General features: G+C 49.9%; 5 protein-coding genes across 28 annotated transcripts; 3 read left to right on the forward strand and 2 right to left on the reverse strand.

Annotated features, from left to right (window-relative positions):
* Window positions 1–17032: 17032 nt before the first annotated feature.
* Window positions 17033–24987, reverse strand: FCF1 (FCF1 rRNA-processing protein). Of its 3 annotated transcripts, none has more exons than XM_039535085.1 (8): window positions 24860–24987; window positions 24507–24574; window positions 24007–24078; window positions 22881–23029; window positions 22244–22316; window positions 19757–19844; window positions 18915–19009; window positions 17033–17445 (listed from the first exon to the last, which is right to left on the reverse strand). In XM_039535085.1, exons 1-8 carry the CDS (start codon window positions 24860–24862, stop codon window positions 17397–17399), a joined length of 597 nt encoding a protein of 198 aa, XP_039391019.1. In that variant the 5' UTR covers window positions 24863–24987; the 3' UTR covers window positions 17033–17396. The 3 variants fall into 3 exon arrangements, with proteins under 3 accessions (XP_039391019.1, XP_039391021.1, XP_039391022.1); XM_039535087.1 differs by having other exon boundaries at window positions 24745–24861; XM_039535088.1 differs by lacking the exon at window positions 24860–24987 and adding an exon at window positions 24741–24784.
* On the forward strand, window positions 24920–51409 carry AREL1 (apoptosis resistant E3 ubiquitin protein ligase 1). Of its 12 annotated transcripts, none has more exons than XM_039535079.1 (21): window positions 24972–25048; window positions 26974–27061; window positions 32867–33133; window positions 34241–34300; window positions 34943–35169; window positions 35864–36101; window positions 37087–37256; window positions 37345–37525; window positions 38355–38602; window positions 40984–41061; window positions 41587–41728; window positions 42172–42266; window positions 44274–44349; window positions 45167–45276; window positions 45938–46117; window positions 46283–46408; window positions 46634–46763; window positions 46844–46902; window positions 47884–47973; window positions 49091–49266; window positions 49578–51409. In XM_039535079.1, the coding sequence occupies exons 4-21, from the start codon at window positions 34285–34287 to the stop codon at window positions 49678–49680; spliced, it is 2445 nt and encodes an 814-aa protein (XP_039391013.1). In that variant the 5' UTR covers window positions 24972–25048; window positions 26974–27061; window positions 32867–33133; window positions 34241–34284; the 3' UTR covers window positions 49681–51409. The 12 variants fall into 12 exon arrangements, with proteins under 12 accessions (XP_039391007.1, XP_039391013.1, XP_039391015.1 ...); XM_039535072.1 differs by having other exon boundaries at window positions 24973–25048; window positions 42172–42293; XM_039535080.1 differs by having other exon boundaries at window positions 24973–25048; window positions 34943–35139; window positions 42172–42293.
* Window positions 51410–58890: 7481 nt separating this feature from the next.
* LTBP2 (latent transforming growth factor beta binding protein 2) lies at window positions 58891–202444 on the forward strand. Of its 7 annotated transcripts, none has more exons than XM_039533759.1 (37): window positions 58891–58965; window positions 74936–74988; window positions 98475–98545; window positions 109138–109381; window positions 137394–137572; window positions 139099–139269; window positions 141278–141478; window positions 142675–142940; window positions 144672–144774; window positions 159411–159485; window positions 167918–168040; window positions 168982–169146; window positions 170275–170469; window positions 171181–171200; window positions 172645–172684; window positions 173374–173463; window positions 175068–175193; window positions 175941–176069; window positions 176920–177039; window positions 177735–177854; window positions 178136–178258; window positions 178559–178684; window positions 179330–179455; window positions 185051–185173; window positions 185480–185605; window positions 185850–185972; window positions 186364–186495; window positions 188137–188262; window positions 188999–189142; window positions 189659–189850; window positions 189986–190069; window positions 194555–194683; window positions 196074–196214; window positions 197309–197476; window positions 198271–198558; window positions 198809–198958; window positions 200502–202444. In XM_039533759.1, the coding sequence occupies exons 2-37, from the start codon at window positions 74981–74983 to the stop codon at window positions 200672–200674; spliced, it is 4920 nt and encodes a 1639-aa protein (XP_039389693.1). In that variant the 5' UTR covers window positions 58891–58965; window positions 74936–74980; the 3' UTR covers window positions 200675–202444. The 7 variants fall into 7 exon arrangements, with proteins under 7 accessions (XP_039389693.1, XP_039389694.1, XP_039389688.1 ...); XM_039533760.1 differs by lacking the exon at window positions 58891–58965 and adding an exon at window positions 74750–74832; XM_039533754.1 differs by lacking the exons at window positions 58891–58965; window positions 74936–74988 and adding an exon at window positions 85241–86130.
* On the reverse strand, window positions 202070–218329 carry NPC2 (NPC intracellular cholesterol transporter 2). Of its 3 annotated transcripts, XM_039533765.1 has the most exons (5): window positions 216253–216410; window positions 215432–215563; window positions 204077–204184; window positions 203592–203764; window positions 202070–202856 (listed from the first exon to the last, which is right to left on the reverse strand). In XM_039533765.1, the coding sequence occupies exons 2-5, from the start codon at window positions 215514–215516 to the stop codon at window positions 202770–202772; spliced, it is 453 nt and encodes a 150-aa protein (XP_039389699.1). In that variant the 5' UTR covers window positions 215517–215563; window positions 216253–216410; the 3' UTR covers window positions 202070–202769. The 3 variants fall into 3 exon arrangements, with proteins under 3 accessions (XP_039389699.1, XP_039389702.1, XP_039389700.1); XM_039533768.1 differs by lacking the exons at window positions 215432–215563; window positions 216253–216410 and adding an exon at window positions 218296–218329; XM_039533766.1 differs by lacking the exons at window positions 215432–215563; window positions 216253–216410 and adding an exon at window positions 210963–211128.
* Window positions 218330–221437: 3108 nt separating this feature from the next.
* On the forward strand, window positions 221438–224056 carry ISCA2 (iron-sulfur cluster assembly 2). Of its 3 annotated transcripts, none has more exons than XM_039533762.1 (4): window positions 221438–221592; window positions 222450–222621; window positions 223151–223266; window positions 223495–224056. In XM_039533762.1, exons 1-4 carry the CDS (start codon window positions 221531–221533, stop codon window positions 223667–223669), a joined length of 525 nt encoding a protein of 174 aa, XP_039389696.1. In that variant the 5' UTR covers window positions 221438–221530; the 3' UTR covers window positions 223670–224056. The 3 variants fall into 3 exon arrangements, with proteins under 3 accessions (XP_039389696.1, XP_039389697.1, XP_039389698.1); XM_039533763.1 differs by having other exon boundaries at window positions 221462–221592; window positions 222453–222621; XM_039533764.1 differs by lacking the exon at window positions 221438–221592 and adding an exon at window positions 221636–221970.
* Window positions 224057–252045: the final 27989 nt, after the last annotated feature.

Here is a 252045-nt window from a genome sequence, read left to right on the forward strand (position 1 = left end):
AAAGACTAACAGATTTATTTGGGTATAAGCTTTCATGGGTTAAAAACCTCACTTCTTCAGATGTATGGAGTGAAAATTAGTTACAGGCAAAAATATATATGCTGGCACATGAAGAGAAGGGAGTTACCTTACAAGTGGAGAACCAGTGTTGACAAGGCCAATTTCAGTCAGAGTGAATGTGGTCCACTCCCAATAATTGATGAAGAGGTGTCAATACCAAGAGAGGGAAAATTGCTTTTGTAGTGAGCCAGTCACTCCCAGTCCGTATTCAAGCCCAAATTAATGTTGTTACGTTTGCAAATTAGTTGTAGCTCTGTAGTTTCTCTTTGAAGTCTGTTTTTGAAGTTTTTTTGTTGAAGGATAGCTACTTTTAAATCTGTTATTGAATGTTCAGAGAGATTAAAGTGTTCTCCTACTGGCTTTTGTATGTTACCATTCCTGATGTCTGATTTGTGTCCATTTATTCTTTTACGTCTGGTTTGGCCAGTGTACATGGCAGAGAGGCATTGCTGGCACATATCACATTAGTAGATGTGCAGGTGAATGAGCCCCTGATGGTGTGGCTGATGTGGTTGAGTCCTGTAATAGTGTCACTAGAGTAGATATGGGGACAGAGACGCAACGGGGTTTGTTACAGGGATTGGTTCCTGGGTTAGTGTTTCTGTGGTATAGTTGCTGGAGAGTATTTGCTTCAGGTTGTGGGGCTGTCTGTAAGCGAGGACTGGCCTGCTTCACAAGGTCTGTGACGGTGAGGGATCGTTTTCCAGGATAGGTTGTAGATTGATGATGATGTGCAGGAGAGATTTTAGCTGGGGGCTGTACATGATAGCCAATGGTGTTCTGTTATTTTCCTTGTTGAGCCTGTTCTGTAGTAGGTGACTTCTGGGTACCCATCTCACTCTGTCAATCTGTTTCCTCACTTCCCCAGGTGGGTATTGTAGTTTTAAGAATGCTTGATAAAGATCTTATAGGTGTTTGTCTCTGTCTGAGGGATTGGAGCAAATACGGTTGTATCTTAGGGCTTGGCTGTAGACAGTGGATCGTATGATGTGTCCTGGATGGAAGCTGGAGGCATGTAGGTAAGTATAGTGCCCAGTAGGTTTCCGGTATAGGGTGGTGTTTATGTGAGCATCACTTATTTGCGCTGTAGTGTCCAGGAAGTGGATCCCTTGTGTGGACTGGTCCAGGCTAAGGTTGATGGTGGGGTGGAAACTGTTGAAATCCAGATGGAATTTTTCAGGGGGCTCCTTTCTGTGGGTCCCTATGATGAAGATGTCATCAATGTAGCGCAAGTAGAGGAGGGATGCTAAGGGACAAGAGCTGAGGAAGCATTGTTGTAAGTCAGCCATAAAAATGTTGGCATACTGTGAGGCCATGAGGGTACCCATAGCCAGTGATGAGCTGCCAAATCGTAACAACCGGTTCCCTATAAAAAGTTCTGATTTAAGGGATGTGCCACAGTATGTATTTTTTGTACCTTTCTCCATAAGAAGTGGCAGTGCATTGAGTCATTGGGAGCCATACTTAACAATAAAAAATATGTCCATATTTTCCTAGGGGGAATTTTTAAAATTTAAAAATTTAAAAGTTCCTCCTGGACGGCGATTTATGAACCAAAAAACCTGACATGTCTGGGAAAATACGGATGTATGTTAACCCTACCTAAAGTTCTTTTTTAAAAAGATGGGCCTGAACTAGAAATGAGCTCCATTTCACATGTGTGGGTCCCCGTCACTCCCTGGGGGTGTGCTAGGGTGACCAGATGTCCCGATTTTATAGGGATAGTCCCGATTTCTGGGTCTTTTTCTTATATAGGCTCCTGTTACTCCCCACCCCCATCTCAATTTTTCACACTTGCTGTCTGGTCACCCTAGGGTGTGCACATGTGTGGGTCCCAGCTGCTCCCTGCCCCCCTCATTGAAGCAGGTGTGCAGGGTTACTGCCCTGGGAACGGCAGGGCACCAGTGGACGTGGGGCTAGCTGCAGACAGGGGCATGGGGCAGAGCTAGCTGGAGGCAGGAGGTGCGGGATTGGCTGGAGACAGGGTGTGTGGGGCTGGCTGGAGGTAGGGGCTGGCTGCAGGCAGGGCGGGGGAAGTAGGGCTGGCTGGAGACAGAGGAGTACGGGGCTGGCTGGCTTCAGGCAGGGAGGTGTGGTAGGGGTTGGCTGGAAACAGGGCAGGGGGTGTGGCAGGCAGAGCTGGCTCTGACTTTTTTGCTGCCCCAAGCAAAACAAAAAACAAAAAAAAAACAGGGCGCAGGGCAGCCGGACCCAGAGGCAAAGCAAAAAGCACCCCAAAACCCTGGGTGCAGGGTGGCCGGACCCATAGGCAAAGCAAAAAACACCCCAAAACCCTGGGTGCAGGGTGGCCGGACCCATAGGCAAAGCAAAAAACCCCAAAACCCTGGGTGCAGAGCAGCTGGACCCGGAGGCAAAGCAAAAAACACCCCAAAACCCTGGGTGCAGGGTGGCCAGACCCAGAGGCAAAGCAAAAAAACCCCAAAAACCCTGGGTGCAGGGTGGCTGGACCCAGAGGCAAAGCAAAAAAAACCCAAAAACCCTGGGTGCAGGGTGGCCAGACCCAGAGGCAAAGAAGCCCCCCCCCCCCCCAAACCCTGGGTGCAGGGCGGCTGAACCTGGAGGCAAAGCAAAAAAAATAAAATAAACCGCAGGGCAGCTGGACCCGGAGGCAAAGCAAAAAAATAAATAAAAAAATACGGCAGCCGTGCCACCCTAGTATTGGACAGAAGCTGCCCCTTAGAATCTGCCGCCCCAGGCACGAGCTTGCTTGGCTGGTGCCTGGACCTGGCCCTGGCGGCAGCGGCTGGCTGCAGGCAGGGGGTGCGGGGCTGGCTGGAGGCAGGGCATGGGGTGGGGGGTTGGCTGGAGATAGGGGCTGGCTGCAGGCAGGGTGGCGGGTACTCACGGGGAGAGCAGCTCGGAGCAGCCTGAGCAGCAGGACGCAGCCCAGGCCAGCAGAGCAGCTGGGGACCCACCAGGAGGCAGCGGGAGCCTCAGGGCAAGAGGTCTGGGGAGCAGCAGCAGCAACAGGGCCTGTGCCCAGGTCCAGGCAGCGGCACACATGGCTCCTGCAGTACAGCGCCCCCGGCGGCTGGAGGAGGAATTATATCACTTCCCGGCTGGAGCCCATCAAAGCCGCAGCACCCCCTTACAGGGAAGCGGGTTAACAACCGGTTCGCATGAACCGGTGCGAACCGGCTCCAGCTCACCCCTGCCCATAGCAGTGCCGCTGACTTGAAGGTATAAATTGTCCCCAAATCTGAAATGGTTGTGGGTGAGGACAAAGTCACAAAGCTCAGCCACCAGGTGTGCCAGGGCCTCATCAGGGATACTGTTCCTGAAAGCTTGCAATCCATCCTTCTGTGGAATATTGGTGTAAAGAGCTTCTACATCCATAGTGGCCAGGATAGTGTTTTCAGGAAGATCACCAATGCATTGTAGTTTCCTCAGGAAGTCGGTGGTGTCTCAAAGATAGCTAGGAGTTTTTTACCCACAAAAGTTTATGCCCAAATAAATCTGTTAGTCTCTAAGGTGTCACCGGACTCCTTGTTGTTTTTGTGGATACAGACTAACACGGCTACCCCTCTGATACCTAGGATTTCATTATTATCTGAGTCCTGCTAGGTTTACAATTATGCAATAAAATATAGCCTGGGCCCAATCCTCAGGAGAGTCTGAGCTGAGTTTGGCAGACCTGAGGATTGGGAGGAACAGAGGTGGTATTACATCACCTCCCACTCCCCACAATCCTAAAACCAATCAAGAGGTAGTGGCTGGTATGTATATTAAAGCAAAACAGCTTTCTATAAGTAGGGGTGAAAGTAAGTCGGTATGGGCCGGTATGGCATACCGGTAAAAAGTGGCCACTGGTACTGGCCCGTAGCAGCTGATGTGAAAGCGCTGCCACGGCAAAGGACCCCGCAGCAGCGGTGGCCAGAGCCCCGGGCCCTTTAAATCGCTGCTGGAGCCTGGGCGGTGCAAGCCAGGCAGCGCCAGAGGTGAAAGTAAGCCAGTACCCCCCGGTACAGCATACCAGCAAGAGCCGGTGCACCATACCGGGGCGGCTCAGCTTCCCCAGGTGCCAATTTAAAGGGCCTGGGGCTCCCAGCAGCGGCTGGAGCCCCAGGCCCTTTAAATTGCTGCTAGAGCCCTGCTGCTGGAGCCCTGGAGTAGTGGCGGGGCGCTGGGGCCGGGGCTCCCGCTGCCTCTACTGCCCTGGGCCCTTTAAATAGCTGCCGGAGCCCTGCCGCTGCTACCCCAGGGCTCCGGGGGCTATTTAAAGGGCCGGGGCGGTAGAAGCAGGGGAGTCCTGGGCCCTTTAAATAGCCTCCAGAGCCCTGGAGTAGCAGTGGGGCTCCGGGGAGGTAGCGGTGGCCGAGCCCTGGGCCCTTTAAACTGCTGCCGAAGCCCCCAGCTGCTGCTGCTACCCCGGAGGGGGAGGGCCGGGGCTGGCTCTGACCCCCCCATCCCTGCCCCTTCTGCCCAAGGCCCCACCCCTTCCAGGGGCCAGAGCTGACCCCAACACAGCCCCGTACCAGTAAGTCCCTATTTCTACTTTCACCCCTGGGGAGCACGAATGGGCTGGCTGGGGTATGCTGACCCCCCCCAGCCCTGCCCCTTCTGCCAAGGCCCCGCCCTTTCCGGGGGCCAGAGCTGGCCCCTGTACCGGTAAGTGTTGAGTGTTACTTTCATCCCTGCCTATAAGACATTCTGCCAGGTGAGGATTGTCTGGAGAGTTGTGTCCGCTAACCCCAGCATGTGCTCTCCCGTGTTGCCTGATTTAAGAGGTTAATATTAATTTGGATAGTATGGGGTTTAGGCTCGCCAACCTGTTTGATTAGAAGATAATAAGGTTCTTGTTCTGAATTAGGCTCCACAGAATTTACAAAAGACCCTTGGGGGTATGACAGGAAGCTCACACTGAGACAGATAGAGCCTTAAAGACTTTTTATTAAGATAAATGAAGTAGTAATTAAATGGTAAAATAATTAGAATTACAAAGTTACAATTGCATTACTGCTATTCAAAAGATACATATGGTATTATGGTATTATTTGCTATAAAGCTTTGATTACTATACTTACACCCTTCCTTGATAACCTGGTGGTGAGAGACACAGGACCAGCCTCACCTCTGGCAGTTTAGATTTTTGAGTGAGAGGTGCAAAGTTTAGAAGAAGCTAGAGCTAAGAGCTATTGAAGCTAACTTAACTAACTTAAACTTAAACTTAAAACCTAACAAAACTAATTAAAAAAGCTTAGGGAACCCAAGCTTAGCCTAGTCCCCTTGGAACTTAGAAAGTTTAAGAAAAACAAGTACAGGCTTCCCCAAGCAAGGTGGGTCACTTCTTTTATAGGGCACAGGTGCCTGAACATTCTTTCTATGCCCAAACTTCATTTCTCACCCACAAAAACGTTAGGGTACACTTACTCCATGGGCTAGTATGTTTGTATATATTGATTACTTGTACATACATATTAATGACATTAGATCATACACACATTTTGTTTTCCCGGTTATTTCGGTACTTTCCTTGTGTTGTATCTGTTAAGTTTGAGGGTACAGACTTGACAACCCCCCATGCCATTTTACCATTAGCTATCTATCTGAGTGAAAGGTCCCAAACATAGATATGCTAACTTTGCCTTAGCTCAACATACAGGATATGGCCTATAGGCCCCTTGCATTACAGCCAAACTTACTTTAATATAAATCTATAAACCTATTGAAATAAACCAAATATTTATATTATAAGAAAAGATATATATATATGCAAGCAAGCAGGTTAATCCTATAGGGTACACCTGATATCACCTTAAATTGAGGGGTGGATGACATAAAGCTAGCTATGCCAGTTGATCTATGGATTCCATTCCATTAGAGAATCCTGAGCTGCTCTTTTAGTGCTGCTTTAGGTGAGCTTACAGAAAACTGATGATTGAACCCAAGCCATGTATATTCACGCTGCTACAGTAAAGATTAAGATTAGCTTTCTGTTTAAAGCTTGAGTCTTCTAAGTGTTTGAAAATCCGCAGTTACTCAGATTGCCTTGGAATTTGGAGTTCCTCAAATCCAAATCTCTGGGGCAGGGTTAGTGCCCAAATTTGGGGGCATTTGAACAAGGGGGTCATGCAGTATAGCCCCCTGAAAAAAACAGTGTTTTGTAAGGTTGCCGTTCTACCAACATGTTTTTGCCGAGACCTAGGGAAAAAGGGATCAGTCCATGGCTCTGAGCCTGGCCAAATGGTCTCAATCACTGAACATTTACCCAGATAGGGCATGCTACCCACTAACCCTCTGGGAGAGCAAAATTGAAAATGTTAATGGTGAGAGAGATAAGCTCTCAAATTAGGTACATGCCTAATGCTCATGAAGGAAATTGATTACAGAGCACGTATGGAATAAATAGCCAAGAGCATTACTAGTCTATCTGTCTTCAGGTCTGATGGGTAGCTCAAGGAAACATGCACTCCCTACTGATTTTGACTTATGCTTGGCTAGTTCAGTTTGAGCCTGACCCAAGGCAGAAATGTAAGAAAGGCTTGTTGCTAAAATCTACCTTTGTCAGAGCTGTTTGGTTTTGGTGTGTGTGGGGAATGTAATCAACCTAGGTTTGACAATAAAAATTAGACATGTGAATGCTGGGAGGAAGATTGGGGCAGAGAAGTAGGTGTGGGGGGGACTGGGGTGAGGATTTTGGGGCTGCATTGAGGGGAGGGGGATTATAGGGAGAGGGATAAATGGGGATAAGTAGTTGGGGACTCAGATGAAGGTCGGGGTTGGGGACACTGGGAAGGGGAAAATGGGGGTGAGTGGCAGAGGGAGTGGGAGAGAATAGGGGCAGGGGCTCCTGTCAGCACCACATTCTTGCCTCTCATATGTGTACCAGGTTTTGGAGGCAGTCCCTCTGAGGGAGGATCTGAGCACCTCTTCCTACCCCATGTGTGTGTGTCAGGAACTGGACAGCTCCTGATACCTTAAGGAAGTCTAAGTGCCCCTGCCCCCTTAATGTGAGCCAGTATGGGGGCCTTGCCCCTCCAGAGGTATCTGAGCCCCTATGTGTGTGCCAGGATCTGAGGGGCTGCCCATCTATGGTGGTCAGACCCCCTTTACCTCCCTCATGTGAGGCAAGATCTGAGGGGCCCTTGTCCCTGCTTCCTATGTGGCAATCAGGATCTGCGGGGGGAATGCCTTTGTGGCAGGGGTGTTTGAGCCCCTCTTTGTGCCTGCCATGTGTGCTGGAAACTGCCTCTGCCACTCTAGGGGGTGTTTAGCCCCTCTCCCTGCCACACCACATGTGAGCTGAGATCTGGGGAAGCCCTATTTCTCCAAGGCCAAGTCTACACTACAGAGTTAAGTCGACGTAAGTTACGTTGACGATCATAAACCGCTGGACGCAATACTTGGAGGTGACCCTACCTCCACCCGAAGACCACCATGGACACTTCAGAGCCCAGTTAAATAAGGCAGGATGAGGAGGAAAGTGGGAGCGAGGGTGTTGAGAAGGAGGAGGATAGCCCGGCATCCCTAGATGCATGCAGCCAGGAGCTGTTTTCAAGCCAGGAGGAAGGTAGCCAGTCACAGCGGATGGTGCTTGGGGAAGAACAAACAGCAGAGGAGGTACCTGGTAAGCGGCTTTTATTTGGGGAAGGCAGTTGTTTGGTGTGGGCTCTTCGGGCGAGGAGGGTTAGGGCTGCATGCATGCCTAGATGTGGACTAGGGCGTTGATGTGCTCTCTCACATTGCAGTAATTGGCCTCAGTGATTTCTTCAAAGGTCTCATGCAGAAGCTGGGTAATCCACTTGTGCAGGTTCCTTGGCAGAGCTACTATGCACCTTGTCCCAGTAAGGCTAACTTGTCAGCACCAATGTGCTGTGACAGACAGGGGGACCATTGCTGCACATACGCAAGCTGCATATGGGCCAGGATGAAAGCTGCATTGTAGTAGAAGACCCTCCCTTGCTTCCCAGGTCACCCTCAGCAGCGAGATATCTCCCAGGACGAACTCATCCTGTGGAAAAAATGAAGCTTCTTAAAGGTTTTAAAAACCTTATTTACATACAACAATAGTTTAGTTATATATTATAGACCTACAGAAAGAGACCTTCTAAAAAGGTTAAAATGTATTACTGGCACATGAAACCTTAAATTAGAGTGAATAAATGAAGACTTGGCACACCACTTCTGAAAGGTTGCCGACCCCTGCTCTATCTAGTGTGAACAATGCTGCCTCTGTTAAGTGTTGCATTTTGGCTTTACAAATGCAACCTTGAGATCCCAGCTGTCCTTGTTATCAACTGCCAAAAGACTCCAAAGAATCAGGAAGCATCCGCGAAGAGGCAAAGAGGACATGCTGCATGAAATCATGCAGCAGTCCCTTAATGAAAATCAAAAAGTGCAGGAGTGGCAGGAGAGTGAAAGGAGGGTCCGTCAGCAGAATGTGGATCGCCAGCACCAAAGTACAGAGCGGCTGCTAAGCATCGCCAAGCAGACTCAATATAGAAGCTTGTAGCAATGCAGGCGGACCACTTCCATGCTCGCCCACCCTGCAACTCTTGTCCCAAAACTCTTTCCCTTGTGCCCCTATGTCACCGCCAATGCACTTTCCCCAGCATCCAGGTTCTTATTGCCACCAGCTGCCTCCAACACCTGTAGCTTCACCACCTAGCCCTGCAAACTACGACCCTTACCCACTGCAGTCAGCCCCCATCACCATGCATTTTAGCCAGCCTGAAGTGCAGCACTCATTGCATGGCACTCCAGACAGGAAGGCTGAGCATGATAACAGGACGTACGCAAATCTGCGATTGTCCCATTTCCCACCCCACCCCCTTCCCTTGTCCCATAGAGCGAGACACATCTGTGCTGTTTCTGTTTCCCAAGCAGTTGTGTTTCTTTTCAATAAATGAATTTTTTGGCTTTGAAAACATTCTTTATTATTGCATTAAGTAAAAGATACCATAGCCCAGGAAAGCAACAGGCACTGCAAGTCAGCGCATCATGTGTAGCAAACACAGATTCCTACTAACATTGGAACCACTGCACTTCACTCCCGTGCAGGGCACCAAACATTACTAGTGGCTTTCAGCCTCAAATTGCTCCCTCAAGGCATCCCTAATCCTTGCAGCCCCGTGTTGGACCCCTCTAATAGCCCTGCTCTCTAGCTGTTCAAATTCAGCCTCCAGGTGTTGAACCTCCGAGGTCCATGCCTGCGTGAATCTTTCACCCTTCCCTTCACAAATGTTATGGAGCAGGGGTCTCAAAGTCCTGGCCCGCAGGCCATCTGCAGCCCGAGAACCTCCCCACTGCTGCCTGCAGAGGAAAGATGCATGCAGACAAGCTGCCAGCAATGTCTGCTTCCTGCACTGCCCCCGCAGCTCCCATTGGCTGGGGAAGAGGGACAGAGATACCCTGGAGGCAGCATCATTAGTTGCTGGGCAGAGTCAGCCATGGAGGCAGCATCACTTTTTTCCACAATGAATATAAACAAGTCAAAATACCGAACACAACTATCCGATGCACACCTTGCTGCAATCCTGAAGGTTTCAACTGCTCAGTCACTGAGGCCAAACATCAACAAACTGACAGAACTGAAGCATTGCCAGGTGTCTGGCAAACACTAAAAACTCTCTAGCAGGGGAAGCATTGTATAAAGTTGTATGACAGTTTTATTATTTCTAAGAAATTCAAAATAAAAAATACAATATAAACGTTTTATTTTCTGAACACCATCTTCAGTGACATTATTGGCCCACTGGGAGGATTTGAGGACTGGCAGTGGCCCTAAGGTAAATTGAGTTTGAGACTCCTGTTATAGAGGGTACAGGACGCGGATATAACCATGGGGATTGTAGTGAGGCAGCCTGGCTCCCAGCCACCCCAGAGAGGGACGAGCCCCTCTGGATACCAAAGTGGGCGGAGCCACTGGAGCCTGCGCCCACCCCCCAGAGGTCAAAGCACAGGACAGGAAGTATAAAAGCCCAACTCCAGGGCTCAGAAGCTGGCTGGCCACCAGAGAAGCCAGATGCTGGTGGCCTGGCTTCCGCTGGGGAGACTCCTACAGCGTGTGACTGACCTGAGGACTGGCCATACCAGTCGAGGCCTGATGCCGACCAGGCCCCGGAGAAGCTGGTAAGCCTACCTGTGAGAGGCAACCCAGAGGAGCTGCCAAGCCTACTGCTCGCTGAGTACCCTGAGGAGCCCATGGTGCTGGATCCTGTGGAGGGCACCAACCAGACGCAGGTACTGCTAGAGAGGGAGGTCGGAAGTAGCCCGGGGGCAGCCGATCCTAGTCTGGCTGCAGCACACCCAGAGCCGATGTCAGTGTGTTGTGGCCAGGATCTCCACTGACACAGCAGCAGGCTGCCTGCCGCTGTTAGGGCCCCGGGCTGGGACGCAGTGGAGAGGGTGGACCTGTGTCCCCCCTGCCACCCCACTCATGGGTGGCAGTCTCCCCCTCGCCCCAGACGCTCAGGACCAGGAGCCTGGGTTTTGCTATTGAACTATTTGCTCAGCCCCTGCTGGAGGGCCTGAGCGCTAGTCTGTTTGTTTGCTGCCCTGCCCTGACCCAGGGCCTGGGCTTGCTCTTGAACTATTTGCTCAGCCCCTGCCTGGGGCCTGAGCCCTTGACTGTTTCCTGCCCACCAGGCCAACCCCCCAACTCACCGGACCCAAGGAGTGAAGTGGCCAGGCTCCCAGTTGCCCCAGAGAGGGGTGACCCCCAACCGAAACCGTCTACAGGGATGTTGTTGTCATTGGCCAGGTCCAGCTTCCCATACAGACAGCACCAGCGGCTCTTTAAACAGCCAAAAGCACACTCCACAGTCATTCTGTACCAATGTGATGGGTTGGATCACAGAAACCCTCTTGGGAGCTGCCAGCTTATGTGTCAAGACCACTTCTGCCCCTGCTTTCCCTGCCAACTCGGGACCCCAGCACCCTGTCTTGCTGAGCCAGACACGCCCATCTGCTCCAACACAGACCCAGAGTCTGAATTACTTGCCCCAAAGCTGCAGACTTCACTGAAAGCAGCTTACAGAAGTGTCTTTGTCTTTAACACTCAGATGCCCAACTCCCAATGGGGTCTAAAACCCAAATAAATCTGTTAAACTCATAATAATAAACTCATACATTGTTCGCCCTCTATAACACTGATAGAGAGATATGCATGGCTGTTTGCTCCCCCAGGTATTAATACATACTCTGAGTTAACTAATAAGTAAAAAGTGATTTTATTAAATACAGAAAGTAGGATTTAAGTGGTTCCAAGTAGTAACAGACAGAACAAAGTGAATTACCAAGTAATGTAAAATAAAATAACACGCCAGTCTATGTCTAATTCAATTGAATACAGATAAAATCCTCACCAGTTCCAGAGTGCTTCCATTTACAGACTAATCTCCTTTTAGTCTGGGTCCAGCAATCACTCATATCCATTGCAGTCATTGTCCTTTGTTCCAGTTTCTTTCAGGTATCTTTGGGGGTGGAGAGGCTCTCTTTAGCCAGCTGAAAGACAAAATGGAGGGGTCTCCCACGGGCTAAAATAGACTTTCTCTTGTGGGTGGAGACCCCCTCCTCTCTCCTATGCAAAGTCCAGCTCCAAGATGGAGTCACCTGGGCAAGTCACATGTCCATGCATGACTCTCAGTTTTTACAGGGAGAAGCCATTGCCCACATGGTATCTTGAATGTCTCCAGGAAGACTTCTTATGTGGATTGGAGCATTCCAAGATGCATTGTTCCTTAAGTGCTTCCTGATTGGACACTTAACTTTGAGAATTCCTTTCTCCAAGAACTGACCAAATGCTCTACTAAGGTTATTTAGAAATCAAGCCAGTACATGGCCAATATTCATAACTTTGAGTACAAAAATGATACATGATTACAAATAGGATTAATAGATTCAGTAGATCATAACTTTTACATAGATATGTTACAGGGCATATGTAGCACAGAACATATTCCAGTTATGTCATATATATAATATATATTCATAAGCATATCTCCATAAAGCCTTATGGGGGGCGCTGTCACAGTTGTCATCGGCCAGGTCCAGCTTCCCATACAGACAGTGCCATTGGCCTTTTAAACAGCCAAAAGCACACTCCAGTCATTCTTCACTGACAGCCTGTTGCTGAACTGCTCCTTGCTGCTGTCAAGGCTCCCTGTGTAGGGTTTAATGAGCCCCGGCATTAAAGGGTAAGCCAGGGACTCTCTGTGTGTTCCCCCATTTCTCTTCATCCTGATCCCCCTCCATGGAAGGTGCTCTGTGTGCCCTGTTATTTCCTGCTCTGCCACATGCCATGGGCTTTGTGTCCCCCTCCTCCATATCTCCCTACCCCCATACCATTGTCCCCCCATTCTACTGTCCAAGAGCTCTGTATGCCCTCTTCCCCTTATGCACTCCTTCCCCCCCATGCCAGGGGCTCTCTGTGTCGCCCCCCCCGGGTCCTCCTTCCCCACATTCCCCCCCATGCCAGGTCCCCCATTGTCTCGCTCACATGCCAGCTGCTCTTTACCCATTTTCCCCTATATCAGGAGCTCTGTGTGTACCTTATTCCCCCTCCCCCCATGCCATGGGCTACTGCTATGCTGGAAGATGCTAATAGCGGCCATCAGCTGGTTCATTGATCTGTAGACAAGGACAGAGCTGGTGGAAGCTGCTGGGTCTGCTGACCAGATTCCTGGGGGTCTGCATGTCCTTCATTCCTGCCTTCTGTTTTTTTTTTTCTTCAAAATCCCTTGAGTTCTGACGATAGCTGCCTAGAATATTCCCTGAAATTTTGTAATTGATCTGTGCTCGAAAGGTATCGCATTACCCACAAATGTCATCGAGTCGAGAGCCTCTCTTTGCTTGGCCAACTAGACTGAACAAAAGAAAAGAACATATGGTATGGGGAACAATCATGTAATGACAGGGAGACATAGTGTATGACATACCAGGTCTTTCTCAGCTTAAACTGGTATGATTTTACAGGTGGGAGCAGTAAGGAAGAATGTTTCATGCCAGTTGGAGCATCCCAGAGAAAATGGGAAAACTAGTGTCAGTTCCATTTGGAATTTTCCTGCAGTGGGGTTTATATATCTGAAAAGTGGGAGATTCATAAATGGCAAGGTAGCATGAGACTATTCAAGCTAAATATCTGCTTCAGATGCCACTGATAATAGAACTACAATAGTTCTTACTCTACAGAAATACAGATCCTAGTGAATCAAATACCAGATTTTTTTTATATTAAGTTTTCCTGTGAAAGGGAGCGGAATGTCACAGATTAGAGAATTTGACAAGGTTTATCTTGCTATTATGAATCTGGATGACCTGGCCTATCTATTTAATAGGAGGTTAAGATTGGTGGAGTGCCTCACTGCAGGCTAAGGGGAAGCAGAGATGGTCATTGAAGTGCACTACTAATATTACGTCTCTGAGCAGGTTGCTATATGGGATTCTGCAATTTCAGAAATTACAAGGAAGCTTGTCTGAGGGGTTCACACTTGAAACAATCAGCAGAGTTGGGAATACTAGGAGAGCCCCATAAGATATGCTTTGCCTTCACCAGCATATCTTGCTGCTGTAGAAGGGGATGAAGGCATGACTGGAATTAAACACAGAACTTAGTGACTAAATTGTGACCCAAGGACCTCTTGATGCCAACTGGAAGAGGGCACAGGAGTACATAAGGATTACAGGGATCCCCTGGGTCAGGTATTTACATATTAGTCCACCAAAGAATGCCATATAAGATCTCTAATGAAAGCCTGTGTCACACTGTTCATCATAATCATTGTGAGATGTATGTATGGAAAATACGTGAAGTTATGTATATACACTACAATTGTGTTCTCTAGGTCTGTGAGTTAGGGCAAGTCACTGAAATCTGAGCTACATAGCTGTCAGGCAGAGGGGAAGAGACATTTCTCTCTGTGTCTCTCAGACTAGTTGTGTGCATATTGAGTACTGTATGGTTCACAATGGATGCCCTTTTAGAGTCTGAGCAAAATGCTAATCAACAGATTGTGGGGGATATAGGAAAAAACAGAAGGGGTTGTCCTGTTTAGGGGTAAGACAATGAACATTTGGAACCATATCTGGGATGGAGATGAACCTCCACTTATTCCTTCAATCTATGAGGACAAGCAGACAGCAGACTTGATCATATAAGGCATCTCAGCCAACCTGAGACTTGGAAAGAGGCTTGGGGCAAGCTATCTGGTAGAAGATAGGGGAATGCTTTGAGAGTTCAGTTTAGGGTTTAGAAATTGTGTTATTTGACTTTATATGTAACCATTTGTTTCCAATATTCTTAATATCACTTGAGTCCATGTTCTTTGATACATATACAGTCAAAACATAAATTTATCTAAGTGCTGTGTGTTAAGTAAAGCGGTGATCCTGAGTTGAATCTTACAAGATGGTGTGTACTATTCCTTTGGGAGTAGAGAATGTGAGTTCTATGAGCGTTCAGTGGAACATGGGCTGAGCAGTCCAGGATGCTCAGAGGCTGGCATGTGCCTATTACTAACCTGTCCAGAGAGGCCTAGAAGGAAGCACTTACCTTGCCAGAGGCTGGTAGTTTTAGGGAGCTGATCCACAGTAGGCACAGACAAAAATTCTCACATTAAGGGAAGCTGGTAACAAGGAGCCTTACAACCCCTTGGAAGTGTCACATTACTTCTGTTGTCAGGATCCTCTACATTCCACTATTGTGTCCATGGAATTTATTGTGAAATTCACCCCATGGGACTGAATTGTGCTCCAGAATTTTAGCTTTAAGAATGTTTCTAGCCCTCATGGTTGTGAATTGTGAACCCAGTTTAATGAAGGCAGTGATGTCTTCCTGAATCTGCAGAGAGCCTAAACCAATAGCTCTGAGAGGCAGGAGTTACTCCATTCATTTCAATCGGTGTTTTACTCTATAATTTAAAGGTGATAATTTCAATCCCACCATTATTAACTATTTCACCACTCATAATTGTAGTAGAAACATCCAGCTAGTGTTTATCCCACAATTCCAAACTCTCTTCACACCTCCCTAGCTACCAAAAATCCCAACTGTCCTAAACCCAGCTACTGCCATCTCCAATTTTTCCCAACAGCTGCTACAATGTGGTTATGTAATATCAGTTAAAAAAAATCTGACATCAAAATTGGGAGAACAAACTAAACTGAATACAAATGTAACAGGGCGTACTGACTTTTTTTTTTTAAATAAAAACCCTTTTTAACATTTATCTGAAGCTGCTAGAATTCTTTATCATGCCACCTACTATAGGGACCTTGCAACAGAATGTAGGTCCAGATTACTACAGATAACATGGGGTCTCTTGTCTACTGTGCTTTACATTATCAATTAGCTTAATGAACACAAAACAAAGCATAATAGTTAATGGGATAAATTTACATGTACGTCAGGGGAAAGAGGTGGTGATGGATCAAAGCCTTATAGGTCTAGCCTCTGCTTCATGGACTCAGACGTGAGGCAAGAGATTATACGTACATTCATGAGGGGAAAAAGTTTCATAACAATTACACATACCATTCTAATAGAGATTATAGAGTTGAGGGTCTGGTGGTCTTGGCTGCTTTGAGCAGATAGTGACTCTTCTGCAATCCTTCTGAAAGATCCTAGCAGAACTATGAATGGGATTTTTAAAGACAGTTCCAGAGCCAGCACTTGATTGAAACATTTGAAATTTACATGAGCCATTCAAGCACTAACCTCATGGCTTTCAATGCCATTTTAACCAAAATAGTGCAGATTTTTTATTATTTTAAAGCTACTGCATTTAAGACCAACTTTGTGAAAGCTACTGCAACTGCTAATGAAGTCTATGGGAGTAAGCCCAATGCATATGAGGGATGAATAGGGACCCTTGTCTTTGCTGTGTAGACAGAGCCCTGTTGAAGAACAACCAGTCCCTGCTGCCAGCCTAAGCAGGGCCCTGGAGCTCAGTAAGGGGCTTAATAGCAAGCGTTGCATCAGTTTGGCACCTTTTCTCCTCTGCCCCAACCCCTCCCAGCGAGAGGATTGCAGAATGCCTAGAAGAGGTGCCCTGTGCCCAGCTATGAATATCTTGTAAAATAGTGCCTGCATCATGCAGGAAGTGGGCAGACACACATGAAGACATGCAGAGTTTCAGGAATGCACGTAAGACACTATCAGGTTTAATTCATTATGCTGACAATATAATAATTGAAGAAAAGCTGACTAATTCCAAATAGGGACTGAACACCTTTATTATTGCCCGTTTAGTAGAGATGCTGAAGTTTGCCTCCAGTACTCTCCCCAACCATCATGCTTGCCAGTTTTTCCTTCAGCAAGGACCCCCAGGAAGTTGATGGCAAGTGAATTTTTTAAGTTAAGTATCAGAGGGGTAGCCGTGTTAGTCTGGATCTGTAAAAGCAACAAAGAATCCTGTGGCACCTTATAGACTAACAGACGTTCTGCAGCATGAGCTTTCGTGGGTGAATACCCACTTGCATCTGAAGAAGTGGGTATTCACCCACGAAAGCTCATGCTGCAGAACGTCTGTTAGTCTATAAGGTGCCACAGGATTCTTTGTTGCTTTTTTAAGTTAGTTTATCCTCATGCTTGACTGTCACAGCTAAACAAAGAATCTTCTTCATTTGAAACTTGATGGGAGATTTGACCTCAGTAACACTGGCCCCCATGTTCTTATGTGGAGGAGAGAGGAGAACTTTGTCAGTTTTGTTCAGACCCAGAACACACAGAATCTACTTAGTCAGGGATTTGGAAGGCAGGACTGTGGTGTTCTATATAGGTCCCCACAACCCACCTTCTTGTGTTGATTTTTTTCAGAGCCTTTATGTCCACATGAGGTATATCCACTGCCATGGCCTCATAATTTTGCTGATTCCCCACCATTCAGATAATGAAATTTAAAGTGTGGGGCAGACTTCAGCTGTGCCAGAAAAATGCATGTCCTGCTGCAGGCAACAGTTTTTTCAGACTGATCTGCAACTCCAGTTTCTAGGAACTTGTGTTTCCATTCTGTTCCATTGCTGGATCCTTCCTTGGCACTTTCTCTAAATACCCCACCTGCAGAATGAGGAGGAAGCTAGGCAGATGCACTCCCTGGGTCCTAGTACTCCCTCCCACACATGCTGATTTAACCAATGGGTTTAGGCAGAACAAGGGTGAATAAAGGTAGAAAGATCCAAAATGGCTTTTCATTAGAAGACCAAAGCTGCAAAGCCAAGGCCTAAGAAATCAGTCCAGTGTCATCGGCAGCCCTGAGAGCAATCCCAGCAGAGGGAGGGAAGAGGGGGGCGGGGTTAGAAACAGAGAAGCACTGTAACTTGGTTTAGAATCCTGGCGCTTGGTAGTGATATGTGATGGGAACATCTGTAGCCGGGAGTTAGAATCGAGGGGCTCCATAATCATCTGGCATCCTCTCAATGTTATACCTGAAGGCAACAAAGACAAAATTGTGAGTATAGAACATCCTGCTTGGAAAGCAGTCTCCTCCATTAACTGCCCTGCCATCTTCCCCTTCAGCAGGCAGCAAAATGTGGAGAGGAGCCTAATGCATTCAGGCCCACAACAAGCAGCTTCATGGCATTTTGACCTGCAGCTTGAATACCCAGGGAGGGCAAAGACTGGCAGTAGTGGAATTGCAAAGAGACTTGGAGATGTCCCCACCAGTGTTCCAGCATTACAAAGCTCCTCAAGACCTATCTATTGAGGCACAAGGAACCCAGAAAACTTATCACTGCCATGGGAGGAAAACAGCTTCAGACCAAGTTCTTACATAAGTAACTTTAATCCTTTCAGCCCTGTGACAGAGCAGCATGGAGAGCAGAGCACTTCAAAGAGCTGCTATATTAGTCACCCAAGCTGCATTCAAGGGCCCAAAAGTATGACAGCAGGAGACACTTTGTGAGAGAAATATACAAAGCTACATTCCAGTTATAGATCAATTAAGACTCTCTGTGGACTGCCTCAGCCAACCTTGACATACTACTCCCCTCTCACACATCACCAGACTCCTCCTCTCTTCACATAATCTCACCACTATTCGGACAAAAGCTTTCTCTCTGCTTCCCTTAGCATCAGGAATAGCCTCTCCCTCCCTCACCCCCATTTCAAGTCCCACCTGAAAACATCTTCTTCTCTGCCCATACCTTGTTTTCTCTCCCCCCTCTAGTTAACAGCTGGTATGAAAGATACAACTGTTGTATTTCATGCAGGAGATATTAAAATATTGAAGGTGCCCTACAAAGGTAAATAAAGGCCTCTTTCTTTAGGTTCTTATAAACACTTTAGGAAGGCTGGGATTGTTGCAAATCCTTGCAAATTTAGATTATGTTAAAGCAGATTACAGCTCCTGCAATGTTTAAAGTAACTTTAGATTAAGCAAGCAGTCCCAAACAACACATGCTTGGAAAAATTCACTACTTCAAAGTCACTAAATGGATTTCTTTCAAAGTTGTCTTCTTTTACATAAGAAACTAGGTTAGCCATTTGTGTACACTAAATTTGTGACTGGGACGTGAAAAAACCCTACTCCTCAAGAAACTTCTGAGTGCATTTTGCTGATACTTCAGAATTAAAAATAAACAAACCACTTCTCGGCTGAGATCAGACAATGAAAACTGACCAAGAAAATTATTTTTCCAAATTATGAGCAACTGAATGAAATTGTTTATAATGGAAATGGCATTCCAAACAGGTACTCCTGTTACAACAGTGCATGGTCTTTTCTTCACATAAGCGGCCATACCACTTCCGTTTATAAAGACTCAGACACTACAGTTACAGGCACTATAGAACACCCCAAGATAGACAGAAAGACCAAACATGTTTGGGAATAAACTGCTAACAGACAGCAATTCTGTCAAAGTCAGTGTTGTGTCCTGCTAGAGAGGTCTCCCACCTGTGGTTGGAAATATACATGATAGGGACTCCAGGAATCTTCCGGATTCTCCGCTTAAGGTCTCTGTCCACCGTGGCCACTATGTAACACTTATGCTGCAAGAAATGGAGGCATGTCAGACTCTAACAATGACCCAGCCCAGTGGAGAGAAGGCCAAACAAATGCTTTTGTTCACTTAGTCATAACACTGTGGGGCACCAATTCTAAAAGAATTGGACATTACTAGGATAAGATGCTACTCTTATTCCTACAGAGCCCTACTACAGATTAGCTGTGCTCTTCTGTTCATCATAGTGTCCAGGTGACTTACAGGAGGGAGGCAGTGTTGCCTAGTGGATAGAGTGCTGGACTGGAACTCAAATACCTGGATTCTATTCCTGGTTCTGCCTAGGCTGCTGGGTGACCTTGGGCAAGTCCCTTTGCCTCTCTGTCCTTTAGTTTCCCCATCTGTAAAATGGGGACAGTGATACTGACTTCCTTTGTAAAATGCTTTGAGACCTACTGAAAAAACCCACTATCCAGGAGATTGGTATTGTCATCTTTATTGCTACTAAAGCGACTGGCCTGCCACCTGGAGTATTCAGGAAGGAATTTCCCATCCCATACGTATTCCTTCAGATAGAATTGCACAATGAGGTGCATAATGGGGATGTTATATCTTCCTTTGAAGCAAGTAATTAATATTGGATACATTGGAGCTTGGATACTGGACTAGAGGAACTTTGACTGGCTCCCACAGTTTCTCAGCAGATCTCAGATTTTATAGGTCATTAGTGCCTATGGGAGTTCAGCAAGTTTTCATGCCAACAGTGCAGAAAAGGAACCCTTGGAATGGGAGGTACCTGAGTGACCCTCTGCACCAAGCAGTCATCTGCATAGGTCCCTTTGTGTGTGCAAGGCAGGCGTTCAAATCGCGGGTCTTTGGCTATCCTGTGAGGTCATAAAAGATGTCATTAGGAAGAGTACTGAGGACCTATACAGAGGCATCTTCAGACAATTCCAGGGTGAGGAAGTAGGAACAGCCCCTCCTCTATTCTGGGCAATTTCCAAATCTCAAGACCACAGACCAGGGGGTTAAAAACTCTTCAGGCCAAATTCAAATGAGGAGCAAGGAAGGTCAAAAAAGCACAAGTTGGATTAACAAATATTGTGGCTAATTATCGTTTATGTATTACTTAGTATTTATTGCAGTAGCACCCAGAGACCACAATCAAGACCAGGGTTCTATGCAAAACAGAAAACAGTAATTAGAAATGTCATTTCCTTGGACAATTCCCCTACAGAACCTCAATATCATGTCCAGGTGGCAAGAACAAGCCTCAAACATAGCCAATGCCTTCTTGTGACAGAAACAACAGTCCAGCCTCCTGGTTTTGACCTTCCAAGCCATCTTTGGGTAAAGCTCAAATCAATTTAGATGTGCTGCTAGTGACTATAACTGGGGTCTTTGTGACTCCCCCTTTTACCACTGTGGTCAGTTAGAAGATGTAGGCCGCATATTTTCAGGTTGCATCCATGGCAAGTGCTGCCTGGTTCTATCATGGACTTGCATAATGCCCTTCCTTCAGCTACTGAATGATTAAGACATTTAGACTAACGTGCTTGACTTGATTGTCTATGTAGATATCAGGGCAAGGATCATATTTCCCTTTAACACCTTATCTCAAAGTGCTTTACAAGCTATATGCAGAAATAACTTCCAACTCCACTAAAACAGAGCCCTCTTGGGGGGTGGAACACTGCAGCTCTTTACTCGCTGCACTGCAATACTATACAATAGATCAAGAATGGAAGTGAATAACTATGGCTGATTGACAAAGCAGAGGAAAATTAGTTATTGGACTTGGACTAATGTTCTATAGACAATGGAACTATGAATCTAATTGCAGGCCAGTACTCTGACTCCAGGATTACCAGTTCATATTATAATGCTGCTGTAGGACTGAGATGGAACGCAGATAATAAATCCTTGAAAACATGAACTAATCTTGAAAACAAAAACAAAAAAACCCAAAAAACAAAAAAGCCACCCCTCCTCCTTTGGACAGAGGTTTCTCTCCTACTTATTCTCAGCTGCAGAGAAATGTTCTTTTGGAAGTCTGCTGCAATTTAAAGTATAAAAAAATGCGTGTCACAAGATAAGAGATTTGGAGATTGAGTGAATTCTGTAAAGATTTCTTTTTCAAAACTTGTTCCAGACCCAGACCTTAATGCTGACAGGTGCTTTTGATATGGTGGAAGAAATATTAGTTAGTTATAAGAACTGGAATGTTTTCAAAATCTTGTGCAGTATGGATGTTGTAATGGAAAGTCACAAACATTTCTTCTTTGCTGTGCTGATGTACAAAGCTCTGGAAACATATCACTCTGTAGAAGTTTCTCAATGATCATGCTAGCAAATACCACAAATTTACGTAAGTATGAAAAGTGAGCATGATCATTTAAAATTGACATAAGTCGGGGAATTCAGAGTTACAGTTGGAACATCAAGGATCCAGCTGGTGCAGGCTGAGGCCAAAGTCCTCTTTTCTCCTGTCAGGATGAAGACCAGTTTCTTTGTATCACCTCCTGATATTAAAAGGGATCAAGTTGAAGAACACAGTGCAGCCTGCAAGACTGCTATGGGTGATCTCACATGACTTTATAAACAACTTTTGTCCTCAGTGTAAGGACTCCTAAATACTCTCTTCTCCACAGGTTACCCACGGCAGAAAGAACAAGCACAATGGAAGAATAGAACGCCAGTGGCAGAGATCTCATTATAAACATGGCTGATTTGGATAAAGATTTTTTAAAAAATATGGCTTGCAATTGTGGTAAAGGAGGTTTTATCATCCTCCTCCAGAATATCCATGTGATCTTGAGCAGCAGAACTGTCCAGGATGATGGACAAATTGATGCATACAAGGTCAAATGTTTTTCTCATGGTGGATTCCTCCAATTTCATTCAGACTGGATTGCTGCCTCCATTGTGGCAGGCCTTTTGTGAATGATCTATGTTAATGTCTTTGCTGGGTGTTTTGGCCAGTCTTGCTCACAATGACTGTAGATAAACTGGAGCTATGACTTGCACCATAATGACTAGACAGTTTTTAAATAAAAGCTTACATTGTGCAGGAATTGATAGGCCAAGAAGATAAGCTCTTGCAAGACTTTCCATCCTAGCCCAAGCTTTCAGAACAGAACAGAACTTTCTACTTCCCAGTGCCATTTAAAATTCAACCATAATGGTTGTGATTGTGTATACCACTTAATCTAATCAGTGAAGTGTCTGAAGCAGCCAAGTAGACAGATGGACTAAGGAACAGAGCTGAGTGTCCTGCACCTACCTTAGTGCCACACGGTACTTCTGCCCTAGCTTCTCAATTTCAGCCATCACGCAATCTGTGATACAGGGGATACCTGCATGAACAAAATATTTATTACCTCTATAGTGCCAAAAGTGTATTAGTTCTTACCTTACAGTACCTTAGCTATGACAATGTGCTCTACAGAAAATACAAAGATAAACTATCAACATCTCTACCCTGAATTGCTTACAGTTTAATTAAACACACAAAAAAATCATGGAGGGGGAGGGGAAGGATGAAATGCAAAGCAACCGAGCAGCTAGCTGGCCATCTCTTGTTAAGTTTGTTGATCTTTTGGATGAATCTGGGGTTTAAAATTGTTGTTTTTAATTTTTTTTATTTTGTCAAGATTAGTATTTAAGACTCATCTGATTTTTAATTGCAAAGAGTTCTATGGTTAATGCAGATCAAGAATCCCAGGCCCACTGTTCAATATTAAGCTCACTTGGCCACTGTACTCAGCCAGCAGTATAAATCCTTTTAACTAGTCTTTTGTTATCTTAAGTTAGTGCTATGTGGCCTGCAAAGTGTTTGTGGCAGAGTGAAGGATTGTTGCAGGCAAGAGCAGACCTCACCACACCAGGGCACCTAAACTCTAACAGGAACAGACACTCACACTTGGCATAGAGACAGTCCATCATTGACTGCACCAGGTCCAGCTTGGCTTTAATGGAGAAGTTGATGAAGTTTGTATCAACCAGAATATAATAGGGTGGGCCCAACTGTGTGTTATACTGGAAGAACAAACAGGAAGGGTGCTGAGGGCTGTCAGGAAAGAAACAATTCAAATCAGTTACTTTAAACTGACACCACCTATGCATCAAATCCTCTGACCTGGACAGATCTACTAGGAAACATGCCCAATCAGGAGCAGGTCTGAGATAATGCCTGGAGAGAAAGACGGTGGCAATTATCAAGCAGCCCACCTCCACCTCTCTTCCTTCTGAGAGTCCAATCCCCACTTCCCTCAGTATACACATCAAGAAATTCGGGCCCAGGGGGAGCAAGTTCCTACAATCTTTAGAACATAAGAACGGCCGTACTGGCTCAGACCAAAGGTCCATCGAGCCCAGTATCCTGTCTGACAGTGGCCAATGCCAGGTGCCCCAGAGGGAGTGAACCTAACAGGTAATGATCAAGTGATCTCTCTCCTGCCATCCATCTCCACACTCTGACAAACAGACAGAGTCTAGGGACACCATTCCTTACCCATCGTGGCTAATAGCCTTTAATGGACTTAACCTCCATGAATTTATACAGTTCTCTTTTAAATGCTGTTATAGTCCTAGTCTTCACAACCTCCTCAGGTAAGGAGTTTCACAAGTCGACTGGGCGCTGCGTAAAGAAGAACTTCCTTTTATTTATTTTAAACCTGCTGCCTATTAATTTCATTTGGTGACCCCCTAGTTCTTGTATTAAAAGAACTAGGTTCTCCCGGTCATCACAAACCCAGCTATTACTAACACCTGCCTTTTCCTAGTAACTGGAGTTCCCTCCCCCGGAGAGGTAACCTCAGTGCGAGAGGATACCCCAACCCCATCTGGAAGGAGGGTCCCAACTATGGGAAGGTTTCCCTCTGCTCCCATAGACTGCTCTGCTTCCCGATAAGTGAAAGAGACAGGGAAAATATTCCTGCAGCTGCCCAGAGCTGCATCTCCTCTACGCCCCCAAGTGCAAGGCAAGGCAGAGGGCATCTCCACTCTCCCAGATGTAAGGCAGAGTGCAGTTCCTTTGGTACTTACACCTCTCTTTCCTTGATTGCACTGGGATCATCCTTCTTTTTCACATTGGATTTTGCACGCTCCGTCTGTTTGCTAAAGCAACAAAAAATAAATTATGTTAACACACTCACAAGTATGTCAGTATGGGGGGGCAACAATGGATATAATACTAGAAAAATGTCTTAATGGTGTAAAAACCAAGGGGAAAAAGGAACAGCTAAGAATGATACAACAGAGTAAAACTAGGAAGTTTGGGCTGAAATTATGAAAATTTAGGTTAGCTCCCAGGAAGACCCCTTGACAGTGAAATGGATAAAAGTGGGAAAACATCTTCTAAAGCAGGAAGTGAAAGCAAGCGCTGGGGATCCTAAAAAATGGGACAAGACACTGGAGAACAGTCAACCTAGACTCCTGCATTGGCCTTCAGAGACTGACTGGGGGAACCTAAGTTTCTCTGTAGCTAGGACTCCAGTACTATGAATTGGTCCCTGACCCCTACACCCCATCGCTGGGAGGCTCACATGCGCTGGTCTCGGAGGCTGATCATGCGTTTCACGGTGGCGTATTTCCTCGCTTTCTTTTGTTTCCCCTGGAAGGAAACATTGTTAGAGACGAGGAGGAAAAACAGACACCCCCCAAACCTGCCTCCGCGGCATTCGCTCCCCAAACCCTCTCCCCTACCCCCAGCGGCCCCCCGGCAGTGCGGCCTCCCCACATACCACCCCCTGCTGCAGCGCCCCCCACCCGCCGCTCACGTACAGAAACCCTGAGACTCGGGAAACCAGGGCGGGCCACCGCCACGCGGAGGCAGCCAAAGCCCACAACTCCCACCCGCGTGCTCGGGAGCAGAGCGCCGCCGCCGGCCGCTCCTCACCATCCTGCTCCTCGTCCGGCTCCCCCTCGGCCCCACGCCCCAACCACCACTTCCGGCGCGCGCCTCGCTCGTCACCGCTGACCTGCCCGTGACGAGCTATCACTTCCGGCCACCGGCTCGGAGGCGGGGGCAGCGGGAGCCCGCGCTGGCCGCGCGCACGACCAGGTCCTAGACCCGGAACCGCTGCTGGTAACTGTCTCTCTTCAGGCCTGTGAGCCAGGGGCTGAGCCCGCGTCCCGGGGACCCCCTGCGGGGGAGGGGCCTTGTCCTTGGGAACCTCCCCCGACCGACCCGCCTGTGCGGGGGGAGACCAGCTCCGGGCCTCGAGTCAGGGCGGCTTAGGCGGGCCTGGGGCCTGCGAGACGCAGCGACCCGCGGAGGGGGTGGGGTTCTGCGCGCGCCTGGAGAGGCAGCGCCCGGTTACAGAGCCGTGGCAGCGGGCAGGGAAGAGAGTCACAGCCCGAGGGCCTCGCTCCCGGGGAGCCCCGGTACGGGGGGCAGGGGAGTCCGGCCAGAGCGGCATGGTGGGCTTGACAGCGGGTGCCGAAGTGCGAGGACATGGAGCCCTGCACCCGCTGAGGGATGGGGATACAGCAAGTATCTACCCAGTATAGTTGCAGTCTGATTCCCCAGTACGTTAAGCCTCTGCCCAGGATGGGGTTTCCCAGCGTGGCGGGGGCTTGGTCCCCTGTCTATTTCCGTTTAGTGTTTGTTCCTGACTCCCTAGCGGGTTTGCGGGCTCCTAGAGGGTGGGGTGTCTAGCATTATGCACAGAGACTCCCCTCCGTCCTTGGATTAGAAGTCATTTCTGATCATTCGAGGAAGTGCGTCTACAGTGGAGCAGGAAATAACTTGGATCTATTCTGTATTACATGGGAAACTTGGTTGTTCCTTTGTGTTTCTTTGGTTCCTAATTACTAAGGCTACGTTTATGTCATTGAAGTCAAGGAATCATCTAGCGACCTCAGTGACATTCTCTGTTTCAGCCCCAGAGGCTGTGGGACTGGAGCTGGCAGCCTGTGGGGCCCTCACAGGGTTCCAGCAACAAGTGACAGCCTCGCGCAGGGGAGGGGGACACCTTGGCTGAGCGGCTGGGGGTGTCCTGTTTTCTCTTTGGGAAATATGGGCACCCTGCAGCTTCCAGCTGCCGTGGGCAGAGGGGAAACCCTGCAGCTCCCAGCCACCATGGTGGCAGGGGAAGGCATGGACCTGCAGCAGAAAAAGTCATAGACAGGTCAAGGCTTCCATGAATTTTTGTCTATTGCCCGTGACCTGTCTGTGACTTTTACTAAAAATAAACATGACAAAAGCTTAGCCTTACTTATTACTTCTCGCTTCTGGTTTCCCTTCTGTGGTCTCTGATTTTACATTTGAAGAAGTCTATGCATTTTGCTCACCTCATAGTGGTGAAGTATTTGTCAGTGAGAAGGTTCTGTTTGGTTATCTTCACTTGTCTAGTTGGTTGTTGTAGTTTGTATCTGTCCTTAGTGATTGCTATACTGTAACGTTTTTTTAAAAAGTGATTTACATTATTATTTCGGCTTAGGTAAAATTGATTATTTAATTGTTCTGGAGGTTAGATCTTTTGTTGAAGTTTGGCTGTGCTGCTGTACCTGCAGTCATTGTCAGGTTTCTGTTTTTTCTTCTCTAGTGCTTTGTGGTGGGCAAAAATTTTGTGGCCTTGGTGGAGGTGTTACCCAGAACTTGTCCTTATTGTGTGTTGATTAGCAAAAGGTATCTCTAGTTCTGTCCTGCAGCTGTCTGTTCCTATGGATGCATAATATTTATTTGCAGAACTTGTAAGGTTTCTGTTGTGGTTTTGTCCTCTTCAGTGAAAGTTGCAGATACAGATGGGCCCGGTATTTCACTTCTCTAGAGTAAAATGGTTTGGATTATGTTATCAAATACTTTTAACAAGACTCTAAGAGTGTGTGTGTGTGTGTAGGGGTATTCCATAGCTTGCAATCTCTATCAAAATTTGCTAGTGGTTTTGAAAGGGAAGCACACTCCCATTTCCGTTCTCCCTTTCTCTTTCCTCCCACTTCATTACAAAATGGAGAGTAGTTATATATCCCTTCTCATATGGACCTGTTTTGCTTGGCTGTCTCTTGCAGGTGAAGCTCCAGGGTCTGAAGAACTCGTTTAGTGTTGGTTCTGCAGGACCCTGACTCTGGCTGGTCCAGTCCCTCATATAAGAGAAAGGTATTATCAACCATACTTCCTGATAGTGGCCATTGCCTGAGGTCATAACAACTGCATGGAACTTCACTGGGCCTGCCTGCAGAGAGTGATGGCTAGTGGGTTGGCACATTCCCTTTTCTGGCCATAGGTCTTTTCTGAAACCTCTTACTGCTATGAGCCAGTTTGTGGCCTATGTCCCTGATACCTTGTGAAAGGAACAAGGAGTTAAGCCTTGCTGTGGTGTCTCTTCTTCATGCACATCCTGGGATTGCTGTGAGCTTGGAGGCGGAGCTAATGGTGCCTTTCAGATGCAACCTGGTTCTACCTGATTTGATCATGAAGCATGATGAAGATAAGCATCAGCACAGGCTGAATTACAGCTGAGCCACTTCCTCCCAAAGTACTTTCTGAAATTGAGGGCTAGTGGTGTGGAAGAAAATCGAAGACTGGAAGGATATTGGGCTTGGTAAGGAAACGGGGGGAGAGGTAGTTGAGAGAGGTCAACATATGAGCAATTTTAACAAAACTAATTGTTGGATGAAGAGATGCATTCTCTAGTGCTTTGCTTGTGCTGCTTAGATGGTCTGAGTGACCCTGCTTTGAGAAGAGCTGGAGGGGTGAGCAGCGGTGATGAGTGGCTGTTCCCTATGAGCAGTGGCTGAGGCTTATTTTTACTTGGAAAGTGAATTTTGTGTTATGCAGTGAATGAAGAAAGCTGACCTGCTGTATCTGTGGAGGAGGTGAGGAGCACATGTGTACTGACATTGATTTAAAATCTACTTGGAATAGAAAAAATGGGGAATCTTAGATTTTTGGTATTGAACTGGGATCTCTCGTGTGTGTTTTTCTTTTTTGCAAGCCAGCATTTCACCTGGACTTTGTTTAAAATTGGACCGATGGCATGGTCCAATCCTGGAGAGAGAGTGACAGATCTGTTTGTGTTGATCTTGGCCATCAATGTGGTTTTCTGTCCTTGCTGCTTGATATTGGAACCTGCCCATTGCACTTGAGCTGACTCTTCTGACTTTCAGCATATTTTAAAATTAAGTGCATATGTGCAGTTGCACTGATACCCTTGCACACATTTGATTTAAGTGAGAAAAACTGGATAGTCTCACTCTAAGGAGAATCATTTTCTTGTGCATGATCTGAGAAGTACTGATCATTGTCATTGAGTATTTTTCTACATGGCTAGATATGCCACATAAGACGTTTGGTTTACAAAGTTGCCAAGGTGTTCTCTCAGCTTGGTTTTTATAATTTGTGGCAATACTCTCCTGCAGAAATTATTCGTAATCCATTTTTCCTGAAAGCTGCTGGAATTTGGGGGGGAAGAGGAAACCAATATAAATATCTATCAGTGTAGCAACAAAATATCAAAAGGAGGAAAAGCTGATGTGTTCTAGGGCCTCACCAAGTCTGTTTTATAATAGGGTGACCAGATGCCCCTATTTTATAGAGACAGTCCTGATATTTGGGGCTTTTTCTTATATAGGCACCTTTTACGCCCCCACCCCTGTCCTGATTTTTCATACTTTTGTGGATTGCCACGGACTCGCAGGGGCGAAAGAAAATGCAGGCCTGTTATTTACCAGGCTGCACGTGGCAACAGACTATATTGGTAAGGGATGCAAGGAGAGTGTGGGTCACGATGCAAACTGCAGACACACACACACACACACACACAACTTAATCAATTTAAAAGTTTTATTGGGGATAATTACAAGGGGTAAGGGAGCAGTGTATGATTAGCTAATAGAGTTAATGAAACTTAAAACACACAATGACTAAAATATCTACTAACAATATTTATAAACAAAGATGCAGCATTTAGTAATAATTGATACTTACAAATACAAACCAACGCATAATGACCAGCAAACGTAGAAGCTCTGTTTGAAACACGTGAGCTGAGAGAGAGGCTTCGAGGTGATCAGGCTCGGTTACGGGTATACACAGGATACACGGGTATACACAGGATACACGGGTATACACAGGATTCATTTTTCTTTCTCCTCTCCCTGCCTGCACATGGCAGGCAGGCCATAAAGTACCCACTATGACATCATAGAAGTGTCATAGGGGACGGGGCCCAAAACCTGTTTGTGTTCGTTTCTGATTGGCACAAGCAAAGTTTACACCATGTAGGGGAGCAGGTGCCTTAAAGTCTGGCTTTGCCCCCAAAAGGGGCATATTGGTTTAGAATGCGTACAACACTGAATGACAAAAGAAGAGGCCAGGGCAATACTGGTATGGCAAGTTCTACAGGATGCAGACAGGAACTCATCTCAACAACTTTCTATATGGTCACTCTAGTTTTATATAACGTGTGCCCTCTAATGGCTCTGCAACTTCAGTTACATTAATGTACCAGTGCTGGCTAGTATTTCCCTTATTGCTGCAATTACACTTGTGCACACTCAGCTTTCAGAGCTTTGCTGCACACTCTGCTGTCTCCACCGCAGTTCTCTCTGTGGTGCCATGCACTCCATCCTGGCTCTGCAGGTAGTTCGGGAGGCAAATCTGGATTAAGTCTTCCAAATTCAAATTCTTCCTGCGGTTGGTAGGAGGCCATCACGTGCTGTCTCCTTGGATCAAGCACGTAAGGCCTGTAGGACAGCTGGGTATTTTCTCTGCCCAGTAATGAGGTTGACTCTGTACTGGTATCTTTCACAAAAAGGTTAGTTCCGCACCTTGTTAGCTGGTAGCTTTTGGCACTGCTTGATGCTTTTTTAAAATAACTTGTTCCCCTTGTGAATAAATTACATATCTGGGTACTAGTTAACCATGGCAAGAAGCTTACCCCACAGTACCCTGGCTGAGTAAGTATCTTTGGGGTCGGTTCTAATGTACATGCTAGAGGGAAGCTGGCTGTGAATGTGGCAGCTCCTTTTGTCTCTGCTGGCCACCTGACCTGGTGCCTTGCCTACCATTTCATGCAGTGGTAATGAAATAAGAACTTGCTGGGCTGATTAAGGGAGACAGCTTGTCAGACACAGGGAATTAATTCTGAAATTCTGTAAGCAAGACCAAATGGCCCATTTTCATATTGGCATCAAGCTCCTTGATCATTCTGGAGGTTTCAGGTACCAGACTTAGAACAGAGAGTAACTTTCAGCATGACTTGGGGAAGGGAAGGAGTTATGGGCTGAAACTGGGGTAGCTTGTGCATATGGGCCCAGAATGCCAATTTTGTACTGGTTTCAGAATGGTAGCCGTGTTAGTCTGTATCAGCAAAAACAACAAGGAGTCCTTGTGTCACCTTAGAGACTAACCAATTATTTGGGCATAAGCTTTTGTGGGCTAGAAACCACTTCATCAGATTCATGAAGTGGAAAATACAGGAGCAGGTATAAATACATGAAAGGATGAGAGTTGCCTTACCAAGTGTGAGGTCAGTCTAACAAGACAATTCACTTAACAGCAGGATACCAAGGGAGGAAAGATAACTTTTGAAGTGGAGCAAGGGAGCTGGTTCTGTAGATGTTGGTGAAATATTTCCTTCGAGATTCAAAAACAATTCAGAATTGCACAGTGATAAGAGTCCCTGTGGAAATTACGAGGAGTACTTGTGGCACCTTAGAGACTAACAAATTTATTTGGGCATAAGCTTTTGTGGGCTAAAGCCCACTTCATCAGATGCATGCAGTGGAAAATACAGTAGGAAAATAGATATATACAGAGAACTTGAAAAAATGGGTGTTGCCATACCAACCCTAACGAGACTAATCAGTTAAGGTGGGCTATTATCAGCAGGAGAAAAAAACATTTGTAGTGATAATCAGGATGGCCCATTTCAAACAGTTGACAAAAAGGTGTGAGTAACAGTAGGGGGAAAATTAGCATGAGGAAATAGTTTTTACTTTGTGTAATGACCCATCCACTCCCAGTCCTTATTCAAGCCTAATTTAATGGTGTCCAGTTTGCAAATTAATTCCAGTTCTGCAGTTTCTCATTGGAGTCTGTTTTTGAAGGTTTTTTTTGTTGAAGAATTGCAACTTTTAGGTCTGTAATTGAGTGACCAGGATTGCAGTGCAATCCTTATTTGGAGGGCGAGCCAGATACAAAGGGAGCACTTATGGAATGCTAGGAAGAAATGTGAAGAGAGGTGGAGGCAGGAGTGTCTTACTGTGTTTAAAAACATTTTGGGTACCAGTGTTAGAAATAGTTCTAGAAACTAGGCCCAGCACTGTGTTCCTTCCTAGACTATAATTGTGGTTTCAAAACCATTTATGATGGTGGGTGGGCAAAACCTTGTAACAAACTAGCACAGTTGGAGCAGAATTTGAAGCCAGGCATCGAGGCCAAATGAATGAGCATCAAGGAGTACAAGTTTGGGGTGATGTAAAGAACTCTGTACAGATTTGCTCATCTGTTTGCATATGTAGGTGGAGAGCTTTGTGTCCTGAAGGCAGCAGGCTCTGTACTGTGGAGTTGTGAGTAAGAGGTCGTGGGGAGGCAGCAGGCACCCTGAAATAGATGGTTTGGAAGGGATGGGTTAAAGGTGGCAGGCACCCTGAAGTGGAGGATGGGTAAGTGGGGAGTGAGGAGGAGCAGGTATCTTAGCATGGAAGGTAAGGAGAACACCACTATCAGACAGCTAGCTGGTGTGATCTGTTTTGGGAGAACTGCTGTAGTGTGCTGTCATTCTTAATTTATTCTGGTCTCCTTCTTGCACTCTGCATTCTGAAAGAACAGGTCTGAGCTAGGGAGGTGCATGGCCCCCTGGGATATTTCCCATTCTCTGTGTCAGAAGTCCCCAAACTGTGGGGCACATCACCCAGAGGGTGTCAAGGGGGCGGGGAGGGAGCACCACTCAGCCCCACTCCGCTCACAGCTCTGCTCGCCCCCGCCCTCAGCTGCAGCCCTGGCTCCCAGCCCCACACCTGGCGTTGCCCCCAGCTTCAGCCCCTCCCCCCCAAGCTGTGTCCCTGTCCCTGGCCGAGGCCCCGGGCCCCAGACCCACCCCCAGCCTCAGTCCCCTTATTACCCCTGTCTGCATCCCCTCCCCCCACCAGGAGCCACAGCCCCACTGTCAGCCCCAGCTCTTGGGGGGAGGTGTAGATGGGGTAAGGAGGAGAGTGAAGCTGAAAAGTTTGGGGACCACTGCTCTATGGGTTACACAGATACTATCTGTTATGGGGTTTGTCTCCAGATTGAGATATTTGCTGCTTTGCAACTCAGAGTTTTAGCAGGGTGGACAGTGCTTAAAATGAATTGTCATGTGTGGCCACCCGCTGTTCAGATCTGGGATACCTGTATTGTGGCAGCAGCAGAGACATTTTCCCCATCTGTTTTGGGGCTCAGATTCCTTGTAAGACATAGGCCATTGTCTATAAATGTCCCTGCAGCTGAATAACCTTCACCTGGGATTGGTGCAGTCATATTTTGCTGGACATCATGCTTTTATTAGCTTTATCCCCACCCCACTTTCTCTGAGGGGCTCAAGTGGTGCTCAGTCCATAAAATTTACTCTCGGGTGGGAGCCAGGTACCTGGCTGCCCTGCTGAACCCCTCAGCCTGTTGAAATCTATCTGGGCTGGCAAAGTTTTGTTCCATATTTGACCTGCAGGGTTTCAGGGGCGTTGGTGTTGACTGAATGACCCTGCATATCTAGGCTGCAAAGTGATATGAGACCAGGTTACATTCAGAGTACTGGGACATGGAGAAGCCTAGCACTTCACTCACGTTGTGGTGGTGGTGGTTTACAGCAGGTATGCTTGTAGCAATGACATGGAGTCACGTTTTTTTTTAATCCCCTTCTAGGGCGCCCTTTTCATCTATGGATAGGTGTAACGGATTTTTCTTCTTCTTGTCCCTTCCCAGGCAGGGAGGCTAGCAAGCAACTGGTGGCTGCAGAGTGCGAGAGTGCAGATATCCTCTTCCCAGAGTTGGGGGATAAGGTGCTGTACTCGAGTCCCTTTCCTCCAGCTGTGAATCTAAGATGTGAGTTCCAGGATCCTCTTTTTCCACAATGCTCCACTGCTTGGTCCCTTCCTGCTGACCCTTGCCCCACCTCTGGCGCCAAGAGGAAGGATGTGGAGGAATGAGTGCCCCCCTGTTGGCTTTTAGAACATGGGCACTTTTGTAAAGGTATGTGACTGCCATTGGCTGGAGTGTTGGGAGGATTCACAGGGCTAGAAGGTGGTAGCCATCAGATAGGGAAATGTCAGCCGCGTTTGCTTTCTGCATGTTGGTGACTTTTGCTGGTGCTGTTGTGAAACCAATAAGTAACTTCACCTCATGCATAGACTAGCTGTATGCACATTGTAATTCCTTGCCTAATGGCTGGCAAGCTACATTGTATGCACTAGTGTGTGTGAAACTGTTATTTTCACCCCCGGCTGTTGGGCTAAGTACTAGCTTCTGGAGCACAGTGGTTCCTGCTCTGCTGCATGATGTCACAGCCTCAGGGTCCCCGAGCCACCGGCAAACTCCTTGCAATAATTGAGAGTGCATGGTGTTTCCACTTTGCTGAAGTGAGAAGGAAGATATAGGTACACGTCCCTATCCCATTGTCCCCCTGTGTTCAGCCTCAGAAGGGCCAAATGTATTTCAGCCCTATGCTAGAGGGCTTGTTTGGGGGTGAGGGAGTAGCAGAGGGAAAGAGATTTATGCTCCATGATCCATTTATGCTGTAGTTTTTCTGCTGAGGCTGCCAACCTGAGGGCTAGTTGCTAGCAGCTATGGTGGTGGTTTTGTGATGTGCCCACATGACCTCTGGGAATGGAACTCAGATCCATGCAAACAAACTTTGCAGAGCCATCAGACAGATAGGAACTACTGTCAGTCATTAGTGTTGGAATTGGTGACCCCAAGGTGAGTGGCCCTATTGCCTAGTCCCCGAAGCCCACTTGCCACTCCCAACACAGTCTCTGAAGCTCATACTGCATTGTCTTTATTGCAGATATCACAGGTTCAGAACAGGAATCTGTGGTGTAATTGTTCTTTACAGTAAACTGGGCTGATTGGGTGTTCCATAGCCTTTTTGGTATCATGCATTAGTGATCTCTTTAAGAAGAAGACTGATTTTTCTCAGCTCCCACTGAAGCATATAATGTGTGTGGGGGGAGGAAGAGATGGGGAGTCCTGCTGGCCCCTCAGAGTTATGGGGCACTGAATATTTGTTGATAGGAGCTGTAAGCTGTGTGGATTTGAGAAGGAGTCACTGAACTACACATGGTGTGCTTTGTGTTCTAGATGCAGCTGTGATCCTCAGCTGTGTGTCTCACCGAAGGGACCCAATGTTTTACATTATTGGTAAGTGGAGAGGCAGCCCTAATGTCTGTGTATCTCGCTGTAGGAACCTGAGGGTTTCCCTAAGTCTTCTACTGTCTTGAATGCTTTCACATTGGTTTAGGGTCTATCTAACAAACAGGAAGTTTTCTTGCCACATTGCCCTCCTTTTCAACCCCAAGCAGACTCATCCCATTGACCTTACTCCTGGCTCATCCCTCCCCTTTACCTTTATGGACTAGTGTGGGTTTGTTTCCTCCATGATGCATGCTTGTCCAGTTTTAAATACTACAAGTGATAGTTGTCCCATTGTTTCCTTTGGTGGAATCTCAGTTGTTTTATGTAGGCATTTATAGAAAACCACTTGCAAATGTATCTAGCTTCTCCTGTGCCATACTTCCGACTCTGGGCAGCTACAACCATCTCCACTCAATTCATAGTCATACATAGAATCTAAAACCTAGGGACCTTTATGGTAATCTAGTGTGACCTTCTGAATAACGCAGGCCACAGAAGTTCCCACAGTAATTTCTGCATCCAGCCCATAACTTCTGGTTGAGTTAGAGCATATTCTGTAGAAATACATACAATCGCAGTGTAGGTGGGTTCTCAGTGCCTTGCTGGGCCATGCTGCCATAACCATCCTATATTCTTTCCCTGCTGCAGGTGGGATCACAGTATCTGTTATAGCCTTCTTCTTCACCATTAAGTTCCTCTTTGAGCTTGCCGCACGTGTAGTCAGCTTCCTCCAGCATGAGGACCGGGAGCGTCGAGGGGAGCGAACTATTTATGACTACGTGCGAGGCAACTATTTGGACCCCCGCTCCTGCAAAGTCTCCTGGGATTGGAAGGACCCCTATGAGGTGGGCCACAGCATGGCCTTCCGAGTGCATGTAAGGGAATGTTTCTGTCTCCACACAGATTGGGGGTTAGGAGCAGAGTTTTATCTCTAGGAGAAGAAGGGGAAATTTCTTCACTGTTTGGAGGGTGTGGGGCAGGGTGAGGTCCTCTCCTTTTTGTCTGTTAGGTCATTTTCATGGTTGAGCTGAATATAGTGTGTGTCTAACAAACTCCTTTCATGCGGTTGCGTGTCATCGGCACAGACTAGGTCAACTGCTGGGGTGAGTGTCTCCTACGCACCTTCCTTTATGGTGAATTGCTGGGGGGCACGACATAGTTCTCTCTGGGGACACGTGGACAAGACCTAGTGGTCTTCCTTTAAGGATGTGGCTTTCCCTACTCTACTTGTGGGCTTGAATTCTGTTGATCCTGCTCTAGATGCACACTAACGATTCAGGGATAAATTGCCCAGAAACTTGTTCTTCTCAAGTCACCTTTTTGAACCCCAGCACAATAAGGAACAAGGGAGGGGGGATCCAGAGGTCAGAGGTATTCACTGTCCCCTCTCTCTCTAGGAGAACGGTGCCCATACCATGGGGCTGTGGGGCCTTGTTCTGCATTTGCTGTCTCCTCATTCCCTTGCTGAGGCATGGCTCCATCCTGCCCCTCTGTTGCAAGGTGGCTGGTTTCTCTCTGTCCCTGCACCCCATATCTCTGCTGACCTGGGCTTCTCCATTCCCCATGCAGTTATTCTATAAGAATGGGCAGCCCTTCCCTGCTCATCGGCCTGTGGGGCTGCGAGTTCAAATCTGCCATGTGGAGCTAGCAATGGATATTCCTGTGACCCAGGAAGTCCTTCAAGAGCCCAATTCCAATGTGGTGAAAGTGGCCTTCACTGTGCGCAGGGCTGGGCGATATGAGATTACCATAAAGCTCGGCGGCTTGAATGTGGCATACAGCCCCTACTACAAAGTGTTTCAGCCAGGTAAGGTCTAGGTGAATCGGTAGTGAGCCTGAGTGGATATAGAGGTGTCAGACACCAAGGTATACATGTTGGTTGCTGAGATAGATATGTGGGGAGGGTTTACTCCCTCTGCAGTCTGTTCTTCACACATGCCACCCCAAATAGTAGAGACTCTTGGTTTAAGCAAGCTTATGAGCAGCAAACATAGGAAAACAGAAGCTGGAGTAGGCTGCTAGTGCCTCTCAGCCTACATAGCCGTTGGCACCACACCATGCCTTGTGGGTAACTTCATCCTGGCCTAGCTAAGTGGTCAGAGAATGCCTTTATGCACAAAGATTGAGAATTATAATTTATATCTTAGGTAATGTCACTGCAAGTGCTATTTTGATTTGACTCTAATCCTCTTGGATCTTCTTAACTTTGCTTCATTGATTTCCTGCAGCAATGAATTCCACAGATTAATTATACATTACTTGGAAAAGCTTCCTTTTTTCCTTATTATCCGTTAAATAATTTTACAAATAGACACAATACCAGTTAAGTTGCCCCCTTTATTGCCTCCAAAAAAAAGAGGATGCCCAAAACTTACTCAATACCCTTCTGGCTAAAGCTTGCATTACTAACTGAGTCTGACAGATCAACTGATTTGTACTTTATTGGACCGGCTGTGGGAATGAGTTCCAGAGTTGAGGGCTAAAGTGCTAGCATGATTGGAGTGGAGGACACTCTTTTAAATAAAAACAACAAGAAGTCCGGTGGCACCTTAAAGACTAACAGATTTGAGAGTTAACCCTGTTCAGCGTATTGGGCCTCTATCCTCTGGCTAGCTCTTTCTTCCCCATTCCATGCATTTCAGTGCTTAGTGGCTTGGTTCTCTAGCTGCAGAGATGGGGAATATATTAAGAATTCATCCATTCTTTACAGGGCATTGTGCTCCTATCTTGTTAGCTCTCTGCTACTGTACCCAGGGCTGTCTCTAATTCTAAATTCTCTCTCTTTGTTTCAGGGATGGTGGTTCCCTCCAAGACCAAAATTGTCTGCCACTTTTCCACTCTGGTGCTGACCTGCAGGCAGCAGCACACCTTGCAGATTGTCCCCAGAGATGAGTATGATAATCCCACCAGCAATTCTGTGTCCCTGGTAGATGAGCACAACTACAGCCTTTCCATCCATGAGGTGAGTTGACTCCATCCCCCTCTCCCAGTCTTGTACTGAGCTAGAGAGTGTTATCCTCTCCACTGATGTGTTCTCTCTCTTTGTCTAGCTGGGTCCCCAAGAGGAAGAGAGCTCTGGCGTTTTGTTTGAGAAGTCAGTGGTGTCCAATCGGCAGACTTGCCAAGTGTTCCTGCGACTCACCCTGCACCGTAGAGGCTGTTTCCATGCTTGCATCTCCTACCAAACCCAGCCTATCAGCAATGGCGATTTTGACATTATTGTCCTAAGTGGTGAGTTGAAAGATGCTAGGTGATCCCAGACCAATTGCACCTCCTACTGGATGCCATATGTTCTAGTCAAGTAGAGCTGTTTTTTTTATTTAAATGTGGCTTCCCTCCATGCTAGCCACACTCAGTTGCCCTGGTAATGTCCATTCATGTAAAATATTATTTAAATGAGGTGAATTTGGTTCTGGCAAAGAAAGCTAGATGGAGAAAACACTGGAGACAGACATTCCCTGTCCCCACAACAGGTATAAACCAGGAGCTGCCTCCTTCCCTGCCTCAGAGGGGAATTTTTTAGAGATTAGCAGTTGACCGTGGCCTACTCATTCCTTTGCATCTCGCAGGTTAACAGTAGGGGGCCAATTTTGGGCATGCTTTGAGATCTACAGATGAAGAGTACAATATAAAAGATAGGTGGTATTCCTGATTGTTTTGTGATGTGGTTCTCTGTCCCACAAGGAGTGACGCTACCAATGTATTTCACACAAGCTACTGAATGACTGTCATATGCTTATGGCCACTACAGGCAGGAGTCGGATTAGAACTGGTGCCCTAGAAGTGAAAGGTTCTGTATTCTCTCTCTCTCTCCCCTCCTCCAAGCCAGCTTGTCTCCCAGGCCTATGAACAGGCCTGACATACTGATGCCCTGGAGGTGAAAGGCTTCATATTCCATTCTTGAGCCTCTTTCATTATTGACTCACTTTACCAAGTTCCCACTTAGCGGGTTAGACTTTTTGCTTAGTGCCTTTCTGTGGACTCTGAGCGTAATGTGAGATGCTGAACTTCGTTTCTTGGCTGTATCAAGCTTTACATGTGTTCCATCTGTGTCCTTTAGAAAATGAAATGAACATTGTAGAGCGCAATGTGTCCACATCAGGGGTCAGTATCTACTTTGAGGCCTATCTTTACAACTCTGCTAGCTATGCCAACATGCAGTGGCACCTCCCGCCCACGCATCTGGGCTCCTCCCAGCGCCGTCCTTCTACTGCAACTGAGGATGAGGATGAAGACTCTCCATCTGACAGCCAGACTCCTGAGAAAGTGAAGAAACCTAAAAAAGTGTATTGCTACGTGTCACCCAAGGTAAAGCCCACATAGTTGCTGCTCTTTAGTTTTGATTCAAATGTTCTGGCTTTTCAGAGATTGCCTTGCCAGTCACTTTGGGCTCTGCTTTTAGACATGTCAGACGTGGCTGGTAAAGTTTGTCTAAACTAAGTGTTTGTTTAAACTTGTTATTTCAGATTCCTTTCCTCTGTTTTTTTTTTCTCCCCTAAAGGATCCCAAGATGTTAAATTTAAAGCCAGGGAACAAATGTAGTGGGAGCCTGATAGAGTGAAGATGTCTACCACAGAACAGATGGGGACTTGTTAGGTGTGCTCGTCAAGGCAGGCAGTCTTTTCATTAAAGATGGGAAACAGGAGTATAAGCTACATGTTAATGACATTCATAGCTGGTACCAAATTGGGAGGAGCTGCAAACACTAGTCTAGTGAGGGCAGAGAGATACAAAGGAACCTAGAAAGTTTAGGAACATGGGGGATGGGGGCGGCTGCAACATCTGGGGAAAATGATCCCCAACCTAGCTAATCAATGGGAGTGAGAAACCTGGAAAGCAGGAACAGCTGAGGATGACTAAGAGAGGGAGTGGGCAGAAAATTTACACTTTGCAATTCAGTGTCAGTTAAAAAGACTGCTGCAGTTTTAGCATTGCATATGTAGAAGCATCATATCGCAGAGCAGGGGCATGTAACAGTCTCTCTCTGTCTGATCCAAAACCCATTGAAGTCAATGGGAGTCTTTTCATTGACTTCAGTGGGCTTTGAATTAGCTCCCGTATGGGTCTGGTGAGATTGGGCATCAAGTGTCCTCAGTGTGGAGTACTTATAGATCATGATCAGGAGGAGGAAAATCAGATTAAAAACAGTAAAACTGATCAGGGGGCTAGGAAGACTGATTTAGGAAAAAAGATTAGAAAAGCACAATTTGTTTAATAATGAAAGTGAAGGGATTAACATATAAAAACCCAGAACAGAGAATGGTTATTTAGTGTGATACCTTGGGGTATAACTAGAAGAAATGGAAGGAAATTAAGAAAGGGACAATGTAGATTTTGCCTTTATAACAAGATCAATATTTACAGCAATCATTGACCCTCCATGCTCCACCAAAACCCCTTTCCTAAGGCGAGTGTCTAGGGAAGCCAGAAGAGCAGAAAATTCCATTAGAGACCTCACTTTGCCAATCCATTCACTTGAGAGGGGTTCAAGTAATACAGTAATAGGTACCCATGTAAAACCGTAACCTAGAAAAAATCTTCCTGACAGCTAGAGAGAGATGAGGCTGTGAAACAGTCACCAAACGGTAGAGGGAAAGCCACGTTGCTTGGTATATTTAAACCTAGATTGGATGCAGTATTAGAAAATGTAGAACTGGGAATGATGTCCGAGGGGGAATGATCCAGTAGTCTTCTCACTCTGATTCAGGGAGATAATTTTGGACTTTCATCAAGATTCACTATTAAATTTCCTGATATTGGCGATCATTCTGAATGCCTTCTGTAGTAGCTACTGCTTGGGTTGGAAGAGAGACCCCTTGGGCACCTGTCTAATCTGTGCATTTCTTATGTACCCATAACTGTAGTGTTTGGGCACCATATATATAAATGTAGAGCATCATTCCTGTCCAACAGACCCATGCTGTCCAGCCCAGCAGTTCCTTACATAGGGCCGTTCTCATTTGCTCAACTCCAGGAAAATTGCTGCTGACCATTCCCCAGCCATCTTTGCTGAAGGAGGCCTGTGCAGAAGGGAGTCTTGTATTGTTTCCTAAAGGGGCTAAAATTGGGGCTTAGCCTGCTCTCCAGTGAGAGGGAGTTCCACAGCTGAGGGCCTTCTGCCAGAAATGCCCTGCATGGTGAAGAGATCAAACTGGCCTGGTCAGCCCCAGATTCAACAATTGCAAGATTATTTTTTTTGTTTGAACTTGATGTTCATGAAATTCAAGGAGTAACCACAATAATTTGGCCAGTCCAGGATAACTTTCCTCAGGACTTCCCAGCTCTGTCAATGCATTGTAGTCCTGTCCTGTAGCATCCCATACTATTTGAATTCTGGCTTCCACCCTAAATTCCTATACACCAACTATCTTTTTAAAAGCTAAGGTGTGTGCCATTGGCCTGTTAATGCATGGCCTGGTTTACTGCTATGTTTATGTCACATCAGTGTGTCCTGGGCGCTTCAGACAAGTGTAACAAGTCCTTTTGCCAAGTTGCTTACAATCATTCTTCTCTTCCATGTCACTGCGTAGTGGAGGTTTGAAGGGCATGTGTATTGTCACAGGAGAGGTTTTGGAAGGAGGCTTTCCCTATGGGTTTGTTCATCCTGTGTCTTGAGTCTAGAGTACTTTAGAAAGGAGCTTTAGTAGAAATGTGGCTGCTAATGATTTCTCTCCCCTATGGCTCCCTAGCAATTCTCAGTGAAGGAATTCTACTTGAAGATCATTCCTTGGCGCCTCTTCACCTTCAGAGTGTGTCCTGGCACCAAGGTGGGTTTGTCTTCATCCTGTTGTTGTTGCCATTCCCACCCTATCACCCCTTGTTGGAGAATAACGATCTGCCTGTTAGATCTGCTGTTGGGGTAGTGGGCTTATTTCCACTGAACAGCAGCTAGATACATGAAATCCAGGAACTCTCAAAACATCTTTCCTACCAGAGTACTGGAAGTGTGTGCGAGCAGGGCCAGCCATGTCTATTCTTCTCACCCTAACATCAGGATCCTAGATATCATTCTCAATCCTCTACCACACTTCTCCTAATTGCTTTACTGGAGGAGGAAGAAGGCATCTAGTTTTGGTCCCCCTGAAGCCCATACTGTTTGAAGTGGGCTTTATAAAGGCAGCATTCCAGCTGGAATCCAGACGCTAGAGGCAGTGTGCCTGTTAATTGGTTCTGTGTGGGTGTGCAGATGGGAAGGTGTGTGTGCAGAAAATGCTCTTAGTATATGTACCACACATGCTGTGCTCTCCGCTGCACAGTGGTTTGACCCCTGTCCTGTGTCTCTTTGCTGCTAGTTTTCTTACCATGGGCCTGATCCTGTGCACAAGCTGCTGACACTGGTGGTAGATGATGGGATCCAGCCCCCTGTGGAGCTCAGCTGCAAGGAGAGGAACATCTTGGCAGCCACTTTCATTCGTTCTCTGCATAAAAACATAGGTAAAAGAGGCTGGTGGGATAGATACTATGATTGGGGGATTCAGGTTGCTGCATCCCCAGGTTGCATGCATCACGGGGTGGCAGGCAGGGAGTTAGCACTTGAGGTCATTTATTCCACTCTACTTAGAGTTCTGTAACCCTTCCAGGAATTGTAGAGTAGTCTTCTGTCTCCCCCTTCTGCTTCTGATAACACTGCCAGTGAATGGATTTCATTGTCTCTGGCTTCTCATGCTCAGCAGGCTTTTCTGTCGTTCCTCTGAAGGCATTTCTATGAGTCTAAAAGACTAAACCACAGACTGTCCCCATTGGGAGTTCTGCTGTCCCTGCCTTCCATGGCAGATCACTCTGACTTTAGAGCAGTCCTATGCAAATAGGGATGGGGACCCCATCTTGACACATGAGGTGTTGGCAGCTCAGATGCAATCATAAGATCACTGTTTCAGGAGGCTCAGAGACCTTTCAGGACAAAGTGAACTTCTTCCAACGGGAGTTGCGTCAAGTGCATATGAAGAGACCTCACTCCAAGGTTACACTGAAGGTCAGCCGCCACGGCCTGCTGGAATCTGTGAGTGAGCTCGTGACAGTTGGCACCTGGAGGGACAATAGGCTGTTCCCACTTGTGCCCAGGACCCATCCCTGCGCCAGTTACTTTCTAGTGAAATCCAAGTTGACACCAACTGGGGGAACAATGGCGACGTTTGAGCTTCTAGCTCCAGGGCATAAACTGATCACCAGCTTTGGGAAGGGAAGCAAACAAAAAATTCTCATTTGATAGTATTACATAATTCGATATATGCTGAAAGTCTTACACCTCTGACATCAGTCACTGATAGTTGCTAGGACTTAGGGGCAGTTGATCTCTCCTGGTATGGCAGTAGCAATGTCTAGGCTAAACGGATAGTTGATTTGTGTGTGGTAGAAAGAGCCCTGAGTACTGTCAAGGCAAGCTGTATTGTGACAAGCACTGCCTTCGTCCAGTGTGCTTTGTTCGGGTTTGGTAACTGTTCCTGCTTGTGGGAAGCTGTGTACCTCCCCCTTAAACTGTACGAGCCAGTGATGCTCTGAGCAGGGAGGAGGCCCTGGCCTGGCACTGTTATTTCCTTGCACAGTTCTTTAGAAAAAATATAAGAAAATCCTGATAGTTGTCCTATATCAGATGCTTACTATTCCTTGAAAAATGGGAACCCACCCTAGATACTCTGAGAATTACTGTCATGTCAGTTAGGGTAGACCAAGCCGAAGAATGTGGAACTGTGGCAATAACAGCCCCAGAGCACTGACTCACTCTGTTTGCAAAGTGTTCTGCAGAGCATTAGCAGTGAGACTTGACTCAGATTGACCTGTTATAGTCCTTAAATGGCTTTCTAAATTAGTTGCAATAGAACTATCAGTTGCCATGACTTGTTATGCCATGTGTGTTTTGGGACAGGATTGGGACAGAAATGGAAAAGACCAGGTGTGGGGGAGGGAGGACTGGTTGAGAGTCTCTTTGATATGGTTGAAAGCGACAGAGTCCTATGGCACCTTATAGACTAACAGACGTATTGGAGCATAAGCTTTCGTGGATAAATAGCCACTTCATCAGATGAATTTATATGGTTGGTAAATTTAGATTTGGGAATATTTTCTGCAGATAGGACAGGCTATATATTATATGCACTGAGGCTTTGGGTATTGGTTCATTATCCAAACCATTTTTAAATTCTAAAAGCATTTTCAGAGACTCCCTCTGTATACTGTTATCTTGGAAATTGCTGCAGAGCCATTAGCTGTAGCATTGCAGGCAGATAAAATCAAAGAAATTAAATGTGGGGGTGAGAAATGTAAACATTTGATGTATGAGGACAGCACACATGGCAAATGCAACCAGAGAGATAAGCACTAATCAGGGGCTAGCAAGATGCTCCAATTTATTTAATGATCAACTAAGTCTGTGCTGACACTGTTGCATTCAGGGCTCTCTAGGGTACACGTTTTGCTTTAATTGGGATCAGGAATGTGGGCCTACATATTTCCAGTCACTAGAAAGATTTTGTTAAAGTAAATTATGCTGTAACAGGTAAATGTAAACCAGCGACTTTTCCTTGGGCTTCTTTCTTCTATGTGCTCTCTGAGGGGCTATTTTCTAAACTGGACAGATGGGCCAGAGAGAACCGAGACATCTTAACAAAAGTTGCTCCTAGCTACAGACGCAGTAACTCTATTGAGTTGCTGCCTCCTGGTAGGGGAGGGGGCGGTTTTGAGGGAAGTGCTGTGAATGGGCAGTACATAGGCTGTTGCTATTGAGCAAACTTTGTCTTGATGTTGAGACCAGGAGCTGTCAGATGTGGGGAACTCTTCTCTTAAATTCTGTAATGGAGAACACACCTATGGTTGAGGCTGAAAGGAAAGTGACCTGCCCAAGATTAGTTCCTGGCTCCCCATCCTGTATTCAGATTACTAGACTAGGCCCCTCCCATTCTGCTTTATTTAAGTCCTCCATGCATGGATGCTGAGCCCTGGGCAGTGGCTGCCGCTGCTAATGCTTTTCCTTTCACTCTCTCAGTCTCTGAAAGCAACACGGAATTTTTCCATTTCCGACTGGAGCAAAAACTTTGAAGTGATTTTCCAGGATGAGGAAGGTAAGTGAACTTGCTCCAGCAGAAACTTTTATGGGCTTGAGGAGGAGCATACCGGGAGTCACTTATTGGTGTGGAATTCTGGCTGCCTTGCAACATATCCATCTGTGTCTAGATCCTTTCATAGCCTCTGTGGTCTAGATCCTTCTATGGCCTCCATCCCTGTAGTTTTGAACAAACATTAATGAATTTAGCCTCCCAACCCCCTGTGAGGTAGGGAAGTATTATTATCCACATTTTACAGATGGAGATATGAGGCACAGAGACTAAGTGACTTACCCGAGGCCACACATTTGAGTGTGTGGCAGAGTTGGTAACAGAACACATTATTCTTGAGTCCCTGTTCAGTGCCTTCATTACAAGATCATCTCTTAGAGTTTGCAGCTGGGCTTCCCATTGTGTCACTTGTAAATAGTGGCTGGTTTGATATTGGCCACCTGTGTGGAGAAAGGGATGTGAACATGGTGGATCAAGAGGTCAAATCGCTTGTGTATTTAAATGTGTGAAAATTAATCTCCTGCAATTCTTGCTCACTTCATGGATGTGAAACCATAGGTCTGAGTGAATGGAAAATCATTCAGCAACAGGAGTCTGATATGAGCAGTTATAGGAAAATTAAGTGAGCAGCCATCTCTGTACTTATTTTCCTGTGATCCCATTCCCAGAGGCAAGGCTCTGCCCATCACAGTGACTTAGAGATAATTATGCTCTAGTCAGAGAGATTATTTTGTTTTCCTGGCAGCTCTGGGTGGGAAGAAGAAATGGAAGAGAGCTGGATGTGGCCCAGAGCTGACTGGTTTTGGATTGTTTTATCTTGTAGCTCTGGACTGGGGAGGCCCCCGCAGAGAATGGTTTGAGCTGATCTGTAAGGCTTTATTTGACACCACCAATCAACTCTTTACCCGCTTCAGTGACAACAACCAGGCACTGGTGAGTCCCTTAGCTTCCTACTTCGGTGGACAGAACTTGACATGTAGGCATACTGTCAGCTAAACAGCAAACACATCAAAACAGCCTCCTTGCCTGCCTGCTTTCCCCAGCTGCTGGCATGCCTGCCCCCAAATCCTCCTAAATTCTCTCCAAATTCTTGCTTGGATGTCCCACCATATTGCAGAGTTAAGAGCATTGGCTCATAAGCCAGCAGGGTACACCACTAACAGGGAACTGTAGGCTTCCAGGAACTGGGATTGGCATTACCTAAGAAGGCCTTATTGGGCACAGGATGCAGTCTGACTGCCTATTAGAATCCCTTCCTCTTGTCATGGATGTGGCATACATGTGGCTCATGTTGTGTCCCTGCTGTCTGTATTCTGGCTTTTAATCTCTGCTGCTGCGCTCTCCGAGTGTCACTCCTGAGACCCACAACTGCTTTACCTTAAGCACTGGGCCAAATGAAGGAAGTCAGTCTAGAAATATGATTGTAATGGTCCCTTCTGGCCTTAAAAGCTATGAATCTATGTTCAGATTTAGAGTGCAGTTTAAGACATCTTCCTGGATGCGGTGTGCAATGTGAATGCCAGGTGGGGTCATTGTTGTCACTTGTGTTAACCATGGCTGGTACTGTAGTAATTCTGATCCCTCTCCTCTGCAGGTGCATCCCAACCCTGACCGGCCCCCACATCTACGGCTGAAGGTGTATGAGTTTGCAGGCCGCCTGGTAGGGAAGTGTCTCTATGAGTCATCTCTGGGAGGAGCTTACAAGCAGCTGGTGCGAGCTCGTTTCACCAGATCCTTTCTGGCTCAAATCATAGGACTGAGAATGCATTACAAGGTAAGGCCACACTGCCCTCTGTGCTGAGCCCAGGCTGAAGTGAAACTGAACGTGATCTTGCTCCCAGCAGACCCAGAATTCCTGCTCAACCATGTATGTTAAATCCCTCTCCCCCTCTCTCTCTCCGTCTCCACCCCCTGTACCTCACCTACCTTTCTTCCTCAGTATTTTGAAACAGATGACCCAGAATTCTATAAATCCAAGGTTTGTTTCATATTGAACAATGATGTGAGTGAGATGGAGCTCGTCTTCGCTGAGGAGAAGTACAACAAATTGGGGCAGCTGGAGAAGGTGAGAGGTGATGGGTGAGGGTGGGACAGTCTCCACTCCTTTCATCTGTAGTAGGAGAGGTTGGGAATTGTGTGGGATGTCCCTGCAGATATGGCCGCAGAAGAAGAGTATCAGTAAAGTAGGAGTAGGGAGAGTTTCTTTAGATGGGGGTTCATGCTACAGGGATGATACTGCTCATCGTCACACATTCTTACAGTGACATGCTTGTGTGGCTTCTTGTTTCAGGTGGTTGAGCTGGTAACTGGAGGGGCTCAGGTCCTAGTAACCAATGAAAATAAAATCTTCTACCTGAATTTGCTTGCCCAATACAGACTGGCCAATCAGGTTAGAGAAGAAGTGGATCACTTCCTGAAAGGTGAGGTACTGTGTGTTCCCTGCTTGGCTCTAATTCCCTGTTCTGGAGGCACTGCCACTTACTCTCTTCTTGTCTTTCAGGTCTCAATGAGCTGGTTCCTGAAAACCTCCTAGCTATTTTTGATGAGAATGAGCTTGAGGTAGGTGCTGCTGATCCTGAGCCTGCCTGCTCACTCACCCTCCTTTTCAGATGAAAGTAGAGCTGGCTGGGGATGGAAAGACTCAACACTTGCAAAGTGTGTCTTCTCCAAACCTTCCCCCTTCTCCTTCCCTCCCCTCCACTGTGAGCATGTGTATCTGAGGGAGAAGGCACTGTGTGTTGTTTGGGGGAATCCTCCTTCTCTCACATATGTGCTGGCTTCAGGGATGATAATGTATCATTAATGTTTATAGTCCTAATCAATGGGTATTTGAGTCATGGGTTCAGATGCTCTTAATGTCCCCTGGGGTAGTAGGAAGGCTAGCCAGACTGAATGCCGCTTAGGGCAGGTGAGATGATCTTTAGAGGACAGGGCCAGTTCCTTTAGGTCACCCTTCTACCATAATATTGAGCCCAGGGCAAGGCAGAGAGGCACTGATCAATTTCTCTGCTCTCCATTTAACATCTAAGCCTAGATTCCTTGGTGCACGCATCCCAGTTCCAGCTCTGAGACTCACCGCTTTGCATAATCTGTCTAATACTTTGCTTTGTACAGTGGTCATTTGGGAATCCAAACATGAGGTCTTGTTTTGTGGGTAGCTGTTACCCTAGTCAATTTAGGGTACTTCAAGGGGGCGCTCTCAGTAGGTGACAAGATTTTAAAATAGCAGTGGGGTGCATAGGACTCTTAGCCCCCTCCTCTCAGTGTTTCCCCTATTTCCTGGTTTTGCAGCTGTTTTTTCCCCTTCCCTTAGCCTATCTTACATCCAACAGGAGAAGTTGGTACTGCATGAGATACCATCCTATCTCTTGGTTGAGATCATGAGGTCTTACTAGATTTGCGTATGTCCTGAGCCCAGGACTCTGAGCATCCTGCATGCCTCTTAAGGGCACAAAGCTGACTATTGTAACTGGAATAATGGCTGGCTTCATGGGTACTTTGTGCTACTGCTTGTGTAACTGCAGGTCTTTTTCCTTTCAGCTGCTGATGTGTGGTACTGGAGACATCAGTGTCTGTGATTTTAAGGCTCATGCTGTGCTGGTGGGAGGATCCTGGCACTTCCGAGAGAAGGTAGGTGGGAATCTTTCTTCCTCCTCCACTGAAATGGGTTGACTGTCTTCTGTGTCACTTGGGCTTCATATGGAGACTTCCTGCTGAAAGCAGGAGAAGCTTCCAGAAAGAAAAACTGGAAAGAACTTGGAGAAGAGCAGAGTAGAAAAGCAAGACCTGGGCCTGGTGATATAGACACAGGAGAGCAGACTTTGCATTTGGAAAGGGAGCGTACAAAGAGGACAGAAACCACTGAGGGCAGAACAGGGGTGACTGGACTGCAGCTGCAGCAGGGGAAAGTTCAGTATTTGTATTGAGCAAAGAAAAGGCAACTGTAAGAGCATTTCAGCACTGGGCCAAGGCAAGTGTTGGGAATCTCATCAGTGACGATGTTCAGGGTGATATGCCTATCTATCAGGGATGATTTGAGGATTTTTCAGTCCATGTCATTGTGAGCTAGAAGGTTGGCGGCCAGTAGAGCTTCCTGAGCAAGTGACCCTGGACTTATTCCAGGAGCATATCCCACCCTGATGAGGGGGGCACATGAGACTGTGTAGAGAAGTGATGGGAACTGCCAAAGTGTCCAAGAGGGAAACAGATTACATGAGTGACAGACACTAGAACTGTTCTCCCTTCCAACCTGCCAAGGCACCAGAGGATGTGGGAGAGCAAAAGATTAGCCTAGTGCAGGAAGCAGATATGGATTTCTATCTTAAACCTTAATTAGCTTTCACATTCAGCATTTCCAATCAGGGCTTTGGAGCTGTGCTCTGGCTCCGCTCCAGTTCCAGGCAAAAATCTGCAGCTCCACTGCTCCGGAGCTGGTCTGCACTCCAGCTCCGGGCTCTGCTCCAAAGCCCTGTTTCCAGTAGAGAGGAGCACCTATGGTGTGGGAGATGGATGAGACATTCCTAGTTAATAGAGGTGGGTGGTGGCAACAAGGGGTAAAGGTGGCTGGTGAGAATCGACTATGCAATTGTTCCTTATCTGGTTTGCCCTTATAATAGGGGTGGCTGTGGCAGTTGGTAGAGCTACTTTCTTGCAAGACATTTTGCCTGCTCTTCTTCTGGTAACCTGCCATTGTACTTGTGTGACCCTGCTTCCCTGATCTGGCTCTGCCATTACTGGTCCCTATCAGGTCATGAGGTGGTTTTGGACCGTGGTCTCCAGTTTCACACAGGAGGAACTGGCCCGGCTGTTGCAGTTCACAACTGGTTCCTCTCAGCTGCCTCCGGGAGGGTTTGCTGCGCTCTGTCCATCTTTCCAGATCATCGCAGCTCCAACCCATAGTACTTTGCCGACAGCCCACACCTGGTGAGTGCCTTGGCCATTGAACTCCCTGCAGCATGCGTGTGAGATTACACTATGTGCTTCTGAGTGGCGAGTACTTCATCTAGTGGCACGCCTTGTGGTGAGCTGCCAACACTGCGTGCCAGGTGTGTGGGCCCCTCTGATCTGTGAGCTGCTGGTAGTAAGCATGTGGTGGGCAACCTGTATATAATGGGTGACAGCGTGTGGTGGACACCATGTCATCCCACCCAAGGGCAGTGAGCAGCTGGAGGTGCCTTTGGTGGACATTCCCCCACTGCACGAGTGGTGCGTATTAATTATTTTTCTTTTTTCAGTTTTAACCAGCTGTGCCTCCCTACTTATGACTCCTATGAAGAGGTGCACAAGATGCTGCAGCTGGCCATCAGCGAGGGATGTGAGGGCTTTGGCATGCTGTGATTCCCTTCCTCATCCCAGCTTCCTGGCTCTTTAGGGCAAGGCGTAGCTCCACTGCTCATTTTTCCCTTCACAGAGCAATGGAGACAGAGCACAGACTCTGTGCAAAGAGGAATGTCATGTGGTCTTTCTGTGTCAAGAGTACATCACCAAGAGCATGCCTCATGCCCTCCCCTCACTCTCATCTCAGTCAGAGTGGTACGGGAAAAGAACTGTGGTACTTTTGTCAGAGAATGGTACTGGGATTTCCCAGGACTCTGTGCCTCTGTCCCGCTGGGAGGAGAGAGAGCCTGTGAGCAGGAGTTGCAGTGTGGCACAGGAGGTGGTCTATGTAGCAGTCAGTAGTGTAGCTGTTTCGGGCGAGGACCAGCCTTAAGCTCTGTTGGAGATCTGGCACGTGGGAAGCCTTAACACCTCTCCATGCTTTGGCCCAAGTCCTTCTGCTGATGCTCCCCTATAGCTTATGTAACTCCCCCTGTATTGCATGTTTCTGAAGGACACAGGCTTCTTTTCCCATTCAGTATCTGACCCATTAGGGCTTCAGTTCTCTTCCTTTCACTTGCACTGGAAGCTGCCATTTCTTGCCCTTGCTGGAGAGGAGGGAGAGCAGCATCTGCTAGAGAGAGCAACCCAAAGGAACACACACTCATTAGAGCACAAGCACTGGCCCTGGCAGTGACCCTGTACTACCTCCGCCAAGGGCTGGCAGCAGGAGCGTCCTTCTGTACTGACAGTGGCTGGTACAGGCCTCTGCTACTAAGCTGGAAGAGGAGATTCTCCTCCAGTAAATGTTTCCGAAGGTGGTCCTAAAGTTGCACAGGAAGCTGTCCCACACCCCTTGCCTTCCTTTCCCTTCCTCAGGAGAGGGGATGGGTATGAGTGTGTGAGCCCTCAATGCTGAGCACAAATGCCTCTCCAACGTTCACCTTCATGGCACGTATGTAGTAAGTGATAGGCCAGCTGGCCAGCAGGCAGCTACTACAGTGTGCGTTGGGCTTCTGTTTGTACAGAATTACAGTTGGGGTGATGGTATTGGACAGAACCCAGTACCTCAGCCCCTGACATTCCGCAGGATCTTGGCTTCTACCTCTATCACATGGCAGCAGGAGGCAGTGCCTGAAGTATGCTGGAAGAAGAGGAGAGTGTTTCCCAAAAGGGTATTGGTGTCTGGAGAGCAGCTGGCCTTCTCTCCTCCCAATCCTCTGCTGTTCTCTTCCTGAGCACTGTTCCTTGCTGTTCCTTCTAGTGTTGCAGGCTTTCCAGTACACAGGGTACTAAACTGGAGCATCTCCCAAACAGACACTGAGTAGCCCACGAGGTGGCATGTTGCACTAACCATTGTCCAGATTACAGTTTGGGAGACAGTATGAGCAGCAAATTTATAACTACCAGGTTCTGTTACCTCTGACTGTCTGCTCAGCTCCTCCCATTCCAGCGAAGTAAAGGGGTGAGGAGTCAAGGATCCTAGTTGGCAAACTTTCCAGTTTCAACAGTGAGGCCAAAATCTGAACAGATAATTGAACTCCCAATTTGCCCCTAAAGTGCATCTCTTCAGGTCAAGAGTGGAAGCACATTGGTGAGTGGTTGGTGTGTGAGAAGAACCTGCACTGCCTGTGTTGAATGCAGTCACTGGAATGAGGAGGATTCAGGATCCTGGGTTGGGATTTCAATCTAGCATCTCTCCTAAGAGCTAATTTTAGAAAAATAGATAAAATAAAAAATTGTGCCATCACCCTCAGTCCCTTCATTCTGCTGGAGCTGGAGCTGTAGCTGTAGCTGCCCTGAACTGGGCAGGACTTGTGAGGTATGGCTTTTAAGATGGCTCTTCACTTTTCCAATACAACTTATTAAATAAATTAGGAATCTTGGGAAACATTACAGAAAAATGTCTTTTTTATTAAAGCAGTGTCTTAACTGTTCTTAGGGAGAGTTTGCTTCACATCTCTACAGAAATATAAGCCATTGTGGTGCCCAAACCAGCTAGAACGCCAAGCATTGTCGTGGCTCATCGGGATTTCCCAGGCTTGTGGGTTAATTCCCTCTCGGGCACTGAAGTGCTGGGAGACAGCCTGCTAAACAGCTGGTGCAATTCCTTCCTGACTGATCACTTTAGCAGTGACTACTTTGTCCCTTTTTTAAAACAGGCTCCCTTTTTGTAAGGTTCTGACCCCCTCTGGGGCTCCAACTTATTTGCACTCTGGATGGCTTCTATGGTCAGTGCAGCTGGGGCTCTTGTATACTGTTCCACCCATTCACTGCTCTCCCTAGGGACCAAAAGAAGGTGGCGGTGTTGCTCCGCTCAACTCTTGTTGGTTGGGGAGGCGCAGCGTGGTGCTGTTCCCTCATTGCAGTCTTATGTCTGTTCTTTGGCCTGGCAAGGGCCTTTCGAACCTTGCGGTTATAGGCTGATTCTGCTGATGACATCTTCCTCAGGAATCCTCTCCCTCCTTCTCTAGTGCTGGGCTGTTTCCACATTGAGGACTGAGTGGCTGAACACCGAGTAGCTTCATCTGCTTGAAACAGCTCCCTAGTCCTCACTGCGGTACAGCCAGCACCCCTTGCCTCTCTGCAGTTATACAGATGCCAAGGATTTTCTTTCAACACAAGTGCAGTCAGAACTGTGGTGGATGCTGTTAGTTCTTATTTGATAACCTTTCTTTATTGTTTCCATAAGCTGTTAGCTGGTCCCATTTCCCCCAGGGCTCCACCACTTCAATGGTAGAGCATCTTTGTCCTTAAATCTCTTCCTTCCTCTTCCCAACACACCCACCTTATATGCTGCCCTTACAATGACACCAGTCTGGGGGCAAGGTACGGAATGCACTGTGGTCACCTGTACTGTATGTTTTCTGCTGCAGAGGCTCCTTATTTTAGTTGGTCCCTTAAATATTCCCACCTAATTGAGGCGCTTCAGTAGAAAGTTTTTGGTGCATGGTACTATCTCAGACAGATTCCTCACTCTGGAGCTGCCGTGGACCTCACAGGGCCTGGCCTCTGCCTGTATCTGAGAGTCATGTTGCATGTTTTAGAAACCAGGGACTAAGAGAGAGAGGCCAGGCCCCAGTTCTAGCTGGCAAGTTCCAAGTGGAGTTCAGCAGGTTCTGGAAGCCCATGGATTTTGTAAATAGTTTGTATAATAAATAAAATATTTTAAAAATGCTGTCGTCTTCGTTTGGAGTTGTTCCTGAGAGCACAGACGTGACCTAAACTGGTTAGCTTTAGTGTGAAGAGTCCTCTTCAGATCTTCTAGTTTCTCACCAGGTCTGTCCCCAGGATTGGGCAGGGCATCTCACCCATCCCACTGACTTCTGGTAGGACTGACTAAATCAAGGACCTGGAAATTGAACTGAATTCTGCAGCAAGACTAGGTGGCTTCTGTGGTGCTTCAGGGCAGCAGGCTGGAAATTCTGCAGCAACTTCTAGTGAATCCAGAAATGAGATTTTTAGTAAACTTACTATACAAATGAATAATACAGTCAGTTTCTGAGTTAATATTTATATAAATGCATTTCATTATACTCTGTGCTGCTGGTATTTACACTGAATTTGCTTAGCTGCATTGTAGAAGTTGTCAGGGGAGAAGCTGAAGGTTTTGATTGGAAGGGTGGACAGTTGGAGTTTATGGCACCTGGTAAGTTGTGGCAGTTTTGGAATGTGGGATATAAACTTTTAGCATCTGGAGGTTTCTTCTAAATGATCAACTAAATAGTTAACAGTAGACAAAATGTTTACTATTAGGCCTCAGGGTCAACATTCCTTTACCATGAATCTAAGAGTTGTTTTCAGGCTGTCTGCAGGCTAAGATTAACAGCACTATATTTGTCATTATGTTCATGTTTGGAAGATTTTTCTTGTCAACTATAAGATCTAGAAACATAACTTTAAAAATGAAAAGATTATGGAGGGAGTGGATTCTGTGGCAACTGCCTTGTGAGCTGCTGACATCAGTATTGCTGGATGTAATGCCGTCAAAGTGTATTTTGGAATTAACCCAAAGGCTTTGGTTGAGTTCTTCCCCCTTCTTTTGTAGGTATAGTTCTTATGGTTTGTATATGTCCCACTATGTGCTGGCAGGTATCCTAATGTGTAATGAAATCAGCATTCCCTTCTCTGACTTTGGCCAATATTTGCCTTTTAAGCTGTGAGTGAGTGCTGGCTGCTGGATAGAGTGAGCAGAAGGTGTGGATCCCAGAGTCCCAGCTGTAGTATTGCACTACAGAGTTCCATCTGGCAGCCTTCAACAGGAGCAAGCTCTCATTTTGTCTGGTGCAGAGAAGTCTGAGCTCAGTTACTACAGGGATGGGTGCCATGAAGAACCTAGAGAGACTGAGAGTCACAGTATCCCCTTAAAGTGGATGAATCTGGGGCTCATGGTTTTCAATGAGGGCTCTCAAACGTGGGTAAATAGCTCAGATACCCCCTGTGGAATGACCAAAATGATTTCCAGCTGTGACTGTATTCCTGTTCCAAACAAGCACATCAGCGAGCCACATGCACCATAACTAGTGTGACCAAGGGAAAGGATCAAGGTGGAGGCAAGAGCTTTTTGAAAAACTAACCGTTTGACTGGACATGAAGGAAAGGGAGCAGCAGTCTGAATTAGTTTAGCATGAAGTAGGTTCTAAAGTTTCTGCCCCTCTTTGCAGCAGGTGGGGTGATGTCATCTGGCCATCTCCATTGTCTTGTTCACCAATTCCTTCTGATGTCATGGAGACGGAATGGTGTCAGTGACCTCTAGCCAGGTCTGGAACCTCAGTTCATCCCAGCATCTGTGAGTTTGCCTTGACCTGGGACTGGGCCAGAAGAAGTTCTAGCTATGCATGCATCTCACAAGTTCTGCACGCACTAGCCTGTGTTCTTTGTGCCTACAGGCAGCTGCACAAAGGAAAATACTGCAGACTCCCTGACTGTCCACACACACAGCCCCTTGGCCTGGAATGCTAAAGGGTGAATGTGCTGCTTGGGAACTGCATTGTCTGCAGCATTCTCTCCCCCTCCTAAGTTTTGTCTGCAGCACTACAAACACAAAGCACTCATGAGGCATCAGGAGTTTTTTTTCAGCAGTACTAAGGGAGAGACTGGTTCAGGGAGGTGCTGTTTTGGGGGATTCTCACTACATAAAAGGTTGTTACAAGGAAGAGGGAGAAAAAATATTCTCTTTAATTTCAGAGGATAGGACAAGAAGCAGTGGGCTTAAATTGCAGCAAGGGTGGTTTAAGTTGGACATTAGGAAAAATTTCCTGACTGTTAGGGTGGTTAAGCACTGGAATAAATTACCCAGGGAGGTTGTGGAATCTCCATTGGAGATTTTTAAAAGCATGTTAGACAAACACCTGTGAGCAGACATGCCAAACCTGCAGAAAAAATGCAGAAATTGGGCTTGTTTTTGGCTTAATTGGCTTGAGAGTTGCTTGTTGGCTAGTTTTTGACTGTAGCTTGTTGCTTCTTTTTTTTGATCGGCTCCCGGGGGGTCAAGCAGAGGCAAGGGGGGGAAAGAGGGGTGCACAGCAGGCCCACCACAGTCCCAGACTGCACGCTGGGGCGATCTAGTCACATAGAGTGTTGGGGTTCTTAGGGATTGGCTTGTTTTGGCCTTGTTTTGAAATGGGATTAGCTTGCTTTTTAGCTTATTGTGAAAGTCGGGGTGCTTATTTACCGCGTGAAAGTTGGCAACTGTGCCTGTCAGGGATGGTCTAGATCAGGGATCGGCAACCTTTGGCATGCGGCTCACCAGGGTAAGCACCCTGGCAGGCCAGGCCAGTTTGTTTACCTGCCATGTCCGCAGGTTCGGCCGATCGCGGCTCCTACTGGCTGCAGTCTGCCATCCCAGGCCAATGGGGGCTGCGGGAAGCGGTGCAAGCCAAGGGATGCGCTGGCCGCCACTTCCCGCTGCCCCCATTGGCCTGGGAGGGTGGGAGCCGTGATCTGCCGAACTTGCGGACGCGGCAGGTAAACAAACCGGCCCAGCCCGCCAGGACGCTTACCCTGGTGAGCTACGTGCCAAAGGTTGCCGATCTCTGGTCTAGATAATACTTAGTCCCGCCATGAGTGCAGGGGACTGGACTATATGACCTCTCGAGGTCCCTTCCACTTCTACAATTCTATGATTTTCTGATTTTTATAATATATTAAGACAAGTTCCAATCAGTCTGGCAGGCAGCAATCCCACCTCCAAATGATGCTGTTTGTATCTTCTCTGCTGTGCTTCCATCTCACTTCACTGTGACATTGTGCCAGAAAGAAAGTAAAGGGGAGAGCCTCTGCTCTTACATTTCCAGAGCATGTGATTATGGGGCCTGTAGAAGGAAACCCCGTAGACTAGAAAGCAGAATCTGGTAGATTCTGCTCAATTTGCCATGGAATCCACCCTTTGCTGCAGAATTCTGTGCCAGAATCTGAGTTTTTTATTAGAAACTTTTTTATTTATTTATTTTTTAATTTATCCCCTTCCCCTCCTCCATATGTTCTGGGCCCTAATGTGCTGTGCAGTTACACGGGAAGCCATTATCTCTGCTCTGAAGAGTTTACAATCTTATTGTAAGCTGGGAGGGGTCACCACACTGATTGTGTTACTCATTTCAGACCTAACTCATTACAAATTTTCATTTAAAAAAAATGTAGCTGAAACTGGTCTTGGAATTTTCCAGGTGCTGGACCTTCTAGGAATTTTGCGATAGAGTATGCCATTGCCTGAGTCTTGGGGTACTGCACACCCGATCCAAACTCAAGGGAGAAAGCTTTGGCAGCCTTTTGCTCCTTTTGTAAGGCATCAAACAATCTGAACAAAGAAATCTGAGTCCCTGAACTCAGTGAGAGATTGAGAAGCTAGAATTGGCCTATTGTTGTGAATGGAGGCCAGGGCGAGATGGAGGCAGTTCTTTGAAGGAGAATCTCTGGCTGTATTTTTGGTGGCCACCACCTGACTTCACTTTCCCTCCCCACTCTGGAGACAACTCTCCAAATAATGCTGCAGCTGTTCACTGAATTTCAGGTTCTGTCATACTAACATTTTTTATTTTACGGAGACCTCAAAACTGATACACCTCTACCTCGATATAACGCTGTCCTCAGGAGCCAAAAAATCTTACCGTGTTATAGGTGAAACCGCGTTATATCAAGCTTGATTTGATCCGCCGGAGCACGCAGCCCCACCCCCCCCCGGAGCGCTGCTTTACTGCGTTATATCCGAATTCGTATTATATCGGGTGGCGTTATATCGGGGTAGAGGTGTGTGTATATATATATTTTTAGACTGGTCTTAAAGACCTTGTGGACCAAATAGCTGCCAGTGGGGTCAACCTGTGCGCCACTGACTGAATTGTGATGCTGCGTCAGTGGGTCATGCCATTTGTAACAATGATGGAAAAATACACAGGAGAGCTATAGAAACTCCTACAGTCACTTTGAGAAAATGCTACTCCTGGTGGAATTTTGCTCCACTGCGTGTGCGCAGAATTAATTGATTCTCTGCAGAAAAATGACTTTCTGACAGGGAAGCAAAGGGAAGCTGCAAGAGCAGTCATGCACCACTCCCTAGCTGCACAGGTACATCGTTTCAGGCTCCAGGAGCAGCCAGTAGAGAGAAATCACCAGCCAGTGGCACCTACCCTGAGCCGAGATCAGCTGCTAGTCCTGGCTGTGCTGGAGGCAGGAGAGGACGGGACTTCCTCTTCCCCTGCAAGGAGTGGCTGGGGCTGTCTCAGCCCCACCCCCAGAAACCTCCCACAGCTGCAGGAAGCTCATTATCCTCCCATGCTTCCTTCCCCCATCCCCCCCACAGCTGCGGGGGGAGGGGTCACTGTATGGGGAGCTGCTCCCCTATCAGCCCAAACCCCATGCATCTGGATCTCCCATACTCAAACCCCACTCCACTGAACCTCAACCCCTGCATCTGGAGCCCCCCTATATCCAGTCCTGAATCTGAGATCTTTTTGCAGCTGATGTTATCAAGCTATCCTGCCGCAAGAAGGAATGCAGCAGTAGGCAGAAGAATGGCCAAAAAGGATGGAAGAAAGGAGTGGGATGGGCAAACTGCAGGCCGCATCTGGCCCACCAGATGTTTTAATCTGGCCCTCAAGCTCCCGCTGGGAAGTGGGATGGGGTTTGCCCTGCTCTGGCACTCCAGCCAGGGAGCAGGGTCGGGGGCTGCTCCGCGCAGCTCCTGGAAGCAGCGGCATGTCCCCCTTTGGCTCTTACACGTAGGGGTAGCTAGAGGGCTCCACACCACATGCTGCCCCCGCTGCAAGTGCTGCCCCCTCAGCTCCTGTTGGCCAGGAACCGCAGCCAATGGGAGTTGCAGGGGTGGTACCTGCGGACAGGGCAGCACGCAGCGAAGCCGCCTGGCTGCGCCTCCACATAGGAGCTGGAGGGGGGACATGCCACTGCTTCCGGGAGCCACTTGAGATTAGCGCCGTCTGGAGCCTGCCCCAACCCCCTCCCCCAGCCCTGATCCCCCCTTCCCACTGAACCCCTCGATCCCAGCCCGGAGCATCATCCTACACCCTAAACCTCTCATCCCCAGCCCCACCCCAGAGCTCACACTCCCAGATGGAGCCCAGCCCCCCTGCCCCAGCCCGGAGCCGCCTCTCACACCCTGAACTCCTCATTTCTGGTCCCACCCCAGAGCCCGCACCCCCTCCTGTGCCCCAACCCCAATTTCTGTGAGCATTCATGGCCCGCCATACAATTTCCATACCCAGATGTAGCCCTCAGGCCAAAAAGTTTGCCCACCCCTGGCCTAAAGGATCATAGCATGTCATTTCACATCTCAAGGAGAGACGCCCATTGCAGCAGCTTGACCACCAGAGGGCCACCTGTGCTTAACTTCAGCTGGTGTAGTTCATTCATTTGGAAGGAAAAGGATTGGTTATTGGCTGTTTCCCTTTTAATAGAGTTCTTGATTTGGTAGACAGTCGTGCTCGGTTTCTTACCCCCAACCTATAGAAGAGTGACTCTAGCAGATGTACACCCTGTTCCAGCACAGTCCCCTTTTACATAAACCCCTCTGTTTCTAGCTGAACAAATTTAAAATGTATCAAAAGGAAATTATCTTTGCACAATATACAGTTAACCTGTGGAACATTTTGCCCCATTTTGCTGAGGGAAAATAGCTTTAGTAATGATTTAAAAAAAGTAGAATGTCATGTAAATAAATAGTATCCGCAGTCATTCTAACCAGATTAAAACAATCCCTCAGGCTTCAAGGCACAGGCTGGTCACTAGTTTGGGGAGGAAGAAGGAATTTCATCCAATCAGCCAGGAAAGCTCAACTGTTCAGATGCATAGGAGGTAAAATATTCCACCAACAGGAAACAATGTCAGCCTTTTAGAAGACAATAAGGACTGAAGGCATGTGGTTTTGGAGCCACAGAAGAGGCCATTTGAGCATTGCAGGTCAAGGAATTGGAGGGAGCCAAGCATAGGGAACTGGGAACCAGAGAATGCCTCCTCACCATAGTCAAAGTTGGACCTGATCCCATTCTGCCCTGCTGCCAACCACAGATCTGTTGTTCTGAAGCAGCTAGTATATCAACTCTATCAGTGTCTAACCCTTCCTGCCCTCATATGCTACGGCTCCTCGAATACAAAAGGTGTGACCTGACTGATCCAGCACATTTACTGGAAGTAACTTCAGTGTCCACAAGCTTTGGAAGAAGATAGTGCCCTGTTCCCAATAGTGTCAGTTGGCCCCAATATTCCTGAGCCCTTTCTATTTGTCCTCTTCCTGGGCTGAGACAGAACAGTTGTGATTTAAGTGAGAAGTGACAGATTTTCAGTGGAGCTGCATACCAGGAATATTAGTGAGGTGTAAATCACTTGGTGCTGCCATGCTGTCCACAGGCCCAGGACTCTGACCTTGACAGATCTGGTCTTAGACAATCTAAAGAACAGAGGGAGAGACACCAGCTCAGACAGCTAACACCAGCAAGTGGGAGATGACAGGTTAGAGTGGGAACAGTAATTTTGGACCCAGGAGCTCCTCACAGAACCAGGGGGCAACAGTGTGCAGGCAGGAAGGAGTTTGATTGTTCGATTTTCAGTTGTGTGTTTCTCTTTATTGCCCTTGCTGAGACTCAGCGGTGCATTCTCATCTCTAGTCATCTTGTAAGGATTATAGCAAACATGGGGGTGGGTGGGGGCTTCTAAAATGGGTAACAAGAATAGGTGGAGGCCTGGAAAGATTTTCATCTGAGATGAGGTTGTCTCTTCTCTAAATAGCAACAGAGACAGGGTTAGGCTAGAAGTATGCAAAATAGCGAACAGCACAAAGAAGCAACAATGAGTCCTGTGGCGCCTTAAAGACTAACAGACGTATTGGAGCATAAGCTTTCGTGGGTGAATACCCACTTCGTCAGACGCATGTACAAAGAAGGTAAATCTGTCTGTGATACAAGAGCAAGGGCACAATAAATGAGACAGGCAGCAAATTTAAACTTGATCCAAGGAAAATACCCTTTTCCACAATGAGCCTGTAGCAATGAGTTCCACAGTCTAACAGCACTGTGGCCAAGAGCTTAGCAGGATTAAAAAGTTGTGACATTTACATGGATAATGATAGTTACATTAAATAGGTTTCAATGCAAATCCCAACCAAAAAAAAAAAACAAGCCCTCCTGCTTCACAGCATAGGCCAGCCTTTCTGATGGGTGGATGAAACTTCCTCTGGCATTTTCTTTCACCTTCTACTGAAATACCTTAGACTAAAGTCATAGGGCTCAACAGAGGTGTGCCCGGGTGAAATGTAATGAATGGCCTATGCTATACAGGAGGTTAGATCTGATAATCTAATGGTCCCTTCTGGCCTTAAACTCTGTGAAGCATCTGATACTGGCTACTGTCAGATACAGGATATTAGGCTAGAGGAGTATTGGGCTGGTCTGGCATAGTGCTCTTAGGTAGAAAGAAGAAAGCCAAATCTGGCCATCTTGTGCTTTGGTCCCATCAGATCTCTCATACTAATCAGGGTTGGGCCAGTTTAACACGGTGTTAAGAAACAGCTAGGTGCTTCAGGAAGTGGTGCTGGTGACTCAGTAAGGGGCACTCTCCTCTCTGAGAAAGTACTGACACCCTAGCACAGGGGAGCTGTGCTGAAAGTTGTGTGGGCAACGCAATAGCAGGCACTCTCCCTTCTGTCCTAGTGTCCCAGGATGGTGCCCAGTGTGCTGCTGGAGGTGCTGGCTTTTGAATGAGTGACTAAATGTAGATCCTGACTGTGGTCATTCAGGAATCCTTGGCACATTTCCAAAGTGTCTAGGTATCAAGCTCAGAGTCTTGGCCAAATTTGGGCAGTTTCATTCTGTCCCCCCTGCAGTTTCTACTGGACATAGTGTTTGCCTTCACAACCTGCCTTTTGTGCAGTGTGGGTTGCTATGTGCTGCGAAACAGCTGCCACACCGCACCCCAGAGGAAGCTGTATTTCAGTGGTGAGTGAATAATCCCTGTGTGTATGGTTTGTAAAGTGCTTTGCAATCCTTCGGGATGAAAGGCACATGGAAGGGTAAGAGTTTATCATTCTAAAAGTGCTTTGCCATCTGTGTCCCCCTCTGGGGAGGGGTTGCTGCAGTTAGGGTCAGCAGACATCCTCCCCCATTGAGCTGCAGGATGTGCAGTATAGAAATGTCTCATAGGCTTGGAAAGGTAAGGAGACTCCCTCTCTAAATTTCCTCCTTGGTATACCCCGTGGGGAGCCCCTCATCACTTTCTTCTGTCTCTTTACCATTTTCACTTTCTTTGTTGTCTGTGTCCCATACTCCACAGTGATTTTCCAAGGGGGCCCCTGGAGCACTGGCTCACAGCTCACTGGTTACTGCTGCCCAAAACACCTGCTCCCTCTCCTTTCTGCTCCCACACTATTCATCTGCATCCCGCTCCCCTCAACTAGTGTTCCTCACTTTTCCTTCACCCTTCTCTCTCTCCTGCCAGCATGGCTGCACAAAGGGCAGAGTTCTTTACCTTAGGCTGTGGTGGGGATGGAGCTGGGGCTGGCATGGCAGAGTGCAAAGTGCTAACCATGGCTGCTCTGAGGTTGTCTATTGCTTGGCTTTCTCTATTCTCCAGGGTGCTGGACAGAGTGTGCTCCTTCTCCAGCTCTTCCTGGCTGCCTTTCCCCTTTCCAATCAGTCATGGTAATTCACCCTGGCACTGTTTGGCAGGGACTCTGTCTTGGCATCACGAACAGCCAGGGTCAGCTGTCAGCCTCAGAGCCATGAGTCTAATTCAATACAACAGATGTAGGTATTTTTTCCAAATTCCCTCTGGGCCACAGGATTAAAGTCTCTGTTCTCAGCCGGGGTCCCTAGTGCAGTCACTTCCCTCGGTCTTACACAACACTGCATTAGGAGGAACAGCACAAACAGATCCTTAGGAGCCCCTCCCCCAACCTGGGAAAGCCAGGGGGGCAGGTTTCCAAAGGCTGAGGAACAGATTGTGTTAGTCCCAGGGGCTCTGGAATGGTTCTGCCTCATCCTTCCCCTCTGTGAAAGGTCTCTGCAGCACCCTATTGCCTCCATTCTAGCCAGGGAGGAGGCAGGATGTAGATGATGAGGTGTGTGAAAATACTGGAGCCTTATTTCCCATGACCTGTCTGGCTGTGCATAAGCCTGAACCTCACACGGTGTGTGAGTGGCCAAGGTCCAGTGTGCCCACCTGACCACATCTCTGGGCCAGGGCACCCACCTGCCTGCATGCTCATTGATTAGGAGGCTTCTGTATGTTTGTGTACAGTGAGTGATACTTGTGATATCTCAGTAGGAGCCCCAGTCAGGGAAGGAGTGGGGTGTAGCAAGCCGCACTGAAAGGTGGATTGATTTCCAGAAGCCTCCAGTTCAAACAGGAGGGAGATCGGGTAGTGAAATAATCCATCACACAACCAAAATAACATGCTTGATAGAGACCAAAGGGGACGTGCCCTAACAAGCTGTTCCCCAGAGCTGGGCTGCAGGACTGAGGAGACTTTTTGGTCTCTTTCTGCTGGCTGGCAGGATGAAGCTGGAGCTTGCTGAAAGCCATGGAGGCTGCATACTTGGACATGTCTTTGTCCAGCTGCAGGCTGAGTGCAAAGTGAATTTCTGCTGCTTCATCTGATTCTGAAACTGTTGGGAGCAGGAATAAGAGCACAGCCTGTCTGAACATGAGGCACTGGCCTCACAGTGCATTTCCATGTGCATGCCGGGAATAAAGATTTAGGAGGTTAGATGTCCGCTCAGTCCTGTCCCATGCCTGAGGTGCTGTTGTGTTCAGCTCAATGAGAGCCCTCTCCACCAGCTGAACCTCCTTGCACCAATTATAGTACTTGCTTTAGTGACAGAAGACCATAAATGAAGAGGCATATAAGTAAGTACCCAGCATGCCAATTTGGAGGTCTACAGGGCTGAAAAGGCTACAGCTAGTCCATGTGAGCTGAGAAATAAGCAGATTTTTGGCTATGGGACAGGCAAAGGAGCTGATGGTCCTTCGTGTTGGGAAGTTCCTTGACGAACTGTCCTCAGACCAGAAGGACTAGGCCCCATGAGGGGAGAGATTCACCACTGGCTGCCTCTGTTTATTCAGAACCTGGATGGAGGGCTTAAACAGCATGTTAATTCACTATCTTGTCCAGCTGCAGAGTGTTAGTAACTCAGAGTGAACCTCCAGCCAGTGCAGATAGTCAGGGGCCAGCCCCAGCTACCTCTGTGCTCTCTGGGTGTCCTGCACAGTTCAGAAAGGAGTTGCACGGTCTGGAGACCCTCTTGATTTAGGCAGAGCCTAACAGGACAGACACAGTTTCCTTTCCCATCTCCATTAAAGTGGTTTATGGCAGGTTCTCTCCATCCGCCTTGGCCTGAGGGAGACCTGCAGCCCCCTCACTGTGGCAATCACCCCAGCTGTGGGTGGGGAAGGCTGATGGGAAGGCTGTTTGAGAAATAAGTGCTTGAACTTGTAATAAAGAGAAATCCTGACTCAGTGGTGCCTCTGGCTCTGACACCTACAGAAGGGGGGTCCTTGTGGTACTATCTATCCACTATATCTTGGCCTGTGGGGCTCTCATCCCCACACATCCCTTCCTCCCCCTCTCCAAGGACTATTTATTCCTCTCTCCTGAGCTTGGGCTGAGACTGTGGAAGGGAGCTGTGGAAGGGATCCAGCTGGTGGAGAGCCTGCCCCAGCTATGCAGCCTAAGTAAGAAAAGGGCACCAGAACTACAAGGAGGCCCCCCAATGAAGAGTGGAGCTCAGCACTTGTGTTCCCAGTGACAGCAAAAGGGCCAACAGGGCCCTGTCGCCTAAGAACCTGGGGCAGATGCTCTCCACCACCATAGGAAAGGTCCTAACAAGCTCATTGAAAGACAGCTGCTGGGTTTGGCCCCCATCAGGTGCCATGCTCAGAATGGCTGTCTCTGGGAAGGGGCGTCATCTCCTTACTTATGATATTTATGATCTGAAGCAGTTTTGGGGTCTGGGGGGGAGACAGGCGTTTGGCCCACTGGTGAAGAAGTTTCAGCTCAGTGAGGATGTTTGGGGTGAGGGGGCAGGTCGGACAGCTGGGCTGTATATCACCCGCCAGGCCTCACCAGCTGCTTTGGAATCAGAACTCAAACCACAAGGAGACTGGGTTAGAATTCCAGACTTTTCCTTCACCTAATTTGTTAGCGGTTTCAGATATGGATGCTGTGGCCGGGACACACAGGCCTGGCTAGCATGCAAGGCGCTGATCCAGTTGACCTTGTTCAAACCTCCTCCTCTGCAGGCCTGTCTGGATGTGAGCAGCGAGAAGGCCTCTAAGAGGGAACTCTGGATATTCAGGATATGCCAGTCATAATGGACTCAGTTCATCACCATGTAAGGGCAGTGGTATACTTTAGATGTGTGAGATGGATATGTCCCTGCATGCTGGTGCAACACAATGATGTAACACAGCAGCAGTTTGGCCCCAACTCAGATCAGGGCCTCCTTGAGCTAGGTGCTATACAAATGTGTAGCAAGAGACACTCCCTGCCCCAAAGAGCTTACGGAATAAATATACTTTCTTACCTTCCCTGTTTGTTTCATCCCCATTTTACAGATGGGCAGGTGAGGCACAGTGAGATTAAGTGATTTATCCAAGGTCACACAGCCAGTCTGTAGCAGAGCCAGGACCTGTACCCAGAGCTCTAGGGTGCTAGAACTTCCTGACATAAGTAATTTGGGTCTTAGTCCTTTAGTTGGATGGTAGTGTGTAGATAAGGAAAGACTCATACAAGCATGTCCAGTGGCCACTTCAGAGCATAGCCCCTAGATGTTGAATGCTGCCCGCAGTTCAGACCTCTAGTATCATGTAGCGAGTTGGCCCAGCCTTTGAAGGACTTTTTCTCATTTGCCTGGCCTGGAGGTAGGGTGATCAGATGTCCCGATTTTATAGGGACAGTCCTGATTTTTTGGGTCTTTTTCTTATACAGGCTCCTATTACCCCCCACCCCTGTCCTGATTTTTCACATTTGCTGTCTGGTCACCCTACTTGGAGGTAGGGGAAGCAGTTGTTGTGATGTTCTGAGTATTAATGTAATTGTTGTGTCTTAATCCCCCCAGGAAGGTGTTTGTATTCAGGTGCGAGTGTGTGTGTTTGTGTTTCATGCCCCAAGGTATCCTGGATTTACCAGCAGTGACAGTGATAAGCATGAGGTGCTATTCAAACCCCACACCCAGCACATTTTTTAGCCAGTTTCTAGAGAGAGCAGGACAGGAGCAGGGTAACCCAGGAGCATTTTTGTCTTGCAGCAACATGGCTGAGTAAACCCCATCTTTGCTAATACATGCCACTAAGCTTGAGTTAGGATGCTGGGTTTGTGAAGCCCTTTTTGCTCATTGGGTGGAATGGGCTAGTGACCATTAGGGTTCTTGTTAGTGTTTCCTGTTGATCACTCATAGGGTTTGTTCTTGTTCAGCATCTGGCCCTGGACCCGTCCTTTATTGCTATTTGCATTATCATAGTGCCTAAAAGCCTTAGTCAAGATCCAGAACCCTATTGTGCTAGGCACTGTGGCAGGTTCAGGTGAGCTGGGAAAGTTCTGCTTTGGAAAGGAGCTGCAGTGATTAATGATCAGGAAATAATGCCACCAGCAATGGAGATGCCCTGCAAATGTTCCCACATCTGGGAGGAGGGGCAGTGGCCCTGGCTGTTGTGAGTGTTCTGCTTGCTTGGGATCCTCGAGGGAATGGGGCATCCCAGGTTTTCAGCCTGACAGAGTGTTAACAGGTGAGAGACAAATGCAGGCGCTTAGCACATCCATGGTTGCATCTCATAAATCAGATTTAAAATGCCAGAACCTGATCTGGGAAGGAATCAGCAGGGAGATGATATGTCTGTGTCATCGGCCCTTCAGAGATAATTAGAACCAGAGAAACATCAGGAAGTGAAATGGCACAGAGAAACTGTGGGACTGTCTGGGAGAGTGCAATGTCTCTGAGCTGCCACTGGGGACAGTGGAGGTCCAAAGTGTTCATGGGAGACTGGGGTATTTGGTTTTTGAGGGGTCTGGGAGGATTGCGTCTGTTGATCTCCAAGGCAACTGAGCCTAAAGGAATAATGTCCTTATGCCCAGTGAAGGCCCCGCCCTCCCACATGGACCTTTGGCTCCTTCTAGCAGGAAACAATAAAAACACTAAGGGCCCAGTTGCTCCGTTCCTATGCTCAGCCAAGCAGGTGTGTGCAGGGGTGGCTCTAGACATTTTGCCGCCCCAAGCATGGAGGGTCCGCTGGTCCCGGGACCAGTGGACCCTCGGCAGGCAAGCCGCCGAAGGCAGCCTGCCTGCCGCCCTCCCGGCGCTGGCAGAGCGCCCCCCCGCGGCTTGCCGCCCCAGGCACGCGCTTGGAGCGCTGGTGCCTGGAGCTGTCCCTGAGTGTGGGAAACTCTCCCTATTCTAGACCTGGCCCCTGGCCTCAGTTCATCTGCACAAGTAAAGCACTAGACCTGGGCATTAGTGATAGCATTCACTGGAGACGCGACTGGGGTGTTTTAGTCGAGCACAGGGACAGGGGTAGGGGTGCTCAGGCGTGTGGGTAAGACTAAGGTGAGTTAGCAGGTCTCTGTGCTGTGGGGGACCCAGGACTGAGAGCAGTGGGCTCTAAAGGGTGGAACTGAGGATATTCAGCAGAGGTGGTGCGCACAGGCCTAGAATAGGCCAGGGCATGGCAGGTCAGGATTGAGGGGCACTGGACTGGTAGGGCTGTGTGGAGTATCGTGCACAGCTCCTGTCAGCAATCCAGCAGTGCAGTTAGTCCCTGAGCCTCAAGACCAGCAAACTCCTTTTCTCCCTCCATCTCTTCATCTGTCTCTGTGTGTTTAGTGTCCCTAGGTTTCCATGCTCTACAGGGGAGTCCCAGTAAGAGCCCTGATGTGGCTGGAGTGAGCTTGGAATGCGAAGAGTTAAATTCCTAAATGTGGCTCCAGTTCCTTGCAGACCAGAATGTCTGCCTGAGGGTTCCTGACCCAGTGGCTTGAGATGTTGGTTTCCCAGGTTGCTGCTGCTTGTTGTTAGGGTCAAGTTATGGTGTGTGCGCACGTGAAAGGGAGCTTTGGTGCGTGCACATTGTGCTGTACTCTATTGTACTGAACATGGCCTCCCCTCTCTCAGCTGCAGCATGAGACAGGGCCTCGCTGGGAGAGGAGCTGCTCCCAGGGCCACCCAGAGAATTGCGTGTAGAAAAGAAACTTCACAAAAGCTCCCAGCCTGGGAGCCCTGCATTCCTCTGCCAGCCTCTCAGGGGTGGATTGTTTCCAGCAATCTCCCTGGCAGACAGGCAGCTTCCCAATACAATGAGTTTCCAAGAGGTTAAAGCTGCTCTGTCCTCAGAGAAGGGACCTGTCCCCCTGCTCCTTCCATTGTCTTGTCAGTGCTTCCCCTCCACTTCTGTATTCCTCTCCATGCCTCAAGGACAGAATGTCCTGAGGCCCCTCCTCCCAGGGAACAGGACTGCAAAAATGTGAAAATGGGCAATTTTAGCTCAAACAGGGACAGCTTGGTGGAAGAACCAATGCTGCATGTAAATCAAAGGCAATGAAAAACCTAGGGGACAGGGCAAAATGGTGCCCTGCAATACATATACTAGTGCTTTTAAATGGCTCAAGGGAGGAGATGATTCCAAAATCAAATAGCTCTCACCAGCAGAGTTTTCCGGTATTTGCCTTTTCTTCATTTGCTGTTGGATCCAATCACACCCCTTCCCCCTGGGTGTTCACACCTTCCATGGGTCAGCAGGCTGATCCCTGAGGCATTGCTTAACCAGGACATACTGAGAGCATTCTTCAGCCATTCTCCTAAATAAATGTAGCCCGTCTGCTAATTGTTTTGCTGACCTTTCTGGGTGCCCAGAATTGTGCATTAGGTCATATCTCACCACTGGGTCATGGAGTTGCCCTCTGCATAGCTGGGGGACCACCTTGACAGTCTGTTTATCTGTATGTTTCCCAGCAGATGCCTGAATAGTTAAAGTCCTTCTTGTCTGTAATATCCTTGAACTCCTCTATAGATGGTGCAGAAATTGCTCTTGCTCTCCCCCTGTAGTGCTGGGGCTTTGCTCACTGCCTTTATTATTTGTTCTTTATCTTGTTCAATGCTACTCTCCTCAGTAGTAGCATATGAGATTCATATAGTATGTTCCTTTGGACTGTGTGTTCCTTGGACCAAATGTAGGCCTGGTGAAAATGCAACTTCACCAACTGAAGCTAGAGTGGGCACTGAGGGGAGCCACGATGAGGCACTGTCATCCCAAAATTCCACAAGCACAAGGGTCAAGAGTCATGCTGGCCACCTCCTGGGGAAGGCAGTGGCTGGAGCCAATGGGAAGCACTTTCTTTATTTACAAAATCTAAATGGTGGCATCTCTTCCCTCAGTGGTTCACCCAATCCTGTAGTGACACTCATTGGACACCAGCCCCATCTTGCTGTTGTCCCCTGGTCTTATGAAGTGTGATGTCACCATGCTGTCATTCCAGTCAGGTCACTAATGGCACCAGAGGCACTCTCAGCACTTAGCTCAGACCTCCTAGGTCAAATTGAACCAGATCCAGTCCCAACATAAGGGCCACAACCCCCAGTGAAGCCCAGTAGAGATGCATCCATTTACATCAGGGCTGAGCTTGGCCCAGTAAGGATTCTCTGGCCTATATTTTTTCTCCTTGGAAAGGAGTTAATTCTGGAGTCACAATAGGGACTGAGTCTCTAGTGTCTTCCTTCGGAGGCTCTCAAAACGCTTTCAACCATTACTGCATTCAGCTCCCTGCCTGCTCTCAGATCCATTGGGGTGCAGGAGCCTGTTACAGTGGGGGCTTGCCCCCTTTCTTCCTGAAGTCTGTGAGTGGGGGTAGCCTGCTCCATGAACATTAAGCAATTTGTAAGGTATCAGAAATCTCTGGCAGAGGGTAGTCGCGTGGGAATGAAACCTGTCTGACTTAGAAGGACACTGACAGCTGTATCCCAGCCTTCCTGGCTGCAGGCTCACCAGGCTTTATTCGAGCGGCTTGTCCTCTGACACCGGCCCCAGGAGAGGACAATAGGAGATGGAATGACCTCCTCTTCAGCTTCAGCTGCAGGGACTGCCCTGCCCTTTGGCCTTGACTCTAGAAGGAGAGAGGCATGAAAGGAACTGGAGTGTCTGGCACCAACTCCCTGGAGCTGACTGTCCAGTCGCTGCCCTCCCTGCTCCCCATCCTGCAGCTGGGACAATTCCAGGCTGCTGCAGATGGCCTCAGACACAGGGGGAGCTAATGAAAGTCAAAGGATCAATTGGAGGGAGGCTGGCAGCTGGAACAGGGGTCTCCGGGGGTGAGTCCCAGCTCTACACAAAAGGGTTTGGTGAGTGTGGACAGCTCCATGAATGGAATGTGATGGGGGAGGGGGAGAGAATATCCCTGCACAGTCCCCACTGCCTGGCATGGTCTGATGCCTGCAGTCCGGACAGAGCATAGGATCAAGGCAAAGCCTGGGTGCAAGGGAGACTGCTAGGGGAGCAGACCGATGTGATAGCTTTGCTCTGGTTGTGCCCTCTCCAGCACTGTGGAGAAAGACCAGGGGAACTGTGCAGTAAGGGATGCACCAGCATGACAGGATGAGCCCTGGGCTCCAGAGCTCAGAGGGTATATGCATGCCTGCAAAGGGTTCTGGCCTTCTCCCAGGATGCTGCATGGGTTTCCAGGCAGGCAGGACCCTCTGTGCTGTCGGCATTGGTGGGGGTAAAATTTGCCCCTACAAAGAGCAGCCACATTCCAGCCTTGGCCTAGGGATGTGTCTAGTAAAGTTAGCTGCATGATGTCTCAGGAAAAGATTGTTATTGACAGTGGGTAACTTGTTGCTAATTTTGCATCTGATCTGTGTTCCCAGGGATTGTCTGGGTGGTTAGCTCTTTGGGACCAGGACTGGGTCTTTGCTTGGATTCTGGGAACTTCTACATTGCCTGATTATTACTAATTGCAGTATATAAATATTGAAATAGTGGCCAATGTGCTGGAGGGCTGTACAGACACTTAGGAAAAATGCTCCTCACCTGAAGAAAAATTACAGTCTTAGGCCTCAGTCCTGCAAACCAGCACATGTCTAATTTGGAGCCTCTGAGTTCCATTGAAATCAATGATTTGAGGACCCTTTGAAGACACCCCTTGGGAGCCCTCTTCCCTATCCTGGTAAGAACACTATTCTCGGAGACCCTGAGCATTTTGCTCCCGAAGTTGGTGCCCCAGTGGCCATGATGACGGGTGGCTTCATGAGATATGTGGGGGCATTTATGTCATGGTGGCATCCACTTTGTGGTCTAACTAATGCATCTCACCTGGCTTGGGTTGGAAGGATAAAAGGGGGTGTCATTAAACAAATCTGATAGGAAGGCTGGCAGGGACTTCCTAATCTCATGCTCCCCATGTAAGCTCTCTCTCATCTCAATGGCCAGAGCTGATGCTGGTGGAGCTCTGCTGAGTGTGAGCACCCTTGGGAGCATTGGAATGGCATTCTAAGCCAGCTGGAGCACTGCGTTAATCAGACCTGCTCAAAGGAAGTCTTAAAGCTACAGTGCTGCAAATAGCCTTAACGGAGTTAGCCCTTGGGTAACATGGTGGTGGAGCTGAATTGGTTGGTTTTGGACAATATCCCTAGTGTAGGTGTTTTTGTTTTTGCGTTTTGGGTTTTTTATTATTATTATTATTTTATTTATTGTGGCTGTCTCCACAGCTGGAACCTTACAACCTGGTGGCGGGGGGAGAGATTCCACTGTCTAATCATTCTCACCTTTGGAAGGGTTTTCCTTCTCTCTTGCCTTGCCCCATGCTTCAGGGTAAGGCTAACACAGTCTGTCTCTTCTTGGCTCCCTCCCCCCCCCCCCCCCTTCCTGTAGCCCCTGGTGGCAGCTCTCCTATCTCTCTAAGGGAAGTGCCTTTCCTGCATTCCCAGCCCCAGGAGAGGCTCAGAAATCTCTGCCCTGTTAAGTGGTACAGTGCATGAGTCCTCAGCTTTGGGAAGGACACACTTGACCTTTGTCCCCTCTGAGATATGCTTTCCCTGGGGAGGAAGTTTTGATTCAACCCTTGAACAAAGCTCTGCCTGTAGGGAGCAGGGGGCCTGACCCTGCCTCAGAGAATGATGGATGGGGGCAGGGGGGTCAGCTTCACCCTCAGTGAGAGTGAAGAGACAAAAGGCCCAGTGACCAGTAAGCACAGAGGATCCAGCTCAGTTTATCAAGTAGCACAAAGCCACCTCCCCTCCCACATTGGCAAGAATAAGCTGCCCAGGATCAGATTGTGCCTCTGCCCAAGAGAGAAGCAAACTTGCTGGATAGGAGCAGATCAGAACGATGCCCTGAAGTTCCCTTCTTTCTTTGTATCTGAAACCCACTTCCCTTTTTTAGGGTTGACTCCTGTTCCACCCACTCCGTCTGAACCAATATAAACTTCTCCTCAGATTCTCCAGGCCCCATGGAAGCTCCTGTGCTATGTCTAGTTTAGTTCACTGCACCTGTAGCAAACTTGGCCCAGCCATATCCATTAAGCAAACACCTGCAGCTCAACATCTTAATTTCTCCTAAGCAACTAGCAGCAAGGCAAGTGGGACCCATGTGCACAGTAGCCTTTACTAAAGGCTGTGTTATGGTAATGCCTAGAAGTGCCAGTGAAGATCCCAAGGCCCCATTGTGCAGACACCGGGGAGGAGAAAAGAAGTGCTGTTATTGCCAACCTGTAAATGGGCACCGGAGGCACAGAGAGGAGGTATTTGAACCCAGGTATCCAGTACCTTACTATGAGGCCACCCTCCATCACTGTGGGATCTAGGTGCCAGAGGTGCTATTTAGAAAGTAGCAGCTCAGCTTGGCCCAGGCTCTTTGCTGCACCTCTGATTTTGGCATTCCCTTACGTGGAGCTGCTCTTGCTCATTGATTTCTGCAGGGAAGCTCTGCCACAGGCCATTTTGTGCTTACTTGTGTAGTGCTGACAGTGCTTAGTGCTACACAGTGTACATAATGCAGAAGCTGGTTCCTGCCTTGAAGTTGTCTGACCCTAAAGGAGAGACCTAGAAGACAGGACCTGCTGGGAGACCTACAGCGTGGAGTGACTCCGGCTTATTTTTCATTATTTCTTTCATTAAAGTGTAAAGCTCTTTTCTTGTAGGAATGATGGCAGAAGTGGGTTTGCATGAGAGAGAAGGTGTCCTGGAACCCTGCTTGTCTGTATTGTGGGGAGACCTGTTCAAAGAGGTGAATGTTCCACCATTGCCGGTGCATGAGCTCTCATCACTAGTCCCTCAGATGAGGAACAATTTCCTCACCCCTGCTCGTGTGAGTTTCCCCTGGGTTCTGTCAGCTTCTCTCAGTGATCACAGCACTCAAGATAAGTCTCACACAGTGAGGCAACTCTGAGAGAGCTGGGCTCAACCCATGGGGAGCTTTGAAGATTGGCACCAGGACCCTAAAGCAGATCCAGTAAGGAATGAGGAACTGGTGTTAGGCACAGGGCACCGGAGTGATTGTGCATGTACCTTTTTCTGTTGCTTCAGGTTGCTCAGTGCTGGGCTTGTTGAAGCTTTTATATGGCCCATGACCTTCAGGTCTCAGCTTCTCCAACACCTTCCTTCAGAGGATCTCAAAGCACTTTACGAACAAGTTAATCCTCCCACCTCTCTAGTGAGGTAGTTTGGAATTATTGGTAAGATGAACCCCAGAGTTGGCAGTGATGTACTTAGTATTGCACAGTGCCGATGGCAGAGCTGGAGCTAGAGCCCAGATCTCCACAAGATGCATATTTAACCTTGTTTTTAAGTGCATCTCTGGAGCATCTCAAAGTAAATATGGTGGGACCCATTTATAGTCAGCTGGGTTATAGAGAAATGGAGAGGCAATTCCAGCTTATTTCCAAGGCTAATCCCCTGGTATGGCAGCCTGGTGTGTACAGTGGACAGTGCTGCAGTCTACAGGCATTATCTTCACTTCCTGACTGAGCAGAGAAGGGAGAGGATGAGAGGAGAAAATGCCTCTATCCAATCAGGATGAAGTGAGGTGAGGTGGGGTGGGATATGGATAAGGAGTGACTTCTGATGTGTGCAGTAACTGTTGCTGGCAGGGAGTAGACAGGAGCCAGGCTGGCATTGCTGTAGCTGGGAATGAAGAGCTGGACTTCCAGAGTCTCCATCCTCACTGCACTTGCCATGTTCTGAGACCTGGTATGAAGGGCATGTGCGCCCTGTTACAGTGCCACTCTGCTTATAGTAACCCTGTGTATGGGGAGGGTGAACGAGTATGTTACTGGTGCACACGTTGGGACTAGCCAAAGGCCCTAGGGGAAGGGCACAAATCAGTAGCCTGTAGATACGCAGCATGTTGTGGGTCCTGGCTATATTTTACTCCAGCAACTAGTGGGTCTTTGCATTTATCATGTGTATGGTAATTAAAACATCAGTTAGCAGCTGTGTTTCTATAGCTAGAAATGCCTGGGAAGAGAGGAAATTCAATAGTGTTACAACTAGTGTTCTAGCTTGCACCTGTGTCTGATTAGTGTGGGTGTGACTGCACACTTGTGACTTCTGAGATGCTACTGAAAGGGGAGGGGCTGTGCTGCTGGAGAGAGCTCCAGGATGCCATATTGTGTCTTGCTCTCAAATCTCATTGGACGTTTCAACACTGAATTAAAGTTTGGTGTTTGAGAAGGAAATGGACAGGTGCCTTGCAATCCTGCAATAACGAGGATTAGTAGATGCAATTCCTAGCAGAGCCAATAGCCCTTAGCTCCAGCTTGACGCTGTCTCTGGTAATAGGTCACTGGGAGCCAGAGCCCAGACCATGGCTCTTTGGAGGTTGAATGCTGCATGTAAATAATGAGGCAGACCGGGCCCATCTCCCCAGACACATCCCACACAGCAGATTGTTTACAATCCTCACTCATTTAGTTTCCCACTGTTGTTTTGCTACAAGTGCTGCTGCTGAATGAGCTCTTCTGGAAGTGGCTTCTCCTATCAGTGAGTGCTGCTGGAGCTGGGGGGCTGGGAGACCCCACTTTGCTGAAAGAGCCTCACTGATGGGGTGCAGCAGGATTGGTGTCAGGAAGTGACTTGGACAGGCCATCTTGTCTCTGGGGGTTCCCTGTGTGTGAAGCCCAGCCCAGCCTGCTGTAGGGTGTAAGAAGGGCACTGACCATCCTTCCAGCCCTGCTGCTTCCTCCACTACAGAACTGAGACTAATTCGCTGCCACGTCCAGATTGTTGAAAACATTGTGATAAACTTCCAAACATCTGTTTTAAACCAGATGTGAGAGCCCTGTCTGTAAATTCTCTTCTGAAGAACAGGTGTGCAGTAATAACTCTAGCAGAAGCCCCAAAGCCAGCAGGGTCATCAAACTGCATATGAGCTCAGGGGCTGGTGCCTTCCCAATCATGCAGCATAGGAGAGCTTTGCTGGGAGTGTTAAGCATGTTAGGTGTTTGCATGCCAATAACAGTTTAAGATCAACACAGATTTGGTTTGTAGGAAGATTGAGGACCGGAATGAGCAGGACAGAAAAATCCACAGCCCCAAAGCACTCTGCTCTAATTTGGGGTCAGAGCGCCCCCTGAAGGCTCTTTACCCTGGTTGCTAGGGCAACATAGTGATGTCCATGGGTACATTTGGTTGGGAGGGCCCTATCATTCTCATGGATGGAGCATGGAGCTAGATTTGGACAGCATCCTCGGTGGTAAGTGGTATTCTATGTGGGCGTGATTCTGACACCTCCAGTGGCTGTGAGATTTGGGAAGAGATCCTATGTCTCAGATCTGCTCCCTGTTGTTTCTTGCCAGCTCTGAATCGCCATCAACTCCAACTCTGCTGCTGCAAGAAGATGTATGCTAAAGTGAGTCAATTTATTCCCATGTCCCCAACCCCTGGCAGGCCATGTCCTGGAAATCTGGGAACTGGAGTGTGGAGGAGGGAAATGCCTGAGCTTATGTCCTCTGTGGGGAACTGTACCTTTAAGAGGCTTGGGCAAGGGCTAGTTGGAACCTGTTTTATTGTTATGCACAGTCTCATGTTACACAATGCTGATCAGTTGGAACTCAGACACTGAATGAAGTGGACCGCCATCAGATTCCTTGCCTTGGTATGCTCTCCTGCTGGGGCTGGATCCCCAAGGTCTGCACTGTTCTGGGGTGGAGCAGAGTCCAGTCCCAGGGAGAGAGTGAAATGTAGAATATGGATTGGCAGATGAGCTCCTGGGAAGGCAATGCAACACAATGGTGTGTGTATAAGTACTAGTGCCCACTGTTGGAAGGATTGACAGCCATGCTCCAGTGTCATCAAGTGACAGGTGGGAAGTGCTTGTGTTGCTAACCAGCTCCTGTTTGACATACACGAGCTAGGATGCAAGGAACAAAACAAGGGAGACCTAACTGTAGACAAAAGCTGCAGCCCCAGAGGACCGGAGAGGAGAAAGCATGCTTCCCAGACCTCCCACAATGCCCCAAGATCCTGCACTCTTGGGTGGTTTTTAACTCCCGATACCCATTGGGTGACAAATGTAGCCAACCAGGCACTGGCAGTGATGCTCCTGCATTCCACCTCCGTAACCAGAAAGGAGAGAGCTGAGCTAGTGGTGGGAGGTGAGGACTGACTGAGAATAATAGGGCGGTTTGCAACCATGCCCCTGGAGCCCTTAGATGCTGCATGGTAAGTCTTGAGGAGTGCACTACACCATTAGCATTTAGGAAAGCAGATGTGGAGGAATTAAGAAATGTAGGGTCATGTCAATGCCTCTAGTCCTCCCCATGAAGGAGATGAAAGGGACATTAAATTGGGGCTGGGGAGGGACTGAGCCAAAGTGACAACACTGTACCCCCACCCACTGGAACCCCCTAGATGTGACCTCCGCACAGTTGGGGCTTTGAGATGCTGTTCTCGTTCCTTCTGATTAACCCAAGACAAGCTGCCTTTTGGTGCCATTCCATGGAGTCATTGCTTTGATCTCCTTAGGCTGTGTCCCTGGCTTCTGCGAGTGCCCTTCCCCCAGGCTGATACAAGACAGAAGCTGTCCCACTCATTCAAGTGTAGCAATAGCTATCTGGGGATTAACCTAGTTCAGGCTGCATTGGAGTCCAGTGCTCTGGCTTTGTACTGATGTGCATTAGCAGGGATATCCCCAGTTGTGTTGTGATAGCAGCGCACAGAGAGGTGGGGGGAAGCTATCTCGGGGGTTTGCCCCACTACACAATCCATGGCCTTAGTGTAGGGTATGTTGCGGGGAGGGGTGTTACAAGGAAGGTGGGGAGGGAATGTCCCCTATCCTCGCAGCACGTGCTGCCCTCTTGACTGCTAGCCCTAGTTCTGGCACCACTCCCTACTGTGCTGGGCTCGCCAGTCTCTCGGGAATTCACACAGTCACCTGGGCTATTAGCATTGCATGTGTGCACTTGGCTGTGGAAAGCTGCCTAGTCAGCTGGACAGAAAAAGAGTGGGAAGAGGGAGGAAGAAAGGAAAGAAAACTGTGAAAGGGATGTGTTGCATCGCAAGAGCAGGAACGAAGTCCAAGCAGAGAGAGAGAGTGTGTGTGTGTATGGATCCATCTTTATTCATTCCCAGCATGCTCTTATATACAACATGATAAGCAATCACAATTGCTAATTAGTTAATTAAACCCACACAGCCGCAGCTGTAACTCATAGGGTAATTATCATTCTACACACCTGTCTACCTATTCACAATTAGCTGGCCAATGAGAACAAGCCCAAGGCCAGCCCTTCACACACAATTCCAATCCAGAAGCCTTCAGCATCTCACATTCAATCCCACAGGGATGGACTGAGAGTGTCCGAGCCCAGGACAGGGCTGGGGTAATGACCAGAAAGCATTCTAGGCCACTAAGTGCAATTCAGAGCTGTGGTATGAATATCCCTGATTCCACCTCATATCCCTATTGTCAGGTTATTCAGTCATCTGAGCCAGGGTGAGGGGTGGGGAGGCGGCTCCCATCTACATGGGAAATGGGTGCTGCCTCTCTGCAGCTTCTAGCCCTTTGCAGCATCTGGTGACCAGACCCTGTTCAGAAGTGCAAAGCAGCTTTGCACCTCACATGGCAGCTGCCCATGTTTGCCATGTAACCTGCCATTTCTAGGTCCTTCATGCTAAGTCCAGAGTTAACTGTGCATGAAGATTAATCCATGGATAAACCATAACAGTCACTGGATCTTGTTTCAGGCCCTGCAGGAGTGTGACATGCACACAGGTATACAAAAGGGCAACAGCAGAACCCCTTGGCTGCTAGCAAGAGAGTCCTTTTGCATTACTGTGATATCGCTGGGGAGCTGGATCCCCAGCCTATGAAGTCACAGCTGGGAAACTGGAAACCCAGTCTGGTGCCTCCACCTTTTATCCTATGGGATTGTAATATGTAAAGGAACTACAAACTCCCTAATCGCATGACGACTGACTTCCCTACCTCTGATGTCACAAATCCACCAGCCAATAGCAATGTTGTTGTTTGCTCATTAATTTATTAATGAGCTCTTAGTAGTGACTCAAAATCACTCTGCCATTAATTGTCAGCTGAGATACTGGTCTGACCTTTCATGCTGCTGGTTCAGCTCCCAAATCGGCAGGAGATCAGCTAGGATTCTGCAGTGGGGGTGACTGATACTCTCAGGCTGGCAGAGTGTACAAACAAACTAAAAAACCTGGTTAGAATCAACCTGCTGAAAATCCACATTGTCAACAACCAGCTTCTCTTTTAACTTGAACTGCCAGGGTGGTGACTTACGAGATTCCCAGTCTAAACCAAAACTGCTGGGCAGCCAAGCTAAGTGTTTTACTTTAAGGGAAATGGAAACCCGTCACTCCTTGTTCGGTAGAAGAGAAAAGGAATGAAACAGCTTTAATCTGAAGCTTGGGTCCAAAAAGTGGTGAATGGTGGTTTTGTTCTTGTTTTTAATAAAACTTAAGACGGTACTGAAGAAATTCAGTGGGTTTTTTAGGAAAGTTTAATATAGTGGAACAGAAGATGACTTTCTACCTGAGCCCTGACTTTCCTCCTGTTTCTTCTCTGTCACTGATATTTGTCCCTCTTGAAGTCCTTGGGTCTATTCTCTTCTGGGTGTTCTTGTTGCCTTGGAGAGATGTGCCTCAAAAAACAGATGGGGAAGATCAAAGGGGCCAGGCTTCCACTAATACAGGCTGTCTGGGTTGCAGTGTATCCTAAAGTTGGTTTCCTGTTCTCAGGCCTCTTGAGAGTTAAGGCTCATTTTCTCCTCACTTCCCTCCACCTGTGCAATGAATATTGATGCTTCAACTGTCCTCTTGAGGCAGCCATCAGAATTAACACCCTACTGAGATGCAAGAAAAACAAACTCTTTCTGTCCTTTTCATGGTCCTCCTACAGGTAGTGCAGAGACAGAGATGTGCTGCTGTTTGTTCTTCGTCCTTTCTATATACATACCCTGCTAGCAAACGGGGAGCACACCCCTTTCTTGGAGCTATTGTTTCAGGTGTCTTCTCTCTATACTGCATTGGTTACATTTCAGTCACATTCCAGCTGCTGGTGGGAATAGTCAGTGATGGAGCAAAGAGGCTTGAAATAACCACCATTAAACAGGGAGCCTGCTGGATTTCAAACGGCAGCCTCACCAGTGCCTTTCACTAGCCATATCACATGGCAAACTCCTATTTGACTTGCTTTCCACTCTTGTCCCTAGAGGTCTCTCATCTGTTCCTGCTGCCCAGCTTTCTCCCTCCTTTGGATAGACATGTTTATGTATATTTTCTTGTGTTCTAACCTCCTTCACTGTGTGTGGCCTGAGCCAGTGTTAATGTGAACACACATGTTTAGACAACAGTATCCCCAAAGTGCCTGGCCATGGGACACCCAAATGGTTGGCCTATGCCTCCTTCCTTCCTTCCTCCCTCTTGGAGCTGGTCCTGTTTAAGTGAAAGCAGAAGGAACGCTAAAGCCAACAAACCCAGCTCATGATTAGGAGGTGCTGGACCGCTTCTCTCCTCTGTTTCCTGACAGCAGCCCATCACTGACACATATGGCTATTCTGCCTGATGAGCCCTTCCCCAGGCTGGAGTGTGCTCTGGTGCTCTCAGAGAGCTGGCGGAGGTGGCTGTGCTTTCTCTGTGTGGAGCTATTCCCCTATTGCTCAGTAGTTGCCCACTTGCCCACTGGGGATGTCGTGTTTCTAGTGGAACAGTGTCCTGTAATCCAGAATATGCTGAGCTCTGTGTTTTATGGCAAAGTCATGAAGCTGGAGTTCTATTCTTGGAGACTTTTCTGGATGCTTTGAGTCCTGAAGCTGTCTCTGCTGCTTGGTGATGTCCTCTCTGCAGGGTCCTGTCCAAATGACTCTTGGGCTTTCTTCATTTTATACTTTTGTCTGATTGCCGTGGCCCTGGCTGACTCCCCTGAGGTTGCATCTCCTGTCTCTGTGTGAGACATCTCTTCTCTGAATGGGCCCATATAACATTTTGAATGTCTCTAATGGTGTATGTTACCTATCGCATGCTAAAGAAATGAGGGTAAAGGTCTGAGCATCTCCATTTTCAGAGGGATAAAACCTCATGAGATGTGTCATAAGGCTGATTCCACTCCCCACCAACAGTGCCAGCATGGGTGGGCAGGGGTTCCACCAGAGGGAGTGCAGGTTGTGACTCAGGGCCCCTGTAGGCTTTCTCCGGCCCTGTACATAGTAAAACATTCACTTTTTCCTCTCAGCAGCCAGCTCCCGAATCTATGGAATGCATCCCATCTGCAGTGTGTTACGGATGTGCTCATCAATAGAGGAATAAGCACATGTGGGTTCTGAACCTTTCTGCAGAGAATGAAAAGGAGCTAATTAATCTAAGGAACATGGTGTCAGGAGCCACATCTGGGGGCCAACTGTCCCTGGGAGTGTGAATCCCAGGTGCTGTATAGCTCTAGAGTCAAATTACAGGGGTGATGCAGTCACAAAGGACAAGAATGCAGTGACACTGAAGTATATAAACCCTGTATGTCTGAGTCCAGGGCCAAAGGAACCCTGGCCTCCATCATCTCTGCCTTGAAGGGCCTCTCTCCCATTGGCTGAGGGCTAAAAGGGAATTGATTCTTCATGCTAATCCCTCCAGGGAAAATTGAAGTTCAGGATTGGACCTTGCCCTCCTCAGCTGGGAGGTGAATCCAGCCTCCATGTTCTTCCTATCTTGAGTTCCCTAACACTTCATGCACCCACATCGCTCTGTTCTAGCAATGGGCTTAACTCTGCCCCTTGAGCAACCCCCTCTCCTAGGGGAAAAGGAGAATTGCAGCACCAGCACAGCTACACTCTGTTCCATCTGTCCCCTATGCTGGTCTGAAGAACGCACTCATCCAGTGGTGTCTCCATGGTCAGTCTCGTCCTCTGCTTCTTGGCAGCACATTAGCTGGGACTTGGAAAGCATGTGATTTGGTGGGGTGACCACCTAGGTCAGCCTCTGAGCTTGTTCTTTCTTTAGACACTGCCTCTCTGGGTCTAGGAGCTGTTGATCTCTGCAGCTAAGCTGATGCCAAGCACTACTACCTAAGTGTTTGTCTACATGGAAAATTAAGTCAAATAACTAAAGGTGTGAATTTAAAGTGCAAAAGTGAATGAAGCCTTACATCTGTATGAGAGCATCCACACGGGTTTAATGTGTTTTTATCCAACACACAAAATTCACATCTTTAGTTAATTCGGCTTAACTTCCTAGAAAAGCCCTCTATTCCCAGCAGCAAATGGCCAGATGGCCCAGTCGCCAGAGATCAACTGTCAAATTCAGGGTTGTTGGCTTGCTTTCTCATCATCGCTCCATTGCTGATCTCGGCAAGGATTGTAGGTGCATCGCCCTGAACTGTCCAAGCTCTGCTGTCTGGGGAGTTCCTGAGAACTGAGCTATTTCATGTGTGTCTGCTGAGCAACGCATTGAAATCCAACTCCTGTTGCAATTCCCCACCGACTCTGCGCTTCCCCATTTCTAACAGACAGGATGAGTATGAAATGAGTCACTGCAGCCAGAGAAGTGCCAATGCCTAGAGGACAGAACACGGAGCCCTGCGCTGAATGTTAGCCTGCAGCATGGGCTGAAACAACACTGCCTCTCGACCCACACCTACCAACCGGCGCGGCTCTAATCAAGGCTTCCAGTGTTTGCATAGCACCTGTACTGGAGATGTGTAGAGAGGAAGAGCTCTGCAGTAACAAAGCAGAAACACATAGCTTTGTGTCCCACACTCATGAGCAACTCTAAATCAGAAATGGGGGTGCATGGCTCCAGAGCATCCCTACAATAACAAGCTACTGTTTGCACGTTTAATGATGGAAAGAGTTTAATGTCCAACTGCTATGGGGTTATTGTAAACAGGGAACAGCAAAAATGATTTTAAAAGTTATGCAAGCTCCCTGGGCCTGGCTCCACAGGAGCCTGAGGCGGAGGTAGAGGTGGAGCAGCCTGCATGAGGTGTTGGAGGGATGAGACCATTAATTGCTTTGGTTGTTTTATACTTCACCTTGTCAGAAAGGAAACCGATCCCCTCACCCTCCTTAACTCTCCCATACCCATTGGTGGCTCTGGGCTGGTGCTGGCCCCCAGAGAGGTTTAATCAGTTGGGTAAAGAGCAAATTTATTCTTTGATCCAAATGGGAGCAGCAGCGGCAGCACCTCCTGTGCTCAAGCCCTAACATGGCAGGAGCTAGAAGAATGTTTGCAGTTGTTTCAGCAGAATCTAGTTTTCAGCAAAGCCTTGGGCTCCGGATCCTTGTTTTCCAAGCCTTGTTTATGGCACTGATAATTCTTTAGTGTCAGGTTTAGACACTAAGCATTTTTTCCATTGCTGCATAAGAAAGTAATTAGGTGAAGATGGAAAGGACGTTCTCCCTTAGAACAAAGAAACCAGCAATGGCTTTTATCAGGCTGTGCTCTCTGGATCCAATAGCTATGTACATGCTATCACAAACTGCTTCCTGGACAGAGACTCAGCCTCAGCTACAGAGAGGGAAGGGTTGATTGCACATTGGAAAATCCCAAAGCACCCCTTGGATTTCCTCAACAAACGGCTTCATTGATAAACCAGCAACCGCCACCAGGGTCAAATGCCAGTCCAGCCAGCTCCCGTCACTCCTCGCAGACTTGGGTAGACACAGGTAAGTGCTGTAACTTCAGCTGCAATAGTATATCACTTAGTCTCTCTCCTTGATAGTTTGGGCCAAAAAGAAAAGAGAAGCTCCTATGGACTCCAGCTTAGCCCATGTGTTTCCACTGCCAGCTCATTAACCCTATAGTGGCTGGATGACAATATAACATCCTGCACAGAGCACTCTGGTTTTCTCTGGCCTAGCTTTAAGATGAGATTTGAAGAGAGGATGTGACTCAAGGGCCAGTAGGGAGGGGGTAGGTGGGTAGAGAGAGAGCTGGTTTTCCTCCCTTCTTTGCCTGGTCCATCCTCCCTTGCCCACACCATAGAGAACAGCGGGGAAGGGGTAGGAAGGAGACTAAGCGCAGGAAAGCGGTGGGAGCTGGCTGCAGAACAGGTGGCTAGGAAGGCAGTGGGGGAATCTGAGAGCCAAAAGGTAAAGTGGAGTCAGGAGAGTTCTGAAAATGAGGCGCAGGCATTAGAATTGGCTGTAGAGCTGGGTGGGCAGCGAGGGTGGTGATGGAGGGTCTGCAGGGGCTGTGTGTGTGGGTAACCTGGCCCCACTTCCTGGCCGGAGGGAGCTAGTAATTAGCTTTGCCAGCATAGGAGGAGATGGATGTTCAAGGACTAGGATGACTTTGAAGCTTTTGGCCATAGGCACAAAGTTCTGGCCCTGACCAGGAGCTCAGAGGGGGGGAGGGCAGTGCTTAAAGTGTGGTGTGTGTATGTGTGGGGGGTGCCCATTATTCTCTATAGTAATGAATGACATCCCATCTGCCTATCCCATCTGTCTTCTCCAGCACCGCCATCCATTTTGCCCCCGCATGCCCCCAGCCCTACCTCTGCTCCTGGTGCAGCTCCAGGGGTTCTTCATACCCCTTTCCACTGCCCATGAGGGCTGCAGCAGAGTTGGGTTCTGCAGGAGGGAGAAGGGAGGAGCAGAGGATCTGTCCCTGTTGCTCACTCTAAGGGAGTGGGGAGCACGGCTGCCCTGAGCTATGGGCACTTGGGCAGCGCTGAAATGTGGCCCTGCAGAGACCCGGCTCAGCTGTAGAAATGTCACTTGTTGGGTTTGCTACCCCTTCAGACTCGGCTCACCTAAGCCTGCAGGTGGCCTTTAGTGCCGGGGTTGAGACAACCACTGGCAGGGAGAACAGAGCGTTTACATTGGAAGCAGGGAAGGAGACAGCTGGGACCTCTGCTTCCATCAGGAGGTGCCCAGGAGAGTAACTGGTGGTACTGAGAGCTTCCCCAGTGTCCTGGAAGGTGTGGGCAGCACGAGGAGCGGGTGGGAGGAGAGGTTCCCTCCTCACCTGTACAGAGCAGAGCCCCTGCTGCCAGTCTGTCCGGAACAGTTGGAGCTGGGTGAGGTGAGAGGCAGCCCCCTGCTGCTGAGACACTGAGGGAAGGAGGGTGCAGAGAGGACAGGAGTGGGCGAATGAGAGGGGCCAGTTGAGGTGAGCTGTTGTAGGGGGAGAGGGCCTTGTAAGGCTGGTGATGGAAAGGGGAAGGGTCTGGATGCAGCTCCCCTGGATCTGCCAGTTGTGCAGAGGTCGCAGACCTGCCCGGGCTATCAGACAAAGGTGGATGTTCAGGGCGGGGCGAGTCAGACTCTGGCATGAGCTAGTCCTGGGGTCCAGTGGGGTAGTTTTTTCCACTGGTGAGTCACGTAGGAACAGTGGATATACAGGTGCTCAGGTGACCTGCTGGGATTTGTTCAGATACTGACCACCCTGGAGCTGCAGTGAGGTCTGCCCTAGATATTCTAACTGGCAAACACCCCCAGCAGGGCCTGCCCAGCGGCACGTACCAAACAACACCCCTCTCCTCGTGGGCACATGCCACTCTCCTCCCTGCCTTCCTTGTGCCCTGAGATACGACAAGATCTCAGTATGCATTTAACAAGCTTGTGCCTGCAAGTGAGGAGAGCAGTCAGACTACCACTAATAGTGTGTGCCGCCGGAGCCTCTTCCACCAGTGGATTGCCAGGAGAGGGAGTTCAGCTTCAGACCCTCCTGGGAGGAAAGTCTGTCCTTGTCTCAGTTGAGAGATGACCACGGTGGGCAGAGGAGCGGGGAGGTGACCTGGCGAGGACGCAGTCAGTTGGTAGCGCTGAGATCAGGACCCTTGGCTGTTTTTCCGCTAGATCACTCCCATCTCTTGGGACTAGAGGTGGTCTTTTCAATCATTGCCTAATTGAAAACACCAGCTGCTCACGTTGGAGGCTGACAAGGAGGAGGCTAGTGCTGCTCTTCTCCATCCTGCCTGGTACTTTCCCTGGCCTTATTTCCTGGTAGAAAGGCTGGTCTTGTAGCTGAAGGATCTAGAGCTTTGGCTAGGCCTTTTCTGGCCTGGCGCCATGGATGTGAAGAGATGAATACAATGAAGCATAGAGCTGGGACTTGGGGGATCTAGCTCAGAGGCTGGTCCACTGTCTGACCTTGAGCAAGGCAAACTTCCCTTCTCTGGGCTTCAGGTTCGCCCTCTGGGAAACGGGACTAACAGTCCTCCTGCCTTCCCCGGGTATGCAGGCTAAATGTGTTGGGGTTCGTTCAGAAGATGCTAGCCCCTGTGGCATAGGGGTGAAGGGCCCTGGCCAGAGGTATATTCTATCTCTGGGGCTCCCCCATGTACCCCTACCTGCCCAGCTTCACTGAACGCTTACAGCTGTGGTGAAATTCTAACACTTGCTGCGAGCTGGGGAAGCTGAGCCACAGGCTTGTTCAGCAGCAGGGAGGGCTGAACACAAGCTCTCTGAGCAGGCGGTGGAAGGGCCTCCCTCCCCGGTCGCTCATGGGTTAATGTTTCTCTGTTGTAGTTTGTTTCCCTTTGCCAAAGTGGGTGTTGCTGGAATGTCTCCTCTGGTAAGGAGGGGGCTGAGCTGTGTCCTTTGCAGAGGGGCGATGTCAGCATCAAAAAGACACAAAAGGGGGAGGTTTCCAAAAATAAAACTCCATCCCCTCCAGACTCTGCCAGTGCCAGAGGCAGGCGAGAAGGTGCTTGGAGCTGTCTGCAGAGAGCGCAGTCTCTGACAGCCAGGGGAGAGGAGGGATTGGGAGTTCTCCTTTCAGGGGTAGGAGGGACGGCTGCAGCTGCTCTGTGCAGCCCACGCTGTTGGGTTTGCTGTGTTACCTTCGCCTCAGGCTCTCCAGCTCCTGCAGGCAGCAGGTACTGATTAAGCGCCCCCCCCCCCCACCTCCTCCAGCACATGGCAAAGTGAAGGAGTTAGAAGGCTATTTCAGGGGACTTGCTCAAGGAACTTTGCCTAGTCTCTTTCCCACAAACTCCCGTTGGATACTTGGCTTCATGGGGCTGTCAGCCACACGCTGAGTGCTCTCTGCTCCCTTCAGCACTTTTCTCTCGGGCAGGCACCATGAGGGGCTCCTGGGGCAGTTTTCTCCCTCTCACTTTAGCTCTTTTCCTGGGACTTGGGGATTCTCAGAGAGACTTTGCTGGAAGATTTGACCCGAGTTCTTCATTCCGAACTGAAGCTGGGAGCAGGGACACAACTCGGCTAAGGCTGCGGAACCAGGGTAGTAACTTGGGACCCACGGGCAAGGTATACAGCCTGTTCCGGGTGCACAGCCCTCCTTCTGCCTCGGAGCACCTCCCAGCAGCCTCTCCTGTGGATCACCCAGCCTGGGTGAGGAGCTTGACAGGAGAGGACAACAGGGAGCAGCCGTCTATTCCTCCAGATCACAAACTACCTGCTCCCCAGAGCGCCCGAGGCCAAGTCAGCAACTTGAAGGCAGCTGCAGACTCTCCAGATGGGACCCCTGCACAGAGGCAGAGGATGGACTCCTCACGCCAGCGGCAAAGAAACGGGCTCAAAGCTCGGACAGTGCCCAGGGCAAAGATGCAGAATGCCAGAGGCCGACTCATGGGGTAAGTGCAGCCAAAGGGGTCTTGCTGCAGGACCAGGTGCCTAACATGACGACTCCTATTGCACCGACTAAGAGGTCTGAGCTGGGAGCAAAAGGGCCAGAAAGGTCCCATCTTCAGGGGACCTCAGTAAGTGGGGACTCCAGCCCCAAAGCTCCAGCTACAGGAGGGACCTCTGGTGTTGGTCCCATATCCACCTGCTCTTTGCTCACTAACCAACCATCTGTGCCCACTGGCACTGCACCTATGCCATCCCTAGGAGGCAGAGCTCCGATTGTCTTTCTCTCCGAGGTCACTTACCCACTTTCTGTCCCATGTGCAGTAATAAGGGCCAGTCTGTGCTCAGCTTCAGCTGTGCTGACCCTCGTCTGCCCCTGGCACACAGCCCAGCGCCCAAAGCAGCTTAGGAGTCAGCTCAGTTACTTGCTGTAATAATATGTGTATGTCCCCACGTGCGGGAGGAGTTTGTGCTCCGTCTCAGCACAGAGAGCGTGTGTGAGAGCACACGCATGACGTGTTGTCTGCAGCATTTCTCCTGGGTGTGTAGCCTTGGAACGGGCTGGTTGTGCTGCTCTTCTTGCATGGGTTTGCGGCACAGCAGGGTTGCTGTGGGTCACACAACTGAGTTGCATTGCAGGCTGTAGCTTTTGCTGCCCTGCTCGTACAGGGGTTTTGTGTGTAGCTGTGCAGGAGGTGGGGAGTTGCTGTGCAGTGTGTGTCTGTGGGGCAGTGCAGTGGGGTGGGCTGTTGTGGCCCCTGCTTGGCTTTGGGGAATGTAGCTGGGTTGCCATGGGCTCTGACTGCAGGTACTGGCCTCTTGGCACATTGCACCTGGAATGGGCCCTTTGTAAGTTCTGCGTGCAGTAGATTCCAGCTTTGCACAGCTCCTGCTGGCTCAGCTGAAGGAGGCTTCCTATGACTTGCCCGGCACAGCTGCCTCCAGTTCCAGTCCCTGCCATGGTAATGTGGAGGTGGCGGGAGGGGGCATGTGGTGGGCCTAGAGACTCTGCAGAAGAGCCCTTGGCCCTGTGCTTCCTCCCTCTCCTGCCATTTCCCTCCCTGCTCCCCTGCCCTGGGTGCACCTCTCAGCTCACTCTGCTGGTGTAGTGGTGCTCATGAAGTCACCCTCCCTAATCAGTTAGGAACACCCAAATTGCCACTCATGGCCACCCTCTCAGCATAGTCACAGGATAATGGCAGAGAGGGCTGGCTGGGGGCTGATTGCTCAAGTGCCTTCTGACATGTGAGCTTAGTGGAGACTCACAGAAACGCTTTCTTTCAACACTGAACAAGGAACTTTACTAGAGTAAGGAAAGCAGCGCTATTCCTAAAGTTCCCCCCCCCCCGCCTCACTGCAGAGCTTCTGCCTAGAGCTTTCCTCTGCCCCATCCCACCGGCTTCCTACAGCAGATTTAAAGTAGCAGCACGCACAGCCTTACATCTCTTCCCCTCCTGCCACCCCCACCCCATTGCTCTATAAACATATTTAATAATAATTAATAGTTAAGAACAAACTATAGCTCTGGATGAGCCTCTGGCTTCCTCACTCATCCAGCACTGCTTACCCTGTGGCCCTGAGGTGGGGCTTGTCCAGTGGATTCACTTGGATTATCAAATCCCATTCAGTCTGTTCAGGACACTTAGCAGAATGATCACCCTCCACTAAGGTTGTGGTGTAAGCATCATTGCTCTTGGGATCACATGGCAATTCAGCTGGGCTTGGGGAATCAGCTGGAGATGCTGCCTGCTACCTCTGTAATGAATACCCAGATCAGTCTCAACCATGTTCTTGGGCAGCAGCTACTTACGGACAAAAGCGGATGTCCAGTTTTATCAAGGGTGGGTGGTCTGGTTTAAGGTTGGGTGGGGGGTCAGGCTGCAGTCAGATGGCTAAAGAAGAAAACCTGAGACTTCTTAGAAGTAGCAGCTCTCATTCTTTAAACAGGATCACTTAGGATGAAGATTTACCTGTGAGGATGGCTGTGTTGACCCACAGGCAGCTGAGTTTAGTTTACTCTCATGACTGTTGTGGGGAAGCCATATAACTCAGAAGAGCTAATAGGTAAACTTTAGTTGTAGCATTCTCTTAACAATCTGAACTGCTCCCTCCACCGGTCTATTCACTTGTGGGTGATGAGGGCTGGAAGTAAAATCCTTGAAATCACACTGCATCCCAAAAGCTTGGAACATGGAGCTGGCATATCGTGGGTCATTGTCAGGGACTATTTATTTCGCCTGGATGCCAGGACAAGAAAAGTTGCCTTGTTAACTTTTCTCTGACCTGCTGGCTTTGGGGGGCAGGTGTCTAGTGAGGTGGAGAATTTTTGCCTAACTGCAATAGTCAGGGCTACCAACATGTTTGTTTTCCTAACACAAGCCTAGTGCTATTCTTTCCCAGAGCCTACTGGATATAATGTTCTGGATAGGAAAGTGTCTTTGAGTTGTGCCTTTCTGGTCATTCTACAAGACTCATGATTCCATCTCATCTATCTGATTTTTGCCTTTGCTATACCTGCTGTGTTTCTGCCCAGGGAACTCTGTCATTTGAAGAGGCTTTATCTTATGGTGTTTTTTTTTTCCTGCATGGGAGTGTTTCCTACCTGCATCACACTTGCACCCCTTTCCTGCAGAGTGCCTTTCATTTTCACTCACTCAGATGACCAGGCAAGATGCACCAGCCATTCCACAGTAGCTCAGACACTAAGTATAATTATTCTGAAAGTTCCTTGTTTAAAACCTCAGTTACTAGATAATGTCTTATTTGTTTTTTCTTACCGATTCCTAAGTTGCAGTGCTCTGATTCTCCATACAGGGCCCTGATACAGGCCCACCACACTTTGGCTCCAGTGGAGACATACCCTGAGGTTTAATTTCCAGCTCGGGCAGACATAGCTGTGCTAGCTCTATTGGAGCTAACTATAGAAGTGTAGTTGCAGCAGTGTGAATGTCGGGAGGTTTCAGATGAGTGGAACCTGGGGTGGCTTGCCCATCCCGCTGCTTGCGCTGCCAGAGCTACACTGCTATATTTTGTTTGATAGCTTGATCAGAGATAGCATGGATACGTCTGCCCAACCTGGGAATGACATCTCCAGCTCCAGTGTAGACGTGCCCTTGTGCTGTACTCTGCACCCTTTGTCAGAAACACCCCATTCCTTTCTGCAATAAAATGCTCACCCTCGTACTTCCTAGGAAGGATGGCATAGCTGTCTCCTCTCTTTCCTCTGGGACAGCGATGATCCAGGCGTGTGTTTAGCTTCACTCCCTGTGGTAAAAGTGAACGCAGTGCCATATCCTGGGGCCTAGGCCATGCTCTGTGTTCACTGTGGCTACAGTGTGAAAGCTGGGGAAGCGCTCCTTCCATGCAGGCCATTGAATGAAGCCAAGTGAAAGTCTTAGGGAGAGCTGAACTTTGGTATTGTGTTTTGCTGGCTTGGAATGAGTCAACTTCTGACACCATGTCCAGCGTCAGTAGCAAAGAATCACAGAAGCTGCTTTTTTCTAACCCTGATCAAGGAGCTTTATTAGAATAAGGAAAATGGAATTATCCTGAAAGCTACAGTCGCTCTGTGGAGCTTTGCTTAGAACCGACCCCTCCTGACTGGTATCCATACACACGCCCTCCTACCATGGATCACAGTATTCCTGCCCACTGCCAAGGATCAGCCCATGTTCAGGTTGGGTGTGTTCAGTTTTGATTTTAAAATGTTTGTACATCTTTTGATGTAGTCCTTGGGCTTTTGGGCCTTGGTGTCTCAGAGTTGTGAGCCTCTGAGCCATTGAAATGTCTCAGAGGCACCCAAGGTGTAAATATACCACAGAGCTGGGTGTATCGCTAGCAAGAGCTGGCCAGCTCCCAACTCAAGGCAGATGTGTTACAGTGTAGCTGGGTGCTTTCCCGTTGCACAAGCTGCTGAGTGTCGTCTCTACAACTGTGGAGCCTGTGCTCCCTCCTCCCAACAGCCGGCTGGCTCCTGAGATCAGACCTAATCACACAGCTCCTATTATTAGTGCCCACGGGGTGCTCAGTGCTTTCCAAATGGAGAAAAACATCTTCATGAGCCTCCCCCGAGGCTGTTGTGCTGTGAGTCCCTCCTTCCTCCTGCTCCTGGCAGCGGGAGTGGTAGGTCAGTGGAGATTGGTTAGGACATGAACAGTGGAAGTTAGCAATCCTGGCATATATGCATGCACAGGCATGAGACTGGCACACTGCATGCATCCCTCATCAGTGCTTGGGAGACACACCCAGCTCCTGCCCTGACACATGTTGCCCCCGCCTCCCTTGTCAACACCACAGGACTCACACTGCACCATGCTTTGGTTGATGCAGTTTATGCCCAACCCTCCCCTGCCAACCCCATCACCTCTAGCAAACATGTCATAGAAAAGATAGGAGCAGAGACATGAAGGTTTGCAGGGCAAAGCTTTCAGGAGTTGGGAAACACCCAAGTTAGACTTACATGGGCAGCCTTAACTCTGCCCCTAACACGACTGCCTCATTCCAATACGATCTTTAGTCACATAGTCATGTGCCTTTTCTGGAATAATCCGATACCATGTCATACAGTGCCCCTACAATCTTAGGGCACATCCAATATACAAGAAACTGCTGTTTAATCTTTTTTGTTCACACTGATGTCTTTGTTTTTCAGTCTACAGAATCTGTTTATTCAGACAGCATATATGGTGTGTTCTCTCTCCAGCATGTGTTCCTTAATAATGTAGTTAACATCCAAAGGTTGCTCAGGGGCTGAGGCAATTAATGATGCTAACTCAGATACATATTTTCAGAGGTTTGTCTATGCCAGCAGCTTTTCACTCTCACTCTGTGTTATGTAAGAAGGGTTTACGGTGAACTTCTCATATAAAGTTGGATGAAATTCTCTGGCCTGTGCTATACAGGAGGTCAAACCCTGATAATTTAATGGTCCCTTCTGGCTTTAAATCCATGAATGACTTTAATGGAGTCTGTGTATTAGTAATACATTGTGCAGTGCCCAGTACTACAGGATGATGCCTAGAAGGTTGTAAAAGAATGTATACTATTGTAATATTTGGGAAAGCATGTGATCACATAATGGAGCTGTGCACACCATTAATGTGTGCAGCTCCGTGATCTTATCGCTGCTTCTCTTGTCCTCCTTCCCCCTAGTGTTTGTTACACTTGCTTGAATCTGGTTTCCAATAAGATTACAGAGTCTTCAAGGCTTGTGTCATCTTATGTGTGTGTGGAGCACATGGTACAGTGGGGCCCTGATCCTGACTGAAGCCGCTGGGTGCTCCTGCAGTACCAATAATTAATAAGGAAGATGGTATTGTAATAAGCCAAGGGGGCAGAGTTAAGGTTGCACATTCAGCCGTGGCTATGGCATTTCCTGACATGGGGGGCAGAGGGGGCTTTGCCATGCAGACCGTGCATTCTTGAAGGTTTGTTTTCACTGTGGACACGTAGGAAGTTACCTGCTAACTTTAGAGATGAAGCTGTGAGTCGTTCCCTCTAATTTTTGACAGGCCGTGTGTGCAAAAAATTTCTTCTGTGCAAATTTTTGTGTGTGCGGTGTTTAGGATCTGTGTGCGTGCGCACACGCGCACAGCTTAGAGGGAACAGTGGCTGTGACAGGAACCTCAGAGAAACAAGACAAGGCTTCTGTCTTTCTCTCTCCCAGCACTTGTGGACCAGGGAAATGGCATCTGGAGGAAAGACAATGACTAAGGCCCCGAGCCTGGAAAGAGAACCACATGGGTGGACCTCTCCCGCTGCACAGAGCTCTAGAGATCTCTTGGCAAGATCAGGGCAGGAATGACTCTGTCACAAAAAAGGGAACCCTCGTCCCCCTTGTTGTCCCAGATGTTGCTTGTTTCTTAGAGCACCTGCCAACCCTACTGAGTGAGGGAGGGGCAGCTTCTCTTGTGCTCAGTTTGAGTGCAATTTGGGGCTGCTATCTCCAGATTGAGGTGTTTGGAGATTACAGAGCACATCTAGCACCACAGGGGAGAGCTGCTAAATATGATCATTATCAGCACTTGGCGTAGTCAGGGCACTGTACCCTAATAGACTCATCCCCACAAGTATCTCAGCATTGGTGGGAAACGGAGACTGAAGTGACGTGACTTAGCCAAGACCCCCTTGGCACTCAGTGGCAGAGCCAGGATTAGTGCTTGGGCCCTCCTGAGGCCCAACCCCATGCACATTTCTCCTGAATGTGTACAAGCACCTGCTGTGGCTGACCTGAGAGGGCTGGGGCAGGGAGACCTGCTTGTGGAAATTTCTTCTTTTTACTCTGGGCCTTTTGGGCTGTGTTGAGCTTGGTACCACCTGGTGGTGATACTGGGAACTGCTGAGCATTCCTGCCACAGAATGGCCAGGCTGTGTACCTGCCGTATGAGTTATAATATCCGTGCACCTCTCACCTCCGCTAGCCCTGCATGCAACAGAATGGGCACTAGTCACTACCTCTCTCCTAGGCTTGATTCCCTCCCTGCTGCTCAGTACAGAGGGTGGGACTCCTGGTCTCTGCTTAATATGCTGCACTCAGCTGGAAATGCCATTCTAGTTTGCTTCCCTTCAGCAGGGCACAGGGAGTATGGATTACACGTGGCCAACCCACCGTGCCCGTGCTGCCGTAGTGGGCCATACATGTGTGGTGACTGGCAGCATAGGGGACAGTGGCATGGGGCAGCCTTCCAACAGGTCTCTTGGGTTCAAAGGCTGGTGGTGCAGGGCAGCCCCCAGCAAGGCACTGTGCCTAGGCTATCGGGTTTGGAGGGCTAGTGACACAGAGCTAGTCCCCATCCAGGCTCTGGGGATTGGCCGATGCGTGGTGGCCCCCGGGCTGGGCACTCTTGACTGTGCTCTCAGGTTTCTGGGTGGGAAGCACTGGGCAGCTCCGGCAGGACACCATATTTGAGATCGCAGGGTGGGTGGGTACCTGTCATGCAGGCTGTGTGTTTAGCTCTGGCTGGTGTTATTCACAGAGCACTGGGGGCTCAGTGCTGCACAGAGCCCAGCAGGGTTCCATGCAGGGGCGGTCCTAGGAATTGCGCTGCCCCAAGCAGGGCGGCACGCCGCGGGGTGCGCTCTGGTGGTCGCCGGTCCCGCGGCTCCGGTGGACCTCCTGCAGACGTGCCTGCAGAGGGTCCGCTGGTCCCGCGGCTCCGGTGGACCTCCCGCAGGCACGCCTGCGGATGCTCCACTGAAGCCGCGGGACCAGCGGGTCTGGAGCCGGCCCTGGTCCCATGTCACTCCACACAGCCACTTCTGACCTGCTGCCTTTGCCTCAGTTCAGGGGCCCCATTACCTGCGCAGTGGTTGACTTTTCACACATACGGAACTCCTCGTTGTGGGGCAGCCCTGCAGCTACCTAGCCTAGAGCGTTGCCCTCCCCCCCCCCCAGCACCGAGCTGCGAGCTCCCAACTCGGGGCTGCGATGCTGGGGGTGAGGGAACCCCAGCTCCTGCTCCATGTCAGTGCCCTTGGCTGGAAAATGCCAGAGGAGAAGGCAGCAACCAGAGGGCTCCTCTCTGAGTTGCGTGGTTGCTGGGAGGCATTGGCCATGGAGTGCGCAGTGAGCTGCACGCAGCTGGGGGCTGCTATTCTGCCAAGCTTCAGGAAGTCAGCCACTCCCTGGAGCACCATCCCTCTGAGCTGTAAACACGCCGTGCTCCTTAAACCTGCAGGGGTTTATTTTGAATTCTTCATAAGACAACAAAAACCACATGGCATTCAAGCCATGAAAATGTCAAGTAAATGCTTTAAATGTAACCAGATGCTCCCAGGGCTGGTTCCTGCTCAGTGAAAAACCAAGACCACTTTGCCCAGCTCTATAGCCCCCAGCCATCTTCTCCACCAGTCTCCCAAGGCTCCAGCACACCTGGTTGTCCATTAACACCGTCTCATCAGGAGGTGAGAGAAAAGTTTGCTCCATTCCCCGTGTGGCTGCAGCAGTGCAGCCCATGCAGTCTGGAATAAGAATAACCCTTAGCACCTCACTAGCATTTTACTGCTTCCAAGAGCTTCACAAATATTTAGCTAATCAACCCTCCCCACCCTAGAGTGGCACTGGGGCCTGGTGAGTTTGGCATCACTTTGGGACTTTCCTAGCTCTGTCACTGACTCGCTATGTGATCTTTGGCAAGTCCCTTTCTCTGTCCCAGCCTCGGTTTCCCCATCTGCAATGTAGTGCTTATGATACTGACCTGCCTCCTGGGGTGTGGAGGATATGAGTTAGTGTTTAGAAAGTGCTAAGGATTAGGATTGTCCATGAGCCTGGAGGACACAGCAAGGCTGTGACAGTGAGTCTGTCACTACAGGCAGCAGCAGGCAGTCCTGCCAGAAGCGGTATAGAGGGGCCTCAGGGCAGGCACTGAAAAGATCAGCAGCAACAGGATGAGCCCAGAGGGAGCTGAGCCCGGGGGAGTGACACAAAGCACCTAGTGATCATATCCTTTTGCATGCACTGCTTCACATGTGCTCCTCAGACATGGTTCTGCTGCCAAGATAACCATGACTTCTAGCGAGTCAGCCTTGGCCTCTCACTCCTTTCCGTGCTTGTTCTTTGTGCTCCTGCTTCACCCGCACAGCCTCTGGCTGCTCCTGTAGGCCTGGTGGCAGCAGCCTTTCAAGGGAGAGTCAGACCAGCCCCCAGGGTGCTGGGGTGCAGCTGTCCCCCTGATAGCTCACAAGAACCAGGCATGTTGATGCGGTGCCCTCAGAGAGTGGGAGGGCCTGCTAGGTACTTACTGGGCCACCTGCTCTATTCCAGTCTTGCACTCTGCACCCCAGAACGTGTTGCCCACCCTACAGCGTGGGAAGAGATCAACTCTCACCAGCAGACACAGAGGCGTTCCCTCTGTGTGTGCGTGCATGTGTGAGCGAGCGAGCGAGATCTAGACAAAGATTCCGGACTTCATTCCACAAGGAATTGTTGGTTTGATCTGAGGCCAAAGCAGCTTCTCTGGGGGCGGCGCCTGCTCCTGCCTGCAGAAACCACCTTCTGATTGTGCCAGTAATTTGAGGCAAGAACAGGAAATGTTTATGTTCCTTCACAAACCTGCTGAATGTGATTTGCAAAGTGCATCTAGGCCACCTCAGGGAGGAGGGGGGAGCTGTGGTGATGTCCCACCTCACAAAGCTAGCAGGGTTGGGCCTGGTCAATAATCAGATGCAACAATATAACGATTGGATGTTTTTAGACATCTAAAGATATGGTGTAGCTAGGGTTGCCAGGTGTCCGGTTTTCGACCAGAACACCCGGTGGAAAAGGGACAATGATGGCTCCGGTCAGCACAGATGACCAGGCTGTTAAAAGTCTGGTTGGTGGGGCTGGCAGCTCCCTACCTGGCTCTGTGTGGCTCCCCAGAAGCGGCGAAGGTATGGCCAGGGGTGTTCTGCACGCTGCCCCTGCCCTGAGCGCTGGCTCTGTACGGCCAATGGGAGCTGCGGGGGCGGCGCCTGCAGGCAGAGGCAGAGTGGAACCTCCTGCTCATGCCTCCACCTAGGAGCTGAGAGACATGTCCCACTTCTGGGGAGCCCCCCAAGATAAGTGCCACCTGGAGCTTGCACCCCTTACCCCCTCCTGCACCCCAGCCCCAGCCCTGAGCTCCCTCCAACACCCAAACTCCCTTCCTGGAGCCTGCACCCCGCACCTCTTCCTGATCCCCCTCCTGTACCCCAAATCCCTCATCCCTGGCCCACCCCAGAGCTCACACCCCTGCCTCCGCCCAGAGCCCACTCCTGCACCCTGAACCGCTCATTTCTGGCCCCACCCTGGAGCCCGCACCCCCTCCCACAGCCCAACTCCCTGCCCCAGCCCAGTGAAAATGAGCGAGTGGGTGAGAATGGGGGAGAGCGAGCGACAGAGGGAGGGGGTATGGAGTGAGTGGGGGTGGGGCCTTGGAGAAGGGGCAGGGCCTAGGGGAAGGGGAGGGGCAAGGGTGTTTGGTTTTGTGCAATCAGAAAGTTTGCAACCCTAGGAGAAGCCTAAGCAGACTAGATATGGGCTTGATGCAGGAATTCCTTCTATGGCCTGTGTTATGCAGGAAATTAGCTAAAATGACATAATCAATCCTGCTTGCCTTAAAATCTATGAATATTAATAAGAGCTTGATCCTGAAGAATCAGTAAGTGCTTTACAACAAGTTACTCGGCTACAGAAATCATGCTATCTGCCTCTACTCGCACAAAGTGAAATGCAGCCCGTTCTGGGGTGAGCCATGTAGCTGTTTAATAGTGCAAAGCAACACTCCACAACAGTTTGAAGCAGGAAATGAAGAAAAATACTGTGTCCATTTGAAGCAGCAAGGGAGATTTATGGGAGCAAAATATAATTACCAATGCTGGATTAGACGCAATCCTGGAAAACCATTATGTGAGATCTTTAATGGCCCCCGATTGTCAGGACCTCAAATTACTCATAACATAAGAACGGCCTTACTGGGTCAGACCAAAGGTCCATCTAGCCCAGTATCCTGTCTACCGACAGTGGCCAATGCCAGAGGGAATGAACAGAAAAGGTAATCATCACGTGATCCATCCACTGTCTCCCATTCCCAGCTTCTGGCAAACAGAGGCTAGGGACACCATCCCTGCCCATCCTGGCTAATAGCCATTGATGGGCCTATACTCCATGAATTTATCTAGTTCTTTTTAAAACCATGTTATAATCTTGGCCTTCACAACATCCTCTAGCAAGGAGTTCCACAGGTTGACTGTGCGTTGTGTAAAAAACCACCCCCTTTTGTTTGTTTTAAACCTGCTGCCTATTAATTTCGTTGAGTGACCCCTAGTTCATGTGTTATGAGAAGGAGTAAATAACACTTCCTTATTTACTTTCTCTACACCAGCCATGATTTTATAGACCTCTATCATATCCCCCCTTAGCTGTCTCTTTTCCAAGCTGAAAAGTCTAGTTAATCTCTCCTCATATGGCAGCCGTTCCATACCCCTAATCATTTTTGTTGCCCTTTTCTGAACCTTTTCCAATTCCAATATATCTTTTTTGAGATGGAGCGACCACATCTGCATACAGTATTCAAGATGTGGGCGATCATGGATTTATATAGAGACAATATGATGTTTTCTGTCTTATTCTCTATCTCTTTTTTAAGGATTCCCAAACTTCTGTTCACTTTTTTGACTGTCACTGCACATTGAGTGGATGTTTTCAGAGAACTATCCACAATGACTCCACATTCTCTTTCTTGAGTGGTCACAGCTAATTTAGACCCCATCATTTTACATGTATAGCTGGGATTATGTTTTCCAATGTGCATTACTTTGCATTTACCAACATACTCATGAGCAAAATGGCACCTCTGGCAGTGCAGCACCCCCTAGCAACCATGCTAGGACATTGAGGTTAGTACTGATTCAGCAGGGAGAGCGCCCCCTACTGAGTCACCCTCACCACTCCCCGTAGCACAGGGGTGGGCATACTACAGCCCGCGGGCCAGATCCAGACCCTCAGGGATTGCCCCCTGTGATGCTGTGGGCCCTGCGCCACTCTCAGAAGCGGCTGGCACCACATCCCTGCGGCCCCCGGGCCCTTGCCTCCAGGCACCGCCCCCTGCAGCTCCCATTGCCCAGGAATGGGGAACCACGGCCAATGGGAGCTTCGGGGGAGGTACCTGGAGGTGCGGCAAGGGCAGCGCAAACAGAGCCCTCCGCCCCCACTCCTCCAGGGGCTGCAGCGCTTTCTGGAGTGGCGTGGGGCTGGAGACAGGGCAGGCATGCAGGGAGCCTGCCCTGGCCCCAGTGCATGCTGCTGCCACCTCGGAGCCCGAACCCCTCCTGCCCCCCAACTCCCTGCCCTAAGCCCTCTGCCTGCACTGTGCACCTCTCCTGCACCCCAACTCCCTGCCTTGAGCACCCTCCCACAGTCTGCACCCCTCCTGCACCCCTGCCCTGAGCCCCCTCCTGCACTCTGCACCCTTCCTGCACCCCAATCCCCTTCCCTGATCCCCCTCATGCACCCCGCACCCCTCCTCTGCTCCAGTCCCTTGCTCTGAGCCCCTTCCTGCACACCACACCTCCTCCTACACCCTGCACTCCCTCCCGCACCCCAGCCCCCTGCCCCAGCCCTGTATACAATTTCCCCACCAAGATGTGGCCCTTGGCCCAAAAAGTTGGCCCACCCTGCCGTAGCACCTGGATGTTCCTTCCTAGGGGGTTTCCCTTCCAAGCATTTAAAAAGCCCAGCCTGGGTTGGCTTGAGAGCTCAGGCTGCAGTGGTCTGGGTGCAAGGAAAGCTCAGATGTTGTAGGAGTGGTTCTGTTGGTGTCTCTGGAGGTGCTGGCTATGAGGAGGCCTCACGGTCTCTCGTTTCCTAATCCTGCCATTTGTGACTGCTTAGGCCGAACGTCTGCGGGGGACAATGCTGCTCAGGGTGGACAACTGCTCCTGGCACAAACAGATGCATCAAACGTGAGTACGAAAGAACCATTGATTACAGACGTCAGTCATGACACTTAATGCATCGCTAGCAGGCACTCAGCTATCCCGGTGATGGGTGTGGCAGGTGGGCCAGAGGATGCCCCTTCCCAGTCCTTTGGCCCTGAAGCCTCCTTAGTCGTTACACTGATGTCTTTGAATTTCTCCGCTATTTGGTTGAGACATAAACAAGGAGAGAATTCCCTTCTCTGTCTGACTCACCCCAGTCCCTGTTATGGGCATGGTGTGCTTCCCACGGCAGAGAGACTGGAGCACCCACTATGGGTGCTGTTACATATATAGTTCCCAGAGCACTTCTGGCCAGGTCAGTGGTCCATGCTAATATCGGCTGCATCAGAGACCAGCCCCCTTCCCCTTGTTAATTTGTTATTAATCAGGATTGGGGCCCCACTAGGCTGGGTACTGCACATATACATTCAGAAACATGGGCCTGCTTCTAAGAGCTGATAAATTTGAAACAAGACCCAAGTGATTGTGATAAATTGCAGGAGGGAGAGTGGTAGGGGAGGGTAGTGGAGGTACGATCACATGGCAGCTGGTGCCCCCCAGGCTGATGGTTCCAAATAATCTGAAAGTTTTTTACAAAAGCAACTAACTAGGTTGGCTAAGGGGCTGCCCTGGGAAGGGCGGGGTGTGGGAGCCTTCTTTAAAGGGGATGTACACACTAGGGAGACAACGGAAAACGGCTTGAACACTCGCTCAATCGCTGACCACCTCATTACTGGGGAGCTGCTCTTCCAAGGAGGCTGTGTCCCTTCATGCCTTCCCAAGGTAGGAATTACTGGGAGCAGTGTGAGTACAAGCACCTGCACCCCCATCCCTCAGTTCTGTTTGGGGAACCCTCTTCCTCTCCCTGGCTGTTACTTCAGAACTCCTCTCTTGCCTGTAAATGCAGGGCCCTCTGGGCTGGGGCCTCCTGCAGGGCAGCTCCGCTCAACACATTCATAGGACTAAAACAGAGTGGAGTGATTTACAGGGAAATAATCCCATGGAGGGGGCTCTGGTGACATCATTAACCACATGAGCTGGAACCCCAGCGATGCAATTAATTACACTGTAAATCAGGGCAGCTCACTGGTTGCTGGTTAGTTTTCTTAACCTGTGGATCCAGCACAGCTTGTAAGTTTCCAAACACATAAATCCTCTAAAACCGCAGAATGAATGAAGAGAGGGGTTTATCCTGCAAATGCCTCAGCTCCACCATTTGCTGCTGCCATGCTTAGGGGACCACCCGCAGAAATTTGCCTGTTCCCCTCTGACCTGCTGCCCAAATAATCCCAGAGAGACTCTGCGCAGAGAACATGTGTAAATCCAAGCAGCAGTCTCTCTCCTTTCCATGCCTGTCTTCAGTGGGCCTGACTTCTGGAGTTGGCCACCTGGGAATTCCGCTTCACCCGTCTGTGATGTTGTAATGGAGCAGGGTCTGCATCTGGGGTTTATAAAGTGGAGTAGATTGCAGCTGCTTTTCTTGTGAGCCCTGTAAATCAAACCTCTGTTACAAGCAAATAAGGAGAGCAATTGTAAGAGTGAGGAAAGTCTGGAGGAGACTGGACTCTTGAGCAATAAGCAGCATTACAGAGAAAGAAGAGGAGTGGCTAGTTGTCCTTGTCTCCCCTACCCAGGCACTCAGGGTCAGCATTGTGTCCGCAAACTTGTCTGGTTTCCTCACAGCCCTTTTTAAACACAACAGGACATCCTGGTGCACAAAAGCCATGAGTGATCATTGTAGGCCCACACTGTTCAAGATCTGCAGGGAGAGAGATTAGTGCAATGTGTTATACTGGAGTGTCATGAGGGGTAACGGCAAAGGATTGAGCAAAAGGAAGTGTAGGCAAAATATCAGGAAGACACTGCCTGATGGTGAGATGGGTCAGGCTGTGGAACCTTCTCCCAAGGGAAGGGGTGGGAGCCCCGTTTAACAGTAGACTGAGTGAGAGGACAGCAGGGGAACAGACAGCTAGATAGAGAACTTAGATCTCGTCTTTCTCTGGATTCTGTGACTTAATATGGAGAGGCAGCCCATGGAGACTGCAGGTCCCAAGCCCGGGGAACGTGGCCTGCCTTGAAGAGCTCTTTCTTCTGTTGTGCTCATCTCTTGGACTGGAGGCTGATGACTGCCCCCAGAAGGGAACGGGGAGTACTAGCCCTTATGAGAGGTCTCAAAGTGCTTTACAAATGAGGTCAATATCTGACCTGAGAATAGAACCTAGGTCTCCTGAGTTCTGTTCTGTCCACAAGGAAACACTGTCAGCAGTGGTCTGGTGACTGGTTTCTGGCCGGGCTAGGAGGATGCCACGGCTTGAGTCACACTACAGACCAACTCTCCCCAGTCTTCAGAGCAAGGCTTCCTCTGAGCCAGTGACAGCTCAGCCAGGGCCTCTATTGTTGCTTTGGTCATCCTCTTAATGCCTGCAGGCGCCTACGTCCTAACCCCGGGGCCTTTACAATAAGGAGCCTCAAGCTTTCTTTTCCCATCTCCTGCCCCAGCAAATCTTGCTTAACCCAATTCTTGCTTGAAAGGAGGCTGGACAAACAGCCCCAATTAGGGCCACTTCCCTGTTCCCCCTCCAGGCTCGTTACCCCCTTCAGGATCTTGCAAACCCACTTGAATTCAGCATGTTTCTTTCAGCCCATTCAGGGTCTTAGCCTCTCCGTAGCTCAAAGAAGGAATAAGTGCCCTGTCCTTGAGGGAACTCCCTGGAAGTCAGGGATGGGCCAGAATCCTCCTCTTACCCACACTCCATCTCTAGCTCTCTGTCTCTGCCTGTGTTTCTTTTCTTCTGTTTGTTTGTGCCTCTCCTTCCTACCCACCGAGGTCAGCCCTCAGATCCATCTGGGGCTCCTCAACTGCAGAGTGTCACACATGTGAGTGCTTTGCCCCCTTCTGGCTCATTTGCATGTTGGGTTGATGTTCTGTGCTAATTACACTTAGCTCTTGGCATCATATTGCTGCTGTTTCACTGCTAATGAAACAAGCAGATTGGAAACAGGTTTCTTGACTGCAACTGACGAATCCTTAAATCAAAGAAAATTGAGACCATGGCTGTCGAAAGGGGAGGGGCCTGCAGATGCCCCCCACTTCAGGAAGAAGAGGTGCCCACTGGCACTGCAGTACCGTGCCCTCTATTATTCTCACTGCCACACTGTGCCTCCCACATGCTCAGCACCCTCTGATGTCCTTGATTCCTGGCTGAGAGTCTCCCCTGCTCTGCCCAGCAGGCAAAGGGGGTCAGGGACTGGTGCACTGTGGCTGGGACTGGCGCACTGTGGGTAACTGCCATTAATTTTCCCACCTGTTCCTGCTGCAGTCACTGCTTGCAAAAACTGTTTGTTTGTGCCAAATCTGGACATGGTTCCCCCCCCCCTCCCCGCCCCCCGACCCAGTGTGTCCTTTTAGCTGAGCCTGCCAGGACGTCACACGTCCATACAGGGACATCACAGCCACTCCCTGGGCAACCATTTCTGATGGGAGATGAAGAAGGTGGGGGGTGGAGGGAGCCCCCTCACTAGAGACATTTTCAATAGTGCCAAAGGGAACTTGCTTAAATGTGCAGTGAGATGGTTCCTCCATCCACCTTGGGGCCTAGTGTCCATCTCAGGCAACAGCCCCCTTTCAGTGAGAGTGAATCTTGGGCTCCACATGTCAGCCTGGCTGAAGTGAAGAGGGGAGACGGACCCAGCCTTCCACAAGCTCTGCTCTTGTCTGAGCAGACCGTGGGATCTCTTCCCAAGGGACATTTGCCCCCTGAACATTGCTGTATCAAGTGCTCTCCCTCTTTTGATCTCTTGCTGGGCTGGAGCTGAGCTATTTCCATGGCAAAGCACGTTCTAGGCCTCTGGGTGGTGATGCTGGAGGGGATCTGGTGCTTGCCATGCACATGGGAGCCACTTGTCATGGACTTCAAGAAACATTCTTGTTCTGCTGTTAGACATTAGTCCCCACGGCAAGAATGGGGCGCCTTTGTGCCGCTGGAAAGGAACAGGGTTTGATTTGGTCTTACTCTGGGTGGGCTCCCCACTAGTGCCCCAGATCCTTGGGGGAGGGCGCTGTGTGGGCAGCGGTCTGATCTGTAACAAAGTGGGGATCGGGCAGAAGTGGGAGCTAGTTTGAGGCCTGTGGAAGGTGCAGGTGGGGGATGGGGTGGAGGAGATCAGAAACTCCTCAGTGCAGCCAATGGTATTACTAACGTGCCCATCCCTGAATATCCAGGCCCCCTGTTTCCAGCTCCTTTGTTCCTGCCTGGACTCCGGTTCTAGTGACCCCCTCCGCATAGTTCAGTGTGAAAGTATCTGCTGCTGCCAGAGGGGGGTGTGCAGGGCACAAAATGATGTGTGGGTTGCAATGGACCCTGAGTCCAGGAGCTGTCTGTGCCCTTGCTGCGTGAGGCTGTTGTAGTAGGTGGGCCTGAAGCCAGTGTGCACCAGAGTTCCCGGAAAACCTCCCCTTTGGGTTGGCACCATTTGACTCCACGTTCCAAAGCCACCTCCAGCTAAGTGGAGTTCTCTTTCCATTGTAAACACATGTACGTTCCTTTCTTTAGCATAAAAATGCAGGAGTCTTGAGTTCTTTCCTGTTCGGGGTTGAGTTTCCCTGGGCCAGCCTGGCCTCTGAAATCTCTCCTCCTTCCTCTCATGGCGAAGTGCGATTCTTCCTCTCCTCGTCTTTTTATAGCCCTCTTGCTGTGCTGTCACTTCCTAGCTTGGAGTTCCCATCGTGCTGGCTGATTAAAGCCTTCCGCTCGTGAAGTGTTCCTGCTGTTGCGCCGAATGTGCCAGGACTTGTGATGGAGACAGGGACTGCATCTGCTCTGCAAAAGCCATTTGCAGGAGTCAGAGCAATGGCCGAGGAGAGTGGGTGCCACAACTGTGCCTGAATCTTCCTGATTGGAAGGAATTGGAGATGGGGGCTGTACTAGGCAGCTCTGGGACATGCCAGGGGGAATTGGGAAGGAAGCTGTGCTGCTTGGTCATGTTTGCGTAGCTGTTTAGATTTATGGATGAGCAGGTTAATGTATCTGTTTTAGAACATTTCAGGCTCCCAGAAGCATTCGACTAGAAGTTAGAATTCATGAATGTGCCAAACAGCAAACAGACCAGAGGAACTGAAACATCATCTCTGGCCCCAAGAGGTTTCAGACAAGACCAGGGCCGCCCAGAGGATTCAGGGGGCCTGGGGCAAAGCAATTTTGGGGGCCCCTTCCATAAAAAAAAGTTGCAATACTATAGAATACTATATTCTCGTGGGGGCCTGGGGCAAATTGCCCCACTTGCCCCTCGTCCCCTCTGGGCAGCCCTGGACAAGACAGCCCAGTAACCAGCATTCTGTGCTGCCTGTGGGGCTTTCCCCATCTATCCCAGGCACCCCCTCCCCACCTGTTCTGTCCATCTGGCTGTAAGAGTGTACCTGCCCCAATGTTTTTATCCTGGTCTCAAGTGGGGTGTGTTCTACTGCAGCTCAGTGTCCGGGGCGGTCAGAACAAACTCGGACATCAGGGGAAACCTTTGTAAATAAAAGTTCAGCCTATGGAATCTGCCCAGAGTATCCGAGAACCCCAGTGACTTCACCTGCGTAACAGGATCTGCCCAGGTGGTCAGTGAGAGAATGAGGCCCTGCTTTATTCACTGCAGGATCTTGCGATTGTTAATGTAATTATTCCAGAGAAGCCAAATAATTTCTGTTCTGGAGCAAGGGGCCAAAGACTGACTCACCTCCCTTCCCCACCCCACCAGCAGCCAAATAGTAGAGAGCACGTTGGTCTGCCAGACGGTGTCTGTAAACAAAGTGCGGGGCCGGCATCTTTCTCTCATTAGGGACTTTTCGGTGAGCAGCACAAATGCTATTTGGGAGCTGGGCTCCTGCCCATGTGGGCTGCCCATGACTGCTCTAGTGCCAGGCCATTGTCGGCAAAGATTAATTAAAAAGACACTGTCAACATGGGGAGGCCTGACAATGTCCCTCGCTGACGGGATGGTAAATCTCAGACAGGCCTTAGAGCAAAACCTTTCTCTCCTTGAAGCTAAACTAATGGTTCGGCTGTGTAAACATTGCTTGGTCCCCAGCAGCCTCCCTCCCCATGCTGTTCTGCTGGAGTTTGGGTTGCTGGGGACACTCAGGCTGATATTTTAAAAGCTGCCTAGGGGACCTTGGCATCCTGTTCCCATTAATTTCCCAGCCATCATGTGTTTTTGTTTAATTTTTGATCTCCTGATCTTGTACATGGAGCAAATCGGGGGATTGATCCAGATGGAAATGCAACCAGAGACAGTGTGTCTGTGTGAGAAAGGAGGGGAGGAGCTTCTATTTAGGTCTAAAGGCCACAGGTTGGGTCTCAGCATTGAGACAGGAGAGAGTGTATGGCCAGAATGTTGCCCCTGTTCTTTGAGGATCTAATGCCTGTAACATTCCAAGCACAGTGATTTTCTCCCTTCTCCAGCTCACAGTTTTCCAGGGATTTCCATTTGTCATTATCTGTGTGTATGACTGAATCCAGATCTTGGGCAAAATTCTCTGGCCATGTGGCTTTTTCCAGTTTTGGGGGTTGAAATACAATGAGGAAAAAAGGGAATTTCCTGAGACTCAAAGGCTGGGAAGATGCAGAAACATGCAAAATTCTGGGACACCTGGACACTTCCTGCTAAACTGAGAATTGGGGAGAGTGGGTGAGGTAGTTTTAATTTACTGGACAAAGTTTGCAACCACTTGGAATGTTCCTTTGTTCCTACCCAGACAGATCAGCAAACCAAGCTGTCTGCCCCTATGCATAGGAGCCAGAGTGGGGCAAGCCCCCAACCCTGCTCCCCAGCTGGAGCGGGGCAAGCCCCAGACCCCACTCTCTGGAGGGCGAGTTTAAAATGCCTGGAGGGCCGGATGCGGCCCCTGGGTTGTAGTTTGCCCACCCCTGTGCTAGACCTACTATTATTTTGATTAATACTATTGCAGTGTTGTCAACTCTCATGATTTTATCGTGAGTCGTGCAATATTTTGTTGTTTTTCCTTAAAGCCCCAACTCCTGGAGACAAGTGATTACTGGAGAATCTCAGTTTTCATTTAAAAAAAGTATGTTTCTACCCCTAATGGTGCAGAGAACAGCTTGAAACGTGACCTGCGTGTAATCTAAGAGCTAGAAGGCAAATAAAAAAAATCCAATATTTATAATTTTTTTGAGAAGCTTGTGATTTTTTCAGGGCCTGACTCATGATTTTTAAATGCTGGGGGTTGGCAATGCCGCTGCTGTCAGATGATCAGCCCTCTTTCCTCTGTTGTGCATCTTGAGTGGGTGAAAAACAGTTTTCAGAGGGCTTTTAAGTTCTTTTCTAAGCCTGCTGGGACAGCTTGGTAGGGGATAGATCCAAGGGCTGGAATATTTCAGCTACGGCAGTTCTGCTACTGCCTGAAGAGAGAATCGGTCTGACCCCATTCTCCTTCACTTGCTTTATCTCAGCAGCTCATGGATTCCTAGAAGGCTGGTCTCTGATGGCTGGGTTCCCGATAAAGTACCAGGGTTTAAAGCTGACATGAATATACTGTATGTGGTGTAATTGTAGCTGTGTCCGTCCCAGGATATTAGAGGACAAGATGGGTGAGGTAACATCTTTTATTGGCCCAACTTCTGTTGATGAGAGAGACAAATTTTCAAGCCACAAAGAGCTCCTCTTCAGGCCTGGGAAAGGTAACCTGAGCGTCACCACTAAATACAAGGTGGAACAGATTGTTTAGCATAAGGAGTTAGCACACATTCTAAGGGACCATTCAAGGCAGAGTGGCCAGTTAACACCTGTGCAGACATAGGACAAAAAGAGAGGGTTATTGGGTTGCAGATTGTTGTAATAAACCATAAATCCAGTGTGATGTTCAGTCCATGCACTAACAACCCCTTTTTGTACTATGACTGCAGAGATATTAACGGGCCACTCTATCTTGAATGGTCCTTTAGAATGTGTGCTACTTATGCTAAACAATCTGTTCCACCTTGTATTTAGCTATGATGCTCAGAGTACTTTTCCCAGACCTAAGAAGAGCTCTGTTTGGCTCGAAAGCTTGTGGCCAGGTCTGCCCTACAAAATTATGTTGGCCTTTAATTATGTCCGCATACCGCTGTAACAGTTGTTCCATCGCTACACAGCTTGTGATGGCAGTGCCATCCTCACCAGAAGTGCTTGTATCGATGCAGAGTGCAGTGCACTGTGGGTAGATATCCCACTGTGCAACTCACCACCATCCAGCACAGGGTGTTTTGAGACGTTTTTGCAATGCCTATTGGGGCCAAAACGAGTCATGCAGGGGTGACTGGGAGCATGGGGTCAACTTCCCATAATGCAGTGTTCTGCATCCCATAATATTTCACGCCTTCTTTTCAAAATCCCCGCAAACTTGCACGTCCTTCCTCTATCCACCCTCTCTGACAGAAGTATGGAGCCTGCACAGCTCTGTACTCTCTTGTCATGAACATTGCAAGCACAGGGTGCCTGATCCTCTGATTCTAAATGACATCAAACCCCGTAGTGTCAGACTTCACTGACATGGTGGAATTTTTGCCTGACTGGGACCCTGGTTGTGCTCTGGGATCTGCACTGATGGCCGATTCACTTCACGGAGGGATGTAATTCCAGTTGTTGACTTTAGCCTATGCAGCCCTAAGTGGTTTGGGTTCTGCCCATCCTTGAGACCTGCCTCTCTCCCGGTACAGTTACACAGCAGTTAGCTTAAGTAACCAAGCCAACATGCCTGTGATCTCACTGAGAAGGGGCTAGTAGCAGGCCATTTTCAGACAGGACCCATCCCCACTGGTCTTATAGGGCTGCAAGACCTTTCTGTTCTGGATTCTGAGGGAGGAGGTATTTGGGAGTGAGTCAAGCTTGGTGAGGAGGTGGCATGTGTGGTCAGGTTTGTAAACGAACCCGAACACAAGGGAGGTGCCTTAAAAGTCTATGTTGCTATTTGAGAACATGGCTGGTATGTCAGGCTGCCTTAGACACCCCTCCCTTCTGCTTGGCTCATGGGGGAGCCACACAATCTGAAATAACCGTGATAGAAATGTTCACTGCACATTTCAGCCCTCACAGAAAGGGTCCGTTTGGGCTCAGGTTGAGCCGCAAGTGAAGGTTGAATTGTTCTTGCATTATCCAAACAGGTTCCCATAGACCTAAAATCCAAACCCTCCGAAGGGGCTTTTGTTGGTTGGGGCTTCCCTTCCGTTAAGGGAGATGCTGTCCATTTGGTCTCCTTTAGCCACGAGCCATGTAGCTGTTGCCCAGTGGAGAATGACTAACTTGGTCCCACTGAAGTGAACTGTGATTTCCTGACTATTACTGACTGGATTATAAGCCCAATTTGGCTCCTGTTAACTTGGGAAGCATTAGGGCCCAGCATGTAATTAATGGCACTTTCCTCCCAGAGTCAGAGCTGAAGCTGATGTGCTGTAATTAGGAACACACACAGGCTGTGAGAATGATTTGGGCATGAAGTTAATGAACTGTAAGTCCCTGTAACTGCTGAGGAATTTGAGCATGGTGACTTCAGAATTAGCTGGCAGGGGAAGGGGAGAAATATTCCAGAGAGGACAAGAGAACTCAGAGGGATCAAGGAGGGGATCCATAAAATATAACCATGAAATAGAATAATAAATCAATATAATAAAATGAAACCTAATAAAACAACTCCCAAGGGATCCCAGAGCCATATTGTCCTCTGCCTCATGCTTCCCTTCTCCAATCCCTCTAATGCTATTGCAGCTCCTGTTGTTCTCAGCTTAATTGAGACCTTCTTCCTGCAATGAGCTCCATGTGGGGATCAGGGCACTGGATTGTAAGCTCTTCTGAGCCCATTTCTGCTTTCACTTGTATTGAAGTAATTCAGGAGTAGCCCCTTTGAGTTCAGTGGAGGGATGAGTAGCAGCTCTCAGATCTCTTTCTCTCGTAGATCATATTAGTGATCAGTGGTAATCTAGTACCAAGACTTTCACCTCCAGGGTGCTGGTTCCAGTCTAGCCCAGAACAGGGGCAGCTCCAGGCACCAGCGCAGCAAGTGCGTGCCTGGGGCGGCAAGGCGCAGGGGGCGGCCTGCTGGTTGCTCTGAGGGCAGCAGTCAGGCAGCCTTCGGTAGCGTTTCTGCGGGAGGTCCGCTGGTCCCGCAGTTTCGGCGGCAATTCGACGGCGAGTACGCCGAAGGTGCGGGACTGGCAGATCACCCGCAGAAACGCCGCCGAAGGCTGCCTGACTGCCGTGCTTGGGGCGGCAAAAAACATAGAGCCACCCCTGGCCCAGAGCAGTAGCAACCCAAAAGATGTGACTTGTGTGAAATGTGTCAGTCTGATCTTCCTCTTCACCCGAGTCTGAGCAGTTCACCTGCCCTTAGGAGTTGACTGAGGGAAGGAAAGGGTCTCTCCTGAAGCTGGGATTTAGCCAAGGAATGGTGGGGAAGGGAAGCCTCCTTTAACTGTCTGTGTCAGGGGTGGGACAGGATGCGTTATCCCACTCCTTAAACTGCAACTGTATGGAGAGGGCAACACTGGCCTGTTACACTGGGAGCCATGTATCTCTGTTCACTCCTTTCCATGTCCCTCTAGCTGTCTGTGACCCTCCATGCCAGAACAAGGGATCCTGCAGCCGACCCCAGCTCTGCATCTGCCGCTCAGGTTTCCAGGGCGCCCAATGTGAAGAGGTCGTTCCAGAACGAGTGTACCATCCTCCTGGCTCTGTGGCAGCCCTCCAGCCCCCAGCAGGCTCCCTTCCGAAGAGGGCTGGCAGTGCAGAGAGAGAAGGCTCACCCAGAGGGGCCCAGACACCTATCCTGCAGCAAGCACTAGCTGGGTAAGTCGCTCCGGTTACCAACAGGAACCAGATTCCCTTGACAAATGAAAATTAACCCCAGGGTTTGTGCTGTGCTGGGCCAGGCCCCAAGCTCTCATCCCCAGGCCCAGCCAGTGCCCTAAGGAATAGTGCTGTGCTTTGCCATGCAGAAGATCTAGCTTCCATCCAAGTCACAGGCTCTTCCTTGGAGCTATTAGAGCTGCAGAGTACTGGTGCAGGGGCAGTTACCCTGAATCCACTCTAAAACAGAACTAGGTTTGTCCCCATCACTATCTCCTGGTCCCTGGGAACAAGTGCAACTGTGGGGAAGAGCCTGTGGTGGAGTGTTCACCCCACACTGGCCTAGGAAGGGTTAATGAAACTGAGAAGGAACCAGATAAGCAGATAGGCCACACCTGAGAGGAACTAGGTGGCCTAAGCAGCAAAGAGTCCTGTGGCACCTTATAGACTAACAGACGTATTGGAGCATGAGCTTTCGTGGGTGAATACCCACTTTGTCGGTGGCCTAAGTAGCCACAGACTGAGGAAGGAGCCCAGTGAGAAGGCACAGGTGGGGCTAGTATAAAGCCAGGAAATTGGCAGCAGAAAACGGGCTGCAATGAGGGAGCCTACAGTCACTCTGGTTTTTAATGAGGGAGGGAAGGAAAGCCAGGGGGGAGAGCAGAAACCTCAGGAGACTGAGGCCCTGAAGAAGGGTTATCCAGAAGGGTGGTGGAGTGAAAGCCTGAGAGAGAGGTGGAGTAGGAAAAGGCTCAGGGAAGTGGTAGCAAGGTGGGACACTGCAGACCTTGACTGCTGATTAGAGGGTCCCTGAGCTGGAAGCTGGGCCCAAGTTCCCCTACCAGCCACTGGGGAAGTGGCATAGTCAGGGCAGTGGATTTGCAGCCTGCCTGGGACTGTTCATCCTGTGGGACTTTGATACTCCCATAAGGGGAAAGCACAAGTGACATGGCCAGATGGCCAAGCCATGAAGAGAGAGCACCCTGAGTCACAGAGAGAGAACGAGGTGGAAGGGTGCATGAGCGAGTGACAGAAGGGGGCATCAGACCTGGAAGGAACTAATCTTCAGGGCAGCCAGAAGGAGGCGCTTTAGTGGTGAATGTATCCCAGGACAGAGCCTCCTCAAGTTTTAATAGTGTTGTCCTTTGTCCAGTTCAGTAGCATCTTTAATGGTCTCAGCCAGGAGGACTGGCTGATGGGTTTTTGTGTGTCCAAGCAACACCCCTACGTAAGAATATTGGTTTGAGTTATTAGTAATTAGAATATTATTATATGCAGAGAAGACCACAGGTACTTGGGATAGTATACAAATGTACACAGGTGTTTCCAAGGTTCATTCATTCATTCATGGTGCCTGTCTGGTGATGTTGGTTGGCTGCCCCATCTTCTCCTTCTAATTTCTTCCTCTGCTGAGGTGGATGTTACTGATGGTGTCTGGCCAGCGGATCTGGAGAATCCTTCTGAGGCAGCTATTAATGAAGGTCTGGATCTTCCTGGTGGTTGTTTTGGTTGTCCTTCAGCTTTCAGCTCCATACAGTAGGACTGATTTCACGTTGGAGTTGAACAGTCGAATCTTTATTGCCAAAGACAGCTCTCTGGAGCTCCAGATGTTCTTGAGCTGTAAGAAGGCTGCTCTTGCCTTACCAATCCTTATTTTGATGGTTTCCAAGGTGCCTATCATCATAGATCCTAGGAGCAAAGGGTTCATGTAACTGTTACACACTTATATTACACTACTATATATAGTTCTTGTATATGGTAGTGTAATATAGTAGGTGCGTGGGTATCTGGTGCAGGATTGTTATGCTTAGGTAACTCTGCAGCTTTTGTTTATTTGGTACTGTGTCTAAGAGAGACTAACCCCTTCTAGATTGAGTACTGTGTGGTAGGAGCTCGAGGTGGTTGTTGTTTCTTTGTTTTTGTGTGTTAAAAGTAGCTCATTGGCTACAGCCCAGCTCCCTCTAAGCCAAGCTATAATCTGTCCCATATCTCGTATTTTGTAAGTCCCACTGTAAGTGTAGGCTTTTTCTCTTGTAAGCCTTAGGGTGATGATACACTTCCCAGCTACTACTGGGAATATTCCAAAAAAAGTATCACTTTGTTGTTTTGTACATTTGCAGAGTGGGGGTACCTCCTAGAGTAATGTAATGGGCGGGGGTTTTGCAGGATCCATATCAGTGTTCTTCTGTAAGTGTTTATTGGATGTCTGAGCAAAGTGCTTGGCTTTGTGTCCAGCTCCAGAAAGCATGCCTGCATCCTACCTGTGTCCTATCCAGTGGGTGAGCTGGCGAAATTCATTTTGTTGGAGACTACTGGAACTGTGTGGTGTAGAAGCTATATATGTGATGTCCATGGGGTTTCTCTCTGTGATGGAGAGGAAGAGGTGATGACCCTTTTGGGGAGGCCTGCCCAGAAGCCATCTTCTCTGGCACCCTGACATTCTGTTCCCTTTTCTCTTTGATGTGCTGTGGTTTTCTGGTTCAGTGCTACTCTTAGCTATGTAGGGAATGGCAATTTGTCCTTTAGATCTGCCTACTTTCCTGAGTCTGTGCAGTTTATCAGCAAAACTGGCAATAAACTGCTGTGTGCCTGCCCATTCTGGAGCAAAGGGAAAGGCCAAGCTGGAGACATTTCTAAACATCTAATCTTGGAAGGCTGTACTTTGGGGTGAGTTCAAATTATTTAAAGCTTGAAATGTTAAGGGAATTGTTCATGAGTCAGTTGAAGACTGCGTTTTCCATCTATCCTACTGCCTGTGTAAAATAAGCACATGGCTGAAGTGTGTCTGGTGAAAGTCGAATTCAGGCAAGACAGAGATGATGCTGTAAGGAAGAGGGAGGAACACTAGTTAGGCCCCTATCCTCACCCATCACAACAGAGGGTGTCCCAGTGCACAGAGGTCAGGACATGGCACAGCTGTAGTATCCTCTTGGATTCCTCCTCACTGATCCTGGATACCCAGAATGCTTTCTTTCAACTGCAGCAAGGCAGAAGACTGACAGATATGGAACCCGCCACAGTGTTCCTTCCAGGTTGGATTACTCTGGCAGTGAATACACAAGTTCTGACAAAACTACAGTGGGAGTAGAGTGCAGGAGCCAGCTTACTGAGCCACAAGTACATCACCCCTGTGCTCCACTTGACATTATTATCCATTGAACACTGAATAAATCTTTGAACAGAGCTACCTGAGACACCACATCTCCCTCGACGAGTAGGACCTTCCAAGACAAGAACAGTAGAGCTCTTCACATTGAATAAGACTTGTGAAAGCCACAGACAAAGGTGGTTGTCAAACTGCCTTCCTGGAAGGATTGGGATGATCAGGGCCCTGGCGTCTTTCAGATCTGAATGCCAGACACATCTCCATGCATGGGTTTTCTCTCCGCAGTGAACCCCTTTTCTCCCCCCCCCCCCATCATTCATCACTCTACTGGGACAGAAGGGGAGAGGGAGAACCACATGGCAATGAACCACCTGTTTATTTTTTTTTGTAGGGCGCCCAGCTTTCCTAGCAATGAACATGATCTCAAACCCTGGATAGGGAGTTAGATAGGATGCAGGACTCTGCAGGCATTTACAGAATATTACTGTATCCAGACAGCCAGACATAGTGTCTATCAGAGTCTGTTTAGGTTTCTGAATGCCCAGCTGCCCTTCGCTGCTGCCAGTCCTCTGGCTGGGTCCCAAGGAAATACAGCTCCCTTAGGATCCGAATCATTGCTGTCCTGATTTGGGCATGTGGAGGGCAGTTTGTTTCTGTGGAGGCTGCAGGATGACCCTTTCCCCAGCACTTTGAAGAGAGTATTTCATTCTTGTCACTATTATCACTTTCATGTATGTGCATCTTGTACAATTGATAGCTCAGTGGTGTGAGCATTGGCCTGCTAAACCCAGCATTGTGAGTTCAATCCTTGAGGGTGCTATTTAGGAATCTGGGGCAAAAACTGGTCCTGCTAGTGAAGGCAGGGGGCTGGACTCGATAACCTTTTGAGGTCCCTTACAGTTCTAGGAGACAGGTATATCTCATATTATTATAATTGCAATAGCTGGAGATTCACCTACGGCCAATACTGACTGGTACCTACAGCTGGTTCTTCCTCCAGGGTGAGGCTCCCACCATTTCGCTGGGAGATTATTCCACCACCTGATGCATCTCCTTGCTGGCAATATTAAATGGTACTGGTTGCAGTGTTCTGCCTACTGCAGGCTAGCTACAGCCAGGCATGTGGTCCTTGCATGTGCCATAGTCTGTACTGATGTTCAGTCCTTGAACCTGGGGTCTTTCACAGAAGTCTAGTAAATGACTGATTTCAGGTGACTGTAAATGTTGTTATTGTGATGCAGCTTCCCAAGGCTGTAAAACTGACTCTAATACTGTGTGGAGCTTCCCAGGGTGGGCCTGTAACCCCAGAGAAGCTGAAGCAAATAAATCAACTGTTTGTTTAGCAAAGACAATTTCTGCTTATAGGGTGTTGATCATGTCCGGTGAGTTGAGCCACATCCCTCAGCAACTGGCTTGCTAGCACCCTTGGTTCAGAGAGAAGATATGGAAGAATATCTTAGGAGGGTCAGGAGCGAGGGACCACTGCTGGTTCCATTTCATAGATATTGTGAGGTGGCTCTAAGATTCAAAACACACTGTCAGTCCCAAAACTTCCAGCACAAGCTTATTGCTAATAAGGGGAGCTCAAGCAAGAGCAGGAGTTTGTAAACTTTGAAGTCCCATCCTCACTACAGGAAATGCCAGAACATGAAACCAAACTTCAGACTGATTCTCACTGCAGGGTTTCCACTACTCTAAGGTGAATTATTTGTATTTAGTAGTTGTATTACCGTAGTGCCTTGGAACCCCAGTCATGGACCAGGACCCCAGTGTGTTAGGTGCTGTACAAACACAGAACAGAAAGCTGATCCCTTCACCAAAGAGCTTGTGATCTAAATAGGGATGTGGCAGGCTTTGATTGCAAGGGTTTTTGAAGTGGTTCTTGACACGTATGTTGTTCAAAAACTATCTGCACCAAATATGCCCATTGTCACAAGAGGATGGGCTGGTTTTAGACCGTTTTCTGACCTCTCCCGCCACTAGCTGGCTGGGTTGCTGCTGCACTAACATGCTGGCTGTCAATGTAAGTCTGTAAGGAAAGAGTTTTCAGTTTCAATCTGGTGCTGCCTTGTTAGCAGTGTCCACGGTGTTCAGTGTGTTGTCTCCTCCTTCTGTGTGGCGAATCCTGCCCCTCTGCTGTGGCATACAGGAAGGGCTTTGCGAGGTACCCCAAGGAGAGGTCTCTGCTTACAGGGCAGATTCCCTTACAGGCCCCAGGAGGTGATTATAAATTCTGATTGGCTGTGTTACAGAGTTGAGAAGCAAGTGCCCCGCTATGTCTTTGGGCTGTACTGTGGGGGATTCCAGCTGTCATCCTAAAACAACTGGCTGGTGTTGAAATGAGGAGAGAAACCTCACTCACCACCAAGCCCATGGAGCTGGCGCTCGCAGCTTTTCCCACAGTCTCACTGCTGGTGCTGCCTGTTTCCTTTGCTGGTTACTTCAGCTTGACCTTGGATGTGCTTTAATTGTCTGCTCTGTACTGTTATCCTGGCCTCAGCTACTCTGCCATGGGAATGGCTCCGTCAAGGTTCCCTTCAGGACAAGCGCCAAACAGGTACAACGCTTGATAAGGAGAGATGGCAAATTCCTTTTCACCAGGGCCTTTGGTAAAAGTTAGAGCCCAGTTGCTCCCAAGGGTGGTTATAGACCTGTCTGAGATGAATGTTGCTGACTGTGATCTAACTATGGGGATTAGCCTCACTTGCACATTCGGTCTCAGGTTAATGAGCCTGGGGGAGTTGTTGGAGGAGCCCATGTAGCCATGGCCCTGACACCCCCAGTTTGTGTGGGCTCCTGTTTCTGTGGTTTACTGCAGTGACTGATGCCAACAGCTGTCCTGGCAAAGAGCAAGGATGGAGTGGTGGAAACACTGTTTTCTGGGGATGGAAACCTGCCCTTCAGCTGCCTGTCCTCATGGACAAGCTTCGTAGTGAACGTGCCCAGGTTGCTCATCACCTCACACCTCAAGGTCCTAGCATGGGAAATAGGTGCAGTGATTTATGGGGACCAGGCCTTAGCATGCGTCCCTATTGAGTGCTCCCTGAGAGAGGCTGGAAAACATGACCCCAACAGTTTTATTATTTATGTGTATTACCATAGACCCTAGGTGACCTAGTTCTGGACCAGGATCCCACTGTGCTAGGTGCTGTACAAACACAGAACAAAAAGACAGCCTGCCCCAGGCATTTCACAAGCTAAATATAAGACGAGAAATGGATACAGACTGAGGAGGTAGAACACTGTCTCATTGTTTCCTTGTTGGTCAGCATAAGGCTGTGTACTGTCGCAGTTATACCCCCAGCCTCAATAAGAGGTAACTGTCCTGAACTGAGGGGATTAGAAACCCTTTGATATACAGAGAAAGGGTTTGGTAGGTCAGGTGTGTTCTGAGATGGGGTTTCCATCTGCTACTGGCAACCGTTGGAGATGGGGAGATGGACTAAATGGACCAATGGGTTGGCCTAATATGGCAATCCTTGGTACTTCTCTGAGTGAGGTGAGGGTCCCAGGGAGACTGGGGTCCCAGTGATTGAGGGAAGTGGTATGTCAATGGTAATCCAAGGAGTGACTCCTGGTGATAGCCATCTGCAACCTAGATTGGAGCCTGATTGACGAGGTAGAGCTGACATGAGCTGGGCAAAGGCTCCAATGACGTCATGAAGGCTGAGTCCTTGTTCCCAAAAGCCCCCTGTTGTGAACTGGAGACAGCAATGCTATCTAGGATAAAGGCTTTTCCCCTCTTCACTCTCACTGGCATCAAGTGTGTTTGGAGTTAAATTGTAAAATCATCTCCTAACTCCCATCCCCGGGACAAAATTGTGTCCACATCAGTGGTAATCATATTTACCCACATCTACTGCAGAGGGAAAGTTGCATATTGGCCTTAACCTTGAGTGTCCTCCTGTACTCCCTAGTGGAACCCACTCCTGCCCTGTCAGGACAATCTTCCACGGCTTTCACTGAATCCTTGGCTTCCCCACACTGCTTATTACTGTACTCCCTTCCCCTGGAGGCTAGGGGAGAGTCCATGCTCCATGTTTCTGCATGTCTGGTGTTCCCATACTTGAAGACACATGCTTCTGGGAGAAAGAGGTGGGTTTTGAATTCCTGGGCTGTCTTCAGGATTGGTGGGACCAGAGCCTCCATTCCCAAAATACAGACTGGGAAAGAGTTGGCACTTTCCATGCCCCTTTATTACATGCCACGTTTGGCAGAGATTCAAAGCTGGTAGTGGGCTGGAGGCAGCCACAGGAAGCTCGTCCTGTGCAGTGTGAGAGCTGGGAGGTATGGGGATGGCACCCTTTGGCGTGGCGAGTGCTAGAGACGCCCCAAGCAGGGCGGCACGCCGTGGGGGGCGCTCTGGCGGTCGCCGTCCCGCGGCTCCGGTGGACCTCCTGCAGACGTGCCTGCGGAGGGTCCGATGGTCCCGCGGCTCTCCACCGGAGCCGCGGGACCAGCGGACCCTCCGCAGGCATGCCTGCAGGAGGTCCACCGGAGCCGCCTGCCTCCCTCCCGCGGGACGCTGCCCTAAGCGCGTGCTTGGCGCGCTGGGGTCTGGAGCCGGCCCTGGCTAGAGAGGCATGTTCTGGGCTTGTCAGTGGTTGGGAAGTGTTGCCCTTCTGGCCTGGCCTAGCCACAGATTCTCTGCTGGCGCCACGCTAGCCTGAATCCCTGCCCAGAGAGAAGGGAGACCCTGACAGTCCATCGGGCCGGCAGAGCTGCACCTTGGCCCAGAAGTCAAACTAAATGGAAACAGTTCAGTTTTTCTACGTTTGAAGTAAACAAACAGGAATTCTTTGAATAAGAATGAGCTGCAGGGAATGTAACCCCGGCCCTTCCCCCAGGAATGGCCTCTGCCCTGCAACCACCTGCATGTTAATTCCAGGACAGTGTGTGAAGAGGAGGCCCCCGTTGCTGGGACCGCAGGAAGTTGCTTCTGTGGGAATGCAGTGCATAAATCTGCATCCAGAATCTATCTGGTGGACTCCTGCTGCCCAGATGACACATGTGCTGGACTGTGGCTGTACAGCAAGCAAGGAAGGCTACTGGGACCTGCACAGCAGTTTCCCAGCAGCCCAGGCCTGGGAAGAGGAAAGAGCTTTGTTTTAAGGTGCTTACACACTGCATGGACATCTTGCTGGGGCTGAACTGTGGAGACTAGAGAGCTGCCTGTGGAAGGACTTTGTTTCGACAAAGTGGTTGGTAGGAGAATGCTTGGTATTTCAGACTTCAAGGTGTGGAGAAGGACTTACTCACAACACTCTCACTTCAGTGGCACCTCTTCTTGGCACTGCCTTCTCCTCAGCATTCACATGACACCTGAGGGGAAAGAATAAAGGTTCTGCCACTACCTGTGCTCTCTGTGTTGGGGTTAGGAATACCAGCTGCAGGGAGCAAAATTTATGGTAGGATCTCGAATGAGGGGAGAAAGGTGAGGGCAGCTGGGATTGGTGGTTGGGGAATGTGTATTTTTCTCCCTCTAACAATTAATCAAAATAATCTGTGATTGTTAGGAAATTTTACCATAAGAACACAATAAACCTAGAGATGGGTTCCAATTCCGAAGGCAAACAAAGGGCTAGAACACTTATTTGAAAAGAAAACTTAGATTAGGTGGAGGGGAGCTTGCAACAATCTTCAGATTTCTCATGAAAATTACAGACCGTGGCTCAAGGGCGGCCTGTAATAACCAGAAATTTAGAATCCCATCTTGGTAAAAAGCATCAGCTGGGCCAGTTCTCATTGAGGACTAGCAGATAAGATGGCTGTCAAGTTTTGAGACCCAGCTGGCTTTAGAAGATGCCATTCCAAAAGAGAATTAGACCTTCGGGAAAGGTAAAATCCTAATTTTTTCAAAGTAATGTTTCTGAAAGCTTTTGTCCAGTTAACCCTGAATTTACACATTCAGGATTAGAATGGACGCTTTCTTACAACCTTAACTATGGTGTTGCCACTGCTAAGTGTCCATAACTATTTGTTAAATAATACAGCACGCACAGTGCCAGCTGGAATTTCTTATTTAGCCTTACAAATGGTGTACATATTGTACATGCCTCATGCTGTTCTGTTCACTTAAGGCTGTCACTCAGTTTAAGTTAATAAGAAATACTGTTTAGTAACACCAAACTAGCTTCTAAAAATGGGACCTTAACTTGGCCAAAAAGTCACTATATGCAAATGCTTTTCACATGCATGTTCTGCTGAAGGTTTCACACTCTGCTGGGTTCAAAACCAAAGCAGCATATTCACAACACCACACATACCCTGGAATTTGACCCTCAATTTACTGGGATAACTCATATGGGTCCAAGCCCCACTTTGCACCTGTGTGGTATGCTTCTGCACAGTGCTTACACAACACCAATGTAGCTACAGTGGACATTTCCTTAATGCAGACAGGCCCTTCCTTATTCACAACTTTCTAGGGCACTTTCCTTTAGCAATAATTTCCCCGAGGCAGCTAAACATGTAAGTTTCTTGATCCAGAGCCATCTGCAAGTGGATATTTGAAACCTTGTTAAAACCATGAAACTAAAAAGCCAATGCCAGTCTAAATGGAATTATGTTAAAAAAGCAGTTCTACTTGGAGCAAAGAGAACTCTTGAGTCTCAGATCTCAGCCTCTCTCCGGTTTTGACACAGTTGAAAGCCTTTGGCAAGCAGGCTGGGAAGCCTATAGGAAAAACTAGAGCTGTCCAAGAGAAGTTTTAAAAATACTGTTTTAAAATCACATGGCATGTAGCCCCCATCTCGGCACTATAGACAATCACTTGGCTTTCTAACATTTTAAAGCTGTCAGCACTCGTGAATTAAACTAAACTGAATTAAGGCCACTTTAATTCTGTTTAACAGCAACCACACAGGGACTGAATGGGATTTAACTAACCCACTTCACATTCATGCCCTTTAATTAATTTGGTTTAATTTTCCTGGATGTCCCTGTGTAAAAAAGCCCTAATCCACTTTTTCATTCTAATTTTTCTAGCTGAAAGAAAAACTGTCATATTGTCATTTTAGACTCTGTATTGCAGAGCAGGGTGACGCTGGAAATACAGCATGGGTATGCTATGTGAGGCTGTATTAACAAATCCGGTTCACAGCATATTTTATATATAGAATATTTGACACATTATAACAACACAGTTTTTATAGTAATTACAGACAAAAAAAACCCATATTAAAAAAACATTAAGGCCATAAGGTCAAGCAGTGAAAAGTTAGGAAATGCGGAAATGAAGGTTGTCTGTGCTATCTTAATTTGGCCTTTTTGTGTGTATGGCTCATAAACCCCTTTGAGAAAGCTTTGATAAGGAATAGTCAAAGCAGAGGGGAAGAGAAGGGACTGGGAAGTGGTAAGCAGAGGTAGAGTAGAGAGGGGAAGTAGAAGGAGGGAAGAAAAACTGGATTCATTCACAGTTCATTCTGAGAGACAATATTTCACATACAATTTCTTTTCAGATATTCCCCCCAAATTTTCCCTACTTTTTGGTTAAAAACTTGTTTAATAAAAAAAAGCTGCTTAAGCCAGATCAAAATGGGAGACTTTTGTTATTCCAAAAGGAGAGTTTCCACACACAGACTTGCACTGAAATAACAAACAGTGTGAATTAAAACCAATTTAGTTATTTCGGTGCAAGCTTGTGTGTAGAGCATGCATGAGGGACCCAGAGGGATTAGAAACGTAGGCAGGACATAAAAGGATGTGATTCAACCTGGAAAAATGTTATCTGTTATGTCTGGAGGAAAAAAAAATCCCATAGCCTGAGTCTCAGTGGGAGAGAGAAACCTGGGAAAGAGGAAGGCCTGAGAGAGATGGAAGGATAGGAGCAGGCAGCAAGTTGGGCAGGCAATGACAGTGTCATGTGACTGTAGGAAAGGCCAAGCAGCTTTGGGCTTTGTAGGCGGAGGCATAGTGTCCTAGAGCCCCTCTGTCTGTGCACATGGAATATTGTGTTGAGTTTGGGGCACCTCCTTACCAGAAAGATACTGACAAATTGGGAGGAATTCAAAGAGCATTAAAATGAGCAAGGGGCTGGAGGGAGTTATGGGGAAAGATCAATAGCGCAAAATCTGTGTAGCTGAGTTAAGGGATGGCCGTAGGGCATCGGGCGACATGCTAAGCATTTGTAAATAGCTGAGGGGAGTAACCACTGAGCACTAGATTGCCCCTAGCCCTGGCAGTGGTGCATACTTATTGTCCAATTGCTAAGGGGCATTTACAACTCTTCCTGGTGGCTCTGAGCAGGGTTTGAAGGCATGGTGATGAAAACACCTGAGCCCTATCTACCCTGGAGCTAGCACACTGGAGCTGCACTGCAGGGAAATTACATGCCCAATTTTTGCAAGCATAGATGCAATCCTAGTGCTTGGTTCAGCTCCCTTCACCCTGGGTGATGCTGTTTCCAGCCCTGCGCTCCCTGCTGGTCCCTGAGATAAATATTGAGGGTCCCCTGGCAGGGAAAGGAGCAAGTGCAACTTTGTGATGCGGGAATCCTCTCCTTGGAGAAACTGCCCATTCCTTCAGCCAAGGGGTATCAGGTAGAATGCAAACAGACACAGATGTGTTCTTGGCCCAAACTCTGGCTCTAATCCCTCTGCTAATGAGTGACTGGAAGGATGGAGCTGGTGTTGATAACAGAGCAGAATCCCCAGGAAGCTTGTTCCCAGAATCCCAGCAATGCTGAGACTTGGAGACCTGAAAAGAACATAGTGCGATTCCCCAGCACGGCTGTAATGGCCCATAAACCAAGGTTGGGGCAACAGCACATCAGGGAGAATAAGAGGAAACCTAATTAAAGCAGAGCTCATGGATCCAAAGGCCAGGTTCCCTCTGAGCTTCAAGCTGCAAATGAAACTCTATTGGGGAATGTCATTTTAAATTAAAACACCCAAAGTCCTCTTCAATCTGCAGCATTTTAAAGAAGATCAGGAGATTTCCCAGCATTTCTACTTTCTTAGATTCAGGGCAGAAGGGATGCCACTCCCCCCGCAACATGTTTGTGGAGCAGCAGCCTCTCTCTGCCCCTCCTGCAGTTTGCAAATGGAGAGACTCAGCTCTCGGTCTCAGCTGTACCCAATGTAAATGGGGGAGGATGTTACTTATTTCTCTGCCTCCCAAGGGGGTGTGTGGGTGTGAAGATGAATCGGCTGATCTGTTTGTTCAGTGCTTTGAAGCTGGGGAGCCCAATGGAGGGGATGGGTGTTGCTAGCAAACAAGATGCAAATGTGACTAAATGTGCTTGTTTTGTCTCTGTGTGACATGGAGATGAGTGACCCTCTCCCGTGAACCCAACAGGAGCATTTCCTCTGGTTAAGGCCTCGCCTATGCAGTATGTTTTCAGCAGGGCAGGATTGGGTCCCCAGCCCACTGTCATCGGATCGTACTCTGGCAGCTGGGGTCTCTGGAATGGGATGGTCAGCCTGCTGTGTTTGTCTGTAGAAGGCCTGTGCGCGTTGGGTTCATGCGGTCTTTGCTTCCGTCATGTCTTTGTACTCAATCTGTTTCCTTTCTCCAGTGCCTGCCAGGTTGGGCCCCTTCTGCATGCTGCGCTGTGAAGTTTCTCATTAGGGCATGTGCTTGCTCAGAACTGTAGTCAGGAGCCATGCCTAGGCTTGGGGAGTTGAAAGTGCTGGCTTCACTAGGAGCCCACATTTGGCTTAGGCCTAGTGTTCTTTAGGGAATATCAGGGGAGCCCAAGCTTTGCCCATCCAAGAGCTGTGCTGGCATTGTAGCATAAACCAAGGGCCACTCTTAGACCTGGTTTACACAGTTTTTATACCAGAATAACTATTTCAGATGGGGTGATTTATTTTTATCAAAGTAGTTATATGGGCACAACCCCTTGTGTGGACGCTGTTATATTGGTATAAAGATGCCTTATGCCAGTATAAATTATTCCCATTCCCCTATGGGTATAGCTATACTGGTATAAAACCTTTGTATCGGTATGACTGTGTCCACACTAGGGGGCTGTACTGCTTTAACTATGCCAGTGTAGCTAAAGCAGTACAGCTTGTGTGTGCAGACAAGCTCATAATATGCATGAAATGAAGCCAAACGGAGGAACTCATTATTAATGAATTCTGCAGCCTATGGGGACAACAGGTTCCAGCATGCAATGCCCCATCTGTAACTGAACAGCCTGACCTGATGTCTCTACCAGCTCTGTACTGGAGCTGAGGATGGCTGAGGACTGTGTTGTGAACCCCATTGGCAGCACTTGGACTAAACTTTGCCTGTTGGGTCAAGCAGATTTCAGATGTCCTTGTGTTTTTTCTTCAGGGGGGTCAGCGTTCTGCCCATCCTGTGGATCAGCCCCAATATCCAGTAGAACCAGTTTGAAACAAAGGCAAATCCTTCCTCCTGGCAGCAACAGCTCAGTGCCATGTTCTTGAATCCCCTTCCTGTGCCACCTTCATGCCATGCAAGTGTTGCTCCCCTACTGAGGAAGCTGGGTTTCTGCTATGGGATCAGCTCTTTTGCTCACTAGTGGAGCAGCCAGCCAGCCAGAGAACAAAGGAAACTTAGTCACAGGTTCTCTTTCTTCCTTTTCAGCCTGTGGGAGAAATATGTAGATTAGCAGGTTTTTGTTTGCTTGTTTATGTTTAGGCTTCACAGAATTTGATTTTTTTAAATAATTTCAACAGATAATATCAATGTTTATTTCTAACCTTTTTTCTATTTTATCTATTTAAATTTTCACAGTTGCAGAAAATTATGGGGTGGAGGTCAGACAACAGAGCAGGTCACTCAATTATTTAATGACGGTAGATATTGATTTAAAAAAGTAAAAGCTTTGTAACCATTAAAAACAAAATATCAACATCACATGTCAAAATATACAAAGTAAATAGCCTTCCATCAAACCCAATACGTTCTCACACAGGATTTCTCTCACTTTGTCGTGGGTCTGCAGCTGTGGGAGGGAGGCCATTTTATTTAGGGAGACATTTGTTGTTGCCTTCTTTGGTGCTTTTAGAGTGAGTGAGTGAGCTAGTGCCATTGTCAGCCATGGACAGGTCCCAGCAGTCATGGAACATAACGGTACAGCTATGCTGAGGTGTTTAATGGCTATTTTGCTTCAGTCTTCACTAAAAAGGTTAATGGTGACCAGATACTAAATGCAATTAATATTAACAACAAGGGGAAAGGAATGCAAACCAAAATCAGGAAGGAACACATTAAAGACAATTTAGATAAGTTAGACGTATTCAAATCAGCAAGGCCTGATTAAATTCATAGGAAGCTGTTTAAAGAACTGAAGCAATCTCGAAACCATTAGCAACTATCTCTGAGAACTCCTGGAGGATAGGTGAGGTCCCAGAAGACTGGAGAAGGGGAAACATAGTGTCTATCTTTAAAAAGAGGAACAAAGAGGACCTGGGGAATTATAGACCAGTCAGCCTAACTTTGATACCTGGAAAGATACTGGAACAAATTATTAAACAATCAAGTTGTAAGCACCTGGAGGATAACAAGGTGATAAGCAATAGCCAACATAGATTTGTCACAAACAAATCATGCCAAATCAACCTAATTTACTTCTTTGTCAGGGTTCCTAACCTAGTGAATGGGAGGGAAGCAGTGGTTGTAATATATCTTGATTTCAGTAAGACTTTTGACACAGTCCCACATGACATTCTCATAAGCAAACTAGGAAAATGTGGTGCAGATGAAATTACTATAAGGTGTGCGCACAACTGGTTGAAAGACTGTACTCAGAGAGTAGTTATCAATGGTTTGCTGTCAGACTTGGGAGGTGTATCTGGGGGGGTCCTGCAGAGGTCAGTACTGGGTCTATTCAATATATTAATGATTTGGATGATAGAGTGGAGAGTGTGCTTATGAAATTTGGAAATGACACTAAGCTGAAAGAGGTTGCAAGCACTTTAGAGGACAGGATTAGAATTCAAAATGATCTTGACAAATTGGAGAATTGGTCTGAATTCAACAAGATTAAATTCAATAAAGACATTTGCAAAGTACTTCACTTAGGAAGGAAAAATAAAATGCACAGCTGCAAAATGGGAAATAACTAGCTAGGTGGTCATATTGTCATACTGCTTAAAGGGATCTGGGGGTTAGAGTGGATCACAAATTGAATATGAGTCAATAATATGATACAGTTGTGAAAGAGACTAATATCATTCTAGGGTGCATTAACAGGAGTGTTGTATGTGGGAAGTAATTGTCCTGCTCTCCTTGGCACTGGTGAGGCCTCAGCTGGAGTACGGTGTCCAGTTCTGGGTGCCACAAATAAGAGAGAGTCCAGAGGAGAGCAATACAAATAAGAGATTTAGAAACTTGACCTATGAAGGAAGTTTAAAAAAATCTGGGCATGTTTAGTTTTGAGAAAAGAAGATTGATGGAGGAACCTGATAAGTCTTCAAATATGTTAAGGGCTGTTATAAAGAGGATGGTGATCCATTGTTCTCCATGTCTACTGGTGGTAGGACAAGAAGTAACAGACTTAATCTGTAACAAGGAACATTTAGGTTAGATTAGGAAAAAACATTCTATTTATAAGTGTAGTTAAACTCTGGAATAGACTTCCAAGGGAGGTTGTGGAATCCAGTGATGGGGATTCAGAGGTTTTTGAAAACAGACTGAACAAACCCCTACCAGGGACAGTCTAGGATTAGTTGGTCCTGCCACAGTGCAGGGGGCTAGTTTTGATGACTTCTTGAGGTCCCTTTCAGCCCTACGTTTCTATGAGTCTATCTACAGGAGCAGTGTGCCTGCACTTAAGTCTCAAAATTGGACCAGAAGAGAAGGGAGGCTTAAGTGGTATTGAAGGAATGTGCAGATGAACACTTGTGTCCTGTAAAGTCAGTAAAAGTCTTACTAGAAATCTGGGGCCAGCAGCTGGATCGACTGTTCAGACATAGTAATGGCAGCTTCTTAACAAGGTACCAGTTTGCCCCAGTACTGAGAAAAACCATACACTACGGTTTCCAGAGGTAAAAGACGTGGGATTTTGGTAATGAGCCTTGAGCCCAGGGGAAAGGGTGAGATCTTGTAGGCCGAGGTCCCTACCCACCTTTCTGCACCCTCAGAGTAAGCTGAGTCCTGGGGGGAGGCTGAGGAGAGCCTACCCCGAGTGTCTGGCCTTATTTTGCTGCTGCATCCGGTTCGATTCAGAGTCTGAGAAAGGGGAAGTTTCTGGTCTGTGAGCAGCTTGAGGCTTTCCAAGCCTAGCAGCTCCCTTTGATCCCTGTAGACGTGGACGTTGGTGTGATGAGAGCTGTCCGTACTGCTCTGGTGCTTTAGTGGAAAATCAGAGGCTGCGAAGCATTACAGAGAGGGAAGCAATTCCCTGGCTCACCCCCTGCAGCGTGGAGCTGGGAGTGTGTCTGGCCAAAGGGATGGGCAGATGGACAGGGCTGATACTGAGGAGGATATTGGTGTTATAAGACAGAGGTGAATCTGCCTGTTCTGGCAGATTGTCAGGAGCTGAGTGTGACTCAGCCACTGTCCTGGCTCAGGACTGCTCTCTTGGAACTGTTTGCACAGACTCTGGCCTGAAGAAGCCAGGATGAAATTACCAGCACATTAGTGGGGTGTCTCTTTAGAAGGTCCTTACTCTGTGGCCCCATGTGGGGAAGGCCACATGGCCCATCAACAGGCAGTGGTCTTGTGTGGGGGTCTGTGGCCCTTGGCCTTGACAGATCTATCTGAACTGAGGGAGCCAGTTGAGTGCTCACTGTCATACTGACTGCAGAGTGCTGGTCCCATGTGTAGTTAATACTTTCTCCCCCTGCTGTCCAGTAACCACTCTCCCCATTCAGTACCTCCTGCTGGTTCTGCCTGCTGCTCTTGGTTAGGTGTTGATTAGGCAGATGGTGAGGCAACATGGACTAAAACGCCTGCAATACCCATGTGGTACTTGGCTCTACAAACCTTCACACGCGCTCTCCAAAGGCCTGGCCTGGATCATCAAGTGAATGAAGAGCTGGATGGAAGCTGAATCCAGGAATGACAGGGGTGATTTTACCCACAGTGCCTGGGGTGAGTCGCTGCCACTTGCTTACAGTGTGAGAGAGCCTTGTCTGTGCCCCCAGGGAAAGCCCTCCCCACTTACTGGCTGCTGGCAACACAAGTGCTCTACTCTGGGCTCCATCAGCCTGCTCTTTTCCAAAGCAGGCTAGCAAATTACACACCCTACTTTTTTACACTCAAGTGCCCAATCACTTATCTTCTGGATACCTGCAATGGTCACCGATCCGCTGCCTCCAGGGAAGCAGTGAGCCCCAGTTCCCTGTTTTCACCTCAGTTCAACAGTCTCCTTACCCCAAGGCACTTAGTGGTGTCTATAGTAAGACTAAATGGACGTTTACTTAACCGGGCTTGAGACAGGGATTCAAACAAAAACAAGAATAAGGATTTAGAAACATAAGGTTACAAGTAAAAGAAAAACAAAATGCAATCTGTAGCCCAGGGGTTGGCAACCTACGGCATGTGTGCCAAAGGTGGCATGCGAGCCAATTTTTGATAGAACGTGGGGTGGGCTGAGCCACTCAGCCTGCCACCGCTCTTGGGTTTCCACTGCCGGCGCCTGCCAGCCGGGGTCCCACTGCTGGTCCCACTCAACACACCCGCTGCTGGCCTGGTGGAAGGAACCCCAGGCTGGCAGTGGGCTGGCACGAGCCAGCGTCCGAAACCCCAGAGTGGGACGGGCTGAGCGGCTCAGCCTGCTGCCGCACTGGGGTTCCCACTGCTGGCCCCTTGCCAGCTGGGGTCCCGTCGCTGGTCCCACTCAGCACCTGCTGCTGGCCTGGGGTTCCTTCCCCCAGGCCGGCAGTGGGCTGAGACCCCGGCTGGCAGGAGCCAGTGGCCGACACCCCAGAGCAGGGTGGGCTGAGCGCCACTCTGGGATTCCCACTGTTGGGCCCTTGCCAGCTGGGGTCCTGCTGCCGGTCCCACTTAGCGCGCGCTGCTGGCCTGGGTGAAGGAACCCCTGGCTGGCAGGAGCCGGTGGCTGAAACCCCAGAGCGGGGGCAGGCGGAGATGCTCAGCCCACCGCCGAAACCCCAGAGCTGGGTGGGCTGACCCGCTTAGCCCGCCGCTGCTCTGGGGTTCCGGCTGCTGGCCCCTTGCCAGCCGGGGTCCCCACCGCAGCCCCACTCACCTTGCTTCCGGTTGGAGTTCCAGCGCAGGCCCCCTGCCATACAGGGTCCAGGTCTCCGGCCCTGTTCAGCCCTACCAGCGCCAGCTCCACTCACCTCAGCTGCCGATCTGGGATTCCAGCCGGTTAACAACTGATCACTCAGAAGCCCGTGTGCAGCTTAAAGTATGCCACCAGACATTGGAAAACGCAGCAAGGAAAAGCAAGGGCAAGGATCACACTAAACTAATAAGATCTGCATTTTAATTTAATTTTAAATAAACTTCTGAAACATTTTGAAAACCTTGTTTACTTTACATATAACAGTAATTTGGTTATATATCATAGACTTATAGAGAGACCTTCTAAAAAACGTTAATGTATTACTGGCATGTGAAGCCTTAAATTAGAGTGTATACATGAAGACTCGGCACACCACTGCTGAAAGGTTGCCGACCCCTGCTGTAGCCTATGCTTGTTAACAAGTTACTTCCCTGTCTGATAAGGTATTTCTCTCCAAGTGTTTAGTTCTTACAGCGCGTGTCCAGTTTGGAAAGCTGGGGTCCACCTTTTATGAGGCTCCCCCCGGCAGAGTCTCTCTTCTGTAGTGGCTAATAACTTGTGCTCTTTCTTCATCTCTTACATAGTTACAGACTATTGTCTCTTACCCCAGGGGGTGCCCTATTTCAGAGACTTTTCTTGGGGTTCTTTTGTCTCTGTAAATCCTCAAGCCTCCACCAGGCTCAGACTATAAACAAAGTGCTGTCTCCACAGATGTTCACCGCTCTCAACGTTGATTGAATTAGCCCTGAGACCTGCCTCACTCAGGAGACTAGTTTTGCTTCAACAGTTTTGAACCCCAATATCCCATGTGTTATGTAATTCTACAGTTATTTCCTGTGCAAACATCTCGCAATACCCATGACAATCAGCTAGTTCTTAGCTTTCAGCAGAGGCCCCTGCCGGTGAAATATTGAAGAAGCTGGTTGGACACTTGTGTACGCCTGTGTCACACTGATGTGGTGGGGAGAGGGGAAGCACTTGCAGGAATTTTCCACCTCTACAACATTGCCCCACTGAGGGCATCTACCCTCAGACCATTAAGATAGGCCACAGTCTGGTGTCTGCCTGGATTCCTCACAGCTTCTAGATACCCAAATAGCTGTGGTCATGAAAAATGCTCTCATCTATCTCCCAGCTGTTGAGAAGACTAGGCCACCTTCTGTCAGATAGACTTAGTTTTGGTGGTCCAGGCTTGGTCTTGTAATTCCCTATATCTTGTGATAAAAATGCTGACCTTTTAAAAAAAAAAAGTAATTAGTTCAGAAAGCAGCAGCCTGACTGCTCAGCAACACCAGCCTCCAGGAGCCTATCAACCCAGTATTCCACTCTCTGTGCTGGCTTGCCGCAGAATTCAGGGTTAAATTCAGGGCTTCAGTCTTCAGCCTTAAAACTTTTCATGAGGTGGATCCAAGTTGCCTTTTCTATGCAAAAGACAGAGCTTTCTTAAGGGCTGGTCCAAGACTGGAACAAACTCCCCAGGAACCAAGGAGTGTCACAAACCTCACCTCTTTCCTCTCCAAGTGTAAGGCATGCTTCTTTGACCTGCCTTCTCTAATATAAACACAGAGCAGCATGTACCTAAGGGGAGGAAAATGACCGCCAACACAACCCTACCAAAACAAAACACTACTTCATACACAATTCTCCTCTCGGGAGAGGGTGAGAGAGCGAACCAATATAGATGTTAGCCACCTCACTTAATGCAGTATATCCAGGAAGGTGCCCAGAGGCTACAGTGACAAGATGGAATAAGAACCGCTATAGAATACCTGAGAGACCAGCTTTCCCTGTGTTTTTATTTCCTGCAGTGACAGCCACGTTCCACTGGTTCAGTGAAGCCATCACCCTTAGGAGTGAAACTCCTGTGTGCTGGAGACTTGGCTTTGTCAGCAACTGGCCATTGGATCTGGATCCCAGGAGAGATCAGGATGAGCACAAACATCAGCACCTTCAGAGCAGAATGCCATTGCCACTTTGCCCCAGCCTTCCCATAATAGCACTGCAAACATTAGCCAGGTGCTCGGATATCAATATCACTGTGGTGGGTTCCCTAAAACAACTCAGAAGGGGGGAGGCTGTCCCGGGAGGCTGCGTGCTGTTTCTGTCACACATGCTGGGCCTGAATGGAGAGTGCTGTCAGCAGCCCTGACAGATGAAGAACAGGGAAACCAGCTGCTTGGCAGCCAGTCCCATTTTGTAAAGGAAGAGACCATTGCCGCTAGGCAGAGGCTCCAAGCTGCAGAGAGCTGTGCTGGCCATGTGCCTGGCTGGAAGTGTGGAAATGAATAACACAGTGCTGAGGGATTCTGAAGGATTGCATGAGGCTAAAGCCCTGGGGCTTTCACTGTCTCACTGCATAATCCCTGGGGTTGTCCCATCCTCCTAAACTTTCAGGCCTGTCCCTTGAACAGGTGTGGGCATGGACAGTGGTTGACAAGCTCCGCAATTGCCTCTCAACCTCTACTCTGGCCCAAAGCAGCCCCAGCTAGCAGCGAGAGAGAGTGTCACTATTTTCAGCCCTTAGTCTCACTGCTGGGATATTCAGCAAGGGGTCGGGGGAGGGGGCAATGTGGTTTTTGCGATTTGGACCACTGGGAACTGGACTGAGACTCAACTCCTGTCACATATCCAGGGCCACCAAGTGGCTGCGAGAGGGTGATGATTTCTAGCCACTACAGACTCAGGCTGCATTTAAACAGAAAAGGTTCTATTCCTCAACCTCTCTGAGCCAGTCAGCCCCCTGACCTGGGGCTAGATTGTAGCTGGAGCTCTAAAGGTGAAAAGCTCTTTCCTGTTCCCCGACCTTGAACCTGAACCAGCCAGGGAGCCTGACGGGGGGCTGGATTGGAGCTGGCAAACAGAGCTGGAAAGAGACTCCTTGCTGGTTGCTTTCTGTGACTCCTGCAGCAGATGGCCGTGTTACCTAGCTTAATGTACAAATCCTGAAACGCATCTGCCTATAATGGAACCAAATAAACAAGTTAATTAAAAGCAAATCAACATCCCCCCCTGCCGTGCACTGACGCAGATCCTTCTCTGTAAACAGGCTGCCTTTTCCCCATCACTTTTCATGCAGGCCGTCTTGTTCCATTTCTATATGCCTTTTGCAGGATAGGTGCTTCCCCCATGTGATGAGCAGATCTCACCAACTTTTATTCCTAACAGCAAAGTTCATCTCTTTTTTGTGAAAAGTCCATTCATATGGGTGTTTTTAACTACATAAATAGGGGTTTCTGAAAATCCCCGGAGTTGTCCCTCAAACAAGAGGTCAGATGCTGGACAGAGGAAAAAGCATGGCCACCCCCTACTTGTGGCACATGTGCTTCCTCCCTCAAGGATGATAGATGCTCCGTATGTTTTGAAGTACAGGAGCTGTAGTTTCTATTAGCTCATGTCACTGGCCTGCTCCTCTGTGCTGCTACCCAGAGAGCCCCTGCTGCCCAGGGCTGAAATTGTTCTACAACGAACCTATTACCAAGGCAGTGGGTGTCTTCATGCTTGCTTCATGAGACCTCAGAGCGTCCCTTCTTTTGGAGGCTTCCATATATACAGCAGAAGCTTTTAGAGTTCTTGCCATTGTGTGTGAGGCTCCCAGGAAGTTATATCCGTTACATGACCTCCAGCTGGCCTTACTGGAAATACATGGCCTCATCTCAATGACGCCTTTGAGAGCTGTGGGAACATTGGGTGGGCTTTTCCCAAAAGGGCTGTGATAGCAAATTGGGGGTGTTCATAGCTGTGTGCAGAACGTCTGAGATCTGCAGGCTAGCCATGCCATGGCTTCTGTGGGAGGTCAGGTCTGGGTATAATTGTATGAATTTCTCATGGGAGATGCTGGGAGAGACTGATGGGGAGCACTAGAAGAATGGCGAAAATGCATATTTGTGCAGATGTGTCAAAAAAAATCAGCTGAGGGTAAGATTGCAAGAACAAACACTGGTTGGAAGGGCCAGCGTGTTGGTGTCTTGATATAGACTCAGTCCTGGCTGGTCTTCTACTGTCTGTATGCCACTGGCTGCTCCTCGCCATGGCAGAGTATAGTTGGCCACAGCTTTCTTGAGCGTTGTACTCACATAGGGCTCCCAATTTCACTATTGCTCTCTGTATGAAATGAGATGGAGGCAAGAAGCCGAGCCTAGATTGGATGTTAAGGGAAGTGCTAACTGTGCCATTGGATGTGGGGACTGGATGTTGCGGGACCCCAATTTGGCTTCATATTTCATCACCCAGTGCTCATGGAAAGAACAAATTGTATTTGTTTATGTAAATTTATGAAAACCAGATCCTAGCAGTGCTCAGCCCAAGTGCTGGGAGCCCCTCATGGATCTGGAAACTCACAATCCTTAAAAAATCACATTAAACTACTTAAAGGGAAATAAAAACTGGATGTGGGCCTTTGTGCTGCTTCAAGAATAAGGCCTAAAATTTGTGGGTTTTTTTTTTTGTATTTTTACCTTAGAAATTCATTAGAGGTTTTGTCTGTCTTGAAAGATGCAATGGCCTTGTCTCTTTCTAGTCTTTTTCCCTAAAATTTCCCATTATTGATGCTTCTGGTGAGTTCCACCAGTGGTAGCAATGTTGGCAGCTGTAGCGTAGACAAGACTCTCAGGGCTGTTGGCATTTTACCACTGAGTCAACTATGTTGTTCTTTTAAAACACGGAGGCTCCCAAAATTACTAACACCAGGGGAGGGGAACATAGTGTAGACAAGGCTTTGGTCATCTGTTTCCCCCAGGGGATTGGGCTGAAATGGAGATGCCCAGCTAGGATGAGATGCCTCATACTGTGAATGCTATCACCCATGTCTCCTTCTGAATCCTCCTAGTGGCCTCTTGCACACAAACAAGAGAGCATTTGCTTCTAATCATGCTCTGGGTCCTTCTGAAATGAAACCACTTCAAAGCAAGTCCATCTATTCTTGCTAAGGATCACAGCCTTGGTAACACCTCATTGTCAACCACAGCCACAGGCCTCATAGCATCAGCACAGATGTGCTGCCTTCATCCATAGCCAGGAGGAGATCACTGACCACCACTACTAGTTCAGTTTCTGTCCCTTACCCAGGTCTAAGACCAGATAGACCATCTCAGGGCAATCTGAAGATTGCAGATACTGCCACAAGAATCCTCAAGAATCTTTCTTCAGAGATTAGATACCTATCAAAAGCAGGCAAAATTATTAGCATCAAGAGTTGGTTTCTTGTGTTAAGGTCTCACCAGAGCCTCCTGGAGATCACCTGGCACCGACATTCTCTGTGAACAAAGGGCCCACTGTCTCCCTGCTGGCCTTTACCAGCCCAGAGGGATCTGGTTCCATTACACAGGTAGTGACCTGAAGCACCCCAGTGCCTTTTTGACCACAGCTACACTTTGAGGAGAGGTTTTCATTGTCTTGGCTATAGTGATGCCCTGGTCTCCTTTCTGAGTGGTTACAGTTAACTCAGAACCCAGCAATGTGTGTGAGTAATTAAAATGACTACTTCTGATCTACATTAATTTGCATTACTCAACACTGAACCCCATCTGCCCTGGTGCTGCCCTTACTTCTACCTTTGTGAGGTCTCTGAGGAGTTTCTCACCATCCTCTGTAGTCTTGCATAACCTAAGTAATTTTGAGTTATCTACAAATCCTGCTGCCTCTTTGTTCATTTCCTTTCCCAGATCATTGATAAATATATTTAAACAACAGTCCCAGCATAGAAACTCAGGGCACCCCACTGTTAAGCCTTTGCCATGCTGAAAATTGACCAATTATTCTGACTCTGTTCTCTGTCACTTAGCCAGTTTCTGGTCTGTGACAGAATTTTAACCTCTCACTTTGTGACTACTCAGTTTAATGGCCTCTTGTGAGGAACTTTGTCAAAGTCTTTATGAAAGTCCAGATAAACTGTATTAACCAGCTCTCTGTTAGCCACTCTTGCTGACATGCTCACGAAATTCTAGCAGCTTAGAGAGGCATGCCTTTTCTTTACAGAGGCCCTGCTGGTTTTCCCTATCATGTCCACCTCTGCAATTTACAAATCTATTTTTAATTACCGACTCAGCCAGTTTACAAGGTACTGACGTAAAGCTCACTGGTTTGTAATTCCTTGGATCACTCCAGTGGTTTTTTTTTTTTAAAAGATCAGTACAGCATTTGCTACACTTCAGCCTCCCAGTATAGAAGTTGATTTTAACGAAAGAATGCGTATTTTCATTAGCAACTCAGTCACTTCATTCTCCAGTTCCTGCAAAAAAAACCAAAAAAACCTCTTGGGTGAACGCCATCTGGGCCTGCAGACTTCTGGCTTTATAATAAATCTGTTTCTTCATAGATTCATAGTGTTTAAGTCCAGCATGGACCATTAGATCATCTAGTCTGACCTCTTGTACATCACAGGCCATCAAATTTCAACCAAGTTACTCCTATATTGAGCCAAATAAATTGTGTTTGACTAAAAGATATCTTCCAGAAAGGCATTCAGTCTTGATTTGAAGACACAGAATATGGAGAGTGTGCCACTTCCTTGGTAGTTTCTTTACAACAGTTTGGTCACTGTTTTAAATTTTGTGCCTTATTATTCCTAACTTTGTCTGGCTTCAGCTTCTAGCCATTGGTTCTTGTTATGCCTTTCTCCAATAAATGTAAGTACCCTTTGGTACCTGGCATCTTCTCCCCGTGAAGGTACTTATATACTGTAATCAAGTCGTATGCTGACAAAGGCAGCGCTCCTGGTCGGTTGGTTCTGTTGGTCACCAGAGGGGAGCCAGGAGCCAGCATGACAGCGAAGGGTTGTGACAGGAGCAGTTGGAGATGTTTACCCAAGAGCTGCTGAATGCAAGAAGCTCTGTGCTGGGGACCAGAATGCCTCTATGATGGGTAATAAGGAGCATGGCCTTGGAAGTTGGGAGCAGCTTTGTACTCTCCTTGCTTGGCTTCTGCAAAATGCCAAAACCCACGAACAAAGTTACCCCCAAAGCTGTAAATGCATTAGTGGGAGTTTGTTCCCTGTAAAGTTTCCCCCATTCATGACTTTTATGGGCTCTGTGTTTTGTTTATTTCCTTGGCCCAGCTTCTCTCCTGTGTCTCTGGTCTCGTCAGTGCCCAGGACTCAGATAGGGTTGAGGACTCGTTCCCCAAAGAAGCTCCCATAGTGAGAGGAACTTGTGTCTGGAGTGAGAAGGGTAATAAGAGGAGCTATAGGACTTTTTTCCATCAGCATGGTCCCATCTGATATAGACACTCCCCACTGTAGTGATGGAGCTGGTTCCCAGAGGCTCAGGGATTTCCTTGTGCTAGGAGAGAATTGCTTTATTTCATGAATGGTTTATCAGAGGGTGAGAGACTCGTACTGGCATAACCCAGCCAGGCTGCACAAATGGTACGTATGACTGCAAACCCCCTCCTGGGATCAGGCTGCAGATGCCCCAGGATGCCACCTCACCTGACTCCGTACCATTCATCTAACGCAGTGGTTCCCAAACTTTAATAACCTGTGAACCCCAACGTCAAGTCTTGCAAACCCCCTCCTAAAAATGAATATTTCCAGAGATTTTCTCCTTTGCCTGAGTATAAACTATAAAAGCAGTGATCTTGGAAATATGAAATTTGTTTTTATGACATGCTTATTACACACTATTTATTATTATTATTATTTATCATTATAATATTTTTATTATATTATGAAAACAGTAACACTCTTCCAGATCTCACTTTCATAGCTTGTATCACTTTGAATAAGACTGTTATAAGACAAGGCTCCCATGTTTCATCAAGGAGTATCAGATATGAAACAGCATGAAGGTATTTAAGAAGCCAACTCAAAGAGTTCCTCCTACACAAGCATTCAGGTCTTGAGCAGTCCAGGCAAACAACACACGTTACAACAAAGCTTAAATTTGTTCTTCATCATAATTTTAAAAACAATACTAGCTGCCTATATAATTTTAAAAACAGCAAAATATATCCGCCCCTCTTTCCATTTCTTATGAGGAGTCTTGAAGTTTAAATCTCCTCAGTGTGATAGATAGGCTTGCTTTGATCTGCTTAGCTCTTGGAAGTCCAGGGTCTCTGGGCTGCTGGCCCAGTGCTGCCTGGGGTCCCTAGGGACAGCTCTGTCTGCCATTAGGGAATTTTTCCCCAAGAACCCCCTGTAACATTTCACAAACCCCCAGGGGTTCACGAACTCCAGTTTGGGAACTGCCGATCTAACGGATGCAGGCCTTTGTATATTAGCCCCAGCTTGGATTCCTTTTGGAATGGTTCCCTTTTATACAAGACAGAAGAGAGATCAGGCTGGCCTAAGCAGCAGACTGACCAGCTCCAGAGGCAGCTCCCTTCTTCCTAGCAGATGTTAGGCTGCTCTTCTGCATAGCTCTCTCCAGAGCAATTAATTTAAAACAGGCGCAAGCTAGAACATCAGTTGTAACAATGTACCATTTTTGTCTGTTTGCAGGAGCTGGCATGTGCAAGTGTGACTGACTCAAAGATAACTAATCCCTGGGCTGCTGGATTAAACTCTAGTACAGCCCATATTATCCCACAGCACTGAATCTGTTCCCTGCAACAGTCCTACTGAGGCAGGGTTGCTTCTTATTTGCTCTGCTACTGTGAGTGAGCAGTATAGTGCTGCTCTGTGTGTGCCTCTGCACAGATGCTCCAGCACACAGGTCTTGGGTCCAGAGAACTGTTTATCTGGAGCACATGAGATGAGAGGAACTGGGTCTCATGTCTGGTGCCCATCTGTTTGCTGTGGTATGGTCTTCCATTCCTCTGCTGGGCATTGGACAGACAGGCAGGCAGACAGACAGAAGGACCTGCATAGGGATGGCACTGCAGGCAGAGAGGAAAGTGAATAAGAGGCTGGGAGCAGCTGTTTCCTCTCCTTGCACGTTTCCCAGACTGGCTTTCTTAATTACTCTGAGCAGGTTCATCACCTGGCTGTACGGTATTGGGGCATGCCTGGTGAATGGTTCCAGCATTATCTCTACTTCAGGTGTCCCCTGAGTTCATGGCTTTCAAGCTGAGTGCACCAGGACAGGAAGGGGGTTACCTCTGAGCATGGCCATGTGGGCAACAGGCTTTGTGTGACTGCCCGGGTGCTTGTGTGCCCAGGCAGGGGATTTCTTTGACTGTTGCAGCCCATCAGGCTCAGTTCAGTCTGCAACCTCAGCTCTACTACAGTCCATGCTGCAGCTTTCCTCATGCCGCTGCAGTTTGCTCATCCCTGAGGCCATGCTTCCACTGCCCAGGGCCTGCAGGGACTCTGCAGCCCCCTGGTACTCACAGGAGCTGCATGCTTTTTTCAGAGTGTAAGACTATTTTCCAGTGCATGCTGTGGGCTGCATGTGAGGTGGGGAAAGAAGCCATTGTGCCCCCTGGGTTCGGTGCCTTTATACTGAGATGTTTTCCAGGAAAGGTGAGTGCAGCCTGCCCAATTAGCATCCAAACATTTGTTTAGTGACAGAACCGGACTCTGTATTATCCTGGAGGGTGATGGGCTGATATGACATACAGAGCTCTGAGCCAGGAAGCCCTGTGGGAGATGCATCAGGAGAGGCACCGGGAGGTCACTAGCATTGCGGTGAAATGGCAGGGTGGGCAGTGGTCTGGAGGGGGTGAAGAGTGGGTGCTGCTTACCTTGACTGGCAGACAGGAGGCTGGGGTTTCGAGCATACCAGTGCGGGTTCATATAGAACACTCAGGGCGCAGCTGCAGGAGCGTGGCATGGTCATTGTAGTAAATATTCTTTTCCATAGGACTCAAGGAAGAATCGTCTCCCCTGTCTCCCAGCACACTGGGTCTTCACGCACTGTCCGTCGCTACCCAGCTGGTAATACTCAGCTAACGTCCAATGCTCTACCCAATGGGAATGGGCATGAACAGAGCAGCTCTGGACCACATGCAGCCTATCAAGAGCATACGCTGTCTCTCTGGGGTAAGACCTACTGGGCTGCCAGTATTTCTCAAGGGCCTCCTTGGGAGGGGCTGCATTTGCTGATGACACCAAAATGATAATCAGAGGGGTAGCAAATACACAGGAGGCCCAGACCATCTGCCTAGCACCTCACAGAGTGGAGGGGCTGCAGGCAATACACTGGGATTCAGCTCTAGTGAGTGAGTGGAAAGTCCAACCCCAAGGAGAGGGAAGTAAGCAGCATGGAGAGAAACCTAGGGATGGAGGGGGAGTCTGCGGTGAACAGCAAGTGCTGGAGATGGCTTGGGTGACAGGATATCAGCAAATGGAACCTATACTCCTAGGGGCACAAAAACCAGTAACGGGTGCATGCATGTGTGTGAACTGAGAGAGGGCATAATGCTGCTCTCACACTGCTCTGGAGCCAGCAGTTCCCTGGGATGGTGTTCAGCTCTAAAGAGATAGAGAAAGCAAGTACGAATGCTGTAGAGATTGGCGAAGTCCCGTTGCAAAAGGATGGACTGAGGGAGCAAAGTGCAGATGGTAAGGAAGAGAGAAGGCTTGGGGGAATATGATAAATGCTCCCAGAGATAGTAACTTGGGATGGGAATTTCACACTCTGGACATTGTCTGAGTCAATTCTCTCTCAGTATAATCAGAGAGCAGGGATGCAGCAATTCTCTGCTCCCTGATTTGGCTGTGGATGTCTGATTTGTATAACCTACTTGTGGTTGGTTCTCTTGGCTGGCCCCCATAGGCCTTGTAAGGTGCAGAGAGGCAAGGCTGCTAGAGACAGCTTGTATGAGATTGCTAGGAGAGAACCCGACCCAGACACACCTAGGAAGGGTTCAAAGTGCCCTCTGCAGCTCCTGAATGGGGGCTCTCTCCTGTGGGCCTCCTGAGATGTGGGGTACAGAATGTGCAGGTGGCATCTAGCCAAATAGCTCCAGACTGTGGGCTGGCTGGGGCCTTTCGTCCATTCGTTGCCAGCCAGCAGAGCACGGCAGGCCTGGAGAGAGAGCCTGCTCCTTTTTCTGGTTTGAATAGTTTAGCTATTTTTTTCTCTCCTTAAAAACAAACACCTAGGAAATTCTTCACAGAAAACACTGTTAAGGAACGAGAAGAGTGCACGGTGAAACGTCTGGAAGTCAGGAAATGCCACAGTTAGGGCTTGACTACATACCGGTATAATTATACCTGTACATCTGTACTGGTATGACCCCCTGTGGGGACACGCTTATTCCATTATGAGTGGCCTTTTCCCAGTTTAGCTTATACTACTTCTAAAGTGACATTCGCTAAATCCGAAAAAGGCCAAGAAGCAATGGCCAGAATCACAGAACAATTTAGACCCCTGGGCAGAGAATGACTCCCTCTCCACACAGTTACAGCAGAACAATGATCCAGTCAGAGACAGTGTGCAGCAGTGCACAGCCACAGCTGCCCTGGTGCCTGGCATGCCATGTGCAAGTCCTGCAGTTAGGGTGCAGATGCTCCTGGGACTTGGCTCTGTTGCTTCCATTCTGCACTGGCCTTTTCCTTCACAGGGGCCAACCTGACAGAGAAAATCCGAAAGATAAAGATTGTCTTTACCCCCACGATCTGCAAACAGACATGCCGGAGTGGCCACTGCTACAACAGCTGTGAGAAAGGGGACACCACCACCCTGTACAGCCAGGGGGGCCAGAACCATGACCCCAAGTCTGGCTTCCGCATCTGTGAGTATCCCAGGGCTCCAGCCTCCTCCCTGCCTGGGCTCCTCCTCCTGTCTCAACAGGTCCTACAGACTTGAGCTATGGCTTCTCCCTGTGCTCAGAAGAATGTCTCACTCTCCTAATCAGGAACTATTTCATCTTCTCTGGGGGCCGATCTCTCTCTCTCACACGCGCACACGCACACACACACACACACCCTCCTGGGAGGGGGGAACCTCATCTTCACCCTACTCCTCCCATTTTGGGTGGGGGGAGAACGGATTTCAGTCAGAGCCGCAGACAGGCCTCACAGTCTTGCTCCCAGGCAGGGCCAGCTTGCTGCTTTCATTGGCATCCAGTCTTGGGGCTGCCTTTCATCACCTAATTTCATCCTACTCTCCCCTTTCACTCATGTGGCAGCCAGGAGAGCTGGCTTCAGGTTGTGAGTTGTTTCAGTGAACAGGGCTGCTGAAATCTTTCCTCTTGTTTTCTGGATGGTGGGATTGCCTGGGAATTTTCTGTGCCATCTAGTGAGTTGGTCAGGCTGTCTGCCCCTCTCACCAGGGATCCACTCAGGCACTGGCTCCCTGGGTGGTGGGATAGGGCTTTTCATTTGCTAGCCTCGGCAATCCCATGGGGGTGAGATGAACTGTTTCAGAAGCACTAGAGTCCCTCCAAAACCAGGGGAGTTTGAGAGAAGCCCTGGCAAAGGTGGGGACTGAGCCAAGCAGGTGGTTTGTGTGAATTGCCCCAACACAGCTGGGTGTCTCCTCCCAAAGACTGATTGAGTGATCCCAAAATCTCCTGACTAGTGAGTGATCTCTAAGTGGGGTTCTTGGAGAATGGTGGGTGCCCATCTGCAGGGCTGGCTCCAGCTTTTTTGCCGCCCCAAGCGGTGAAGAGAAAAAGAAAGAAAGAAAAAAAAAAAAGCCTCGATAGGCAGCACTCTGGCGGCTGCTCTACTGCGCCGCTTCATTCTTCGGCGGCAATTTGGCAGCTGGACTGAGGGACCCGCTGCCGAATTGCCGCCGAAGACCCCGATGTGCCATCCCTTTTCATTGGCCGCCCCAAGCACCTGCTTCCTGCGCTGGTGCCTGGAGCCGGCCCTGCCCATCTGCCAGGCACACAGCTTCACCCCAAGTCTAACAGGTCACCAGGGGACCTGAGGCAGGAATGTCTCATTGATCCAGGAGAGAGGTTGATTTGTTAGTTAACCCCAGGCACCTAACTCTTATTAGAATAGGCCCTGGGTCATCTGCTTCAATCCTGCCCTGTGATGAGAACTGAAAGGAGTCACTTGCGGTGTCATTTGCGGATGCTTTCCTGAAGCTGTGCAGGCAAACGACTCCTGCTTCCCTTCTGATTCCTCCATCCCATCCCAGTACTGTATCAGCTTCTGCAGACACGGGACAGGCCCAGAGAGAGGCTTCAAACTCAGTCCTCTGCCTGTTCCATGTCCATTGAGCTCCCCTGCCACTTAGCTTGTGAATAGTAACCCCCGCCCAACCAGGTTTCTTGGAAACTCTGATGCTGAGGGCAGGGATGCTGGGGGCATGCTAACTCCTCTCTGACTCCACTGTGTGCTGTTACATTAGCCCCCAACCACCTCTAAGAGATCCTGCTGGTGCCAGCAGTATCACCCTGGATCTGTGGGGCTTTGCAGCGGAGTGTGTGCGTGTGTGTGTCAGTCTGTCTGTCTCTCTCTCTCTCACCAGCCACAGCGACAAAGCCCAAGGGAGAGCAGATCTTCCTCAGTGTCTGACTGAAAGAAACTCATTCCATTCTGAGCTAAGCTAGGGTCTGTGGTTTCTCCTCTTGCTCTCTGCTGGTTAGAGTGACCCTCAGTGGCGAATCCAGGCTGCTTTCAAGAAATGAGGTGCCTGCTGCTGTGCTGGGCCTGCTGCTTGGTTACTGCAAGGCTGCTGCCGGGCCAGGCCACTCGTCTGGGATCCCAGGGCTGGTGCTGGGCCGGTCCTCAGCCACAGAGAGTAGCTAGGCTCCTCTGTTAAGCTGGTCTCTCTTTGCCTTACAGATTTCTGCCAGATCCCCTGCCTGAACGGAGGGCGCTGCATTGGCAGGGATGAGTGCTGGTGCCCGTCTAACTCCACAGGGAAGTTTTGCCACCTGCCAGTTCCAAAGCTGGAAAAAAAACAAGTGGGAAGAGTCCCGAAGACCCTGGCCAGCGGCTCCATGAAGCAGTCCATGTACACGCTGCCTCTGTCCAACCAGCTCGGTGAGTGCGGGCCTGGGCCCTGGAGACTAGAACATTTCTGGACAGGGATGTGTGGAATTCATGGGGCAGGGGAGGGAGGGCTCTGGTCTGGGAGATAATAGGGGGAGGAAGCAGTGGGGCTAGCTCTGGGGTCAGTGGAAGAAGGAGGTAAGGGGTTGGTCCCAGTGACAGTGGATCCCTTAACCCTGACACACTCTCTGCACCTTGGACAGCCCCATCCCTCGCACTCACCCCACATTCCATACATGAAGTAGGGGATGGAGTGATTGTTATTAGATTAAAATATTGTACCTGCCCTTCCCCCAAGCCTGGTGCCAGTTTCCTCCCAGGAAGCCCATGACCTCCCCACCTTGCTGAAAAACCCTCCCGGTTTCTCTCATGCCCACGAGTGAGAACACACCTCTGAGCAGGTCCAGGTATCTCAGTATTCCAGCGCCCTCACCCTCTCCTCTCCGGACCAGTCAGTTATTAGATCATGGGCTCTCTGGGAGGGCCTGGGAAGGGGTGCAAGTGCCTGAATTTGCGTGTGGGAGCTTGTTGCGAGCACATGGTGACATGGCCGTGTGAGAGTGCATGCAGATGAGCAAGTCCCGAGTGTGCAAGGCCTCGGCCACCCAGAGGCAGCAGGACCTGAGTGCTGTGCCTTTTTCATGCTGTGAGAAGCACCCACAGGAATTAAACCCTACTGCTCTGTTGAGGCAGTGCTCAGGGTAGGAATTTCAATGCATGGCTGTCAGGGAATATCAGAGTTCGGGTGCCCACAGTGCCATGAGCGCAGCCACAAAGCTGAAGCCAGTGGGAGCTCGGCATGTGCCTCTAAGTGTAGTCTGTGCGAAGGCTGCCATGGGAACACTGGACTCTCCTGGCTTGTGCATATAACCCCTACCCTCACCGTAGCATGACATTAACCAAGAGTGTTGCACTTAAGCACTGTACTGTGGGTTCTTGACGAGCTTGTCTCAGGTTGCGCAGGAAGGCTCTTCGGGGTTTGCCCAGCTGGGAGACTAGGCAGACATTTTCCTTCATGACACAGGTTTTCTCTGGATTTCCCAGTGTGGTCGTCCCAGAGTGGCCTCAGCAGTCAGTGTCCCCTCCACAGTGACTCACTGGCAAACGAGGAGCTGCTCCCAGTGCCAAGTAGGTCACCTGGGCAAGCGTAGCTGAATTGTCAGTGTTGGTCTAAACTCATCTTCCAGCTTCCTTAAACCCTTCCCTGGTGAACGTCCACATCAAGCACCCTCCAGAGGCCACTGTGCAGATTCACCAGGTGGCCAGGGTGAGGGGCGACTTGGGCCAATCGGCGGAGAACAGTGTGGAGGCTGTACTCCTGTCTCAGCTACCCACTGGGCCACAGCACAGCTACAGCAATGGGAACAGCAACAGCATCACCACAGAGAGAGGCCAGCAGCAGCGGCCCCCAGAGCTTATGGGAAGATGTTTCCGGGAGACACTGCATGGACAGGTAAGGGCTGCACCTGTCCTGCTTTGGTGGAGGTGGTGCATGGAGCAGTGAGTGTGTATGAACATGACTGCAGTTCATGTGGCGCAGTGCGTATGCGGCATGCTGGTATGCAGGCTGGGCGTGCAGAGTGCAGTGCACTTGAGTGGTGCACGTGCTGCATCTGTGTGCTGTGTGTGCAGTTGCAGTGATGTAGTGCCTGCATGTGACCCAAAGTCGGAAAAAGAGGGCATGCCAGTGGGACCTGGGGTCGCTGCCTGGGCCCCGTTGTACCCTGTGTCTGTGTTGCTCAGCCCTGACACCTCTCACATACAGTCTCCTTTGAATAGGTGCCCTACTTATAGAAACATTTACAACAAGACTGTCTGATTACTGGGTAGGAAACATAGGAAAGTTCCCCTCAATCTCACACAGTAAGTGAAAGTCTGATTTTCATGGCCTGTTGCCTTCCTGTGCATCTTGGTCAGAGCTAGGGAAGCAAATGCCCCTGGGGAGTTGTCTAGCCCTTCCCCTGCACTGACTGGATTTTATTATTTTGCTTTTCCTCATTGGAGATTTCTGGCCCCCAGTCTAACACCTGCGAATTCCCAGGGGCGAGTTCTGAGTGAGACCTATAGTCTGATGGACCAGGACTCTTCCTTCTCCCCCAGCACCACGAATACAGCCCTTGCTCTCAATCTATTCCTGGTACCTTTCCCGTCATTTGCTCTTTTCCATCCAAAACATTTTTAGCTGGATTTAATTTTCAGCAATTTCCTAAAGCAAAAATAAATGAGATCAGGTCCCAAACATTTGACATGTGAATGCGGGGCTGGAAAAGCCCCATTCAGCTGTGTGAAGATGGAGAGCTCTCTAAACCCGACCTCAGTCCCAGGGGACTCTCCCTCCGAGCGGCCAAGTTAAAGGAGGCCCCGTTAGAGATATGATGGTGCTCTCGTGGGACCCATAAATCTGCAGAGGGGAGCTCTGCAGTGGGAAGAGGGGCCGCGCTTGCTGGGAACATGCCTTGTTTAACTGGAGCTGTGGCCGAGCAGCCTGGGTGACGGCGAGGAGCCCAGGCAGGAAGTATTTGTCTCTTCTGTCTGTGTCTGAAGCAGAGGTGATTGGAATGTGAGCACTGGGCATGTGGCCATGTGTCAGATGGATGGGGGCCAGATTTGGCCTGTGGGCTGCGACATCTCAACTCTAGCGGGGAAGCTTGTAATCCAGAGAGGGAAAGAGACTCATTAAGCAAACAAAAACATCTTACCACAAGCTCCCCATGTGGGCTGGAGCTGTGCACCCATCTCACTGGGTAATCCCCGGGTGGCTCAGAGCAGGCACTGGCCTTATCCCGGGCTTTGCTGGGTGATCATCTCTGGGTCATGCTCTGCTCTGTCTAGCACCCCCAGCCCCTCCAAGGGGGCAGTCATAGGGAGGCTCGTGTTTTTCTGTCTACTAGACTGTTTACTGTCTTAAACTGTGTCCCTGGCCCTGCTCTGGCCCTGCAGGGAGCTTTGCTGTGACGGCTGTGTTACTGTCTAGCCAAGAGGCAGTCATCCCTTGTGCTGGCTCTGCTCCCCTCCTCTGCAGTGAGCCATGGCTTTATTCCTCCTCCTTGCCCCTCTCATCCTACACCACCTCCCATGCTGCCCTCCCTTGGATATTCTTGTCCTGGAAGGGTGGAGGGGCTGGGAATGGTGCCTGGCATAGACCCACTCTGAGAATCCTGATGCCTCCTCTTCTCCATTTCAGTGTGCTAACCCACTGGAGGGCCTGGCCAAGTTCGAGGATTGCTGTGGCAGTGTGGGACTCTTCTGGGGGGTGAACCGGTGCATCCCCTGCCCCCCGAGACCAGGTAAGTGCTGCTCCAAGGGAAACTTTAATGGGGACAGTCCATGGCTTCTCAGTACCAGAGCTTTAACCACACACACTACAGAAGGCAGGGGGATCCAGAGAGAACAGAGGGCTGCTCCAATCAGCTGAGGAAGCACAAGGCCCCTCTCATTTCAGGCCTTTTGGAATGTAGATGTCCTTTGCTGAAGGCCTCTGGGAAGGAGGGCATGTCTAACGTGGTGTCTTGGGTGATGCTTGCCCTCTCCAGCCTCAGCCCACGCGCTGGGAGGAGCGGTTTGGTTTGGGCGCTGGCTTGAAGCCCAGCACTTTCCCCACAAACCGCCTCTGTAAAAGTTCAATGCAGCCAGTGGCTCGCTCCGTGCCAGATACATTAGGATGGAGAAACAGGAAAACAACGGCCGAGGTTTTAGGAGGTGCAGCCCTAGATTAGCCGAGGAGGCTGCAGACTCAGCTGATAGAGTTACGGGCCTGCTCTAGGCCCAGCGCGGGCTTGGCAGGGGCTCTGGAAATAACACGACATCAAACAGTTGGCAGGAGTGTGCTTGGAGTCCGTTCCAGGGACACAAGAATCCAGCCCAGGTTTTTTTGGTCCCAAGAGCAGACTGATTCAGCACAGTTTTAGAGGAATCCTCAGCCACTAGGCTAGGACCTTGGGCCCTCACTGCGGGGCTCATTCCTTGGGGTGCTATGGTTTCTGGAAGGACCCCCCAGGCGGGGGAGGGAGAGGGAGTTTCCCATGGACTGGGTGACTCCTGCACTGTTCAGGACTGCTGCCCTCTCTCTGCGGGAACATGGAGTTACCAGCAGGTAGCGTTGGAAGCTTGGCAAGATGGGCTTAGTGTTGTGCCCCCATGCTGCTTGTGGGATGGTGGATGGGGCCTGGTGCTTGCCCCCTGCCCCCATCCTCAGTGGGACAGGGCCTGGGGCTTGCCTCTCCCCTTTTGTCATGATGGGGCCCAGTGCTCCAGGACAGGGGCCGGTGTCATCCCCCCCGCTTGGCAGATGCAGGGCCAGTAAGATGGTCCTGGCACTCCCTGAGTGGAGGTCAGGTTTCAGTCCCATAGTGGGGTGAGTGCGTGAAGCCGGCGTGCAGTCTGGGGTGGGGATTATTGCATTGGAAAGGAGAGTCTCATGTGACCAAATAGCTGCTGCCAGTAACCACTCAAACCTGTGCGCAGCCAGCCAGGTCTGCCCCTGCCTCCCAGGCTCCTTCCATCCCAGCCGTGGTTAAGCAGCTAGAGAGCTTGCCAGGGGAGATCATCCGGGGCTGCTGGGGTCTCTACAGCCCTCTCCACCTATTCCCTGCCAGAGCCTTGCTAGATGGCAGGGACACCCTCTCTCCAGGCTCAGTGCAGTGCGATGCCAGCATTGGAGTCACAGGTGCTAAGTCCCTGCTCTTAGCATGTCGTGCGTCAGGCTGCAGCTCTCCCCACAGACCCAGTGTGGCTTTATGAGAGCAGGGAGCCGGTGCCCTAGGATTCCTTATTAGGATTAGATCAGCCTCTGTTCAGAGCCCCCATAAGAGACACCTGCTGCTTCTGGGCAGGACAGGCTTCATTCCCCCTATCATGGTGATCTCGCAGCAGGCAGCGTGCTGGCCCCAGAGGCACCGTCAGCCCTATAGACAGAGAAAGGAGTGGAAGCCTGGTGATGGAGCTGGCCAGGCCAGCGTGGTGTGAGCGGTCCTGAGTGCCGTGGAACTGAGGTCAGAGAGGGTGTGCCGAGAGGGGGTGGGCTTATTGGCAGGGCTGAAGCCAGACTAGAATGGCCCTGGGGTACCTAGTGTGAGGAGCTGGAAGAAGAGGATGTTCTCTGGTATTTGGTGAGAAAGGGGAGCTGGCTGTGGGTTAGTCCTTTGAGTGCAGGGAGTTCTGTCCTGTGCCAGCTGCACTGTGGAGTGCAGTAGGCACAGCGCTGCTGAGCTCACACCTGCTCGCCTCAGCCAGACATGGGGCTCGCGCCTGCCTCCCCTCTCTTCACCTCGTCTGTCCATGCTCGGCACTATAGTATCAGAGCACAACCTCCTCTCTACTCCTTCCCCACCCCCACCATGGGGACTAACAGAAATAGACCCCTGAGAGCTAGACAACGGGAGTAAAGGAGAACAACTACATGGAACGGGATTGTTGGCACCTTCAGGCAGTGCCTTGAGTCAGGCCCACCTCCTGCTTGTGTGCATTTACTTAGTAATTTAGATCTTTGTCTTCCCTGTGCCGCCTGTTGCTGGGATGACATTTGTGTGAGATGCTTGACTGGTTTCTCCCCAGTCACGGGCCATGCTAGCTGGAGCCGTGTTCCCTAAAATGTGGACTAGGGCCTCAGCATCTTGGCACCAATGTTAAACTGAGGTGCTCTGAGTTGCTGTGACCCCCTTGCCCTGTGGGACTCTGCTGTGGCCCTGCTTCTTGCTGCCTGTTTCTCTCTGCAGGCCCCAGTCTGCTCCAAGGGATGAGCATGAGCATGTGCGCTATGCGAAGGATCACATGGTTGATGGGTTCAGTACAAACAAGGAAATGTACCATAAAGGCATTTTACGCACACATTTCCCCCCTGCCCCCCATATTTGGTTTCTAGCGATCCTCTGACCTTTAGCTCCATAACTGCTGTCATCACACCCTTCCCATCCCCATGTTCTCTGTGCACATCCTCCATTTCCCCTTTCTCTCTTCTCCCTTTATTGAGAGCAGGGCTGCACATGGCATCTTCATTGGGCTACTGATGGCTGTAAGAACTTCCCACCTCCCTGCTCCTCACCAGGCGCTGGGTATCCCATACCAGTGAATTCTACAAGCGTGCGGCCCCGCAGCTGTCGTCCCCTCCCCTGTGTTAGACCCCTGGATCTCAGAGAACTGTATGGACTAGGGGGGACACAAATCCCATAGATTTTCACGGGAACCTCATGGCTGGATAGGGTGCTGCCCTTCGACTGTGCATGGCAGGTGGATGTCAGTGAGAGAATCCCAGGTTACTAATGTGTGTTGAGTTTATCACTCAGGAGTGCCCCTGATCTCTGCGTGGGAAGTCTTGGCCATCAGTGGCAGCAGGGACCAGACAGACATCCCATAGGAAGCAGACTTCACCCCTGCAAACACAAAATCTCCACCTGTGCTCTTAGCAGATAGCTGGGGAGGGCGCTACCCTGTTATAAATAACCATGAACTCCCAGTGGCTCCCAATTCCATGGCTTGCCACAGTGTGTCCCTGCAGCAGCTGGGGCTCAGGGGAGTGTGACACTGGTTCAGATGGCTGTCTCTTGATTGAGCTCATACAGATGGATGCCTTTCTGGCTTTCATCAGATTAATTCCATGTGGACATGAAAGTCAACAGCAAAGAATGCATCCCCCATCTTCTTCCTTCCCATGCCACCAGGAGATCCCAGCCTCAGTCCCTGGCTTTGGGCTACAGTCTCCCTTGGGAGGCCATGAGGCCCTTGTGTACATTGGCAGAAATTCAGGTTAGCTGGAGAGGCCCAGAGCTTCCATTTTTCTCTCTCATTCTGTGCAAGTCTCTATCTCTGTTGAATCCATCTGTGCTATGCTGCTCCTTAACTGGCCCTACATGGTGGAGACCACATGGCATGAGAACAGCCAGACAGCTGCCACGTGCTGGGGCTGGTGCAGGGGGAAAGCTGCAGTGCTCTGAATGAGGACAGTACCACTGAATTGCTGATGTGCTTTTCCCTGGAATGTGCTCTCAGCATCTGATGCCAGAGCTCAGGCAGAAATGAGTCAGGGGCACAGGCTCCTCTTCCACATTCTCATCTCTCTCCTGGAGGCACCAAGTGCCAGAACCTCTCTTCATCCCCAGCTTTGCTCCATACCTCCTCTCCTCAGGGCTCTCAGCATCTATGGATGCTCCTTTTTCCACCCAAGGTGCTGGTATAAAGAGGCCTTCAACCTGATGCTTGGGGTGTATCGCTCTGCATTGTGCCCACCAGCAGAGACTCCACATCCCATGTTCAGAGCCCAGCTGTTTCTTTCAGACTCAGACCTGGGCCCTGCACATTGTTCATATTGTTGGGCTGTAGCTCATTGACCTGGTCAGCCACACGCACAGCAATGGTGCATCATGCTCACATATTGCTTTCCTCTGGCTCTGGAGATTTCCAAGAAAGCTCCCCTCTGTGCCCTCCTGTCCTGGGGAGCTGTGCACCAGAACCCAGTCTCGACAGCTCTTGGAATTTCAAGCATTTCAGCAACCAGAGACGGAAATGGCAGAAATTAGCTCAGCGTAAACACTTACAAATGTATGGCAGGGCAGCCAGGCAAGAGCTAGACAAATGAAGAACTTGTTTGGATTGACTTGCTGCCTGAGACACTGGATTATTAGTTGAGTCTGGAGACAGATGGACGTCTCTGCTGACTTGCCGCTTTTACATTAGGTACACATTAGTGTGTGGGAAACATCAGAGAATCGGATGGAACCAAGGCTGACAGCTCTCTGAACAATTCTGCCACGCCTGTCCTGCCGTGACCAGCCCCTGCTGCTGTTCTTCATTCACCTAGCACCAGCAGTGGTATGGGCACTTCATACGCCACATCTATGTCCAGTGGAGGCTGGGGCTGGGATGTGCCCAGGTGGGGTGCATTTTACTCCAAGCAGGGTATCAGCCTCACAGCTTTCATTTGCATGTGTGATTTTCAGTTGCCTGGTTTGTCCACACTCTGTTGTGGGGTGGGGGACACGGATTTCCAGGCCTCCTGAAAGAGGTGTGTTTGAGAAGGGACCTGGAAGAGGAAGGCTGAGGTGTGGCAGAGTGCACAGGGAGTGGCTTTAGCCCACGTTAAGTTGGTGGTAAGACATCCAGGAAGAGAAGTCAGAGACAGGCTGAGACATGGGATTGGGTCGGGGGATATGTCAGGAGGGGTGAGGTAGATCTGTGGGTCACTGGTGTACTGAGGGTAATTAAAGCTGTGTGAGTGGATGAGATGATCCAGAGCGAAGGTTTGAAGGGATCAGACGATGGGGCCAAACGTGGAGCCCAGTGGGAGCCACTTGCAGAGTAGGAGGCAGGAAGGAGGATCCCCTGGAACAGATGCTGAAGGAATGACCAGAGAGGCTGGAGAGAACTGAGGCACGAAAGCCAAGGGAGGGCAAGACTGCAGGAAAGAGGATGTGTGATTGGCAGTGTCAGAAGTAGCTGAGAGGCTGAGGGGGAGGATGTTAGAGCGGAGGCCCTGGGACTTGGCTGGGAAGAGGTCAATGCCTGTGGGGAAAGCAGTATCAGAGGAGTGCGGAGGGTGAAAGCCAGACTGATGTTTGTGTTGTGTTGGAGAGAAGCTGAGTTACAGGGATGTAGTCAGTGTCCTGGCATGAGGTCAAGAGGCCTGCGACAGGACATGGAGTGTTAGGACCATTCACAGCAATGCAGTGTTATTTCTGCTGACTCACCAGCCTAGCTGAGTCCTGGTTAGCTTCCAGCTTGGGGTTGGAGTGCCTCTGTGAGGCACGAGGGCCAGGGAGTGCAAAGGGGAGAAAGCGAGGCAAAGGAGATGGCTTTAGCTGAGGTTTATGTCTTACTCTTAAGTTATCAACAGAGGCAAACTCCAGGCAGGGCATGAGTTTGGTCACTAACCCACTGTGGCCTCAGTGCAGTGTCCCTTGCCCACCACTGAAGCCGTGGGATAAAGGAGGACAGAAATTGAGAGGTTTTCCCTGCAGCTAAGGTGTTTGTTACACCATACGACACAGCAAAAACTAACACAGAGGCCAGTTCCCCAAAATGCTCGGTGACAGAAACCCCAAGAGAACAGAAAATAAAGTCCCGTAAGCTTCTCCAAGCAGATGGACCCCCCCCCACCTCTTTTCCCAGCGCACTGTATTTCCTATGGGTTTTGCCTCCCAGGGCCATTCTCAGTCCGGCAGAAACCCTGCCCTAATGCCCTTAGTGCTGCCTTTTTCAGGTATTGTCCCCACCAGCAGGGGCTTGGAGCACTGCTTCACTTTCTCTAGGATGGGGCCACAGAGTGGGAAGCTTAGCAAGATAGGAACAGCACCCATCCCTTTTCCGCAGAGCCTGGTTAGCTCTGTGGGAGTGGGCATCCCTGCGAGGATGGGGTGCTGCTGGATTTGTCCAGGTGTTGTGTACCGTCTTTTGCACTGACTAAACAGCTGGGTAAAGGTAATAATTGGAGATATACCAATCTCCTAGAACTGGAAGGGACCTCGAAAGGTCATCGAGTCCAGCCCCCTGCCTTCACTAGCAGGACCAATTTTTGCCCCAGATCCCTAAGTGGCCCCCTCAAGGATTGAACTCACAACCCTGGGTTTAGCAGGCCAATGCTCAAACCACTGAGCTATCCCTTCCCTCTGGGAGAAACCACTTCTCTTCTGCCCCTCCCAAACAAGCTTTCAAGAGTTTCTGGCTGGAGCAGTAAACTAGTAAAGCAGCCCCTTCCAGACTCTGCCCCTTCCCTTCTCCCACAGGATAGCCAGGGGTCAGCCTAGCAATGGGCCCAGATCGGGCAGTCTTGCAAACTCCCTGCCCAGTAGGGTTCACTCTTGCTGCTCCACTCCCCCCCCAACATGGGTGGAGGTTTTAACTTTATTAAGATACCGTTCTTTGAAGGCCATCATTTTATTTCAGAGGGGTAGCCGTGTTAGTCTGGATCTGTAAAAAGCGACAGAGTCCTGTGGCACCTTATAGTCTATAAGGTGCCACAGGACTTTGTCGCTTTTTATAATTGTATTTGTATTTCTCCCACATTTTTCAAGGTTTTGTCCTAGAGAAGAATCGGAATGTACTGGAAAGTTGGATCCTGTAGTGTCTGGCTTGGCATCTGCAATGTTCCCCACACGGACCTCCCACCATGTTAGGCATAGCTGGCAAATGGCTGGCTGCTCCGCCAGCTGGAGCCACAGTCATTAGATATATGAAATGGTATTGCAAGTCACATGCCATTCTCCCTGCTGCACCCTTAGGCATTGTAAAAGCAATTGGAACCCTCTTGGAAATCAAACCCTGGCTGGCCTAACCACGGTCAGATCGGGGATGATGCAGAGGAAAGAGATTTAAAAGATTTGATGAAGCCTCCAGAAGGACCTAGTTCTACTGGAGTGGCACAGTCTGCCATGGAGGCTGGTCTCACTGTGGCAATGCACGTGGGCATGGCTGGAAATGGGAAGGAGCTGAGGCTTACACACGATTACACTTTCATAGTGCTTCTTGGCCAGAGAGATCCCAACAGGCTTGAGACACATTCCTGACTTGCTCTCTGGAGGTCTTGCTTTGCCCATCACTCAGTTGTGGCTGAGTGGGCTGCAGCAGCTGGTTCACAGTGCACAGCAACACAAAACAGCACATTAAATGCAGAAGAATCTTGTATCCAGTTGGAACAGCTAGTAAGGTAGAATGGAGTTACCTGAGCTGAAAGTTACCCCAGCCACCAAGGCTAACAATCCAAGGTGGGATCTTAGCTGCCCGCATGTGGGCAGGTTCTTGGTTTCACAACTCGCCTCAATGACAGCACCTCCAGCAACACAGCGCCCCTCGCTAGGGCCTTGGAGCATGTTGTGACTCACGGGGAAGCTCTCTGCCACAGATCATCTGGAGGCAACATATCTAGATAGCAGGACTCTTTAGCCCAGCGCCCTTTGGGGAGCTTTAGAGACCCCTGTTCTCAACTCTCCCAGAGTCCCTTGGGCCTTGCCATTGTCCACTGGCTCCAAGAAATGGACTCATTCCCTCGCCCTGTGCCTAGCAGTCTGCCTGCTCCTAGGGATACAGTCGCTTGTGTGCTTCCCCTCTGGAGCCCATTGCTAAGGCTGAGCTGTCTGCTTTTCTGTTGGCAGTGGCTTCAGCAGCTGGGTCAGAGCTTTCTCCACTTGGGGAGCAGATCTTTTCTGCTGTGTGTTAAATCAGGCTGAGGTTTCAGTGGCATGCTTGGAGCCTTTGCTCAGTCCAAGGAGAGAGGATTTTGCAGTCTGTTTTTGATTAACCATGCACACTCCAGCCTGCTTCTCCCTGGCTGGCTCCATCTCTGGGATGTTTACTAAGGGCCTATTGACTAAAACCAATGCTAGAGATAGAGTCTCTTGGAGGCAGAACTCTGGGCTCCCACTAGCCATCGACTGCCTGCCATGCTGATGCCATCCCTAGCTTTTTGGGGCCCGTGCTGCACATTCTCATTGCACAGCCTTGGTTCCTTGCCTGTCTCTGCTCTAGCTGATGTCCCTCTGAGAGCTATACTCTCCTCCTGTTGGAACCTGCCTCCTTTTCTCTCAGGAGGCCTCCTGTTTGCTGCACCCTTGGTTCACTGTGTGCTGACTGTTCTACCTGGCTCAGCTCTATCACTTCATAATCAGCAATGCCTCATTAACCCCTCTCCCACCCTCACCCCCCGGCTCTCCCTGCCCCTACAGAGCTTCCTAACAATCTCTCTTAAACACTCCCCACCGCCCTCATCCAGTGCCTGCACCAAATAAGTGTGTCCAGCCATTCATCGCTCCCAGTCTCTTTTGGCTTCTGTAAACCCTTGGGCCTAACTCATTCCCCTTCCACACACAGCTGCCATCGCTGTCATGGAAGGTGCCTAGAGCACTAGAGAAGAGATGTAACCTAAAAATGCATTCACTGAAGTGTGCAGAGACCTGGCCAGGGTTCTCACAAGGCAATGGTGCTTCCATCCAGTGCAGTGTCTCCAGAAGGGCTGGCATTAAGTGGCTTTGTGTCCTGAACGTGGCCAACGAATCTAGCTCATTTTTGATTCACTGCCAGTCTGACCTTCTCCATCCTGCCTGGGGCAGCATTGCCCATGTGCTGTGTCAGTACCCCAGGGGCAGTGTGGTATAATGTATCTGGCACTGGGCTGGGAACAGCTCTATCACTAACCTGATGTACAGGGTGGCAGGAGCCCAGGGCCACACACTGCAGAGTGGCGGCAAGGAAAGCCGGGGCCCTGTGCTAGATTCTCCTCTCCGGAGATGGTTGTAATTGGGTGGCAGATGAGAGAAAATAGCATCTTGAGTCTTTCTGGCTGCTTAAAGGTCAACTTGGACTGAAAATCCCCTGTGACTGATCTTCTTGCCGCTGGTTTCCTTTTTCAGCTGACAAGCTTGACTATTTTAACAGCCGAGGAGATAAGCGCCTGTGTGAGCCCTGGGAATCCAAGGCTGTCAGTGGAGCATGCACACTTCCCTCTGTCTCAGGCTGTGAGCTAATGGCACCTGGCCTCCCAATGAGATCATTGAGAAAGCACGTACCCCTTTGCCCATGTGGAAGGCAGGCCTCGCTTGGGATGCTGCTGCATTTGCAGATGTAACAGAGACTAGGCTTGCTCAGTGTCATGAGCCTGGTTGACAGTGGGGTGGCGAAGGGCTCTTTGGAAAGGGCTATTCTCTGTCCTGTCTAGGAGGAGTCCTGTTGCACAGCCATCTGGAGAGCACTTGCCCCTTAAATACAGAGCGTGCTGCCTGCAGAACTGGGAGGGAGGTAGGGCTCGGCAGGCACAGCATTTTAATCTCGAGCCAGACCTCAGTGCCTTCAAACAAGCCTGAAATCTCCCTGCCCACAGGTGCTGCTCAGCTGCTCCCTCTGTCTCCAGTCTAAGAGTATGTCTACACTACGGGCACTGTAGTGGCACAGCTGCAGCACTGCCATGTAGACGCTTCCTGCATTGATGGAAGGGGTTCTTCTGTCAGTGTAGGCAATCCACCTTCCTGAGCAGCGGTAACTAGGTTGAAGGAAGAATGCTTCTGTCTACACCGGGGGCTAGGTAGCTTAACGTCTGTGCTCAGAGGTGTGAATTTTTCACAGCGCTGAGCACCATAGCTACATCAGTGTAAACTGTAAGCATAGACTGGGGCTAAGCCTCATTCTAACCTTCTGGAAAAGAAGCAGACACAGAGGAACCCAGGACCTTCTGGCAGCCTTTGCTGACCCTAGCACTGCCTCTGTTCAATCTGAGCACTGGATCTATTTTCTTCCACTCACTACCCGCTATTAAATTCCAGAACACTAACCTACCAGGCCAGTCTCCCATTGCCAAGAGCTGGGAGGTTAGGAGAGGATGGTTAAGTTCAGATGCAGTTCTCCTTCACTTTGCTGGCTTTCCAGGTTGGCCTTTCATTGATTTCCTTGTCTTGGTTCTAGTTCGGTGACCTCATATTTCAAGGAAGGAAATGATCCTCTGCTTGTGTAACCAAGTCCAAGCTGGCAGTTAGTTGACATCCTCCTGCAGCCATAGGGTCTCATTGCTTTGCGACCATATCCTGATAGAAAGAGAGCAGCCTCCATACCCAATATTTCAGACATCGTGTCTTGGTTCCCCTTGGTGCAGAGATCTGCTCATGTTACACTACAGTTGCTCTTTCAATGAACTTGGGTTACTTTGCAAAATTAATCTGTTTGTCTACAGTCTGACCATTAACTCAGAGAGTGTTAGGTAGGGCCCAGGATGATCTTCTGCCCAAGCCCTGAATAACACTTGCTGTTGTGCTATTTTTTTACCCATGTTAGGGTCCTTTTATGGCCATTTTCACAGTCCACTGCCTTGTAGGTTGTCTCAGATTTGTCCCTTATTTATTCTTGGCATCCACAATGTGCTAGGTGCCTCCCAGGCCCTATGGACAGACATGTTCCCTGCCACAAAGAACTTGCAGACCTGATACTACAAGGAAGAGCTACAAGTGCTAGATGGGGGAATAGGAGGCTGGGCGGATGAGGGGTGTCAGGATACAGCCATATGGTTACTTAGTTGTTACGCACACATTTTGTTCCAAAACATATTCCACAATATGTGGGGAAACAATTCCTCACCCCACAAAAATCTCTTTCCAGGACAAAGTGCCCCTTTAACCACTTCCCACCCCAGCCTGGCTCCCTCCCCAGCTCCTCCCACTCCCTGAAGTTCACTTTCATTCACTCCAAAACACGGTGCCTGAATTGGGCCTCTTTGGAATTTATTGGCTGGATTGTACTCGCCTATAAAAAGTTTGAGAAATTTAATTATGTAGGTTATGGACCATTTTTAAACCCACAAAACTATTTTAAGACACTATTTAAAATTCTGTGTAGTGAGAGTGAGTGAGTCAGGAAATCATGTGCAGCCAGAGCAGAGAGCTCCTTGTAAAAAGGGGGGAAGGTAATAAATGTCCCCTCAGCTGTTATTTCAGCATCTCGTCGGGGCCTGTGTCATTCCTTCCATTTCCCTTGTCACGTGCGACTGGACAGTCCAAGCAGGGGACCGGAGACATCACAGAGGTGGAGAGACAACTGATTGCAGGTGTTGTAACTGTGCTGCTTTGCTGGCACTTGTCAATGGCAGAAGCAACCAACTGGAAAATGTGGCAGGTACTCTCTGCCTGGTCTGGATGCTCTCTGCCATTTTTCTGCCCTGAGAATCTTCAGACTTGTAGCGCAGGCAGTCTGGGGGCATCTTCTCAGGTCTGAGTTGCAGGCTCCTTAACTAGAGTTGTTGTATCTAGGAGCTGCCTGTTAATTGTGCTACCCGTTTGCTTGGGGGCACTGAGGCTGTTTTCAAGGTAAATTTCCCGATAAGGAGCAAGAGGCATATGCATGAGAATAGAAATGTGTGGGGAGCCCTAGGCCTGGTGGCCTGTCCTCCCTCCTGTTTCCACTTAGGCCGTATACTTACATGATGAATCACTGGCTCCAAGGTTATGATTCATTGGGGGTGAATGATGGTGGGACTGTAGCTTACACACCCGCACTTGAGACCTTTGAGATCCAATAGTAACTTATTTCATAAGGTAAAAAACATTTGTTTGTCAGTGGGAGGTTGGCCAGCCTGTTTGTGTCCAGGACGGATGGAGTAATTCCTCATTGTGCTGTATGAAATTCACACTAGGTGCACAAGTGTATCTACTGCTCCTATACATTAAAAGGCCAGCTTTGTATGGAGACCAACTCTGCAGGAGATGGCACATATAGGGCTGAGCTTGCTGCATGAATGCTCCTAGGGGTGAAGTGGGTTCTTTGCATGTCTCCTGAGTCTGACTGTTCTAAGCCCCTGTCTGTGGCATGGTCTGTGTCGTGCCTCTCTTTACATTTCTTATTCTGCGAGGTCCAGGGAAGACACTAGAATCAGAAACTGAATCAGAGAGGGAGAGTAAGGTTTGCAAGGTCACACAGTGAGTCAGGGACACAGCTGGGAACACAAGTGGACACCTGATGCCCCGTCCCCACTGCTCTACCCAGTAGATGACAAGGCTTCCCAGTGTGTAGGGACCTTCCTTCTGCTGACCCTAACCCCCAATGGCATGATAGGAGAATGATCATTGAGTTGTATGCACTCTGTTAATTTTCTTAGCCAGTCTAATCTCTGACTTGTAGATTTCACTCACCTATGGTTGCCCAACATGAGTGACATTGTTGACATATTTTACTGGGAGGTGTTGTCAACAGGCCCAGGTTCATAGCTCTGGTTTGTGCCCCCTCTGGATGAGCCTGGCATGTACAACTCTTCATGCAGGATCCTGCGCCTCTCTGAAGGTGTTAGGGGAACAGCAGGAGTTAGAGCCTTCCATGTGACATTAGTGATAACCAGGTCCTGCTTCCGGGAAGAGATGTTGATGGGGGTGTTTGTTTGTGGGTGACGACACTGCTCCAGAGAGGTGACCATGTGAAGAGATTGGGCTCTTCCCTTTGGGACTCAGCATCAAACTATCCTTCATGCTCCCCACAAAGGGGATCTCTAAGCACCAGCACATGCCTGCGAGTTGGTAGCCTTACAGTTACTTGGGTTTGGAAACCAATTGATAGAAATCTGGGGGATAGCCAGATAGGCCGAGACCAAGGTCACAGAGGGTACCCACACACCATGGAGGTAGGTAGGGGCTGCTTCAGACCACCCAAAACTCATGTCACACTGGAGGCGTAGGTCAGAACTAAGCCTGGTTGGTTGTTGTGGTAAGAAAAGGGGAACGTCTTTATGTTAGGATTTCTTTTGAAAAGGAAAGGCATGGCCCAGAACATGTGAATTACTGTTAAAGCTGTTTGTCATGGGGACAGTATGAGAAATGTCAACTGACTGCCCTTTATTTTACAATAAAACTTGTTTAAACCCTTCTGATAATATTTCATAATCATTTAAAACCATGTAAAAATCCATCCAGACTCCAGCATGCTGCACGTAGCGCCTGGTTTGGGAAAGTTCTGGGAGGAGTCTGGATTCTCAGCAGACCGTCTGGGGTGACGAAGACCAGGGAAATATTTTCAAAAGCACCTAAGTCCCATTTTCAAAAGGCAGTTTGCATTGAGGAACCTTCGTTTCATTGAAAGTCAATGGGATTTGGGCTCCTAAGCCACTTGGGCATTTTTGAAAATGTTACCTGTGGGCTTGTTGTGAAACCCCCTTCAAAGCCATGACTTTTGTCACATTCAGCCTTACTCCTAACCCTGCCCATGGCCTGCAGGTGTTAAAGGAGAATTGTTTAACCACTCAGCATGGCTGGCAGTTAGAGGACAAACCTCTGAAGGGATCAACTAACACTTGGAAACGCTACATGGTGAAGTTGGGTCTCTGAAACAGCTGCTTTTGGGCCACTTCCATTCTCCATCCTGCTCCCCATCCTGCCCCAGGAGGCCGGCTGTGGTGGGTTAGTGTGGGACAACCCAACGTGATCCTGTGCAGTATGTTTTATGGACTCTTTGGGTCAGGCTTTCGGAAGTGTGCAGTATCCATTTAGGCCAAAAATAAGTCACCAGATCTTTAAAAGAGCCCAGTATGTTGGGTTTTGAATTCTTTGGAAAATCTAACCACAAATCTCACAATAGGAGGTGCTGAGAAGTTCTGAAAAATGTCCTTCTTTAGGCATCTAAATGGGAGCTGAGCTCTTATGAAAATCTGACCCTAATTGTGGGTGCTGAGCAGTGGGCAGTCCAGCCATGAGGTCTCTTGAAAATCTGTCCCAATCTGTGTGATGTATTTCTGATGCATTGATCACCATGAGCTGCAAGTGCCTTTAATATAGACTGTGTAGCCTAGACTGATTTATAGATTTCACACCAAGCACTATACCATCAATGACAGAAAATAAGGGCATCTGGCCACCATTCTATAGGCCCTTCACTTGCAGAACTGCTTTTGAAGTCATTGGCAGTATATGCTCAGAGTGCTGGCAGGATTCAGTCCGTCGTATAGTGAATACATTGAAACAGCTGATTGAGAAGCCAGTAATGGTGAGGGAGGGAAAACTAAAGTAGTAAGCAAGGGATAGAAACATCTGAAAGGGAGATTTGAAAAAGGGTGGAGTTGATAGTGCAGGAGGCAGTTCCAGATGGCAGCGGCTGCAGAGGAGAAGGCTCTCATGCCAGCAGCAGAGACACTGAGTGTAGGGATGGAGAGAAAGCCAGTGGAGTAGCAGAGGGTGTGGAAGAAGGGGCTCTGAGGTGTGTCAGGAATGTCTCCTGCTCCACTGTGGGACCACCGCTGAGCAGTTCAGCAGCATGAGTGTGAGCTGTGTTTCTGGTGCACATAGCTAGTGGTGTGGTGGTAGTGACAGGGGACTTATTGACAGAGGAGTTGGCAGAAAAAGAAAAGGCAGGGTCAGGAGTACACGAAGCTCATGGGCTGGTGAGCGTAAAGGAGAGACTGGAGTCAAGGAGAGAGAAAGAGAAGATGGGGTTGTGGAGTTTAGCCCTAGTCCCTAAGCTTCCAAACTGTTTGTCGCCCTAGCTCATCCAGTGATTGAAAACAGACAGGTGGAGTGTCCCCAGGGATACAAGAGGCTGAATCGGAGCCACTGTCAAGGTAAGGATGCCACTTCGATCCCTTTACTCTGCCTGATAAGGAGTCTGAGAATAATCATTCCTGTGTGTAAAATGGGTTCACTTCCTGCCAGGGGCGGCTCTACAAATTTGGCCGCCCCAAGCAATCATGCCCGGAGGGCCGCCCGAGCCGCGGGGCAGCGGGACCTGCACGGGGGCATGACTGGAGGTCTGGTCGCGGCGCTCGGGCTGGGCCTCCGCAGCGCGCGGGCGGGCGGCGCTGGTGGGCGGCTCTGGTTGAGCTGCGCGCGGTCCATGGGAGCGGGAGGTCCCCAGCCCGCGCGCGGACGCCAGCGAGCCGTCGCCTGCCCCCTGCGGCAGGTCGTCCGGTCCGTCGCTCGGTGACCCTCCGCTCAGGCACAGCGCGGCAGCCCCACCGCCACCCTGCCGCCCCCCCCCTGGGAAAGCCCCAGCCGCTTGCCTGCTGGGCTGCCCGCTTCCTGCCCTGGGGCCAGCCTACTGGGAATGTTACAGTTACAGAACCCTGAGCCTTAAAGTGTGAAAGTAACTAGCTACATTCCACTAACTATACAGAAAAATGGCATGTCCCTGACAGCTCAGGCTGTTTCATAGCAATACCAATCAAATTCCCCAGATAACAGTCTTATCTCTGACCCATGAGACCCACAAGATTCTCCCAGCATGTGCGTGCATCAGTGATGTGCATCTCTAAGTTCAGCATGTACTTAGCGGTGTTAAAAACAAATGATCTGTATATTTCCAGTAGCCTGAAGCAACTTTAACTGCAAGTTACTAGTGATTTTTTTTGTGTGTGTGTGGGGGGGAGAGTGAGTTTGGGTTTTTCGAGAGAAGTGGTGAAAGTGAGTTGGCTTGAAAATCTGTCTGCACCAAGTACATAAACTTTATACTCTGCCAGGCTCCTCAGAGTCTGCCTTGCTCCAGGGTGGGGCCTGTCTCTGCACCTTTCAACCCCAGAGTGTCCTCTGCCCCACATCGGGGGGGTGCTGTGTCTGGGTCATTCAACCCAGGGGTCCCCTCTGCCCCATTGGGGAGTATCTTATGTGGGCCATTCACCCTGGAGTTTCCTCTGCCCCACATTGAAGGGTGTCTATGTGTGGGCCAATCACCCCAGGAGTCCACTCTGCCCCACATGGGGCTGGGGATGGCGGGGGATTCCTGTGTCTGTCCCATTCATCTGCTCCACCTGAGGAGGGTGGCTTTTCCCCTGTTCCTCATTGGGGAATATCTGACATTTTTCCAGCCGTACAGTCTATGTTTTCTGTGCAGTGATTGGGAGCTGGAATTTCTTGGTCACATTGTCATGATTCCTGATAAGCCATGAGGTGTCCCTTAGAGGATGCTGTCTGAGCCTGCCCAGGCAAGCTCATGGCATGCAGTCCAGTGACTTGTCTCCTCTAGCAGGGACTTTCCATCTCACTGAGTTAAGTAATGAGTCACTTGAGAGCTTCCCCATGTTGTCCTAGAGGAGAATGGTCACCAGCACAGTGGCCTTGATTCCCTGTGACAATCATTGTAGGGCTAGTGTCAGGGCTCTGTGCTGACCCCCTGTGTGGCTCCTGACATGGGGACGTGTTGGGAGAGAGAGAGATGTGGCCATGAGTGCTCTGCCTCCCTAGTGACCTTTCTGAGCCTGGCAGGAGACGCACTGTCCTGCAGATGCCTTGGTGCCTTGAGGTGCCATACACTTACATTCCCATGTCCTTGCTGTGGCCATGGGACATGTGTCTGGGAGCCCAGTGCTAATTCAGGACCTGAGTTCAAAGGCAAAGAGAGCAATTTCGCTAATAGAATGTTGGAGAAGGATCTCATGGGTGACATGGGGTCCTTCCCAGCAGAGATGGAAGAGGAAGTGGGATGATGAATGAGAGCTGCTGGATGTTCTCCAGGCCTTTGTCTATAGGATGGAGCCTAGCTGAGAGGGAGCCAACAGGCTGAGAGATCTACTCAGGGCTGGCTCCAGGCACCAGCTTATCAAGCAGGTGCTTGGGGTGGCAACTCTGGAGTGGGGCGGCACTTTCAGGGATTCGGCAGCAATTTGGGGGAGGGTCCCTCACTCCCGCTCGGAGCGAAGGACCTCCCGCTGAATTGCCGCAGATCACGATTGCGATCGCGGCTTTTTTTTTTTTTTTCTCCCGGCTGCTTGGGGCAGCAAAACCCTGGGAGCCAGCCCTGGATCTACTGAGCTTTGGGTTTTATTAAAGCATTAATGAGACATGTCAGCAGGGCCCAAGCAGGAGTTGAGGGGGCCTCAGGGAGCCCTCCTGCCACAGCTCTGTATGGCTGGCCAGGAGGCCAGCATGGGTTACTCCTGTGCCCCCACTGCAGAGAAGCAAACCACCCAGCTCCCTTTGCAAGGATGCCTCCTTGCCTCTGCTTACTAAATACCAGAGAACAGCCTTGCAGCATCAGCACTGTTACAGAGGCCAGATAGAGAGTGGCTGGAAGTTCAAGCACCAATTGGTTTGAACTCCAGCAATCCAGCTGATCCCAGGAAATGCTGTCCCTCTGGAACTGAGTTTGGCTGTGCAGCACAAATCCTCCAGAGCTAATAGCTGGGAGCTGCAGCATCTCCAGTGGATTTGCTGATTGCCACTGATTAATGACAACCCAGGGGCTCAGCTCCACTTCTGTTAATGAGAACAGCACAGGTACTGGAGAGGCCACCTCCTGATGCTCCCGGCACCCAGCCATTCAGCAACAGGGACAGTGGCACCCAGCTGCTAAGCACGGGGCAGAGATTGTCATGGAAACTGGTGGCTGGTGCTGGGTAGGGGAAGAAGATGGGGATCCCTCCCCCAGCTGGGCTGCATCCTGCGGCTGTTAACTGAAAATGCACAGGGGGACTGGGCAACATGTAATCACTAGGACTCAGAAACCCCAAGCAGTCTGGTGAAGGTGTCAGTGCCAAACCCAGGACCTTGCTTCAGGACAATGTGTGTGACATGTAGGGTGACCAGACAGCAAGTGTGAAAAATTGTGTGTGTGTGTGGGGGGGGGTAATAGGGTCCTATATAAGACAAAGCCCCTAGTATTGGGACATGTGGTCACCCTAGTGACATGCATGAGTCATGGAACACAGCATCTCCAACTCGGGTCTGGTTTCCTCTTCAGACACTGACCATGTCGGCCCCTCAGTAGACTCACTAGGGCCTTTGTATTATGTGCTCCCCTTTCCCTGTGCACCTGAGGTTATTACTGAGACGCACCAACAGGCATAAGAACCAGCTATGTGCAGAATGGAAGAAATGGCTGGGCTGCTCGTGATTCTGGGTTTGTGGGCTCCCCTTCCCTCAAGGCACTGTGTCATGGGTCCAGCCACACCCCTGACTGGGCGTGGGCAAGGATGGGTAGTGTACAGCTGGCAATGCTGCTTCCGTGTCACTTGGAGATTCCCATACGGTGGGACTCCTCAGTTGCCCACTTTGGGCAGCTTTACTGCACTGACAGAAACGCGAGGGGGCTGGAGCAGGGGATGGAATCTAGCCCTCTGGTTTAAATTAGATGCACAAAGCTCAGTCCCGACTGCCAGTAAGAACATAAGAACAGCCATATTGAGTCAGACCAAAGGTCCATCTCGCTCAGTATCCTGGTTGCTGACAGTGGCCAATGCCAGGTGCCCCAGAGGGAATGAACAGAACAGGTAATCATCTAGTGATCCATCCCCTGTTGCCCATTCCCAGCCTCTGGCAAACATAGGCAAGGGACATCATCCCTGCCCATCCTGGCTAATAGCCATTGATGGACCTATCCTCCATGAATTTTTCTAGTTCTTTTAAAAACCATGTTATAATCTTGGCCTTCACAACATCCTCTGGCAAGGAATTCCACAGGCTGACTGTGCGTTGTGTGAAGAAATACTTCCTTTTGTTGGTTTTGAATCTGCTGCCTATTAATTTCATTTGGTGACCCCTAGTTCTTGTGTTATGAGAAGGAGTAAATAACACTTTCTTATTAACTTTGTCCACATCAGTCAAGATTTTATAGACCTCTGTCATATCCCCCCTTAGTCATTGCTTTTCCAAACTGAAAAAGTCCCAGTCTTGTTAATCTCTCCTCATATGGAAGCCGTTCCAAACCCCTAATCATTTTTGTTGCCTTTTTCTGAACCTTTTCCAATTCCAATATATCTTTTTTGAGATGGGACAACCACATCTGCACGCAGTATTCAAGATGTAGGCATATCATGGATTTATATAGCATCAATATGATATTTTCTGTCTTATTCTCTATCCCTTTCTTAATGATTCCCAACATTCTGTTTGCTTTTTTGACTGCCACTGCACATTGAGTGGATGTTTTCAAAGAACTATCTACAATGATCTCTTTTTTGAGTGGTAACAGCTAATTTAGACCCCATCATTTTACCTGTATAATTGGGGTTATGTTTTTCAGCATGCATTACTTTGCCTTTATCAACACTGAATTTCATCTGCCATTTTGTTGCCCAGTCACCCAGTTTTCTGAGATCCTTTTGTAGCTCTTCGCAGTCTGCTTTAGCCTCAACTGTCTTGAGCAATTTTCTATCATCTGCAAATTTTGCCATCTCACTGTTTAGCCCTTTTTCCAGATCATTTATGAATATGTAATTTGTGCTGCTTGTTACTATAATTCCTTTTATCCCTCTGCTCATTCAGACTCCAGGCAAGTCAGATCCATTCAGTGCCTCAGGCTGACAAGTTAGATGAGTGCTGCTGGTGTATGACAGAGATAAGCCCTGTAGCCTTTGTAAGGGATAGATACACTAAGCCTCAGCCCTGGATGGGGTTTGCACCATATTTGGGGTTTGGTCCCCACTGCATCAAGCATCTGACCTGGACAGAGATCCCCAGCTTGCTTGGAGTCTGGGCCTCTGGTTCTACATATCACGAATCTCTGTTCCTGACTCAGTAACGGGGTGCTACATAGCATGGCTCTATCCCTGCCATCTCTCTCGCCAGCAGAGGGACAGGAGTGGCAGAGGGGAGGATGGGCATAGTGGGTCAGGTGCCTGGCAATATGCATAGGTTTTCCATCATCCTGGGATGGGAAGTCATTTCTGATCACGTGAGGACAGAGGGGTAGGAAATGTCTCTTGGGTTGGACCTCTCCTGTCCCCTGGCATGCTTGGTTGTTCCTCTCTGTGGTTCTGGTTTCCATTCTGAGGAACCTTAGCTTTCCATTGGAAGAAGGCCTGCTGTGCTTTGCAAGCTGCTGTGGTGAGATATTCACCAGTGAGAGGGCTTGGTTTGGCACCTCCATCTATCTAGCCAGGGTGGTTTGTGATCTGTAGGATTTTCTCCAGGGATTTGACTGTGTCACTGTGGTATCTAGCCCTGGGAAAGCTACTCCTCATCTCCATCCTCTCCTGGAATGAAGGATCCAGGGCGCTGATTAAGATGTGTGCACCAGACGAGCACGTCCATACCTTGTATCTCCAGTCGCAAGAGCTGCATGAGCCCCCAGTTACCCCCTGTGAAATGTCCCACACCCCTGGCCCATGACCCCTCTTCCCTGAACATGGCTGAACAGGGACACCTGGGGAAGTTTCCCATTTAGAAATTATTACACCTGGCAAAGATGGGGAGGCAAACTGCTGCTGCAGACAGGTCCATTTGGGTACCATATGCTGGACCCTAGGTTTATTCCATTTCACTATAATGCTCAATGCAGCTAATCCTCGGCTCTGCTTCAGTGTGCCATGCTCAAAGGGTGAAAAGCACCGGCTGGCATCTTCCGCGCAGTGAAGAGGATGCTGGGTCTGTCTGAAGCCTGCATTGGGGACTCTCTGCAGCAGGGGAATCTTCTCTTGCCTGCTGTGGGCCATGTGACCGGCTGGGAGGTTACTCAGTTATTAGGTCTCTATTGGATGGGAACTGTGAGGAGCTGTGGGAACAGCAAGGAAATGATGCTTGTCTGTCCTGCTGCACTGGTGGTGGTGATAACAAGTACTTAGCCAGCATTCCTGAGAGCTTCCGGCCCCCTGTCAGTAACTTATGAATGGCCCAGAGGGGAGAGGGAATTTGCTTGAGGTCACACACTGCATCAGTGGCAGAGCCATGGCTCATACTTGGGAGCTGCTAGCTCTCCCACGTGTATCCCCAGAACCAGCTGCACCAGTGACAAGCTGGAGACATGCCTTCCACTCCTCCGACTGATGCAGGGCTGTCAGTGCAAGGGCAGGTTCCCCCAGTCCTTGCTGTGCACCGGCACTCTTTGATTCCTGACGATGCATCCTTTGCAGACAGTGCCCCAGTCTGGCCATGCAGGGCATTTGATTGAAAGGAAGGAGACTTACTCATGAGTCAAGTCCTGCCAAGCCTCAGTCTGAGAGCTTTAAAAATGACTTTGCCAGGATAGCCTTGTGAGATGCAACATCTGGTGTCCACGAGGATCCCAGAGTAGAGCAATCATTCGAGCCATCTATGCAGCTGAACCTAACAGGCCGTGCGCAGCAGATGTGGGATTACAGTCATCACAAAGGTTCCTGTGAAGCAGTTTGCAATACAAGCGTCCTACGGGACACTGGACTAGCTGAGACCAGTGTGCTGATGCTGTACAGCAAAGGTGCGATGTGGGACTTGAGGGACTTAGAGGCCTGATCCAGTAGAACAAGTAAGATGCCAGACTAACAGTACCAGTTGCCTGATCTGATAGAGCAGGAAGAGGGGCCAGTAACTTTCCCAGTCATTCCTTTCCATTAGCTTATTTTGGAGATTTTGGCTAAAGAACAATTGAATCTGAAGGCAGCTGTAGGGAGAAACAAAGGGGATATAGCCAGGGCAGGAGGCAGGAAGCAGACTGCAGGTGAACTTGGCTAGGAGACAGGCAAGGCAGAACTCTGGGACAGAGGGGAGGAGGTTTTCGAAAAGTCTGGAATCTCCTGACACATTATTGTACCCACCTGGGGCTCAGCTAGCAAAGGCAGGCTCCCAAATTCCTCCCTAACCCATTGCATGCTGTACAGCTTCCACATCTGGATAGCTCATGGTGACTGGACCCAGCTGGATGAATCTGGAGCATCAGCAGCAGGGAGGGAGAGAGGCGAGGCTAGTGAGACATTCTGGGTTGGCTGTTTGCTCTTGACACCCCTTTTGCAGGTTAACACGGCCCATGGGACAAGGTATACTTAACCCTGCCTCGGTGTGGGAGGGGGACTAGATGGCCTGCTGAGGTCCCTGCCAGCCAGGTCAGGCCCCTAGAGAAAGCATCAGCTTGAGAGCACTTTGCAGAGTCAGGTGACCTTGCGATACAGGACACTGCCACTGTCCCTACCAACAACCTAGCTGGGCATCAGTGTCAGCAATGGCAGGTATAAGCCCCTCAGGGCCTGGAGCTGACTGTCCCAGGCTGTGTCCCGCGCTGTGACTGCAGAAAGAGCCAGGCCACAGTGAGATTGTTTCATACTGTTTTGGAAATTGAACAATTGGAAATCTCAGAGGGCACAATCCATACAGTCAGTGCCTTGAGGGGCCCTGCCAGGTCCTGGCCTCGCACTGATGTAGGGTCCCTTCCCCTAAAAGCCTAGTGCTTGTTGATGGGAAAGTATGAGAGATCCCCGCAGGATTCTGCTGGGCCTGGAGTGGAATCCTGTGCCCGGGGACTGAGGGGACATTCTCAGCTGACAGCATCCAGGACGGGATGTAGTGTCTCAGGAATTTCTGGAGAGGGCCAGGTAGTACAACAGTGCCTTGTCCTCGCCCCTTCCGTCTGAGGCTCCTGAAGGCTGAGCACATTGGACCCATTATCAGTGGGACAGAAATGTTAGGTGAGAACATGGGAAGCCAAATGCTACCTGCAAAATTCCCCTCCCCTGTCTAGCTACAGAGAGAGACTCCCCAGCTCTCCCATGCTGCTAGGTATCGGGGCCTTTGCTAATTCTCATTTTCTAGCAGTGTGGGAGTCAGCAGGTCTCTGGCCAGGGCACTCTAGGCAAACACTGATCTCAGTCACTCTAGGCTCCTGGTGCAGCCCACCCCCAGCAGCTCCTCACGCTAGACCTTCCCCAGCCTGTATGTGGGGAAACCCCATGGGAATTTACTCTGGTGACTCTTGCTGTCACCTCTCAACTGTGTTTCAGGAAGGTAAAGACTTCTGCTGTTTGCTGGTTGCATGGGGGTCAGTATCCGCCCATGGGGTGGGGTGGGGGCTGGGAATGGCCTCAGAGAGAAGGTGCTGCTTGTGGGGCTGTTGGACACGGTTTGATTTGTCAATTTGCTGTTCAGTTTGCTGTTTCCTGCCCTTCTCTTTGCTTGTCCCAACCGGGCTATGGGAAGGGAGCACCGGCGATTTGGCTACATAGCAATAGGGGACATTACAGGTCCCTGCCCTGTTGAATTGCAGCCCCTTCCCTTTCCTGCTGCAGTTCCCCCTGCCATGTGTTGCTGTCGCTGACTCAAGTTAATGGGCAGGCCCAGGGCACTGTGGATGATTCTGTTCTCTGCTTCCACCCTGTAGATATCAACGAGTGCCTGATGCTTGGCCTGTGTAAAGATGCCGAATGTGTGAACACCCGCGGCAGTTTCCTCTGCACCTGCAAACCTGGGACCATGCTGGACCCATCCCGCAGTCGCTGTGTCTGTAAGTGCTCAGGAGACCAAGCCCTGCATGGCTGCCTGGAAGCAGCTATGCAGGGTCCCCAGTGACATCCCCCAAAGTTTCCTTGGAACTGTGAGCAGGAACCAGCAGATCATGAGCCAGATGGAAACAAGATATCACGCGTCAGTGTGTCCCTGTGTGTGCCAGTGTGTCCCTATGCCTTGAGAGTGTGTATGGGTGGGCAGTGTGAGATCCTGTGTGCGTGCATTCATGCCCTTGCATGATGTGTGTGCATGGATGTGTACCCATTTGTCCCAGCGCTCTCCTCATACAGGGCCGTGGGGCTCAGCTCCCATGGGATTCTCACTTCCCTTTCTTGTTCACATTGGGTTGTTGAGTGTGTAACTGAGTCGACATGACGGTAGTGCTATGGCAGAGCATGCAGGAGATAGAGAGCCTGCACCTAGCTTCTGCAGAGACTGCCGTGAAAGCAGTGACCTCTCCCCAGGGGTGCAGTTGTGGGGAAGGGGGTTGAGAGCACCTGCACTGGAGTATCTGGAGTCGAAATAGAAGCCCATCTCTTCCATGCCATTTCTGTTAGATTTTCCCACTCCACTGAGGTCCTAGGGCTGAATGCCCAAGCAGGTGTAGGCTGGGGAGAGAGATACTATGGAAACCACAGCTTCCGGGTGAGGGGCCTGCAGCTCTACACCAAAGTCCTCATCAGCCAGTGGCAAAGGTGGCGTGGTGTGAGCGGGGGTGCCAACTTGTAGGGGCAGCGTGGAGACCATGGGGCAGAAGCAGACCAGTGGGCAGATGGTGACTGTATTGTAGCAGAGGAGGGATGCAATGGGGCTGGTGACAGAGAGGCAGAACTGGGAAGGACCTTGAAGGCGATGACAGGAAGCACTTTTCCTTGACCCTTTGTGCCCAGCAGAAATGGCGGGTTGGCCTCCAACACTAACCCTGGGCTTGTGTTTCAGCGGATAAGGCGGTGTCCATGGAGCAGGGGCTGTGCTATCGCTCAGCAGCAGGAGGCGTCTGTGCCCTACCACTCGCCCAGAGCATCACCAAACAGATCTGCTGCTGCAGCCGTGTTGGCAAAGGATGGGGGAAGAATTGTGAGAAGTGTCCTATGCTCGGGTCAGGTGAGAGCTGTGCTCGCTGCCCAGCTGTGCCCAGTGTTCTAAGCCTGGAGCCTGGCCTTCACCTTACACCTTCCCCTGACTCCTCGGCCCAGAACCAACGCAGGCTCCTTGCCACATGCTGACGTGTTGGGAAGTGGGAGTGAACAGTCTATGGGGGACTGAGTGCAAGGGGACAGGCCAGGCTGGAGACTGTGATCTGTGTGGTTGCTTGCTAGGAGGCAGAGTGCACTAGCTGAGAGTGGCCTGCTGCTCTGGAGGCTGGAGTGGAGCAGAGCAGATTCCAAACCTGGAGGATCTGCAGCACGAGTGAGTGCATCTGAGCTTGGAGGTGGGGAAGTTCCTCGCCAGGCAGCCATCATGCAGCACTGCCCCAGAGGGAGACCACAGCCTTCCCCATGCCTGGGTTAGCCTGGCGCAGTCCCTTTCATCTCACTCTGCCTCCCCTAAGGTTAAAGTTTTATCCTCTCCTGAAGTGTCAGCCTCCAAGTGCCCCAACACACCAAGCAAGGATGGGTTTGGCTTTTACTGGTGTGTTAAGTACTAGAGAGACAAGCACAGAACCCCACAGGGCTGGGAATTCCTACACACACCCCTGGACTGGGTGGAAGGCATCTCTGGACATGTGCATCAAAGGGCCAAAGTACTAGAAGGTCCCCAGTGCCATGTGTAGCCCCCTCTGCCCATTATTTGGCTCTATCCTGTTGATGAAGTGGTAGCTGTCTTCAGAGGTGGGGGAGTGTTTCTTCAGTGCTCCCCCTGGCAGCTCTGAGCCAACAGAGAGATTCAGTCTCCAGTAGCTGTGAATGCTAACCTGTGTCCGTTACGAACTCACCCAGCTCTGGGAGCAGATTCTCTCTGCTGGAAACATCCACCCTTCACACCATGCTCTAGCATACGGTGGCTCAGACATGTTCTAACTATGGGACAGACCAGTATTTTAACTCTGATAGGCTGATGGATGGAGGATGTGTACACACACAAACGCACACCTGGCCATTCTCACCTGCATAGCAGAAGACAGCATCTTCAGTTCCTCCATTGGATCTTGCCAGGACAGCCTCATGTGCTTGCAACTGGTTTCTACTCCTTTCCCCGACATGTCAGCCTTGGCCTGTGTCTCCCTTGCAGAAGCCTTTAAGGAGATTTGCCCAGCGGGACATGGCTACACCTACTCCAGCTCCGATATCCGTCTGTCCATGAGAAAGGCGGAGGCAGAAGAGCTGCCATTCAGTTCAGAGGAGCAGGGGGAGAGCAGCGACCGGATGCCCACCTGGGCAGCAAAAAGGCTGCAGCTGCAGGAAGCCCTGAGTGGTGGAGTCACAGGTACGCTCCCCTGTGCTGGAACCTCAGCAGCAGAAGGTAGATTGGGATGTGATGCAACATTAGTAGCGGCTATGCACACAGGTGCCCTGGATGAATTCCCTCTTTCACCCTCAGGCTGTGCCTATCCCAGGGACTGTGATTCCAGCTGAACTGGACTCGGGTCAGCTCCAGAGCCATGCAAGTCTCTCTTGCCCCTGTATCCCAGTGGCATAGGGCATGGCCTTTTCAGAGCTCCCTGGCCCTCCTGGGCCTTGAGACAGGGGCAACCTTCGAGCTCCAGCCTCAGATCCTCCTGTGCTATCAGGTGCTGCTGCTGCCAGATGGCCAAAATGCCTCCACACTTGGAAGCTGATTCAGATGTGCACTGCTGAGCGGGACTCAGTGTGAATCCTGGCATGAGTATCCCTGGGTGGTTATCCCAGTGCACTCAGGCTGGGAATGCAAATCCAGAGAGGGGAGTGGCAGTTGTCACTGGAACCAGGGTCTGTTAGAATGTGAGTTCCCTGACAATGCTGGAGAGGAGCCAGGACTGAGGCAACTCAGCGTGCTAGGTTTGGAAGGACAAGTTCCCATCTTGTGCTGGGAGAAATGGGGGGCTCCTAGCCAGTGTCAGGGAAACAAGTGAGGTTAGTGCAGCCTGAGCTCTCTGAGGTATGTGGGGTGCTGATGTTTCTTGTTCTGAAATTCACCATGTGTTGTTTAATTTTCCAGGTCATTCTCCAGATAGTGAGGTGAGTCAAGCCCATGCTGCTGGCAGATGATGGGGTGGGGATATGTTTGTGATGAACTTCACTAGTGGGAAAGGGATCATTTAAAAAAGTAACCAGAGGGAAACACTGAATGTGTTGGAGTTGGAGTAATGAGGGGAAGTAGCTACTGATCCAGAAAGTGGTGGGTTTGCTGAGGTGCTGGAGGAGTTTAGAAAACACCTGGACAGCCAGGCATTTTCACTTACTGCAGATCAGCTGCAACATTGAAGTCCCAGCTGATGCTTTGGGCTTGGGAGCAGCTGACACCCCATTGTTGAGGGTTGGGAGAGAATGGTGCCCCCCCACCCCATGATAGGATTTTGGGGTTTGCCTCCTTGTGCCCTAAACATTTAGAAATAAAGCTTAAAGTAATCTGTGAAGGGAAAAATGGGGCTTGGGACTTCATTGTGTTGGCTTCTTTGGGATGGTTTGGTTTGGTTGTTTCAGTCTGACAGCAAATGTTCACGTCCAGTTTGTCTCCTTGGTGTGCTCCTATGGCCTGCATTGCCATAGTATCTGAGCAGCTCACAATCTTTAATGTATTCAGCCTCACTACACCACGGAGGGGATAGGGAACAGCTATTAGTCCCATTATACTGGTTCTTCACCAATGGAGAGATGAAGTGACACGGCCGAGGTCATGCATCTGGGGCAGTGCTGGGACTTGAACTCAGGTCCCCCTAGTCGTGAGCTAGCCCCCTGCTCCCAGTCATCCTTCCTCTCTAGTCGGGCTGGGAAGAGTCTCTGACTGGAGAATTAGTGAAATGATGACAGTCTGAAAGAGTGAAAGCCAAGCTATTGAGGGGGAAGGACTTTAGCCAGGCTAGAGGAATCTGCTTTGGTTTGTGTTAATGCGTGGTTAATGCCAATGACTAATTAACATCCTGAATAAGGCAGTCTTTTGCCAAAGAGTCAGTACTCTTGCCCTTTGAGTTGAGGATTCAGAGCTCACAGTAGGCATCCCCAAAACTTCCCAGAGGTCCTCCAGAAAAATCAAGAGAAACCACACTGACACTCTGGAGATTGTCCCTGGGAAAATCTCTGCCAAAGGATTGCCTGCCCAGTGCAGGTTCTGGAGCTCCTCACAAGATTAGCCAGGCTCCCATCTGGGGCACTAGGTAATGCAGATACCTGGCCCTGAGGTTTGTAGCTATGCAGTTGACCTGTGAAGGAGACTTGGAGGGAACTGAATGCAGAAATCTAAAAGGCGCCTGGGTAGGCATAATGCTTTGTATAGGGTCCAGCACATTGAGGCTCCAGCCATTCCACACACTAGCAGCCTCACCTGCCATTACAGTACCCTTAGTGTGAACCAGCAGCCAGGATGGGGCAGGAGGAAGCTCACCTCTCTCTTACCCCTTGGCTAAATACATCCCTGGGTGGTCTAGGCAGAGCCAAACTTTGTGTTTGTGTTTCTCACCCACAGGGCACTGCTGATGCCACCCAAGAACCTGCCCCACACCCAGGTGCGTAAGTGCCCAATTGGCTTGTGAATAAGCTGCAAATAGAGAAGAGAAAGGAGGACAGGGTTGGCCCAGCTGGCTGCTTCAGGCTATGCTGATAAACTTAGGGCCAGGGAAAGGCAGCTTTATTTCATAGGCACCTCCTAATCTCCTTCTGTGTTGCTCCAAATGGACTGTGCTGCACAGAATCGGCAGGCACTGCAGGAACAAGGCAGCCCCATGAGATGCAGGGCAGGGAGGGCCACACTCCATTTCATGTACTGGAAGGGCAGTTCCTCCAGCCTAGGGTTGGGGCTCTGTTATTGTCTGTCCACGTTCATGGTCTCTGCATGCTGGGCTCTGTAATGGGCACTACAGGGTGGGGAGAGGGGTGTTGGGTTGCAGAGGTCTGCACCCCCAACATGCAGTGGCAAGCTTGCTGGCTGTGAAATTTCTCTGCCATAACATGAGTGAGGCTGGATCACGTGACAACTGGTCTCATGATGTCATGTAGTATAACATTTGCAGCAACCTAGATGCTGGGCTCCGAGCTGGGGCTTGGCACCCACGCCTGCTGCTCTGCAGCCGATCCCTTGGTATTGTGAGGTGCTGGGACGTAGAGGTTGGGAGGTCATGGGCAGGGCTTAGGCTGACACTTGCTCCTGTGTCCGACTGTGATCCCAGGCTGGTGCTCACATCTCTTTCGTCTGCAGGGGTTGTAGTGGAGGAGACATTCCCTCGCCCTCCCTCCCAGCCAGGCCCAGAGGCTGCAGGGGAGAGCACTGCTGCAGCACAGACCACAGGTTCGTCAGCAGCTCTAAATGGGGTTTACCTGCCTCACCTGGCAGGCCCTAAAGAGAAATGTGACCCAGTCAAAACATGGAGCCCTCCCCACGCATGGATCCCTGGTATGCCCAACTCCGGCGGATCCCACCAGGCCTGGGTGCGTGCTGAAGGATCCAGGCAGATCCCAGTGGGTACAAGAGCAGATGCTTTGGCTTTCAGTGCCCTTCACTGTGTAATTTGTATAACACACAGCCTTGTCTGGATCACATGGAAGGGAAGCTTAGGATTCATGCTATGAATAAGCACAGCCCTTCATTGCTGCCCAGCCAGGCGCAGAGACCTGTCACCCAAGAGAGCCCTCTCTTTGATTCATGTGTTTAGCATAGGTCAGTGTCATTTCCCTGACATACAGCTCCTCCTGATGCGCACTGTGTCTGCTGTGACTGCCCAGGGCTACAGGGATGGAGGCGGTCCGCAGAATACGTGGGGCTAGCTGGATCGCTGCACTTTGAACAGCAGGGTCTCTGGGCAGAAGGGAGAGGGAAGGGCTCCCCGGGGAAGTGAAATCACAGAGGGGGTGGCAGTGACTCCCAAGGAAAGGGACTGGCAGGGTCTTGCTGGTGGCTTTGGCCCAATGCCTGCTGCAGTCAGAGTTGAGTCATCTGGAAATTGTGGTGGAGCGGGAAGTGTGTGGCTCCCAGGGGAGGCTTGTTTACTGCATGAATAATAGCAGCTCTGTTATTCTAGGGTTGTCTAAGTGTCTGGGAGCGCTGCCCCTGCTCGGGGCCAAAAGCACCCTCAGAAGAAACCCTGGCATAGGCACCTTACTGTGGAATGCGCCTCCCACAATAGCCTTTTGTTTGTGTGTGTTGGTTTGGTGATGGGATTGTTTCACTGTTGGGGCGTGTGCGGGACTCTGCTGGCCTCTCCATGCCCTTCCTGCATTCACTGCTGCTGAGCTGCTTCCTCTGGCTGCCCTGGGATTAGTGAGACCCGGCTGGAGGCAGCAGGAAAGGAAGCAGCATGTGAATGGCCCACACTGAGCTGGCACTAAAGCCCCTGTGACTGTGCCCGCCCTGCCTCCCTGCTCCCAGAGGCTGGTTCCAGGGCTGCACTGGCTCCTGGGGAGCCGCTTGCCTGCCCAGGCCCGATAGAGCCGGTTTGCTGTTTTCGTCCTAGCTCTCCATGGGCTTTCCCTGCTTTCCAACGCAGGGGCTGGGGCCGAGGTGTCCCAGCCTCCTGCTCTCGCTCAGCCCAGCTAGGAACCAGTAGAGACGATAGGCAGTGCCTAGCTGTGGGGCTCTGGAGCCTCAGGAAGCCACCCACGTCTGCCCCACTAGGCGCACTGACTCAGGCCATCCCACAGGTACTGGCCATTAGTGCTCCCTCCATTCTTGGGCATTGGGGGTCCATCCCTGTCGTCGTGGCTGGAGGCTGCTGAGGCCCAGCTCTGCCAGCTGTCTGAGGTGCAGGGGCCTCAGAGCTGTCTCCCATTCTGTCTGTGAAATGGGGGTGGTGCTAGTAACTGGGCGGGGGGCCGTGGAATAGGGAAATCCCTGTACTATATGCTGGGGGACTGGGGAGCAGGGGCCTGTGACTTCACCCTGACTGTCTCTCTCAGAAATCGATAGATGCGCCTCTGTACCTGATCTGTGTGGCCCAGGCACTTGTGTGAACCTGCCCGGCAGATACAGCTGCATGTGTGGCCCTGGCTATCGGCTGCATCCTGGCCTCCCTCGATGCATTGGTATGTCACTAGCTCTGATGTTTCTAAAGGGGACACTAGGGAGACAACGGCTATCACAAATCCTGGGGCATGTGGCGAGAGGCTGGCTCCTGAGCAGGGGTGGCTCTATGTTTTTTGCCGCCCCAAGCACGGCAGCCAGGCAGTCTTCGGCGGGATTCGGCGGCGTTTCTGCAGGTGAACTGACGGTCCCGCGTCTTCGGCACCTTCTGCCGAATTGCCGCCGAAGCTGCGGGACCGGCGGACCTCCCGCAGAAATGCTGCTGAAGGCCTCCTGACTCCTGCCCTCATGCCAACTGGCACGCTGCCCCCCACGGCTTGCCGCCCCAGGCACGCGCTTGGTGCACTGGTGCCTGGAGCTGCCCCTGCTCCTGAGCACAAAGCCTGGCCCCTTGCAGGGCACCAGCCCCGCTACCTTCCTCAGCAGAACAACCCTGTGGTCTGGGATCATTCTCTCTGTCCTGCTTCCCCAGTTTTAGTAGCCAGGGGAAGTTTGAAGGGCAGAATCATCCCTCTCCTCCATGTGTGACAATGCTGCCCTCCAGTGGTGGATGGCAGACAAACAGGGGCTTGTCCCATCTCTGCAGGGCCCTCATGTGTCATCAAGCAGGCTCCCTGGGGAGGGAAATGCTGAGTGTGGGAGGTGGGTCCCTTCAGGCCCTTGCTCATCCCATCTCCAGCATTGTCTGTAGGAAACGGGAGGGCTAATGGTATTGCCCGGGTGACCCTGTTCCTCTGCTCTGGACCCAGATGACGATGAGTGTATGAGAGATCCCTGCGCTGGGAAGGGTCACTGCATCAACAGTGTGGGCTCCTACTCCTGTCTCTGCTACCCGGGGTACACCCTGCTTGCCTCCCAGGGTACACAGACCTGTCAGGGTAAGTGATGCTCCAGCCGGCACACGCTCACAGCCCCAGGGGGCGCCTTGCCTGCAAGGTTCCTGTGTCCTCCCTTGGCTACATGTTTCCTGGATAATGGGGGTTCCAGCCTCCTCCTTCATATGGGCTTCCCCCTCCACTACTGCCCAAGCCTGCCCTAAGAGGACCCCCTCATGAGGGGCAGAGGAAGTTGCATTCTCCTTGCTTGTTCCCCCAGCCTCTTGCTGGGGCGGGGCAGTGAACAGTGCAGGCTGGGGAAGACTCTTCAGAAAAGAGTCAGTCAGCAAAGGCTTTTCCTCCAGAAAACCCCTCAGCTTGGGGCCTGTCTGACCCAGAGGCCAGTGGCGTGGAGCCCAACTAGCCCTGTATCCCCTGCCCTGTGTCCCAAGCACCCTCTCCGAGTATCTGGAGAGGGTAGGAGGCAGCTCGTCAGAACGTCACCCACTGGTAGCTGGCAAGCAGCCCTGCTTCTTGCTCCACTGCTGGTCTGGGCTCGTTATTAGCTGGGCCCTCTGCCCTGGCGCTGGCCCAAACTGCCTCCAGCCTGCTTTGGCATGTGGGGGTGACCAGCAGCAGCAAGGGGGGCTGGGGCATGGCAGAAAGGAGGTGTGAGTGACACAGGCCTGTGGGAACTCTGGCCATGAATACAGCCTGGCGCTGCCATTCCTCCTCATTGGCATGAGGGTAGAGGTTGGCTCTCAGAAGGGATTTGACTGAGGGGTGGGCAGTGACCATTCAGAGTGGGTTTGGGGCAAAGGGACAGGGAAGGCTCTGCACACAGGCAGAGCCACCTCTCTCACCCTTAGCTGAGGCCAGTTCCCTGACAGGACCTATCCTTGGGTGCTAATAGATCTGAATGAGTGTGAGCAGCCCAGCATGTGCCCGGGGGGGCAGTGCACCAACACACCTGGATCATATCACTGTGAGTGTGCCAGGGGCTACATCATGGGCCACACAGGACAGTGCGAAGGTGAGTTTGCTAACCTCCTCTACGCGAAGGGCTCCAGCCCCTTTGTGCAAACCTCAGCTCTCTGCTCCCCGCTCCCTCCAGATCTGCACTGAGGTACCTGCACCTTCTCACTTTGTCACTTCAGTCCCCTGACACAGTCTGCCTCCACTTGCCTGGGGGACTCCCCACCCCGCTGCGGGAGAGGGAAGCTGTCTCCCCAAGTTCATTCCCCTTCAGACTCTCACTCCCACCTCAGGCCCAGTGGGACCCATCCTGAGCCCCTTCTTCTGGCCTGGAAAGGGAATGCATTTTGTTCTTGGGCTGGTGCTAGTCTTTGGAGGTTTGGCGTCTGTCATTGCTTGCCCCTGTTTGAGCCCTGGGCTGGCAAGTACATTGCAGACATCATACTTTCAGCCAGCTGCATGTACATAGCATGTCACACTGATTGAAAATCAAAATGGGCATCCTAATAGGTGTGGGAACAGGCCACAGAGACAATGAATGACAACTGGGACTCGTGAGAACCTCCTTCTGAGCCCCAAACTCAATGCACCATCAAGCCCATCTGCTTGGAGTCACAGTCACTCTTACTTTGGCCAGAGCTGGCTGAGAAGGTTAGATGCAGCTGACTGTGGTCCCAGCTGTGAGGATGTTCTGGATAGGACTCGATCTGTCTCTCTTTTCCTGGAGTCTGAAAGCAGGGGGTCTCTTTGCAGACATTGATGAGTGTGCTGACCCTAGCACCTGCCCCAGAGGGAGATGTGTCAATGCACTGGGCTCCTATGAGTGTCTCAGCTGTGCAGCCGGTTACCAGCCGATGAATGGAAGATGCGTTGGTAAGGAAGCGAGAGCTGTTCCCCCCCCAAGACCCCTCCCCACCTTGTGGAAACTCCCTCTTGCGTGGCAGCAATTCCAGCCCTAGCCAAGCACTCCCGGAGCTTTAATGTGCCACACAAGCCTTCTGGGCAGGTGCTGGCTGTGGGAAATGGCAGGCAGGAAAGGCTAGTGTGTGTAACCTGAGTACCATGCCCTGCAGGATTGGGTTGTAGGGAGATCCCTGGGGATTTCAGAGCACCCCTGTTCCTGGATTGATGGGCCCCTTTGCTGTGTCTTGCAGATGACAATGAGTGCTTCACCGTGGGAACCTGTGCTCATGGACTGTGCATCAACCTGGCTGGTTCCTTCAGGTGTTCCTGCTACCATGGCTATGAGGTGACAGCAGATGAGAAGAGCTGCCAAGGTATCCTATCCTCTACCAGATGCTTTTGGACCTAGTCCAACTCCTAGTGATGTCTGAGGCATTGTTTCCATTGAGCCTGGAGCATTCCTGAGTGCATGGCCTGGCTGCCTGTACCTCCCTGCCCCAACCAGGGTAGCTAGGTCCTGAGATCCTGTGGGGATACCCCCTCTCCCTCCTTATCTATTATTGATCTATTCCCCTCAATGCACCTGGCTCTGAGAGGAAGCCCCGCCCCTCCTGTGCTCAGACTTGGCCCCTCCTCCCTGTCCAGCTCTCACTCTGGTTTGTGGGTTTATTTAGATATCGATGAGTGTGCGACCCACAACGCCTGCCCCATGGGACTCTGTATCAACGCCGAGGGCTCCTTCTCCTGTGCAGCCTGTGGTGCTGGATACACCGTGTCCAGAGATGGCAGCATGTGTGAAGGTATCTCCTGTGGACTGGTGAGATGTGTGGGTGCCAGGGAGACTGGATACCATGGGAGGACGTGCTTGCAGTTAGGAGAAGGCCATTGGTGGTGTCTGGGGCTGGATCTCTAGCTGTGGCTGCAGAATCTCGCAATGTGCATGTCACTCGGGTCACTGGGCATCCCCCAGCCCAGCTGAGGCAAAGCTGCTAGCTTGTGGCACAACATTTGCAGGCTGCAGTTGTAATCAGTGACCCTAAGGCTGAGTCTCTGGCCCTGGGTCTACATCACTGGTGACCTGAGCTGAGCCACTCTTCCTGCAGCAACTCCAAGCTGAGCTCCCTGCACTCGGGAGAGCTTCTGGGGAACGGCCCCCTGAATCCCAATGAGACCCACTTGGAGAGCAAAGGGCCTGCCTAGGAAACCCGCTTCAGCGGTTTAGCTTTTGCAGAGCAATAGAGAGCTAGAGGGGGTTTCCAGGGGAGGTCAGTGGGGGCCTGCAGGTGTTCAGAGAGGGACCACTGCAGCTTTGGAAAGGAGTCTGTGAGAGTCAGAGCTAATCCCCCAGCTGGCTGTGAGTACCTGGTGGGCAGGGGAACGGGGGAGCAGAGTAGGTGTGCCCTGTCCTTCATCCCAGCTGGAGTTCCAGTCTCTGCTCTCCCCAGATATCGATGAATGCAGCTCACCCACTGCCTGCCCCTTGGGAATCTGTACCAACACGGACGGCTCCTTTGCCTGCCAAGCCTGCGATGCTGGCTATATGCTCTCCTCCGACAGACTCACCTGTGAAGGTAAATCGCCCGGACTGCTCTCTGCCTCTGCTGGGAGCTGTGTCTGCAAGTCAGGCAGTAATAAGTGTGTCTGTAGTGTCAGACTTGGAAGCCAATGGTCCTGCTCCTGATTGGGTCACACCCCTGGTTGGTTCACGCCCCTGGTCAGGTCAGCTTAGCCCTGCACATTGGCAGCACATCGTGTTTGGAGGGGTAGGGGGTATCTGAAGGGAAACGATCAGCTCTGGGAAGGGGTACCCAGCTCATTAATGAGATTCTCAGCTGATACTAATTTAGGGGGAGCTGCAAGCCCCAGTGAGGATAGCATAATACAAAGAGTCCTAGAGAGACCAGAAACACAGGCAGGGAATAGCAGAATGGGATTCTGTTCAGAACAACATGGCTAATATGTCTGGAGAAAACAACCCCGAGCCTAGGTCGTCAGTGGGAGGGGGAAGGCTTGGAATCCGGAATGGCTGAGAAAGGCATGGGACAGTAAATTAGGAATTTCGGATGCAATGTGGAAGCAAACAGGGCCCCTTTGGGCTGCAGGCACAGAGCTATCGTGTCTCTGACAAGGGGGAATAGCCAGGTCCTACTTTGTGCAGCGCTGGTGTATTTATTGTGGGCACCTTTTTATCAGAAAGATATTGGCAAATCAGAGGGAGTTCAGAGAAGACCAGCCAAGGTGATCAGGGGGCTGAGTTATAGGTAAGGCTACGATTATGTCACAGAGGTCGTGGAAGTCACGGAATCCGTGACATTGGGGCACCGTAGCAGCCCAGCCACTGTTGGCAGTAGGGGCCCTCCTGCAGCAGCCAGCTCAGCTCTCTGCCCCTGCGGGTGGTGGGGCCCCCCCATAGCTCCCAGCCCTGCAGATCCCTGGGGGATCCCCCCAGCTCCCAGCCACTAGGCAGGGGTGGGAGGCCACAGCTCCCAGCCACCGCAGCAGGACAGGCTGCTGGACCCTCCTCCCTCCCCATTTTGTCAGGGATAATTTTAGTAAAAGTCAGGGACAGGTCATGGGCAAAAAACAAAAATTCACAGAATCGGTGACTTGTCCCTGACTTTTACTAAAAATATCCATGACACAGTGGTAGCCTTAACTGTAGGGAAGTGTGAAATGAGTAAAACCTGTGGCTAAGCCTCAACTCCGGAGACAGGGGGACCTGGGAGGAGTTTATAAATGTCTGCCGGGTATAAACTGCAAGGCAGAGAGGAATTGTGTAGGCCTGTGGTGCAAGGGTTAAAAGCAAAACAAAACAAAAATAGGCAGAGGGTTAACAAGACACGGGCAAGCCAGTGAAAGAGGGAAAGCTGGCAAAAGGGTGATGAAGTAATAAAGGCCCCAGTTCAACAAAGCTTTGAAGCACAGACTTAACTTCAAGTGGTGGTATTGAAGTCACCAGGACCGCTCTCTGTCTCAGGGTACGTCCACACTGCAAGCGCTACAGCAGCACGGGTGGGTTTCTATTGCTGTAGTAGCTGGGCGGTAGCAGTACGCCCTGAGCAGCATTATTAGTTCTACTGAAGTTTTAGGTGCAGGCTATGTGAGCGCCCTGAGAGTGCTTTGCTAAATAGGGATATGGTTACTCATGTGCTTAACGGTAAACATGTGGATAAGTGTTAGCAATGTTATTGGCAATAATAATAACCAATAAAAGTAATAAGGGCGTTAGACTAGATGACCCTTGCGGTTGCGGTCACTTCTAACCCTATGGTTCTATGAATCAGGAGGCCTGGGATGAAATTGTGGAAGGGAAAGCGAACGCTGGGCCTCAGCACAAACTCCTGCACAGCGAGATCTGTCAGACTGCAGCAGACCTTGTGGAACAGAACTCGAGACTTCCCTAGTGACTGCTAAACCCGTGGTTGTTAATTGTTCCGTTCCCTAGGCCCTGTCGTAACTTGTGTGTGAGTTTTTTTTCAAGTGTAACTCTGTCGTGGGTACGTGAAATTGTGGTGTAGAACATGAGTTTATGTTGCTAAGTTACACAGGAGGGGCAGAGCCACTGGTGAGGTGTGCAGAGACTCCTGCCAACCGGTCCTCTATACCCAGCTGCACCAGCGTGGGTTCTGGATCAGCCACATATTCTGCAGGAAAACTGCCTTAGGAGTGTGACTGAGAGAATTTAAGGTTATTTGTTTCTCCCACTCACCCAGCTGTACAGGCCTCAGAGGAGAAGAAAAAATAGAACTAATATTGTTTAGACCCCCCCATGAAAATGACCTAAAACGGAATTTCTGTATCTCCTAATGCCTGATACCCTGCATTGGGGATACCCTCCCCCAGCACCTTTCTGCTGGTATCAGGGTCACCTTTCGGACCCAAGATATTGGACCTTAAATCTGTCTCTGGCCCAGTGCCTGTCATGGGTCTTCAGCAGGGATATTTTTGGAGAGAAATCCCACATTTGAGGGCAAAGAAGGAAACATCTTTGTGGCAGGTTTTGTTGTTTGTTATGTGAAGCAGTTCAGATGGCTGCAATGGTGGAGAAGGGCCCTTTGGAGATCGATCAGCGGGCAGAGTGCAGATGTAGTCCAAGGTGCTTGATAAAGACCCCCTGGTGATGAGCATGACATGAAAAACTAGTAAGGGAGAACTGTAGCTTCTCTCATGGCTGGGCAGTGGAGCACCTGGGAACCACCAGCATACAGATGGTAAATAAACCAACTAACAGGGGGTCTTCCCGGCTGTTTGTTTGGGGTAAAACTCATGGGCAGAGGCACAGTGCGTCTGGTGGTTCCTCCTGGAGAGGGAGAAGGCGTCTCGGCCACTTTTCTTCTTCCTCTAGGTTTACAGCTGGGTCTGAGGCACACACAGGAAATGAGGTAAAGTTTCCATGCTCCTGATGGGATGGAAGGATTGCACATTTCGTTCCGTTTGCGGGCTAGTCATGTGACTCCCTCTTTAGATGGGTCTTTCCCGGCGTGTCACTTCCCTGTGCTTGCTGCTAGAGCAGCTGGGGGAGAGAGCACTGAGGGAATGTTATCAAGTGTTTGGTGACTGAACCCAGGAGAAACTGTTCCAGTCTTCCTCTGCTGGATTGGTGACCATGGCTCTAGATTTTGGGTTTTGTGTGTGAAGAACAATAAGGGTTTTGGGATGGCTCACAACAAATGAACTAGGGCATGGATAGTCTGCCAGGGAACTGATGGAAGCTAGGGATGTTTTAGAACTGAGTGTGGTAGGAGTAATCTTGCCCTAAGGCATAAATGAATGGTGCCCTGTTGTGTACACCGTGCACTTGGCACTTAGCAGAGGCATAGTCCCTGCTCTGCCCTGAGGAGCTTTCAGGCTCAATGTTTCCACCTCTAACTTCTGTGATGGTAACAGGCAGAGCAAGGGATGTGGGGAATGTTGTTGGTGCCCTCTGCAGCCCGCAGGCTGGTACTGATGGGGAATCAGTCCTCTTACTCATGTGCTTTCTCACAGTCAGAAAAGCTGCACTCGGGGGCACCGGGCCCTGCCTGGCAGGCTCAGGGGACTGAAAATGTAGCAGAAATGTTGTTTCCTTCTGAGGACCCGGAGCATCACACCTCCCCTGGATGGACCAGTGGAAGGGTGGGAGTAAGGAGCTTTCACTGCCCTGTGGGAGGGTGGAGAGCTGCTTCCTGCATGCATTAGCTGAGCTGAGTCGTGCTCCAAAAGAGGCAGATGAATGGGACAGTCCAGGGTGACAGAGCCAGGTGAGGCCGAGGCTACATCTGGCTCTCTACGGTGGACACGGTCATGCTGGGAGATGGAAGCCCATTTCCCTTAGTGTTACCTGCACACTCTAGGGCACCCCACCTTTACTCTTCTGTGGGCTTCAGGCGTAGCCCAGTTAATTTAGGCACCCCACCCTTACCCAGCTCCTAGGGCTCAGGGCCTAATTTTCTGTGGGTTTGCAGCACCATTTACCAGTGAAAGAGCCTTACACAGTAATATTCTTAACCTCTGTTTATTAACAGTTATCAAAACAGAATACACACGCTAAGCATACAGTGCTCCCAATAAGGACGACAAACTTTTCCTGGTGGCCAGTCAGGATCAGGTCGCCCGCAGCTCCTCCAGCTTCTGTGTGGTGTGATTGGCAGGGTGTTTTAAGTCTGGCAGCTCTGATCTTGGGCTGTGTCCTGGAGTTGGTTCCAAAGAACTTCCTTTTGGACCCCAGTTTATATAGTTAAACTTGAGTCCTGCTTAGCTGTACCTTAACCCAGTGGCTCTCAACCTTTCCAGGCTACTGTTCCCCTTTCAGGAGTCTGATTTGTCTTGCGTACCCCAAGTTTCACCTCACTTAAAAACTACTTGCTTACAAAATCAGACATAAAAATACAAAAATGTCTCAGCACACTTACTGAAAAATTGCTGACTTTCTCATTTTGACCGTATAATTATAAAATAAATCAATTGGAATATAAATATTGTACTTGCATTTCAGCGTGATACGTGAGCCTTGACTGAAGCCCAAGCCCCGCCGCCCAGGGCTGAAGCATGTAATTTAGCTTTGTGTGGCCCCCTGTGGCATGGGCCCTGGGCAAATGCCCTGCTTGCCGCCCCCAATGCTGGCCCTGCACTTGCAACCCCCCTAAGCCCATCCCTTGACCCCCCTGGGGGCTACAACCCCCAGATTGAGAAACACTGATCTAGATGAGTTGAGTACCCCCTGGAAGACTTCTGAGTATGCCCAGGGGTACATGTACCCCTGGTTCAGAACCACTGTCTTAAACAATCATTTTAAACTAAAGTACTACAAAATAATTCTTTGACCAATCCTAACATGTTGTGAAATAATTCTTTAACCAATCATACCCCACCACCTTAATCGATTTCAATCTTGCAAAACTAGTTATGGACCAGACAGAAACAATCAAAGAACCAGACAGAAACCATGCAGATAAACAATAGAGAAGTAGGGACCATAAAGGCAAAACAATAAAGTATAAATTTCACAATCACAAAAGTGATCCCTTGCCAGACAGAATGCTGTCAAGCAAAGTTTTCTTTAAACATCTTAAAATCTGCCTCAGACCTTACATTAGTGTCATCCCATCCCTCCTCCTTACACACCCACACACCCGTACCATCACCCAAAGAGTTCTCCTCCCTCCTTAGAGCTTACACTCTGCAGGTAATAGCAGGTTGTTGGCCTGTCCCCCAGCCATATCTTAGCCCAAAGGAACAGATTTAGTTCCTTCAACCTTTCATTATTAATGAAACTCTTAAAGCTAGGGGAGGGCCAGGAGATTTTAAGGGATGGCTGAGGAGGATGAGGGTGGGGTGTTTCCACAGCCAGGAGAGAATGAGGGGTGCCTGTCGGGGAAGGGTTAGGCAGCCAGGAGAGTGGGTCAGATGGGGTGTTTGGGGGTGTTGGGGCATTTCACTGACATACACTCTTGTGCCGTTAGCATGATCCTTGATCCTTCCGTGTAGGCAGCCTCAGGATCGCACTGTGGGCTGACAGCCAGGGGCTCTGCACTCAGCAGGCAGGAAGGTCTCTGAACACTAACCTGCCTGTGGCTGTCAGAGGCCTGAATTGCTGCTGCCCTTGGCCTCTGTTTGTTTGTGGCAGTTGCTCATTGCTCACACGCGCTGGCCCTGACTCTTAATCCTGTGCCTCTCTGCCTGGGCAGATATTGATGAGTGTGAAGACCCCACCGTTAGCTGCCTTGGAGGGGAGTGCCTGAACACACCAGGCTCCTACGTCTGCCACTGCCGCCCTGGATTTGAGCTGCTCAACGGCACTGTGTGTGAAGGTACGAGCCCCATTCCCCTTTGGACCCCACCATGGAGTCTGGGGCATCTGCTGGGAATTCCCATTTCTACCCATGCATGGGGATTGCAATGCAGCCTGGGACGACCAGCCTGTGGAGCGCTGCCCCAGAGCATTAACCAAATAGGAGGTCACCACTGATGCACTCCCTGTACCTGCGATGAGAGGGCTGGATGGGACCTTAAACCCTCCCAGGGCCTGCCCTGTGCGGGCTGGGGGAGCGGGGAGGGGCCCTCCTGCCATCTGCCCCCAGCCGATTGTGTGGAGCTAACTCATGTTTCCCTTGCAGACATGAATGAGTGCCTGGGCAGTGAGATCTGCAGCCCCAATGGCGAGTGTCTGAACAGCCACGGATCCTATTTCTGTATTTGTGCTCCTGGCTTCTCAAATGCAGCTGGGGGAGTCAGCTGTCAAGGTGAGGGACTGGGAGAAATGGCAGCAGCTAAATGTGCGTTGGACCCTGGCTATCGCCCTGGGCTCTCCCTTGCCCCTGACCGCCCCCTGGCTCTGCCCCTGACTATGCTCTCTCCTTTCCCTGGCTGTGGTCCCTTGTCCCCTCCACCATGGTCTCTGCCCACTGGGGATAGTATTTATTGTGCAGGGACCAGTATACACCCGTCAGACAACCTCTGTGCTGATCTTCCTCATGTCTCTTCCAGACGTGGATGAATGTGCAGACAAATCCCGGTGTTTGCGAGGCCAGTGTTTCAATACGGAGGGCTCCTACAGATGTTTGTGTGAAAATGGCTTCAGGCACTCGCAGGAGACTGATAACTGTGTAGGTAAGCGCTGGTCTTGGGGGAACACAGGGCTCTCCCCAGATCGCTGGCGTATGTATGAGGGTCTCCTTCCTCGCGCAGAGGAAACGCCTCTGCTCCAAGTACCACTGACACTCATCACTTCACTCCTGCTCCAGAGCCACGAGGCCTCTGCCCCTTCATTGGTTCTCCCACTAGCTGTGCCTTGACAAATGGCCCCAGGGCCCACAGTGGGTTTGGAGGGGGCGGGGGGGGGCTAGTATCATTAGTGGATTTGTGGGGGCAGTTGCCACAGGCCCCCAGTGTGTTGGAGGTCTGGTCCCACCAAAGCTCTCCAGTTGAGTTGTGGGGTCCCCAGTTGACTGTCCCATCTCTTTGCCCTTCTCCTTCTGTGTCCGTTGTCACCGGGTGACAGATGTGGACGAGTGTGCAGATTTCGGGGACACAGTGTGCGGCACATGGAGGTGCCAGAACACCCTGGGTTCATACCGCTGCATTATGGGCTGCCAGCCTGGCTTCCACAGGACACCGCTGGGTGACTGCATTGGTGAGTACCGCTGCATGCTCTCTTGCTGTGATCTGTGCTCTCTCCTGGTGGGCGGGGCGGGGCGGGGCTGGGGGCTGGCTGGCTCAGTTGGCATCCTGAGGATAAAGCTTGCTGCCCAAGCCAGAAGCAGGGAGGCGCCTGTGGTCGTGTCCCCAGTTAGCGATGGGGAGGAGGAAGTGCTTGGCCAGCGTAGATGTAGATAATGCTGAGTGCTTGTTTTCCTGGCTGTTTGTGTCTAGACTTCTCTCTTCTTGGCATTTGGTAACAGACGCTGCATTGTGCAGCTTTTCCTCTCAGGGAGATTCCTGGGGAGGTTACAGTCCATTCCAGGGCCAGGATTGTATTGCAGCACAGAGTCCCCCAAGAGGCAGCAGCCTGCTGGGGTTCCTGGCGGTGTCCAGGTGCCTCCCTGGGGCTGCTGGATGAGCTGTGCTCTGACAGAGGCTGGTAGTTTGGCTCTGGGGTTGGTGCATGGAGATCCCCCCTGCAGAGCCCCAGGGTTGGATTTAGGGCTCCCAGCCAAGGGCAGCATTGAAAGGTGACACTAAAAGGAATTACTGTGGCGTTAAAGAATCCCCCAAACTCTCATAAGATTGTGCGAGGGGGAGGCTTCGCCAGCCGGGGCCCAGCACAGCCGCTAACACCATAGGTTAATGCCATCTGGGCTCAGCTTCCGCTCCTTAATGTCCGGACAATGCCAAGCTGCAAACATGCAGCTTCCTCAGCTGCTATGAGGAGATCTCACACCCCATGCAGCAGTGGGAGGGATATCAGGGTGCACTGTGCACCTGCAAGGTCACATCCTCTGCCAGGCAACCCAGCCCCTGCAGCCCTGACTCCTCCCAGCTTTGGGGAGGTCTGCGGGTGTAGTTATAGGCAGGTGAGGGGTCCCAGCAAGCCCCCGATTGTGCCCGAGGGCCATAAAGCCAGGGTTTGGGTGCTTGTGGGGTCTACCTGTGCAGGGAGCAGGCTCTGCTCAGCTGCAGGCAGCGCTCTCCATGGGTCAGGGTGAGGAACTGAGGAAGGAGAAAAAGTGCAGGTCTGCCCTGATCAGCAAGCAGGTCAGGAGCAGGAGAGCACAGGTCCCTATCTGTGTTCAGGGCCCCCATATGCTCCCAAATTCTCCCATGGGCCCCTATATACCAGCCTGTAACACTTCATATTCAGCTTATTCTACCTTGTATCAACCCAAACTCCCCTATCCTTGTCAATTATCTCCATATTCTCTATACCTGCCCATGGCCCCATACCCATTTGCACTCCTCCTGTCTCCTATGCTTTCCCATATACCTCCCTATAGCCATCTATATCACCTGTCCTCCTAATTCCCCAGCTCTGCCCGCGTCCCCTGTATACTTTTTCATCCCATCTCTACCCAGTTGGAGCACTGAATTGTATTGGAGGTTGCCCTTATGGTGGCTCTTCCCCCGTGCTAAGTAGTGATCTTGCAAATTAGGGAGGGGAGCTGGGCAGGCCTGGCCCTGTGATCCTGCAGCAGCAGGGGTTGAGAGCTTTTGCTCTGGGTATTGCCTGCCCCTGATCCCCAGGGGCTGCCCCAGGTGGGGGGGCTCTGGGAGTGTGATGAGGATGGTCTGGAGAAGGGAGGTTCTGCACTGACCCAGGCCCTCCTCTCTCCTGCAGACATAGACGAATGTGCCAACGAGACGCTGTGCGGGAGCCACGCCTTCTGTGACAACACAGATGGCTCATTCCGCTGCCTCTGCGACAGTGGCTATGAGAACTTGCCCCCAGGCCAGGACTGTGTGGGTAAGAGTCACTCAGTGCTTCTGGCCCAACGCCTTCACGCTGCCTCGGTGCCTGTGCCTGTATCTGCGGCACATGGGGCCCTGCACCCTTTGTGCTGCACGGATCAGTCTGTCCACTGTGGGGGTGTCCCTTCCCGGCGGGGGATGGGAAAAATCCTTTCTCTGTGGCTCCCTCAGGATCCCTAGTAATGAAAGGTGTGCACAAGTGGGTGGGGCTATGAGCAGGGGCAGGAGGGGCAAGTGGCCACCAGGTGAGTCTCCAGGACATGGGCCCTTTTCAAGCAGATGGACACTGGGGCCCCTGGAGGTCAGAGAAGCTCACTTGGGGCATCGAAAATGGGCGAGGCCAACGCCTTCCACCAGGGAGGGGGCTGCAGGTGAACGGTGAAGGGGTCGATTATCGGGTGTTTACAGTGGAGTGTGCCTGAATCGCAGCAGTTGGAGGAGGAAGTGCCCTGTGAGATCCCACCTAGTCCATTCCGGGGGGCCAGGGCAGGATCTATTCCCAGCACTCTGTCCAGGTGAGGTTTAAATGCTCCTGGTGAAGGGGCTTCCTGCATTTCATGGATAGGGAGTCCTCTTGGTGTTCAACACTGTGCAGTCCGTCCACGGGCTCATTCCCTCCCACCACAGGCACACACTGAGACACAGCCCCTATGGGGCAAAGAGCATCCGTGACTCTGAGGACTGTCCCACTGCGGGAGGCCTCAAGCCGTTTCCTTTGCCTTGTGTCACAGACGTGAACGAGTGTGAGCTGATGGTAGCCGTGTGTGGGACCGCACTCTGTGAGAACGTGGAGGGATCATTCCTGTGCCTGTGCCTCAGTGACCATGAGGAGTACGACACGGAGGCAGGAGAGTGCCGGCCACGAGCTGGCATGGGTGAGATCTCGCTGGGGCGGGAGCTGGGTGCTAACAGGGCAGTGCCAGCCAGGAGCTGGCATGGGTGAGATCTCGCCGGGGTGGGAGCTGGGTGCTAACAGGGCAGTGCCGGCCACGAGCTGGCATGGGTGAGATCTCGCTGGGGCGGGAGCTGGGTGCTAACAGGGCAGTGCCGGCCAGGAGCTGGCATGGGTGAGATCTCGCCGGGGTGGGAGCTGGGTGCTAACAGGGCAGTGCCGGCCACGAGCTGGCATGGGTGAGATCTCGCTGGGGCGGGAGCTGGGTGCTGTCTGGGCATTGTTGACCGTGAGTGGGTGTGGGCGAGATCTCACCTGTGGGGACCTGTTCTGAAGGCTGAACAGTCGTGCCAGGGAGGCCACATTGCCAGCTCAGTTTTCATCATGGGAGATTCTGGATGTGGGGTGACCTTCCCTAGGGCTCCAGAGCTCAGGCTGGGAGCTTGGCATGTCATTGAGGATTTCTGTTGCACATCTCTTGTGTTCTGTTGTGTCTCAGGGGATCCTGAGCGGCCCATAGCACCACGTCCCGCTGGCTCAGAGCGGAAGGAGTGTTACTATCACATCAGCGACGTCCAGCTGTGTGACAGCGTCCTGGCCAAAAACACCACCAAGGAGGAGTGCTGCTGCACCGAGGGGGCTGCTTGGGGGGACAACTGTGAGACGCATCCTTGCCCTATCCTGGGCACAGGTAGGGCACCAGCCCCAGCATTCCCCTCCCCTCACACAGATCAGAGCAAATAGCGTGCTCACTGTGTCCCAACCTAATCATAATACAAATTCCTGGGTTTTTTTTCTCTCTGCCCATTTCCCTTCCTGTCTGCAGTGGAATACAGTGAGATCTGCCCGAGTGGGAAGGGCTATATTCCCGTGGAAGGGACTCTGCTCTTTGGACAGACATCATACACAGGTATCAGCACCTTTTCTTCTCTCCTCTCTGCGGGGCCTTAGCTACTAGAACAGTTGTCTGTATCCCACACAGGCTCTGAACGGGGTCATGTGGGCCTGAGAGGCCAAGTATGTTAACTGGCAGCACCTGGAGGGTAGGCCGGGCTCACTTAAAGAGGAGCTAGGAGAAGCTGTCGGTGGTTGCTATAAAGGCAGGAAATCTGACACAGAAGGGAGCTGGGCTAGAGGGAGGGAGGATTTTCTGACATCAAATGAAGTCCCTCTGGAAATTGAAGAAGAGTCTGTTAGAGAGAGAGAGAGAGAATGGTCACAAAGTACGGGGAAAAAAGAAAAGAATAGAATTAGAAGCAGGTGATGATATCAACAAAAAAGCAAAGCTGAGGAAGGAAATAAACCAAAATGCTACAATTGTAAGATCACTAGTCAAAGAACAAGATTAGGTGACGTTAAGTCTTTGAAAGTAGCTGACTGGATTAAAAAAAAGCATAGGGGATACTGTAAGAGCCAAGAGGCTGTGAGATGGGGATCTTTTAGTTGAATGTAAAAACAAAGAACAAGTGGATCTAAAAACTAAAATGCTAGGGAAAGTTAAAATAAGTTACCGGGGGTAATGTATGGCATGCCATTAGCGCTGACCAGTGATGAGAAAACCAAAAGCACAGGAGAAGATAAAATGTTAGTAAGTAAGCAACTAATTAGTAAACCGGGAGGAGAAAGCAAAGCCATCAACAGCTGTAGTGTTGAGGGATGGCTCTACCTGAGAAAGTAACGCTGGGGTTTCAGATATTCAGAACCAAGCTGTATATCCCTCTCCCCTAAGGTGTTCTAAGTGCCAATGGCATGGGCATGTCGCAAATGTTTGTCAAGGGAAAACAAAATGCAGTAACTGTGGAGGAAAGCGTTCCTATGAAACCTGTATAAGAGGGACAGGGGTCAAATATAAAAAGCAGCAAAGAGTCCTGTGGCACCTTATAGACTAACAGACGTATTGGAGCATGAGCTTTCGTGGGTGAATACCCACTTCGTCAGACGCAGCTTATGCTCCAATACATCTGTTAGTCTATAAGGTGCCACAGGACTCTTACAGATCCAGACTAACATGGCTACCCCTCTGATACAAGTCAAATGTAGTAACTGTGGTGGTAATCACAGTCCAGCATATAGAGCAGGGGTTCTCAAACTGGGGGTCGGGACCCCTCAGGGGGTCATGAGGTTATTACATGGTGGGTCACGAGCTGTCAGCCTCCACCCCAAACCCCGCTTTGCCTCCAGCATTTATAATGGTGTTAAATATATAAAGAAGTGTTTTTAATTTATAAGAGGGGGTCGCACTCAGAGGCTTGCTATGTGAAAGGGGTTTGAGAACCACTGATATAGAGGATGTATTGCAGAAAGACAAGCTACTGAGATACAAAAGACAAAAATTGTTAATAACATGCCTTATGTAGCAGCAGTAAGGAGACTCTCAAAGCATTAGGAGGAGAAGGAAGAGACAGCCCAAGAAAAGAGGAATTGCAGACACAGCCTTATTCGATAAAGACTATGATAAACACTGCAGAAGGAATAGGTGACAGTATACTCGTAGTGAAAAAAAATGATGAATTGTACATCACAAACAAGGGGAAAAATCAGAAAAAAATGAATATTGTAGCAAGGGCAGCAGAAAAATACTTATAAGTTAGCAATTTGTCAATGGACCATAGTCATGCAATTTTGAATGAGGTTAATGGTGAAACGTGACTAGTATGGAGATCTCAGTCTTTTGCTGGAATGTGCAAAATCTGATCGTACATGGTCAAGAACTAAACGAAAATATCCTGGAAATGAAAACTAAACCAGATCTCACATATATCCAGGGAACATAGTTGCTTGGAAAGTTTGCTTTTAAAATTCCAGGGTATAGTGCCTTTAGGCAAGACTGAAAACTAGGAAGAGGTTTGTACTTTCATAAGGGAAGGATTAAGCTACATAGCAGTAGAGAACGAGGAAGTAAGCCTAGAATATAATGTTGTTAAGATCCCCATGCAGAAGAGAAATATTTCTGTAAGTATTTATAAAGTCTACAACCCTTATGGGAAATCAGAAAGTTTGGAGCTACAGGATAGTTAAACTAGGAACTGAAATACAAAAAAGTCCAAAGGACAAAGGTTTTATGATAGCTGCCTTTCTAGATAGTGAGAAGTCATATGACATGCTGTGGAGGGACAGCTAGTTGTACAAAGTAGGTGCACTAGGGAAAAGGGGAAGAATGTATGGATGGATTAGAGAATTTTTGAGTAAAAGGACCATGCAGGTCAGAGTTAGGAAAGTTATGTCCAATATATACAACATTTAAAATGGCACACCTCAGGGAAGTGTTATTTGTTAAATAAGATCGGGCTGGTAAGTGCCGAGGTAGGCATTGCTCTATATTTGCAGATGACTGTGCTCAGTGGGTTAGAAGCAGGAATATTGAGGTGGCAGAAAAGGGAATCAGCAAAGAGTTATGAGAGACCTCTGACTGGGGAAATGCAGGGGCTTTCATGCTTTCCATTGCTCTTTGCGAAAAGGAAAGTTACAAAGGAATGCAAACTATATATGTATGAAGAACAAATACATAGAATTAAAAGGTTCAAATTCTTAGTGGTAACATTTGATACTAAATTACTTTGGAAAGATCTCATAACCAGCAGTTCTCAAACCATAGGGCGGTCTCCCAAGAGAGGTGCAGAAATGCATCAAGGGAGGCACAAGCTGTGTTGTTGGGGGTTTTGTTTGTTTGTTTTTTAAAGAGCTCCGGCTGTCAGCCCCGGGTGGCTGGGGCTCGTGCAGAAGGGCCATGCACACCCGGGAGGCAAGGATAAAGGGAACAGCCAGAGCCTGCTGCTTGGCTGCCCCCCACCCCTCACTGGGAGGCAGCCCTGGCTCAGGATCTCCTCCCCCAACAAATCTCTCACCTGGCCGCAGCAGGGCTCTGGCTGTCTGCCCTAGGGTGGCAGCAGCACAGAAGGATGGCACTGGGGCACTAAGTCTGCTGTGAAAAGTGATATTGACAAATACCACTTTTCACATTGCCACCCTTACTTCTGTGCTGCTGCTGGCACACCGCTGCCTTCAGAGCTGGGCGCCCAGCCAGCAGCCACTGCTCTCCACTCTGCCTTCAGAGCTGGGTTGTGGTGTATGTACTTGGGGCTGGGGGAGGTGTAAACGACTACAGACACAAAGAAGGGGGGCCTGATCAAATATGTTTGTGAACCAGTATTATAAACTGTATTAAAGGAAGAATTAATCTGCTTAAAAGTCTTGCTGGGACTAACTGGGGGGCGGATAAGAAAACGCTCCTGATGGTATACAGAGCCTTAGTCAGAACAGTTATTGACTATGGCTGCCAAGCTTTTGGGTCAGCATCAAAATCAGAACCTAAAAAATGTAATTTAATACAATCCCAGGCACTACAAACTACGTTCATTGCATTCATTACAATACCTATAAGCATGCTACAGATTGCTTCCAGTGAAATGCCATTTACACTACATATGAAACTACTGGACTGTCATTTGTGGGATTTCCTGGCCCAGGAAGGGGTGGACTGAAACCAGTACCTGGCTGGAGGGCCGAGTTACAGGAAGAGATATCACCCCAGGGCCGGAACAGCTGTGAGCAGGGGGTGCCTGATGGGGAAGGAGCTTGCTATGCCACCCCTACCCATGAGGAAGTGCTCTAGTAGTGAGTGCACTCCTCTACAGCATTGCACTGAGAAGTAACTCCCCAGGACACCTTTGGGATGGCTCTCTCTGGCCCTAAATCCAGCAGAGTCGGTGGTGGGAGGTTCTGAGACAATATTGACAAACGTGGCTTTTTTGACTGTTCAATATAGCAGGAGTGTGAATGACTCCTAGTATTAAGACTGAAATGCCCTTTCCATGAGAAGCCCCCTCTTCCCATTGCCAGTAACTCTGGCAAACTACTTCTTTCTGGGCTGATATTTCTCAGGTTTGATTCCAGCCAAGAGGCAAAGCTTTCTGGGAAGTTTCAGCAGAATCCATGCAGCCGTTTTTGAGTTCTACGTGTTTGTAAACCAGACTTCCAATCTGTAAAGATTTAGCTCTTTCTCCTCCTGGTTGCCGAGCTGGATTCCAAGCTTGTGGTTTTGGAATGTGGACTTGGCTCAAGCTCTGGCCCTTTAGCTTCACAGACTGGATTTTCAAACCAGTTAAAAATATAATTGTGGAACTTGTTTGTGTGAGGGACGACTCAGGGAATTGCATGTGCAGTGTCTGTCATGAGCCCTGGGCCCACTTTGCCCATGGTGATTCCCTGCCCCTGCTCTACCTACAGGCAATTCCCCCCCTGCCTGAGGTCAGGACCTAGCTGCTGAGCTGGTTTTCCCCAGCCTTGGCTCATGTCGACCCCTGGGATGGAAGGAGCAGGTTCTCTTCTTGCTGCAGGCCACAAGGCACGTGGCCTACGTGACTGATGCAGCCTCCTCCGCCCCCTCTCTTGGCAGATGCAGACGAATGTGAGATGTTCGGCCCTGAGATCTGTCGGAATGGGCATTGTGTGAACACAGTGCCAGGGTACAAGTGCTTCTGCCGCTCTGGCTATCTCTACGACTCCAGCCGGCTCGAGTGTGTGGGTGAGATGGCCCTTCCCCTCTGGACGGCTCCTCCCTCCCTCTGTCTGGGCCTCTGCTCCTCACTGCAGGAGACAGGCCCATTCTGTCCTTATGTGGCACCAGTGCCCTTGCTGTGTGGGTGGTGGCAGTGCTGGTGCCCGTGTTATGTGAGGTTAGCAGTGTTATGGAGCAGTGTCCTCCGGGTTCTCGTATGGGTAGGGGTTGGCAGAAGCATTCCCCAGGGCCTTTACACAGTGTGGGGGGAGGTGAGGGGGGGTAGGGGGTTGGGGGTGGCAGATGCACTGCCTGGGGCCTTTGCACAGTGTGTGTGTGAGGTGCGGGTAGGGTGACCAGGAGTCTGGTTTTCAACTGGAAAGTCCAGTCAAAAAGAGGACCTGACAGTGTCAGGCCAGTAGGGTAGCCAACTTTCTATTTGCAGAAAACCGAACACCCTTGCCCCGCTCCTGCCCTGCCCCTTCTCCTAGGCACTGCCCCTGCTCGCTCCATTCCCCCTCCCTCTATTGCTCGCGCTCTCGCTCATTTTCATCATGCTGGGGCAGGGGGTGGTGATGTTTGGGGGGGCTCAGGGCTGGGGTAGGGGCTTGAGGCGTGGGAGGGCATGAGGAGTGTGGGCTCCAGGTGGCGCTTACCTCAAGAGGGTCCTAGAAGCTATTGGCATCTCCCTCTGGCTCATAGGTGGAGGCATGGCCAGGTGGCTCTGCATGCTGCATCTGCTTCAGGCTCCACCCCGGTAGCTCCCATTGACCACAGTTTCTAGAGCTGGAGGGAGATGCCGGCAGCTTCCCAGGAGCTGGGCAGAGCTGGGCAGGCACCCTGCCTGCCCTGCTGCAGGCAGCCAACCAGACTTTTAACGGCCTGGTCAACAGTGTTGACCGAAACCAACAGGGTCCCTTTTCGACTGGGCGTTCTGGTCAAAAACTGGACGCCTGGCAACCCTACCAGTCAGATCTACTGAGCGGACACCCGAAGTCCAGTTACTGCCGACGGGGGAGGCGCTGAGTCATCACTCGCGCCTGCCCATACTCAGCTGGGGTTGCCCTCTACCTGCCTCAAGTGGCTGCAGCTCTCAACCCTGCCTCCTCTGGCGAGTCCCTCCTGACCCACGCAGGGAAAGGGGAGATAGGGGAAAGAGGAACGAACGGGGGGTGGCGCCTCAGGGGGAAGGGGCAGGGCAGGAGTGGGGCCTCAAGAGAAGAGGCGGGACAAGGGTGGGTCTTCAGGGGAAAGGGGAGGTTCTGGTATTCCTGCTGGAGTGTCCGGTTTTAAAATATTACAAGGTTGGCAACCCTAGGTGGGGGAAGAGGGTGGCAGAGGCACTCCATGGGACAAGGGTTGGGGTGGTGCCCTCGTTTGCCAGTCTAAGGGTATCTCTGCCTTCCTGTGGCTGCAGATCAAGATGAGTGTGAGAATGAAATGTCCTGCGTAAATGGCGAGTGTCTGAACACAGCCGGCTCCTTCCACTGCTTCTGCAGCCTCCCCCTGGTGCTGGATGTGACCCGCAACCGCTGCATCAACGTCTCCAACAGGGCTGGTGAGTGGGGCTGGGGGGCCTCAGGGGAGATGGGTTTGCATGCATGATCTGCAACTTCCTGGCCTGGGCCTGCAGTGCCGGCTGCACCCCAGGACCTCCATGCATGCCTCCTTGGAGTGGGAAGCATAGACATAAGGTGCAGAGTGGTGGAGTAGCCCACAGGCAAGGTGGTGCTGCACACGGGAGCAGGGGCTGTGGGGTATAGTGCCAGACTCAAGGGGGAATGTTGCATTGTCACGGAGTCCCCGGGCGATGCTCTGGAACTGCTCCCCACAAAGCCAATCAGGACTTTGGGGAGCCTCCTCTCCCTTGGAGCAGACTGTCTTCAGGGCAAGAAGCTCACACAGCTTCACCTTCCTGGGTCTGACCTTGGAGCATTCAGCATTCTTTGCCCCTCCGTGTGCTTCCCACAGCGAGTCCGCCCAGGTGGGGTCCTGGGGAAGCCAGAGTGTCCTGCATGCACCCCCACTTTGCAGTCAGATGTGACTCTTAGCCAGGCAGTAAAACAGAGGTTTATTAGATGACAGGAACACAGTCTAAAACAGAGCTTGTAGGTACAGAGAACAGGACCACTCAGCCAGGTCCATTCTGGGGCCCAGCGAGCCAGACAACCCTGTCTGCCCTCACTTCCCTTCCCCAGCCAGCTCCAAACTGAAACCCGCTCCAGCCCCTTCTTTCTGGCCTTTGTCTCTTTCCCAGGCCAGGTGGTCACCTGATCTCTTTGTTCACCTTTAGCCATCCCCTTGCAGGGGGGAAGGGCCCTGGCGATTTGTTGCCAGGAGACAGAGTGTCAGCCATTTATGCACGCTGGAGACTTAAGAAATGCATAGGGGAAACTGAGGCACCCACACAATATTCAGAGGAAACATTAAGAACAGTCCCACTTTGTCACATGCATGCAGGGATCTGTGCAGAACCTGAGGATCGCTGTATATGAGGCATGTTGTGGGAGGAGCAGTTTGCTGGCTGGGTCTGAAATTCAGTGCACGGGGTGTGAGTGCAGGGCACAGAACACTGGGCACAGCACCTTCCTAACAGATCCCAGGAGACCTAGAGGATGTCCCCATGGCATTCTTTGTTCATCTCACTAACAGAAGACCTGGATGAACATGAAATCCACCTGGACATCTGTTGGCAGAGAGTCTCCAACTACATCTGCAACCAGCCACTGCGGGGGCGACGGACCACGTACACCGAGTGCTGCTGCCGCTATGGCGAGGCCTGGAGCCAGGACTGTGCACTCTGCCCCCATAGGGCCTCTGGTGAGAATGCACAGTCACAGGAATGAGGCGACAGGTTTGCTCAGGGACTGTTGAGCCTTTGGCCTCTAGGCTCCTGCTAATCAAACCCTGCAAAGGTCAGCAGTGAGTGAAAGATCGTTGTGGGCTGTGGATGAATGGAGAGAGGGCTCTCCCTGCAGATCCCAGTGAGCAGGTGTCCACATCCCAGAAACCAGTCACACAATGTGTCGTCAAATGCCCCTTTATTAGCAGCCAAGGACTGAATGGGTCACAGGGAATGAATTCTCCTATCGCTCCTAGGGGAGTTCCCTCTGGCTCAGGGCTGAGGTGCGCTGGCAGATGTGGCCTGTGAGTCCTTTACTTGAATGTATCTGAATGATGGCACTTAGTGGCACAGCACCCCTAGTACTGCGCTGAGGCATTGGAGTTAGTACTGACTCCAAGGGGAGTCTCCACTGCTCGGTCACCCTCACTGCTCCCTGCAGCAGCTAGGTGTTCCGGAGCAGGAGGGGTTCCCCTCCAAGAGTGTACAAGGCCAAATCCTGCGTAGGTTGTAGGATCAGGGGGCTCTTTGTGGCAGGTATCCAACCCCCTTGGTCATGGTTTGGAGTGTGGGTTCCACATACCTTGAAAATCCCATAAGGACCCTGGGACCCTTGCCTGGCCTTTGCTTCTCCTGGGCTTGGCCTTTCTCTGCCCAGCCTGAGTCCATCCTTGATGCAACCCCCCACTTAGCTCATGCCTGGACAGTCAGGGGCTTACCCTCCTTCGTGCCTTAGTGCTAAGCTGCCCCTTCCCTCTCTCTCCGCCTCCAGAGGACTTTGCTCACCTGTGTAATGTGGCCAGGGGAGATACTGAGAGGGAGGCTGGACTCCAAGAAAGGCCCGGATACGAGTATGGACCAGCCCTTGAAGACTCTCATTATGGACTCTATAGCCCAGACTTAGGGCCCTATTACAATTACCTGAGTCCTGAGTATGGAGCCCCTGATGCCAGCTTCCCCCAGAGAGAACTGAGCAGTGAGGTTGGTGGCAGCACATTCCTACGCACTCCTCAGCTCCATCCAGCGCAGTCCCAGCCTCGCTACCTGCCCAGCCAAACTGGTGAGTACTGAAGAAGACCAAGAGGTGTCCTGGTGGCTTCCTCTAGGTTCAGGCTGTGCCCAGAAAGTAACCCCCCCCCACCCAATTCTCCTAAAGCCAGCCTGGACGGGGCCCCATCTGTGTTATCCAGACCAATATCCATATTTGCTGCCCCTGGCCCCTCTACGTCACCCACCTGCCAGCTGATGGTTTTCTGTTCCCCTGTGGGCATAAAGCCTCCCCCAGTGTGATGGCCCCTCTGTATCCACAGGGCACTTTGACAGCTTTGAGGGACTCCAGGCGGAGGAGTGCGGCATTCTGAATGGCTGCGAGAACGGGCGCTGCGTGCGCGTGCGGGAGGGCTACACCTGCGACTGCTTTGACGGCTTCCAGCTGGACATGACCCACATGGCCTGTGTAGGTGAGTGGCCTCAAATGGTGAGAGAAATTGCCCCACCAAGGGTAGGGGGTGGGCTAGCTGCCCTCCACCCCCACAGCTAAGATACTGGTTTTGAGGAGTGCTGGCTGAGCTCTACAGCTCCCAGTCACTTCTGCTGTGGAGCTCAGCACATGCAGCCCTCAGCCATTCCTTACCTGCTGCTGCCCCCTAGTGTCGCTGCCTGGGAATGGCAGTTGTCACTGGAGCTCATAGGACCAGGGCTTGTGAAACCGCACCCAGAGGAGCAGAGAGTCCTGTGGCACCTTTGTTGCTTTTTACAGATCCAGACTAACACAGCTACCCCTCTGATACTTCGCACCAGAGGGTGTTCCCATCAGAAGAACTGCAGGGAAGAGAACCAGGGGCTGGGCAGGAGGGACCCCTTTCCTCAGCACCCAGGGCTGTCACTCTAATCAGGGCATCAGCCACGTTCCTGGCATGTGTGGCTGGGTTATACAGCCTGACTGAGGCGAGATTCACACAAGGCCTGGATCTGCCATGGGAAGGGGACCCCCACTCACTCAGTATGGGGGTGCTGTGGAGAATGAGGGGGAATCCTGCTCACTCTGTGTGTGAGGGAGCTCTGAGGAGAAACAAAGGAAAATTAAAAGTTCAGGAAAATGAAAAGTGGAGAAGAAGACGGGATCTAGGAAACAAAGTGAGGGCAGAACAGGTTGGAGCTGTGTGCGCTCTAGTCAGTCGGGGCAGCCTCCCTGTGGTGCTAGCACACTGTGAGCACTGGTGCAGACTGGGTACAGGTGCTTTGGCTATCTGTCATGTAGCAGTGCTCTCAGCAGGTCTAATCAACATGGTGTTTAAAAGCCGGTGGCTCTTGGGCCTCCACTGCACTAGCACTCCGCCCCAGAAAAGCTGTTCTAGACAAAAGGCCTCCATCAGCACTCTGGAACAGCTGTAAGGTTAATAAAACCCTCATTTGTTTGCTCAGTGCAAGGTTCATTGCCTGTGTTTTGGTCCCTGAGGGGATAATCGGCCCCTTTCAGGGCCACCCCAGAGGTGCCCTCGTCTCTGTTTCCCAGCAACCTTGTCGAATCAGCAAGAGGAATTTTGCAAAACCAAAATCACCCTTTCCCCCAAATCTTGTTGTTTAGCACATCTCATTCTTAAGAGAGGGAGCACAAAGCATTCTTCTTGGGGTGATCTGGCTGGGGGGCAGTTTATCTCATGGGGTGCTTTGTTCAGTGGGGGGGTGCTGAGCGTGGGGGAGCCCTATGCAGGGTGAGGTTGCTGGGCATGGGGGAGCACTGCAGCATGGGGTCACGGGATTGCTTTGCAATGTGGGGGTGCTGAGTTTGGGGCAGCGATGTGTGGCTTGGGGGCTGCTGGGCATGGGGTTTCTGAGTGTGGGAGGTTTGGTGAGCCCTACGCAGCATGACGATGGTGGGTGTTAGGTGTGGGGGAGCTCTGTCTGCTGTGAGGGCAGGGAGGTGCTGGGTTTGAAGGTGTAGTGGGGTGCTGTGCTGCAGAACACAACTTTCAGGCTTTTTTCCCTTCCCTCTCCTTTCAGACATTAACGAGTGTGAGGAGGTGAGCAGCCCTGGGCCCCTGTGTGAGGGCGGCACCTGTGAAAATACAGAGGGCTCCTACCGCTGCAACTGCTCGCCTGGCTTTGTGGTGCAGGCTGAGCCCCACCGCTGTGCTCCTGCACCCGCCCAGAGACCGGAGGCACCGCAGCTTTAGGGGAGTGACGGGGCAAGGGTGGCCCCCCTCAGACACTCTGCTGGTACCTGGATCCATCGGCTGGAGAGAGGCCCCCTGGGACTGCAGTAGCTTTGATGCCCTTTGCTCGTCTCCCAAAGCGCACAACCTTCTTGCCACACCTCGCCTGGCTGAGCCCATAGGGACATAGTCCAGGGTAGAGAGCTCCAAGCAGCTGCAGCCACCTCCCTGCCTGGTCTGCTCACCACCAACCTCCTGCTTCTGCCACAACCTGGACCCACAGGGCCCCCCACTCCCCTCCCCCACCAACCTACAGGGCCCCCTTCCTCCCTGTACTGCAGACCTGTGAGGCTCACCATTACTGAAATGGCTAAACAGGCCTTAAACTAAGGAACTCGAGCAGCTGAAGCTGCAGAAGGGCAGCCCCTCCCCCAGCTCCTCAGTAACCAGTGTAAATAGCAGAGTGGGGAGAAGCCTCAGCCCTTCCCCAGTACCTGGCAGAGGGATTGATAGCAATTCATCATGGTGTCCTGTTTGAGGCCTCACAGGACACTTCACCTCACTCCCACCCATAGTAGCCAGTGTTACCCCCTCATTGCTTTAGCTGGTGTCTTTGCTCTGGCCCAAGGCACAGCCTGGCGCATGAACCCCAGGCCTGGGAGCTTGAGTGTGATGATGGCCAGCTCCAGCTTTGTACAGATGCCACCTGTCCTCTGGAGGTGGCGTGGATGTGAAGCCCAGCAGGCTTGAAAGGCCTGGGGACCCTGCTCTCCCTGGGCACAAGACTGTCACCCCTGCACTTTGTACAGTTGCCTTGCAGTGGGATGGGGTTCCAGCTTTGTAAAGCTGTTGGTGGCTTTTCCTAATGGAATCTGCTAGGGAACATCTGTCATTGTTAAATAAAATGTTATTTTGGGCCCTATGGCTCAGACCCTGGGGTTGGTCAGGACTAACCCTGCCTCATCTCTGCCTAGCCTGATAGCTCAGACCCTGGGGAGGAGTCCATATAAGACCATGATGCACACAGTGCAGCAGCAGCACCTTCCTTTAATTCCCCTGTGGAGGGCTACTGTCTTCTAGCAATGTTTGCCCAGACTCAATCTCTAGGGGGAGGTGGCTCTTTTAAACTTAGGGTACACAGCCCTGAAGGGACATTTTACTATTAGCTGGTGAGTAGCCTTAACTCCTGCTATGTTTTTCCTTTCATATAACTGAGGGGAGATCATATTGCCAGAGCCCACTTGCTAGGCTAGACTCAAGTTGCTTCCTCATAACAACACATTGCAGGGGCTGGCTGCATCCTCAGCTGGGCCATCATCCACTCCTCTTGCATAATGAAACTGGCTTCTCTGACCCCAGCTTGAAGATAGCACCTTACACTGGCCACTCCATCACACAAGGCAAAACAGGCAGATGGCAGTTTTTATTGAGCCTTTATTAAAAGGAAAGTTATAAAAAGATGTTAGGGGTGAAGAGCCCCCAGCAGCAGCTCCATGTAAGTTAGCAGACAGTGCAAATCACTGGTTAGTAAGAGTCGTCCCTGCAGCGATGCTGTGTGCAGTTTGGGTTTGTGCCTGCACAGAGGAAGCATTCTCCCAGCTGTAGAGTTGCTGGACCAAGGAGACACCAGTGCTTATGGAAGACAAGTGGCAGTGCCAGTCCCCTCTCTTCACCCTCCATTGGCTCTGGATGGCAGATGCAGGTCGCAGGAACACTCTGGTCATGACTGAGCAGGAGAAAAGCAGAGGGACGCAGCAGTATTCTATCAGAACAGGCACTCAAGGGTTAACAGACAGCAGCTGACACCAACCCCATTGCATTAGAGAGAGAGAGAGAGAGAGAAAAAAACCTCCACAGGAGCTCCAGCAGTGTGCTGCTCAGCCACTGCCATCACTGGCTGCCAGACTCTGCTCCCTCTCAAGCTACAGGGAGTTGAGCCCTCTGCCTGTTGATGCTGCTGCAGCAACTGCACCTCAGCTTTGGGAGAACACAGTGCTGGCTGCTTGGAGGCTGCAGAATTTTGAAACAAATGCCAGGAAATGCCCATTATATAAGTCTGACCCAGGTTTTCACTTCTACCCTCCCCCAAAGCCACCCACAGGGCAAGCAGGGTTCCTTAGCTGGTGATCTGGACAGGTATCTTCCAGCAGAATAGCATCTGGCCTTGGTCATCAACCAGCTCCCACTGGACAAGCAGTTTAATCTGGAAGAGACAAAGGAAGTGAGTGTGTGTAGGGAGTTGCTGGTCCTCAGGCACAGGGGCAGTCTGAGTTTCTTTGTGGGGTAGGGAAGGTGAGAATCTGCCCCCAATTATGGGAGGAACTGCACCTCTGGAAGCAGACTGGGAGCCAGGTGAGTTGCAGCAGGCCAATTCCAGCTATGCTGTACCCAGATAACATCTTGCACGCTAAGTAGGGTTGCCTGGGAGACCTCCAAGGACTAGCACTCCACCCTCCAAGTCAATACTGACCCTACTGCAATAATAGAGGGCCTTGCACAGTGTCTCAGTTAAGAAAAGTCCTGGCCCTTTGAGCAGAAATTTTCATGAAGCTCCCCACCACTATGAGGCACCAGGGCTGGGAGGGAGGAGCTGGTACAGGGCCATGACTGAGTCACAGGCTCTGGAAGGAGGTTATATAGAAGCACTGCCCAGAAAGGGGCCTGCAAACACTACGCACCTTCCCCAATCCCTGCAGTCACAACCAAGCTGCTTCCCCTGACAGGTCTGGCCTGGGGTCAGGAATTGGAGACTGGTTTTGGAGAGAATGGTGCATGCAGCAGAGGTAACTCCTGACAGGTGACCTCAACCACTTGCTTTTCTTGAGCCCTCCTATTCCCAAGGGTAAAAGGGCCTCCTTGCTCAAGGGTATGCTGTGGTGCTGAGCCCTGACCAGGCAGGGTAACTCTAAGACCTGGAGCTGGCTTGTGGGTCACTTACACTGGGGTACTCGCTTTTCACAGGCAGCTTGTTCAGGTAGCTGTAGGAATGGCCTTTCTCAATGGGGCACTGGATCCCACTCTTGCATCCGTCAGGCTCAGGGATGGGAAAGGGTACGTCCACATGGAGTATCTCCCCATACACCTTTGCTTTGCTGCCCTGGCTGTCGATCTCTGCAGAACAGGGAAAGGGATGAGAGGGAGATGAGCAGCTGCCCACAGCTCCAGAGCTATTATGGTAAGCACCATTTCCACCACGTGCAGTGTCCCCTGCAGCTCGTAGGGATGCAGTGTAGGATGAGGTCACCAATAGATGTTCTTCATTTCTCTCCTGCCAAGAGGACACTTCTCAACCATCCTTCCCCACATCTCCAACTGTTGCAGGCAAGTCCCAGGGATGAAAAATGGTTATCTCCACCCACTGCTGCAGAGAAGCCACCACCCCCATAGAAGCTCAACCCCTAAAGTAGCATATTCTATTCTTACTGCTGGAGAAGGTGACGTTGACGCTGTAAGACGTCCCTTTCTGGAGCTGGCAGGGCTGTGTGGGGCAGGGGCTCACGTTCACTTCTGTGATGCTCCCATCTTTGGAGCCTGCAGGAACAAACAAGAACTCGATCATTTTAGGGCCCTGTTACCCATAGTCAGAGGCCTCCAAGCAGCATAACACCCAGTCCTAGTGTACATGACACACACATGCAATGCCAGACATGGCATAAGATACACACACACCCCCTCAAAGGAAAGAGTCTTGAAGACTAGTGAGGCATCAGCTAGAGCTACTTTGTGAACAAACTGGAGAGACTCCAGAGGAGTTCAACAAAAATGAGATGTTTAGAAAACATGACCAATGGCCAATTCTTTCAACCCTTCCTCCTGTTTAGTCTAAAGAGGAGAGGGCTGAGCGGGGACCTGATAAATCTTCAAATATGTGAAAGGTTATTAGTTCTCCATGTCCACTGAGTGTAGGACAAGAAGTCAGCAGCCTAGTCTGCAGCAAGGGAGATCTACATTAGACAAAAGTTTGTTAAAGATGAGTAAGGCTACGATTTAGTCACAGAATCCATTACTTCAGCCTGCAGCAGTCAGGATCTGCAGAGTCCCCCGCCTCCCGCAGGGAGCTGCAGGGTACCCCCCCACTGCCTCTGGCAGTCCCCTGGAGCTCCAAGCCACTGCAGGCAGTGGAGGTACCCCACAGCTCCTGCCACCACAGGCCCCAGAGCTGCAGGCAGTGGAGGTACCCTTGAGCTCCCAGCCACTGCAGGTGGCAGCAGGATCCTGCAGCCCTCCCAGCTGCTGCAGGCAATGGGCCCTCCTAGCGGTGGGCAGCAGGGGACCCTGGAGCTCTGACACCCAACACACAGTGGGGGCCCCTAGAGCTCCTAGCCCTGCTGCAGGCTGTGTGGGGACCTGCAGATCCCCATTTTGTCTCAGATATTTTTAGTAAAAATTAGGGACAGGTCACCGCTTTCGTGTACTTTACTTTTCTTTATTGCCCGTGACCTGTCCCTGACTTCTACTAAAAATATCCATAACAAAATCTTAGTGTTGATGAGGACAGTTAAGCAAAGGAAGAGGTTAACTAGGGAGGCCGTGGAATCCTCACCTGTGAAGGGTTAAGACAGGTTGGACAAAAACCCCTGTTACAGATGCTCTAGGTTTACTTGGCCCTGCCTCAGCAGAGAGAGGGGAGATGGGGATGATGAACTAAATGACTTCTCTGATTTACATGGCCCAGAGGCATTGGGAGCTTTATACAGTGAGGACACTCACCCCTGCTGCACAAAGAAGGTGCTTTGTGATTAGGTTGAAGTAGGACAAATGGGGTGGAGAGGAAGGGGGATGGCAGAGATGTGGATTGCTTAGGTTTGAAAGTTTCCCTAGGGAATGAGTGGGAGCCCTATTAGGTGGGACAACTAAAGACCTTGCCAGGGCAAGGTCCATACTGGCAAATTGGGTGTTAGCAGCTCTAGCTCTCTGGGTTTGCATTAGTTGTATTCAGTGGCACCAAGTCCAACTTTTGAGGGGGGGGGGGGAAGGGTAAGCAAATTCCAGTCCCTACCCCTCCTCCATCAGGGACCCTTACTCCCCTCTCACTACACACCCACACAGAGCCCTCAACCAGGGAGTCTCCCCTCTCTCTTTTTCATAGATACCAACCAGAAGGGACCATTAGGATCATCTAGTTCAGGGGTTCTCAAACTGGGGGTCAGGAGGTTATTACATGAGGGGTCACGAGCTGTCAGCCTCCACCCCAAACCCTGCTTTGTCAGCATTTATAATGGTGTTAAATACATTAAAAATGTGGTTTTAGTTTATAAAAGGAGCAGGCAACTTATAAAAGTTCGACCACGTGAAAGGGGTCACCAGCACAAAAGTCTGAGAACCACTGATCTAGTCTGACCTTTTGTGTCACACAGGCCATAGACCTTCCCCAAAATAATTCCTGGAGCATATATTTTAGAAATTGCCAGAGAGCGAGAACCCACCACTGCCCTTGGTAAGTTGCTCCAATGGTTAATTGCTCACACTGTTAAAAATGTAGAGCGTCAAGTTGGGTGAGGTAATATTTACACTTTATTTCCAGTCTGAATGTGTCTAGCTTCAAGTTCCAGCCACTGGACCGTGTTATACTTCCTCTGCTAGACTGAAGAGCCCATTATCAAATGTTGGTTCCCCACGTAGGTACTTTTAAACCGTAGTCAAGTCACCCTTGTGTGAGTCGATGCTATCAGGAAGTGAGTTCTTTGCAGACTCCCCAGTGTTCTGCCGTACAGAAAGACTCTCTGTGCACCAGGTTGCAAAATCATTTAGCCTGGCAGCCCTCCATCTGGACAGAGAAGTGTCTGGGCCAAGTTTGAGTTGCATTGTCACTCTATGCATCAGGTCACACCGCCACTCACTGAAATTTGGCCCAGCTGCATCTCCATCTGAACAGAGGGATGACTGGGTCAAATTTCAGTGGCACTGCAATGCTCTGGACCGCTCCTGCAGCAGAGTACTGATTTAGTATGAGACCACTACTTAAGGATGTGCAAAAACTTGGGGGAGGGGACGTCTCTCCCTTGGCCCCACCTGCCACCCCCAGGTGCTCCCCCCACAGGGGCCCCAGCAGTGCTAAGCAGCATCTACCTGCTTGCTCCAGTGGCTGCCAGCCCCTCCCTGCGGCCCAGGGGTGGGGTGGGGCTGTGCCTCTGTTTGCTGCCCCCGCCCCAAGTGCCCCTGTGGCCAATGGGACGCTGCGGGGGTGCTGCCTGGGGCAGAAGCACACAGAGACCCCCGGCTCACCCCACCTTGGAGCCCCAGGTAGGTGCCGCACTTCCAACCTCCACCCAGAGCCTGCACCCCCTTCCCACATAGCCCCTCCACCCCCAAACTCCCTCCCAGAGCCTGCACCCTAATCCCCTACCCGAGACCTCCTCCCCCACCCAAACTCTGTCCCAGAGCCTTAGGCAGGTGGAGGGTGGAGTTTTTTGGGGGGTGGGTTCTGGGCAGCATGAGTGACATTGGCCCACTGGGAGGATTTGAGGACTGGCACTGGCCCTAAGGGAAACTGAGTTTGAGACCCCTGGCTTAGTGGGAAAGTCAGTGCAGAGATTCAAGGAGGGGGAACATGGTAAGAACAACCAGAACAGAAGATCATGTGGGATGAAATGGAGGGGAGAGGGAAGAATCTGCAACTGTCACGGCAGGAAAACAGAGGCTGAACTAACGGATGAGCAGTGGGGAGAGGAAAGGACACTGGTAGCAGAGAAGGGAGTTAAGTCAACGCTGGCCTTGGTGGGGCAGAAAGGAGGCCAGGTTCCTCCTGGTGACAGACATGACACATGACAGTAGTGTCCACAGAGCAAGAAGGGGGATTAGTTAAGTGGCCAAGTGTCCTCCCTCTCAATTCTAGTGACTATGAAGGGTTTTGTCTTGTCTATACCAACATGTGCCCTGAAATACACATCCTTCAGGGGAGGGAACAGACTACGTGCTGGGCCTCGCTCTCTGCAGCCACTTCAGATTATACATAGACAGACTCTACTGCTGTTTGTCAAGACTGAATGGGACAAGGCAAGTTTAGTAATATTTTTAAAGTAGTGTTTCACCTGGGAGCACTGGAGTGCAACACAAGATCAGCTAAACCACCACAGTGCCCAAAGGCCCTCATCAGCAACGGTAGTGCTGTCAGTGGGTGGGCATGCACTCAGCAAGCCCTAAAGACAGGCGCTGGCAGACAAAGGCAGCATTGAGTATTTATCAATACCAAGGAAGTCCCAGTCCCTTGCAGAGTACAATGCTTATAACAAAGCCTTAGAGTTCTCTAGCTTCACTGCTTTGGGGGAGAAATTTAGCTTTAACTCAGTTACTGAGATATCAGTTAAGGAGGTTTTGTTACTAAACTCAATGTGACCAACACAAAGCAGCCTTTGAGATATCTTTCTAATTAGCCAGAAAAGCCATTTTCAGTCTCTTCTCAGCCTTTGAGAAAGAGCAATCTGTCATTTTACAACCCCGTATCTATGGAGGCCAGAGGCTAGTTAGATTGGAGGGAGGGAAGGTCACTTCATCTCTTTACTCCCCATATCACCTTTGTCTTTATTTTAACAAAAACATTGTGTCAATATGACCTCCCCATAGAAGCTAGATATTGAGCCATGCTTCATACAAAAGCCAATACATAATGTTTGTGTTGGCTTATCAACAGCTCTGCCATCATCCATTAGGATTCTTAGGTCTTTCTCAGCATGACTGGTCACTGGTTTCTCCCTCCTCCACCCTGGGACGGGGGGAGAAGTCACCTTAGGAACCTACCTTTAAAAACCAGCCCCTTCCTGCCTTTATTCTCCATAGGCCTCTGTGTTATTTCTCTGCCCCAATTGGTCTCTGAATGCTACCCAATGTAGTGTTATTGCTCAACTTTGCTGATACGCTCTTTATGCGCCTCTTTCAGATCAGTGTGATTGTTCCACAAGATGGACATGCCTGGATCAATGTAGCTTATAGAATCCCACTGGATACCACCCCCTAACCTGGTATCTTGCCATTTATCATTACCTATTGTTCAGAGGCGGTTATCACCACAGAACCCAGCAGCCTCTCTACCAGAAGCAGGGCCACGGAGTACAAGGCGCAGTACAAACAAGACAAGTCCCTTTGTGAATCTAGCTCCTTAGGTGCCTAACTGGCCTTTTAGACCCAACATTTAAGTGCCAGTGACACTAACAAAACCCTGCTCAGCTGCTGCCTAACTCTGTGGAAACCTATGGGGATTCAGACTCCTATATTTCTGCCAGTGGGCATGCATAAGATGACCTCAGTCCTGATGCCACCCCACAGCTAATAAGCTGCTTAGAGCCCTTGCTCACACCTAAGCCCCAGTGGGATTCTCTTCTCCCTCTTATGGGACCCAATCCACTAGGCAGGCTCACAGTACACTTAACTCATACAAAGGACAGCTGGGGGGCTACAGGCATGGGTCCCAGAATACCCACTAGCCCAGTGGTTACAGTACTCAGCTGGGATGTGTGATACCTGGGTTGGAATCCCCATGCTGCCTAATTTGGAGCTGGTACTTGAATCTGATTCTCCCACAGCCCAGCTGAGCACCCTGACCACCAGGCTATAGAGTCAATCTCCCATTCTGGCCTAATGAATATTTATACAAAGTAGAACAGCTTCCCATGCAGCCTGGTGGTTAGGGCACTCCTCTGGAACGTGGGACACCTGGGTTCAAGTTCTTGCTCCAAGTCAGAAAGAGCAGGGACTTGAAATCAGGCATCCCACATCCCCAGTGAGGGCCCCAAGCACTGGGCTATTAGCTGTGATGGCTCAGGGCACCTAATACCAGGAGAAGGTTCATAGCTGAGAATCCCAAGCAGAGACAGGCCTCTGGCCTGTCAGTCAGATGCTTAGGGCTCAGCTCAATGGGGGTTAGTTGCCTAAGTATCTTTGTGGATCTGGGCCTTAATTCCCACCCCTTTCCCTTGCATTTCACTTCTGGCTAGCTTAGGTAGCTCTCCCCACTCAGCTTGCTGGCTTCTGAGAATCCCTTACATACGCACCTAAATCTCCCCTAAGGTGAGGCTGCAAATTATTCCAGTGGGTGGCAGGGCACGTAAGCATTGCAATGCCCAACTCCTCAATCGACTTTGTGAATCTAGCCCAGGGTCCATAATCAGAAGAGCTTACAGTTCCAGGATGGCAGCCAGAGAGTTGCTAGTGTTTTTTTTTTGTTTTGTTTTTTAAATAAAACCCACACCCACTCACCCACCTTGGTACTTCCATCAGTGGTAAGTGTAGATTTTCCTGAACTGCCTCCTTCAGCCTACTTCGGAGAGTGTTTGATTTCTTGTAAGTGTCAGTCCCGTGAATAGTGCGAGCTCCAAACCACTTAAGTTAATGTTTCAGGAAGATTGGGAAACACTGTCGAATGCAGACAGAGATATAATCTCTGGCCCTCTGTCAGGCTATTCATTGTGAAATTCTAACAAAAGCTGGCTAGATGGGGAGAGAGTTGGATGCACATGAAGCTGAAGAAGAGAGGCTTTCCCATTGCTCTCAAAGGGGCACTGGGAAACTGAGCTGCAAACTCCAGGAGTTACTTATTCAATGGGACGTGCATGGATTTCCCATGGCTGCTCTCCACAGTAAGAGAGAGTCAGCGGCTGCTATCTGCATTGCTCTGTATGACACCTGGCACATGTCTGGACACTCACTGAATGCTATTTAAACAATTAACATCGAATAAAATGATTTGGAGAGCTGGTGAAGCTAGAATCAAGAAATGCAGGTACTTTATGGATCTCCTCGCTGTAGTATCCCAGTCCCTAAATTCACCCGTAGCTCAACAAGCACAGAACCGCTGCTAGGGAAAGTCCCTCCTTGATTTCTCAACAGACCATCGACATACCAGCCAGCACAGTCTGCAGCCTAGGACCTAGAAGAGGAACAGGGAGGGAGTGTGCAGCGTCCTAAAAGTGCTGTCAGTCAGGGAGCAACAAGGTTAACCTGCCTAGCTAAGGACTCCGCTAGGTCCCGGAGAAGGGGGTTACAGACACACGAAGAGCTCCCTATGGAGGCCGGGGATGCTTAGTAGGGGAAAGGTGGAAGAGCCTTGACAGCAACTCCCGGGCGGGCGGGGAGGGGAGGGCGCTAGGAAACCCTCCGGGATCCGAGCCAGGCAGCGCAGAGAGGAAAAGAGCCTCTCCAAGACTTCCCTGCACCTTTCCCCGCGGCCCAGCCCTCCCAGGGGTTCGTGGGCCGGGCTTGCTCCACTTCGAGCCGCCCCAGCCCGGCGGGGGACGTGTGCGGCACACGCATCGGGGCTGCAGGAGCGTCGCATGGCCGGGCGGCGCCAGGCTGGGGCCGGGCAGGAGCCACTCACCGCAGTCCACGAACCTGAGGGGCTCGGCCCGCGCCAGGGAGCCGAGGGCCAGGAGCAGAGCCACGGTCAGGGCGAGCATGGTCCCGGCCGGCACCGGAGCGAGGCGAGGAGGATCCGGGAAGTGCGGCGCGGCCTGAGTCACCCGCAGGTCACCTGAGAGCCAGCGGCCCTACACCCGCCCCTGCGCTCAGCTGACTGCGAGGGAGCCGCCCCCCTGCAGGCGGGGCCGGGCCAGGCGCGGGCAGCGGGGCTTCCCCTCTGGGCTCCTGGCGCCCGGCCCAGCCGCATCGCCGACAAGAACCATTTAGCGCGACCCGGCCGGACCAGAGCTCCCGGGCCCGGCCGAGCCGCGCAGAGGGCGCTGCCCACTCCACGTCGGGCCCCGCAGAGACCCGAGACTGGGTTTCTTTACATGCACCCGGGAGTGTTTAGTCCCGTTCTGGTTTGGGGCTGCAGGGGCGCTTGGCGCCGGCTCTCAATCTCCCCCCGCGCAAAGGCTCGAAGCCGCCTCTTCCCCCGCCCTGCCCCTGGTGACAAAACGGGAAGCGGCGGTTCTGGTGTGAGCGCTGCTGGCTGGCGGGGGGCTTAGGAAAGACACTGTCACAAGATTAATGCTTTTAAGTCACAAGAGCCGGTAGAACTGCTGGTCTCTGCTTCTGGCCCAACCTGGCCCCTGTAGAAGACATGCCAGAGCTTGTGACTAACATCTGAAAAGCACTGACCCAGGAGCCACTGAAATCTAACCCCAGAGCAGAAGTGGCAAGGAAAAGCTGGGCTGTAAAGCAGCCAGAAATTTTGCATGCTCAGGCTAGTTCAGGGATTCTCAAACGTCACTGCACCGTGACCCTTTTCTGACAACAAAAATTACTACACGAGCCCAGGAGTGGGGACCAAAACCTGAACCTGCCTGAGCCCCACTGGCCTGGGCGAGAAGGCCCAAGCCCATGGGCTTCAGCCCTGGAGTCTGTAACCCGAGCCATGCCAACCAGGGCCAAAGCCTGCTGCCCAGAGCCAAAGCCCTCAGGCTTGAGAACTGCTGGTCTAGTTTATGGCTAGAACCCACAGCCCTGCCCACTCAATCCCCAAGACTCCTCAAACGGTTCATGGGTACCCTACACAATCACTTGCGAAGCACACTCAGGAAGCCAATTTAAACTGGGTCATCAGGGACACCCCCTTCCTGTAACTGACCAGCATCAGGCCACATATGGGATTCACTCCTGCCACCCTCTTACCCCTGTCACACACATAATGGGGCTGTCAAGAAGCACCAGTGGCACCCTCACAGAGTCTCCTTTGTGTTGGCACTGCTGGGGCAGGTGCTCGGCCGGCAGCTTTTCTCAGTGATGGTCAGGGATTTTTTTAAATTCCAGCTCCAATGTTTATTAAATGGTTTTCTCCTCATAGCTTAAGTTTTACTATGATGTGACATTCTGACATTTCTAAATGGAACATTTCAATACTGACAAGTCTTGATTTTCAAAAAAATAGTTTAATGTAAAATAGGTTAGAACCATCTTAATCTTAAAGAAAAAGCTTCCTATCTTCTCAGGTTGCCTAAATGAACTAGTGCAGAGAATTGAAGTCTTCATTAAAATGCACTTATTTTGCATTTGCACTTCTACCATTCAGACAATTCATTCAGACATTCTTAGGGGGCTATGGTTATTTACTTAAAAGAAATGTCTATGCACTATTTATAGAATTCAGGAGGGGAAAATGATGGTTTGCCAGAATATTGCACTCACCAGCTTTTAGTCAAAAGCTGGTATGGCAAGGAAGAGGGGGCAAAACCCCCAAAACCTTATGTACAAATGCTTCTGGAGAGATCCTCAAAAAATGTATTGTAACAAAAGTATTGTCTTATTGGTTCCTCTGCTGCCCTTTCAGTACTTCCTTTACACTACATGGAGATTACTTTTTTGCAATCTTTTTTCTTTTCAACTTCCTTTAATACATCTTGCAGTTTCTTAGAAGTGTACGTCAAGAATGCAAAGCTTTCCTTTAAATTGCTAGTCCTGTGTTCTCTGCATATGTTCGCAAGATCATCAAACCACTGGAGGGTCTTCTTAAGTTCTGTCTGAAGTGACTGTCAGGGATACAAGATAGGGGATTCAGTCTGAGCCTCACACTCCTCCCATCTCTCTTCCCCACATAAGGTGCATGGGGAGCCATCCTTTTCCACATGCATCAGGGTAGTAGAGAGGAATAGCTCCTAGCACTTCCACCCACTGCTCAGGGAGAGGAGAGAGACTGGCATGTGCCTTCCCCTTCTACCTACACCTGCTCCCTGTATGGCATTCTTATGTACAGTTTATTATTGTACTGCCACACCCTTTGCTCTTCCCATACCGCCCCTTTTAAGGTCATCCCATCCCCTCTGCAGTCTCATTTGGAATGGAAACTCTTCAGGGCAGTCACCTGACTGCCTTTTTGTCTGGATAGTGGTGTGTTGGGTGCCAGAGTAAGGTTACAGAACTTTCACTGTTCACAGGGGCGGCTCTAGCTTTTTTGCTGCCCCAAGCACGGCAGGCAGGCTGCCTTCAGCGGCTTGCCTGCCTGCAGGAGGTCCCCGGTCCTGCAGATTTGGCAGCTTGCCTGTGGGAGGTCTGCCGGTCAAATGGCTTCAGCGTACCCGCCACCGCATCCAAGGGACCAGCAGCCCTCCCACAGGCAAACCGCCGAAGGCAGCCTGACTGATGCCCTCACAGGGACTGGCAGGGCGCCCCACACAGCTTGCCGCCCAGGCAGGTGCTTGGAGCACTGGTGCCGCTGCTGATTGTTCACTGGGATGCACTGTTTTAAACTATTTAGCAAACTTGAATACAATATAATTAGTTTGGTATTTGGGAATAAACACTCCTGGTTAAATGCTGACTAAGGAGAGAAGAAGCTATGCAATTGTAGTATTGAAAGGGTGTAAACAGAAAAATTGGAGAAGTTACTGAAAATGATCCAGTGATAGATCCATAGGACTAATGAGATTAAATTAAGGAAAGGAAAATGCAGGCTGGATATCCCAACAGCAAACTGGATTAGTCTGCAGAGTGGTCTCCTATGAGAAGTGGTGGTAACCCCATCCCCCAGGACATTTAAACTAGACTGTCCTGGACTGGAGAGAGGGTCCAAAGGAGAAGTGACCCATAGTCCTTTTCCATCTCTCACATCCAATTTGAGCCTATGTGGAAGACAAGCAGGCAAAGGAGAGGAAGGGAGTGGCTTGGGTGGAGTGCAGAGGAATGAGATCAGGTGGAGGTGTGAGCAAGGCTGTACCCTAGAGGAGAGGAAGTCTAAGATCAACAAGGAAAGAGCTGGTTTGAGAGGGAGAGAAGCTGTGACCTGCAGAGCATGTCTTGTAGGAGCAGAACCATATATATAGAGAGAGAGAGAGAGAGAGAATATGAGGACAATTATACATAGGCTTTGGGGAGAGGGCCTAGGAGGGGAAGCCTCTACTGAAAATCTACCCATTCCTAAATTCTTTATTGGTAAATTCAGTTTCTAAGGGAGTGGAGGAGAATCAGGAACAGCTGATGAGGGTATTCACATGCAGCAGATGATCAGCTGTTCAAGTGGGCAGATCCTAGATAAAGCAGTAGAAGGAATTCTTACAAAAGCAAGTGGAAATGTTCTTCCTTCAAGCAACAGTGAGTGAGCAAGGTCAGCAGGCTGACCTATAGCCTCACAAAGTCTGACTGATTTCAGCATGTGAGCCACAGACTCAGTGTTATTTTGAGAAGGCAGTTCACTCTTTGACCTGCAGCAGCTATAATATGAGTCAGCTCTGCTTCATAATCACCCAGTAACACTAAATGATGGGCTCCAAATTTACTCCATGGATACTGGAAACAAGTGGCTACAAAAGACAAAAACAAAACACACCAATGCTTTCTAATAATGTTTAAAAGGGTGTGTTTGACTCAATCTGGCACCCTAGAATAGATTTAAAGCCACTCTGCACTAATTCTGTGCTGTAAGAAATACTTGGCTCTTGTTAGGTCATGCCAATTGCAGATCAAAGACACCAACACTCAGATGCCTTGATGCAGGAATGTGGCATGAGACAGGGATGAGGCAGCCTCAGTCTTCCCTTTTCAGACCTCTGTCACAGTCATCTCCACACTCAGCTTCAAATTGCTCAGTTTGTATAAGCAGGGGTTTTACATCTATCTGTCCCCCAGACAAGAATCTCTTGATGAAAAGACTGCAAGAAATTACTGCAACTGTGGAAGACTTTCTCCAGCAGTCACCTTCCCCCCCCCCCCCCCCTCAAAAGTTTCATCACTCCAGGAAACAATGTTTTTCTTTTAGATTGTCAGGGGAATTTTCCTAGAAGGTTCATAAGTGGTTCACTCTACAGAGTCTCAAGTAAACAAAGATCCCTTAGTACCTACTACAACCCTATCCCAAGTAAATGCTTAGGGAGTGGCTTGTCCCATGAAAGCACATGTCCAGAGACTTTAACCCACCCAAGTATCTCTTCTGGTCCAGCTGCTTGCAAAGTGCTTTGATTTGTGTATCTTGAGTTCTTTCCTCAGGGCCCTCAGAAAGCATTTCCTTCTCTCCATCTCCAGTCTTTGTGCTCCAGAAGCAAAGCCTGCCTATACAGGAGTTTTGAGCAGAGTTACTTAACTGAAATAGCAATATCCCTAAACTATTCTGTAGCAGTCTCAATAAAGCAAGATATGTCACCTTCAGCAACATACTCCATGAGAGTTAAATGGGACTCCTCCCTGATGAGCTACCCACCCACCACATCTTTATTTCAACAGATGCTCAGACATGGTAATAATAAAGGCACGTGGTCTCTCGTTCTATTTCATAGACTTTGAGACAAAAGATTTGTTTAATCTGGTACCGGATCTTAGAAATGCTACAAAATAGAATTGTTATCAAGGCATCCAGTGCAGAATAAAATTTAAGTAGTAATTAATTCCTTTTGACAGTTACTGCAACAGAAGGGCCTATTGGTCAACTCAGAAAAAGCACTTCAGAAAGATATTTCAGAGAGCCCCAAGATAACACAAACAGACTAATGTTGTATTGCACATGCTAGTTTATGCATACCCAGGTGGTCTCATCATAAACACAGATGGGAACAAAAGACTGTTTACAAAAAACACAATGAGACCTGTGGCATGAGGAAGTCACTAGGTAGACACACTATCCGTCAATAAGTTACTGCTAGAGCTGTTCAGTAGTATAATCCAACCAATTGAGAGCAAAGTCCAGGGCTGTAGTTTAACAGCCAGTTACACCTAGTGAAACAAAATCCCGATAGCAACCTTACATTTGCAGTCCAGCAGACAAACGCTTCACGTACACAGCAACAGAACAGTCCACCACAGAGCAGAACTGGATCACTTCTCTCATTCTAATCACCATCCAGAAATGAATAGTTAAGGTCTCATGCTATATCAACCAGAACAGCAAATAAATACTCCCTCCACCATAAAGCATTAGACAATCAAAACTCAAATCCCAATGAAAGTTTGAGCCTCTCTTTATATAGCTATTCACTCCTTACACCTTATTGCCACCAGCTTCCAAATCATTAGAGCAAACCCCACCCAAAACTGAAGTGTGCTCAAGGTGCTTTATTAACCAATTAAAACAGCTAGACTACCACAAATCCCTGTACAGCTCATACTAACAGATTATGTCACAGCTGCAAACTGAGCAGAGCTAGACCACACGTTCACCCAGTAAGGAACCAGCAACCAGACTAGGGAAGGAAACACAAAGCACAGGCTAAACCCAGAAAATAGAATTAAGGAAGTAATCAAGGTGATAAAGACGAGTAGGAGACAGAGATGCTCTTTGCTGCAGTGTCTGAAATACAAGGGCGTGCACAAAAGAGATATCAACATTACCAGGAATCATAAAAGACCTTTAAAAAATAAAATTAAAATAAAAGCCAGGAGTGGAAAATCCTGTGCATGACCCTAGATGAGAGAGACAGCCGTACACTGCTTAATGACTATCTTAGGAATGGCTACTAATAAACGAGGGGACCCAAATACAGCATGAACCCTTCCCTGGTCATACTTTTAGCAGATAGCTGAGGGGTCTATTTCTTATACATTGACAACACCTTCTTATGTTTTATAGTGAAGCCCACTTACCTACTGAGTCTATAACTGCCACTTCCTATATTCCTTGTACATTCATGCTACTACACTCTTATGCTGCTTGATATCCTTATCAAACACAGTAGGGATTTTTTAATATTACCCTACTTTCCTGAGGTTCTCACTAAACCCTCATAGTATAGTCTGTCCCCTGAAAACATATACATTTTTCATAAAGAGGCTTTCTTTCCTGGGGAATGCTCCCTGCAGTCCCATCAGGTGATCAACTGTTTCTTTAATCTTACATAACCCATCTTTCTGTCTATTCAATAAATATAAATTATTATTATTCAAACCACAGTGACCAGTTAATATACTAACTTTGAGTACTTCACCTTACATACCTTTGGAGTACAGTAGCACATTATCCTCTATTTTGGGGTATACTTCATAGAATCATCTTCCTCTTTTCTCCTTGGTCCACAATTCTTGGCATGCTTTTTAACAGGGACGGCTCCAGGCACCAGCACGCCAAGCGCGTGCTTGGGGTGGCAAGCCATGGGGGACGCTCTGCCGGTTGCCGCGAAGGCGGCAGTCAGGTTGCCTTCGGCGGCATGCCTGCGGAGGGTCCGCTGGTCTCGCGGCTTCGGCGGACCTCCTGCAGGCGTGCCGCCAAATCCGCGGGACCAGGGACCTCCTGCAGACAAGCCGCCGAAGGCAGCCTGCCTGCCATGCTTGGGGCAGCAAAATACCTAAAGCCGCCTCTGCTTTTTAAAATCCTTTTTAACTAAAATTTAAAATTCCTTCTTACTCCAAGGACTCTTTATAGCAATTGCTGCATTTTTTAAAGCATTTTTTGCTTCCTTCTCTACCATTTCACTGCCAGGCATGCCAACATGTGCTGGAATCCATGCTATTACTATGTTCACACTCAAATGACATCTGTCTAGTTTGTCTTGCTAATAAATGAAATTAGTTGAAAATGAGCCCAGCTGGCTCACTCTTGCTTCTCTCTAGGCCTACATTAACCTTCTCCTCTGGTTGCAAGGGGATCTACAATCTGGACAACATCTAGAAACAGAAGTCATGTCATTGCATTTTTTTACCACTACTGTTACTAAAAACACCAACACTAAAAGAGAGTGGATTTTTCCCCCGTTTTTACTCCCTCTGTGAGTCAGTTTCACAGTTTCCTCTATATCAGCAATCAGGCCCCAATCCTGCATGTTGTCCTGCAGAAATTAAGTCTGCCAAAAACGTACTTATGTGACATACTATCATGCAGCAGAGTAATCCAGTACACAGAGGTCAATCCAATACACACTGTCAGCAAGAGAGAACTGAAAGTGGTGCAGTGGTTAAAGGGAAGACAGGATTCCCAACCCCATCTCTGGCTGCAGTCCATAGAAGCAATCAATCTGCTTATTGGCACCAAATCTATGGGGTGGGGGGAGGCGGGATAATGGATGCTCAGCACCCACTAGCCACAGCTGTTCTGCAGCACTCCCAATCAGCTGTTTGGCAGCACTATAATCAGCTAATTGGGAGCACTGTCAAACAGCTGATTGAGGTCATCACCAAACAGCTGTTGGGTTACTTGGGGAGCGGCTTGAGGGAGGGTGGAGAATGGTGGGCAGGGGCCTCAGGGAGGGGGTGGATTGGGGGCAGGAAGAGGTGAAGTGTAGGTGGGACTTTGGGGGAAGGGGTGGAGTAGGGGTAGGGCCCCCGGCGGGAGCAGGGGTACAGCACCCCCAGGGAAAAGAAAAAGTCAGTGCCACTCCTTCAAGAGTCTGCCTTTGGAGATGGTGATTAAATAATAGCAACAGAAATAAAAATAAACACTTTTATTTAATTAAGATTTACATTATCCCTGGTTTAGGGATTCATCCTGACTTCCTGTGAGCTTGTATGTGATACTTTAATAATTCCTTAGTAATTATTATAGTTAATCCAAGTGTTGCCAGCACAGAGGGCCGAGGACAGCAACAGTGGGGGTTCGTTGCCCGGTGTGCGTCGCACTAATTAACACACCAGGGTGGAGAAGCAATACCAAGTTTATTTGAGCCCAAATAAGGTGCAAGGGAGACATAGCAATCTCAAATCCTGCACACCGATACAAACAGCTCTCTCTCTTTATACATGATTTCAGCTAAGCATTTCCATTCCCCCCCACACTCCTCATCCCCCTTTACCCCCTTTCTTGCCCCTCCCGTCTATTCCCATGTACCAAATACACTAAGCAGGTTAAATCATACTTGGCAAAAACCACTTTAGCTCGTTAGTAACACTTCCGTGAACAGTTATCTTGTTTTACTCCCTCTTTGAGCAGGCAGGCTCATTATAGCAGGCCTTGTTATTACCTTCTGGTGCAGGTGTTGTAACTGATAACCATTCTTTGTTGCCGGCCTGTTAGGTCAATTAAAGTTCAAACATAAACATGGAAGCACTTTGGTCAGACATGGAGTGACTTTAGTTCATTCAGGCCTACTACAAAAAGGCTTCATTGACACTGTGGTTTTCCACCCTCCTGAGTTACCTAGAGTCATGCCTAGTGACACCAACACAAGGACAAAAGAAAGGTAAATTGCATAGACAAGTATATATCACCAGGGCTGAGATGGTATAAATAAACCAAGAGCAGACGTTACTGTTTCTCCTAAAGGCCCTCTCTCATCCTAGGAGCCAGGTTCACCACTTGGCCAACTGGAATAATCCTTCCAGAGCACAACACAGCAGTAGGCAACTGTAGGCCTCCATCTTGCAATTAGTTATCCATGTGCTCAACTTCATGCATGTGATTAGCTCTTTTTAAATCAGTGGGAGGGGAATAGGCCTGTGTGTGTGAGATTGGGGGTTGGCTGCGTCCAATTGTGAGCTCCATTTTGGTTTGTGACCCTCACTTTGGATCTTAATTTTCATGTTGGATTAAAACACCCAGTCTGTGCAGTGCTGTGTTGTGGCCGCTGTCCTGTGGGTGCCAGGGTGGGACACCTGGGAGAGGGTTGACAATGAGAGTGGTTCAAGGGCCATCAGTACTGGCTGACTCACCTGCTGGCACAGTGTGCTTCCCATCGGAAGGGCCATGGCCTCTGATGACTCTGCAGGCTGGGCCCAGGAACTCGGTCACTGAAGCAGCACCTGGGGAAATGGGACAGAGGATTTAACGGGGGGGGATGCATCTCTGAGGCAGGACCCAGGCCAGCGCCATGCACAGAAGAAGGGCCAAAGGGTCCTGACCAGCCGCAGGACTTGGTGGGGGAGAGGGTACAATCAGAGTCAAGGGCCCTCCACTTGGGGAAGGAGTCAGTGACTTTCCCTCAGAGCCCAGCCAATGATCAGGGCTGCCCCGGCTGTGATGTTGGTTGTGGGGCTGTTGCTTGTAGGGTGACCAGGTGTCTGGTTTTTGACCAGAACACCTGATCGAAAAGGGATCCTGGCAGCTCCAGTCAGCACTGCCAACCGGAGCTAAGGCAAGCTAGTCCCTCCTTATCCTGGCTTTGCGCTGCACCCCTGAAGCAGCCAGCAGGTCTGGCTCCTAGGCAGGGGGGCCTCTGGGTTCCGCGTGCTGCACCTGCCCTGAGCACTGGCTCTGCACTCCCATTGGCCGCGGGAGCTGCGGGGCGCTGCCTCCGGGTGAGAGCAGCACGCAGAGCCGTCTGCCACGCCTCTGCCTAGGAGCTGGACCTGCTGTCCACTTCCAGGCACAGCACAGAGTCGGGATGGGCAGGAAGCTTGCCTTAGCCCCCCTGCTGCGCTGCTGACTGGGAGCTGCCCAAGGTAAGCCTGTGCCCCAGCCCTGAGCCCCCGCCCCAACCTGGAGCATCCTCCTGCACCATAAACCCCTCATCTCTGGCCTCACCCCAAAGCCTGCACCCCCAGACAGAGCCCTTGCCCCCACCCCCTGCCCAGATCCCCCTCCCACAGCCTGAACCCATTTGCCTCACCCCCCAGCCTGGAGCATCCTCCTGCACCTCAAACCCCTCATCCCTGGCCCCACCCCAGAGCCCACACCCCCAGATGGAGCACTCACCCCTCCTGCACCCCAACCCCCTGTCCCAGCCCAGAGTCCCCTCCCGAACCTGAACCCCTCATTTCTGGCTCCATCCCACAGCCTGCATACTACTTTTCTGCAACCCAACCCCCTGCCCCAGCCCAGTGAAAGTAAGTGAGGGAGGGGGAATGTAGTGAGGAGGGGGGGCTCAGAGAAGGGGCAGAACTAAGGTTTTGGGGGCCAGCGGACCCCAGAGGGCCAGGCACAGCAGGAAACTGGAGCCTGGGAGTCTCTGGCCAGGGTGAGCCAACCCCCTCAGCCAGTCTGTTGCTTAGCAACCAAACTCAAGACGCTAGGTTCCTAAACCGCTTTGCTACCTCCCTGGCACTTCCGCCTCGGTAGCTGTCATGGCAGGCCTTACGTCACCCGGCCCGCAGGAAGAGGCGGGACTCCACGGGCTCTGAGCCAATAGCACTGCGAGGCACTCTAAGAGCTCTTGGTGCAAGATGGCGGCGCTGGGGGTGTTGCTGAGCTGTCTGAGGAGGTTGCGTCCCGGCGGTCGGTGCAGGTAGCGCCGCGGCCCTTTCGCCGGGCTCGGGTGGAGCCAGGACAGTAGCCCGGGGTCCCCTCTCCGTCCCTGGCGCGTGTGGGGGGCGCTGCACGGCTGGGGCGGCATCGCCGTCCCCGTCCCCGCGCCGCCCGGCTGTTGAGCGCCTGCAGCTCCCCTCCTGGAGCCTCGCCCGAGCACCCGGCCCCTGCCGTGCAGCGAGCGTGCGGCTGCGCCAAGCCCCGCTGCGGCGCCTGACCCGGCCGCTCCCGGGGGGGCGCCCCTGGAGAGGGCTCGGGCCGAGGGCGCGGTTAGCTCCGCCGCGCAGTGTGACCCTGCCAGAGGAATAATGCGCAGGGACTCGCTAGTGCCCGGTGCCGGGCCAAGAGTTGGCAGCAGGTAGCAAAATATTCTCGCCTGTAGTTAAGGTACCTGTAATAGACGGGGTGTCGGACAGGTGATGGACACGGACACTGCTGGTTCAGGGCACAAGCCATCTCCCCAGGGACTCCCTCTGAGGGCAGGGCCGCCCAGCACGGTGGGCTGGGGTGTTCTTTGCTCCTGCCTCCAAAGCATCTGGTAGTGGCTGCTGTCATATTCCTGACATCAGACTAACCTGATCATTGCTGTGAACCAGCCTATTTCTATAATCTCTCTGTGCTGTCACTAGCTATATGTATATTGAAGCAGTGTAGATTAGGCTTTTCTCCTCTTCCTTGACACTCCCCATCCATTTTAGGTTGTTTCTACCCTTTCATGGTGAATTTCCCCCCCCCCCCCCCCCGCTTTTCTAAAATCTCCTTTCTGGAGCTCTGCTCTAGTAACCTTTGTGCTTTTCACATGCCTTGCTGACTGTTTCCATCCCCATATTTTCACAGCAGCCTTTCTCCTACTTTACTGCATCTAGTGAGAACACCACCCTGTTCTTCTCAGAATGGAGCCTATGTACCAAGCAACAGGGTGCAGTGGGCATCATCCTCTTCTAAGCCAGGGCAACAAGTGTCTGAGTCTGGTGAGGGACAGATCTACCTCAGCAACAGCTGTGTGAAGGTACAGTTCTCTAGAAGGCACTCATGGTGTGTCATTGTGTCGGTGTGTCATTGTGTCTGCGTGTCATTGAGAAGGTTGTTACAGTGCCTGGCATGCCCTAAGCATGAAATTCTCTACTACTGAAGTACCTGTACTACTTATAGCTACTTGACCTAAAGGTTCCCAAAGCATTTTATAATAATCCATGAGGTTCACTGATGAACCTTTCAGACACCCCTTTGAGGCAACTGCAGACTTCATGATAGCTGAGTCTTGGGAAATCAGTGATTTTTTTCCCCCCTCATCTCTCAGATGAGCTGCATGAGGGCTTCCACACACATGGCTGTGGTGGACAGGGGTATGCTGCAGACCTGGCTTCTTATGAGTTACCTCCCCAAAGTCATACAGGTGCCCCTTCCATATTGCTCTGATTCTGGCCCTTATCCCGTTGAGGCATCTTGCAGGCTTGATATGGGGTTGGAAGCAGACGCTGTCTGCTTGCATGTGAATATTGCAGATCTTTTAATGCTCCTCCCTTTCTGCTTTGCAGAGGCTGCTGGAGATTATAGAAGGGTCTGAGTTTCTCAGGCTGCAGGTGGAGGGAGGTGGCTGCTCTGGATTCCAGTACAAGTTTTCCTTGGACAGAGTTATCAATCCTGATGACAGGCAAGGACAGAGGATAAAGAGGTGTGGGTGTATGATGGGGGGGAGACTTCTGTGAACTAAGGTGGTGAGAAGGGTATGTGTGATAATGTATGTTAAAAGGAGGAGGTGGGTGATCACAGCACAGTAAGGGGAGGGAAGCGATCACAGTGTATTCCTTTATACTCTGGAAGTGTGTTTTCCCTTTTATGTCTGCAGGGTTATAACAAGCCACATATGCTTCTTTCCTAGGGTGTTTGAACAAGGTGGTGCTCGTGTTGTTGTGGATGTGGACAGCCTGGCCTTTGTGAAAGGTGCAATGGTGGATTTCAGCCAGGAGCTAATCCGCAACTCATTCCAGGTGGTGAGCAATCCACAGGCCGAGAAGGGCTGCTCGTGTGGAACATCCTTTTCTGTCAGACTCTGAGTGGACTCCTCCTTGGGTGTTGCTTGGGTGGACATTGAGCCAGAGACTGTCCTCAGCATCGTCTCCAAGGGTTTCTCATTTTGCTATTTTCTCAGCTTCCCCAGTCCTCCTCCTCAATCTGTTATACAGTTACTGCAAATATCCCCGTTTGCCTATTTGAACTGCGTCTGCAGCCAAGACCTATAGGGCTCTCCCTCCAAGGGTTTGAAATAGGCTTTAAATCCCACACAAAAGCATTTTCTGTCCTCTATGAAGCTCCAGGAACTGCTGAATATAATGAGCAATCTTGATCTCCCTGAGCCACCCAGCACATGGAACTGACTTTCAGGAGCTGCCTGTACATGTGTATTTGATATTGTTGGCTTTTAAAAAAACAAACTCAGTTTCCTTTGTTTGTTCATATTTTTCATGCTTTTCAAAGTGTGGTTAGAATGCATCTCTAGGGAGATGGCTGTTTCCCCCTTGCCCTTAAACTGACCGTGGGACACCTGAGGTGCCTGCCCCTTCCAGCTGGCAGTGGGTCTTCCCAGACAATTTGTTCTACTAATCTCCTTATTCTTGATGACTTACCTGCCTACAGGGAGCAGCCAGCAGCTGAGGGAAGACTGCTCTACCTGGTACATATAGGTGAAGCAGAGAGGTGGGTGTAGGCGGAAGATTAAAGCTTTAGGGTTAGGGCTAAAAAAAAAAGGCAATTTGGTTTGTTTCCCTCCTGACTCAATTTAAAAAGTGGTACAAATCAGCAAATGGCTTCTCAAACTCTCTCTACTTTTGCCGGCAGGGTATAAGTTGCATGGTGGTTGGAGAACCTGTGGTCACATCTAGGAGACCTTGTACCCTGTCCTGCACATCACTTTGATTTAATAATCTAAAGTATTTTTCTAATTTGGCTTCGTAATCTAATCTCTCTTCAGCCTTGTTTCTGTTTTTAGGAGAGAAACAAATCTCTCATTCCCTTTGTAGGGCAGTGCCCAGACACAACTGTGCTGTAGGAAGGGTGGCCTCAGGATTTCCAATGCAACTTCATTTTCAATTACTCATCACTTTGTGGAACTCCTGCTTCTTAGCTGAAGTTTTCCATGCTTAGTCTCTGCCTGAAGGTGAATGTTTGGTAAATTTGAGCCAAAATGGTTCATCTATTTTCAGGTGACAGGAGGGATATGGAACTTGTGTGCTTTTCCCATTATTACAAAAAAACCTACTTTAATAGTCTCACAGCCAAATCGTGTGATTTTAAATTTTCAGTTTCCCATGGAATGGGAAGCATCCCAAGGAATCAGCTTGCGATTTTGGCAGATTTTAATCCTTTGAAAATTGAATACCAAGCAGTAGGGTTTTTTTATTAAGCATGTTAAATGCTTATCTAAAAAGAGTTTGTGCTTGTGTGCACTGCTGAGTTACTTGTGTACTGATCTCTGTAGTGGTTGCTCCTAACCAGCTGTGATTTCACCCCCACCCCACCCCACCCCAAATATTTTGAATATGGATCTGCTGCTACTTAGGCTTAGGGGAACGTGTAGAAGGTTGGGAGTCAGGAGGTCCTGAGTTCTGCTCCTACCTCTTCCCTGACTGGCTTTAATCATTTTCTGAAATTGACATGCCTTGTTTCGTTATGTCTCTTATTTGCCCTTCCTAAGTGTTAGGCTAACATTTTGTAGATGGAGTCGCTGAAGGCACAGAGAACAGATTTGCCTAAACTCCCATGGTTAAGCTTGCAACACAGCTGGGAAGAGCATATTTATCTTTGTGCTAGACCCATGTTTTAACTACCAAACCACAGTGCCTCTCAGACACAGTGTTTCCAATCTTATGCACTTAAAGTGTGAGCTCTAAAGCCTTGTGTAGACGCCGAGCATTATTAACCCTGATTTTTAGATAGGGTAACTAAGCCACAGAGGTGGCTGGAAGGCATTGTTCTTTGATCCAAGGAACAGGTTCTATTTGAACTTGGGTAATTCCCTTTCTGTGCCTCATTTAACCTGTATGGAAAAATAGGTATGAGTGATTGCAAGATGACAAAAATGGCAGGGGGCTCTGAGACAGTGTCGAGCCTGAAATTACTTAACCTTTTTTCTAGATGGACTTGATTTTAAGTTGTCCCTTTAACCATACAACTTTAACATTCTGTCAATAAGTTTGTTGTATGGAATTTAAACTGAATGTACCTGTTTTGTTCCACTCCTCCTCACAATCTGTGTCTTTGCTCATTTTCTGTTCAGTGTTGTCCCTTAAGGAAACACTCTCTGTACTGAGACCACTTTTCCCTGTTGCAGAAACTGCCTCCTGAGCAACTTAAAGAACACTTTTAAGTACCACCTGTAGTCACTTCTGCACAATCCTGGGGGAAACCCACATATGCAGCTTTCTCCACCTGTAATTTTGGCAATATCTCAGTAACTTCGCTAGATGGCACCCTTACTCTTTGGGAGTCATATTGTTGAACAACAGCATACAGAGACTTTGGGCTTGAATTTTGGATCTGGCTGAGCTGTGCTTTTCTCAGGTCCTAGGAAAGGGGTTAAATTGGCTTTGCAGCTTCCCAGTTCCAGGGATGGCTGGGGACCTGTTCAGCTCCCAGTGTAAGTTAGAACAGTCTGGTTGTCTGTGGCACATGGAGGCTGTTCTGGAGTTCAGAGATGATTCAGCCACACAGTCTGTGCTGGAAGCTGCAAGGGAGAGTGGCATAGAACTTTTACCATAACTTTAACCCACCAAAGAGAAATTACCCATGCTGGCCAAATCTGTTGGTTTCGCACCAACGGTTTGTTGCGAAAAGGCCATCTGGAAATGGAGAATCAGGTCCCCTCCAGAATTGTCATCCTTCTGCAAAGAAGACTAAATGCACCAGAGATTTGCCTTGGTCTAACGCATTAGTGCTTTTAAAGAGCACACTTTAAGAACTTCCCAGCTCTTGATCTTACGGAGAGGAGAAAAGAGGAGAAGAGAGGAAAGTTGGGCACTTGGGGCCTGACTTTCTGAAGTGCTGAGGACCTGCAGCTCCCATTGACTCCAGCACTCTAAATATCAGGCCAATGAACTTCCATGGAGCCCATCACCTAAATAACTAAACTGACGGTTCTCAAACTGTGGTACATGAGCAGTCATTGGGTGGTACACTGGTCAGTTTAAAGTGTTGTATTAGAATAGGAACTTGTTATGACACTGATTCATATAATATTATGAAGGTAGTATGCTAAGTACTTGGGAGTCTTAGATGTGTTTGCCACGTCTTAGAGTCAGAACGCCTGAATGAAACTGTAGCTGTTAGGGGCTGGGTGCCACAATGTGAGGAAGGACCAGGATAGAGAGTGAGGTGGCATGAGTGGTGGGGGTGTGGAAGAAAATGTACAAATGCTGCTTGGAGAAGGGGATGGGGTCTGAAGTGAGTACCAGTGGCATAGTGGAAAGAGCAGGGTTGAGTGTGTGAGTGGACAAGTAGGAAGGGAGAGAGAGAGTTGTGAAGTGCCTTCAAGGTTATGGCATCAAGTTTTAACTCCCATCTGGTGGAAAATGGGGAGCTGATGATGGGGTTTTAAAGATTGAGGGTGACACAATGAGGACAGGCCAGGAAAATGTTCCTCGCGACTGTTGTTTGAATGGACAGGAACTGGATAATATGGGTGTCTGGAAATCCAGATGAGGATGGACTGGGTGAGTCTTGGGTGTATAGGCAGAAACGGCTTGGTCTTAGCGCCTCTGGAGCAAGAAATGGCAAGATTTGGACACTGAATCTTTGGGGGCAAAGGTGACACCCAGGCTGCAGGCCCAGGGGACAGGGCAGATGAGAGTGGAAAAGCTAATTCAGGAGTTCAGTTTTGTCCATGTTGCATTTAACAATATATCCAGGAGAATGTTGGATGGAGTGAGACAGGTCAGGAATGGGAAAGCAGATCGGCGTCATTGGCATAAAGATGATGATTGAAGCACTGAGCTAAGATCACTTAATGAAAGGGTATACAGGGAAAAGAGGGACCAGGACAGACCTGCATGGGGGCTCATGGAGAATGAGTGATTGGAGGAAGAACATGTTTATTTGCCTCACACTTCTAGGAGGAACACCTTACTCTATCCACTCCCTCAAGAGACAAAGAAGGAATGACCAGAGAGGCAGGAGAACCAAAAAATGATAATTATGGAAGCCAAGCTGAGATAAAATTTAAAGAAAGGGCAAATTTAATGGACATGGTAGATAAATCCTATGCCTGTGTCTGCTATTACTCTGTTTAAGACCATCAGTACAGAGCTAAGTGTCACTGCCACTATGCTAGATCTCTTTGTCAGGGCTCAGGCCAGGGAATAGTACAGAGATGACATTTGTTGCTGTGGTGAAAGCACTTTTCCTTCCCATAGATGAGGGAAGTGCATCACACCATCCTGCTGGACCTCTCTGCAGTTTTTGATGCCACTGATTGCCAAGTACTCCTCTCCCACTTCCAGGGAACTGCAGGGGTGAATGGACATGCCCTGAAATGGCTCAGGTCCTTCCTCTGAGATCCAGCCCAGTGAGTCATCATGAGCAACTGTCCCTCCACTTCCAAAGCCTTTACCATGGAGTCCTACAAGGCTCAGTCCTCTCCTTGTATTATTCAACACCTACATGCAGCTGCTGAGATAGGGTGGGCTGACGTGCCAGCAGGATGCAGACAATACCAGCTCTCTCTCTCTCACCCTCACCTTTCCATCAAACACAAGCAGCACCATCTCCCAGCTCTCTCTCACTTCCTGAAACCAACTGCTAGATGAAGCTCTAAAGCTGAGCCCAAGCAAAAGTGCAGTCATGCTGGTAAGAGGGGAATGCTTCAGTGAACTTGCCTCCTGTATCACATCACCCATTGTCAAGGGCATCTGCTTTCAGATGAAGTCAGCCTTGTGGTGTGTTAGTGTCCAGTAGTGGCAATGACTCCAAAACAGCCATAATGGCAAAAGATGCCCGCTTTTATCAGTGACTGGCCAGAAGACACAGCCCTGGCCATAGTGAGCCATGCATTCTTGATCTTCAGGCACAATTATACAGCTCATATCTAGGAATAAAGCCATGCACCCTGAGAAGGCTTGATTGGCAAAACAAAGCAGCCAGTCTGCGTGGCAACACAGGTTATATGGACACGTGTCCAATGCTCTGCTCTCTTCTCTTGCTGTTTTTTATGTACAATGTCAATATAAGGTCCTGTGTCCTGATATTCCACTATCTCTGTGAAATTGGCCTTAGAGCAGATCTCTCAAGCAGCTATCTGCAACATAAACTCCCATTACACTGGATCAATGTAACGTGGAGACTTATGAGTGCAGAAGACAGAACTTTCATAGGAGCAGACTGTGGAACTCATCTCTGCAGGAAGTAAGTGACCATGGACCTAACCTCTTGAGAGCTAAATAGAAAACTCCTTTATTTGAGCTAAGTCTCCCTCTGTTTGTTTTTTCTCGCACAAAACATGCTAATACAAAAAGGGGGGTCTAGTTTGATTTGAGTATCTGGGTCTCAGTCCAAGGTATTTAGGTGCCTAACTCCTATTGAAGTTAATGGGAGTTAGGTGCCTAAATCTGGGCCTGAGTCATTGGATGTATTATTAGATGTAGGATTGAGTTTTGGCCTGAAGTGGAGGCATCTACTTTGGTTGGTGTTTGGGATTAGGATTAGACCAAGTCTGGGTTTGTGACAAATTGAGGCTAGGGGAGTGGTGTGGAGCTCTGTTTGGAGATCACATCTGAGCAGATGATAAGACTTGAGCTCAGGTTTGTGTTTGGTTTGGGATCGTAGATGTAAATGAAGTCTATTAGAAATGGCTCACAGCTGATGTGAGTATCCCAGTGGGAGATGTGCAGCCATGGAGGCAAGTGCTGTGTTAAGGTAGCTTCCCCAAGCCCATCTGAGAGTAGGCACAGCAGCCTTCTGCATCAGTATGTGATGCTGTTATTTCTCAGTCAAGGGAGGCAGTCTGTGTGCAGTGCCTCCAGCCTCAGGCCTTCACACACATGAATTATCTGGGGTTTTTGTTAGTTTTTAATATTTCCTTCTGGAGTGATAAAGAGTTTCTGGCCTCGGTCTTTCTGCCCTTGTTTTTAATCAGTGCTCATTTACCTTTGGCATCCTTCAGAGGAACAGAATGGTATATCTTTCAGTTGCCATGGAAACAGACTAAATGCATATTACCATGGCAACCTGCCATGATCTTCAGCTTTATCTGGGTCTCATTTCCTGAACCTGGGGGTGGGGTGCTGATATTGATCTTCCACTGTTTTAAAAAATGAACCCTCCTCTGCTACCAGTGTTGGTCCAGTGCTTGAAAAGTGCAGTCAACAAGAGACCTGTGACTGCTGCTGCCACCACCCCTTTGGCCAGACTTGCAACCACAGGATCGTCTCCAACTCCTTTCTCCTCCTTCTCCCCACTTCAGAAAAATACAGACGTTCAGAATGAGCTGATGTTGGCATTGACACTTTCCAAACTTCTCTCCACCACCTCAGGCCACTCCCCCAGGTCAGTAAATTCAGGCTCTTTTGGACCAATGGGCAGAGGTCAGAGACAGAAGAGTAAATTCCAGAGTCTAAGGCACTCCCTGAGAATCCATTCCCTCTGGTTGAATGAAGATGGGACTGTACACTTGAGCATCTCAATTAACCTCAACAGCCAGGGACAACGCTATGAGAGAGGCAGGCCTCTAAGGTCAGTGGCATTCTTACCCTTTGCAGCTGTGTAGGTCCAAAACAATGCTCTGAACTATGCACAGAAATTAATAAGAAGCCAGTGCTGTTCACAGAGAACAGGTGTGTAATGTGCTTTCTGTGGAAGAGAGGTTCCTACCTCCTAGCCAAGACTGAATTGTGAGGGGAGTGGGAGGCGGGATGCATTCTTAGCCACTGCTAATGTCTCTGCCTTCAGCAGCAGTCCAAGTTCCAAAAAGCATTCCAGTTTATGAACCTGAGTAACAAAAAGCTGAAGGAAGCTGCTCTACCCTGAGACTCCCTCCTGTTGTTCCCTTAGTGCAGTGGTTCCCAAACTGGGGTTCGTGAAATGTTACAGGGCGTTCTTGGGGGGGGGGGATTCCCTAATGGTGGACAGAACTGTCCATAGGGACCCCATAGGGCCAGCAGCCCAGAACTCCTGGACTTCCAAGAGCTAAGTAGATCAAAGCAAGCATATCTAACACACTGAGCAAATTTAAACTTCAAGACTCCTTATAAGAAATGGAAAGGGAAGTGGATATTTTTTGCTGTTTTCAAAATTAAACAGGTAGCTAGTGTTCTTCATAATAATTTTAAAAACAATAAGTTTAAGCTTTGTTGTAACATGCGTTGTTTGCATGGACTGCTCAAGGCCTGAATGCTTGTGTAGGAGGAACTCTTTGAGTTGGCTTCTTAAATACCTTCATGCTGTTTCACATCTGATACTCCTTGATGAAACATAGGAGCCTTGTCTTATAACAGGCTTATTCAAAGTGATACAAGCTACAAAAGTGAGATATTGAAATAGTGTTGCCGTTTTCATAATGTAATAATACTGTCAGGGTGAAAAATAATTAATAATAAATAGTGTGTAATAAGCATGTCATAAAAACTATATTTCCAAGATCACTGCTTTTATAATTTATACTCAGGTAAAGGAAAAAATCCCAGGAAATACTCATTTTTAGAAGGCGATTTGCGAGACTTGACATTTTAGTGAAGGGGGTTCACAGGTTGTTAAAGTTTGGGAACCACTGCCTTAGTGTATGCATATTGTTGCTTTTATCTAGCTTGAGCTTCAGCCAATTCTTTCTCATCCAAAGCCTGATCTTGGTTATTTAGGGATAAATCCTATGTCTTGTGCTGTCCTAGTCTGATGCAATAAAGAGACAGAGCTGAGAGTCACTCCTCTCCCCTCATGGTCTTGCACGCATGTTGAACAGCAGGGTGACAACAGAACTGTTGTACTGCACAGTTATCCTGCTATCTTCTGGGTCCTGTCAGAGAAAAGAGGACAAATCCACTAAAATGCATGTCTCTGTCCTTAGCAGGGTCTGCAAAGATGCCAAGGACACTTCTAGGACAATGGTTTCAAAATCAGTGTGGACATGTTACATGTCACCAGGAAGAGCACACATACCATCAAGTCCAGTGCACTTATGAGCTAACTTTGCAGTAGAATAAAAATTGCTGCCCATCCAGGCTCCCAGATGTACTGCAGTGAGACTTGGCAAGTCTCCAAGTATCAGTCGGGTAACCGTCTAATTGTGTACATGCACAGTGGCTGAGGTAGATTGTGCTCTGTTGCTGCGTGTGATAGGTTACATTCACCTCTGTGAGTGCCTCTGGTGTCTGGGTGTGGTGCTGCTGCTCTCTTCTGTGCCCAGCACACTCTGCAGGTCTGTGGCTCAGGCCTCCAGGCGAGTATCACAGTTCAAACCCCTTCTATTTTGACTTTGTTGTACCCTGCAAGAAGTTCCTTGCCTTTCAGGACCAATTGTAAATCAAATGGTTCGTTACCCTTCTCGGGCTTAAATCCCTCTCCAGAATTAAATTTGCAGGGTTCCTCCTGAACTTCTGTCACCTGTTGTGGCCAGCAATCAGTCCTGGCCCAACCAAGTTCCTTTGGTTGTGGGCTAGGGAGAATCCTGCTTCACTCCACAGGCTCCGGTCAGGAATTCTCTTGCCAAGAGCTAGCAGCAAGCAGCTCCTTTTTTCAGCCTCTTAAGCCTTGATTGGCTTTTGCTGATTCCCAGCCCTTCTAGGTGCTGGAGGACCAGATCTCAATGGTTCCCAAAATCGCTCCTCCCAGGATGTTTCTCTAGGCAAGCCTACAGGGGTAATACTCACTGCTCTCTTCCTCTCGGAGAATTGTTTCCTGAGGCTGGGTGCCGCAGAGCAATGGGGTCTCCAGCAAGGGGCCACAAAGACCTGGTACTCCCTGTCTGATTCTTAGAAAGGTCTTTGCTACACATCTGGGGAAAGATTGTACACCACCTTATGTGGTGAGATGGTGGTGTGAGGAGCCTCCTCCTTTTGGCTCTGAGGTCAGACACACTGACTATCCTCACTAACTTGTCTAGATGAGGTATGTTTTGTCGGGGGCTGGTTTGGCTACTGCGGCAGGCTGGAGCAGACTTGAGGACTGTCCTGATTTGTACCCTGCGGTAGCCTTTTAGACCATTGCAGGGGAGCAGAATTGTTGGGGCACAGGACATCCCTGGAGACTACCCGCATGCCCCCACTGTACTCCTGTCCTGTCCGGACCAGTCCTTGCAACAGGGCCCCTGTGTGTGTGGGTTATATAGCTAGCTCCTATAGAGGGCTTCTTAGGCTGGGGCCTTTGAGCCAGTGCAGGGGTGAATTGCCCTGACTGCCTTCCAGTGCTGTAGCTGGGGGTGTGTGGCTCTGCTCTTCATGCTTAAAAGGGTGAGATGTAGACGTCCCTCCCTCCTGATATGCGCACACACTTGCTGAAAATGCCAAACCTGCAGATTAATGTTCAGTGTAGAAAGTTCCCATTGAAAAGCGAGGAAGAGATAATAGTATTTAGAAAAGAAAATTCTGTAGCTGTCTGGTGACAAACGGAGAAATAACAGACGTTGTTAGGGCTGTCAAGCGATTTTAAAAAAAGTGATCATCACATACCATTTATTTAAATATGTTTGGATGTTTTCTACATTTTCAAATGTATTGATTTCAATTACAACACAGAATACAAAGTGTACAATGCTCGCTTTATATTTTTTTGATTGCAAATATTTGCACTGTAAAAAACAAAAGAAATAATATTTTTCAATTCACCTGAGTACTGTAGTCCAATCTCTTTATCATGAAAGTTGAACTTACAAATGTAGAATTATGTGCAATAAAAACTGCACTCAAAAACAAAACAATGTAAAACTTTACAGTCTACAAGTCCACTCAGTCCTACTTCTTGTTCAGCCAATCACTCAAGTTTATTTACATTTCCAGACGATAATACTACCTGTTTCTTGTTTTACAACGTCATCTGAAAGTGAGAAAAGGCGTTTGCATGACACTGTTGTAGCTGGCGTCGTAAGATATGTATATGCCAGATATGCTAAAGATTCATATGCCTCTTCATGCTTCGGCCATTGTTCCAGAGGAAGTGTGTCCATGCTGAATGACAGGTTTTGCTAGATAACAATCCAAAGCATTGCGGACCAACGCATGTTCATTTTCATCATCATGAGTTAGATGCCACAAGCAGAAGGTTGATTTTCTTTTTTGGTGGTTTGGGTTCTGTAGTTTCCACATCAGTGTGTTGGTCTTTTAAGACTTCTGAAAGCATGCTCCACACCTTATCCCTCTCCGATTTTGGAAGGCATTTCAGATTCTTAAATCTTGGGTCCAGTGCTGTAGCTATCTTTAGAAATTTCACATTGGTATCTTCTTTGCATTTTGTCAAATTTGCAGTGAAAATGTTCTTAAAACGAACAACATGCCGGTCATCATCCGGGACTGCTATAGCATGAAATATATGGCAGAATGTGGGTAAAACAGAGCAGGAGACATACAATTCTCCCCCGAGGAGTTCAGTCACAAATTTAATTAACGCATTATTTTTTTAACAAGCATCGTCAGCATGGAAGCATGTCCTCTGGAACAATGGCGGAAGCATGAAGAGGCATATGAATCTTTAGCACATCTGGCATGTAAATATGATGCTGGATACAACAATGCCATGCAATTGCCTGTTCTCACTTTCAGGTGACATTGTAAACAAGAAGCAGGCAGCATTATCTTCTGGAAATGTAAATAAACTTGTTTGTCTGAGTGATTGGCTGAACAAGAAGTAGGACTGAGTGGACTTGTAGACTGTAAAACTTTACATTGTTTTGTTTGAGTGCTGTTCTGTAACCAAAATAACATTTGTAAGTCACACTTTCATAATAAAGAGATTGCACTACAGTACTTGTATGAGGTGAATTGAAAAATACTATTTTGTTTACAAATATTTGCACTGTAAATAAAAAATAATACAAAGTGAGCACTGTACACTTTGTGTTGTAATTGAAATCGATTATAGTTGAAAATATAGAAACATCCAAAATATTTAATAAATTTCAGTTGCTATTCTATCGTTTAACAGTGCACTGATTAATCGTGATTAATTTTTAATCACAATTTTTTTTGAGTTAATTGTGAGAGTTAACTGCAATTGATAGTCCTAATTATTAGTAGAACTTTTATCATCTTGCACCTGTGAGAACATGGTTGGGAGACAAGAAGCAGTGGGGCCGCATAGCAGATCCCTGTGCCTGTTAACGAAACTCTGCCTCCGCTGCCATTGTCCTATATTCCCAGATAACAGGCAGAGGCCAGAAATAGGACTGATACCATGAAAGAAGTTTCTTAATCTTCTCCCAATTGAGCAGAAACGTATCAGTGAAAAGCCAATTCACAGGGCAGAGAAGAATTACATGAGAGAAAATTGGATCTACAAATTGAAGGGAGCTCCTCCGTTTTTGGGAAATGAAGAGAAATAAGGGCTGGATAGGGGAAGAAAAGTGCCTGGTTCCAGAGAACCATGTTGGTTTGAAAGAAGACCTGGCTGGCCTTTGATAACTTACAATGAGAATGTAGGAGCTGCAGAGTCAGAAGACCCAAAGTGACTAAGATATGGTATAAACCAGTCAGATGGATGCTTCCCAGGGCAGTGGGGGAACTTAAGGGACATGGAATGGTCTAGAGCCGCATTTCTCAAATTGGGGTCTGTGGACACCTGGGGGTCCACGAGGGTGCTCCAGGGGCCCATGGCCCTGCTGATCAACTCCTCCCACTCTCTTCTAGTCCCTCCTGCACACCAGGGAACAGCTGTCCAGCTGGGAGGGAGGGAAAGGGGGTGAGAGAGGTCAGGCAGGGGTGGAGTGGGGGCAGGGCTTGGAGTCTCTGAAAAAAATCAAATCAAAATGGGGGTCCTCCGGTTGCTAAAGTTTGAGAACCGCTGGTCTAGAGAGGTTCTACCGAAGGAAAAAGAGACAGCAGGAAGGTCAGAGATGGTCTGAACTTCAGTAAGTGTTCAGAGCCTGGGTTACCAGTCAGGGATATAAACCCCCCAAAAGCAAGAAAATCCGAGAGGTGTAAGGGGCAGAGGATCTAGGAGGGAGTATCCTGAACCCCTCCTACCCTGCAGCCTCACTCTTCATAGTAGTCAGAGACAGTAATGCATGGACAGATACAAATGTTGTTAAGCATCTCTGTCTGTAACCCCAGGTACCATGGAGATGAATGGTATAAATGCCTAGATAGATAGGATTCCTGCTTATTCCAGGTGTCACTACAAGGAAAGACTAGATTCAATAAAGACAAGCCAAATGCTTCATTTAAGAAGAAATAATCAAATAGAAGATAGTGGCTGGGCAACTAGACCCCAGAGGAGACTCAAGGTGAGAGAATGGAGGGTAAATTGAATGAGCCAACAATACAATGCTGTCACAAATGCCATATTGAGATCTAGTAATAGGAACGTCAGCTAGGAAACGTGAGGTGAGCAGCTTGTTTTTTCTCTGCCTTGGATGCGGATCGCTGGCAGGGATGGGCTCCTAGTTTACAGAAAAACAAAGGGGGAAGTTCAGAGGAGAGCAAAATGTCTGGAAAAGATATCTTCCTTCTTCGGGCTTAGAGGTAGGCCTGCAGAGCTGGAGGAAAGCGTGAGGGGAGCCAGGAGAAAGGGCAGAAAGAAAGATTACCCAGAGGAGATGGGTCGATCTATTACTTGGATAGCAGCATAAGTGGACATGGCAGTTTCCAGAATATGTAAAAAGACCAGCAGCCTGTTTGGCCTACAATACCCGGGAGCTCAGATCTGGTGTGAAGAGAGGCCACTTTTACAATACACAGGGCATGGTAGGATAGCCTGGGGAGGACTAACTTTCCTTGATTGCTGTAACATGACACTGATCTCCTTCCACAAGGAGAGTAACATGATTGAACTGTCTCAGTTCAGCTGCAGTTGTGATAGATCCTGGTGGGAGGCCTAGAGCACCTGGCACAACTTGTAGCATCAGCAGGACCTGATTGAGACCTGTCTCTTGGTTGGATGCAAGGCATGTTAGATCATTCCCAATAGCATGAGTCTATACGGAACATGACAATTTTCTAGTTCAGACTAAGCCAGTGAGAAGTCAACCTGGGGAGACTTGAAGGAGAAGGGAGCATGCTGGGCTCCTGGGAATGGGAGACTATTCCAAGTAGAAAGGGCTGGCAGGAAGGAAGGTGTGAATTCTCACTAACGGCAGATGAGGAAATAAGATGAGAGTATAACAGCAGCAGGGAATAGGCTTGTTAAATGGGAGAAAAGCTCCCAGTGGGACACTGCCAAGGGAGACCTGCATGGTAAGACTAGGCGCTGTCTGGATAATTTAGACATATTGAAGTACATCCTGCCTTGGTGCAGGGCAAGAACTAGCTACCCTAGTAGAGCACCTGACCCAATGCACAGGACACAAGGGTAGATTAAATATCATACCATGCTAACAGTCCCTTCTCCTTGGACAGAGAAGAGAAGGCTGAAGTGGGATGATCCCCAAGCCTGGCGGATTTTCCCTGAGTTCCTTGGAGCCTGCACTCTTCCTTCCCCTCCTTTTTCAGATGCATTTGATTAATGCATATACATTCCTGTTTCCCACATGAATGGGTTTCAGAGTGTGTCAGCTGCGTGAGGAAAAATTGATAGAGCAGGCTGCAAAGCAGCTGGAATCTCTCCTAGCAGATCTGGAGTTGTTAATTATAGGAGACTAGCTAAATCATGGCTGAGCCATCAGCCCAAGAAGTGCATTCGAAACCTTTCCCCATTCTCATTCTTTTCTGTTCAGGTTCTTATATTTGTGACCATTACCATGGTATGATCCTAAGAGTCAAAAGTACATCTGCCTTATTTACTTGTACGCGCACATGCATCACATGTGGTTAAACCTCTCCTCCTTGCCCCCCCACCTCCCGTCCAGTAAATTGTGCCCTTTCTGGCTCCTGCCTTCTCCCACAAGCTGGACTAACCTGGGCCAGGCCTGTCTTCTAGCAAAGGCCAGGCGTAGCACTTGTGCCCATCCATCTGTGCCTCTGAAGGTGCAGACAGAGTGGCGGTTCAGTACTCTTGCCTCAGCCATTGCAATCCTAGCATTTCAGGTTGTATCTGAGCTAGCAATGATTGAGCACATTTTTTTTTCTCTTTCCTCTCCGGGGATCAAATCTTAGCAGGACTTATCAGCTGCATTGCTCAGAGAGCCCGTCTTCCTGTCCTTTTCTTAATAGAGTGATCTCCGAGCCAGGGTTCAGTCCCAAGCGATTCAACACCCGTTCTCGGGGTAGGGATAACATTCCCAGAATGTCTTCTCTTCTCTGCATGGATCTGTCCCAAGTGGAAAGGGGGCTAAAGGATTAGAGGAATTTGTTTACTCACTAGTTCATCCCCATCCTACTTCTCAGCCTGGGACTCACAAGACCTGGGTTGCTTCCCTGCTCTGCCACGGATTTCTTGTGTTATATTGGGCAAGTCACTTAGCCTTTCTAGGCCTGTGATTCCCCACCTGTAAAATAAACTGGGATAATAGTGTTTCCCCACCTCGCAGGGGTGCTGGAGGAAAAATACATTAAAGATTGTGAGGTGCTCAGACAGTACGGTGGTGGGGACTACATAAGTTCCTAAGAGAGAGCTGGTATGTGGTATCTCTAGGGTTTGTTGCCTTTGCTATTGAAAGGTTGACACATTCTCTCCAGCCTTCTTGGAGTTGCAGGGAGGAGCCTGTGCAGAGAGAAGGTCTGTGCTATCATCACTAACTGGATTCAGTGCCTGGAATGGAGGAGGCCCCTGCCTTCTGCCAAGGCTCCTCAGGGACTTGGCAGCCAGAGACAGAGAGAGGGCACCAGGTCTCCAATTAAGGGAGAGTCCTTTGATTTCCACTGCTGTTACATGGAGAGGCAGACTCAGGGACTGAGGAGAACCCCTCACCCATGTTTGGGCTCAGCTTTAAAGCTGCTAGACACACAAAATCTGCAGGAGCCTTTGATAATTCTGAGACAAGAAAGTGACATAGAAAAGCCTTTGAGCTGCTGGCTCAGCTTCTGCTCAGAGATACTTGCACAAGAGAAACTGATGCACATCACTAAGTGGGGAAAGAGACAGAGGATCTGAAATCTGGCAGCAGGCGATTGTCTGAAGGGGCTTGGCTCACAGGAAGAGGAAGCACTTTTGCTTCCCAAAGTCCCTGTCACAGGCAACTTAGACAGGAGGAAAAGGGCCTGGGACACTTCTAGCCACTGCCTTAAACTCTGCTCAGGGTAGGGCAGGTAGAGACAGATAAATTACATCTTCCTTGTTTCTGGTTCACCACATGGCATTCGCCAGAAGACTCCAGTTCTACTACTCTGCCTTCTTCACCTGTGGGGCGTGCTCCTGCTGCACATGCCTACCAGGTATGCTAACTACACTGTATGCACAATTGTCATAAATAGCCCCTGATGGAGGCTAGAATGTGCGTGCAGAAAGAGAGCCCACCTCTCATCCTGGGATGAAAAACTAAGGAGAAATGACCATGAGTATCATCAACAGAACCCTGGGCGCTGGAGGGGAGAGAATGAGAAATTGATAGGTCGTCGCTCAGGGTGCCTGACATCCTGAATACCATCCCCTGATACCGTTGGGGGATGGAAAGCATCACTAATACGATTCCTAACTTCTATAGGGAGTGCTTTGATCATCCAAAAAGGAGAAGAGCATGCCTTAGTGCCACTGGGAGGCCTCTGTGGCACAGGTGAGCATGCACTGGTGTGGTGTGAACAATGCACACAGTGCTCTATGAGTGGTACCCACGGTGGTTTGGCACAGGGGAGTGTGTCTGGCTGTGAGCAGTACCCAGAGTGGCTCTGTGGCACAGGGGAGTGTGTCTGGCTGGGAGTGGTACCCGGGTGGCTCTGGCACAGGGAGCGTGGCTGGCTGGGAGTGGAGCCCAGGTGGCTCTGTGTCCCAGGGCAGCATGGCTGGCTGGCTGGGAGTGGTGCCCAGGTGGCTCTGTGGCCCGGGGCAGCATGGCTGGCTGGCTGGGAGTGGTGCCCAGGTGGCTCTGTGGCCCGGGGCAGCGTGGCGGGCTGGGAGCGGTGCCCAGAGTGGCTCTGTGGCCCGGGGCAGCGTGGCTGGCTGGCTGGCTGGGAGCGGTGCCCAGAGTGGCTCTGTGGCCCGGGGCAGCGTGGCTGGCTGGCTGGCTGGGAGCGGTGCCCAGAGTGGCTCTGTGGCCCAGGGCAGCGTGGCTGGCTAGGAGCGGTGCCCAGAGTGGCCCAGGGCAGCGTGGCTGGCTGGCTGGGAGCGGTGCCCAGAATGGCTCTGTGGCCCAGGGCAGCGTGGCTGGCTGGCTGGGAGCGGTGCCCAGAGTGGCTCTGTGGCCCAGGGCAGCGTGGCTGGCTGGCTGGGAGCGGTGCCCAGAATGGCAATCTGGTTGCCCCTAGTCCTTGGTTGATTTCAAAATTTGTCCCTTGAAAAATGTGCCTATTTTAGGTGAAGAGATGACATACCTGAGCTTTGAGGGGTGTGTATCAGAAAGGGCTGGGAGGCCAGGGAGTAGCTTGTCTCTTCAGCACACCCTAGAGGCTCCCTCAGTTAGAATGGGACAATGATGCAAACGGTTTGCAGAGAGGCTATTATTTTACTGTGCCTTTTAAAAGGCCTGGACAGTAGAACTCCCCGTAACCCATCAGAACATTAGGAGGTTCAAAGTCCCACATTGCTGAGACCTCAGGGGCTTTAGATCCTCCCGCACACTAGAAAAACACTTACTGGGTTACACACCAACCCCCCCACTCTCCAGCTCAGCCGCTGCCTCCTCGTTGGAAAATCCAAGTCTTGGAATGACAGGCAGTGCCCAGCTTGGCATGACCTTGCACTGGTACTGGGGGCTTCTGGATTAGTTGGGCCCAAACAGGTCTTTGGCATCTGTGACTCCACATTTCCTCCAGGTTTCCCTGGCAAGGAGTTGTCTGCCTGTTGATCTTGTCCAGTAGCTGTAAGGGCCGTTTAAAGCCTCACAAGAGACACTTGGCATTTCAAGTAATAAGAGGCAAGATGAGGATAAATCACCTAATGCCTGGAGTGCAGCTGTCCCCAGGAAGCCAATCACAGGCACAGGCGCACTGGCTTCCCAGCCTCATAAAGAGGTGAGCTCTTCACAGTGCCTCCACTTCAGCCTGCACGTGCATCCGGCAGGAGGGACTTGCTAATAGGAAGCCTGGCCTCTAGAGTGCCCACTCCCCCCTCATGTCAGCTGGGTTCCCTCATCAGAGAGGTGAATTAGTAAGTCCTGGCTGGACTTACTTACTGGAGCCGCCTGTGTGAAGGGAACCCCGTCCCCATAGCACCATGCTAGGTAAACATTTCTCCTGTTCCCAAGCCACAGGGAAGCCAATGAGCTTCACCCCACACTGAAAAGGCAGCCGAGGTGCCTGAACAATTCAGGGGATGGAAAAGGGCAGCCGAGCTAGAGTATGTTGAAACAGGCCAATCTCCTCTCCACCCTCAAAGGCTAAAGTGCCAGTGACCTTCCTTCAGCCGGGTGGCAGTGTAGAAGGGGGAGCCCTTTGCTCTCAGACAAGCTGAGGCAGCAGCATAGGGCATCTTTCTCTCTCTGAGGAGTGGCATCTTCCCCTTGATAATAGTAGGGGTCACCTCTCTCCCAGGGCTGGCTCCAGGGGTTTTGCCACCCCAAGCAGCCCCCCCACCCAAAAGCCACAATCGCGATCTGTGGCAATTCAGCGGGAGGTCCTTCGCTCCCAGCAGGAGTGAGGGTCTCTCTGCCGAATTGCCGCCAAATACCTGAAAGTGCTGCCCCGCTCCAGAGTTGCTGCCCCAAGCACCTACTTGATAAGCTGGTGCCTGGAGCCGGCTCTGCTCTCTCCATCCAAAGAGGCAGGGGTGCTAGCCGGGGGCTACCAGGTCTTAGCAGCCGCCAGAGTGTATCCGCTTGATGGGCCAGGCCTGGTTATTTTCTTCACAACCACAAAGACTACTAGAAACTTCTTTTTTTGAATGAAAACTGAAAGCCTGACGTAGTCACGTGACTCCAGGAGCTGGGAGTCTGTTCCTTCATCTGTCTCTGCCTTCAGGCTCTGGGTGGCTCTCTACACAACCTGTCAACACCACCACTCCTTCAGCCTGCCAGAGGGGCACACCAGACAACAATGCAGTGCATTTCCCTCTCGCAGGGAGCGGGAGGGTGTGTTACAGAGAGGTCCAGGGCTGAGTGTGCTGACTGCAGGCTTCCCAGGCAATGAGGGAAGAAGAATAGTCCCAAATTTAAATTCTGCTCCCCATCCCTTAGTTGGGCTCCTGCCTCTTCTCTTCCCCCACTGCATCCCCTGTTTCCTTCTGCAATCTACCGTCCCAGAATCACCAGGAGAGGGATGGCCGGGGCCTGACCTTTCTGTTTCAGGAGAATATCACAACAAACAGTGGGTTTCCAGAAGGAGCCTACTATAGTGCTGTATGGTGTGAGGAGTATAGCTTCCTCATACAGAAAGGGTCAGGCTCCAAGGTAGACATTTGTTGGTACCAGGGAAAGGAGGAACTGAAAGGAGTGTCTGGTTTGCGCAGACCACAGCTGCTGCAGGATTGCTATTTCTAATGAAAATGTCTGTCTACAGCTTTCAGTGTCTCACCGGGTGACCTTGGAGCCCTTCCACAGAATCAGGCTGGTTTGCGCTGCTCCCCGCTTACCAAAGATGACTGGCTTGTAGTTCCATATCTGCTCAGGCTTGTGTGTGCCTCGAGGGGAACGTTTATCTCCTGGTGTCTGGGGGAGAGGTGATTGAACACCAGGCTTTGCATCCAAGCAGGGAGGCACTACCAGCCTCTGCAGCCCTCTCTGCTTCTCTAACCTTTGTGAGATGTAAGTGCAAAGAAAAGCAAAGAACAGCAAATCTGGGGGATTTTGCTGGGCAGGCCATTGCAGCCCCTCTGACCTGCTTCTGTCATGCTCCTCAGACATACAGAGGCAGCTCCCTTTGGAGACTTTGGCAGTGATTATAGGGATTTGAGTCTCAGCAGGGCCGGCAGAGGAGGAAGAAAATGTTCTTTGCCTTAATCCCTGCCTCTATCCTGCCTGCGTTGCCCTGAGAAGCTGCTGTTCAACCAAAGTCAAACAATATAAATGGCTCAGCCCTAGTGCTTACATTGGGGCTGCTCAGATCTTTTCAGCTCATCTCTGCTTTCTGCTTCTTTGGGCTGGCAGTCACTATGGGGACACGCTTGCCAACAGAACCCAAAAAGAGCCAGCTGAAGACTGGCTTCTACCTTCCCCATGTTTGGGGATTGGGGAGGGCAGGAAAAAGGCATTGGAGAGTGTGTTGTATTGAAAATTGTGTTAACATTACTAGCTAGCACTTGAAATGTAGGGGGCTTCCTGGTCCTGCTTGCAGGCTAAGGGGCTCTGCAGGGAAGTGTGTGATCTGAACTGGATCTTGTGGAGTGAGTCTGCAGAAAGACAGCTTAGAGTAAGGTGGAGTGGGTGGTGCCACTTGGTTTTTCAGGAGCAGCCTGCTTTGTCTCTCTCTGTTTTGGAGTTCTTGCATGTTATCGTTCTGAAGTCTAAGATATAAAGTAGTGTTACATTGCAAGCTTCCAGCAAGAGTATTTTATGGCTTTATCTACTCTATCTGTATGCTCTGCACACATCAGAGAGATCTGGGGATTTCCTCCCCAGGAAAGGCTTTGGGAAGACCTTCCAGTTGGTGCATTTCAAATGCAAAGTAATTTGCTCCCCAAAAGGATCTCGTATAAGGCAGCAGTAAAATCATCCCAGCAGAGAAGGCGTGAGCCTTTGGGGGTATATCTACACTGCAATGAAATACCTGCAGCCAGCCCATGTCAGCTGACTCAGGCTTGAGGGGCTCACAGTGTGGGGCTATTTAACTGCAGTTTAGCTGTTTGGGCTCACTCTGGAGCCTGGACTCTGGGACTCCATGAGTAGGGAGGGTCCCAGAGCCCAGGTTGAACATCTACACTGCAATTAAACAGCCCCATAGCCTGAGCCTTGTGAGCTCGAGTCAGCTGACACGGGCCAGTTGCGAGTGTTTAATTGCAGTGTAGACATTCCCTGAGAAGCAGGAAGATGCCACTCTGATTTCACCTTCTTTTAACTGCTGCTAGAGAAAAGGCCTCAGAGATGCTTTATGGCCAAGTTAGTGCCCACAGACAAAGGGAAAATGGAATCAATAAAACAGAAAGGTCCAAGTTGGAGTGAAATGTCTCAGCCTCCAGCCTGTGGCCAGATAATCTTGAACCTTCACTTCAGAGGACAGCCTGGAATGAGCTGGGATCAATTCCAATCTGCTTGAGACTTCAGCCAGACCACCTTGGACTCTGATCTTGTCAGGTCTCATCAGATAAACCAGTTTGGATGGAAGGAGCTCCCAGTTTGCTGCAGGAAGTGCTATTGGGAAGTCAGTAGGTGATGCTCTTCCCTTTGGATCAATATCAAATCCATACCACAGTGTGGTACGATAGGGCACTGGTCTGCTGGAAGTGAAGAAAACTGAGGCTCTGACCATTTGTATCCATGACAGTTCTTACAGTCCTTTGTGTGAAGCAGGGGTTGGATTCAACATTCCCTTTAATGTATGCAGCCATGTCGGTCCCAGTGTATTAGAGACAAGATGGGTGAGGTAGTATCTTTTATTGGACCAATGTCTGTTGGTTAGAGAGGGGGAAATGGAATCAATAAAATAGAAAGGTCCAAGTTCTCTCTCACCAACAGAAGCTGGTCCAATAAAAGATATTACCTCACCTACCATTCCCTTTAATGGCAGATGAAGTGTGCAGTAAGAGAGAGAGTGAGATTTTAGGTACATTCTGGCTCTGTGAGTGAGTGATTTCCTGACAGGAGAGAAATGAGTGGGCACAGGATACTGTGTCCTAGTCTAATGTATTGATAAGTGCATATACTCTTTGGTGGGGATATTAGATGGTAAAAGGAAATTGCAGTTTGTAACTGATGTACCGTAGCCCCTTTCAGAACTGCAACAAAACACCCCTGGATTCCAGTTCCAGCCACACTATTGCTCTGTCTGCAGCTTCTCCACAGTCATAGTGTCTGCTTCCTGCTATATGTCTGTCTCAACTCCCCCATGCCCAAACATATTAAAACCCTTTGTTAAGGCATGTGCCTGGGCTCAGGTCACTATGCCCAGCTGCATATCAGTCAGTGTCACCCAGCCAAGTCAGTGCAAGCCTGTCTGGGTGTGTTGGCCTGACAAAAGGGAGACATTTGCACCTTATACCTTTTGAGATGAGGTTTGGTAGACACTATATTAGATGGTAGCCCTTGTGTCATTACCACTGGGCCATCAAGACAGCCTGTTAGTGCATTGGGGAGGCCTGGAATGACACGGTGGGTGAGGTAATATATTTTATAAGGGGGTTTCTCATTGCTGACCTGTTTCAATGAAATCATTATATTCATATCTTCACCACTTTTATTCCCTGCAGTTTAGTAGAGGGAAGGAGAGGGCGGGCAGGGGAAGTGTCCGGACAACATATCTGAAGTGGCAAGAGTTAAAAAGGACCCAGGAGAGGTGAATCCAGCTCTCTCTGAAGCTCTCAAGGTGATTTCAGTAGGAGTTATATACCTAAATACCTTTGAGGATCTGGGCCTATGGTCTTGTCTGCACAGGGAGAGTGCAGAGTGTTTAAGCTGGTTCTAACACCCATTCAGATGAGGCAGGGTTAGCATCAGTGGGAGCTGCAGTGACACATGATTGCTGCAGCTGGAAGTTGTCATCAGCTCTCACGTGCTGAAGGGCTTTTCTAGGTCAGAGGGAAGAACCATCATGTGCCCATGGAGAAGAGGTGCGTGGCAGCGTGCTGGCTTACAAAGACTTAACTTTCTCCATCCTCTGCAGGTGAAGGGGGCTGAGCTAATCCAGCAGGGCTAAGGGTCAGTCAGTGCTTAGAGTCAAACTCTAACGGCAGCTCTGTGGGCACTTCTAGAACTGGAGTCCCTAGCAAGACAAGGTATTGTGCCTAGGCCTCGTCCTTTTCTGGGGGCTCTAAACCTTTAGGAGAAAACATGCTGGGGAGCTGGACTTGAGATAGGCTGTGTCAGCAGCTTCAAGGGACTCCAAGCTGGGAAGAGAGCAGAGTAAGAAGGACTAGGCTAGGTAGAGGGGAGGGGGCAAAAGGTGCTTTACAGTTTGACTAAACAGCCCTTCCCCCGGCTGAGCTTTGTGAGGTTCTGGTTGTTCCAGCCACCCAAGCTGAGAGGTGAATAGACAGGAGCAGGGCCGACAGTGCCGCCTGCTCGTCTCCTAGCACTGGCAGCCGTAAAGGCTTTCAGAAGAAATGATGTTTGTTCTGACATTTAGAATAGATTAAAAATCAGTACAGGCTTTTCTGAGACATTTCAGAAGGTGAAGCTATTGATTTAAAAACTCAGCATGAGTTTTGTGAGGCAAACTCTCCTCAGTTTCTTCCCAGGAACACTAGCTCCAAACATCTCCTTGCCTGGCAGGAAGATGTTAATCCCTGTGTTGTTCTGTGTCCAGCGTTCAGTAGCCCTAAAAGTGAAGCTGTGGACTGGTGACAAAACACTATGGCTGGGAGGTGTGAGGTGAGTGCTTAACAGCTGCTTCCAAAACTTTCTAATAGGTGAATACGAACAACTTATGCCAGGGGCATTTCTCAATGTGCTGGTGGCAGGAAACAGCATCTGCAGCCCCCACCAATCAGAAAGCCAAGACTCATGACTCAATAAAAAAAAATACATGTGGTGTTCTCATCATTTGCCTTCAGGTGTGAATCCTCTCAAACCTACCGCCCTCACCTTTCTCAGCTGTCCTGTGGCTTGTCTCTGTGGTGATGCCAAACTCCAACCCCCGTGGAACATCTGAATCCTAGTGATGAGGGTCTTAGATGTACCTACCATTCCACTGAGGCACCGAATGCTCGTGATAAATAACTATGATAATTTCTGGTCCCGATCTCAGTCCCACAGGGGCCACTAAAGGTTGAAAAGTTCTTGTCTCCTACTTTGTGGCCACTTCTCCACCTATCTGCACCTCTGTTTTGCATTTTAGCCACAGCGTTGGAGAGCTGAATTAGATTTTCCACCTACAATGAGCTGGTGGGTTTGGAGCTCCACCTAATTAGCTGTGACAAATGTTTAGTTCCCTCCTTTAGAAAACCCCCACCACTTCCACTGCCTCTATAAGGGGATGGGTTTTTGCTGTTCTGCCATGCCCCAAAGAGTGTGCCCAGCCAGGCCATGGAGGCCAAAGTTGGGGAAATCATTAGTTCAGTCTGTTGGATATTTATATTGCACCCATTGTGGTGACATCACAGAGTAGCCATCGTGGGAATGAAATGCCCCCTGAGCATTGACTCCTGAAGACTGGCCTCTATGTATGTGCTGGTGGAGCATGAATGCCGAGGGACATGTTACAGAGCTAGGCAGGTACTAGCTCTGCCAAGGGGAGAACACCCTGACGGGAGGGTCTTCTCTATCAGAACACTCTGTCCTCCCTTGCAAGTCTCCCCACAGTGCCTTCCCAATCACAGCCCATCCAGGGGAACATAGGCATGGGAACTAGAGGTGCAGGGGGTGCTGCAGACCCCCCAGGCTCCTGGCTGCCAGTTCCATCCCGGGGACTCCACTGCCGGCCCGGGGTCCTGGTTGCTACCCCACGCCCTGGGATTCTGTTGCTGGCCCCGTGCCTAGGGCTCTGCTGCTGCCGGTACTGCCCTGGGGATCCACTGTTGGCCCGGTGTCCCAGCTGCCATCCCCTCACCTGGGGTCCTCGCTGCTGCCCCTTGCCCGGCTCTGCTGCCACCCAGCATCCAGAGTCTGCTGCTGCCCCACACCCAGGGCTTTGCTCCTGGCCTCAGCTTGGGGAAGGGGGGTGGATGAGGTAAGAGGGCTGGCTTTCACTATTCCATTGCCACTGCAGAGGAAGGCAGTGGAAGAGCCTGTGGGACCCCCTCACTATGGGAGGAAAGAGCCCATGGAACACGGTATTAAAGCAGAAGCTCTTGCAGCTGTGCTCAGCCCGCCAACTTTTTCCACATATCAGCAGAAGTGAAATGAAATTGTGTCTGCTGCTGGCTATGGAGAACTTGTATCTCTCAGCCTGTAATCAGGGAAGATATGGCATTTCTTATCTGTTATATAAAATGGTGCTGCGCTTCAATCCATCCAATTATTTTTTCCAATAAGTGTAAGTGAAGGGGGAGGGGAAGCTGACAGAGCGAGGCCAGGAGAACTTATTAGACTCAGCACTGAGCTGGCAGCACAGGGACAAGCCACTCCAGGCCAGGCAGCTGCCTTTGCTCTGTACACAGCAGCCTATTCAATGATAACAGAACCAACCCGGGGAGGGCATCACAGAATGGAGCTCTCCTGGATAAGGAGTCACGTGGAGACTCCTAGTCAGCAAGGGGGTGAAGGGTTGACAAGGTCAATGGAGTGAGTCTCTGTAAAGACCCCCTCCTGCACCCCCCCCCCCCCCCATAGTGGGACAGTCAATGTGCCCCACCCAAACACTTCCCATAAGAAAAATAGTGTCCAGGGAAACACATGGGGCTGTTTCCCCGTGCTCCCACTGTCCAGGGCTACTACGTGGGGACAGTGAAGTCTATGTGTAAGGGGATTGCTGACTCCTTAGTGAAACTTAGTGGGATTTTTTGGTTGGCCATCTCCCGGTACCAAAAGGAAGGGATGATGAGAAATAAGGACCCTGAGACTGACAGTTCCCTGGGCCAATGGGGAGAGGTCAGTGCTTCAGGTCAGCTTGATTGACAGTGCAGGCAGGCCAATGAGGGAGTTGGGAGGCTGGGGCCTCATCCTAAGTGTGAGCTGGGTCAGAACCGAGCTAAGGAGCCTGAGCAGAGTTGTGCCAGCCAGAGAGAACCAGTGAAGCAGCCTGAGTTGAGCAGAGCTGCAGCAGCCAGGGCCAATGGAGCAGTCCAGGGAGTTGTGCTGGAGGCAGAGCAGCAGCGCTGGAGCAGGAGCAGTCTGGAGCTAAGTGCCGTGAGCAGCTGGGGAGAGCGAGGGGGACCCTGGGCAAAGGGCCCAGTGCAGGGAGATGCCCCCAGCCAAGAGGCCTTGCAAGCTGGACTTGGAGGGGGATTGTAACCCTGATGGGAGGGCCAATGCTGGGAAGAAGGCTCCTGCCACCTAGAGCCTGAAGGTGTGTGGCCACTGCTAGAGCAAGTGTCTGACCCGCTGCATCCCTGCAGCACCACCAGGGCCTAGGACGGAGGCCTGGGATGTGTGAGGGACAGACTGTGAACTTCCCTGACGTTCCTGCAATGACTGTTCAGGTTTCCCTGTGCTCCCAGGGCGGGGTTACATGTTTTCTTTTAACCTTTCCCATTTTTTCCTTATTTTTTTTTAATTGATTGCTGTTTCATAGAATCATGGAATATTAGGGATGGAAGAGACCTCAGGAGGTCATCTAGTCCAATCACCTGCTCAAAGCAGGACCATTTCCAACAAAGCACCATCAACACTTTGTCAAGCTGGACCTTAAAAACCTCTAAGGATGGAGATTCTACCACTTCCCTAGGTAACTCATTCCAGTGCTTCACCACCCTCCTAGTGAAATATTTTTTCCTAATATCCAACCTAGACCTCCTCACTGCAACTTGAGACCATTGCTTCTTGTTCTGTCATCTGCAACCACTGAGAACAGCCTAGCTCCATCCTCTTTGGAACCCCCCTTCAGGCAATTGAAGGCTGCTATCAAATCCCCCCTCACTCTTCTCTTCTGCAGACTAAATAACTCCAGTTCCCTCAGCCTCGCCTCGTAAGTCATGTACCCCAGCCCCCTATTCATTTTTGTTGCCCTCCTCTGGACTCTCTACAATTTGTCCACATCCCTTCTGTAGTGGGGGGACCAAAACTGGACGCAGTACTCCAGGTGTGACCTCACCAATGTCAAAGAGAGGGGAATAATCATTTCCCTCGATCTGCTGGCAATGCTCCTACTAATACAGCCCAATATGCTGTTGGCCTTCTTGGCAACAAGGGCACACTGCTGACTCATATCCAGCTTCTCGTCTTCTGTAATCCCCAGGTCCTTTTCTGCATTAGCCAGTCGGTCCCCAGCCTATAGCGGTGCATGGGATTCTTCCTTCCTAAGTGGAGGACTCTACACTTGTCCTTGTTGAACCTCATCAGATTTATTTTGGCCCAATCCTCCAATTTGTCTAGGTCACTCTAGGTCAAATAAATTGTATTTGCTTGGAACTATATTCACTGATCAGTGGGTCAGGGAAGGGTCCAGAGCGGAGAGAGCACCCGGAGTTGGGACACTCTAGCCGCTGTCCCAAATGATCATGACAAAACTGGGTGTCAAGCCCTCCAGGAATCCTGGGCCCACCCTTTTCGGGTTCTGAGGACTCTGTCACACAGGAGAGTGGAAGGGGAGCCCTCGAGGTCAGTCAGGCCACTGGGTAAAGGGAGTGGGAGTGAGGACTCAGGTCCTTTTGCTAGCCAATTCCACCAGGGTAGTGTATAAGCCAGGAAAGTTCCCCACAACAGTGGGACCATTTCCCCGCTTACATATGGCCAGGCATTGCCCGATTTGTTGGATGGGACTCTGCACCAGTTTAGCACTGTGGAGTTGCTCTCTGGGGTTCCATCAATGGTACAAGGGCTGCTGTGAAGGAATTCTAGCAGCAGCCTGCAGCTCAGCAGTCTCCTGAGCTGCCTGCCAGCATAGGCTTTCACCACAAGAGCTAGCAGCACTGGCACACACCGGTGCAGCGGCATTCATGGAGAGGGGAGGAAGAGTTTGGGATTCACTGAAGGGTTATATCAAGGCCAGCAGAACTATTCCTGAGAGTTAGCCATCTACGAAAGCCAGAGTGTTCGCACCAGCCCCAGAGCTTGGGGCCACCTGCTGTGAAGAACTCCACTGACTCCACTGGAAAACCCAGCATAGTACAAGATAGCAAAAGCCAAACAGTGGGAACAGCCTGCTGCCCCATGATCAGTATCCAGCCCAGTCAAACAGAGCCCCTGAAAGAACTTTGGCTGTCTGGGCCACTCCAATCTAGATGACTCCCCATGCCCAGCAAGATCTACCCCTCTTCATTGTTCCCTACATCTCCTGTAAGTCACACTTATAACTGAGGGAGGAGCAGAGAAGATGGACTGTCAGCAGACAGCATTGGCTGTTGTGTTGGTCACCTCAGTACTACAGTGATGTGGGCACAGAACAAATAGAAGGGAAACTTAGGCAGAGGTAGGGGAGGAAAAAATACGGGACTGGAGGAGAGAATGGGACACGGAGGGATCAAGCAAAAAAGAGAACAGAACAGTCAGCAAGTGACGTGGAGATGGAGAGAACATGTCAAAGATGGGAGGAGAGAGAAGAATACGATACACGAAAAAATCCCCATTTTTGATTAGTGACTGTAATTCATTCTGCTCCTCTCTTTACTTGCCCTTCCTTGGTAGATTCCTGTATCTCCATACATTTGAGGAATGGAGGGGAGAGGATGACTGTTTTGAGCACTTACCCCAGGTTATATTAATATTGGTGTCTACTCTTGATTTGGGTGGTAACTAATTAGGCTAAGCGATAGAAAACTAGGTAAACTTCACCATAGAGCCCCTTTCCCCGTGCCCATGCTCCAGTTCTCTTGCTACAGGATCCCTAGAAACCCCAGCACACAGACTTGGCCAGTGAAAAAGTGTTCAAATGCTAAGTATCAGAGGGGTAGCCCCACGGCCCCGCTTTCCCAGCCGGAGCTCCGGCCAGAGCGCGGCAGCCCCGCAACCCTGGCTGGAATTCCGGCCGGAGCGCGGCAGCCCTGCGGCCCCACTCTCCCAGCCAGCAATCCGAAGTGCTGCCGAAGACTGGGAGCACCGCCCGGTGAGTACAAGCCTCCCCCTCCCCCCAGGAATCGGGCCCACACTTGCAAAAGCCGGCCCTGGCTCTGTGAGAGGCCGGTGCTATCCCTGCTGCTCATCTCCCAGTTCTGAATTCCAGCAGCGTTCATCCTCTCTCAACCTCATTCAAATACACAGCAGCAAAGCTAAAGATAGAATTGGGGACAGCGCTATTAGTCACCAGAGACTTCAGAGCTCATTAGTGTTCAAAGCAGCCCAAATCAGGCCCTGTTTCCTTTTCCCTCACACCTTATTGCTAACTCTCTGCACTATTCACCCTGACCCCGAGTCACCGGGGTGCTGACTCTGTACTGTGACAGAACATTCCTGGAAGAAAGAACAGCAGGGATTCGACTAGCTTTTCTGTTCTTTCATGTTCCTCATTATTTGTGTAACTCTGGCAACATGGAATCATCAAGTGATGGGGGTAGGAGAGGCATTTCCACAAATCCCTCTGCATCACTGAAATGAATTTGTCAATCTCATCTTCTACACTGCATCCTGGGCTCCCTCCTTGTTACTCCTCCTGCTTCT

The sequence above is a fragment of the Mauremys reevesii genome, linkage group 4 (assembly GCF_016161935.1).
Source record: "Mauremys reevesii isolate NIE-2019 linkage group 4, ASM1616193v1, whole genome shotgun sequence".
Lineage (NCBI taxonomy): Eukaryota > Metazoa > Chordata > Testudines > Geoemydidae > Mauremys > Mauremys reevesii.

Coding starts and splice junctions, on each gene's coding strand:
- ISCA2 (XM_039533762.1), top strand. CDS start 221,531: ATGGCGGCGCTGGGGGTGTTGCTGAGCTGTCTGAGGAGGTTGCGTCCC. Junction 221,593..222,449: donor CGTCCCGGCGGTCGGTGCAG/GTAGCGCCGCGG, acceptor ATATTTTCACAG/CAGCCTTTCTCCTACTTTAC. Junction 223,267..223,494: donor GTTATCAATCCTGATGACAG/GCAAGGACAGAG, acceptor CTTCTTTCCTAG/GGTGTTTGAACAAGGTGGTG.
- AREL1 (XM_039535073.1), top strand. Junction 37,257..37,344: donor ACAGCCTTTCCATCCATGAG/GTGAGTTGACTC, acceptor CTCTTTGTCTAG/CTGGGTCCCCAAGAGGAAGA. Junction 45,277..45,937: donor GTGACAACAACCAGGCACTG/GTGAGTCCCTTA, acceptor TCTCCTCTGCAG/GTGCATCCCAACCCTGACCG.
- LTBP2 (XM_039533754.1), top strand. CDS start 85,619: ATGAGGGGCTCCTGGGGCAGTTTTCTCCCTCTCACTTTAGCTCTTTTC. Junction 185,606..185,849: donor TGGGGGAGTCAGCTGTCAAG/GTGAGGGACTGG, acceptor TGTCTCTTCCAG/ACGTGGATGAATGTGCAGAC. Junction 185,973..186,363: donor GGAGACTGATAACTGTGTAG/GTAAGCGCTGGT, acceptor ACCGGGTGACAG/ATGTGGACGAGTGTGCAGAT.
- NPC2 (XM_039533765.1), bottom strand. CDS start 215,516: ATGCTTTCTGAGGGCCCTGAGGAAAGAACTCAAGATACACAAATCAAA. Junction 203,765..204,076: donor CAACGTCACCTTCTCCAGCA/GTAAGAATAGAA, acceptor CCTGTTCTGCAG/AGATCGACAGCCAGGGCAGC. Junction 202,857..203,591: donor TGAAAAGCGAGTACCCCAGT/GTAAGTGACCCA, acceptor TGTCTCTTCCAG/ATTAAACTGCTTGTCCAGTG.
- FCF1 (XM_039535085.1), bottom strand. Junction 19,010..19,756: donor TGGTGCAGAGGGTCACTCAG/GTACCTCCCATT, acceptor CATTTCTTGCAG/CATAAGTGTTACATAGTGGC. Junction 17,446..18,914: donor ATGTATATTTCCAACCACAG/GTGGGAGACCTC, acceptor TGTTGCCTTCAG/GTATAACATTGAGAGGATGC.